This window comes from Mesoplodon densirostris, chromosome 5 (genome assembly GCF_025265405.1).
Source record: "Mesoplodon densirostris isolate mMesDen1 chromosome 5, mMesDen1 primary haplotype, whole genome shotgun sequence".
In the NCBI taxonomy this organism is placed as follows: Eukaryota; Metazoa; Chordata; class Mammalia; order Artiodactyla; family Ziphiidae; genus Mesoplodon; species Mesoplodon densirostris.
This window is the reverse complement of record NC_082665.1, coordinates 135,612,122-135,837,858: the sequence shown is the minus strand read 5'-3', so window position 1 is coordinate 135,837,858 and position 225,737 is coordinate 135,612,122. Positions and strand designations below refer to the sequence as shown.

Sequence of the window (225,737 nt, the reverse complement as noted above, 5' to 3'; positions counted from 1 at the left end):
TAGATGATATGATTTAAAAATCTAAATAAGTAAATCTAATTTTAGAAATTCATGTTTGTCTTAATAAGATTAATTACAGTTTAATGCATAGCAATGGAACAAGAACTAAAACAAGGTAAGACCATTTGCATTCATAACTGGAGGTCAAACTAAGCTGAAACTGATCTCATTAAGAAATTCTAAAGTAATCTAAATCCAGCAGAATTTTTTTTCTTGTTGTCCCAATCTAGAGTAACGTTTACACATATTAACATTAATTAATTGTATTAACACAATTGTATTCACTATATAGCAATTGTATTTAATACAATTGTATTCATTATATAGCAATTTTTAAATCCTTTTAAAAACAATTGGTTTCTATGTACTTTGGCAAAACATTACAATTTATTTTAATACATCTTTAAAAAGAAAAATGCAGTTATATACACATACATATAAATAATATATATAGTCAAATAATAATTTGAATGCTTACTTAACTTGGTTTGCTTTTTTAATTAGAATACTCACATGGCTTCCAATAAAGAAAGTCTACATTGTTCCATCAATTAATGGATTTAATTTTTACTGTTTTGGTGAACAGTACTGTCATACTGGTTCTACTACATTACCTGGAAAAAAGCTTTTTTTTTTTTTTTAAACTATTTTCATGCAATGTGATGTAACAAGAGTTGCTGTCTTTTGCTTATAGGGAGAGGAAAAACAGACTGTTAAAAACAGACTGTTAGTATTATAAATTCAGGAAGTATAAAGTTTGACATCCTTAACTAGATCAACATTTTAGAATTGAGAAATCCATTAAAATTGTGCATCTTCATCTTTATGTATCATACACTAGTTAAACACTACTTCCATCAGAACTTCGTTATGTTATTTGCAACAATACCATTTTTAATGCCCCTCTCTTTTAAAAAATGATGGAAGTATATTTAAATGTCCAGAATTTTAAGTATGAGATATTTTGACATCATGAACTATTAAGTGCTGTGGGTGTGCTATACATAGTGTGGCATTACGCTGAATAACTGATAACAACCAAGAGAAAACATAACCCAAGGAAATTACGATCTAAATTGATCACCACTGCAAATTCAGAACCACAAATGAAGGCTAAAGAAGTAGAGAAAATGCTATCTTGCTAGCAAGACAGATGTGTTGATGTTGTTGAGAATTACTGAAGTCTCTGAATGAACAGTCTAGTCCTAGACTATGAAAAATAAGCTTAGAATTTTTTCTGCCTTTGAGAACATTCTATCTACAGAAAAAAATTAGTGCCTATATGGCTGTGTTTGCATAAATCATATAGATTGTTGAAAGGGATATTCTTGGCATTATTAGGAAAACAGCTGGATGCATTGCATAGGCTTTTTATTTCACATACTGTCATTACAACAAACATTTAGACCCTGCTCACACATCCAAAATTTTTAAGTGATGTTAGATATAATATTGTAAATAATTCATTTCTGGAAAACACAAATTTTGACTTTTGAACTATAGACACATATTTTACTATGTTTCGTTAGGATTACATTCATGTGACCCACTATCTAAGACATAAATTTTCATTGAATCTAATAAAAGTTAAAACTGGATGACCGCTGTATGGCATTGTGAAATTTTATACCTGTCTTTTTTTTTTTTTCTGTATGTGGGCCTCTCACTGTTGTGGCCTCTCCCATTGCGGAGCACAGGCTCCGGACGCGCAGGCCCAACGGCCATGGCTCACAGGCCCAGCCGCTTCGCGGCACGTGGGATCCTCCCGGGCCGGGGCACGAACCCGTGTCCCCTGCCTCAGCAGGCGGACTCTCAACCACTGCGCCACCAGGGAAGCCCTATACCTGTCTTAATAAGACACGGTTGACTATGTGACCTGTGGTTGATCTTGCTGGAGATCTGTCAGACTATCGAGATTCAGGGTTGACCCAGCTAATCTCACAGTTCCCTGGCTGTCTCCTCTTTCGCAGTATGAACTTCCCAAAACTGCCCACCTGTGGAAGAGAATGCTGCTAACAGAGGGCTCTATCCCACCCGAATACATCATCTTTCAAATAATAATTTTACTTTGAAACAACGTTATTTGTTTTTGACATAAATAACTGGATTTGCAAAAGAACTTTTGAAACACTGAAACATTTCTTTGTTTGTTTTGTTTTCCCTCCTTTTGGCTATTTCCCCATTTGCAAAAACAAAAGCAAAGACAAGAAAGTTTGTTGCCTGAAAGAAAGATTATGGCTTAAGCGCAGACTAAGAGGGACGCAATGTTTTAAATTCAGAAACAAAAATACCCTAAATCTAGGTAACGTGGGTCTTTCAGCATTTTAAAAGCAAATTTGTGTCCACCTACATCTGTTGATCTTCTATTTATTTATAATGTATATGACTTCCAAATAAGTGCCACATGTAGCCTATTCATATTTATTTTATTAATAAAAATATGTGCTAAATAAGTCGGAAAGTTCTTGTTTTCCCAAAAATATGCACTGTGGAACTATGTGTTGTCTGTGAGATAGAATATGAATCTCATTTCCATATAAGAAATAATTTCCGTAAATATAAAGAACAAGGGCAAGTCCTTTTATATTTCTGAGTATTCCCATTTAAAACAGTATGTTAAGTGCAGTCTAATTTACACATCTGCACTGAAGAAAATAAATACACTGCTAATTTATTGTAAATCAACTATACTCCAATAAAATTTTTTAAAAACTGCTAATTTTTAAAATATTTAAAATGCAAATTATTTGGTTTTTGAGCATTATTGTTATATTTCCAACACTTACTTGACATCATTGATATTTTTAATTATTTTACATGAACTAAAATCAGGCAGTTAGATATGATGTTTTCCAAATTGCTTTAAGCTTTATGTTTTCATTATTCCATGTGTGTACAAGAAATAAGTTTTAATTTTTCAGTATTTTTGAGGAAAATGCTAAATTTGGATTTTAAAATCCAAATTTAAAGAAAATTTGTTATTCTATTTTACAGATATTTCATCATAAGCCTTTAGTTTTTTATGTATGTAATCATTCTCAAAATTCTTCTTATTGATATAAATAGTAACATGATCTGCAAAAACATCACCAGTTCTGATTCTGAAAATAAACTTAGTAGAATTTTTCTTTAAGTATAACTTAGTTCAATTTATTTTTCCTTTTCATAAGAAAAAAATATAAGGAGATGCATTTATTCTTTTCCTGTGTTGGTGAACAGATCTGAATTAGAGGAAAGGCAAAAACATTCTCTGTGCAATTAGGCGGCTTTCTGAGTAAAATAAAATCAGATAGCTGATGGCAATGGACTTTTTAAAATGCTCACTAGAAATGCTTGTTATACTTCATTTACTTAAAAGATTTTTTTATTTAGAAATAATTTCAAGCTCAAAAAAGCTGTAAAAATAAAACAGTATAATGAACTCCCATATACTCTTACCCAGGTTTGCTTAATCTTAATATTTTACCCCATTTGCTTTATAATTTGCTCTCATTCTTTCTTTCTATCTTTCTACCTCCATTTTTTTTTTCTGAACCACTTGAGGGCACATTACAAACAACCTGACCCTTTACTTCAGTGTGTAATTACTAAAAATAGAAGTCTCTTATTTAACAGTTACATATAATTATCTACTTCATAAATTTACATGGATACAATACTTTAATCTCATATTTGTTCATATTATGATTTTGCTATTTATCTAACAATACCCTTTATAATATTTCCCCTTCCAGTAAAGGACTCAGTCTAGAGTCATGAATCACATTTAGTTGTAATGTCTCTTTAGCCTTCCTTAATCTGGAATATTTCCACACTATTTCTTTGTCTTTTATGGAATTGAAAATTTTAAAGAATAAAGTTTATCCACCTACTCTTTTTTCTATTCTTTTTAACATCGAGTTCCTCATTTTGTATTTGACATTTTTTCATGGTTAGATTGTGGTTATGCATTTTCTGCTAGAATACTGCACATATAGGTGATGTTGTTCCTCTCATGCTATCACATCTAGAGGCACATGATGCTCATCTGTCCCACACTGGGAGTGTTAATTTTGGCCACCTAGTCAAGGTATTGCTTAATTTCTCCATTTTATCAGGAAGGCTCCTAGTGAAAAAATTTCCAGTTGGGCTTCGCATTAACTGGTGTTCTCATCTGATGCAATCTGTACTATAATGGTTACCAAATGATGATTTTCCAACTCCAGCACTCCCTGCACATTTTCATCAGTCTTGCACATTCTACCGTAAGCAAAAGAACTCTCTTCTCTCCCATTTATTTAATTATTAATTTATGTATCTATCTGTTACTGGTGTGAACTCATGAATTTCTGCCTTTTCAATGGTTATAATTCATTACTGCTTTAATTATTTTGGTGCTCAAATGGTCCCTATTTAGCCAATGGAGCCCTCTCTTTCTGACTTCTGATGCCTTTGTGGCACATCCCCATCATGTTAGTGAGTACTTTCTTACTTTCTGGCAAAAGAAGATGTTGTAGGCTGGTCTGATACCCATCCTGTCTCACCCCTGGAATCATTCATTTCTCATCTCCTTTAGTGGGGAATGGTGTTAGAGGCCCAGATCTGCATGTTTAGCATATTCACTGCCATTGAATATTTTTGCTTCTTGACTCTTTCAGGAGAAATATGTTAATGCACATACATATGTAGAGACATAAACACAAAAACATGCATTCACAAATGCTTATGCATAAAACCTTTTGTATACACACACCTCTCTTTTGGACATCATGAGTTCATCTGATAGCTCCAATTCCAATCTATCCCTGTAGGGTTCTTTCTTGCCCTTCCCTGTTCCATATTTGTGTGCTCCTCCTTCCACAGTGTGAGCCCTGGATCCTAACATCAACATGCTTACTCGTGCACTCAACCCTATGATACATCTCTAAAGTAATTTCTAAATTGCTTTACCAAAACCACTACTACAGTAAACAAACCTACTGAAAAAGAGGGCAGGGCTTCTCTGGTGGCGCAGTGGTTGAGAGTCCGCCTGCTGATGCAGGGGACACGGGTTCGTGCCCCCGTCCGGGAAGATCCCACATGCTGCGGAGCGGCTAGGCCCGTGAGCCATGGCTGCTGAGCCTGTGCGTCCGGAGCCTGTGCTCCGCAATGGGAGAGGCCACAACAGTGAGAGGCCCGCATACCGCAAAAAAAAAAAAAAAAAAAAAGGGGCAGAGTTTGTGTGCACTTCTCTCCCCCACACCCATACCCTGCCAAATATTGTATTTGTAAATTACTGGATGAGTAAATTTTCCTTCCTTCCTTCCTCTTTCCCTCCATCCCTCACTCTCCTTTTCCTTTTCAGTCAGGGTTATCATAATATTCATTTAAAATACAATTAGATTCATTTGTTTCAGTTTGTTTCCAGTTTTAAATTTTCTTCCTTTGCATTCTTTTTGCTTTTATTTTATTTTTTGAATTGATTTAATCTTTTTTTTTTTTTTTTTAAGCCATGGAGATGAATTGCTACTTGCCTGGGGACATTTCTATTAAACAAGCTTGATACAACCTAATTCAAATGTTATGATACAATTCAGAAATACCTATTTGAGTTGCTGGTTGAAGTTTTTTTTTTTTTTTTTTTTTTGCGGTACGCGGGCGTCTCACTGTTGTGGCCTCTCCCGTTGTGGAGCACAGGCTCTGGACGCGCAGGCTCAGCGGCCATGGCTCACGGGCCCAGCCGCTCTGCGGCATGTGGGATCTTCCTGGACCGGGGCACGAACCCGTGTTCCCTGCATCGGCAGGCGGACGCTCAACCACTGAGCCACCAGGGAAGCCCCGCTGGTTGAACTTTTATCTTTATATTTCAATTCTGTGCAGTCTACGTTTAGGCTAAAGTCAGTTATTCTCTTGCGTATTGCAAAAAGTGACCATTTCAGATGAGAAAGTAGCTATCTGTAGTACTTGACCAACCTTATGAGTTTATCATTCCAGAGATTTTTTAAAGTTAATTGTGTGTATATCACCACATTTACAAAAAATAATTAGAAAAGAAAGTAAGATAAGAAGTAACCATGAATTTGTGTAGTCCATAAACATTGGAAAAAATTCTCACCCTTCTATATAAGTGATTCTAGAATGTCCCTGCCCCCAGCACTCCACCATATTCTATTCCAGTGCTTATAACTATGAATACATTCTAATATTTGTGGCAGCAAGAGCAAGTGGGTCTATGTCAAAAGATTCATTTTCAATTTCAATTCTGTCACTTACTGACTATGGATCTTAGATAAGTTACTTGTTTTCCCTCTCCAGATATCTAGTCCCATACCTTTAAATTAAAAAAAAACCGTACCTCCTTAACCTTCTGCCAACTTCTGGATTCATACCTCAAAGTGATTATTAAACTTCTTCACTCAGGTATTAAGAGATATGTCAAAGTCAACAGGTCCAAAAAAAAAATCTCCTTATTGCCTACCCTTCTCTGCTCCATCCCCAATCTTCTTTGGTCAGTAAATGGCACCGTCTTATACTCAGTTATCTAGGTCAAAAGCATCATTAATTTCTTTCTTTGCCTCACCTACATCCTACTTATCAGCAAGTCTGTTAATATATTTTTCCAAAATATATCCCAGCACTGATCAGGCTTACCCCTTCTGCCATCTTGAGCACCATGTGAGACACTGTCATCTCTGTTGAAGGCATCTCTGTTCTTGTTCTAGCCTCCTAAGAAACTTCTCTTTTTCTACTCATGCATCCTTGCCAGCATGACTCTTTAAAACATAAATCATATCATATAACTCGCTGCTCAAAATTCTTCAATGGCTTACTATTTTAATTGGGATAAAATTCAAGTTTTTCCTGTTAGTTTATATGTCTTGTCCTCCACCTACATCTCCTCCTTCATATCCTACTCCTCATCCCTTCACTCACTATGCTCTGACTCCACTCTTCATTTTGCTCCTAGGGTATCTTAACCTCATTTCTGACTCAGGGACTTTGCACATGCTCTTCCTTCTCTTTTCATGGCATGCTCTTCCCACACATATTGTGACACAATCATTCTTTATTCAGACCTCTGCTCAAATGTTCCTTCAAAGGGTTGTCTTCCATAACCAACCGAAGATTTTACTGTAGTGTCCCTATCCCAGTCGCCCTCTATCCTTTTCCCCATTTAAATTTTCTATTATTAGATAGCACTTAATACTAAAAAAAATTTTCATCTTTATTTCTTTATTCAATTATTTATTGTCTGTTCCTCCCACTAGAATGTAAGTTCCATGAGGGTAGGGATTTGGTCTGTTTTGTTCATGATATATTCTCAGTATCTAGAACACTGCATGGAGTATAGTAGGTACACAAATAAATCATTAAGCCAAAGGCTTTGATGTTTCTAAGCCTCATGTACAGGCATAATAAAAATAACAGCTATCTCCCAAGGTTGTCTGGAAGAAGCCAAGGTTATGACAGTGCTCTAAACTGCCATGCAGTTGTCAGGTGGGGATACTTCTGTTACCATTGACTGAAAGGAACTGAAACAAAATGTGGTCCCTGGAGACAACAAATGGACCAGGAAGTTCTCTTTTTTGTGTCTGTTGGCTTTTTTCCACTGAGCTAAAAAGAGATGAGCTCACAGCGGCTGCCGCTACCCTCTTAAAATCCAGAGGGACAATTGCTGTGCATTGCTGCCCCGTGGCTTCTACACTCTTTCTGCCCTTGCCCTCACCACCAAGAAAAACATGCACCCGTTCTTCTTGGCCAGTTAGGGTTCATTGCTTTCTCCAAGCCAAATGAAAGAGCAATCTCCTTCCAGAATACTTTCTTGATGAACCATCTGTCTGTGCTGTCCTCATGGCCATGCATGCAGTTCACACATTGTTTTGTAATTATTTCCTGGTTCTATTTTTGGTCTTGAAGTGGATTATAAAGCTACTCTAGGAAAACTGTTTTGGGTTTTTTTGGGGTTTTTTTTTTGCCTGTGCAAAATGTCAAGTTTCAGGTTATAAACATAAAACTTGGTTCTTGAGATTATTAGGCCCCAAATAACAGTGGTGGTGATGATGCTGATAATAGCTTTATTATACGTTTAGCACCAGTTTTTAGTAACATTGTATGTCCCTTTTCAGTACTATTATTTATTTATTTATTTATTTTATTATTATTATTTTTTTTTGTGGTACGCGGGCCTCTCACTGTTGTGGCCTCTCCCGTTGCGGAGCATAGGCTCCGGACACGCAGGCTCAGCAGCCATGGCCCATGGGCCCAGCCGCTCCGCGGCATGTGGGATCTTCCCGGACCAGGGCACGAACCTGTGTCCCCTCCATCGGCAGGCGGACTCTCAACCACTGCGCCACCAGGGAAGCCCCCAGTACTATTTTTTAGTACCATTTAAAAATATTATTGTATTTCAGGTGCTTCCCATGAGTAATTTAATACCCTCACCAACACTGTGAAATTAGTACTATTATTCTCATTTTACAGATTTAAGAGAAAAAAGAGAGAGAGCTTCAGAGAGAGGTAGCTTGATAATGCACAAAACTGATCTTGGTGTGTCTTTCTCTAAGCTGAGTCTTTTTTTTTTTTTTTTTTTTTTTTTTTTGCGGTACGCGGGCCTCTCACTGCTGTGGCCTCTCCCATTGCGGAGCACAGGCTCTGGATGCGCAGGCTCAGCCTCCATGGTTCACGGGCCCAGCTGCTCTGCAGCATGTGGGATCCTCCCGGACCGGGGCACAAACCAGTGTCCCCTGCATTGGCAGGCAGACTCTCAACCACTGCGCCACCAGGGAAGCCCATGCTGAGTCTTTATCATGGTATTATACTGCCTCTACTACTTATTTACTGAGAAGCAAGGTAGGCAGAGCTGTGGCTTAGATACTATTAGAAATTTATAGACTATGTGGTATAATCCCTGCCTCAGAAATCTTACAATCTGGTAGATGAAATATTAAAAGAAGTGGATTTTGAGACCCAGTATGAAAAATATATAAGGTGTATTATATACCTTTTGAGACATCAAAATAATTGAAAGCTATACTTCTGGGTATAGTGATGGCACAGGCTTCCTGAAGGAATCGGCTTTAAAGTTGAACCATCAACATTTAATTGGTAGAAAAGAGATAATAAATTTTTTGGAAAATTTCAGAAAAGTTTCAAAGAACTAAAACAATGTTAATATTACATGAATTTAATATTGGGTAACTTTTTTTCTATTTTACGGTCCTCCCACACAAGGTGTTTGGTGACCCTGACTTTGTGGTTCTTCTCAGGAAGTGGCTTATGTGAAGAGAAGATTTTTAATTCTTGTGAGAAGACTCTGTTTTCATTTTGAAGTGTGTTTATTCATGTATTCCTACATCAAGCATCATGCATTGAGCAGTGTTCTAGATGCTGGGGGAACAGTGATGGACAGGACCAAGATTCTACACTCAGCATTCTACCCTTCAGTCTAGTGGGGAGAGACAGTGAGTAAACCAATAGACAAGTACATTTTTTAAAAGGGAATTTCAGATGAGGGTAGCAGCACGAAGAAAATTAAGCAAAGTAGAAGGACAGAGAGACAGCTGGCCTCCCGAGGTGGCCTCTCTGAACACGTAATATTTAAGCCAAGACCTGAATGACGAGAAGGCTGAGAGAACCATGGACTCTGGGAAGAGTGGCCCCGGAAGCGTAACGGGCAAGGGCAAGTGCAGAGGCAGGAATGAGTTTGGCCTATCTGCATATCTGAGAAGCAGAAAGAGTCCAGTCCTCGGAGGGAAGTGGAAGATGAAGCTAAGGAGAGCTGAGGTGGACAAAGGGCCAGGGAACCGACGTTGTAGGCCAAGGAAAGGAGTTGTACAGTGTGAGCAAATATTTGCAAGGACATGCACGTGTGTGGATAGGGTAGAGGAGTACATGAATGACCCATTCATTATCTGTGTTTAACACAGGCCAGGAAAAGCTGTTGTTTGAAGAGAAGCAGGAATTACTACATAGGTCAAAAGCTTTCTTAGGAGATAAATTATTATATTTAGATAAATTTCAGATAAGCTAAGTTTACCTTCAGAGGTTAACTACATTTTCTTGCCTTTTCATTTCCATAATAGGTGTGAGTTTGATAAAAGTGAAAAGGTCTCAAATATCATTTAAATTTGTCAACTTAAGCTTTTTCAGCAAGATTGCCGTGGACTAACTGACCCCAACTGTGGTCATTGAAGATAGGTTCACTGATGTTTGGTAATGGGGTCATTAGGCGCCTTTGTTTCTGCATGGATGTAAAGCAGAAAAGACTAGAGAAAAGGCTGTTTTCCAGTGCCTGGAGACAACAGATGTTCCTTTGTTTATTCTTCCTAAATCACAGTGCCAGTGATGATAGAGACCCTTGCAATATCAACCTGTTCCTCTTCTAAGTAGTAGTAACTTACTCTGCATTTTCCATGGTAATTATAAATTTCCTCTGATTTATTTTTATTATCCCAAGGGCTCTAAATGACCCAATTACTACCATTTAAATCCTAGAGTTAGTTGGACACAACTTTTTGAGGGAGGTGGGAGGTGGAATATGATTTGGGAAGGGAATATAACCTAGCTTACTGAAAAGGACATATTCTTTTTTTTTAATGGAGTAAACAAACTCAATATTTAAGAACGATTGGCCTCCCCCTATACTTAAGAAATGAATTACAACTAGTATGGCTGCTTCTCTGTCTGGTTTGGGTTAAGAGATGAGAAAGAAAAAAATCTACTTCTGACCTTGAACTGAGTATGTGCTAGAAGGATGGCAATGGGTGGGGTGGAGAGGAACACAATCATAATTTCCCCAAGGCAGGCAGACATGATACTGTAGGAGTCAGAAGCTAACTTTTGAGTACTCCTGACAATGCCTAAATAGAAAACCATTATGCTACTCGTATTGGGAAGTGTGGAGGGATGCAGATGGCTTCTGTGCTATTTAAGCAGTGCATTCCATCCTATAACGTAAATATGTGGGTGTGATGACTCACCATGTTATCGGATTAATGCAAAGTGTGAGATGGTGTGTGGTTCCCAAGTGCATGAGGGAATAAATGCATGAATATCTGCAGTGTGTGAATATTAGAGACCAGTCCTGAAACATGAAGCCACTCTCTGACCTGCCACTTACCATAGTTGGGCAGTTTAACCAAGAAGCAAACCTACTGAAACTATGGAGTTGCAGGTTTTCTGCAATAAGAGTAGTACATATTTGCTGACGTGAACAAGATTGAGGACGGAAGCACAGAAAGAACACGCAGACTTGGGGTGTGACTCTATTTAGTTAACTTGGGGCGGATAGTTGTCCAGAATTGGATGCTAAGAATGCTTTCTCCAGGCCAAGCAGACTCTCCTCCTGCCTTATTTGGCTTTGTTCTTCTGACGGTGACCCATCATGTTGGAAAAGAATCTCTTTCAAAAGTGTAAATGTTCCTCTTTCTGCGGGTGATGTCATCATTCCTGTGGCCCAAGCCTTTGTTACTAAATAGCACTTAGCAACACATAATCATTATTTTCTCCTCGTAGAGTTCTGAGCATGTTTGTTCTAATGAAGTTGAGAGATATATTTTTTTCAGGGAGGTAGGAGTAAAATCTGAAAAAGGGGAAGCTATGTCTGAAAGGATCTCTTGACTAGTGTTACTTAAAAGAAGCAAGTAGACAACGAAATTTTTATCCTGTGGCAACAGCTTTGACTGGGTTAAAAAAAATCATAATTTCACGTACGGTTCCAAAGGAAGTGGTTTCCATGCAACTGTGCATATAAACTGTTCTTTAAAGTGGTAGTTGTCTTTTTTTTTTAAATTTAAACTCTATTTATTTTTTTATTTATGGCTGCGTTGGGTCTTCGTTGCTGCGCGCGGGCTTTCTCTAGGTGCGGCGAGAGGGGGCTACTCTTCCTTGCAGTTCACAGGCTTCTCATTGCGGTGGCTTGTTGCGGAGCACGGGGTCTAGGCACATGAGCTTCAGGAGTTGCAGCACGCGAGCTCAGTAGTTGTGGCTCATGGGCTCTAGAGCGCAGGCTCAGTAGTTGTGGCACACGGGCTTAGTTGCTCTGTGGCAGGTGGGATCTTCCCGGACCAGTGTTCGAACCCTTGTCCCCTGCATTGGCAGGTGGATTCTTAACCACTGCGTCATGAGGGAAGTCCCTAAAGTGGTAGATGCCTTTTGCTTGGCTTGGCTTGTCCTTCTTATGATTTCCCTTGTAAAGTGGGTGGGGAAAGTTGGACAAAAGAAAGCTGTTCACTGGCCAATTAAGAGAGATGTTTCTCAAGCACCTGTTTATCATTCCAGGGAACATCTGGGATTTCCTTTTAAATTACATCCTACCTGTCTATTCAGAAAACTGTAAGAGAGGGCTTCCCTGGTGGCGCAGTGGTTGAGAGTCTGCCTGCCGATGCAGGGGACACAGGTTCGTGCCCTGGTCCGGGAAGATCCCACATGCCGCGGAGCGGCTGGGCCCGTGAGCCATGGCCGCTGGGCCTGCGCGTCTGGAGCCTGTGCTCTGCAATGGGAGAGGCCACAACAGTGAGAGGCCTGCGTAACGCAAAAAAAAAAAAAAAAAAAAAAAAAAAAAAAAAAAAAATTGTAATTACTATCCACTATTAATTTTATGTAATTAAAATAATAACAATGGCTATAACTTATCAAATGTCTCACCCATGTTAGGTTAATTCTCATGAAGTCTTTCATCAGCACAATTTTATGAGGTAGACATTTTAAGTTCACAGGAAACTGAGACTTGGAGAGACTGTCCAGAATCTCATGTCTAGTAGACTCCAAAGATTCTTTTATCTCACAGGAGCCAAGGTCATGGGCAGAGCAGCAGCTTTTGAAAAATTACCCCCCGTTTTTTAACCTGATTCTTCTAAAGAGTGTGGTGCAAACACAGGTCATTGCACGAGGCTGGGGGAGATGGATATGCCTTGTTTCAAGAGCACGCAACAACACAGGCAGAGGGGCGAGGTGGCAGCAGCCGTGACTCTTGCCAGTGGAAACTGGCCCATGTGTCATATTTGGCATGTGTATACCTGTTGCCAATAACCCCAAAGTAGACAGTGTGTTCCCTTTAGTCACCCAGTAAGTTAGTCATAAGCGAAATGGACTTACTTCAGTTGTCTTCTTCCATCATGGTAAGGAAGATATCCAAAAGTGTGCCAAGTATCATCCATGTACTCCATTTTCCTAATAATTAATTTGGCTGCCTCACATAAATTGGATATTTGGTGACAAATATGCCCTTTTCTACAAGCTTAAGTCTAATCTGAGTTAACTTCCCAGGGACCATGTAGAGTTTTCAGTATTTAGGGACCTGACGGAAGTGTTTACAGCTTCTTCCAAGAAAGACCTACCAGTATATTATAAGAATAAACAGACTTCAAAGTCATCACAAGGAGAAAAACTGTTCTGGCTAAGTCTGTAATTTAGAGTATCTTTACAGAAGAAAGACTTTATGAAAAGAGAGGCTCAGAGTGGCCAGCCTCTTTTATACGTTACTTTTTTCTTTATTTAATTGTAAAGACTAAATGACAGGTAGGAAAGTGCTTTTTTTTTGCAAGAATGTGGGCGTCTTGAAGCTGTGGAAGGAAGTTACATTGTACATGGGAGTAAGCATGTGGGTAGGAGTTGTACACCACCACTCTATTGCTAATCTAGAATAATCATGCATAAACATCTTTACAGTGGCACCTGAACAGAATTAATAAACTCCTATCAAAGGCACTTGATACATTATTTAAAATAAGCACATACTACCTTTTTTTTTTTTTTTGGTTTTTTTTTTTCCTTTTTTTTCTTTTGCGGTATGCGGGCCTCTCACTGCTGTGGCCTCTCCCGTTGCGGAGCACAGGCTTCGGACGCGCAGGCCCAGCGGCCATGGCTCACGGGCCCAGCCGCTCCGCGGCATGTGGGATCCTTCCGGACCGGGGCACGAACCCGTGTCCCCTGCATTGGCAGGCGGACTCTCAACCACTGCGCCACCAGGGAAGCCCAGGGAAGCCCCCACATACTACCTTTTATATCCAGGAATAGTAAAAAAAAATTTACATCAGGAACAAGGATAAAAACGTCCTGTAACTTTGACAAAAACAAAGATAATACAAGTGGATTTTCATATATTAATTCAAAAGCTGACATACTATACTCTCCAAAAGTGTGAGAGAGAAGCTGGCTTTGTCTGTAGATGTCATAGCCTTAAAAGATTAAACCCAGGAAATGAATGAAAGTAAACACCAAAGAACACAGCAAGGGCAGGGTAGTAATGATCAGTCACAGATTTCTTTAAACCTTGCCCTCGGGGCCTGTGTGGTGGACACCCTTCATCTTAACAGAAATAAAGTCACTGTTTCACACAGCCAGTAATAGAATTCTGTCTTACAGATGAGGAGGAATTCAAGCAGTGTAGATGTGTAGTTTAAGTACTGTGATGGCTCTCACAGAGCTATAACTTCAGATGTTTGAATTCAGTGAAATAAAGGGGAGATCATAAAAATAATAATTGTCTGTCTTTTGAGTTTAGATTCACCTGTTCACATTTTTTTCCTTCCCTTTCACTACACTTTGCAAATTTGTTGTTTACTTAATTGATTATAATTACTTATTATTTCATATCTATTGCCCCTGTGGAAATGTATGTTTCAAGAGGCTTGGGGTCTAGTGTTACCCTGTAGCCTCAGATTCCAGGAAAGGCCAGAACTACGCCAGGTGCTCAGTGACTATTTGTGGACCAGATAGGAAAGTTGACAGCAAAACGACTTAGAGTGAAAATGCAGCAGTTACCAGTGAGCTGGTGGCCTACGGCCAGAAAAGTTTGAAAGGGAGAAGAATGTTCAACATTGTCTAGAAATACATAAATTACTGAGAAGGCTAGATGGGATCAGGTCCTGTCAGCAGTTACTCATTGCTAAGCCGGTGACAGAAATAAAGGCATTTGAGTCCAGCCAGGTGTGGCCAGGAGAGCCACATTCTGGCTGACGGCACTTTCACAAAGATAGTAAATTAAGACTTCTAACATTACCCGCAAATGAGATTCAAATGAGAAATGTCCTATTAATTTATTTGTATTTATGATTTAACTATGTTAGTTTGTTGAGTGAATTTATAAAACATACTAAAATTTGCCAAAGACTTTATTTCTAAAAAAGTCATATATATACATATATACATATATATTCATATAACATTTTCATATATATGTATGCATATATACATATATGTATATATTGAATACATACATATTCAATATATGTATTCAATATATGTATATACATCATACATATATGTATAGATTGAATACATACATGTTCATACATATGTATGAATATATACATATATGTATATATTCTAGAATATATATATATTTTTCTTTAGTCTGATATAAATAAACCCAAAAGGAAGTGGCCCAGGATACTCAGAGGCCCTGATGTCATTCTTAACTGTGCTCATGATCACAATTTCTCAGAAAGAGGCAGGTTATAGACTTTTAAGCAAACAGCAACCTAAGCCTTATAGAACATGTAGGATTATCCTCTGTGTGGGCTTGATTGTTTCTCTAGCTTGTTTTTAAGCCCACAGGTCACTGATGCTTACAAGGTACAAAGTGAGACATATTTTGGTGGCCTAAGGAGCATCATGTCCAACCAGGTGCATGACAAAGGCGCCGCAGCATCTAACCTCCCCACAACTAGCCGCCTCCTGCATTTCTACATGCATGTGGGCAAACCTAAACTCAATTTGAGATAAAGTTTCCTGCAGAGAACACTGTTTCTATTGTGCCAGACAAACTTGCCAAGGGGAGGGAACAGAGTAGGTCCATACATTGCCACTGATTCTGAGGGATTTTATTTCATAAACTCTAGCTCAGCAGTAGGAAACCTTGGCTGCATAGCGGGATCATCTGAGAAACTTAAAAAAAATATTGATGGGGACTTCCCTGGTGGTGCAGTGGTTAAGAATCCGCCTGCCAATGCAGGGGGCACAGGTTCGAACTCTGGTCCGGGAAGATCCCACATGCCACAGAGCAGCTAAGCCCATGCGCCGCAACTACTGAGCCCGTGCTCTAGAGCCCGCGAGCCACAACTACTGAGCCCATGTTCCACAACTACTGAAGCCCACGCACCCAGAGCCCGTGCTCCACAACAAGAGAAGCCACTGCAATGAGAAGCCTGCGCACCACAACAAAGAGTTAGCCCCTGTTCACCGCAACTAGAGAAAGCCCACACACAGCAACGAAGACCCAACACAGCCAAAAATAAATAAATAAAAACCTTGAGGATATTAAAAAAAAAAAAGTTCTTTAAAAAAAAATTGGTGCTTGGGTGCCACTCCCAGAAATTCTGATTTAATTGCAACCCAGAGATAGACGGTTGCACTCTATAGATCCAAAATGTAGCCAAAGTCAAGAACCACTGCCCTAGTTTCAGTCTCCTCATTTCTAGGAGGGCCTCATACATGCCATCTCACACGTCTCTTGTGAGGGTTCAAAGAGATAATGTGTGTAATAGGACTCCATAATATTGCTGAATTCACCAGTTTCCCTTCTTCCTTTATTTCAGGAGGGGAAATAGAAAGCGAAGGGCGTGGGGTTGGGGGAGTCTGGGAAAGTGAGGAGGAGGGATCCATAGAGCCCTCTAACTTCTGCCTATTAGCAGTTCATTAGGGTTAACAAGCTATCCTTTTGTCAGAGCAAACACTTTTGAAGGATTAAGCCTCATTCTCGCCTTAGTGTGAATGACTTTAATCAGATAATCTCCTATCACCTAGTTGGGGATTTACTATTGAAGGTCTGGGGGAAACAAGGAGAGAGAGAGTTGCAAGGGCGGCCTGGAGGTTTTTGAGGGCAGGGTGAGGAAGCCTGCCTGTCTGGAGCCACAGCGTCTGGGAACTAGACTTGACACCCAGTAGGCTTTACATAATGGCAGCATGAAAAATAAGAAAAACAAACTTCTCCTCACGTTGCTAGGGCAATGATTTGTTAAAGTGTTCCTCCTGTCAGGTCGCTTGTCTGTCTGATGGCTCTTGCTGACTTTTCGGTGTCTTTCTTTCTGCCGTGAAGCACTTAACATGTGCCAGGTAATTATACCATTTGCCAGCTGGTTGGGAGTCTATGAGGAGCAAGGCCTTGCCCAGCCCTATCCTCTTTGCCATCTGCTTGGCACATGGGTTTAATTGAATTATTTCACTTGCTACACTCTTTTCCAAATGTGCAGGGTTTTTTTCCCTATGTCTGTCCCCCTCTACTAGATTAGACTGTGAGCACCTCGAAGAGATCTTAATTTCCGTGTCCCCAGTGCAGTTGTAACTCTTGATACATAGTGCTCAATAAATATTTGTTAAATGAATCAAGGAGCAGCCGGGAGCACCCTGATGCCTACATTAAGACATTAGAATTAATTTATGACTGTACTGCTTAGTTCCCACACTACTGGACAAGGCAAAGAGGGAAGAAGAGAAAAAAGATGTGTATATGAAGCTCCCACCGTTTATTCAGGTGACAAAAGTTGTTCTTATTCAGAAGTCCCTTTAGGACAGCAGTCCCCAACCTTTTTGGCACCAGGGACTGATTTTGTGGAAGATAATTTTTCCACAGGCTGGGGCGGGGTGGAGGGGCGATGGTTTTTCAGAATGATTCAAGAGCATTACATTTATTCTGCCCTTTATTTCTATTATTATTACATTTTAATAATATAGATATTATACAATTACAATTACATTGTAATATATAATGAAATAATTATACAACTCACCATAATGCAGAATCAGTGGGAGCCCTGAGCTGCTTCTTTTTTTTTTTTTTTTTTTTTTTTTTGCGGTACACGGACCTCTCACTGCTGTGGCCTCTCCTGTTGCGGAGCACAGGCTCCGGACGCGCAGGCTCAGCGGCCATGGCCCACGGGCCCAGCCGCTCCACGGCATGTGGGATCCTCCCGGACCGGGGCACGAACCCGTGTCCCCTGCATTGGCAGGCGGACTGTCAACCACTGCACCACCAGGGAAGCCCCCTGAGCTTCTTTTTACTTGCTACTCACTGACAGGGTTTTGATATGAGTCTGTAAGCAACTGATTTATTATGGTCTCTGTGCAGTCAAACCTCCCTGCTAATGATAATCTGTATTTGCAGCCGCTCCCCAGCGCTAGCATCACTGCCTCAGCTCCACCTCAGATCATCAGGCATTAGATTCTCATAAGGAGCGTGCAACCTAGACCCCTCGCAGGTGCAGTTCACAGTAGGGTTCACGCTCCTATGAGAATCTAATGCCGCCGCCGCCGATCTGACAGGAGGCGGAGCTCAGGCGGTAATACGAGCGATGGGGAGCGGCTGTAAATACAGATGAAGCTTCGCTCGCTCGCCTGCCACTCACCTCCTGCTGTGTGGCCCGGTTCCTAACAGGCCACGGACAGGTCCATGGCCCAGGAGTTGGGGACCCCTGCTTTAGGACATCGCTTGAGACATGGTCTGAAGGTAATTTCTGGAAACAGAAGGGGAAGCAGGAATAAGAGATGCCGACAAAACATCCAGAGAGAGAAAACCCACACAAAGGAATGAGAAGAAAGAAGGGTGTAGAATATCATAGAAGCCAAAAGAAAGGAACTTCAGAAATAAATGAGTAAATAGATACAGTGGACGTTTAGGTAAAGAAAAATCAACCTTGCTATTGGCAATTTCAATTTTTTTTTTTTTTTTTTTTTGCATTTAGGAAGAAATAAGGCAATGGCCACATTTTCCAGATGCTTTTATTCTACATAGAACAGAGTTAAACATGTAGAAATGTTTGGATTACAGTCCATAAGATAGTTACACTATAACATTTATACTGTTAGATCTAATAGATACTGTTTTTAAAAGATTACAAGGAGACTCTCTGCTAAACCACAGCACACCATTTTATGAGATGGTAGAAAGTATTTCACAATATTTCATGTAATTATATATTGTAAGGTAACATAATATAGGTAATATGTCCATTTTGACCTTCTGGTATCTGTTTCATACTTATTTTTGTAACATTTTTACTTATTAAAAGACCATGACTGTACATTTTCTTTTCCTTAATGACAGTCTGTATTAGAAGACAGTGTGTATATCCTAGATAGAGTGTCTAGAAATGTATTACACATTAGACACATGACTTCAGGATCTGGGACGTAGGCTCAGAAATGCTGCACTGTGGGGCAGGAAGCTTGACCCCTTATTAACTGTGAGGTTTTGGTCAGGGGTCAATTCTCCAGTCTCTGTTACTTTATGTGACAAATGAGGATTATAATGAATATGAATAACATGGAGATATTATTTGCTTTATAAAGTTATATTATGAGGTAAAGTGGGGAAAAAAAACAGCACAAAATTGCACATGTAGTACAATAACAATTGGGTAAAAAAATGTGTTGAGGAAAACCTGGAAAGAAGTAAACTGTAATATTATCAGTGTCTATTTCTGGGAACTGGAATCACTGCTGAATTTTATGAAAATGTTCTGTCTTCAGTAATTTTGAGTTTCTATCCTGTGTTGACTTGAGGGAAGAAATAAATCTCTCTTTCGCACGCACACACATACACACACACACACACATTTCACTTCTCTCAAGGCCTGGAGCTGGTCATCTTATGGATTCTCTTCAGCTCTGAGATGGAAGATTCTAATGTTTACTGTATCTCACTGCTATAGGCAACTAAATCACTCTCTTCTCTCAGGTCTCCAGCCATTTGCTGCCTTTGCTGTCCTGGCCAGAGCCCACTCTTCTGGTTTGCTCTCATTCTCAGCGGCGGTGTATTGCCTGTGTTCTGCTCTGCGATTAGACTATCAGGCTCCTGCACACAGCAGTCAAGTATAATCTAGTTATCTCCATGAAAAGCAAATCTGGATCCTGTGCCAATTATACTGGCCCCCCCAACTCCAATATAACCAAACATGTCAATGGTTCCCGCTGAGCAAAATTATCATGATTGGAGCTTTGCATTTTGAGTGTGATTAATTTTATTAAGATTCATCGATTCTCTCACTGGACTGTAAACTCCTTGAGGTTAGGTATCCCATTAGTTTTGATCAGTCCTGGGATTTCCAGCCCTAGCATGAGCTCAGGATTCAAGGTTCTAGACCTGCAGTTCCCACTGCTTTGAATGAGTTTTCCCCAGTTCTCACTTCTTTGAGGACTCTGCTTACTTCTGACCATCTCAATCCTTGACCAACCATCCTGTTTAACACACAACCTCCCCTCCTTTTCCCCTCCACCTGCTTTCTTTTACTACATAGTACTTACCCCCATCTGAAATTGCCTCAGATGTTTATCTTTTTCTACATATTTATTCTTTACTTGTTTAGTGCCTGTCTCCCTCTAAGAGACTGTAAACTCCTTGAAGGAAGTGATGGAGATGTGTTGTTCATTTCTTGTAACCGTACTGCCTAGAACAGGACTTAACACAGTGGATACTCCATGAACATTTGTGAAGCAGAGGCATTGTGTGAAAGTGTTTCCTATAAGGAAAGAAGGAAGGACGGATGGAAAAATGGAAAGGAGAAAAAAAGAAAAAACAAGGAAGAAATAGAGGAGGAAAGTATTGTATTCCTAGAAATCTAATGTGGCTCTTCTTCACATTAAACTTGGGGAGCACTTAGGCCTATATGCTTGTTGCCCCCGTGTCTTTAAGAAAAATGATGAAAATAAATGGCCTGAATCAGAAGACATTGATCCTAGCTCTTCTCTGTCATGGTTCCAATTTACTTATACAATATTTTCTGGTCTAACAAGGGAACAGGGCCAGATGGGCTCTAATGTTCCGTTCTCTCCTAAAATTCTGTGGTTCTAAATCTTTAATTCTGAAACGTATTTGCTTTCTATTTCCCTATTTCTAGATGCTAAAATGATTATAATGAAGATTTAGATCCAACGTTTAGGTAAAATAGGTTAATTGAAAAATGCATGATAAAATGAATATTTTAACTCAGTTTTAATCTTTATAAACATTTTAAGACAAATATATTGGTTGTATGTATTTTTACATTTATGTGTTTTGTACATTAAGTGGTATATATTATATATGCAATATGTTCTATTATATAACATACTATATATACACACAATAGAATATATATTATTTATATTTAAATACTAGGCATAATTTTAAAAACTTACTTGATATGTGAAATATATAAAGGTCCTAAACTAAATTTAGATAAACTAAATTCATACAATTCTATCAAGTATATTTGTTCAGATATCTGAACAAGTTTGAATCCAGGCTACAGAAGAATGCTTCCACCCCCTTCCCTGCTGTGAAACTGAATGGAGATACATTTAATGCATCTACTTAAAATAGATTCACCATACGAAAGTGTTTCCAATTCTTCACTGCCTTCCAGCAGCTTCTTCTCTTAACCATCTATATTTAAACATGGGTCAAAAATCATGGGGCCTGAATTTGGGTCCCAGTTTTGACACTATCTTGCAATGGATTCTTTTTACTCTGGTATAATAAAAAACAGTATTCCTAGATCTGCGATTCAAGACCTTTTCATATATCGAGTTTTAAGAAGCATACCTTGGGATATTTTCATTTAGATGATTTGTTGGGGGAGGGGCAGAAAAGGCAAATATTTGGACAGCAGTGAGAGCTTACTGAGCTATAAATGTGGTGTGTAGGACAAGAAAGATACAGTTCACACACACACACACACACACACACACACACACACGCTTACACAGTGCCGTAAAGACTCTCATTTGAATGAAAAAGATAAATGCTGCCATTTCCTTTATCTGTATCTGTATTATTGGTAAACCTGGTGGCTGATGTTATCTCTGAAAACTATATTCCTTAACTGTATTTCTATTGCGATTCATTGGTATAATTAAGACTTGAATGGTCTGAAATATTTCAGGAAACTGCAGTGAATATTCTTTCCTTTATCTGAAAATGTAGTTTTATTTCATCTGAAATTGTTTTCTATGATTTCCCTCTCCACCCACAAATGACATTCTTTTTATACTAATAGATATACTTACTCATAAGCCTATGGACTATAACTACACTTCATAGAAGTAAGAGAAACCATAATGCTATCCTAGCACTGAGGGAATATGATTGGTATTATAAATGGGAACTATTTACTTTTTATTACTATAATGATTTTTTAATAATTTCCACAATTTGAAATGTGGTTAGAATGCCACTGGTAGTTGAAAGCTGGCAACATGATTTAATATTTTTAACATATGATCTGGTGTTTGCTGCAGTGCTTCAAAACGTTCAATGTCATTATTCATGTTATAGTATTATCAATGATAATAACTTAAGCTAAACCAGTGGCAATGCAGTTTTATATCATAATTTATTTTGACTCACTTTGGAGTCCTAGGTTGACCATTGTTTTGTATGAGTTTTCTTATGTGAAATAACATTTTTTCCTCTCTTCTTTGTCATTTACTAGGATGTTTATTCTACTGTTTCTAACATTCAAGGGTCTTTCTTGTGTTTCTTTGTATTCTGTTCAGTGGAGCAGAAAATTTGTCTCGGCTTCAATTTTTTCTTTTGTTCCCAGAACGTCTCCCCTCCTCCAGTGCTGAAGTGGAAAAATAATTTCCACTCTTGCACCACACAGGTTCAAAGTCTTGTTTTTCACCATGTTGCTCCCAACAGCAAATTTTCTAACCCACATGAAAGAAGAACACCAAAGCTCTGACCTGGAAGTCTGCAAGGGTCTGAGAACAACTGAAAATAAGTTCCTACAACCAGGATTAGCCCTCAGCGGTTCACTGGACATTCTGAGGAGAGGCACATGGAAGCCAGTGAGGGCACCCACCTGCTGGCACAGGCATAGGTGGCCCAGCTCAGAAGTCAAGGTCTATTGTCAAGGAGAATGGAGGCAAACTGGAGAAATTAAAAAGCAAGTAGCCAACAATCCAGGAGGCTAAGCCAGGGACTTGGGAGTCTCCTCCCTTCCTCATTCCCTGCATGAGTCATTCATTCTTCCAGTCTGTCCACACCCATTCACCCTTCTTCCATCGGCCTCCACCCTACACTCCCATTCACCCTCCAAGCTGTTGCTACAGGATCTTTCTGAAATGCAAGTCCAAATTTCACCTATCTCCTTGCTGTGTAAACTCATCTAGATCATCACAGTTTTCAGAGTAAAGTTGAGACTCCTTGGATTAACACAGACCTACTTTTAGCTCATTTGCTGCCACTCTCCTAGAAGTATCCGGCTTGCACTTCTAACAGAAAGACTGGCAGGTCCACTGTATTTGCCAGGCTCTTTTCTCCAGTGGACCTGGACTCAATTCCCTTTATCTTGCTAATTTCTACACACCTTTCAAGGCACCTGTTAAAGTCACTCCTCCAGGAAGCTTTCCTGACTCTACTCGGGCCCATCTTGGGCTTGCCTTCATCATTTTAGCATTTATCCTTCAGGCGGAATTAATTGGTTTATTTTTCTCTTCAGTAGTCTCTTCCTTAGTAGAGGTATTATCCTTGAGGGTAGGAACTCTGTGTTATCCATTCTTGAATCTCTGGCATAGCAGGCACTTGATGTAGTTGTTGAAATGAATGCTGAATTAGAAGAAAAGAAGTCCTCATAGCTTGGGGTAGCTACCAACTGGCAGATAGAGAATGCCCATCCCTGTTCTCTGAGAAAGTGTCGGTTTCCTTTAAAATTTGCTTCCACTGTGTGTGCACTTGGGTACTTTTCAATGATTAACACTGAGAAGTGGCACCATCTAATTAATTTATTTGTTCTGGAAGGGAGCAGTGCACAATATTAACTCAGTGTTTTGTGGATCTAGCCAAGCGTCGAGAACGCAAGTCTGTTATTAATGCCTCTAGAAGTATTTTTGTGTTTTAGCACCTTTCATGATGTTTTTCCTTCTCCTCCTGAAGCTGTACCCACCCTCTCTAACACAACCTAACAAACTTGTAGGAAGTACATCGCACAGTAGCTAGCATTTGGTCCTAAACTGTGTCCAAAACATGGAAAAAGATGTTTTTAATTAGAATCGTCATTGAACACGTTATTCCCTAAATCCAAAGGAAGTTCTGCGCCCCCCAATCTCTAAAACTTGATCACATAACGATAGTCCAGGATTCTTTCTATTCAAAGTGAAGGCAAGTTACATCTTACGACACCCAGTGAATTATGATCTGGGGCTGTGGTTTCCTTTGTTCCAGCAATGATATGACTTATTTGCCTCGGACTATTACAGTATTTTAGAAAATGAATATTTTATGTTGAAAGGGGGGGCTCTTCTTTCTATAAATCATATAACGCAGAGCTGGGAAGGAAGGGGATTTTACATTCCACATATTATTTACAAAGTAGATGGGAAGCTGGTATGTGAGTGTTCGTGCTTGTGTGACAGTAAGTTTTACTAAGGAATTCCAAAACCGGGGACACCCTGTTACTTGAGAAAGATACACACTGGCAGTCGTGCGGATGTCTTTCCCGCCTGTGGGCCATCCAGGTTCAAAAATTGTGTGGTGCATTTTAACGCGGCAGCCCCACCAGCTCCTACTGTTTTAGCCTGATTTTGAGACTCACCTTCAGTCTAACCTTGCCGGCTGCCTTACCAAGTCCCATCCACGGGCCTCTTTCAACAACGAACCGATTTGTCGGCTCAGCCAGTCGGAAGGAGCAGAAAGTAGTAGCGGTGCGTCCTCTCTGCACTATAGCTCGGAGGTTATAATGCTGAACGTATAAGATGGAAGATACCACCGGGAGGCGGCGGGGATGCACCTCGCCAGCTCCAGCTCGGGTTTCCTTTTGCTCTCCGCGCCGGTCGGCGGGTGGCAACGACCACCCCCAGCGGACTTTGTTTGGTTGAGGGGCGACGAGGTGGCGGGGGAGCAGAGCCGAGGGGCGGCGGAAAGTTGAAGAGCGTTTTTTTCGCCGCCGCGTGGGTTCCGGGGCTCGACGAGTCCGCCCAGGGCTTCCTGGTGGGGCTGGGCCGGCGGGGGAGGGGCCGCGCAGCAGCAGCGGAAACCAGACCTCGGCGATAAGAGGCTGCACAGCGACATGCAACAGTCTTTTCACTGCAGCTGAATGAGTTGTGGCGCTCACAATGCTCCCGTGACCGGGAACTGACAAGTTCAATTTTAAATCGCGGGCCTCTTGGAATCATGACTCCCACAATGCCTTGGGCACTCGCTCGGCAGTCGGGCTGCCTCTGAAAAAAAAATGTGAGAGGTAAGTTTCCATTTTCACAGTTTGCTCGCGCTGGTCTGCTGCTCTGCATTGTTCGTGTTCTTTCGGGGCTGTACATGGCTGAAGGAGGAAGTGAGAGGAGGCTTGGGCCGGCTCAGCACGCTGGATGGTTTCCTATCACACACCATCTCGAGCTAGAGGGAAAGCGGGAGGCTGCAGCTGCAGCCCAGCTGCGAGGAGCCCTTCCTGGGCTCTGCGGACACGACACTGTCAGCACTGCTAGCTTCCCACTTGGCAGCCTAAGAGAAAGAAAGAGAAAGAAAGAAGGGGGGTGGTGGTGGTGGCGGATAAAAGAAACAGGTGCGTGGAAGTGTACTTACAACTTAACGACCGTTGTCGGGGGGAGATGGGAGTCCATCCGATGGGAGCCACGGTTTCTCCCAAGAGATCCCGCATCCCTGCCCCTGGGGCTGCCATCCAGCCCGGTTTTCATCTGGGCCAAATATGTGCACGGAAAGGTTAATTCTCTGCCTGCTACCCATAAATTACGCATGACATGTTTAGCTGGGCTTCCTTATATGGAGAGTGCTGTATTTCAGTCCAGTTTGCCTTTTGCCAAGTTTACAGGGCGGAAGAAGCCCTGCATGAGAGGGCTCTTTTTTTTCCCCCCTCGTTTTATAGTGCGTCACTCAAAAACTGTAAGAAAAGTAAGTATAGGCGCTCTCAGGGTGGAGCCGCAGTTAGTGGACTGAATTGCTTTCATGAAAGGTTGAAAAGAATGAAAAGTAGTTAGGACTTGGGTTCTGGTTTTTTAGACAAAAGCAGGACAAATATGTAGCGCGGCCTCCCCCCCCCCACCCCTTTTCTTTTTTTAAACGGAGCCGGAATCTGTTATTGGTAGTAATGTGTCATGTGAGAATACTTTGATTCCAGAGCCTGTAACACGAGCAGGTATATGGTGGAGCTTATGCTTGCCCCTCTCACAGCACTTTACAACTACAGTGGTGAAGCTGGAAGAGTAATTGTGTTCTTAAATCTCTCCTGGGCCGGGAGAATATGCGGCTATTAGGATTCTGTGCTGTATTTCCGTGGAGTGCGCTTCCCTAGGATTAAGATTGAGTAAGAAGCTGCCAGAAAGGTTATTGCCACTGCCTTTACTTTGCGTGCCCGCCAGCCCAGGCACAGGCCGATAGCAAATGGATGGTAAACTCTGCTCTACTCGGAGGAATTTCTCAAACAAATTAATACAGTGAGAGAGAAGTCATAATTAATGCCTTTGGATTTGCAGGCCGTCTGCAATGTGCTTTGAAATACTACACCAGTGGACACAATGTTCCCCCCTCCTGGGTTTGAACACAGTGCCTGTTTATACCTAGAGGGTATTTAGTACATAACTATTCTATACCAGCATAAGTGATCCACTCCATGTTATCTCTGTGGGTTCCTGAGAGCGTTGGTGTTTCTCCCTGTCTTGCTGTTGAGATAAAATGTTATCGCTGAGACAAGTTAAAATGAAAGTTCAAAGACTGTAAAATGTATCCCAGGAACACTTAGTTCAGTCCTTAGAATGTCTTAGATATGGTGCTATAGCTGGAGACTCTGAATAAAGTTATTTTGTAGCCTGTGAAAGCACATTGTTGTCACTTGTATCTTTGCTTTCTTAAAGTTGGCGACAACTACAGCTCAGAACTGTGTTCTAGGAAATCTCCAGCTTTTTGATTTTCATCAGTGTTGTGTATTTGCATGGGGGTGAATTTTTTTGGGGATTACTAGTGTGTTGTTAGGCCTTTCAAAAGGTAGACAAAGCTTTTAGTTTTATTTGTTTAATGGGGGGTTTCCTTGCAAAAGTTGCCTTTTGTGTTTTAAGGAACAAGTTGGGTCAGCACCAGAAAACCTGTTTATCCATTCGTCTATAATTACAGTGTCACTGAAGACGTAATAATCAGGTTGTATTATTACTAAGAGCCTCAGAAAACCTCACATGTGCCTGGTTTAATTTTTTTCCTCATGTAACTAAGAACAAATTTGTGTGCAGACACACATGTGTGATACTCTATGCAGCCATGCCAACAGAGAATCCAAAGTGTTTTATGGTTTGAGATATTATTGCTTGTGTTTACATTTCCACATTTGGGGCAAACTTAGACTCCAAGTTGAATTCATTAAATTTTGATTCCAACATTCTGTTCTTCCTCTGGGCACAGAATTCCTATGAAATGAAACACTGGGTTCTGTTCCAGAACAAGAACAGAATATCTCAAGGTTTCTCCTGGTGGGGGAGGGAGGGAGTAAAATCGTATTTCTGATTGAGGAAGGGTGTATTACTTTTTTATATAAAATTTCCTGTCTTTACTGTAAGCAAAAAAATTGCCCTTGCATTTATCATTGTCGCCATACATTAGGCCTGTATTTGATATATCTATTTATGGAAACAGAGAGAATAGCCTTGCTGCACCTCTGGCTTTCTGCTCGGTGATAGAAGATGCAGAGATTAGAGAATATCTCAGATCTTGCTTAGAAGAAGATGAAAAGAATAGGTGATTGGGGTTTCTTACACTCTGAGGCATCAGGGTGGGCAGTAGATATGAAGGTCAGGGGAGCAGACGAAGGAATTGAAATATAGTCACTTAAATATTTGGTTCAATATAAAATCCTAATGTCAATACCAATCACAGAGGATGTTACATAGGGAGACTTTAAAGTGTGTGGCCTTTTAGGCCAAAAAGCTTCATATTTTTGGAATCTAGAACGTGCTGTCCAGTACAGTAGCCGTTGGCCACATGTGACTATTGAACACTCGAAATGTGGTTTTCTGGATTGAGGTTTGCTCTAAGTGTAAAGTACATACTGGATTTTGAACACTTTGTACGAAAGAAAGAATATAAGACATCTGATAATATTTTTTATGTTGATTATATGTGGCAGTGATAATATTTTGGATATATTGGTTTCAGTAGAATATATTGTTAGATTAATTTCACGTGTTTTTTTTCACTTTTTAAAAAATACTGCTACTAGAAAACTTAAAATAACAAGTGTGGCTTGCATTGTATTTCTATTGGACAGGGCTGTTCTAGAATAATGCAAGAAAGCACTATTCTGGTAGAAAGCCTAAGGAGTTTGCTGGTCAAAACACAATAAAAAGGACTTCTATTTTTTACAAGCTAAAGAAGTTTATTATACATAGGAATACCTCATCTTTCTTATCCATTGTAACCAAAATTTGAGAAAACACACCACCTAACATCTATTTTTGTATCCTCAAAACTACTATTTAGTTTAGAGATTTAATGGTGAGGTAGTAATAACAGAGGAAAGGCTTATAATTAGGGGATGAGTCTTAACACCTCTCAAAGGCCAGAATAGAGTATGATTGCTACTTAGGAACATTTTAGAGACACTATAGTTATCATTGTCCTAAAGTTACCAAACACAAACGAGTCACTAAAATTTATTTTAAAATAGAGTTTTCAGTAAATAGCAGTTATCTTCAAATGCTTCATATATATTTTCTTTTGCTGTGACTTTCCACCTTTAGAGAATAAAACCCCAAATAAATCCAAACAAACTCCTCCTGACTGTATGTTAATCGAAGATTAATGAATTCACAAGAATGAAAGATTTTTCACCTGGAGGGAAGAGGGCATTGTTTTGAATGTTAGGAAGGGTAAGAATACGTTTCTGTAGTAATGTTCTGGGCTTTGAGGAATTGCTGTACACGGAGACATTGTCTTTATAATTTGAACACCTTTTGAGAAAGCATCTGACTGGTAAACAAAGCACAGTGGCCTAGGTCCTGGAAACATTCCTTTCAGACATTTTCAAAACTGAAGTACATTTTGCCATGCACAGTGAGTGTTAAACTGAAAACAAAAAAGTGGTTCTTTTCTATCCATATAACATATGCTTACTTTTATTCCCTTGAAGGATGCCAAAGATGTAAGACAGGTTGGATGCAGTGGGTTCTTCTTTGGTGGGGGGGAAGGGAGCAGGTTTTATGGCGAATCTCAGAGGAGTTGCCTCTCGTCTTGGGGCCACCTTGAATCTGTCCCCCACCTACAGGAGGCATAACTGCCATTAGTGTCAATGCGTGTGTGGAACCTGCTGGGGACAATGATCCCCATTAACTTGGTAGATCATTTCTGATGAGTCATGGAGCAGATTCACTAATGGTTGGAGAATTATTGATCGCAAAGCAGAGGATTCAAGAACAGCTATTGACACAGGGCACTAAAAGTCTCTAGACGTATTTTGTATTTTTAGAGTTGAGGTAGGGAACTCGGGGTTTATGTAGTCGTGTTTTCGTATTATAAAAATATACATTTATATAAGCATTACAGCTATATCCTTGGAAAAACACTTAGCAAATACGAGGTTATAGTCTTCTACATATTGTTGTTAGTCTTTTGATGATTTCATTAGATCTCTTTCAGATAATTATTCATGTTTTCTGAGAGGCATCTTATCACTTCTGCCTGGGATGTCCATAAAAATGAAAAACCTTTGAAGAATTTATGTTAGAGTTTTAAGCATTCTGTATTTGTTACTTTTCCCCACTATTTTTGAGATCTTACTCTAGGATTCTGTGGTGATCCTTTGTCAAAAAGAGTTCAGGATATATTAATCTCAAGATGAAATGTAGGCATATTGGATAGAGTGGAAAATTACTTTTCCACTGAGATCAATTATTTTAAAAAGGTGAAGGTATTTCTGAAATAAGTATCATTCTTCAAGTAGTGTATATGCTCCAAAGGAAAAAGCTGTCATCTCTTTGGACATTGTTTTAAGAAATCGAGAGGTGTATCTTTCATATACCCAAAGAGGTGAATAATAGCTAATAAGGCACATAGTCCCATCAAGTGTGGATACAATTTGTGTGTGAATGCATATATGAAGATAAAACTTTTCCCAAGGCAATGCCAATTTATTCAAATCACCTGGATATTAAATAACATAATATTATTAAAAAGAATTGTGATAACACCATTGTAAAGCAATTATACTCCAATAAATATGTTAAAAAAAAAGAATTGTGATAAATACTACGTAATCCAAAGGCTAATGTCCATGCACACATCAACTCCATTCCAGTCCCTCTTTAGCAGAATTCACAAAATGACAATATTTCTTCCTCCAAAGGATTCTGAAAAAAATTTTTCTTGAGACTGGACTTTCGCTATATTTCCACTTTTAAAATAGTCGGGGAGCTCTTAATTAAGAATAAATTTGTTTTAAAGAGCTAACAAGATTCTAGGATCATGGGAACACATTTAATCATGTGAAATAAGCATTGCATGCTGATTTGAGATATTATTTTATTTTGTAAAGTTGATTCATAGGAAAATACGTATTTTGGCAAAAATAGCAAGCTAGGTTCAGTGAGATCTACCAAACTTAAGATATACCTTTTCCTCAAAGAGATGGCAGTCTGGTAGGGGAAGTAAGAATTTTGAAAATAACTGTAAAGTGGAAAGTGATATTTCATAAGCAGAGGCTAGGTAACATGGTATGGAAGTTGAGATAAGGAAAGGTACGTTTTAATGTAGCTCTGACCAATACGTGTAATAACGGGAACAAACAGTTCTAATGCATTAATAGTGGAAAACAAAAGGTATTCTTTATTTTTTAACATTATAAAAATATTATTCTGTTAAAGCAGCATTAATTATATCTGTTTAGTGATATTTCCATATTTTTCATATGTATACATTCAACATCCAGACATAATTTTCATACATGTTCTAGTTCATTTATTTAGTTCGTTTTGCTGGTAGAAATATATAGATTTCCAAACGTCCTATACTAAAATATTGATAGCTTTGTCATTAGTATTACTGTTGAATACCATAAAATATCAGTTTATGAAGCCACCAAATAGTTACAAATGTATCAGAAACCAGCGTGGGTAACTGGGGTGAATAGTGGATGTAGAAAATTTGTTCAAGAGAAAGCTAGGTTAAAAGTAAGCTGATAATTACAAGGTTGTTTGCTAAAAAATCTATATACTAAAGTTAAGCTGTGGAAGTAATACTAAAATATACCAAAAACCCAGTGATTTCATTTTGGGAAAGGAAATGTATAATATATAATGAACAGCAATGAGAGAACTGTATATTAGCAGGGAGATTTTAATCAGAGACAGCCAGAGTATACAATTTAATGTGACGTTGAATAGAAGAAAAGTGAAGAAATAAAAACAAGATATAGCTGATGATTTCAGGCACTGGTAGAAGTGTCACAATTGTGAATACAATTTTGTGGGTTTTTAAAAATAATTCATGAATATTTTAAGTACATGGTTGTGAAAGATGTGGTAACATTGTATATACTTACTGTACTCCAAATCCCTGCATACTGACATTTGTCTACAATGATTATGACTGAATAGACTCTTTCAGAAAATTCGAAAAATGTATGGTAACAATAGTATATGCAGTGGGAGTGTGAGGAAATCTAAACAGTGAAAGACTTTACAGTTTAATAGTCAAAACACGTCAAAAGCAGGTTAAATAACAAGAATGCCAAATAAGGCATTAAGCAATTCATATTCATATTTAGAACATCACTAAAGATACTTTTTGAACTTGACTTAGTATTAAAACTTACAGACCATACACAGCTTATTGCATCCAAAAAATTTAATCTAATCGAGTATTCAACAATCTGTTTATCAGCATTGTCGATGATAGTAATAATGATAGGTTAACATTTTATTTGTCTCTGTCTTATCTGATTACAAGAAAAGAATTACCTTTACAATGACCTTTTAGCACTCTATGTGGATGGCTAGCTCTTATCCTAGTAGAAAGAGAGTCTGGGGTGGGATGGTGATATCAAGTTAGGCCACAGATGTAATAGGAGGGCAAATGGCCAGCCGGGCGGGGTGGGGAAAGTTGGAAAAAAAGCTCTGAGCCATTGAGTTTGCAACTCAGTATTCTCCACAAAGATTCCCTCACTGATATTTCTGTTTACTAAATTTTAGTTTCAAAAAGCCATGCTATGAAATGATACATCAGTTTCTATAAACAGTATATCTAAATTTGTTTTGAAAGTACAATCTTTGTTGCAGTGCAGGTAGAACAACAAAAACAGACCTCATTTGGGGGTAACATGTTTTGAAAAGTGGAACACTTTGTAAATATAAGAGGTGATACTGATGTTATTATCATTTAAAAATTATCGTATCTTTATATATTTATTGCATTTTGTCTATATCTTGAAAGGAGTAATAGACTTTGGGAGGTGGGGCACGAAAGTCTCACAATGTATAGGTTTTATTTCACCAAACCAGATGTGACTAGGTATGTGGACTGGGAAAAACCATTTACTCTGTCCATTGTTTAATTCTTACCTCTGTGAAATTATAAACATGTTAATAATAGAAGTGCCACTTGCTATACATTTCTTTACAAAATATCTCATTTAATCTTTCTGACAGCTGTAAAATATCCCTTAGGACTTTTATCTTAAAGATGACTAGCATGACTAGAAAACACTTTTTGTAGTTTGCAGAGTTGTGAGATCTTTTTTCTTCTTTATTCCAGTGTCCATATTTTTAACCAATTTTTTTGTCTTGCTTGCAGTCATATACAAAGAATTGTGATGAGGAGAATAGCTTTAACAATGACTGCTAGCATCTTGAACTACTTTCTTTGTGCCAGGGTAAAGTGTATGAATTAATTCACACATTCCTCAGAACAGCCTTATGAGATGGGTACTGTTAATATCTCGGTTTCAAAGATGGGGAAACTGAGGCACAAAGTTACTTGCCCATGGTTTCTTAACTAGGAAGTGGCACAACAAGGAGTGGAACCAAGGTAGTCCAGGTCTAGAACCCATGCTTGTACGTCAAAGAATAAAAACAAAATTTAAAAAACACTTGTGTTCGGTACTGATAAGAGATTGAAACTGTAAACATTTGGGATAATCCAGAAGAGTAAAACTTCCTACAGCATTTGAGGAGACGCTAGAAGAATGGGTAGAAAGTAAGAGGAGAGAGAGAAAAGGCCTGGGGAGGGGCAGTTAACAGGGTAGAAGAAACGAAGAATCAGGTGGGAAAGGGAGATAGGGGCTCCACTTTGGAGGGCCCTGAGGACCAGGTAGTAAGTTTGATTCACAGTGGGAACATTAGGAAACATTTGCTTTGGCAGGTAACTGTACAGGAGTTGTGTTTTAGTGACATTTTTTTAGAGGAAGAATAGGACGTACATAGGATGAAGTGGAGATTGTAGGATAGAGATGAGGGACTAAAAAAGAACAATGACAGGAGAATGAAGGGGACATGTGTGCTAGGGAAAAAGTGACAGGCTTTGGGTCCACAGGATGTAGCAGCTGTTAGATGTGGATGTTAAAGGTGATGGGAGGTATTAAAAATGATTTTAAAAATATGGTAAGAATTTTTAAAACTTTTCATCCAAAATTTTTAAAACTTTGTTAATGTTATCTCTGTTCATCACATTGCCCCTTGTGAGCTCTTTTAGTATAAAGAACTATATTTTAAAATATCAGAGAAAAACACTTAAAATTATATTTTATCAGGAACTGTAACTTGGGTAAGTGGAAGATACCTGTTAAATTCTTAAAACAGTTCATTTCTGTGTCAAGCTCTTTTCAAAGACAGGGTTGTTAAATTCTTTATTCCAAATTGGTCATTCTAAAGTAAGCATAATTTCATCTTTAGGGGTATGTTGTTGTTTACTAAGAAATGTCTCATTGACGGCTAGGCAGTTCTGGTCCCCTGTTAAAAGTTCATGCAGAACACTGGTGTAAATGATCCTCAGTGATAAACCAGGTGGCAGATAGATACATGATAAAACAAGTTTGCAATGTGCTCAATGTAGCTGACATTTATACTTCTCAGACCTTGCTATTTTAGGGAAGGTATCAGTGTAACTGTGATATTCTTTTTCCTGGAAATAAAGATCCTTAATAATCAGACGCTCTTATAAACAGAATGATTTACCTATGGGAGTAAATAACCAGTTACATTGAGTTAACAGTTACCTGGAGTTGTGAGGATAGTTATATTTCAAATAGAATAGAAAGCTTTGCAGGAGTACTCGTAGGCCTTTTTACATAAGGCACTTACATGCTTTTTACAAGTAAATGGCTTAAGAGAGTTTAAGCAGAGCATGTCAGAACAATGACTGTATTTAGTACACATGGAGAAGTTCATGAAATCAAGACAGTTTTCAAGAAAAAGATTCTATTTATAAATATTTACCACCTTATTTAGATGGTCTGTATTCACAGAAAATAATTTTAAAATTGCACTGTTATGTCTTTAAATGTAGCATGCTTATGTAGAGCTAGAGAAAATAATGTTAACTGTTTCATTTTGCCTTTTGTTTATATGCCTTTTAGTATTATGTGAAAACCACACTCAGAACATGCGTTTTTCTATTATTAGACTTTTTTTTTTTTTTTTACCTTATCTGGTTTTGGCCTTGTGCTACAAAGATATGGTAAGAATGTTTTCATTGAATTATAGATAATGCTTAGAAAATTTCATCCTAAAGTAACTAAGATTAAATAGTATTAAAATTAGAAATTCTTCTTTGCTTTCTCTATTCATTGGGCCAATCTTAACTAGACAAATTTACTCCAAATTATTTTGAGCCATTATTTGAATTTTCATTATTTGAAAATTTCAGGGAAAGCTTCATTGTCAACTTAATGGCCTTCATATAAGGCAATTGGTCTTAAATACCTTATCCAGAAGACTTTGAGAGGTTTGATGAGCGTCGCGGAAGTGAACAACAGGGAATACAAGCACATCTTTAACCCAGGTGTAGAGTCTCTCTGAGGTATTGCAGGACCTTTCCAAAAATTAATTTGAAGTATCCAGAACAATAATTGAGACTATTGAAAAAAATGTACTTCAAATGGAATTCTGCGTAATGCTTTCTGGGGGACCACATTCACTGAAAATTGTCCGTGGGAAATGACTCTCTCAGAGAAATATAGTTTGAGGACTGGATTTTAAAAGTAAATATTGTTTTGGGAGCAGTTAATATAGGAAGCGATTATTGTGTCTGTTTCTCAGTAATGGATTAAAGTTTATTATGTGCTGAGGTCTTTTCACTTAGAAAGTTATTTTCCTATGTTAACAATAGGCAATATAGGGAAATCAATTCATTCTTTGTGCTCTGCTAAATAGTCAATTAACAAACATATTTTGAACACCTGTCAGAAGTAAGGGATTGTAGTAGGTCAGGAGAAGAGGTTTCAAAGGAGAATTACACAGTTTCTATTCTTCTTTGACATGTAATTGAGTTGGGGAGAAAGACATGAAAAGTTAACAGTACAATCAGTATTGGCACCATACAGTTGAGTACCAAAGGAGGAAATTCAAAGAAGGAAGTCATGGGGCTTCCCTGGTGGTGCAGTGGTTGAGAGTCCGCCTGCTGATGCAGGGGACATGGGTTCGTGCCCCGGTCCGGGAGGATCTCACATGCTGCGGAGCGGCTGGGCCCATGAGCCGTGGCCGCTGGGCCTGCGCGTCCGGAGCCTGTGCTCCGCAACGGGAGGGGCCGTGGTGGTGAGAGGCCCGTGTACCGCAAAAAACAAACAAACAAAGAAGGAAGTCTTTGTGGAACTGAATGGTTAGGGCACTCTCTGTGGAGGAGGTGGGCCTGCCATAGGCTGAAGGTTAGGTAATCTTTTCAGAAAATAGAGGGAAACGGTACGAACAGTAGGAACAGAATGAGGCTAGCTGCCATATTTGAGCACCTTCTCTACGTGAGACATTCTTTCCAGAAAAGAACCATAGTGCTACACAATTAGGGAACAGGCTTGTGTGGCAGGAACCACCATCCTGTTGATAGAGATGAGGAAGCTGAAACTCAGAGAGGTTAACCTACTTGCCTAAATTCACGCAGCCTGGTGAGCAGCCAAAATGAATTGAGGCCAGGTCTTTTCTCACTTCAAAACCAGCATTCTCTTTCCCCTTTATGATTCTGCTGAGAATGAATGTGGTATAGTTATGATACAGTCATTTTAAAACTTCACTCATAGAATTGACAGGGCTCAAGAAGGTATAAATTTAAGTTAAAAGGCTGGCAAGTACATTTCATTCTTTGGCTTTGACATTGGATTACAAATGGCATAGAGTTTTACACCTGTTTGTATTCTTTGCTTCTTAGGTTTATAAGCCTCCTGTCTTTAGCAGATATGGTAAGGGCATGCAGTAGTGTGACCCATTATAACATTGCATTTGGGCCATCTGGGATCCAATCAGAGGAAGCTTTGTGTAGATAATGTACTTTCACACCAATAACATGATGCCATAAAATTTTCACCAAGAAACGATAGGCATAGCTCCAGAACACATGCTAAATTTATTTATCATCTTCATATGGTCATTTTATGCTTTCATGTTGCATCATTTTCACACACCAGTCTGTACTCTCTGTCATTATGTGGCATAGCCTAATGACTTAAAAAAGATAAAGTATTAGTAGAAGACTGGTTCTCTTGGAGCTTCTCACTTGCTAAAAAATTCCTCTCTTCATAGAGGTATTTTGAACATATACCAAATAAAATTATATATTGTTTAGAGAAGAAAGATGGAAGAAATTGTATGCCATTGCTTTTGACCTCAAAGGAAAGCTCTCTTATTAGGAAATATTTATTGAGTGTACTTGTCCATGTGCCACCTCTCATGCTTTTATCCACCTATCAGAGGATAAAGAAGTGAGTAAGATACGCCCTGTCCTCAGGGTAGTTTCCAGTGTAGTGATGGAAATATTCACAAGTAATGTACGGGCAAAACAAAGTGGGCACGGAAGAGCCAAGAATAGGCTGCTTGTGGGCAGAGTGTGGAATTTGCTTAAAACCAACCAGTAGACACCTTAACTCTTTGTATACTTTGTATATTGGAGAAAAGACAAAAATCAAATCATAATTTGTTCAAATTACATGATTCAGTACTTAAGCTATTTATCTTTCTGTTTAAGTATTTGATAAATAAGCATGACCCAGATGTAGGGTGATTGTAGACCAGACAGAAGAGATTAATTTGTTTCAGATGTTGGCACTTCTGTAGAAAGATGGGGACATAATTCACCTGAAGCTTCTTCATACTAACTCCCTGATTAGGAGATGAAAACACTCAGTATTGACAGTCAGGTTTCAGAGGCTGCAACTTTTGTGTTAACAGAAAAGAAAAATCCATAAAAGAGAGGTGTGCTGTATTTAACTTTAGTGACAAAAGGTTTTAGATGTGCTCACGAAGCTCTTTTTCCTCCAGCTTTTCTTTGTTTGCAGGAAATAAAGCTGTATTTTGTAGGCTAGCTTCCAAACTTTCAAATGGTGAAAGTGCAACTGTGCATACTCTATAAGACCCCATTCAGCTGTGAAGTGTTTGTTCCTCGTTTCCAGGATTTATTCTGCATTCTAGGTTGGAAAACTCAGAATTTTTATTTTATGGCTTGCCATTCTTCATTTGCAATCATAAACATTTATTTAAAGCCCACTGCATAAAAACCTTCGTGATAAGATTTTTGGCTGAAATTTTCAAGAGAAATTAGAGATATAGGTCCTCTTTTATGAAGTTTATGGCCCAAAGGAAAAGATCCATTCATCGTGAAATAATGAAAACAAAACAAGAACTACAAAAGACCAGACCATCAGCGATCATAATAATTATAAAAATAGCTTCTTACTTGGTAGGCACTTATTCTTTTACTTATGTGACCATACTTAGTTCTTACACAGCGCTGTGAGATTTATGCATTGCTGGCCCTGTCTCTGGTTCACAGGTGAGAAAATGGAGGCTCAGCAAGGTTAAGGTCAGATGATTTGCTCAAGGGTCATGTAGCAAGGTACTGTGAGTGCTGAGCTCTCAGCCCAGTTTTGCTGTTTGTTTGTCTGCCTGTTTGTTTCCATCAGGATGGCACGACTTAAGTCAACAAACCCAGCAAGGTAGACTTGAGGCTCAGTCCAGGTTAGTTCTGGAAAGACTTAATAAAGGAGGCAGGATGTGAAAGGCGGGTTTTGAAGCGTTGTGGTCATAAAACAGCAGAGATGAGGGAGTGGACTTCGAAGTTTCCCCGGCTTGGAAAAGAGGGCAGTATCAAATGGCCTAATCTGCCTGTGTGGTTTGCTCGGTATTAGTTCTACTCACACCTAATACCCTCTGCCCCAGCGCTCGCCAAGATCAGCAAAATCTACTTTTAGACTCAAAATCATTACCACCTGTGAAGTTTCTGGTGTCACTTCTGAATGACATAGCATTCTGCCAATTGCTTCATTGGATGGCTTTAAGTGGCACATTTTAAGAAGTGTCTTGAGCCGTAAAAGAGTGTTGCAAATGCTCTTATAATTTATTCAGCTGCATTATTGAAGGCATTAGGGTAATTCAGTTCATTTCTCTCATCATTAAAAGATAGAAATCTGGGCTTCCCTGGTGGCGCAGTGGTTGGGAGTCCGCCTGCCGATGCTAGGGGACATGGGTTCGTGCCCTGGTCCCGGAGGATCCCGCGTACCGAGGAGCGGCTGGGTCCGTGGGCCATGGCCGCTGGGCCTGTGCGGCCGGAGCCTGTGCTCCGCAGCGGGAGAGGCCGCGGCGGTGAGAGGCCCGCGTACCGCAAAGAAAAAAAAAAAAAAGATAGAAATCTGTTGCCAACATTAAAATAATCAAACATGTCATTGAGAATTGACATACACTTGGAGATTTCTGATGAACTTTTCTCACTTTCCCCCAAGTCCTAGCAGGGTAATTAGAGCATGTCTGTGTGTGTGTGATGTGCACATATATGTATGTTATATCCATATGTACATGTGTATTCCATAAAGGACTATGAAGTAGTCCATAAATTATAGCTGAAAAAGGAACAAAATAAATATATGAAACTAAGGGATGCATTCACCAATAAGGTTAGTGTATAAGTTTCCTCTGAAATATTAATATCATTTTGTGGTTCTTTGCACTGATTACAAGTAGGACTTGGGAAAATATAGTATGTCAGTGACAAAACAGAAGATATTCTGACATACATGTATAAATCTAAATGTATTATTACTCTCTAATAGTTATTAGGCTTGAGATCAAACAGTTGATAGATATCATTATTAAGAATCTTAACTGTGTCTTAATGAATTGATTTCTATTGCTTTTTTTCCCTACTGTTGTTAAACTTTATCCTATTCGCACAGTAACAGTTTTCTGTTTGTAAATGACCTGACATTAATGGATTTGAAAAATATTTTCCCTTTGTGTACCAAGAATTCTCAGGCGTATTTTTTAAAGATAAATATTCTATGCTAATGTACTAATTTTTGGTAAGAAAATTAGCACCTATGTTTCAGTGCAATAGTTCTATGATAAATGAAGTGTAATTAAACATGTAGATTCTGCAACATTCACTTAAATATTAATTTGGGTTCTTTTATATTCTAGGCACTGTGCTAGGCATTGCATACATAATGGTTAACATAAAGAGATGCAATTATAAAAGTGCAATTATAAAATTTAGACATCTCTCAAATTTCAGATTGGCCATTGCAGAAATAATGACCTATTATTATAGTTCCCATTGCCACAGAAGTTAAATACTCTTTTCAGTAATTAAAAAAGTATTATTTGTAGATGTCAGTAACTATTTATTTTAAAGCCTCTATCAATGTTAGGTTTACTGTGTATAAGTAAAGTATTCTATTTTCGTGTCAGAAAAGTGCCATTTTATACTTAGAATTACTGCCTTACAAATAAGCAAGAGAAGTAGCATTACAAGGCAATGCAGGAAGAGAAAACTCAATTTTGAGTGGCCGTACAATATTGTAAAGTTTAAAAGGTGAGGCTAGTACAGTGTGCTCCAGTTTTGCCACTCCATATCATGCAGAATGCTGTGACAGCCAGGGCTGATACAGCTGAAAATTTATGCAGCCTTGGAAGCCTTGTAAGTTTCAAAAGGTCATTTTGGCATCATAGTAGAAACACTAATTCACAGGGAAGGTCAAACTGGACAGCTAGGCAACAAGATAGGTTGCTGAACCCAACAGTTGTAGATTTTAGAATAATTGTCCACTATGCTAACTGGGTATCCGAATTCGATGTGGCCATCTTTCATTGAAATATTTATAGAGGAACAATCTTTACTTGATGGTTGGATTCTAATATGTCTCTTCTCTTCTGAAACTTTAAGTGTTGCATCTACAACCTTACCTGGTACCAGGACAAATGTTAATATCATTTTATTTATGTGTGATGTATGCTCCATCAAAAAAGGATGTTGGTTGGCTTGCAACAGTAAGTGCACATATAAAACAGGACTGTGAAAAAGAGACATAACAAATCAGTTAGAAGGAAAAGAGATGGAACAAGTACTTGAGATGAAATTGAGAACTAAATTTCTGTCTCAGCTTTCTGGAAACCAAAGCAAAAGCTTTAGGAAGTAGAAAAATCCCAAGTTTATTTATTAAGATTTCTTTGTATCCCATATACAGTCTTATTCTTAGCCCTTAGGGTATTTAGTTAAATATTCTGACTCTGTCCTTGAGTGAAATCTTAGAATGGATGAATTCCAATTAATTAAGAAGTGAAGGCTGGAATCTTCAGTCTGGCCTTCAAGGCCCTTACTGGTTTGGTTCCAGCCCCAGATTATCTCCTGCCAGCCCCATTGCACATGTGTGATCCGCACAGACCAATTCCCTCAGTGTTCATGTTTTGTGCTTTCCCCTATCCTTGCCTTTCTTCTCTGTATTCCTGTAGTCTGGAGTGCCATTCCTTTTTGTCTCCAACCGAATGAAACCCATCCTTCCAGGCCCATTTTAGATGTCTTATCCATCAAGAAACCACCCCTGACCTCTCTCTTTTAGTCACCAAGCTTTATTGTCATCTGTGCTGTGTACTTCCCACCTTCTCTCTTATGTGCAGTTATTTGTATATTTTATGTCCCCTGATTAAGCAGTAAATTCTTCAGAGCTGGATCCATGTATCCCCCCTATGTCTAGGCTACATACATACCATCAATAAACTGCTGATATAATCAATGCATGTGTACTATGTTATCTATGTATTGTTTATCTTTAATGAATATATTTATTCATTTAATAGGTTTATTGTTGTGTGTTGAATGTATTTGGATTTCTTTAAAGAAAACATTTTTCTTCCCCTAGGATAGTAGAGAAGAAAGAAAGAGAACTAAAAAAGTAAAGAGCACAATTAGAGGAGTAGCACTTGCAGTTTTTGTCAAAGGAGATAATTTTGAGGCAGTAGAACTGAGATTATAATTTTTTTTTATTGTTTTGACCTTGGGTTTTCTTATTAGAAAGCAACTTAACATTTACCATTTTTTTGGTTTTGGTGCCATAAGGTAACTAATATATTAGAGAACAGGTTTGTTACACGTAAAAGAAAAATATCAGTTGTACCATTTCAAACCCTCTGTGCTTTCTCTCTAGCATACTTTTCTACGGTTTTAACAGCCGTCAAAAGATCTATCTGCCTCTACGTGGCTTAGAAGTGTTTCAGACAGTTATTCCATCTCCTTCACTGCTTTTCAAACACTGTTTTAGTGGCTGATATAGATCATTCTTACTGTAAGCATACTTGCTTAACATATATTCAGTAGTATGCTTTTAGAGCAGACTTCCTTTTTCCTTATGTAGAAGGTTTCTGCTGATAGAAATCTAAGCTCCTCGAAAGCTCTGAAGAAAATGTAGGCTCTTCTTGCTCAGAAAGCAGACAAATAAAAATAAAATCATGCTCACACACCTCTTCCTCTACAATTAATCTTTAAATCAGTTACTGAGTATTTAGAACCCTGTAATGTATGAATTACTAGATTAAAACTAATTAACAATCCTAGAAGGAGCTAATAGACCTGTAGTGTATAATTCTCACATTTCTAAGTCTACGTTATTAGTGTCCAGTACATACCCCATGGACATACAAGGACAAGAACATCCATCTCTCAACTCTGTGAAGAGGCCATCTTATCTCCTTCAGGATCTATACACAGGGCTTTCTCTTTCACTTACCTCTCAGAGCAAACCACAAGGGGTGTAGTCGTGGCTGCTGCACCATGCTCCACTCTACCCCCAATCTCTCTGTTTTTTGACTTCTATTGTATTTAAGGTCATTTCTGCAAAGTTTGGTGTTAAATTACTAGCATGTGTTGCGAATGAAATTTTAAATTTGGAATCAAAAGACCTGATTTTGGGTCTTGATTCTCCCATTTAATTAGCTTAGGAGACTTTGGTGAGCCAGTCACTTACCTGTGCAAGCCTTAATTTATTTGTTCACAAATGGGCAAGATAACATAACCATCTCTTAGAGTCCTGAGGAGCAAATGGCAAAATTCAGATGAAAGTAAATTGTATACCAATATATCAAATATTATTTGCTATTGTTGCATAATCATAGAATGTATGAGTTCTGGGGGAAAAGTAAATTTTTCTAAGTGGCTCCTCCAGTAGAAACTTTTTATTAAAGAACAAGATGAACACCTTGCAGGTTTTATATATAAATCAAAAAGAAATGTAGCACAAGCCAACTTCCCCAAAAGTTAATCTCTTCACGGGTTTTTAATGAAGATACATAGTTTGTAGTTTTATCCAAACTAAAGTGGTTCTTCCTGGAAGAAGATTAAAGCATTATTTAAGTCTTTTTTCCCCCCCTACTAAATTTAATACAAAGGTTTTACTTGAATTTAAATAAAAAGCTAGGTTTTAGTTATGTATGAAGAACGTGATTTGACTAATTCCTATGCAAAGTTTTTCCTTATTCTTTGGATACACATGCAGACACAAACACACATACATGCATATCTACACTCCCATACATACATTAATCCTTCATATCTTATCTATACTATTGACAATTTATTTTATCTTACTGTAGTGATTGAATAGGTGCTTAATTGTTTTTTCATCTTTTTGCAAAATATTTTTACTACATAAATTATTCTCATTATAAATAAGAATGATGTGGAGGGCCATATATGGTGCCTGATTTAAAATAATATTTTAAAAAACGAATATAACAGAACTTCGCATACATTTTGCAGGTATGTCTATTTTCTAAAGTAGTTAATAGAATATAATCAAAAATCATGTCACCAAATCTCATCTTAACCATTTTTTTTGACTTTTTATTTTATTTTTTTCACACACACACACTGTATTTTATTTTTACAAGAGATAAATAAACTGACACCAAGCATTGTAAATGGATGACAACAACAAAAGCAACAATGCCAGATCTCAAATAAGCCATCTTTTGGGAAATTATTAGGTAGAAATGCAGTAAACAATCTCTCGTGGAAGTAGTATTTTAGCTTTAGTTGATTATGATTGCCAAAATTTATTGAGATTAAGGATAGCCTGAGGAGTTTGCTTAAAATGTAGATTACTGGTCTTTATCCTCCATAGGTCTAGGGTAGGTCCCAGGAATATGTATTTTTTTTTCTGTTCTTTGCTACATTTATTTGTTGAGACAAATGTCTGTTCTGGGGCTTCCCCGGTGGCGCAGTGGTTGGGAGTCCGCCTGCCGATGCAGGGGATGCGGGTTCGTGCCCTGGTCCGGGAGGATCCCACATGCCGCGGAGCGGCTGGGCCCGTGAGCCATGGCTGCTGGGCCTGCGGGTCCGACCGCAAAAAAAAAAAAAAAAAAAAAAAAAATGTCTGTTCTTAGCCTTTTTTTTAAAGGCTTTGTTAAAATGTAATTGACACACGGTAAACTGCACATACTTCCATCAACATCATATGCACTGTGATTTGCCATGGAAAGCAGGTCATTGCTTTTTAAGTGCATATGATGCTGGTGGAAAAACAGAGAGATTTAATCACTGTCTCATTAGGAGGGTATAGTCCACTTTTCAGATTTCCTCATGGGTTACAGCTTTTCCAGAATGCACAGAACCTTACGGGCAATTAAAATACTTAAGAAAGGGATGTTCTTTTTTCTGTTTAGCAAAGGAACCAAACCTCAAGTTGCCATGTTAGTTTGTTCATGGTGTGTTCAGTATGTATGCTCTTTTGGAAAGTACAAAATCCTAGGAATAGAATCTTGCTCTTATCTCCTGAGAAGTGTGACTTTATTTATACTCTGACAACATGGTAAAAGCACATTGTCAAAAAGAGAATAAAAGCATTAGAAATGCCCGTACTTTGCCAACCAGCCATCTTAAGTCTTTGGAAAATCCAGTTTGAGGTTCTTCTTTATTCTGTGAACTGTTATTTAATAAGCGAGAAAGAGTTTGAGGAGGGCAAAGTGAGAGGAGAGTGTTTTATTTTCTAACGGGAGATATGCCCATTGGCAAAATCATACAGAAGTGTATACCTATCTCGGTTCTTTAGACTGGAAGTGCATGCCACTTCAGGAGAATGCTCCATTCCAGGGCAAGAGGAGCCCTGGCCTCAGGAGAAATAACCACACAGGGAAATGTGTTTGGGCCTACATGAGTTCACCAGAGTTCTATTGTGCCTTAGCTAGTTTGATAACGCATTGCATTATTTATAGCACTTGTCAGAAACCATTTCCTTTAGTCAATTAGTGTCTAAAAAAGGAGGGGGGAAGCAGGATATTTTCTGACATTTGTAGAAATGATGTGTAAAAAAAGCATTCCCTTCATCATATGACATTGTGCTGTCAGAGATTTTCCTAATATAACATGCCCCGCAGACTCTGTTAACTACACATTTTGTTTTTATTAATAAGAAAAGAATAGTAACCTATATATTGTCCATTTTGATATTCTGTCAACTGAAACATTTATTCAGACTTCCAGCCCCCTGTTGTTTGGCAAATAATTACAAAATATAAATTTTGTAATTGTTTTAGCAACTAGATCGTTTATTTTGAAATAACAGGAGTTGAACAACTGATTTTACAAAGGTTTCCATTGATTAACTGTCATGTAAGTGCTAACAGTTGAAAATATTTTGCAAAACAGAAACGCAAGGCTTTAAGTTCTATTTATGGGAAGAAAGGCATATACCTTTAACCTGTTCCTACAATAGAAATTTACAATCTAGATTTAAGGATAGTATCTTTTTTAGGTCTAGCATAGATTTAATAAATATAGAAAAGCACGTTATTAATTGTTGGTAGAAGCAGGTATTGATAAATGTTTTCTTGGAAGAAGTTTGCTGTTCTAGTTCGAAGTTAATATATGCATATACTTTATGTTCTAAGTGTTTATGTTATTAATACCACTCAAATGCATAGTTTTGTATTTATAATTGCAGCGTTGCTTAAAGTAATGAAAAACTGGCATTAATTTAGGTGACCACTAGTAAAGAAATGGACATATAGTAAAGTAATACACAGTTGTTAAAAAGTATTTATGTTGATCTATTTCTATTGATAAAGAAAGGTCATTAACATATATTGTAGAAAGCAAGCCTCAGAATAATATGCTTAGTATGTTTCCATCACTTTGGTAAAAATGGTGAACTGTGTATGTGTGTTGTATCTGTAGATGTGTGTATGTGTATGAGAAATGCATGGAAAAAAGGACTAGACACACCATACTAATAATAGTGGTTACCTTTGGGTTTAGAGGGGGTCTGATTTGGCAATGGAAGGATGGAGAATTCTCAAGAAAACCCTTCTGTATGGTTTAAATTTATTACAGTGAAAATGCATTCATTTAGCAACGTCTAAAACCAAAAAAAAAAAAAGAAAGAAAGAAAAAATACATGGAGTTAATGTACATGATTCATATAAATTGCTTGCTAGAGGTTTCTATTCGTCATTTGAACTTATATTTTACTACCTCTTCCATTATTATTTAGTAGCATCTATCTCTATGTAGGTAATAGCCTTATCATTTATTCCCATACTTCTCAATCACAAAACAAGGCAGAACCATAGTTAAGAGTGCAAATTGTTAATTCTTTGATTTGAAATAATTCAGGTTATTGTAGTCTCTGGAGATGTGAAAGTCTAAGTGTAGAGGGAGAAAAACTCAAAATTTAAATAAACAGTATTTAGTTCAACTTTTAATTTGCTCCTGAGGCTTTACATTTCAAATCTGAGAATACTTTATTTTCACTGTCTAATCACACCACATGATAGGTTTTTTCTTTGTTTTATTTTACATCTCTTTCTGAATGTGAGCTCCACGAGACGTGCATTTCCATGTATGTCTGCAAAAGTTCCTGTGAATGAATGAGTCAGAGATTCTAGATCTGCATTGTCCTTTGATGCTCATATAATGATATTTCAGTTCTTAAGTATGTTTCGTGGCACAAAAGTGTGGTAAATGATTTATGTATAACTATAAATTTAGTTATTGGGGAGACAAATTACCTTTTTATCCAGTTAATCTTATGTTTTCAAGACGTGCAGAATCTCTCAGTGTGTTTTTCTTTTTTATAAGTTAAGCCTCATAATTAATAAATATTGAGGTAGGCACAAACAAAATATGCCTCCCTGTTGCCACTGTGGAGCTGCTTTTTGAAATTTTAGGCTTCTGCAAAATACATTCTGAAGCTCTGGCTTATTCTATAGCAGTTGCAATAATATTAGCATAATTTGTTGTTGTTCAGCATCTGAGACCTAGGTTAGTATATTTGTTACATGGAACGTTCCCCAAAAGATACTTCAGCTACATTGAAGTGAAAATGAGTTATTAATGCATGTCTTTGTTTTATAACCTATCTTCCTCTTTTTTTAAACTAGGGAAAAACAACTAAGTCTTGACTCACTATTAGGGAAAACATAATTCTCATTTGCATGTGAGTGTATGTGAATTTGTGATTTTTTTAGAAAAGCTCAAGTCAAACTGAGATTCTAATATTTTATTTTTATTAGGAATAAATTCAGTTGACATTGGTATATTATTAAAAGTATGTTTGAGTGTATTTGTTAAAAAGGTAATCTTTAAGGTCAAATATATAAATCAATAGAAATATCCCTAGGGTTGAAACGTTAAACTGTGTGGTACCTTTGTGGCTTGAGTATTTGTAAAGTTTGCAATAAGAGATACATTTGTGAAGTGATGGGGACTTTTACTGATTAAATGGAAAGGAGGAATTATGTATGTATTGTGTTTTGTCATGAGAAGTCCATTAATTCATTTAATTAGGATGCATTCAAGTAATACCATCCTATATTCATATTTGATATCATTCATTATATTCTGAAGAATAATTATTTTAGATCTCTTTAACTATAAACATAGATTTTTACATATTTTTCTCATAATGATTAATAATTAAGCAACAGATTTTGGGCAGTCTTCTATAGAAATAAGCCAGTAAGATTTCCCAGGTTGAGGTTACTAGGTTAGGTTTTAAATCAGACATCTGGAAATTCAAGATTTATCTGTTAAGATCAAGCTTTTGTGCTCACATGTAGTTGATGGTAATGAGGGCTATTGCTACAATAAAATTTTAGAAATTCGGGAAAGTGTGACAACTATGATCATTTGGTTCTAGTAGAGATGTGCTTTATATTTTGGTCAGAATTTTTTTGTTTTGTTTTTGTCACTTCTTTATGTATTGATTTTATAATTTTGCTCGATTGAACCTACTCAAATGGAAAACAGGCATAGGTTAATTATGGAGAAGCTCTTAATGACCATTGTTTGTTGTGAGAATGATTCTGCCTTGGAAGGAAACAGTGGGGCAAAGAGGTACACATGCAGCAGGTTTCACTGATGCACAGGGTGCCGTGGGAATATTTCCTCAAGTCTCTCGTTAATCAACTTTATAGTTATTTTTGAGTTGTGCAATAATGTTATTAGGGAAGCATGGATGAATTTGCTACCATTCCTCAAGCAATGAAGATAATATTTAAACATGTTTTAGGTGGAGGTACCACCAACCTCAGTAAGAAGCTAGGTGATATTGTTCAGAAGGTATAAAGATTGAAAATTAAAGCTAAGATTTTGGCCCCTAGTTACTGTGCCAAATAAAATATAACTCATTTAAGTAAACTTTAAAATCAAAGTCCCTAATCATGGCATTATTGCCCTGGGAATAACAGTATCACAATGTATTGCATTCCATTTAACATTCACAGTTTTATCATGCTTATTTCACATTGGTAGATTCCAGATGGGTTAATGTACCATTCTTCCTGAAAACTGCCAGAATGGTTAGATTTGGTTTTTCTGTCTTTTAGCTCTTTGAGCACATATCAACATTGTTAATTTTATTGTAGACTTGTGTTCTGACTTCCTGATTATTATTCTGAAATATTCAATGACATGGACAGATGAGAAATGACTACCTAAGCCTAACAAGATAACAACTTCTTTGGGTAATGTATAGAATAAATAAAACACTAAATAGGATTAGTATTTCATCTTGAAGAATGATAAAGTAACATTCGTAGTGTTATTATACTTTCTCGTGGAATAGAGGGAAATGTTAAAAGACTGCCTGTTTGAATATCATCAGAAAAAAATGCAAATTTTCCCTTCTTTTGCCAGAGTTGAAGACTGATTCTGTCAGAAATTCACAGATAATTATTTACATGTTTTAAATTTGCAAAGCCACGTGTAACTGTTTCAAATTATTCCGTGGATTAAAAAAAAAAACAAAAACTTCCATCAACTTCACAATGAAGGAGGTGTATACATATGGTTCTATGTTAACTTCACTGCCTTGTGCTTTTTCCAAAGTGGTGTTTGCTGGTGGTTTCATTCAGTTATAAAGGTGGCATCTCAGTGTTTTAAACTGTGTCTCATAAGCAGATAGTGAAATAGGTACATAGTATTATGCCAAATACTAACAACTGTTGTGAAGAAGAATAAAGCAGGATAAGGGGCTGGCAAGTCTGGGCTGGTGTTGAGAGGAACAGAAGGTTTGGATACTTTTGACAGTGGGCGGGAAAAGCTTCTAGGAAGATAACTTTGCTGTAGGGACTGGAAGAAGGCACAGTTAGGAACAAAACGAGTGGCTCAGTCTACAAAATGCAGTGAGTCGTTCTGATATTTATCTTCTTATGTCTTTTTCTTTTTTTTTTTTTTTTTTTGCGGTACGCGGGCCTCTCACTGTTGTGGCCTCTCCCGTCGCGGAGCACAGGCTCCGGACACGCAGGCTCAGCGGCCATGGCTCACGGGCCAGCCGCTCCACGGCACGTGGGATCTTCCCGGACCGGGGCACGAACCCGTGTCCCCTGCATCGGCAGGCAGATTCTCAACCACTGTGCCACCAGGGAAGCCCCTTCTTATGTCTTTTTAAGTTTTAAAATTTTGCCTGATATAGGAATCAATTCAAAATTCACTTTTTAATCATTGTCTGAGTAGAGGCTTCATGCTTCATTTTGTCTGAAATGTAAATACTTGAGGGACAAGAGTCATTTTCTAATTTGAGTACAGTTTAGTTAGTTGCTTTTGGAATTCAAATCTTTAGCAATAGTGCATCACCTAACCAACACTCCTTCAGTATCCTTCAATAAGAGACCACTTGATGATTAGGTAATCAAACCTATCAGAATTCTAAAGGAATGCTTTGATAGACCTTTGATTACTTATTTGAGTTGGTAAACATAATCTTACTTTCCTTGCTAGCAGCTTGTCACCCAAAACACAGTGCAGAGCGTCAGACCAGTAAGCCACGTTGCCCATCCCTGTGCCATTCCAGGGGATTTGTGGTTGAAAGTTATCTTTTTTTCTCAGCAGTGTTTCTAAAACTTCAGTCATTTGCATATCTCCTTCATGATTTTTAGCAATATATTTACTTAGTCTTATTCTTTAAATTCTTTTTATTATACTTTAGCCTCATCCTAAGTTATGATGTCCACAGGCTTGACAAACTTGTTTTAGCATTCCGATGCATCTACTAAAATTATGTTGTTTCTGCATCACTTAAAATCGCCATGGGCGCTACCGGTAGTGTGCTTACCCCTCACTGAGAAACACTGATCTCAGCTTTTTGTTATATGGAGTTGAATACTGCTGAAGATTGCATTAACCCATTCAGACCACAGTTTTTCCCACGTGATAAATAACTTTGTTACTCTATTTAGTACCTTAGTGAGTAGAGAAAAAACTATACAGCCTCCAGAAATGCTTAGTTAGTTGTTTGTTTACTGAAATCTCTGTTAATATTTGGGACAAGCCATGAGCAAAATTGTACTGTGAGCTAACTTAGTTTACTAAAGTAATGCATTGCTAATTATGGACTTGTCGACACCAGTGAGCCAGGGGAAAAAGTTAACTGTTTTGGACGAGGAGCTTCTTCTTGTCAGCTCCAAACATACACAGCGAAGTTGGCCATCTCTTCCAGTTAGATTGAAACTTGTCTTAGTAAGTAAAAAGAAACCTCAAATAATTACTAAGTTAACTTCCTCAATATGTAACTTATTTCAAAATCAAAAGTTATGAAAAAGTCCCCCAAGTTCCCAGCTAACTACTCTGGCATGTAATAGAACCAATCTGCCTATATTTGATTAGTAAACATAGATGACTAAGAAATTTAACCTTGCTTATAGAGGCCATCCAGTTCTCCGAAACAGAATTTTAGTCTTATACCTTGTAAGTGTCTGTTTATCCTTTACTGCAGAATCTATGCAACCCTTAAATAGATATTTATATGAAGCCATCCACTGTTACTTTAATGCTAATATATATCAATTGCTGTAAGAGTAATTATTTGTAATTCCCCGTGGTTTTTTTTTTTAAACTTTATCCTGTTTTTGGTTTCTTTTCCTCTATCTTTACATTTTCTTCTTTTCCTTTCTATTTACCTCCTCTTATCTTAAAGTAGAAAATACATGTGAACTCCGATATCACTCAAGGAGAAATTGGTCTTGTTTCTTGGGAAGAATATGCCTGTCTGTAGAACATGTCCCATGATAGGAGGAACTCTACAGTTTAGTGTTTGGAATTTGATCAACAGGTAAAAGAGGGCTTGTTGTTATGCAGGTTTTTAAAGTTTGATTCTCACTGAAAAACGGTTGTATTCCCAATCATTTCTTTTGTTTGTTTTTGTTCAGGGAGGTTTATTATAATACGTTGAAATATTCGTCAAAAATTTACCTCGGAGACAATTTACCTATTAGTAAATATCTTTACAGTAGAAGTATTTCTTTCAGTAATTATTTACAAACAACACATATTTTTAGGGTAAATATGTTTGCAAGAATTCCTGCAATCTGAACAATACCCATACACTTTTAAACATTGTCTCTATCTGTAGAACAAAAATCCATTGCCATTTGAAGTATTGACCCGAATCCTATAAAATCTTAATTTATCAAAGCACTCAGTTATGAAGATTTCTAGTCTCCTCTGAAATTCTTATGTTTCAATAAAGAAAAAGAAAAAGGTTACAAGACAGTATTCTGATATCAGCAATTTAGTCAAACCAATTTTTAGGATAAAGTTTGAGTTTGTTAGTCCCAGTGCCCTGTATCAAAGGCTGGAACACACATTATCAGGTGCAGCTGGACTGTTTCATAAAAGTCGGTGTCCTATCTGATTGCTCCCTTGTCCATGCCTGGCTAATTATAAATATTTTGATTATCATCCTTGTCTAGTACATTTTATAATAGTATTTTCAGCTTACAAATACATATCTATAATTCTTTCAGTGATACTTTTTGATGTAAATAGGATTTCTCTGCTACAGAAAATATAAATAATCAGGACACCCATTTACAAGCATTTTAGTAACTAAAGTATATTTTGTACTCGAGTGGAACTAAACCTGTAACACTGTAGAAAGGAAAAATAATCAACCCTAGAAATTAATTTGGTAGTTGTATTTAGACATAACCAGCAAGCAGTGAAGATATTTCTAATGGTACCATTGTCTTTCCTCATTGTTTAGATCCCATAGATCATGATGAAATTTTCCTCGGAACTGGACACACATTCTCCCAAACATGTTTATTCCTAGTAGGTTGAATAAAACCTATTCTTTGTTTTGTTTTGTTTTGTTTTTGCGGTACGCGGGCCTCTCACTGTTGCGGCCTCTCCCGTTGCGGAGCACAGGCTCCGGACGCGCAGGCTCAGCGGCCATGGCTCACGGGCCCAGCCGCGGAATGTGGGATCCTCCCAGACCGGGGCACGAACCCACGTCCCCTGCATCGGCAGGCGGACTCTCAACCACTGCGCCACCAGGGAAGCCCCCCCTATTCTTTTAGTAAACATTTTAAGAACATCTGTTATGTTCCAGGGACTGAGTTTAAAAAAAATGGTAATACACTCTATTGTCATGGAGTTTATAACCTTGGGGCAAAAGTACCAAGAGATACAAAATACTGAGAATATTCTGAAAGGGAATAATGTTTATCAGAGTTGGCCCAGCCTTCTACAGAAGGTGATATTTGAATAGCAGTTTCAACAAGGAGAAGGGATTTGCCAAGTTGAAGGGGTGAAGAAGTATGTGTCAGACCAAACAAAGGGTTAGCATGTAACAAGTCCCAGGAGCTCATGAGGGTGAGGGTGTGACATAACGCCAAGAACCTCGGCAGTTCCTCACAGCTCCTCTCTCCCAGGGAGGATAGAGGTGCAGTGCTGGGAGAAACCAAAAAGATAAAATGTGTCCATTCAAGATGAGGAAAAGGGGACAAGAAAGAGGGAGTTGTATGGGCTGTTGGAGGTCAAGTAATTGACAAGGGACTATGCGTAGGTAGTCTTCGGATTTGGCTCTGTTGGGAGCATTGAGGACCGTCGCTGAGCACTAACCTAATAGTTATGGAGGTTACACTGATACAGATTCAAACACGAACGGAGGAGAAGCAGGAAAACAGCACGTGGAGGTGACTCTTCAGACATTTGTTTGGGAAGGTTGGATTACAAGCATTAGGGAGAGGTGATGTGTAACTAGGCAAGGTCCTCTTCCTCCTGCTGTGCCCCCCTCTTCCAGTTTAGAGCTTCTTCGGCACTTCGAGGGCTAAGAGAAGGAATTGCAGGAAAGGCAGGTGTTCCTATAGAGAGGGAGTTGAGAGGGAAAGAAGTCTCAAGAAGGAGCCAGTCAAGGTGGCCGCTTAACCTTGGGCAGGAGAAGGGAAAGCTCCTGGGAGACTGAGAAGAAAGATTACAGAAAGATAGTTTAAAGATGGGTGGTGGGCAGGTGAGAGAGAGTCCATGCCTGAGGGCCACTATTTTTACTATGAAATATTTGTGACATATGAGATCATCTACTGTTGGTAGTGAGACCAACATGTTGGAGGAGGGACTTGAGAGTAATGAAGTTTTAGAAGAGCTGGAGTGTGAGAGGGAGCTGTCCAGGGCCAGGGGGAGGATTCCTAGACAGTGGGAGGCCTGAGTGACCCTAGCATATAGAAATTTATAGAGACAATGAGGAGTGAGTGTGTGTGTTTTCAGGTGTGTGTTCGTATTTGTTTATATGGGTGTGTTCCTGCATGTGTTTGTGTATTTATGTGCTGTAAAGTGAATTCCAGTTCGCATGTAGAAATCAATCATTTAATTTGCCACAGTTTATGGAGCTCCATCTGTTTTCCATCCCTAAGCCAGGCACTTAGGGTTACTGAGATGAGTAACATTGTTTCTGTCCTTGGGAACATTAGGCTAGTGGGTCAGTCATGTAAGCAAATAAAACACCATATAGGGGAGCAGAGGTAATTGGGAGGAGACAGTGTTAATATATGGGTGGGTGGAGACGGAGGAAGTGACATCTCGAAAGCTTCTTGGAAGAAGTGACATGTTAGCCAGCTTCTAAAGGAGGTAAGGGAGTTGCAGGTGAAGCTCTTGAAGATTCCAGAAAGACAAAAGAGATGTTGACCACAGATGTGGTACATACGCAAGGCATGAAGAAGTTGAGAAATTTTGAATGCAGAGTAAACATTGAGGAAGGTGGATGAATCTTAAGAGTTTGTGACCAACTTGGCTTTGTTTTTACAGAACCAGGAATTAGGACCGGAAAATTTTTTAAAAACAAAAATATTTCTGGAGCCTCAGTATGAGGTTTTTTTCTTTTTAAAACCTTTCCAAAAGTTGTAGTCTTACTACAATATTTTCTAAACCTAGTCTCTGGGAGTTTTAAAAAAATTAATGTTAAGAATGACAGTATTAGTTCTAAAATAAATTTTAAAAATTTCGGCTAGATATCCTTGGTTTATATATATGTATGTATATATATTCATATTCATATCCTGTATTCTAATTTCCAAATTATAACTATATTATATGCTAGTTGGCCATTTTTGGCCCTTGAAGAAGTGTAACCTAACACTTATTTATTATACTGTGTCATTGCTCTTTAGAGTGTGAAACTTTTAGAGTTATTAAAGCCTTGTTTTCTTTGGTATCTTTCAAAATGGGGGAAAAGAGTATGCTTTTGGTAACTACTGAGCATTTTCTGAAAGTGTTTCCATCTAGATTGAAAGAGAAAGTAAGTTGTTAAAAGCAAAAATGCCCAGCTGTAGATCGGTCTGAGTTAATAGAGTGTTAGGCAATAGGGGATTCCCCAGCTCCCACCCTCCAGCTTCATTCGTACCTCTGAAGTGCATCATGTTGCCCAAATCAAATTCTTCACTTAATATTTAATGTTTCTGCGATGGAATCACTTTCTCCCTTGAGGTTGACTTCAGATTTGCCAGCCACACTGACAACACTGCACTCCTTATTTTCCCCACATGACCTCAACTTCTGCTTAAAAAATGTTAGAATAAAGGATGCTTTTGTTCATATCTCGCCTGCCTGTGATATATTGACAAAGTGTCTGCCGGCTGAATGGAATAGTTTTACAGTATGAGTGCCGCTTTCAGTGGAGGGGCAGGACTTGGGCTGTAGAAGGAAGTGAATTGGATAGGTCAGGAGAATGTACCATTTGTAAACACCCCTTTCCTTTTTTATTCACGTGTCAGGACAGCAGGAGCAGGCTGTTCAGTGCCCGTGCCTGCGCGGAGCCGGAGGGGGAGCAGCTTGGAAGTCAGCTGCAGTTTTTAAACCTTGCTTTTTATTTCCTGATAATGATCTTCAAGTGCTTGGACTTGTTTGAGAAGCTGTTTTGAAACTAACATGGTTTAGTCCACTAACTGCATGTTGGGTAAATTCAAAACCCACATGCTCGTCCTCTTGCAGTGGAATAAGTCACATCTGATGGACATTTTCTGTGCTTATAGCATAGTAATGAACATCTGACAGGCGCGACCTTTCATAAGACAACCCACACTATTGGCTTTCTGCCCAGAATATTGCTGCAACACTATCTGTGATTGGTTATCTCTCTATCATGCATTGCTTCACAAGGGGAAACGGCCCCTTTTTTTAATAAATCTACGATGGCTGGCTGCATTATGCCTCACTGTAAGTATTGTGTGTGTGTGTGTGTGTGTGTGTGTGTGTGTGTGAGAGAGAGAGAGAGAGAGAGAGAGAGAGAGAGAGTGAGTGTGTGAGAAAGGGAGAGAGAGAGGCTGACTTGAATACTACTTAGTCTGGTAGCACATGGCAAGGTTGTGATACTGTAGGACATCAGTGAAGAGCTACTTAGTAAATCTTAACCTATCTCTTTTTTCTACAGGTTGGTACTAAGAAGTGCCTTTCCTGACGTCTCTGCTGCTTGGAACCGCTTCTAGAGCAGTCTCTGCTTTTGCCTTGCTTGCTGCCAGCTAGACTGTGACGACAGCACATCCACCCTCCACCTCTAGCCCAGACACCCCCATTTCTACTTATAATCAAGAGAAAAGCTCTAAGTATCTGGCATTGCCCTAGGCTGCTTTAGTTTTAAAAGAAAAGTTTGCTGAAAAAGTAAGATATCTTCTGCCAGGAAATCAAGGAGGAAAAAAAAAAATCATTTTCTCGATTTTGCTCTAAACTGCTGCATCTGTCTATGCCAAACTAATCAATACCGATTGCATCACCAAACTCCATTGCAAATTCAGCTGTGAGGAGATTCCCTTTCAGACAACTTTGCTGAAAGCAGCTTGGAAATTCGGTGTCAAAGGGTCTGCCACGTTTTCATGCTTGCATTTTGGGCTCCAAATTGGCACTGGGAAGGGGTAACTGAGAGCACAAGGCTGATCCGAGGCCCTACTTTTAAACGTTCATCTACTTACGATCCTAGTATTTCTCTAAAAACCAAAACCTCTTTGAATTAACAGTTTCATGCTGTGAATTTGTAGTGGGAGATCTTTTCCTTGATATTGACAACACAATTTTCCATGTACTTTTAAAGCAGGGAGTGGGGGAAAAGTATTTTGGAGGAGACATTTTCATCATCATTTTACAGTTTTATCAGTTCAGTTTTTTCTTTTTTTGGTTGTTACTGTTTTTTTTGGGGGGGGTTGGGTTTGTTGGTTTCACTGAAAATTTTAACTACCTGTAAAATCTAAACATGGCTGTTAGTGTCACACCAATTCGGGACACAAAATGGCTAACACTGGAAGTATGTAGAGAGTTCCAAAGGGGGACTTGCTCACGGCCAGACACGGAATGTAAATTTGCACATCCTTCGAAAAGCTGCCAAGTTGAAAATGGACGAGTAATCGCCTGCTTTGATTCATTGAAAGTGAGTAAATATTATATTATTTTAAGGATATGCAATAATTGAATAAAGGGGATATGGATATACAGTCCACTGAGTTTGGAATTATGGATTGCTGTGTTAATAGTTTTAGTTATACGGTGTGTTCTTGATGATGTTGAGGTGGGGGACTTTACTGAGAAGCAATAGAACCAAGTCTGGCCAAACTTTCTTTGTTATGAATAACTTTCTCCGTCCTTTAATGCTGTGATTTTTTTTTCTAGAGCAGAAGGTGTCAGGCTACTTTGTACTTAATAATAGCTAAGTCAGTGCCTATCTATAGGAATAGTCAATGTAGATACATGTGTGTGTTAGCATGTGCATAGATTATATACAAGGCCATGGCACTAGCTGAATGGGGATGATTTGTTTTTGCTTGTTTGAAAACGTGCTGTACCGTTGTAAAAGTATAGCAGATTTTGTCAGCTAAACTTGGATAGACTTTTTATATTAATGTTTTGACATTATGGAGTTCCTTTTTGTTGTATGAGCATATTATTTTAAGGCCAGAAGCAATGCATTTTGTGGAAAACATAACTAGAAGTAAGGTTCTGGGCTGCTACCACAGTACCCTATCAGAGGCATAAACTTTGTCGAATGTGACTTTTATAATTCAGTAGAAACGCTTGAGTAGTATTATTAATTGGATTTTTTAAGTTTCTAAAATTCTAACGTGAAGTAACTTAGCAGTTTATTTTTTGTTACCTCCTGATTATTATGTTTTTATTTGTAACAGTCTCAGCTAGGGGTGTTAAAAGTTAGCTTTTGTGGGCACCATAATGCCAGCAAGTTCACTTTAGTATATTTCGACATTCAAAAATGTCATTGGGTTCGTATTTCAGGTATCATGTTTGAAAGTGGGTCTTTTAAAAGATAGCATACATGTCTTAATTTTGATGTGCAAGGTCGACTAGAAGTGTGACGATTCCTTGGTACTCTCTACATACTTGGTTTAATGAACTGCCTTTGAATATTAATGTGCTGGTTTAATTCACTCTTGGAACCTTGGAGAGGGGAGTCGCTGTTATTTCAACATATATAGAAAAGTGAAGGTTTCATAGATCCATTTTGTCTTTTGCAAAAAGAAAAAAATAGTGCTACAGTAACCTTTCTTTAATACCATAGGGGTGAATTAACTGAAATAGTTAACATGTAAGTTAACTCATAACTCACCCCAATGTTAGGAGTTAACTTGTGAGTTAACTATTTCAGTAAATTGCTTCTTGGTCCAATGTGTGCAGCTCACTTTGCTAAAGTTTCACCAAAGACTCAAGGATATTATCTTCAAAGTAGAATATAAAAAAAGGTATTAACGACAACAAAGATACCTTATAGTGTTAGATTGTTCTTAGTGTCATAGTGCTAAAGATCAATAAACAAAAGTTATAAATTACCACTGGGCCTTTTTTTTCCCTTTCCTTTGAAAGGCATCGATGAAGGGCACAGTGGTTGTACCTTGTGAATGTGTCTTCCTAAATTCCTGCCAACTGAATTTAGGTGTGATTAGAGACTGGGACCCATAAAATGAGGGGCAAAGGGCTAATTACACTTGTCGGTAACCAGCTGTGTCCATCAGTAACCCTGTTTTGACCCAATTACTAGTAAATCCAATTTTTAATCCCACAGACAGTTGATGGTGCACTGGTAGCTGCAAAATGAAGGACCTTAAACTTGGCTGTGACACTGAGTGGTTTCACAGAAGACCTGCTTTCACAGCATTTGGAAACATTGTGAAACATTAAAATTCAGTTGCTATTTTTCCATCTCAAAATATTTTTTTAGTTGCTGCTCACTTGTGGCCATGGAACAGTCCCCCTTTGAGTAAAGCAGCAGCATTGCTTAATGACATGCTGTGTGGTTAACAGGATTCAACTGCCACATCAACATCAAGGACTTTGTTTTTAATAACAAATAATTTCAAGATTTTAAATTTACTTTTGAAAGCAGCTTGTTGTAGCAGCTAATCAGTGCAAACGTTGTCCATATTCTTTGTCTTTCTAAGAGAAACTGAAATTTAATTTATAGTGTCTAAAATGTGGTAAGATATTTTGATTTAAATAACAGGGAAAAAATAAACACAAATTTATTTCTGGTGGAGCTTCATCCCCAGAACAACAGCTCCTTAACTGTTAGTGAATTATGTTAAGAATTAATTTTAAAAAATTTGAATGTGTAATTAAGTATTCATGTTTCAAAAAGCCATGTTTCATATATATATGTGTGTATGTTTGTAACTAACACATGTGATTCTTTATAGAGTATTTAGAATCCCACCTTTTAGATAGTAGTCTTCCTGTGTTCAATTTTGTGGCTAAAATAGATCAAAAACATATTTTGAAACAGTTAAAGTAATTCTATGACTCATGCCTGAAGTTCTGAAATTTGGGAGCATTATGAGGTTTCCATGCCAGTAACCGCTAGATCATTTGTATTGTTTCAGAGAGTAAACGGAAGGAATTTAGAAAACTTGTAATATCCTGACTTCTTTAATAAAATGTGTTCTATATATTGCTACAATCCATAGTCCAGCCTTTTGTGAGTTCTTGAGCCCTGAGATGGAGGTAGACTGTGTAATCTACTATTTTTAGCAAGTTAGGAAAGCAAACCAAATACTCTCTGAGAGGACCCTGGGAAATGGCTGTACCCTTCAGCTGTGCTGTTTCAGACTTTGGCCAGGCTCCCAGGTGACTTAGGTTTATAGCAGACTTCTACATAGAGGCGGAGAATTCATTTCATTAAAAACAGAAGTCAAACAGTTCAAGAAAGTATTTATGTAAAATAAATCAATTGGCATACTAAAGGGAATAGGAAGAAAATCAGCTGATAGTCTTTTAGTTGCATATTGGTGATTTTAAAGTTTAAATAATTAACTTAGATGCATTTACTACGTGAAAACCTAGAATTCTGCATCACAGTAAATGTGTTGCTAAGTAAAATGAGAATATATAATAATGAGGAGTATACGTACATATGCATATACTGAAATAGAATGATAGCAGTAAGAACAAAAGATGTAATAATGAGTCATCATTTATAAATTAAACAATATTTTAAGCACTTAATTTTTCTCCCTTAATTTTGCTTTTGCACTTGCGGTCTTAATTTCCAGCAGTCTAAGAGTATATTCATACTGAGAATTAAATTGCTCACAGATTATAGATTTGAGTGTTTTATTACTTCAGAAATACTGAACATTAGAAAAGGTGTTTTATTTAATGCTGGAGAGGATTTTTTTTCTTATGGCTTATGAAAGGGATACCAAAAGAGAAAAATGTCAACACTATAAGATGCTATTAGAATATTATGTTTCAGGAGTGATGATTCAAAGAGTCGTTAATGGCAAGTTGCCTATTTTCTTCAGTAATAATCTCTTAACTAAAATTAAGTAGTTGATATAAAGAAAGCCTACAGGCCGTATTTTAATGTGATACCAAGTTATTTATATTATCAAAAAATAAGCTTTCATCTTGTGACCAGCAGAAAGAGACTTGCTTATTGAATTCTTCTTTTTCAAATATCCATTTATTTTTCAGGTGCTGTGGGAGGAGAAATATAACCTTTATGTTTACTATCTATTTTCCAAAAATCTAGCAAACTTTTACCTTTGAAAAGTTTAGTACCTTGCTCTCTTATCAAATTGGGCAATTTTGTCTAAGATAAATAATTGTTCATTTCACTGTTATACATGTTTGTGTATATAGATAGCCCAGCTGATCAAATTTATCATAGACACATCAGAGACCAGATTCCACTGCAAAGTGGTGTGGAATCAAGGGCATGAGCGAACACATTTAAAGTGCCTCTGAAGACTTAGCAGAATATATGAAGTAATAAAATCAGCTGTTAGAAGACACACAAATAGGTAAACATCCAGGTAAATGAGCAACTAGAAAACTCATAGTTAGTAACACAGATAAACCAAATCTCCAGATGGTTACGTGGGGATAGGGTGACATAACTGGACTGAGACCATAAAGTGGTCTCAAAGTATTTACAGTTACATTTTAGAAGATCTTCCACTGTTAGCACAGTTTATCTTCAATTTAGCAGTTGCCTGTGTTGCTGCTACTCTAAGTCCCAGCATAGTCTTTCCATAATATCTTTAAAACCAGTTCAGCTGATAATCCTGACAAAATGGTGTCTGCAAATTTCAGGCTAAACATCTACTTTTGAATTAAAACTTTGATCTAGTAGGCTCCTAATTGAAATAACTTTTACCTAGAATTTCATTGTTGTTTGTTGTTTTTCTAAGGGCATCTCCCATGTGATATTAAAACTCTGACAGAGTGTTGTATGTACATATAGCTCTGTAGGTACATATTCAGTGTGTCTTTCAGTGACAGGTTGGCACAGGACTTCCTCATTTCCCCCTAATGATTTAGGAGATGAGCTATTAGCATAATTGGGTAGCATTGTGTATCATATGAAAGTTCAAATTGTATTTTCTAAGCAGAAATGCCACCACTTTGTAAAGAACATCCTGTGAATGAGCCAGGTGTAATGTCATCAACTCTGACACAAACCTTTCTTTAATGAAATTCTCAGTAGCCGCAGCTGCTTTGGTAATACTTACAACTTTATTCATTTACCTATTTGTATTCTATGGTTAGCCTTTTTTAAGAATAATATTTTTTAAAGGAGTAAAGATTTTTAAACTTTTGGACAAATTTCAAGCCGTGTTTTGAATCATGATACCTAAGGCACTAATTCTAGAACTAGTTTTTTTTTTTCTTCATAAGATTATGGTACACTGCTTCTATTTTTTCTTTTTCGCATTAAACCTTGCTTCAATTTTTGTGGCAAACTAAAAACAACTTAAACCTAAAGCAATATGGCACTTATAATCGAGTTCAAACTTTAATTGTAACTCGGACTTCTAAACGTACACAGAATTCTGATTCCACACGAATGGCCTCAAAGCAATTCCATGTACAAGGCTGTTGCTGACGGCTATTACTGACTTAAAAGAGCCTATGCAGCGTGGTGTAAATCTTGTATTCAGGAAGTGTGTGACATGTGCCTGGTTCACGCGAGAGGTGAGAAATTGAATGTTTCTCAGACTCAGCACAGACACCTAGGGACCTAGTTTGGGAAGCTTATCCTGTCATTTTCCTTGCCAAGGATAAGTAGAGGATTTCAGCTATCAACATCGCTAATCTGTTACCTTTCATGCTGAGCAATGTCTCTGCCTTCCCACAGACTTAGACAAAGCTTCTTATTTTCTTACAAAGAGATCCTATTGAGCAAATTTTAAGTGTTTTTTTTTTTTTTTTTTTTTTTAAACTTCAGCAGAAACACATTTTGTGCTTGTAGATAAGGGAGCAATTTCTATGTTAACAAGGCCAAAAATTATGTCAGTGGAAATGGATAACTAAGTAGATGGTCTGTGATTTAGCCCTGATGATAGTTATTAATACGCAGAAATTTCAGTAAAAGCAACTGGAAAGGCTTGTTAGAAATACTTAGTTGCTTGAAGTATAACAGATTGTTAGACTAGTGATTTCTTGGTGAATTGTACCTTAAACAAGAATAATTCTGGTGAGGACATCTTATTCTAATATTTATTTATGATAAACAACTACAGAGTTTTTATCTTATACTGTATTTCTTTTTTTTTTTTTTTTTTTTTCTGTACGCGGTCCTCCCACTGTTGTGGCCTCTCCCGTTGCGGAGCACAGGCTCCGGACACACAGGCTCAGCGGCCATGGCTCACGGGCCCAGCCGCTCCGCGGCATGTGGGATCTTCCTGGACCGGGGCACGAATCCGTGTCCCCTGCACCGGCAGACGGACTGTCAACCACTGCGCCACCAGGGAAGCCCTATACTGTATTTCTTATACAGAAAACATCAAATGAACATCACCTACAGCATTATTTATACTCTTCTGGCACATTTTTGAAAGATTTTCACTTTGAGATAGTTTGATTTGTTGTTAGAGATAAAACTTTCTCTATTATAAGGACTTGTGTTTTAAAAATACTGATAGTTATAATCCCTTATACATTATAATTTGATTGAAAGGCTGTCTCCTGGATACCTTTGGGCCTTGGCCGTGTCTGACCAGTATTACTCTTCTTGTGTTATCCCTGAGTTCTTTCCAGCTTTCTAACTGCCCAGCTTCAGAACTGTTGGTTCTGATTCCTTTTTATATTTCTCTCTGGAGTCATACAGAAATGATTTAGACATTTTGTCTTTAAGGAATTACATTCAGTATTGAGTAACAGAGACAGACACCTTTGCTCCACAGCATGAGGCATAAACAAATTAAGGGTTTATATCTCAGTAGGTTGTCCAGGCCTATGTGATGACTCCACAGTCACTAGAACTTAGGTTTCTTCACCCTTAGGTCCTCGGGAACACATGACTTCCAACTATAGGTTTATTTAAAAATTGCAAGACGGCCACTGCAGTGCCAGCCACCATATCCGCATTCCAGGAAGCAGGAAGATGCATGGGCAAAAGAGGCCACAGCCCAGCCCACTTAGGCTCCTTTTAGCAAAAGTCCTCTAAGCTTCACCCAGTGATTCATCCTGGTTTCTCATTGGCAGCAAGGATAGCTGGAAACTGTGTACTTAACTGTCGCCCTGATTGAAACCGTGCCTCTGGGTAGTTTAGGTAGAAGGGGGAAATGGATGTTCAGGAGGGCAGTTACTGGGATGGGAGTAAGCGAGATTGTTTTCCCCCAAAAAAACCTCCAGAATCAAGTATCTCTCCCTGAAAAACATCTGGGTATGAGGGGAGATCACTTCTGAAGAGAAACTTGTATCTTTTTATCTTGGCAAACCTGTCCTCACTTTTCCTGTCCTCGTTAACTAGAGTTGCCTTTTTTTTTTTTCCTTTCAAATCATGATATATTTAGTCAATAAAATATGGCATATCACGAATGGATTGATTTTTACTAATACAGAAATAAAAAATTGCTTTCTTTATTTTTTAAATTTTCCTATTGCCAGTGCATACTTATATAAACAGTTATATATTTATAACTGGAATATAACAGGAACGTATGTCATAAAAAACAGATCTCAATGATTTCGACAAAAGAATCTGTAGTTACTCTGATGCCTATTTCTGCTGCTTCTGCAAATATACTTTATTTCCTCTGTATGAAGCAAAATAAAATGAGTTAATATTTATTGAAAATTATTTAATGCTGGTCAGTATTTTCAGTGCTTTTAATTTTTTCATAGTACTTAGTCCTCACAAAAACTCTTTGAAGAGTTACTGGTATCACTGCCATTTCTCAGATGGTCACACTGGAGTACAGAGAAGTTAAGTGATGCCCCCAAGGTCATTCACCCAGTAAAATGTGGACTCCAAGCCTGGTAACCTAATTTCGCAGCCTGCACTTTTAACCACTTTCCTGTAAAACATTGCTTCTTAATTTACATATCCACATCCCAAGAATTCAGCAAAGAAAATACCTGACCAGTAGTGCTTAAGAATAAAAATTAATATTTCAGGCAGATTTATAGCATAGGGCCTAAAGCAGTAAATACTCAAAACATTATATTTTAAGTCAACAAATGAATCAATGAGGGAACACGAAATAGCATCAAGAATGCTTCCACCAGGCTTCCCTGGTGGCGTAGTGGTTGAGAGTCCGCCTGCCGATGCAGGGAACGCAGGTTCGTGCCCCGGTCCAGGAAGATCCCACATGCCGCGGAGCGGCTGGGCCCGTGAGCCATGGCCGCTGAGCCTGTGCGTCCGGAGCCTGTGCTCCGTGACGGGAGAGGCCACAACAGTGAGAGGCCCACGTACCAAAAAAAAAAAAAAAAAAAAAAAAAAAAAAAAAAAGAATGCTTCCACCAACTTTCAAAGATTATATATTTATTTTAAATGTATGGCCATGTAGGAAAAACATTTTAAATTAATCATCTTAAGGAGTCACTGTATAAACTACATGGCTGTCCCCCAATGTATTAAAAAAAACATATTCCAAAGTTCTAATTGTTTAGAAAGCATTTTTCCACAGAAGCAGTGTGGTTAAGTCATTAGTCCAACCCTGGGAAGCCTAAGTAACCCATAGGATGCTTGAGTTATAGTCCAGTGCAAAGAGTACCCTGGAAACTCTGATTATTAATTAAACCCAGGAGGCTCCCCAGAAACATAATTGAGTACTGCCCCATCATACATCTTAAGTAATATTAGTGTCATAGGTCCCCAGCTGCTTTTGTTAAACTGTTTCGATGGGAAAAATACATTTCAAGTTTCGGTTTGGGGCTCTGGAAATTCATCTGGGCCTAATGCAGGGAAGGTAGCCTTTCCCAAACTCCCAGACGCTATCTGCAAGCTGGTGCGGGAGGTTTCCTCAGCTCCATGTTTGGGCTGCTCCTGTGCCCCAGAGCTGGCTTTCAATAGGGTAGTGGCTCAGAATCATAGGGACTAAAGACAGGGTATGGAATGAGGGGCTATGTCAAAAGCTTCCCCTGGGTGGGATGACTTTTTTGTTAATATATCTTCCAAGTAACCTTTCTTTTTTGCTAAGGTCTCAACCTGCTTCCTTCTCAAATATATAGCTTTTTTGGTTCTGAGTCTGGTCCACTGTGGAACTTCATATTGATGAACGGCTTCTTCCCATTCTCTTTCCTTTCTAAAATTATCAAAAGTGTAGCTTTGTTTTGATACCGTTTCTTTCTGATTACTAGTAGAAATGGGGAAAAATAGGTGCATAGTGAAAATATCAAACTAAGATTTTTTTGTTTTTGTTTTCTGGCCATTTTATCACAGGATATAGTCAAGGGATCAGCAATAAAGAACCAGATATGAGAAGAAAGACATTTAGGAGGTGATAGGGGGTGGGGATTTCACAATTCAAGGAGTATAACTTAAACACTTCCTGTGTCAAACTTTGGGAAGGCAGATATTAAAAACACAGCCCTCCGGGGGCAAATTGCTAACAGGGACACCAGTATATTAGGTGGTGGTGGTAGAGTTCAGAGGTGGAACTTTTCCATAGCAATTGGAGGGTCGGTGGAAGAGAAACTTAAGGAAGAGAAAGAGAAATGTGTCTGGTGGTTTATCTTTCCGTTTTTTCCCCTCCCTTCCCTCTCACAACTACTAATTCTGAGACCACAAGTAGAAAGAGAAGAACTAGAGGGAATTCCCAATAAGAGAGTTCCCATAGCCACAGGCCACCAGGCTGGGGCAGCTCTCCCTGCATCACCATCGGTCTCTTGGGAACCACCTATATTTTAACCCTAGATAACAAGTTTAGGCTCAGAAGGATTCTTCTGATGCTATCTCAGGTTTTTTTTTTTTTAAGACTTTTTTGATGTGGACCATTTTTAAAGGCTTTATTGAATTTGCTTCTGTTTTCTGTTTTGGTTTTTTGGCCGTGCGGCATGTGGGATCTTAGCTCCCTGACCAGGGATCGAACCCGCACCCCCTGCATTGGGAGGCGAAGTCTTAACCACTGGACCGCCAGGGAGGTCCCTGATGCTATCTGAATTTATTCAACAATATTTATATTTTAATTGCAGTTCATGTTAGATTGAGACTCACTATTTATTGAGATCCAAAAACTGTTTTCTCAAGACCCCATACGACCCCGGGCATCTTAACTTAGAATTTATCTCTCTGCATAAAATTCAGACTTGGTGTGGAGGCTTCTGGTTTTCAGAATCACTTATACTTAATTCCAGGCTATTCTCAAATAAGGCAGGAAGCATCTGCTGTTAATACTTGACAGTAAATTACATAAAGTAAAACATGGAAAATTAAAGTTAGAAAAGCTGGGAAGCTTTTCTATCATTTTCAATTTTCTGCACAAGCACGGACATAATCAGTGTTTAGGATCTGCTCGTGACGGATAAATTACATCTGTAATTCATTCTTTTCCATGTTACTGCATTCAGACGATAATTTGCTTTCAGATATCTTTGCTCATCTAATATTCTAAAATCGTTCATAGACTGAAAATAAGTCTAGTAACATCTTCCAGTCCCATAAAGCTTTTCTAACTAAACAGTGTTAGCTTACCAAATGGGCCAAGTTAAAAAAAAAAAAAAAAAAGGTTTTAGAGAAATACAGAGCCAAATTTATCATGCCCAAAATAAGATTCCTCTTTGGTAGACGACATTGCTTTTCATAAAACAATTCTTTAAGGGAGGCAACTGAGAAATGAACCATGAAAAACGAAATAACTAAAGAATTCATTTATTTATAAAGAATCCTGTTAAGAGAGATCTGTGTTCTGAATGGACTTTCTTCACATTATCTCATATCTCTTCGTGGCTAAGTGGAAACTAATGAAATCTAAATCTAGCCATGAGAAAAGATTATCATCATGATTTTATTTATTAAAATTTTTTCACTATTATGAAATTTTACTGCCAGATATTGCCTTCCATGAATTATAGCACAGTAATAAATTGAAGACAAATGTACACATAAGAATACCCAATATGTAAAAGAACACTCCCAAAACCAAAACAAACTCATCTTAAACTCAGATAAACTAAAAGTCATATCCACATTGAAGAAGAGTCATCTACATTGCAAGTTTTTGCATGATGGAGTCTATTTAAGTAGCTTCCCCCCAACCTTTATATGTAACATACATATAGTGGGTTAAGTATGCATGGTGAGAACTGCAAAATTATTATTATTTTTTAGAATCTTTATTGGTTACTTTTGGCTTCTGTGTTGGCTTCTGTGTTTCCCGTAAGGATGAATAATGCTGGAGGAGAGATTTTCACCCCAAACACATATTTTTATACTGAATGGTTAGGAATTTAAAAAATGGCAAACCAAAGTATTTGCCACCTCTGCATCTCAATTAATGGAAAGTAATCCATTCTTCCTCCCCTTTTCATCATTTATTACCTGCTGTGTACCAGACATTGCAATAGGCAGTGGGTGAATAACACACAGAGCCTGTTAGGTTGTTGATAGACTACAGCTTCTGAGAAGTATAATGAAGATTAAAATGATCATAGAATAATAAAACATTGTTTTAACTCTTCTATTCTTTAATATTAAAATGTCCCAGTGGAACACAAATTTGCCCACGTAAAATGTAAGTAGGCATTAAATGTCCTTGTGTATGTCTGAGAGGTTTGTCATGAAAAACTTGGAAACCATTAAGTAGTCAGTGTGGGAAGAGCAGATGAATTTCAACTCTGGTTATGTGTACTGCTGGAGAAACTGTGTGCTTGTATTAGTAGAGTGTGTTTACATGGTAAAAGATTTATACTAGACCCATCATATTCCAAAATTTAGCAAGATAAACCTGAATCAGATTGATTTTTAGGTAACACATAGAAATGGTTAATTTTACTCCCCTGCTTTGATCATCATCTGTTGATTATATAAAATGATGAGGCTCAGAATGATTAAGTAACCTATACAAGTTTGCATTGCCAGGAAGTGATCAAACTGGGATTCAATACAGGCAGCCTGTCTTTACAGCCTGTGTTTCAACCTTTAGAGCCTATGCTCTGAGTTTAACTTGTTTAAGCTGACAAAGTGTTATGAAGCACTACACAGTGATCTTACGCATACAAAAATATAGTGTTAATTATTAGTGAGTCTGCATATTAGAGTGACAGACATACTTAGGCATATTTGTTGAGTCACTGTAATTGCCTGAATTTAAGACAACTATACTTTTTTTTTTTTTTCTCGGTACGCGGGCCTCTCACTGCTGTGGCCTCTCCCGTCGTGGAGCACAGGCTCCGGACACGCAGGCCCAGCGGCTCACGGGCCCAGCCACTCCGCGGCTTGTGGGATCCTCCCGGACCGGGGCACGAACCCGTGTCCCCTGCATGAGCAGGCGGACTCTCAACCACTGCACCACCAGGGAAGCCCAACAACTATACTTTTTAAAACATGATCACTCACACTTTTTCTTAATTCAGAAAAACATCCCTGAATAATCACTAATAAGGTTTTTTTAAAAATTTAAAATGGAAAATTTATACTAAATTTTAACTAGAAGTTTGATAATATAGAGAATCTAAAACTTAGGTCAGGAAGAATTTTGAAAGTCATGCCAGACTGGGAACAGCATAGAAAATCAGAATAATAGGCTGTTCTGAGAAAAAAACAAATAAGAGTTTCAGTATTCTAAGACAAAGCTTGGAAGTGAAGTATGGGGCACCAGATAAGGAGGTTTTCATTACATAATTATCCTTATGATTTTTTTTTGTATAAAATAGAATATCCTTTCTTATTCAAGGAAGTAGTATAATTGATATTCTTCTAATGCATAGAACCATGAGGCTTTTTTTTTTTTAATGGGTGAGAGTTCCTTCATATTTCATGAGTTTCACTGGGCATTTATAATAATATTGGAAACAAAAAACTGTGCTTAAGCCTTTCTAAGTCTTTGTGAGTTATACTATATGAAATTAAAATCTAGATTAAAGCATTTACCCACCTCTTTGACAATGATTTATATAATACGTCTTCCTATTGTATGTCACACTTAATATTTATGCTAACTTTTAAGATTGTATTTTAAAAATTAGCTAGGAATAATATTTTAGTAGGTAATTTAATTCTTTGTATATTTGTATAGTACTTATCTTTAGTAAGAGGGAAGTTTTTTTCACATGAATATTTAATTTTAAAATAGCTTATGACATTGTTTTTAAGACTTTTGTGTTATTTGTAATTGGAATAAAAATGACTAAATATAAGAATCACTGTTTGCATTTTGTTCATGATATGACAAAAGAGCATGTTTGCTCTCAGAAAAACATGGATTTAAGGACATCAAATTCCTGGGCTTACCAGGTATTTAGTAAATATTAGTTTAAATTGGACTTTTAAAAGAGGTATCCAAATATTAGTGTTCATTATATGACTTAAAGTGCTCTATGAGAAACATATAATTATCCTCACAGAGCTTTTCATTTGGACAAATGCTGGCTTGGACAAAAGGGAAAAGAAAACCTTTAACATCAATAGCTAGTGTTACAAGGATACTTTCCTTAAACGATTAGAAACTCAGTGCCTTTTGGCCATTTTCTTGAATGCATCAGTTTAGTCAAACAGCCAGTTAGAAATGTTGTTAAAAAAATTGTTTTTGATATATAAACTCAAACTTGGTATGGAAGTAAAACTTATTTTGTGTTCAGAACCAAATTGATCACAGGGAAAGGTGAGTATACCAGAATGCTGGTATTCCTCGTCCTTTGATTTCATTTCTCTGGGCATTTTCTTCATTAGTTTGCTTTAGCTATAGTTTTGCTTTTTTTTCCCTCTTGGTGTTTTCTGAGTGTCTAGATTAGCCTCTTTGCTCTTTTCCTTGGGATGAAATTTACAATAAAATATTATTTTATAGCAAATATATGGGTTCCAGGAGTAACGAGAATGTAGCCACTGATGGTTTTCACTTAGTCCCAATGCTACCTTGGAGTTTTTACTCAAAGTAGCATCTGCAGAGTAATTGCAAAAAGCCATATTCAAAAATGTGTGAATAAAAAACTTTTCATGGCAAAGAGTAAGACCTGGTTAAGAGCCAAAACCATGAATGCAGCTTGATATGGGTTTGATTCTATCAGTCACTTCCTAGTGACTTTGTGCCAGTCACTTTGCCCCCCGAAGTCTCAGTTTCCTTCTCCATAAAATGAGACTAATGATACCTGCTTTGAATGTTTGTGAGGATTCAGTGAGATCATTTCCATAATATAGGTCATTCCATGCAACATCTCTCTCAGTGTAAACACTTCATACCTAGTAGCTAGCTGTTTGTGGTGTTCTTGTCTGAATGCTGGAATTCAGTCTAAGGTATCTTCCCCTTAAGAGAAGAACTTTCCTTATGTCAGAAGAAATGTCACATTATTTTGCATACTGTACTACAGGTATTTATCCATTATTTAATTTAAAGATTTAAAAATGACGTTTTTCTGCATTATCACATACTAGCTTATTCATTTACCTGTTATCAAGAGAAAACATCTCTTAACCTCTAGCATGTGTACCACTTGACTTTAAGCTCACTGGGGTAGTATTAATAAAATAAGTCAGTATTTATATCATGGTCTGTGCCTAAAAACCCATTTCATAAATGCAGTTATCCATGATTGGAAAAGTGGTTGTAACCATCTGTTCCAAATTTAATTACATTTAGACCTAATGCCTCTTTAGCTCTGTGTTGGCCTAAAATAAGTAATTCACATTTGATATTTCAAATAGTATATTTTATGTAAATTTCTTCCTAAAAGACTCACCTAGGGCTTTGTTTCAAAAATAAAATTAATGTTTATTCAGTAAAGTACCTTCACAGACTAGAAGGTTAGATATTAAAGTCTATTTTTTCATGATTTGCACTATCCCTACTTTGTTCTTTTTATACCTGTATAAACTTATTTAGTTGGTAAAATATCTACCACTTAACTTCCTCAAAGGTGTAAAGGGGCATCCAAGTCCAAGATATTCCATTTATCACATCCTCATTTTTCCCCCTTTCATATTACCCAGAATTGATAGGAATCCAATTCTAGCCCAGTAAAATGGTCTCTTTTGCTTCAAGATATTTAAAGATGCTGGCCTAATTCACAAGCTTGAGACTTCTTTATTTTAGTTAGAAATGAGAGTATATACTTTTTGCAGCAAATGGGGAAAAATGCCCCAGCTCCCTGATTTTATTGTCTTTTCAGGGCTAGTATAGCCTAGTAGTTTCCTGTGTCTAGCTCTGGGTTTTCCTTTGCAGTTGTGTATAAATTTTGTTATATTCTAATTCTGAATATGAGTTGTGCGCTTACTATTTTATTTATTGAGCCATGCCACTGCCTTCTTGTTAAGGCCATTGATTATTGCTCATTCTATTCTGCTGTGTATTGATTTAGTATGTGGCAATGAGTTAATTATATTACTTGATGTTGAAAGAGGATCACGTGTTTGAAGGAGATGCTTGTAGCCTGTTTAATTGAGTTGGCTATTTAGGCTTTTAACATGTTGCGAAACAGTTAGGAGAAAGTACAGGAGGACCTCTGAAGGCAGGAAACATAAAATTTGTTTTTAGCATTTTAAAAAATTATTTACTTATTTATTTATTGGTTGCGTTGGGTCTTCATTGCTGCATACGGGCTTTCTCTACTTGCCACGAGTGAGGGCTACTCTTCGTCGTGGTGCGTGGGCTTCTCATTGCGGTGGCTTCTCTTGTTGCGGAGCACGGGCTCTAGGTGCGTAGGCTCAGTAGTTGTGGCACGCGGGCTCAGTAGTTGTGGCGCACGGGCTCTAGAGCGCAGGCTCAGTAGTTGTGGCGCACGGGCCTAGTTGCTCCGTGGCATGTGGGATCTTCCCGGACCAGGGATTGAACCCGTGTCCCCTGCATTGGCAGGTGGATTCTTAACCACTGCGCCACCAGGGAAGTCCCTTCAACATTTTAGAAGATGCCAAAAATTGTGCAGTAAGTCCTTCCTGGCATTAAATGGTCAATCGATATTTAGTTAGCAGATGTGTAAAAGCTGGGATTTCCCCCCTCTATTTCGTTTAAAAATCAAGGGAGCTAACACCCTTAGATGCTCACATTTTATTGAGAAAAAGTCACTTCTTTTTAAGAATGGTTTTCTATTGAAATCACATATTATTGGATATATGTGGAAATAGCAAGTGGGATGTGTATGTGTGTGTAGGTGCTCACATTTTGGGGATATTGCAGAGACAGGAAATTAAGTTAAATGATTAAGCTGGGAATCAAATGAGTTCTTTTTATCTACTCTTTTGTTTCTTAGCTAAAAATATTTTTTCACATAAACAATAACATTTAAGGTAGGGCTGATATTTACTTATTTTATTTGACATTGTTTGAATTTTCCAAACTTCAGACAATCTATACTTAATGTGAAAAAAAATTAACCTTCAGAATGAGATCATGGTACCATGGTCCTCTAATGAATGTTACCTTTTGTTTTAGCGGCTCAGTTGGCTCTAATCCATGGAAAAGTTTTTATTTCCCATCAGATCCAAGATAGGAGCCAAACCAAAGTTAAAGAAACATTTTCCAGCAGACAAGTTTCTACAGATAACATCAGCAGTCAAAGAGCATGCACTTGTGTGTTCTCTCTCTCTCTCCCTCCCCCCCCTTATGGAAATATTAGATTGGAAAAAAAATACTAAAATACTGATAATGATAATAACTTTCAGGTTAATAAAGGTGCTCCTTATTAATCCTTCCCAGTCAAAGTATGGCCTCAAATTTTAAATCTGTTTACTTTTTCAAAACGTGTTTGCTTCAGGATGACCGAAGGAGGACTGCTTTCTCCCTGTGTTAATACCTTGCAGGGCTCTTTGATCTATAACCTTTTGCCACCTCTGGTTTATTTGCCTAGCATATGATTTTTGAAAAATGAGGGAACATAAACAATTATGACTGGCTTTTTGGAAATGCCTATTAAAAACCCTGTCCTCAAAGGACCTGCCAGTTTGGAACTTTAACTGTAGAAATGTGAAAGCTCAGCATTGAAAGTAGAGAGTGTGTAAGAGATGGTGCCAGTTGGATCATTTTGCTACAAATACCTGCTAGACTCAAACCTTTCCCTTGCTTAGTGATCCGCCATCCTAACAGTAGGACCCACTTAATTCCATGTGAGTCAACAGCTTACGTGACATGCCTGCTGTGTGCCAGAGAGCATCTCAGGTGCTCTTCCAGGCTTTCTGCGCAAAGCAAAAAAAGACCTGGCAGGTATATTCTTTCCCTACCCCTACCACTTGCCCCACCACCTGGACCTACTCGGTTGGAATCTCTAAACCAAGAGACATGGCCAGGTATATATTTTCAAAAGCTGTAGTCTCCTGGTTAACAACCATTCTTTGAATACTGCTGAGAGGTGCAGGGAAGGTAGTATTTTTGCCATGACTTCTCAATCCATATAGAAGATGGATTTTTCTCCCGAGGATAAAACCATCTGGAAATCTTCACATGCTCCAGACTCCCCATATAGAGCTGACTTTGCTTTTTGATTAGCACCGTCGATAAATTTGAAAACACGACTTAAAAAAAAAATGAAATAACCTTCTCACCTACTTAATTTCTTATTCATAGTTAGAAGGTAGAGTGGAGTCACTCTGTTTCGTTAATGTCCCTGCTAGCTTTCAGATTCAAAAATATTTTTTTCTCTCTAAATAACACTCGCTATGACTTCTGTTCCCTAAAAAAAATGGATTGTAATTAGCAGGGTTCCTTTTTGCTACGTATCTTCCATTTTGCTATATCTCCTCTATTAATTATAATAAAATAGATAGTTGGTAAAAGAATAAGTGTTACTTTTAAGATTCTTATAATGCATATCAACAAATGTGGAGTTCCATTGATGACCTCATAATTATTTTTGTAAAGAATTTCATACTTTGCATATTTTATTTCATCTCATTATCTCCAAGTAACTGCAAATAGAGTAATCTCCAAATAATTCTAATATCTTCTCTTTGAATTTCTGATCGATCATGGATTTAAATGAATGAAACTTTTCTTGCATTAGGGGCAGCCTCAGGCACAGCAAATGATTAGACTAGCCTGGGTGGATATAGTTTTATAAACTATCAATACCTGAAAGTGATGCTAAAACTCCAGATGCCGTTACTTTAGAACTTCATGCATAAATTGTATGTGTTGTTCTAGGAAACAGGGAAAACTGATGGTCAGCCTTAGCCTGTAGTATATTTTGACAGCATGAATGAGTCAAGCAAGCAATTTTCCAGACTGTTTAATAGTACAAAGGAAAGGGCTTCTAAGGAAGTCATTCTTATGACTAGCTGAAAAATATTTTTCTTAGTAACTGTTATAGAGAAAAACAGGTCACTGTTGGAAGAAAAATGAAATCTCAAGTTACCAGCATTCTGGAAGTGATTTGATCACTAAGATGTGTTTATCTTATGACAAACCTCCTTAAAAGGATACTGTTTCATACATTTCCAATTATTTAATGAATGTTGGTCTTGAAATTCGACAGGAAATTATTTAACACCATTACACACTTTAACTCCATCACCTTGGCAGCATGTTGGCCGTTCTTTTTTTGAACTGTTGTCTTTTTTTTAAAATTCCATTAGCACATATAAAACTGTGTCATCATAAACTTAAAGATTCAATGTTTTAGGTTTATCAGGTTGCTTCAAATGTATTCCACTGTGTGGTTCTAAACTGCATTTGAATGAAAATAGGACTTGATCGATGGAAAATCATTTGTTTGTGGATTTACAGATTCTATTCCAGGTGGTTGGAAAAGATGCATTGTCCAGCAGCAACTTCTCTGCCAGTGACAGTGGCTCAGTGTGAGCTTGATGGATTCCAACTACTGGGTTTATCATTACTGCATAGAGCTTTGGAAGGACAGGCTGCAAATCTCATTTCTAAGCCATGAGTAGCTATTATGTCAATTTGAAGAATAGAAATAAAATCAATACAGCTTTAAAAAAAAAAAAGACACTCTATGGTCGTTCACAGATGGTTGCCAGCTTTCAAATTGTAATATCCTGGCTAGTTAAGTACCCTTGATTATTATGATTTTTCAGTATCAGGTTAATATTTAAAATTTGGAATATAACCTACTAGCCTTATTTTTTTTTATTTTTTTTTTTTGCTGTACGCGGGCCTCTCACTGTTGTGGCCTCTCCTGTTGTGAAGCACAGGCTCCGAACGTGCAGGCTCAGCGGCCATGGCTCACGGGCCCAGCCGCTCCACGGCATGTGGGATCTTCCCGGACCGGGGCACGAACCCGTGTCCCCTGCATCGGCAGGCGGACTCTCAACCACTCCACCACCAGGGAAGCCCTAGCCAATTGATTTTTATAGAATCCTTTTTTTTTTTTTTTTTTTGGCTAAACTTGCATCTAAAGTCAACCTGTGGTTGCAGTTGACAGATGAGTTATTAGTTCTCACTCTGTGCTCTTACTCATAAGAGGCCCTCATTATACAGTGATTATCAGATGAGACATACTTCATGAATAACTTTTCTTCTCTACATTTTCCTACCATTTTATGTATTACAGAATAAATCACATTATACCTGATTTTATAGTTCATTTTTCATGTTTCTTTTTCCCACTATTTTATAAGCTCCTTAAGAACGGGAGGCTTACATTCATCACCTCTCTATGTATGGTGTTTTGAATGTCCTTGGCATTCAGTGTTCATTGAATTGAAAGCAATGTTTCTTCCTGACCATGATCGATAATTGTGAGCAGATTTTATGTGCTTTCAAATTTGTTAGAGAATTTTTTTTCATGTAATAGGACATTTGTTGGATAGTGACATATAAATATTCTTAAACTATTTCTCTAAGGAATCCAGCACCCTTCATTTATAGTAGGACTCATCCAGTTAAATTGCTCTGACACTGTGATGGACTATTTATGTTCTATTGATGGAAATCTCTGGAATAGGCCTTTATTTGCTCTCCTGCCATGTTTTGTATGTTATCTTGTGCAGGCAGCACATAGGGACCTGGTCAGGCTTCCTGATAACAGTGGCTGTATAGATAGCCCATGTCTCAGAGGGGAGTGATAATTGGTCGGGGCAGTGGCACAATACACAGTTATTTTTGTAACAATAGTAACTCACTGTTAGTAAGAGTGCTTTGTTGGGAAAGTATCACGCTTAGGTAGAAGAGTATTTATTCTTCAAAGGTTGAATGGGAAGAAGCAATACTACCAGGATAGCAACATCATTGGTGTTTTGTTTTTCCTTTTTCTTTCACTCTGCTGAGAATATTGAGAAAAACATTGATTAGCATTGCTGTTTATTGTGAGGGGAACATTCTGGGATCCAGACTGCAACTATAACTACTGTTGTTTTTATTGTAGAACTAATAACAGTAACAAAGACACAGGTCATTTGTCGGGAGATCATGTATCTCTGTTGCACTTAAATTTCTCCACACTCCAGGGCCTCCCTGGTGGCGCAAGTGGTTGAGAGTCCGCCTGCCGATGCAGGGGATACGGGTTCGTGCCCCGGTCTGGGAGGATCCCATATGCCGCGGAGTGGCTGGGCCCGTGAGCCATGGCCGCTGAGCCTGCGCGTCCGGAGCCTGTGCTCCGCAACGGGAGAGGCCACAACAGTGAGAGGCCCGCATACCGCAAAAAAAAAAAAAAAAATTTCTCCACACTCCAATGTTAGGGAAAAAAATTTTTTTGACTTCCCAGTGTGAAACCTGTACAGTGTTGCATATCTTAAACCTGAAGAAGAAAAGAGAGTCCAAGCTTCCAAAAAGTATAAATGCCTAGGCCCTACCACTTATTAACTTGCTCATTATTTCTTCCCTCTAACAGTTCTTTTAGGAGCTGTGTGACGAGCTATTTAAAAAAAGTTCTAGAGAGTCAAAAACCATCCAGATTATGTTGATGCCAGTAGTCCTAGCAATTAAGTGTTTGACTGAGGAGAAACCTACATTTATCCACTTTGAAGAGGATCATCAGGAGGGATTAAAAATTTAGTACTTCAGGCTCATTTAGGGTTAGAGTGGAGTAATTATGTAGCTGGTCAGTCTCCACTTAAACAGTTACTTCTTGAGACTTAGTGGCCCTCTTCAAGGAGCTTCACAATTTGTAAATGTTGTCTACTTGGAGACTAAGTTCTCACCCATTATTTTAGATTTCGCATGCTTTTCTGCAAAGTGTGCTTTCACGGAAGGTAAGGCCTTGATAATAATCTTAAAGAGATACGGGCTCTGTAGAGTATCTTCCCGTGGCATAAGCAATACTTACTGGCTTCATCAGTGCGCCTCTTCATGTGGTGCTCAAAAGAGAACACCTTTGTACTACATTTACTGTATTTGTTGATGATTATGAGACTAGTTTGATTTCCTAGTCTTGCAAGTTGGGAAGTAATTAAAATGCTCAAGAGACAGCCGATTGAGCCTGGTGTGCCATGCTTCATCACCAAAACATTAAGTAGCTTTTTTTTTTTTTAAATCAGTAAATCTGTATTTCTGTATTTCAAGTCTTGCTTCTTATTTGTGTAACACACAGTAACATGTTAATTTCACAAGAACACATAGTTGGATCTACTTTTAAACTAATTGGAAGAGATGGTGATATTTGTTTTATCTTGAGTTTTTTTTTTTTTTTTTTTTGTAAATCTGGACAGATCAGATTTCACCAGGAACCAGTATCTCCAGAAACAATCGCTTAATCCCTAACTTAAAGCCTATTCATTCTGGTTTTAGGTATGATTCTAATAAGCCAGGTAGTATTACCATAGCACAGAAATATGAAAACGCACACATTACTTCCTAGGTGATTTTACTGCATAAAAATGCAGTGACAGGAGAGATACATTAGAACTCTGTCATACTCCTAAAATAGACCATTGTAGTTAGGTTTTGATCTCCACATCCTCTGTCTGGAAGCTTTTTGAAAGCGGAGACTATTCCTTGGTTATTAGAATCTTCAGTGCCTACCCATAGGCCTGACACATGGTCAGCTTCCAATAAATTTTACTTTACTTGCATTGACTTTAAAATAGGACGAAGTGCAGAATAGCAGCTGAACTAGTAGCTTCTGACTCATGCCATAACCTTCCTTGTCCCACCCTTTAGATTCAAAAAACAATTACACTAATTATAGTCATTACAGTTGTAAATTAGACCACACATTTCATTAAAAATTGACACAGTCACCTCTTTGAATGGAAATGAAAACTAGCATTCATTCAAGGAAATGAAAACTAGCATTGTATGTAGAACACTAAAATCACTTGACTTGAATTTTCACTTCTCAACTAATTGTGATATCACAAAGATAAAAATATACACCCGTAGTCTCATCCCAGTCTCCTAACTGGGCTGAAAAATGTCAATTTAGTTAAGTAACAAAATTGGTTATTGGAGTTGTTTTATGTACTAGGTAACAGTGTTGCTGATTGATTTTTTTCATTTTTAATCATTTATTCTGTGAATTTTTCTCCCCTAAGGCAGTGGACTGAAAAAGTGACATTTTTCTGCTGTTGATAAGCATTATGAGTAGAAATCAATAGTTAAATTGACCCAATAAAAGATGCCTGGGACCTACTATTGAGACAAGAAGAACATCAGAAAGCAACCTATATAGACTCTAAGAAGGCTCAGAAGCATCTTTTGCCTTTGTTTTGCATATGTATTAAATAGCAAAAGACAGTACTAATGAACTGCAGTTTTTTCTAGGGAGTCTATTTAAGTCAGGATTCCATGAACTAATAGATAGGCTGTGGATTCATAAGAGCCAGGTTCAGTAACATGCCAGATGCCAAAAAAAGGGGACATACTGGTTTAAGGTTGGTAGACCTCTAAACAAATTTGTGTAGAATTTATCTTTTTTGCTTTGCTAATCACCAGCTGCTTTTCTTTAGCATTATATTTGCATTCTGTGTGAAAAAGAGATTTTATATTTCATTTATAATTTATCTAGATATATTTATTTATTGGACACTGTTGTTAAATGATAAAGGAACTTTATAAGGAGATAGGATCAATATATAAACATTAATAATTCTAACTCCCTTTTATATAAATATAAAATTCATCTAACTATGCTTATTTAGTCAATGCTTTGTTCAATAGATAACCTAAAGGAATGTTTTCAAGCAGTGGTGTACATACACTAATATTAATCATTTGGACTCCCTTTTATACACATATCTGTGTATAGAAATATCTATCTGGATCTAGATCTAGATCTGTGAGTGACTGGCTTTTTTCCTCCTTCCTTATCAGTATCATTCAACCCCTTTTATATGATAGGTAGGTTGCAAGGCACAGGGTATGCAAAAATAATCCCCCGCCCCTCCTTTTGGTTGCAATGACTGTTGCTGACCCAAATCAAATAGCTTCCTTAAACTGTGCTTTCATTTTTCCACTTCTCTAGTTAGAAATAAATCCTCTTGTGTGCTCCCTGAGGGAGGAATAGTTTAGCAGGGAATCACTTACTAATTACTGTTCATTAATCACATAGAAAGAATACTTTTTTAAATGTCAACTCTGTCATTCATATAAAATGTATGTTTCCTTGAGGAACCTCTATGAATTACTTGTTCATCCTCTTTGCCTTTCATATATTTCATTATACTCCTTAGGAGCTCAATAATTTCAAATATAAATTGTCTATTCCTTATATACAAGAGTCCTGTAAATAACAGAGATAGCAGTGGCACCTTTTCTTTGATTTACTTGTTATCTCCTGGTCATATGATTAGCCTGTTAATTTAACTCTCTACCTGTACAGCTTGTTGAAAGCTGCAGCCAATGGAGTGCTGGGACTGGCTTACATAAGACCTGTTCCCAACTCCAGGTTAAGTGATGTCGTATTGGCAGCTTAAAATTGGCCATGGTAGGAGGATTTACACTGTGGAAATTGGCAAATGCTACAATGCCCTCCCCAGAGAGCTACTTCTTAAACACTTAGCAGCACCCACTGTTTATAGAATTGTCTCTTCTTTTTTAAAAAATTGTTTGACCATATGGAATATCCATGTAGAATTTTATTTCCAGATATTTTCTTACTCTGCTGTTTTATTTATTTCCAGATTTTTTCTTTCTATACCACTTGCCAGTTGAGTGACTGGGCAGGTTACTTAGCCTTTCTGTGCCCCAGTGTCCTTATCTGTATGAGGGGGGGGATAGTAATAGTACCCACCCTGGGATTGATGTGAGGTTGAGTAAGAAGTACGCTTATCTCAGTATATTAGCAAAATGCCTGATGTACAATGAGCACTCAAGTAGTGTTACCATTTATCTCTCTGTACTTTAATTAATAGATATTTATTGATCCCTTACTAAGTACTTCGCATTTTTCTGAGTCCAGTGGGTCATTGATTGAGACTCAGTGCCTCTAACAATGAGTGTTAGCCATAGTGCCCTGTGGTAAAAGCCTCCCTCTTTTGCTCTTCCAACCGAATGTCCTCTATCTTTGTTTGTGTTGTTGTTGTTGTTTCTTTCTGCTGAGAACTCTTTTCTTCCTATATGAGTTTTGCAGACTTTTTTCATATTTAGATTTAGTTTAGACATGACCTCCTCTAGGAAGCTTCTCCTCACCCCAGCCCTGGCCATGCTATTGTCCTGCCTTCTCGTTTCTGTAATGCACCCAATTCATATCTCTATAACTGTCTTTGGCACATTAATCATAATTATGCATCTCCCTCCCTCTCTGGATTTGAGTCCATGGCCTGTGACTTACCACCTTTGTGTTCTCGTCATTTAGTGAAATACTTGTTACATAGTAGACCCCATAGAAGAAGATCAAATGGTTGTTGGTTGAAGGAATAAGCTAGAGACTTTGCTCATAAAGACCTTATTACTTGGTTGAAAAGAGATGATAATATACACATGTGACATGAAGGTGAACAAGGAAGCATTTTAATAATATATCTATATTTGTATAGATATAAATTAAGTTTACAAGTTATTTTCATATATGTATTATCTTGAAGTAGGAAAGATCATTTTTTTCCCTGTTACAGATACAGATATTTATGTTCACAGATATAAATGAATTGAGTTAGGTCAGCCAGATCAGATTTTAAGAAGCAAAGCCTAGCTTGTCAACCAGGTTTTGTGACTCTGAGTTAAAAATATAAGAGAAAGTTTGGTTATTCTTCTAGACAGTAACAACTCGTTCTCTTTTGCTTTCCTTTTTTTTTTTTTTTGTAGCTTTTAAAAATTATTGTGGTAATTTTTAAACATACACAAAATTAGAGAAACACTGTAACAACTTCTGTGTATGTATCAATCTGCATTTTCTATGGATGTATCCATGTGAACATTCTGTGAACATTTTGTCCATCTTGTTTCATGTATTACTTTCCACATACCTTTTGTTCCTGATGTATTTTAAAGCAAATCTCAGACATCCTGTCCTATCAGTTTACTTGTATGTATGTAGGAACTTTATGTGTTAAGAACTTGTTTTAAATATAACTTGTTTTGAATATAACTATTTCCAAATCTATCAGTATCGACAATAATTTCATTATATCACTTTTTTTGTTTTTTTATATCTGAATTTTATTTTATTTTTTTATACAGCAGGCTCTTATTAGTCATCCATTTTATACACATCAGTGTATACATGTCAATCCCAATCTCCCAATTCATCCCATCCCCCCCACCCTCCCTGCCACTTTCCCCCTTGGTGTCCATACGTCGTTTGTTCTCTACATCTGTGTCTCTGTTTCTGCCCTGCAAACTGGTTCATCTGTACCATTTTTCTAGGTTCCACATATATGCATTAATATACGATATTTGTTTTTCTCTTTCTGACTTACTTCACTCTGTATGACAGTCTCTAGGTCCATCCACGTCTGTACAAATGACCCAATTTCGTTCCTTTTTATGGCTGAGTAATATTCCATTGTATATATGTACCGCATCTTCTTTATCCATTTGTCTGTCGATGGGCATTTCGGTTGCTTCCATGACCTGGCTATTGTAAACAGTGCTGCAATGAACATTGGGGTGCATGTGTCTTTTTGAATTATGGTTTTCTCTGGGTATATGCCCAGTAGTGGGATTGCTGGGTCATATGGTCATTATATCACTTAATTCCCACTTTACATTCAACTTTTCCCAGTTGTCACAGCACATCTTTTTTACAGGTAGATTGCTCAAATGAGCATCTAAATAAAATTGTCAGATGTGCATCTAAACAACATCTATTTGGATTTTATGTCTTTTAAGATTCTTTTAATCTATGATAATTCCTGCTTCTTCCCCACTCCCCCACCCCATGTCTTTATTAGTTGAAAAAATCAGGTCATTGTCCTGGAGAACATCTGAGATTCTGAATTTAGCTAATTGCTTCCCTATGGTATTATTTAGTTTGTTCCTCTATCACCCTTATTTTCTGTAGACAAGAAATTAAAGCTAGAATTGAGTTTAATTTTAGTGCTACTTACTGTTATTTGGTGAGAATACTTCCCAGATGGTGCTGTGTACTTTCAATTGCATCCCATCAGGAGGGAATAATTTCATTTCTCTCCACTTCTAATGATGCTGAAATCTATCAGTAAGTTCAGGTGAGCCTGAGCCAATTCCTATAAAATTCTCCATCAAAATTGGATCCAGTGGTTTCACTGCATTGTCGATCATTTCATAGCTCCATGATTTTGTTAGGGATTGCAAAACGGTGACTTTTAACTATATTATTCCTGCTGCATTTATTATCTGGAATTTTTCTGTAAAGAGCTTTTCCTTAGTATCTAATTGGCAACTCCACAATACAGTTTATAGCAAAAAGATGGAGAAACTGCATGACTTTTTATTTACCAATTTTCAGAATCAGACATTAACTTCTAATATAAGATCTAAATATAGTTATAGTATAGTTATTCAAAGGATTCTAACAGATTTTTACAAAATTTCCCTTGAGGAAATTCTTTGGATTATTTCTCCTAATCTTTTTTTTTGATGAATGCATTTTGGTAACATTACTTCCCATGGGAAGTTCCCTTTCCCTCCTTTTTTGTTTACCATAAATATACCTCTATATGATTGAATCTATCCACTCAGAAGATATGTATTGATCATCTTTTTCTCTGGTAACACCGTGCTAGGCTAGCTACTACGGGTGTAGACACTAGCCCTGCTTTTTCACAGAATATATACTTTGCATTTTTCTTCTACTCATAATATGATATGATTTAAAAAAATAAACATGTATATGAATCTGTTTCTGCTTACTATCATATTTGGTGTCCTATTTATACATTTTAATGAACAATATTTTTAGCTGATTTTAGAGACCCTGGCCCTGGTGTCTAATATAGGAACAAAGAGATTTCAAAGTTAAGTTGTGACTGCTGACCCAAAGAAAAATGAAGTATCTCCATACAGGGCACTGTATGTGACAAATGAGGAAGTTTTAATTTTTATTATTTGGAAAGGTAAGAAGAGGGAGTAATGGGGACCTCCCCCAGACAAAAGTGAGTGGTAAGATCCTGTGCTATTTTAATATAAGCAAATATTTGAACTTAATTTGACTTCTATTTTCAGGAACCGAGGGTAACATTTTATGGCTGTCTTTATCTCCTATAATTAAAATGTGTTTTGTCAGGATTTTTTAAGGCATTTTTGGATTTTAGAAAACACACAACTTCTAAAGCTTTGTGAACATCTTCTTGTATGAATAGCCAGTGTAAATGGGACTAGTAAGACACTCCTTTCTCTAAGGGATTCTGTGACTGTGAGATAGTGAATATGATTTAATGTTGAATTCACCAGAAAAATGTATTATGTAAACCTGAGGCTATAATTTATATTGTTTTGTTAGACATGTGGTACTAATGTTGTAAAATTTTAGATTATATTATTTAAATGAGCATTGTAATTCTAAAACTCTTCTCAGATCTACTCTTTTACTCATGTTCAGACAGTATGAGATAGCTGTTATGATTATTTGAAATTAGGGTAAAAGGCAGACTCCTGGCATATCATTAAAAGTATTTTTTGCAGTTGAAAATCAGAAAGATAGAGAAATTTTACATTCTGCTTATGAGTCTATGCTAATGTGTTTTATGATGTTATGGAGACGTGTGGGGAGGCAAGAGATTTCTAAAAGCAGTGATATTAGGTTTGCTTTCTAGCACCTACCTTATCAGGAAATTTGAAAGGAAACAAAAAACTAAGCCCTTTCATTGTGATATCTGGTAACTGAAGATTAAGCTGACTTGACTTTGAAGATCAAAATTGCTGTTTATATTATGTCAATTGAAAGAATAGTTGCATTTTTGACTTGAGGAAATAGCTTAATCTGAATAGCACGAAAGTTGACCAAAAAGTCTGCTCATCCATAAATATTGACTGTTTTAATCTGTAGAAAATGGAAGGCTAGCAACAAGGATATAGTAGTAAACTTCTAAAAGGAGTTGGTGAAAAGTAAATGTTACGCAACATGAAAAGAATACCAGGGGAAAAATTGACAGAGTAGAATAACAGGAAGATTAGTCATTTCTGGAAGGAAAAAAAAAGTGGGGAGCGGGGGAAGAAATATTTTAAACAGGAAGGTGGAACTGGAAGTACCAGTGGTAACAAACAGGAGCTCATTAGAGGGCGAAACTGGGCTTTAAAAAAAAAGGCATAATACTGGTCGCATGTAATTACAACATATAGTCTTTATGTTAACAACAAACAAAAACACAAGTGGGGAAATTTTTCTGTTAGGGATTAAGAGAACCCTGTAGAAATAAAAGAATGATGTTTACTCCTTGGCTGAGCTCACTTGGCTTAGGTCAGATAGAACTGTCCAAGTGCATAAAGAAAATGGCTTTCTTTTAAAACAAACAAATGTTCTACTGTTTTCAAGTGTTGGGCAAAATAAAAGCATTCTGGACATATTAAAATATATAAGCTACTTGGTTTGAAATAATTTTCACTTATATATTTACTTATCTGAAGTAAACAGTAAACTGAAGGAGTAGCAATCTCCAAATACTTTAAGAATTATTTCTATAAATTCTCGAAAGTATAAATTTTAACACTATATATCAAATGAAATATATATATAAAACAGTCCCTATGACAGAAAACAGGAAAACCACAAGTGTGCGCGCGCATGCGCGTGTGTGTGTGTTGGTGAAATCCTATTAATCCCTAATTTCTATTAGGGGCATTCATGGAACAGCTTTTGTTGGACACATTTTTCAACCTCTCTGAGTGTTCTCACCTGTCAAAGGGGAATAATAATACACCTGCCTCAGAGTTGTGTAATGAGGATTAAATGCACTGGTAGACACAGACCCGGAAGTGGCATTTTGTTTTTCTAATTTTAATCCTGTGTCCATATATTGAACACAGGCTTGTGTGACGCATTTCCAACTAACCAACTAACACATGGGAAGATGTACAATTGCAGTAGAAGCTCTTACTGATGCCTTGATACTTAAAATGTCATATGATAGGTTACAAATGTATCTATACTTGACAAATATGACACTGTTACTTCCCTTGGCCATTCCTTAGTAACTACAGTAAACAATAAATTACATAAAAATTACTGAGAAAGTAGATATCTCTAAGGTTATATAAGCAGGGCATCAGGACAAAATTTGCTTATTCTCCTATATGGAAAAAATATGCTATTATTATTAAAATGCAGAAAATGGCTTATGTATATTGAAATAAAGGTATCAAATTAATATAATTTAGAGACCCAAGAGTACTGTTATTTTATGCAACTGTATGGGACATATTCTGTATCATTGCATTCATAGAAATGCATTATACAGTCAGGTAAGCATTTCCTGTTGATTTTATGATAAATTGCAATATTTTCATGGCACATGTGCACATACTTCCTGAGGTAAATTCTAATTCCAGCACAAAATAACCAGTTTGCATTAACACCAAATACTGCTAAAAAGTTCTCTCTCTTTCTCCCTCTCTCCTCTCTACCTTTCTCTTCTCTCCTCCCTCTCTCCCCCTCTCCACCCTTACCCACACAAATGTAGACACTCCACACACACACACACACTCTCTCTCTCTCTCTCTCTCTCTCTCTCTCTCTCTCTCTCTCTCCCCCCCAAGGCATAACTGCATAGGAAATGTTTATTTTCCAAACTCCAGAAAACAAACCTTATCTCAAACACTGAAACTCCTTCCTTTTCCTGGTTTGGAAACACTAAGTCATACTTGTAGATTTTCTTTAGCCAGCATTTAGGTTTATTTAAAGCATAAAGTTGTGAGGACAGAATGACTCAGAAATTTGTAATGCACAATTAAAGCTTTTCACTTTTAGATCACCAGTTCATATCTAGCCGACTTAGTGTTAGTTAAGGATTGGTTACAGTTGGTGCATTGTTTACTTTCCAGAAGAAGCTGGGAAGCTCACTGCAACTCCTCCTGTTCTGATCTGTGAACGGGCTAGAATTGATGCTTATTAACATATTTCTTTGCAGATAAAGCCAAGTTCAAGGAATTAAATAAAAGAGAGTAGACCCAGTAGGAGTTGATGAATAAGAAGCAGTTAATTTATTCATCTACAAATATAATGTCTATTGACTGATATCTTTCTAAAAGTAGTGTATTAAAATGATCAGAATCATATTTCTGTGTTTTTAATTACAGCATCATTAACAGCAAGAAGTAAGAACTGTAACTTCAATAGATAAGTCAAACAATGAATATATACATATATATGCTCGTATAAAATTTGGACAACTTCATAAATGAGTCATGATCTTCCTAGTCTATCACTTAGTAGTGCCAAGGTCATAAAATTATTTGTTATGCTCTGCCTTATGTAAAAGCCTATGGAATTATTATTTTTTTTTCTCACCCCCAAAATTCCAGAATGTGTTTTTGAAACATTTTTGAATAGCTTTTGTGTTAATTCAGTGTTAACATTGGACACTGAGATAAATTTAGATCTTGGTGTCAGCCAGAGTAAATCAAGCTTATGTGGGTACAGTATGTAATACCACTTCCCAAGGAATTCTACAGAGAAGGCAGTTGTCTAGAAATGGGGTAAGGAATTGTCATCTTCCTCCTATGGAAACTTTTGATTGTAAAAATAATTGAGAGTAAATAGACTCCAGTGCATCACCTCAGGCTATGCCACATGGGTATGTAAATTTCTCTCTGCTAAATGTCACCAAATGGCTGCATTTCTTACAGCTGGTGGCTAAATTCTGACAGAGGATAGACACCTTTACCATAACTGTATTTTCTCTCTGAACTTTTCATGGATTCTCATGGTAATTTATGTCAGGTTAAAGCCAAAAAAGCTAAAGCTAGCCAAAATTCATCCTGAGAGTTAGGCTTTGCTGCTACATTAAAGAAATAGCTTGGTCTCAGTATTCTTCATTGGTTTTTTCAGACTTACACTTGGGACCCTAGGTGCTTGATTTGAGTTGTCTGACATTCCCCAGATGGCTTTGTGTCCTTAAGAACTAATTCAAAGAAGGTCATTTCAGCTACTGAATATTCAAGGAAGTGTTTTGGTGCAAGGTTCATTGCAGCCAGCATCTCAAGGGATGAACCTTGGATTTCTGAAGCTTCCTCTAAGCTCGCAATTATAGTCTTGGCCCTGCACATAATTACATTTATTTGCCAATGATGGGAATAAAATATAAATATGACCGTCAGCAATGGTAATTCCCCAAAACAGAATGACTGACACTGTGATGATAATAATGTTACTGTCCTGTTAGTGCCTCTGAAGATACGATATATTGGAATAAAATGTGAAAGCTGAATTTGCCCTTGACTTTTTAAAATCTGAGAATCACATAAAATATTTGCTAATTCCTTAAGTTAGTAAGCATCATGAAGGAAAATGATAGAATTGTGTATTGTATAAGCTCATGTACTTTATACATATGTTTTTGAAAAGAGACGGGATAGCAGATCCTCCTTCCACCAGGGTTCTGGCCAGACCTGACTTTTTTTTTTTTTTTTTTTTTTTTTTTTTTGCGATACGCGGACCTCTCACTGCTGTGGCCTCTCCCGTTGCGGAGCACAGGCTCCGGACGCGCAGGCTCAGCGGCCATGGCTCATGGGCCCAGCCGCTCCGCGGCACGAACCCGTGTCCCCTGCATCGGCAGGTGGACTCTCAACCACTGCACCACCAGGGAAGCCCGACCTGACATTTCTTATCCCCTTTAAGAGTCTAACATGCAGTCAGCTTTCAGGAGGCAGTAGAGGGTAGATGTAGGCACAAAACCACAATTTCAGGCGCTGCATTCCCTGGATCCAAAGTTTCCATTTGCTGCTTAGTAGTCCTATGACCTTTGGCGACTTCCTTAACATTCTTACCCCACTAAATAGGAGTGTATTTACCTCACTGGATTGTTTTGAATCTTGAAGAAATTAATACATGCAAAGGACTTATGGAATTTTAGGGCACACAATAAGTACTGTATACATATTAGCTATTTAGGTAAACTTGCAGTACAGAAATAAATGAAAACCAGCACTGAGGCTGCAGTTTTAACAAGATGTTTAAGAGCTCCAGGTCTGGAACTGTACAACCTGGGTTCAAATCACTTTCGAGCCCTGTGACCTTAAACTTGTGACATAACTTGACTGAGCCTCAGTTTTCTCATTTGCAAAATGGGGCCGTAATAATACCTGATCTGCAGTTGCTGTGAAGATTAAACGGGATAACACATGTAAAGTACTGAGTGCCTGGCACTACTTGAGTATGAGATATGTGTTAACTACTGTTCTGATTTTTATTGTGATGTTGAAGTGAACACATGAAGTATTAATACACGAGCAACGTGTTATACTCAGAATCTGTGTATGTAGGGTTTCAGTTTTGCTAATGAGAATTGTTACTTTCTACCGTGCAGAGAACACATGCCTTGGAGTTTATAATTATTTTCTAATTATTAGGAAAATAATAATCTGGTTTTCACTTATCCTTTGTTGGACTGTTTAGGTTTTTTTAAAAAAAATCTGTAGATGCTTTTTTTAACCTGTAGGATTTGAGTTCTGGATGAATCAGTTAAGTAAAGTAAATGCTTTGTTAGTGATGTTACCTGCTCTTTGTCCAGCCATATTCTAGCCACTCATTAAGTTGAACACCCCTGGGAAGAAAAGCAACTCATCAATAACATCAAAAAGGGAGTGAAAGATAGAGGCAGAGAAGACGTTGCTTCTGTAAAATAAAGTTCATGAGACCTGATATTTCGCCATCTGTTGGGAGTGTTGTAAAGATTATGAAAACATTAGCATTTGTAAAACGTGATTCTGTGCCAGGAAGGCAGATCGAATATTATGAAAGAAATGACCAAAATTGCATGATGGCATTTGTTTCATATGGTAACATCCGTTTTTTCATTAACAGGAAATTTTAGGGCAGTCTGCCTCCTTCTTAGGAGTGGGAAAGGTGAATGAAAATTTAAAAAGGTTTCATCAAGGCTTCCTTATGATAAAGTAAATCTTTAAGAATGTTTTCCATAGAATTAGAAACTTAGAATTTCATAGTAACAGTGTATTTATCACCTTGTTTGGGGAGCAGACTTAAAGCACGATCACAGGAAAACACCTGTTTTGACACACTGTGGGGAAGGTGCAAACATACGGGCAAACTCTGTCTAGGTGTAGAGTATACAAGAGTGCTTTGGCTAGCATCCTGCAAGGAGTTGGGTCTCAACGGTCTGCTTCTGCTGCTGCTGCTGCTGCTAATATTGCTGGGAAGGAAAAGTGGCTGACCTGGCATATCCTTTACTCTTGGTGCTGCAGCAGTCACTCAGGAAATGTGGTTTAAGGGAACCTTCTGGATCCTTTTCATGGCACCATGGCAAGAAGAAGCCGTATCTTATCTATTGAAGATAAAGCATGGAGTTGGCTAATGGATGCTGGTGAGTGACTAAGGCAACTGGGGAGCCAGTTTACTAAGATACCTTTGGGCAGGTTCGCTCTCTCAAGGACTGAGGTGGCGTCCATGGGAAAATGGCATCTGATAATCTGAATATCAGAACATTGTTTTAGAAAGGAATCATAGTTTTAACACTGGTGACCTGATCTGTGATCCTGTGTATGTTCCATAAATAAACATATTTATTTCCAGCTTTACTACCTGAAGATACTAATCCTGAAGTTTGTTAGCTAGCTCAGTATATGGAGTATAGTTTCCCATGTAATTTCTCAGGCAGTATTTAATCTTCATTCTTGTTTTTCACTTGACCCACAGTGATTAAAAAAAAAAAAGACTTTCTAGTATATGAAAGCAATTATTTTCCCTTTCAATTCTAAATGAGCCCCTCCTTTTTTTTCAGCACAATAGAGTATAGAATTTTAAAATAAGAGATTGTTTAATACACAAATTCTTGCCAGGAATATTCTTTTCAATTCAAGATAATTATGTAAGCAAATTAGTAAGATATTGTTTATATTAGTCAGATGGTTGCACAGGATGAATCTTTGACATTAGCAATAAAGAAACTTCATTGCTAATGTATTTATCTACCAACACAAGGTATAATAGTTTCCTCAAGCAAGTTTCTTCATTGGTAAAACGAATAATTTGAATGAGCTCTCTCAATTTTTCTCACTCCAAAATATTCTCCTCTAAAATTTCCTTATCCCAAAGCAGCAGCCATTTGTGATAAGCCTACTATGAGATTTGAAATACATACATATCTCTTCCACCTTATAATTTATAACAGAGATGAATATGTGTCAATTTATAGTTCACCTGTGTCTTTCATTGAAAGATTGGAAGATGCAGAAATATCAAGTTTTCCATAGAGGTATAGACCAAGTTTTTCTAGAATAATTAATCTATGATTAATAGGTATTCCATGAAAAATGTTGACAATCAAGTTTAGGAATTTTCAGGAGCATAATAAAGGTTCTGACAAGCCATGTAAGAAGACCCCTGTTTAACTTTAATTTTTAAGAACTCTATTTGACCATAACCCGCCTCCACCCCCACCCCTACCCCCATGCTTCTGAGAAGTGCCTTTTCACATGTGGCACCACTATTCAGCCAGTAAATATGTACTGAGCCCCTACTATGTTGCCAGGTTAACTAGGTGCAGGGATACAGCTGTAAGCACCTTTGTCAAAAATTTCTCCCTTTGTGATGCTTAACAACAGAGAAACACTGATTTAGATTATCTCATTACTTTAGGAAGATACTTTAGTAGCATTGTAATGTTTATTTTTAAAAAGCTAGCACCGATTTTTCTATTTTCACTGACAATCCTGACATACCATTCTGTCTGAAGAGCTTTATAATTGAATGGACTCCACCATTTCAACTGGCAACATTAATTCAGTCTCTTATCTTCTCTTCCACATTTTTTTGTTTGTATGTTTTAGTTTTTGTTGTTTAGATTGTTGAAACTGATTTTCATGAGTGAGCTTGAGAACAGAGGTCAGAAAACAAACTGTAATTGATTTTTTAACGTATTATTTAAAGTCAGACTTATTACACTAAAAAAAAAGCTCAGCTTCCATTTAGTTTCTACCATAGGGACTCCATCTTTCGTTATGCAGACCTATCATTGCATGATTGTGTTTTAAAAAATTAAGTTTTAGTTCAAACCAACATCTACACTTAGGCACCGTTTATACAGTAAAAGTATTTTTAAAGGGAAATTCAGATTCCTCATCCTCTTATAAAATCTCAATTCTCTCAAATTTAAAATACTAGCTGCCTGGGCAGTACTTACTATTTTGTAGTTTAAGGATTATTTCATTTTATAAAAATATCTGACCCATAGCGACTTCCTGGACATAAGTGAGTTCGCCCAAGCAAGAGATGCTTTTATTGTACAGGTTATTAACATAACATATACAACATAACATAACCACATGTATATGAGGTGAGGGATGGAAGTCAACCTTTCCCAACACTCGTTATTTGAGTTATTTGACACCAAGTAAAATAGATTATTATTACTGTTCTAGTTAACCTGAACTTAATATATATGTTAAGTAAATACCTGAAATCAAGAATTACACACACAGAATGGCCATTAGGCAGTAAAGTTTCTTTTCATTTAACTCGAAAACAATATAAAATACCATGCATGGTTAATTTGCTTCTAGTCTTAAAAAAGTGACAGTTCCTAAATGAGCCTGATCATTTTAATTTTGATTCATATTAGGGATGATTAAAGTTCTGTCAGAGTTTATATTTGGTCCCTGCCTTGATTTTACCCAGCTCATTAAAGCAAAATTGTCTTAGGGTCTGTCTCTTGTAGCTGTTTAATACTTAATATCCAGCTGGCTCCTCAAGATAAGTTCCTGAGGGTTTGTGAGAAGTTGAAGAGCTGTGAATAGCGGTTAACAAGCTATAAGCATCTCCATGGAAAATAGAACCTCGTGAAGCCCAGATTTAGGAGAATCTTAGTGAGTAGTTATCTGACAATGCATTAAAACCTAATAAGTTAATCTCATTTTTCTTTCTTCCTCCTTTTTTTTCTCTTTTTTTTTCCATCTCTCCATCTACTCATCTCTGAACACTCTTTGTCTATTTCCTTTTCTTCTTCATATTCTTCTCTCATCTCATGAACTCCTTCCGTCTCCCTCATCTGATAGTAATAGAAAGTGATGTATTTGATAAAACGTGTGTTGTATTTTAAAAACAGTTTTAATGATTTCTCCATTTAAAAATCAACTGAGTTTAACCTTCTCTCTGTCTTTTCATTTTCTCCTCCCATAATGGACAACTTTGCCTTTTAACTTCTGTTGCCTTGTGGATCAGCACTCTGTGACTTTTTATATTTGTCAATTCCCTTATCTTAATGTAAATATTATAGTGATGGGATTTAGGAATTTTATGCCACTTATTAGATTTTTAACCTCAAATCTAGTAGGCATACTATAATATGTCTTCCTTACTTTTCTTTCTAGAACTAGAGCTCCATATCCCCCCTCAACTGTGTTTTTGGCTGTCTGTGGGATGCTAGAATGGCCTACCTCCATGTATTTTGTTGCATTTTGCCATTGCTTCTTGTGTTCTGTTGGGGAATTTTGATGATTCTTTTCAAGTGCCACTTGAGCTCTCTGCTAGTTGTTCCCGTTCCCTTGTTCTCTTAGGGTCTCGTGCTGTGTGGTCATGTCTCCACTTCCTTGGCTCTGTCCAGTGACAGACCCTTGGGTTCCCTGATGGCTGCCTCTAAACCCTCGTGAGAGCGGGAATATTCCTCCCCCTGCTGCTACGATTGAGCGCCCTGTGCGTGCTGGGTACCATATTGCCCTCTACACTTGCTTTCAGTTGTTAAGGCTTCCCAAGCTTTGGCTGTGGCTCAGTGATCCTGCTGTCAAAACCCTGAAGCTTTCCTAGCCTCGACACTCAGTGGTAGCAGCAGGTGTTGGGATTTCTCCAAGCCCCTAAGACCCTGGGAGCAACAGAATGGCCGTTTGACATAGACCTCAGGAGTTTTCAAAGCACCAAGAAACCTCTCCAGAAGATATGTAAAGGTAAGATACTGATTTCTCTAGGAAGCTGTTTTAGAAGCTAAAAAACCTACAGCCATTAATTTAACGTAGACTCCATAGCTAGAGTATCCTTGGGCAACTCTGTATCTGATGATAGAGCCAAAACAAAACACTTCTTTTAGGAATTTGGTGTGATAATCGCATTTCTCTTTGATTTTATTTAGATTAAATTTGGCATTGAATAGATTTTTTAAAATATTTTTTCAATTCTTTGAAGTGGAATTCATGAAGCACCTTTTGGCTTTGTGTATCTTGTCAGAAGAATCTTGCTGAGAATTGAAACAGTTAAAAATAAATTAGAAATTATTTATTTTTCCAAATGCCTGTATTTTATTTACCTCTCCATTCATGTTTAAAACCAGAAACAAACATGAAATGATTATATCCTCAAATTCTTCAAACTCAAATTCCTATGTCCATAGTTAATTCAGAAGGAATGGGAAAGGCAGCTCAGATCTTGGTAGTGCTAGAATACGTTATTGTCCGTTGTCAAAAATACTGCTTGGCATTCTAAATATAGCAGTCTCTTTTCTTTTAGGATTTAAGTTCAGGTTTTGTTGTTTTTTTCTTTTAAAGGGGATTATTTCCCTGCGCCTGTTTCTTGGGGGAAAAATTTTATTCCATTTACATGTAAAAACCAGGATGAAAGGTGCACATGGGGTGTTGGTGTGTGTCCGTGAGGGCTGGGTGGGAGCACAGCAGCATCTCAGAGTGAAGGACCCAAATCATCTCTTCAGCATGAATAGCTTTTGTGGCAACTGTTACTTATTTATAACCTTTATTCTTTACTCTGCCTCCATTCATAGACATTATTCTGGGAAGTGTCATTAACACACCTCTTCTAATATGAGATCTTTGGCGGCCTTACTATCAATTCATGTCTTCTTTTTTCTCCCTTTGTTTTCTTTTCAATAAGGACTTAATCTCTTAATGATTCCCTATGGTTGGAATCAAGGCTATTATTAGCTTACTGTCACCTTGAAACACTTTCATCTCAATAACCAAAAATATAACAGGTTTTAAAAATGCAAAAGAAGAATGTTGACTAATAGCTGTACAAAACGAAAATGAAGATTTATCTTTGATAGTGCTTATTTTAGCATGCTTATTTTTAAAACTAAAAGATGTTCAACAAAGTATTTTATTTACACTTGCAAATATCCAAGTTTTATTCCCTCTAGACCTCGAAGCATAAGTAAATGGAATGTTTTGCTGTCTTTCTAGTGCATCAAATTGAATAATTGATTTCATATGTAAAAATAGAAAAGGGAAATTTTAATACTTTGATTCTTAACATTTATAATGCGTTTACTGTTTTAAAAAATGTATGGTACAGTCTCAAGGTAGGAGTTTGCATTATTCTCAAGTTGGCTTGTAGAGTGCTTTTTCCCTGTTTTATTTATCTAGAATTCTTATATTCTTCTGGGACAAGAAATGAAACAGAATATGTATATGTGTATATATATATATATATATATATATATATATATATATATATAGTTACATATATATAACATTTTATATATATATAATTTTAAAATGATTTAATTAAGTGTTAAGACAGAATGATAGATTGAACTTATGGCCATTTATAAAATTACCTTACAATTTTAAAATTACTTTAAAAATATTTTTAGTGGAGCACAATTAATGATATTCATTGTATTTAATGTTCAATGGAGAAAGTAACTTCATATAAGCAGGACACAATATAGTAATATTGATAGTTTAGTGATGACTTTTTTAAGGCATATAGAAAATGTACATATGATAAAATAGCGGTACCATGAAGATCTTAGCAGCTAGCTGAATAGAATAAGTAATAGTAATAAGTAAATACATAGAATAAATAATAGAGTGACTTTTTTAGCAATAAGGAAACAGAGGACCAGTAATTCACAGTTTCTTAAGCCCAGAGCCAAGACCAGAATCCAAGTCACTGAATTCTAACCCAGTGCATTTGCCTCTATGTGATTCTGTTTCTTAAACTTTCAATACATTTGAGGGGCCAGTTTGCCAGTGTCAGCAGAGCAGTGAATGGATTCTAGGAATTGAAGAGATGTTCTTCAGTATTAAGAGTTTCTGAGCATGGCTGATAAACATGGGCTCACTTCCACAATGTAGCATGATTGAGGCCTTTAGAATGTCTTTATTTCTTGTCTTGTTTAGTGTGGCTTTCATTATATTAGGATTTTGAAAAGTACATTGGAAGGATCATTAAAATATTTTAGTTTGATGAGAGTATAGAACTTCTGGCATGTCATTTATTTCAGTTTATGATCATGTAAATTTGGCAATTTTCTGAAAATTTAAATTCTTAGAGTTGAAAAGATTGTTCAAGTATAGGCAGTATATTTTCTGCTTCTAAGCAAAAATTTTAATTGGCTTTCATTGTTTCCAAAATTAAAAAATTCCTCAACTTGTATTTTTAAAGATACCTGTTTGTGGTATCATAAAAGTGGAAAGAATGCACATTCTCTGTAATACAATAATTATATTTGTGTGAAATTATTTGATATATTTATTAATTAAATGCATTCTGGTTGTCTGACTTGGAATATATTACTTCAAAATCCAAATTCTCCTTGACTTTACCATATAGCTATCATCACTTAATAAGACCATGCTTAGGCTCCTTTAATGTGGTTCTTGGGGAGGTATAATTGTAATCCAGTCCCTTTGCTTGATGCCCAAGATGCTCACTATCCAAGATGGACCTAGGAGAAAAATGTGTACAAAACTAAGAATATAAACTCTGAATTCTCTTTTTAGAAAGTTCAATTTGAAAAATACTTAAGCATTGGAGTCGTTTTGGAATGGGAGTTTGTAAAACTTAACTTTAGAAAAAAATACGAAGTCCTTGTTCACTGAAAGTCTTAGAAGTCTTGGGCTAGTTCGCAAAATAAGGTCTGTTTAATCCCAGTCATAACGATCCCTAAGTATTCCTACCATCACTCAGCTCATAGGACTCATACCTCTCGATTCCCACTGGTTCCTATTTCCCATCTATTCCTTGTCCCTTCTTGGAGAGTATGAGAGTTGTTCAGACTGGTGGGCTACGAGCAGAACATTTATAAACGACATTGAGAAATGTCAAATGTGAGCCTTTTATGATATATTTCCTTTGTTGTAACAAATAAATCAAGTTCACAGCCTCATTAGACGTACCCATATAGAAAAGAAAGAAAAAAGCAGAGCTGCCCTTGGTTTGAGCAACTAAAAGAAGGGACAGATCTAGGGAATGATCCCTGATACTAACATTTTTGATACTTTAGGGGAGTTTTACACTGTTCATTATTCATTTTGTTGTGTGGAAATTAAAGTTTATCGCATTAGAATTATTCAAGATTAAGCTGTCTCTTTCGTTAATTGTAATTTATTGATTACCTGCTACCTCCAGTGCCATTACAATAATTATCTCATTTGTTCTTCACAAAAATACCTGGAGGTATGTAGTGTTATTATTTTACCTTTACAGATTAGGAAACTGAGGCTGAGAGAAGTTGAATAACCTGCCCAAGATATCATAACTGAATCCAAGGATTCAAACACAGGTTGTATGGCTCCAGTGTCCATACTCAGAGGTCCTATTCTTTGTCAATTCTGGCAGTGAGTGCTACTTCCTAAATTCAGTACTGCCTCTTTTCATGACCTAGTGCCATCCAGGTGCTCTCTTCTAAACCTCCTCCCAACTCAGTCGGGTCTACGTTCCTCACTGGCTAGTTGACCTTGAACATGTTGCTTACTGTCTTCTTTCAGTCATAGTCACACTCGCTCTGAAATGTGAGGAAGATCTCCTTGTCTTTTTATGAAGATTTAATTTAATTATTTAATTTAATGAGACAAAGTATGCCAAGCACTTAGCCGAGTGGCTAGCATATAGAAAATAGCCAACAACTTGTCGATGCTGTGATGTAACTTTCTCAAGTTCATACAACTAGAATTCAGACCTAAGTCTGTCTGACTGGAAAACTAAACAAAACAAGAACATATATACACACATATACACTTTCCACAAAGCAACAGCAGTAACAACAGTAACCACAAAGCAAAAACTCATGCTTTCTCTGAACTCCGGCACTGTCTCATCCCTAACCATACCTTTTATGATGAATAAATCAAGATGTCATGTATGCTGCTGGGAAAAGTAGCATAGTTTAGTGGTTCAGGGGGAACTCTAGAAGTAAGGCTTCCAAAAATTGGAATTCTAGCTCCATTGCTTGCAAACTGTTTGATATTAGGCAAGTTGCATAACCCCTCTACAGTTCTTTACCTATATGTAAAGCTAATAATTATACCATTATCCCATTATGTTGGGTTATTATAGACAGTAAATGGTTAAAGAGCTCCTCCAATAAATGACTTTTATTAATAATTGATTGAGGTGTACATATTTCTTTTAAAATATAGTATGTTCACAGAATGAGATGCATGGCTTATGAAAATCAGAGATGGGCAGGATCTTGGTGATTAAATGATCTTCCATTCTCCAAGCATTGATATGACTTCCCTGTCAAAGCTAATTTTCCTCAGTAGCAGGCCAGTAGAGAAAGGTGAGGAAAAGTTATCAAAGATCAGAATTGACCCAAATATGGGGTGGTTTTGCCATCAGGAAGGTGGATGAACTAATCTCAATTGAGCAGTGTCAGTGACAGGCATCATGGTCACCAGATGGTGGGAATGGTCCTGGTTAAGCAGATGGTAGGTAATATTATCACTCTTGTATTCTTTCCGTTTTGAAACAGAACCCAAACCAGCAGGTGGGGTTAAATTCTGGAGAGAGAGAGAGTTAACTTGGACTGAGCTGAGTATCAGAGGTTAGCCTTGAACACTAGTCAGAACAGGGACTTGTTGAATTCTTACTGCTTACGTGTCTAGCCTCCTTTACTAGATTCTCAACTCCTTGAGGTTGGGGATGTTCATTGTATTTACTTGCATTGCCTTGCACAGGGTCTCGGAAATAGTGGATGCTCAATGCATGTTTGACAAATAAAAGACTAGAAGTTTTGGAAATGGGACAGAACTCATTTAAGGATATCATGGTCACCAAAGGGATTGGAAAGCAAGTCTGCCGTGCAGGAAGCCTAGGCTGTCCTGGGGCTCCCTCAGGGACAGAGGGAAGGGTTAAAGCAGATCCTAGAGGTGGGCCAGGGAGCTGAATGTATATAATCTTTGGAATGACAGGTTTGGTGACCTAGCAGAGTTGAAATTGTTCATGTAGCCTGATTAATGAATGTGGGAATAAAATATTTCCAAACTGTTTATAAAACTTTTCAAGCAAGGACTTATTTAAAGAATTAAAAGCTATTGGAATCTATTTACATTCATTTTTCATACAGTTAAAAATGATATTTCTGGCATTAAAAACTCAATTTTGGTGCCAGAGACTTGAAGAAAAATATATCTGATGTAAATATATCATTAATGGATATACCCTTACATAAAGAAGTTATCAAAATACGGTTTTAAATATGTAATATTGTAAAATTGTAATTCGTAATGTATGAGTAAAATGAAGAGCCCATGCAGATGATGTGAGAAGTCAGAGTGTAATTATAAAAGCTGAAATATTTGTGGGGGATGGTTGGCAAAACTTTGGGGTTTTATTATAAGTTTAACTCCTCTTTTGATGTGTGTTCTCCAAAATAATAAGATGAAAGCATTTTTCAATCAAAGTTTGCATTAAAAACATAAAACATATTAAAAAGAAAATTAACTCTGCTTAGCATTAAACCTAACAATTTATGTTGATACTTAAGTTTTAAGTTGCCATAAAGGTGTTTTTAGGTAAACCAAACAGGTATGCCCATTATTCGGCATGGTATATGTAGGCTAGACACATTTGCTTCTTGCATTCACACCCAGGATGTTGTGTGCTGGCACCTGAAGGATGGCTGTTTAGAAAACGTCAGCTGAGAGTTAAAATCAGATCAAATGTTTCCATGAACATTTGTGTCTCTTTAATTTGAAAAAGACCATATGCCACAGTAGTGCTTCTATAATATTAAGATAGTGTGGAACTTTCCAGGGTATCTCAAGAACAAACTTTTAAATCAAGAGCGAAGTTATTTCACATTTTAAAAATTTTGCTTTGGAAAACACACACTGATGAGAAGGTAAACAAAAAATTGAGTCCGAAAATGGAAAAATCATCACTAACACAAGTACGTTATTTTGTGGAAAGTAGGGTCCTTCCCTGCTTTTATTTTCAAATGTGTCTGTAAACTCACCCTCTCTTCCCAGTTTCTCTCTGAATACATAGAGACATATACAGAGATGTATACATAGAGATGGCAATACACACACACACACACACACACACACACACACACACACACACACTTTAGCTTATACCATAAAAGATTTACACCAGAACACAAATTGCAAGATGTTATCTCTGTAATTCTCTTCAATCATTTGCTTTGCTTTTATGGCTGTGCATCACTGAATTATATCTGGGTGTAGCATACTATTTATATGAGGAAACACGCTGACGGTGCTTTTTTTTTTTTTTTTCTGTTTTTCATTTCCTGATGCCTGCTTTAAGTTTATTTTGTCAATTCATCATGTGAGTTTTAATTAGGTAGTAAGTTTGAGATATTATTGAAACCGTATGTAGTAAATAACAAAAGTTAAGCTCATCATAAAATCCTTTACATATGAAATAACTTAGATACCTGAGTATCAGTTTTCTCCTCCCAACCTTTGCCCCGGATGTGTTCTTGGCAGTTTAAACTGTTCTGTTTTACCCTTTTCATAACATAAGAGGCAGTGAGTGGTACAAATAAAATTAGTGGTATCTCTTCCTGAGGAGAGTTTTGCTGTTGGATATAGAAGTGTCAACGCTAAGAGAGAAAATGTAAATAAAGTGAACGGTGCTTGGTAATCGTCACCAATTTTCACTCTTGATTTCCTATCTGGCAGTTGGCCTTTGATGTATGAATTTTTTTAAAGACTTTTGTAATTAAAAAAATTTGCTGTATGGAACAAGCCAAACAAATACTTAAAAAACACTGTTTTTATTAAGTTGGACAGCTGTATAGTTAAACCACTATGTATGTATATATATGTATATGTATAATTTATTAGACATAATTTGCAGACACTCTCACACTGTTTCTAAGTAGAATTGCAATTATGCTGGTATAGCTTGGAGGTTAGGAGCATTGGCTCTGGAGCCAGATAACAGATAACTTGGGCTCAAACCCCAGCTCCACTACTTACTGTGTGTTTCCTTGGATAAGTTATTGGACCTCTCTGAGCATCAGATACCCCATCTTTATAATAGAGATAATAATGGGACTATAGGATTGTTTTGAGGATTAAATAAATTAATAAATTTAAACCATTTAGAGCAGTGCCTGGCATACACTAGATATTCAATAAGCTGTTGTTATTATTTTGCTATACTGTCTTGTGACTAGTTTCTAACAGAAGTGGTTATCTAGCCTCCTGTTTTATGATGCAGGGCTGATGGGAACTGACAATGTGAGAAAAAGGTAAAACTTAGTGTCAGCGAGAGTGTTTTCTAGCCAAGAGGTCAACTGCCAGAGGACAAATTCATGCGGTAGTATGGGGTCCAAAACTTAGAAAACTTATGGATGATTGATGGGAGGGAGGTACACTTAAAAATAATCTGAAGTTATGTCATTGGGAGGTGGGGCTTGGCAATAGTGCCCTTTTGGAAGACTTAGAGAATAATCCTCAAATGTGTCCACATCAGTTCTGCATTTCAGTGTCTTATAGTGAGAAATTTTTACCAATATCCATTTAAACCAGTTTCCTTATTTTAAAAAATTCATACCTTTCACATAAATAGGTTAGGTTTATTATTATTTTTTAATTTTCATTCTTTCCCTTCCTTTCTTCTTGATTTTCTCCATATTGTCCCATCATTTTCCTGAGAAGTGTTTATTTTACAGGGATCAATGCAAGATATTATTTTATGGACTAAACCTGATGACCCTCAGAAGGATGCTGTATTGCAGCATAACCACGTTTTCCTGGGATAGTTCCCATTTCAGTTTTTCTATTAGACTTTGCATTACTGTTCTGAAGTAAGGAAAATACAGGCCTGCAGTTTTGTTTTCCGAGTTTGCCTAGGCTAATTAAAGCCACCATTATCATCTACAACAGAAAGTGAAGGTTGCCCAAGAGGAGAGTACAGGGCACCTCCAATTAAAAACATTAAAATAGCAAAGGCTTTCGAAGCTGTTTTCATGATTTCTGACCCTGTGTTCGAAACTTCTCACGACCCACCTATCACAAAGGTTGTGGTGACACTGTCCGAGGCCCTACACCAAATCTCTAAACAAAATCACTTTAATGTTAGAAAATAAGTAATCTATATTGTATTTTCAAAGTCTGGGGTTGAGGGATTGAGCTTGTCCTTTCTTTTATGTATTTATGGTTTTGGAACCGTGTTGACAAATTTCAAACATGTAATGAACTTTTCGTACAACAAAGGATACCTAAATGTGCTATATTAAGGTTGCTACACGGAAATAGACCTCTTTAAAAAGGATGACCCAACTCAGAGGAAAGTTTAATTTTAGGTTCATTTGCGACCAAAATTATTTTAAAATATCTTTATGAGGGTTGAAAAGTAACATATTGAAAAATAAAGTTAATTATTTAAAAAATACTAATTCAGTTGACACTTTATTTTTAATAACAGAACCTCAAATTGAGTTAAAATTATCCTTTAGTTATTTTTGTTATGAATTTCCATTCCAGAGCTATTTTAAAATTAGATTTCATGTTTAAGTCTTCCAATAGACCCTTTTCTACCTGTAACTCAAATATACCAGTCCTTATGGAAATCAGGTCAGTTTCTACTTCATGTTTGTAAGTTTTTGGTTTTTTTTTTTTCTTTCTTCCTTTTTATTAAAGTATAGTTGATTTACAATATTGTGTTAGTTTCAGGTTATAGCAAAGTGATTCAGTTATATGTGTATATATCTAAGTTCTTTTAAAACTTCTTTTCCATTATCGGTTACTAGAAGATATTGCGTATAGTTCCCTGTGCTATACATTAAATCCTTATTGATTATCTATTTTATATATGGTAGTGTGCATCTGTTAATCCTCTCCCCCGTCCCCTTTGGTAACCATAAGTTTGTTTTGTTTTTGGCATTTTTAATGGAAGTCAGGAGCTTTACAACAAAGCAGACTACAAATCATGTAAGACTGGGACGAAGCACCAGTTATTTAGTTTCTTGTGACAGGTCCCCATTTAATCACCATTTTACCTTGTGTGTATCATGTGTCCTTGGAAGCATACCCACCATGTTTCCTCCGTGGACCACATGAAATCTGATAGGGATGATGCATAGCACAGCACCTTTTGTAAACTCGACTTCATCTTGTTTGGGAAATAATTCATTTATCTGAAAAGTAATATAAATGCAAGTTCAAAAGCGTACTGTGAGTAGTAAATATTTTCCTGAATTCTGACCACTGATGAGGCACTTGTATATTGCTCTCGTGAACACTAAAACTGAAAATATAATTATTGTTTTTATAATATAATTGGTAGTACAAATTTTAATCTATTTTGAAGAATTGTGAGGTGGGAGGAAAAAGAGTCCAAACTCTTCTTTTCCTTAAAGCTAAGTCATACATTGAAAAAGTCAAGGTCATATTTAAAACTTCTTCTACAGTTTTTGTTTTTTTTTGTTTTTTTTCCGGTACGCGGGCCTCTCACGGTTGTGGCCTCTCCCGTTGCGGAGCACAGGCTCCGGATGCGCAGGCTCAGCGGCCATGGCCCACGGGCCCAGCCGCTCCGCGGCATGTGGGATCTTCCCGGACCGGGGCACGAACCCGTGTCCCCTGCATCGGCAGGCGGACTCTCAACCACTGCGCCACCAGGGAAGCCCTCTTCTACAGTTTTGAGACTTGTTTCTGTTGCCCAAAATAATTTTACAAAAGAGAAGGTGAATATAATGGAGAGAAAGTTAAGGTATAGAAAACAAGCATCTGCCCTCAAGGAGAAAACGAATTTTTAACAAACACTAGAGAATATAAAATTTGCTATATCATCAAAATATATTATATCCTCAAAGAGCTGGATAAGCCAATGTGTATTTATTGAATAAATCAGTGTGTTAGTGAAAATCAAAGAGTGAGTTAGTGGATGAATGAATGGATAAACTTAGTGGTAACATTCTTCTTCCTGTTTATTATTTTTAGAAAACAATACTTATTTTAAAGTACTATAAAGAATTCATTGAAAGAAATTGGGTGAAATTCCTCATTTTCTCTTGTGGTGACAGCCAGTCGTTACAGTACTGTGAGAACTTTTAGGTTATAAGATATTGTTTATGCAGGTTGAATTACCCTACCTGCATTTATAGGGCTTTTGGGAATCAGTAGAGGAGAAAACACAAATAAGCAAAAGGGCAGTTCGTACTGTTCTAAAAATAGACATTCATCCATGTAATTACTTCCTAAATAAGATAAATAGAAATGGATTAAGCAAATTACAGTGGTTTAGAAGAATTTAGTATTTTTTCTATCCCTATTTTTATTTAGCTTTGACAGTAATTGTGTTAAAGGAACACCATGTACTATGTATTTTTAAACATTTAGTCAGCAGCAGTAACACCCAAAAGTATAAAGGATTAAAAAAAAAAAAAAGCAGTGAGCTTGATACTATCATGGCAGGTTTTTAACAGTATGAAGTTAAGGCTTTTCGCAAGTCTTGGGACATTATGGACAGCATAATAAGCCTTCCTACAGCATGGGAACAGAAAGAGTGGTTGCAGAAATAAACTGAGGTGGGAATTTGAAGAGAAAGAAAGAGTCTTGGCTGATAGAGAAGCGAGCTCACATCAGCATAAGTACTGGCTACCATGCCTGTCCTGGGGCTCATTCCCCAGGAATGTATCCCTTGTGCTATGGAGAGTACTTATGTAAACACACTCTGTAGACGTTTAGAAATACTGGAATAACAGTTCTTCAGGGGTTACTATGTAATTATTTCTAGCTGTTGCATTTATTTATCTTAGTACCAATTTATAGAGCTAGTATTTGACTTCTGTTACTTACAGCGTCTTGTTTCATCATTTGAAAAAGTACATAAACAACATTTAAGAAAAATGCAAACATCAGTGGCTTTAGTCAGTGAATAAAACAGCTGGAAACTTATTTCTTATTATTTTGTAAATGAATAGTTGAATGTAACATTATATTCATGGCATGTTGAAAAATGAAAAAAGAAAAAGAGAAAGAATAGAAACTTGGACTTCTGAATGAACAGCTTATCAAAACACTAGCTTTTGATTTTATCTGAGCCTTAGTGGAGAACGTTTTTACTATTTCTACAAAGCCTAGAGGAAATCACTGAACTAGAAAAGCTGAATATCATTTCTGACTAATCTCTTAGTCATCCTAATAATGGGAAATTATTTATTCATATTTTTCATAGTAGTCCATCTTGAACAATAAAAATCACAGAGCCCACTCAAAGACATTTCAGGAAAATGGATGTGATGCTTTGAAAAAATATTGTACTTACAAGGAGACACAGTAAATGTTTTGCATTATGCTACTGTTTATCACTTATTTCTCAATGTGTATCTAGGAAAGTTAGCTGAAAATGAACCTTGACATTTATAGTTTGGATGGTTAGGGATGAGGGATTGCCATTAGCCAAGTTAAGAAATACAGGTGTTAGAATTGATGTGTTCTCTTTCTTTTTAGGGAGAATAAGCAGGGAGCAGATAACCGATTTGGTTGGGGATGGTTGAGTTTACAGAAAAAGCATCTGAAAATCATTCATATAGAACTGATAGTGCTGTGTTACAAGAGAGTGCTGTGCTGAATTCAGAGAGGGAATGTACTGTAGGAAGAAGGGATATAAAGACAGTCTTAGTGCATCTCTCTCTAATCAGCAGTCAGAAGAGAGAAAAATCAAAGAAAGGGACAGAGAACAAGCAGAGTAATAAACTGTGGGAAAAGGAGGGAGAATGGTGCATTATCAAGAAAGGCAAAAGAGAAAAGAAGGAAGTAGTTAATGGCGCCAGATGCTAGAGAGAGGACAAGAAATGAGAAAAGGACACTGATTCTGGCAGTTAAATGGGCACCAGTAACCTTTGAGAAGGCAGTTTGAGTAGAGCTGGGAGGGAGGAGGTGGAATCCTCATTGCAAACCAGATTCCAAGAAGATGAGTCACTAGTAAGCTGGAAGATATGTATGAGAACTCAACAAGTTTAGACAACTCTGTAAAGAAATTCGGTAATAAAATGAAGAGAAGTGAGTGTCAGCTGGAGAGTTCAGGGAAGAGAAGATTGTTGTAGAAGAGTGGCGGGTCCAATGGAAGCATGTTTTCCCCACTAAAGGAAGATACAAGAGTCATTGGAGAGGAAAAGATGAATACTCATTAAAATAAAGATAATGGGGAATGCTATATATCAGAGAAGCTGAGAAAGGGTCAAAAAAGTGGGTAGGGAGGTTGACCTTAGAAAGGAAGATGTACCAAGCACTTCGGAGTTCAGAGAGTCAGATTCAAAGAGGAGGTGCTCAGCCAGGGAGACTGCTCTCCTAGCATCACCTCTGTATCTTCAGTTGCATCTTGTTCGTTGTCTGGATGTTTCACTGCCTTGTTCACACTCACGGTTATGTCATGTGTTTTAAATCCTTTAGTTTAACTCTTCTTGCCTTATAGTCCCACCTTGACTGTAAATTTTGTGAGGGCAGAAAAGTGTATATTGTTTAATAACCGCATATAAATTTCTTAATAAGCTCCCTTTTCATGTGGTCCCTAATGTATTTCAGTAATCCCCAAAGCCAGTGCTATCAGGGGAATGGTTTTGCAGCCTGGACTGTGCATCATAATACAAGGCTAATTAGCTACCTATGTGAACCTCAGAAGCTGTTTCTAAAACAAACCCTCAGTTTCAAATGAATGGGACAGGTTATTAATATGATACTTTTTTCCCCCTCCTGGTTAGAAAGTTACAATATAATAAGACATAACTTAGAGCTCAGAAATAGATACCTTCAAAGCCAGATAAAAATTTTAACCATATTCATTATAGAAAGTGGAAACATTTGACTGAAAAAGAAAATAATTTTGAAAAGATTAAAATGTGCAAACTAAAAAGTTGCTAAATGCTGTGGTTTATACCACTGTTTTATCAACCAAAGAAAATTAGGTTATGTCTTTAACTTTGGTCTGATCCACACTCTAGGCACAAATCCCTTGATTGGAGTAGTTGAAATATGTTTTCTGATTCTTTCTTAGCAAAAATAATTGTAAGCAAAAGTTAAAAATGAAAAGTTGTCTTTGCCTCCCGTTGAGATAACATACAGAAAACATGTTTCTATTTGTTTATACTAAGTATGTTACTCTTTGTTTTGTGGTTGCTACCAATCCACATTCTTTACTTTTTACATAAATATCAATGATCCATTTTTTAAAGTAGAGCTTTATAGACACAGAAAGATTATGAACTGACTACTATTTTCATGATTTTAGACTCAATATTAGACTGAAAGTGAAATATTATATCCATTTAAATTTCTAAATTGTGTAAAGCTATAAAGTTTACAATGTAAGCCACTTGATTTTATTCCTCTTGAAAATATTGGTTTTATTACTCTTCAAAATAAGTAGAGAAGGAAAAATTGAAGAGACAATATATCTAAACGAGTAAAATGTGGCCAATGACAACTTCTGTATGCCCATTTTTTTGTGTTTTTATTATCATTACCCCAAATCATTTAAAACACTGATTGATCATGACTATTGTGCAGTTGCAGAAACATCTTAGTTTCTCCTGAAAGGGCCCAGGAAAGCATGAGAAGGTCCTTTAACTACATTGGAATTTTAAATTGAAGCACAGTTTTGCCTTGGCCCACCTCTCTAGGGCCACGTCAAACGTGGCCCTTCAGTCTAGACTCTCCTCTCCAGCCTCCCTGGAGTTTTTTTTTTTTTTAACACACATCCAACTGTCTCACATTTGTGCCTTCTCATCCTTCTGTTTTCTCATAAAAAGCTTCCCACCCTTGTTTTAACTAATGACTACTTGTCCTTCTAGACTCAATCCCAGTGACAGTTCCTCAGGGGAGCCTCCCTTGGTCTTTCCATTCCCCAGGCTGTGGGTAATGTCCCCCTAGCACCCTATACTGGTTCCTCTTGTAATGTTTACTGATTTGTGTCCTCTGGGATGCAGCAGGCACCGTGGCCCTTAGCTTTGTATCTACAGTGGCCAGTACCACTGTGTAAGTGCTCATTTTGTGTTCCCTGAATGCATGCACAAATAGCTGTTTTATTCTGGACCTTAAGCTATGTTTTATCCTTATTTGTTGCAGCGGGAGGGGTGCATGGATATGAGCTTTTTGATTATGCAGTATGTTATAAAATAAACTAGTTTAAGTCTAGTTTGTAATGAATAGTTTACAAAAATATAGAAATAACACTTGCAGTAAACCCTGCCCCTTTTAAAATTAATGCATAGAGAGATTTAAGCTGTGTCTGATAGACTTTTTATCTTAAATTTGAGGATGTGAAGATAGGCTGTGATTATCAACAACAGCAACAAACAACAACAACAAACCACCCCAATTTCAGTGGCTTATCTCAACAAAGAGTTAATTCTTGCTCTTGTAAAGTCAGTGGTGCGGCCCTTCACCCAGTGACTCAGGAATCTAAGTTTGCTCCATTTTCCTCCGTGTGACTTCTGAAGTAGCTGAAGCTATGACAGAGAGAGATGGCGGAAGAACATTGGCTTATGATCATCTCTTCTCAGCAGTTAAGCCACTGATTATGCTCAGGGCCCCTAGGCTAGAGTTAGTTATATGGCACAACTTAATTGCAACAGAGGCTGGGAAAGCTAGCCTTTTGGGGTACTTAGAGACAACAGTGCATAGAAGTTGACCCAGCTGCTCTGTGTTTTGCTTTGTCTTTTATGTTCCTATTTTTGGGGTTGGGCATGATGGAACAGATAGATGGGTAAGAGGTAGACACCCTTGGGTGAATTCAAGTGTCAAACACAAATTCCACAGCTCTTTATTGAGTACTTGTTACATCTCATGTGTATTCATTTCTGAAGAAGAGTCTATCTCAATAGATCCTCATGTTTTTGGCTCGTGGTCCATTTTGAGAATCTGATAAAAGTTATGATACAGTGCACATCAGCACTTAACCCTAAAATTAGGCAGGCACGTTCAGGGGTTCATGAAATCTCTGCAGCCCACCCATCATCGTCCTCTCAGTGTTGAGAGTGCCCAGACAGCACTCATGGATGAGTGAAGTATTGGAGAAGGTGAGAAATCAGCACAAACAAATTTTTCCTGCCTTAGGTGAATACTAGGAACCTTTAAAAATTAAAGCTTTAGTACCTCAGGTTGAATGGAGGAGCTGATTTGGTTGCTACCTAGATATAGATTCCTTCAAGGAGAGAGATGTTGACAGTAGACAAAATTGTTGAGAAGAGCATGCTTGAGAGTCAGGCAGCTGATGGGGAATGCAAATTCCTTTTATTCATGGTGTCTCTTGCCAGTTTGTCCTATATGAGGCTTTATTGAAAAATGGGGGACTTCCCTGGTGGCGCAGTGGTTAAAAATCTGCCTGCCAATGCAGGGGACATAGGTTTGAGCCTTGGTGCGGGAAGATCCCACATGCCGCAGAGCAACTGAGCCTGTGGACCACAACTACTGAAGCCCGTGCGCTCTAGGGCCCGTGCTCCGTAACATAGAGAAGCCACCGCAGTGAGAAGCCCATGCACCACAGCAGAGTAGCCCCCGCTCACCACAACTAGAGAAAGCCCATGCGCAGCAATGAAGACCCAACACAGCCCTAAATAAATAAATAAATAAATAACAATTTAAAAAGAAAAAAGAAAAATGGATTAAAATTGTCAGGTTTGGTTGCATTACAGAGAAGTCAGTGTTTTTCTATTAAAGTATATACTTGAGTTTGAGGACCATACAGATTAATGAAAAGACTAAAAGAGATTTCCATAGCTTAATTCTCTACTCATGGTCCCTTCATTCTTTAAAGTTATAAAGCAAATCTCTTAATTTGGAGTTTTATATTCTCAATTGCTTCACCGTAATTTCACGTTTTTTTACCATATGGAAAGTAAATGCCTCAAAGTCCTTCATTTATAGAGTGAAGCAGGACATGTGTATACTGTGTAAGTTAGTTTCAAGTTGATCCATAATTTACTCATGGTTTTAGAATTATTTCTTTTCAGAAAGAAATACTTGTTATTCATGCCCATTTTTCAGACGCAGACATAGAGAATCAGAGTGTTTAAATGGTTCTCTCCAAGTCTTTGCTTCTGTAGAAATGTTTTACCTGTCATTTTAGCATTTTTCTGAGAAGATTTTAATTATTTCGTCAAAAGTCTTCTCTCCCTCACCAGACTTGGAACATACTGAAAAGCATAAATTCTATATTATTTATTATGATTTCTCCAGAGCCTGGCACTTATTTGGGTGCTCAGTACATGTTTACTCAGTGAAGGAATGAACAAATAACAAAATGAAAGTATTAAAAAAAATAAAAGAATGACACTCCATCCCTGCCCAAGTGTCTGAGAGGCAAAATAGCATCAGAGAGACTTTCCTTGGTTCAAGAACTAGCTTGACCTCACACTACATCAGGGAACTTGGCAATAACATTCCTTATCTTATAGTGTTCATGTGAGGATTAAATGAGTTTGTATATGCAAATGCCTGGAGCGGAGCCTATGTCCAGTTTAATTTTACTTTATAAATTTAAACCACAAGGATTATGTGATTAGGACCTAAATATTTAAATTTTTTACTAAAATAACAATGAGAGTGAATATAATTTGACACTGAATAAAATGAAGCAAAATATTTTAAACTTGGGCTTATTACTATGCATTTGATAATCCTAGAAATTGAGACTAAATTCACATTTTAGTTTTAGCATAAAATATTTAAGTGCAACTTATTTAAGATAACTTGAAGTTTAAAACAAGTTTAGAAGACTATAGAATTAGACTTTTCTTCCAGATTTAATTTTCTTTCCTTGTCAAATGAGCATTCAGTTAGAAAAATGCAGTCATTAATTAATGAGCAGAGGATGGGACACTGCCAGGCTAATAACTATGTTATTAGATATAGTCCAAAATTTAGACTAATATACTGAATGTGAGTATTCACCTATTGTTCTGTTAAAGAATGTGTATTTCAAAACCAATTTAATATGAAAATTATTCACTAACATGACTTTATTTCTAAGAATTTAGTCGGCTTCCAGGCGATTTCAGTATTCTGATAGATTTAATCAAAAGCACAGAGTGGAGAAGCAGCACCAGATATCATGTATTTTTGCCATGTGTTGGCTAGTCATCCCCAGATATGGGGGAGTCACCGTGGAGCTTGTTCCTTTAACATAGTACCTGTACCCACGTGAATTGATAAACAGCAATACTAAGAGTGACCATTATGGCCACACAGCTACCAAAGCACAAAAAGAGTCTGCCTTTTTTTTTTTTTTTTTAATATATACAAAACTGCTTCTAGCTTCAGTTTCATGACACTTGTGTCTCATGAGAAGCAGCAAGAATTCCAGAATTGTGTGAAGTGGAAAGACTTTTTGCTTTCAGTTGAATGATATACCTTGTAATCTGGTACAGCAGAACAGCGTGGGTTGGTGATAATCATGAGGCAAGCGTCAGTTTTCGTGGTTTTGTGAAACCATTTTCTGATTCATTAAAATGGGTGCTAAGAAAGATAACAGTCTCCCTGACTTATGTTTTATTATACTCAGATGCAGTTTTTTTTTTTTTTTTTTTTTTTTGCGGTACGCGGGCCTCTCACTGCTGTGGCCTCTCCCGTTGCGGAGCACAGGCTCCGGACGCGCAGGCTCAGCGGCCATGGCTCACGGGCCCAGCCTCTCCGCGGCATGTGGGATCTTCCCGGACCGGGGCACGAACCCGTGTCCCCTGCGTCGGCAGGTGGGCTCTCAACCACTGTGCCACCAGGGAAGCCCAGATGCAGTTTTTATAGTCTCAAACTAAAATAATCAGATATCCCAACATACTTTTTATATATAAAGACTGTCCAAAGAATTTATGACTCTGTTCTTTTCTGAGATTGATTAGACTTAATGTCCTTCTCAGTTTTTATGTGTCATCAACAGCATTCAACTGTTGTGAGGTAAGCCTCTTACCCTGTATAAGATAACTTTTCCAGTATCTGCTCCTTAAAAGAAACAGTGGAATCCTAGAATATCCACAGAAGCTATGCCAGCTAAGGAAGCTACTAGTAATCCAGGTTTGCCTGATAAAGGACACCCTTAAAAGGTGGCCTGTTTTTAGATATTATACAGATACCTCTCCTCTTTTCTCTGTGATTCTTAAGGGTCAGAAGTTCAGCTGTTCATGATACCCCCTCTGGTAGAACTGGAGCCACATCCAACAGGGCATGTGTCTGGAAGTGTATGCTACCTGGAAAATCGAAATGAATCATGTGGAATACATTAATGTTACTCTAACCTTCTGAGCATTAACTTGGTTGCAGAAACGATTTTCTTCTTAGTTTTTAAAAATTATAAAAATACAATTATTTTTGTTCTCCATCCCACAGGAAGTGTGTGTATGTACGTATGTGTGTGTTGTATGTGTGTGTATGTGCGCGCACACGTGTATGCTCTTACATTTCCCCCAATATATTTTAACGCAGAGTCATACATTTTCCCTGTAACATTACCATGCTTGCAATCCCAGAGTAGTGAGTGCTATGGTAGGGAGACAGACAAGGAATGAGAAGGCCTGGTTCTATCCCCAAATTCACCATCTACTATTGATGTGGCTTTTGGGCTTCATTTTCTAAGTGGGGATCATGCAGTCCTGAGTTACAGCGTATGCCTTGTCTATCTTTGCAAGCTGCTGGAAGAATGTGCTCATAGAGAGGCCAGTACAACACTTGGCACACAGAGGCCCTCAGGAATGGTAGATGTGATTAGCGATATTATCTTATATCCCAAAAAGTGATACAAGGAAGGAGGCCGGTCAGTTTTCAGAAGCCCTGATTGTCATCAAAACCACCTGCTACCCATTCATTCTGTGATCCTTGGCCAGGCATTTCACATCTCAAAGCTGGTTTCCTTACCTTGAAAATAAGGTAGTGGCATCTGCCTTGACGTCAAGTGACTACTGTGAGGACTATGGAAAATAATAATTGTTCTATAAACATAAACAGTGGTAGTCTTTACATACTGTCTTTGGTACTAAGTTCCCATCTGTGAGAGGGAGCCTTGGAGGAGCAGGGAAGTCACCCAGAGTGAATGTGGGAGGAATGCTTAAAGACTACTTTTGTTTCTGTAATGTGATCATGAGGGTTTCTCAGGGTATGTGTGGTGTTTTCTTGGCGGGGGTGGGCGTGTGGAACAGGAGAAGGGGATGTAGAGAACGGTGTCAGAGAAATTGAATCTCAAATGGTGCCTCTCATTTTCCCACCTTCTTCTTGCCTCTGTATGTTACTACTCCCATAGGTCCTGGTTATAGACTGACACATGAATGAGTGACGTTACTGACCAGGGTAATCTGAGCTGCAATGAGATCACATAAGATGAAGAAAGCAATGAGATGCAGAGTTTAAAATAAGGTTAGGGGGCTTCCCTGGTGGCGCAGAGGTTGAGAGTCCACCTGTCGAAGTGGGGGACATGGGTTCGTGCCCCGGTGCGGGAAGATCCCACGTGCCGCGGAGCGGCTGGGCCCGTGAGCCATGGCTGCTGGGTCTGCACGTCCGGAGCCTGTGCTCCACAACGGGAGAGGCCACAACAGTGAGAGGCCCGCGTACCACAAAAAAAATTTTTTAAAATAAGGTTGGCCCATGGTCAGCATGTCAAGATATGGGTGATGGCAGAGGAACAAAGAGAATTCATAGTGAAATTAGAAATATGGGGATCCCCAGGGTCCACAGAGCAGAAAACACTTGAGAAGTTAAAAGTGAAGATAGAGGTGTGTATGTGTGTGCACGTGCATGTGTTAATTAAGGAATGAGTATTTATGTAGGCTGTATTTAAGAAAGAAAAGGATTTGTTAACTTTAGAGTATTAAATTTCTTATGCCACATCAATGAGTGGCATGGGATGCCAGAAAATCAGTGAGTTTCTGGCATCCCATGAAGTCAACGTGTGTATAAAGAAAGAATTATTAAAAAACAAATTATGATTCAAGGAGCTTTAAAGTCATATGTAAGGTTATTCATGATGTATAAATATGTCATTATCATTGATCTATTACTGATCTATTTTATTAAAGATATTTTAAATTTTATTCATATTTAAACATAGATGTGTTGAAGATAGTAAGTGTAGTGTTCAATCACTGGCTTCTTAAGAACTGTATAAGCCTTGGGACTTCCCTGGCAGTCCAGTAGTTAAGACTCCACACTCAACACAGCAGGTACGGGTAAGATCCCTGGTCGGGGAATTAAGGTCCCACATGCTGCTCAGCCAAAACAAAACAAAAAAAAGAATTGTGTAAGCCTGTTTTACGGGGAAAAAAAAAAAAAAAAGACAAATGATTAAAGAGAAAAGTAGAGTTGAAAATTACCTTTTGGGATTTAAGTGACTTGTCAGAATAAAGGATAGAAAAGACAGCAAAAGCTATTTGAAAAAAATATACATATAATTCACTTTTAAATATCCAAGTTCAATTAGTTTTCTTCTTAAATAGATATCTTTCCTTTGCTCTCAGGAATGAAGAGAATTAATTGAGATATCTAAGTGATGGCATTCTTCTTTTTTCATTTTTCCTCCTGTTCATAGTGATAAAACATATTTTGCTTCTTTTCTGTTTATGGATTGCATAAGAAAGCACTAGTTGAGCTGTCTTTTCTATCAAAGGAACTGAGTGATCCATATTGGTTAATCTCTGAATTATAAAAGGTATCCTCTGGTTTTTAAACTACTGCTTACATATTTTATGGAAAGATATCGGTTGCTTAAGCGTACATTAACAAATACCTTGTATTTGTTAATTTTCCTTGAAGGGAAAACATGTTGACTCTTTCAAAAACTACATTTAGTACTTATAAACAAAGACTAATTATTCCCCTGGAGATTCAAACTTTATCTCTCCAGAATAACACAATTTAAACTCGTCCACATGTTCTATCATTTGACTTCAGCTACATGTATAAGCAAGACATGATTGTTGCTTCCTTCTTAGTTGGCATTAGCAGGAACCGTATATGTCTTGACCTCATCACTTGGGGAGGACAGATGACACTGAAAGTTTCAAATCATTTGTTTTCCTAGAGCAATCCCAACTGATTTGCTTGCTAACAGATTGCTGAACTGAATTTCAAAAATGTTCTCCATGTCTCTTGTATTTTTTATTTAAAATAATATTCAGTTTTTTCAGTTATTATTTATCATGAGATGCTTAGTTGGTTTCTGACTGTCTAGATTGGATGTATGGATCCAGTGGTATCCTGGTAAATGTTTAATAATCTGCCCCCTGAGAGGGGAAAAAGCAACAAGCCACCTTGATTTGTCCTGTTTGCTGATTTCTGTGGTAGAAATACTGACGCCGTGACTGATTTCAGGCACCAATGTGAGGTCACTGAATGTAGATTATGGAAGAGAAGTACACAATCAGCTAGGGCTGGCCAGTGCAAGCAGGGGCCAGCTCACCCCTGGAGGGATCAGCATTCCACAAAACCAAACTTTCCATTCTAGAATTTGAGGGAGGCATGAAATGAAAGATAAAGGATGGCTCTAGACATCTCTACTGGTATTAGTGAATGCGATGCCTAGATATCTCTACTGGTATTAGTGAATGCGATGCTCCACGTGAGCATAGCTGTTTGCTCCAGACTCCTTCTTTTATTCAAATAGCAAATTCCTCAGTGATTCACAGTGAATTTAAAAAGCTAGAAGAGGGTTCGGATGTTAAATATATCATCCCTGTTTTACAGTACCTACCTTTGCTTCATTTGCAGTCAGATCAGACTCACGCTCTAAGACTCAAAGCAGAATAATACTCAGAGCTTATTCCCGAGAGAGATAGAAAATTATAATCTTATTGCCTCTCGAAAACATTGGCCTTTTTCCTCTTTGTTCAGCTTCTCCCAGGATACCTTCTTGTCAAATTTTCAGTTGATTCTTTTGGCTTTGTCATGGCAACCAAGTACCTGGGCTGGGGCCCTAATGATTTCCAGATGTTTAATTATCTCTAGGTTCTGATATGCTTATTCTGTCATTCTTTTTTAGTATCTTTGCCCTAACACTTCTTGAATAGGTCCTTGGCCTATGCCTATAGTCAGATTAGTATTCCGTTACTTGTCTCCCCTCCTCCAGTATATCTCCCACATTTATGTGAAGCGAAGGCAGCTCCAGTGTTATACCATAACGTGACAAACCACAACAAAACCCACATCCGTATCCCAGCCCTGATGGTTACAGTTAGTGATAGCTGAAAATCGTACACCCATCCAGTAATTATCTGTGGTAATATTGATACACATTTTAACTTTTTAAAATTGATAGGATCCAATATAAACAAATCCTTCCTTGCTTATGACATCTAGGTCATTCACTCATCCTGGAATCTCCTTTCCTTCTCCCTTTCCTTATCCCTCTCTGTCCTTCAAGATTCATCTCAGGAATCACCCTTTCTGTGTAGTTTTCTCTAAGTAGGCTTCTCTACTCCCAGACCTAACTAGGTTTCCTCTCTTGTTCTCCTTGGGGCTTCCATAGCACTCTGTTGACCCTTCTGTAAGTACTTCTACATTTATTATAATTGCTGGTATTTTCCTCCCCAAATTTTATTTTGAAAAACTTCAAACCCAACAGAAATTGCAATACCAGTGCCATAGATACCCATATGCCATTCAAGTAGATTTCCCAAGTAGGTTTATGTATTCATACGCATTTTCCCCTTGAATCCAGAAGGAAATAAGTTGCACATATCCACTCCTTTTGTTAGTCAGCCCTTACTGAAATCCTCCTATCCTTGGATTAATTTTACTTAATCGTTTTAAAAGATTTATTTCTTGATTTGTTCATTCATCAGATATTTATGAAACAGCTACTAGGTAGCAGATGAACTTTGAAGGTGAACTTTGAAGGTTTCAGTGAGGAGATGGCTTGACTATAGAAGATGTATACAATTGAGGATGGTTAGATTATAAGGAGAGGATAAAATGTTCCTATTGTTAAGTGGAGAAAGGAACCCATATACCCACATCTATGAACTTACCATCATTCATCCATTCATTGACCCAGTCACTGAGTCACCGACATTCATTGTCTGTTCTATACCAGGCACTGCCAGGGGCTCTGAGTGTTTACAGAGGACACTTCTTACCTTTAAAGAATCCAGTCTCACGTAGGAGACAGAGAAGATCATCAGATGCAGTGGAATAGGCCCACTGATGGAGGTCCTCAGGATACTATGGACCTGTATCCATAGTATGGGTCCATAGTATCCTGGAGGAGAGGGGGGCAGGGCAGGTTTCCTAAGGACTTCCAGGGATGCTTCAGTAGTAATTTGAAGGATAAGGACAAGGAGTAAATGAGGCAGACAAAAAGAGAGAAAGCACATTTGAGACCAAAGCATCAGTATATTTCGAGTCAAAGAAACATGAAAAAAGATGGGATGTTCCAGGAACTGCTAGCAGTTTGGTGTAACTGCTGTGGCAGTTGCCAACGGGCAGTTCTGAGAAAAGGGAAGGCAAGGGGCTGAAGGCTAAAACCCAGGTTATGAAGGACTTTGTGCGTTCAGCGGAAGAGTTGAATCTTTACTTAAGAGCTAGGGCCACCTATTGAATAATTTAGGTGGGATAGTGATACCAGATTTGTGTTTTAGTAATCTTGTCCTGAAAAAGATGATGATAAGGATAGATCTTAATATTTTTAATTTGGGGATACTAGCTCTTGCTGTTAGAGGAGCTAACCCAAAGAGTAAAAGTGAATAATGGCAGGGTATGTAATTATTGTGCATTTAAGAAGTTAACCAAATGAGTTATACTTCAACCAATGTCCCTCACCCAAGAGCCAATTTTATTTTCTTTCAGACATTCTCTCCTAAGATAACGGACATCTAAAAATTTTTTTAAAATGTATTGCTTACAGCAATAAAGAGTTAGTAGTCTCTCCAGCTAATACTGCTGCGTAACAGAGAGAAAGAGACAGAGGGAGAGAGAGAGAGAGAGAGAGAGAGAGAGCGAGAGAGAGCGAGCAGAAAGGATGAGTCACTATAATTAGACACCTGGCTTTTCAGGGGACTGGATGTCATTTAAAGCGTTTTATTCCTTGCTGCAAAACTCTTTCAGTTGAGTAAATGAGTGGGAATTAATCAATGAAAACATGACAGTGATTCGGGAGGTTTTATAATTGATGTAATGTTTTTGTTTATTGGGCCAGTTCCACATGATTGACTTGCAGATTTCAGCAGCCCTGACCAAGCACCCGTCATTCACATTTCACTTCCCTGTGCGCCCTGCACCACAGATCCACGGCAGGATCAATGGGCCTCAAGACTGCATTGCTAGGGAATGCTTGTGCAGATGTTTCAAGTCTATGACATAGATTCAAGAAACTTACTTAGCTGTATTCGTTTAAAATCGCACATTGCGGGCTTCCCTGGTGGCGCAGTGGTTGAGAGTCCGCCTGTGGATGCAGGGGACACGGGTTCGTGCCCCGGTCCAGGAAGATCCCACATGCCGCGGAGCGGCTGGGCCCGTGAGCCATGGCCGCTGAGCCTGCGCGTCCGGAGCCTGTGCTCCGCAACGGGAGAGGCCACAACAGGGAGAGGCCCGTGTACCGCAAAAAAAAAAAAACAAAAACAAAAAAATAAAATCGCACATTGCATTTGTTTTAAACTCCTACAGACAGATAGCATAGTTCTCCCTTCAAGGGTAATGCCACAAAAGAGTACATCCACTTGATTTCTGAAGGGCATGTTATTTAATTGACTTTTATGCAGACCAGAGTTTCTCAGCCTCTGCACTACCACCAATTTGGATCTGATAAGTATTTGTGGCTGAGGCTGTCCTGTGTATTGTGGGATGCTGCGCAGCATCCCTGGACTCTGCCCACTAGATGCCAGTAGCACTTTCCCCCTAACAAGCAAACAGTTCTGACAACCAAACTTGTCAAATGTCCCCAGGTGGGCAAAATTGCCCTTGCTTCAGAACCATAGATGTAGACACTTAAGGGTTAAATTTTTTTAAAAAAGTAGTTCAGTGAATCTTCTCATGGGCTAATTGCATTTATTCATTTCTCAAATGTAGATTGCTACCTTTATATAGATATAGGTAAATATGTAAATATTATGTTTTGGCGCTTTGCTGAGTGCTGATTTAGAGAATATTTCATAGGATGAATAAATCTGTAGAACTGTCTAAACTAATGTATGTGTGCAGTTCCCATATTTTAAAAATTAATGTGGTGAGAAAGGAAACAACCATAGAAATTTGTATCAAATTATATAGACAAAGTTCCATAACAAGTTCTATATTTTTACGCAATAATAGCAGAATTAGGATTAAATCTGTAAGAACATAACCACAAAAGATAGTCCTTTTCAGTCATGGTTTACAATATTGAAGTTATACGTTTGTTTTAGGATTTCATTTTTGTGTACAAATTTAGTATTTCTTCACTTTGAAATATGTTATTACTAATATTACTACTCAATTCTAGTAGTAGAATTGAGAGATATAAATTTAATTTATTATGGAAATTTACACATACCTTATACATGAAGAGCCTAATCTTTTTTTTTTTAACATCTTTATTGGAGTATAATTGCTTTACAATGGTGTGTTAGTTTCTGCTTTATAACAAAGTGAATCAGTTATACATATACATATATCCCCATATCTCCTCCCTCTTGCGTCTCCCTCCCACCCTCCCTATCCCACCCCTCTAGGTGGTCACAAAGCACGGAGCTGATCTGCCTGTGCTATGTGGCTGCTTCCCACTAGCTATCTATTTTACATTTGGTAGTGTATATATGTCCATGCCACTCTCTCACTTCGTCCAGGTTACCCTTCCCCCTCCGCATGTCCTCAAGTCCATTTTAAGAGCCTAATCTTTATTAAGATGTTAAGAACTCAATGTTAAGTTTATAAGTTAAGCCACAAGATACAGGGTAAAGGGTGTTGAGGTAAGGATTTAGTAGGGATGTGCCACTATCAGTAAGTTGAACAGAGGTGTTAGAATTCTTCTAGCTATATTCACAGGAGACCAATAAGTTTCAGAGAAAAGGAGGTTGAAGGAAGTAGATACAGGAATAAGCCCAGTGAAATTAATTTCCGTCTTAGCCCAGTATTAAACTGTTTATAGCATTTTTTAGAAACAATTTTTTACCGAGTGCTGACTATATGTCAGTCATCATGGTGCCAAGCTAGGTGACTACACTTGCATGATTTCATTCATTCTGTAACACTGCTCACTGAGGCAAGTATTAATAGTCCCATTTTAGAGATGAGAAAACTAAGAATTAAATGCTTGAGTACACATCATATAGTTGGTTAATATCAGAACCAGAGATTGGGCCTAAATGCTACAACCTGTTTTTAACCGAACATGTATTCAACAAGCATATATTCATATATTCAACAAGCACCTAAAATACCTAAAGTGCCAGATACTTTGCACTGAAGAAAACATGTCAGACCCTGCCCTTTTACAGATAATAGTCTTCATCAGATCGCCCTCACGTTTCATTCTTTTTCATGCTTTTTCTGAATCATAGTCAGTAATGAGATTCGTCCATCACACAGTTGATGGCCCCAGGGAACATAACCTGTGTTGATCCAGTAACTACATTGCATCAAAACCTTTTCAGTAAAGAGAATATATGTGAAGTGAATTTTTTGTTCCCACAATATATTATAAATTAAAGATGCCCTTATTCTTCATGTACAACTCCTGGAATAGAGTACCTTCTTTCTCTAATTTGATCACTTAAGTTATATAATTGGTAGAGACTATAACGTCATCGTTGTGTAGCTGTGCCTGCATCTTTTATATTTAAAATTCCTTATAACAAGAGACATCTGTGTACAATCTAGCTATAGTGTGGCTTACAATAACTTTGTGTTTTTGTTATCTCAGTAAGAGATCACTTGCAAGGGGACAATGTACCCTTTGTCATTTCTAGTAAAACACTGCACACTTTGACATGTCTAGCATATGTACAGCATGGCAGAGGTCACGAAGGATAAATTCATTACATGCCTGCTACCACTCCAGAAACTCACCCACTCAGAATTGATGTGGAAGTTGAAACCTCTCTGACATCCCAGATGATATATTAACCAGGTATGTCCTCTAAATTGTGAAACAAAACTTTAACTGCATTATATATTTATGACCCAGAATGACCCATTAGTGAACTGACTTCAATTTAAAAACCTAAGTATCTTTAAAACATTTTATTCAGAACATATTTATAACTTTAGACTATTTTCCAAACCCAGTCCTGCCAACATGATTTAGTTTCCCATAAAATATTTTAAATCAGTTACTTCTAGTTTTGACAAAAGCTTCCAACTTGGGGCGGGGGGAAGTTCAGTCAGACAAGGTGAGAGATTGCAAAAGAACAGAAAGTAGATCTGTTACTACAGTGATGGAAAGGAATCCAATTTGTTATTTTGTGTCTTGTCCTACCTTTTTCTTGGCATAATGACTTTTGAGGCTGTAAGTAAAGATCCAGGGCAGACCATGTTAGGACCTCGGCTACAAATGTGCTATAGCAGCTCCATGGAAATGGACTTCTCTGTCTGAACACTGAGCTATCTTTCATCACTCGGAGTTCAGCCTTTTATAACTAAGCCTCTCTTTTGGGAAGCTCTTTAGATGATACCAGTCACGAAATCTATACCACCCAATTTAGGATGGTTGTGGCTTATTTAGAAAGTATTTAACTATGCTAGAGATTTGAAATACACGCATGCCATATCTTTAGTGAACTTAACACCTGTGAAATGTGTATTGAGATAAATTTTCTGAAGAGTGATCCGAAAACTGTACTATTTGACAGTTTGTAAATTTTGAAAGTAAAATGGGTATGTAGCTCTAACAATTTCTTGATAAGTTTTATAGATTTGTAGTTCCTTTCATTACTTGGTTAACTGGTGAAAAATTCCTGGATGACTTAACTTTTCTCAAGTCCCAGCAAACAAAGAGATAAAATGGTTGAATGTTTGCTCTTCTCACGTTGCTTCATGATAAGGCAAAACAACTCATGTATTAAACTGTCATCCTTCATTCTCTGGTGTCTTAAAGCCTTTCATTTTCAAATTTTGATACCGCAAATTGGATGAATGTGATTGAGCCTTTAAGCTCAGTTTATCTTCCCTAAAATAGAGATTGCTAAAAAGATATATTATTAGAGATTAAGTTGGTGATGTTAAGCAGTTAATTTTTTTAAAAGGAAATAGAAATAGAATTTGAAGATAGAATTGAGAAACCTTTGCTTAATTTTACTTTGTCTTAAGAACAGTTTGTGAACAACTGATATAGCCTTGAGGTTGGCATAACAGAGCTACATCATTTCAATTATACAATTCTGTTAAACATCTTTTAAAAGGCTGAAAATTTATGCAGTTTTTTTCCCTGGAAATTCCAAGATAGTTTCAAGGGACTTTTTTCCTTCTGAGATATTCTATTAGCTTAAAAGAGGAAGATATCTTCATCACATATATATGATATACATGTATGTGTATATATAGAGAGAGAGACAGTGGGATGGGGGTGGGGAGGAGGGAGGAAGGCAAATTTTTGGACAAAAGCATAACAAAGCAGCCTGTGTCAGGACAAACATGTAAAAGAATGCTAAATTTGCTACAACCTAGGAGGAAGGCAAGACTGACATTCCATGAGCAAACCTTCATTTCTTTATCTACAAAATTAGGCAGTTGACTTAATGCTATTTCTAAATTCTATTACAACTCTAAGATTCCACAGGTATTTATTAACCACAAAATTAAAAAAAAAAAAAAAGAAGAGTAGTCTCAGTGATCACAGTGGAGTATAAAAGCTGTTAACTAGGTTTATAATCCTAGCCAGAGGATTTGTTGCTATTTGAATACTGAGTAACAACTTTCCAACCCTGAATTTAGTTACCATCAGAAGCATCTTATTCTGGTCTTAAAAGACCAATATATCTCTGATTTCAAAACATAATTTTTAGAGAAAGCACACATCTCTTATCACGTGTACTTTTTACCAGTTGATTTTTATAGCACTTAATTTTATTCCGTTTCAATCCATTTTTCTTCTTATTTTGCTGTGTGAGTCATCTTGCCAAGCTCTGCAGAGTATAATGTAACATCCTCAGCACCTAATAAGCTGGCAGATACATTTCCATTTGAATGTAGATGCTATGGAAAATTTAACTGAATTAGGCTATAATGCTTCACTTACTTTTAAGTGGTCCATGTTGGAAGATTAATGAAAGAATCTTTCAGTTTATTATTATATTTTGGAAATGTAGCAATCCAATGCTTTGGGAGGATAGATTATGACAGGTGCAAGACTGAAATTTAAATATGTAGGCATTATAAAGAAACAAATATCACAGCCAAGTAGGAAGGTGAGCAAGCTTTTGAATGTCAGTCATCCTTTGTTGTTTTACCATTCCTTATGAAAATGAGGAACATCAAAATAATTGCTTAGTAATGTCAGTTATTTTGGATAGTGAATTAAGACAGATTTTCTTTACAGGTCATAGCATTTGTCCTTAATTAATGGTCAAGTAATAGTTTGCAGATGATTAGACATTAATATTTTGAGGTAGCAAAGATGGACTAAAGTGATACTAAAATGATCTGGTTGATTTAGGAAAAGTGGTGATTTAATGCAAAACTCCATGTTTATTTCTAAGTAAGTTTTTTTTTTTTTTTTTTTTTTTTTTTTTTTTTTTTTTTTTTTTTTTTTGCGGTATGAGGGCCTCTCACTGTTGTGGCCTCCCCCGTTGCGGAGCACAGGCTCCGGACACGCAGGCTCCGGACGCGCAGGCTCAGCGGCCATGGCTCACGGGCCCAGCCGCTCCGCGGCATATGGGATCCTCCCAGACCGGGGCACGAACCCGTATCCCCTGCATCGGCAGGCGGACTCTCAACCACTTGCGCCACCAGGGAGGCCCTCTAAGTAAGTTTTTTAAGTGAAGATTTTCAAACACATACAGAAGTGGAGAGAATAATATACTTTAATCTTTGTGTCAACAATTTTCAATATTTTTTAATCTTGTTGCTTCTATCCTTCCGCTTTTGGAGGGGGGATAGGCAGTGGGCTCTAATGTTTTAAAGCAAATTCTAAATGGCATATCATTTTTTGTGTAAATGCTTTAATCTTTTACATATAAAGACTTTAAAAGATGAGGATCTCTTATATCTCTTCTTCTGTAGAAACATTTAAGTTTAAAGATAACTGTAAATTAGAGAAGAATAGCTCAGCTATAGAAAGAGCACTTATAAAATCAGCTTTTATTTTAAATTTACTACGTACAGTGATTTATTATTTGAAAATTATCCAATATTTGTCCAATGAAAGACATGTTTAGTTTTAGAGTTTTTGTGTGTGTGTGTGTGTGTGTGTGTGTGTGAGAGTGAGAGGAAAGGGTTGGATAGAGAAGGGTCACTTTCAATTTTTGGATAATGGGTATATGCAGTGATCTGATGAAAACAAAATGCTCTGAGGCATCTTCAGCTGGAAAACATCTGTACCAGTTTCTGTGATTGGTGTCAGCCACCAGCATCTCCCAGCAGCACTGCAAGTGACTACTTCCCAGCTCTATTATAAATCATTAAGTAGCCACACTACAGTGGCTTTAACCCATAGAGCTGACAGATTTGCCTTGGCATTTCCCTTACGTGGCATGACCATTCAATCCAGGGTGTCAAATTGGAGTCAGAGGAAGCCAGCTGAAAATGGGTGGGGTGTGATTGCCAGGAAAGTGAAATTGATGTATTCCTTGTGGAATAATCTACATAAAATTTACCAAACAAGAATGAAGTGTTCGGTGTGTATTTGAACATGGAAAAACAATTGGAAAAATAGAGGAGGGCTTCAGCGATGTTGGAACTGTTAGCAAGGCAGATTGCCACCCCATCATCTCCTGCCCACTGCCCACAGATCCTTTGTGTTCTATTAGGTCAAAAGAGGACTTGTGAAGTGGGAGTCATCCTCTTTCCCTTGGACAAAGTAGAATTGACTTCATCCTGTTATTTCTTGGAACATGTCTATTATTCTTATATCTTGGACAAAGAAAATATCTTTTAAATATGTATATTATAAGGAGTTGAGGTTATTAGCTCCTTTTTAGAGTAGCTGTACTCTGCAGTGAAGAAAGATGGGTTTGCTCCCAAAGGAATTGCTTTTCTTCCTCAAGTAAAGCTTCGATGCTAAAAGCCTCCTCTTGGCAATCTGTTTATAGCTCTTCTCACAATGAAGTGTAGAGAATTGAAGATTAATTCCATTGAAATCATAAATGCACTGCAGTCTGTAGATTATCAGTTAGTCAAGATAAACACCACTGATTACCGCTGAATTATGCATATAAATATTTACAACATCCTGGGTAATGAATTCGTAAAAATAAATAATAATTATAATAATAGAGACCTAGTACTCAAATTTCCATGTAGTTCTCAAATGCTGAAAGGAGTATTTTCCTACGAGTTAATACTATGGTATAATTTTAACAAGGGTAAGAAGTATTTGCAATGCAATATTAGCCACATTTATTTCCCTTTAGACTTTAGAAAATCTAAATTTAGATATCAACCCTTTGTTTCCTAGAGGAATTTCTACACATTTTTATATTCTTGCTACAGGACACATCAATATATTTATAGATGAATAGTTTGAAGTGTAATATGAATTACATTTTACAAAAGTTTTTTAAATTTCAGAAATAATTTTTAAATTAATGACTGAAATATTTAAAACTAAGAGTATAGGGGTTTTTTTCCGTAGGACTCTTCTGTTAAACTGTTCAGATACATACAAATATTTGACTCAGATGTCTTAGAAAATATTCTCACATATTGTCTTGAAGGCATATAAATTGAACTGCACTTTAGTTATCTCTACTGTTGCAATCTTTCATTTAATACAGTGATACAGTTCTAGCTTTTCAGCTGGAATCCCTTAAATTGGAGAGTCTTTGAAAGTGCTGTTGTTATTTGTGGTTCACACCTGAAATATGAAGCTGTTTTAGAAGCAGAATGAAATGTTTATGGTAGATAAGACTTGCTGACTAATAGTTGTTGGATACTTACCATTTGTCAAATTGTTATGTAGATGATCATATATTAGATCTAGCTGAGAGAGGAGCCAAAACCCAAGGAATCTAAAATAACACTTTGTTGGCAAATGGTGTGTTTTTAGGAATAAGAGCGTGTTGTGAGGAATACTTCACAACAGAAACTTCATGTGGTTTGTTCCAATTACATCTCTTAGCAGATGATCTGAGCGGTGCAGCCCTAGAGATTTGAAATACACGCACGCCAGAAAGACACGCATGTCTTCTTGGAGAACTCCGATCCTGCTGTTTCACCTCGGGGTCTGCATGCCAGCTCGGTTCCCCATTTTCTCCTGGTTGTGTTTCCCTTTTCCTCACTTCCTCTTTTCTCTTGCCTTCCCTTTTCCTCTCTTTCCTCATACTCAGAATGTGATTCGGGGTAGGGGTTGTGGTGGGTGATTCACATGCCAACCTCCTGCTACTTTAATACGAAACCCCAAAGCCATGGCAGTGAGAAAAATACAGCAATAACAGTGAGTCTCTGCCAGGTAGTTGAAAGGTTTGTGTTGTGAGTAAGAAGCTATTAATAATGGTTATCCTGATTCCTTTCTTCAAAGGTGTCTTCCTTTTTTTGCTAAGATGACATTTTACTATTTTTAATAGAATTATGCTCAGATATGATGCTTTTAAACATTAGATTGGCCAGGTCTTTGTTTTTATGTGGGCCTTTGAATCCGGGTTGATTTAAAAGTACATACTCCTCTCCTGCTCGATGATGGCAAGAGACCATCTGCAGAGACTGGAACTTGTAGCTAGTGTAGAAGACACACTGTAGCTGGCAGAGTGGTTAGAGAGCCCAAGCTAAGAAGTGCAAACCCTGACACCTCCACTTATCAGCCACATGACTATTAGCTCATTACTTAACCTGTTTGTGTTTCAGTGTCCTCATCTTTTATTTGGGGATATTAATAGTGCCTACTGAATAAGACTGTAAGGGCTTAAAAGAGTGAATACATACAAAGCACTTAGAACGGTGCTTAGCACACATTATATGATGATAAATGTTAGTTGTCATTATGTGTCCAAAGACAAATTGTTGATGGAAATAAAATGTATGCTCTGATATACATCAATATATTTTGAGGTCACATTCATGATTCAGAATTTTGGGCAGTTACTTGTTTAGAATTATTTAACATTGAGTGAATTAAGTATCTTCTATAGTGCCTTAAATTTCTTTTAAAATCAGAGCTATCACATTAGTGAATTGTTTGATAAAACATACAGCTGTCAAATTCTGGGAACCAGGACAGAGTGTTTTAAGAATATTTCATCTGGGCTTCCCTGGTGGCGCAGTGGTTGAAAGTCTGCCTGCCGATGCAGGGGATACGGGTTCGTGCCCCGGTCCGGGAGGATCCCACATGCCGCGGAGTGGCTGGGCCCTTGAGCCATGGCTGCTGAGCCTGCGCGTCTGGAGCCTGTGCTCCGCAACGGGAGAGGCCACAACAGTGAGAGGCCCGTGTACCGCCAAAAAAAAAAAAAAAAAAAAAAAGAATATTTCATCTGTTCTTGCTATCCAAATGAGATGTAGGAGTGCACGTGTGCCTGTAATATTTATCAGTTTTAATTGTTCTGTTTTATGATAGCTAAACTCACATTTTACTACTAGGAAATAGGTATAATATAATGCTTGTTTTTAATGCTGTTACCTCTCCAAATTTATATAAATATTTAATAACATATGCCTTCCTGATATTTATATAATAACTAGACAGTTTTTTTCAAAACTGTTGTTGTAAAATGTGCCTATATCATTGCTTTTCCCTATGAAAGATTTGTTCTTTGAAAAATTTGGAATCTTCTTATAATTCCAATTATATCAAGAACTCATACCCAGTATATTATGTTACATCATTGTTTGAGTAGTTTTAAAACTGTGTTTGTAGTAGACTGAATATCAACTCTTCTTTTGATTTATAATATGATTATCCTGCATGTTGAACACATGCTGAATAACTTAAAACTAGGTTGGAAACAGTAGCAACTAAATATAAAAACTTGGATGGGAGGTTGCCACTGACATTTCTGACAATTAACCTGGAGTTTTTCATCGATGACCATAGCAAATTGACAGAACACTTAAGCAGGAATTCCTATACATGTAACTCTCTCCTAACTGCGAATATGGTTATTTCTGAAAACTTTTATCAGAATATCTCATTTTTTGCCAACTAATAATCATTAATATTGGATAATTACAGCATGTTGCCTTGCATAGAAACCAACTGAGGATGCTTAGTAGCTTTTCTTGGAGGCTTAAATATTAAAATCATTTCAGCTTTTCTTTCAAACTATTGTTTTGATTGTACTTTATATTTTTGGCAAGATGTAGTTTCCTTTCCTGGGATCATTCCAGATTGCTCAGAACTGTCTTCATTAAATTTACTGGAACACAGATTTTCTAAATAACATTTTAATAATTGCTACAAATAAGCAGAGAAGAAGCAGGAGGTTGTAGTAGGGTTGTTGGGGTTTTTTTTGTTTATTTTGTTTTCTGATTGTTCTGTGGTTTTTTTTTGTTGTTGTTGTTTTTTTTTTTTTTTTTTTTTTTGCGGTATGCGGGCCTCTCACCGTTGTGGCCTCCCCCGTTGCGGAGCACAGGCTCCGGACGCGCAGGCTCCGGATGCGCAGGCCCAGCGGCCATGGCTCACGGGCCCAGCCGCCCCGCGGAATATGGGATCCTCCCAGACCGGGGCACGAACCCGTATCCCCTGCATCGGCAGGCGGACTCTCAACCACTTGCGCCACCAGGGAGGCCCTGTTCTGTGGTTTTTAAATTTTATTTTATTTTGGCTTTTTCTTTCTTTCTTCCTTTCTTTTTTTTTTTTTGGTCAAAATTCAGATGAAGATGGTTTAAAGTACCCTGCCTCTGCTCCACCTGAATTGGTGAAGGACTCCAATTTCCTTGAGATACATGAGGCTAATGACATAGGATGCTTAGACTAGAAGGCAATTAAAGACCTTCACAAGAGGTATAATGTCTAAAAGTAAAACAGCTTAAAACCACAGACAGCTATTCCCAGCCTGGATGAGTTTATATTCTAAACCACAAAGGTCTCTTCTTAAAGATTTCTAGGTATGAAGATTTTTATACTATTGTTCAGTCGTACATTTCAGGCTCTATAACCTTGAGATCAAGAAATTTTCCTTCACTATTCATCTCTTACTATGTTTTCTGTGGTTGAGAGGTCTCCTTTTGTTACAGATTTGAAGTTTAAAAGATGCGTCAGAAAGTATAAAAATAGGAAGTGCCCACATAATTCACCAATTAACAGTTGTAGAACATATTGGGTCCTTGAATGCCTAAAATACAGTGCCTGAAATTATTAGAGGAAGAAAGAAAGTGGGATAATTTAAGAATCTGACACTCTCCTTACCTTCCAAATTGCTCAAGTCAGACACTTTTCTTTTGTATGAACTCTTCAGGTCTTCAAGTCTAACTAACTGGCACTGAGCCAGATAGAAAGGAGAGAAAGAGAAGATAAGGGCAATGGACAGGAAAACAAGAACATGGATGAAAGAACATTCAGATTATTAATCGATTACTAGGTATAAGCCTCTAAAGAGGTTTTGCAAGAGGTTTTATAGCTTTTGCCTTATCATCCTTGTCCCCAAAGGCTTGGCTAAATATATCCTGAGTATTGTGAGCTTGAATAAGTAATATTTCTGATACCTTAGTACATTATGTTAAGCCCTTCATATGGAACTTTTCATTACATTTACATTTTCAAATGCTATATTTTAATATGGCTTTTACACATTTTCCTGCATTGGGTTTAGTTTTTAATAATCTATGAGTGTTGATGTGCTTTAAATGTGTCTATATTCCACTGCATATTTCTCTAAGCATTGGGTTACTGTTTTTTCCCATGTTTTTGGCATTATACAGGAAAACTCTGAATGCTCAAGAAAGTCATAAGCCAATTACAAGTTAAGATTTTTTTTAAAATGGCAAGTTCTTATACCATAGAATTTGAGAAGTACACAGTAAATAAAACAAGCCCGGGGGGTGAGATAGAATAATCTGGCTTTGTGTCAGAAAATAATTCCTTGTTTTTGGACAAATCCGAATGGCAAAAATCATACACATCTTTCCCCAAACAAAGATTTTATAATAGATGTTTTTATTATAATGAGTTTTATTCTTATATTACAATTAAGTAAAAGACATAAATTCTGCCCATATTCAGAATTATTTGTAACAAAGCTGGGATTGAAAGATGAACATATCTGGATTTGGGGAAGTGTGTACAAATATGGTTATATGTGAAGGTAGCAGAAGTTTATAATTTTCCTTACCATAACTATGTACTTTATATATACCCTAAACTTCAGGCTGGACATAGAAAAAGCCCAGGGCATATTGTGTTAGTATGTATCCTAACTTGTTAGAAAATAAAAATAAAAACAAATTCTACCCATAAATGCACACTATTTTCTTAAGAAAAATTCCTGTTTATAGTTTGATATTTAGAATTTTAATACAACATGAAAAGGTGAAGACATTTGGTTACTTATTGAAATATTATAGCAGAATAGGGAAATATGTTCAGTGTTGTTTACTACAAAATCACTTATCAGAAAATTCACTTCAGAGACAATGTAGTATAGTGTAGCAAAATTTAATTTTATTTTACTTTCCCACACCCATATTTTTATGAAAGTTGGTCTTAATTTAATATACAAATAATTATTCTTTCTATTCACATATGTTCATTTTCACAAGTTGTTCTATAAAAGGTGTGTTTTTTACTTCTCTGGTTAAATGTTATCTAGTTTAGCATTGTAACTCAGTAGGGTGAGAAAAGACTAAAATTTGCGTTCCTCTAAAATGCTTAACTTTGTTTCAACATAATCAACCCAGTCAAAAAGTTTGAATGGGTTAGTTATTTGATATCAAATAATTGTTTGATTGACTTATTACTTTGTTTTTTAACTGTTTTTTTGTACACCCTAACCTGCTTCAGTACAGGGATCATATTTTTTGAGGCCAGGGACATATTAGGTGTTTGGGGTATTTGTCAATTGATTTAGAAACAACCTTAGTGTAACTAAGTTACAGTTACACTAAGTCATAACACACTCCTTAGTTACCCCAAGGAGGGTATATTTAGACTTGTTTAGTAAGCAGAGGTGGTAATGTTGAATCAAGTAAGCAGATATAAGTATGAAATAGTTTGCCTTTAAACCCACTTGGCAGTAGTAAGAGTCAAATGGCAAACTAGCTGATTACTCTTACCCTGTTTGTCTTATGCAGTAGTTAAGTGGAATGCCTCTCAGACAATGACTGATTAAGGGAAAAGAAACATTTTTCTTTCCTAAAATCATAATGGAGACTCATAAGTATGAGGACATTATGAATCTATGATAGAATCTTTGTCCCTTGCTGTATGTTAGGCCACATAACATTTTTAAGAAGGCACAAAAGCTGGAGAAGTCATACATTGTGTTAGTAAGAGGAACTAGAGAGATAATGAAAATAAGACTTATCCTGCCCTTTCCCTAAAGCTTCAAGTAATTTGAAATGTGAAACAGAAAATAAAACTTTGGAAATCCAAAATAAATGGGAAAATGTGTTTTTCTAGAGGCTCTTTTTCATTTTTCTAGTACTTCTCCTGTCCATGAATGTTACCGGGTATGTATCCCAGGCAAGAAGGCAGAGTGCGTTATAGCTTTCATATTTTTCAGTTTAGAGATACTTGGGAATTTCCTGGTGGTCCAGTGGTTAGGACTCGGTGTTTTCACTGCCCTGGCCCCAGGTTCAGTCCCTGGTCTGGGAACTAAGATCCTGCAAGCTGTATGCTGAGACCAAAAAAATAAAAATAAATAAAGATACTTGTCCTTAATGACAGAATGTAAGTAGGAGTTGGATAGGTGTCCTTCTGTTCTCTCTTCTTATTACATCGGGCAGGGGTGATCTCTTATTTTTCTTACCTTTTAAGTTCAGTTTTTGTTATCCTAACACTTTCTGCAACTTCATTTTGTTTGTTTTTTTGTTGCTATTTTGGTGGTGGTGGTGGTGGTGATTTGTTTTTTTGGGTTTCAGGGGTTTTTTGTCATAGCATTCTTTGTTCCATAATGCTGCTTTACTTTGTTTATCATTCCCATTCCATACTTAATCAGGGTGTTTCCACGTATTATTGGTCTCCCGTTAACATCTCTTTCAAGGAGCGGTTCTCACCTGAGAGAGAGTGGGGCCATCCTTCCAGTCTCACAGCTAGGAAGAGGGAAGACCTACCTGATCCCACCTCTGGACTCAAGGGGCCCAGGAGACAAGGGCTGTCCTCTAAGGTGTTATTAGCATTTTGCTTTGATCGAAGTTTCTACCAAAATTTCTCTAGAATCTCCTTCTATTACCCACTAAAAGCCTCTCCATCAGACAGCTTGCAGAGAACGATTTTGTGCACAGGGACTTGCTTTTGTGTGCTTAGATGAGTCCTATTTTCTGTAGTCTGTAACAGCTGTTACAACGGGTGGAGCCTGGAATTCTACCTTAAACTGGGAAGTCTTACAGAGTTCACAGAACTCCTGAAGGAGTTCACAGTTTCAATGGGGGCATTCAGAGGCCCTAATATTTTATGTTAATTCTTCATGTGCGGTTTCCTGAAGAGTGAGCCCGTAGCATACAGGGATGTCTCTGAGCCTCCACAGCTTAAGAGCTGTTTATATGCCCTGTACAGAGCCAGAAAGTATTCTGAAAATAGCAAAGATCTGAAAACTTTGGTTATAGAGAAATACTGTTTCATGAATAGAGAATACATTAAATTAGACTAGATGAGCTGGTGTAAAGGAGCCATTGTAACAAGATCAACAAAGGTTTGTTATCCCTGTGGAATAGCTGCCATGGAGCTAATTCCCAAGTGATCCTATTCCGGTTGTTTTTGGAGGAATCCTCTGGGCAGTTCTGCATTGTATTGATACTGAGGCTGCGACATGAACACTTTTCAGAATGTAGATGTGTTGTGGTGTATTTCAGGGTCCTTTGGCCTTGAAAACTGTGTTGCTGTCGTGTTGGAAAAATAACACCTAACAAAAATGATGAATTTGGAGAGTGTACGTTTAATCTGTGACTAAGAGAATTAGTGATTTCACCTTCACTCGCCTCAGGTTCCCTTTGTATGTAATGGGCATTCAGCAGATCTCTAGCCTCTAAGGCAAATCTGTACAGTTAAAGGGAGTTTGAGATTTACTGTTTATTAGATTTATTATATATTTAGATTAAATGAGAGTTTGACTTTGTAACCTGTTATTTCGGTAACAAAGTTACTAACATTTCCATGTTACTTTTCAAAAGGTAAAATTTAAATAATTTGTATTTGAATGATTACAGACCCCATATGCTTAGTGTACAACAGAAGTTTATAATGTTTTATTTTAAGATAAGATACATTTGGGAGAGGGTGGTAGATGGAGTTAGGCTATAGCAAACTCTGCCTAGAGGAAATACTTCTTGGAGAAGCTACTAATCATTATACTTTTTATCCATTTTTAGGGCATATTAAAAACTTTTAAAAAGTCTTTTTCATATATAAAATAACCCTTTATCCCCAGAGAATATTGCTGCTGGGTTTTTGCCTGGCTAGAGAATCATAGAAAAATTACTGCAAATGAAATGTACAGCTTGAAAAGAATCCAAACTGAATTCAAATTGATTTTTTAAAGTTACATTTTTTGAAAACATCTCATTGTCAATTTAAAAACCATAAAACATCATAACATTACTCTCTGAACAACATATTTTAGAAAAAGAAACTAAACAACAAATAGATTACAGTCATAGTAATTTAGCATCCTTTCAGGCAGCCTGATACTGTGCTAGTTGTTGAACCAAATCAGAAGGGCACCGAAGCAAGTCATTTGCCACGTTCGCTGGCAGGTGTGGAGTTCGTTATGATGTTTGCTTTCCAACTTTTGATTTTGAAACTTGAAATCTAAATCTGCAATGGACATTCTTGCTTGATCAAACAGACATTCTTTTGTGTTGCTTTGGAAATGTCTAATTGTATAAACCAATGCTGTCAGGAGTTTATTTTAATTCCAAACTTTGTACCATTAAGGTAAGCTGTTGTCCACAGTTGGCCAGTTGTTTATCTGGCAGATTTAATTCTTTAGTGGGCATGTCCTCGTAGAACTTGTTTGGATAATTATTATTTACTCTTCAGGCCTGAAAGGAAGATCAAATAACGATGGTGTAATTTTCAGAATTATTTATACTTTTTAGGTAATGCAAGAGAGGTTGCACATATGTAGTAGAAATCACAGAAAGAGAACTCTATTTGGTAACAATACTTAGTTTGAGATGTGATTTGCATCTTTGTTGCAGTTTGAAAGACAAATAGCTTAAGGTTTTTAAAAAATGAATTGTAAGATATTTTTATATATATGCTTTTTTTTCGAGAATATATCTCCTTCTTGTATTTAGACCTTTTTAAAGTTAAGTTCTTTAGGAGACATTGTGGCCTTAAATAAGCAAGGTGCTCTAGTCCTCTTTGAGGGCAGAGAGAATGCCCACAGGGGAGGAATAAGGGAATGTAGAGGATTGGTACTCTCATATACTTTTTAATGTTTCAGGTCAGTTCTTCTATAATTAAAATATTGTCCTCTTTCTTAACAACTCCTTTCTTTCATCTTAAGTATACTAGATTAAAATCTTCATCGACTTCAATGGTATCTAATCATACTAATTCTGGATAATCAATGGTACACAATATTAATGTATTAATTAAGTATTCTATTCAGTGTCTTTTCCACATAGCAGATCATTCTACCCTCAACTGATGAAGGTATATATACTTTAAAATTTTCATCAATCATAGGATGATTTCCTTTTATATATAATGAATCAAGTCACATCATAATAGATTGATCCTTTCAAAAAACAAATTTTAAATGTGTCATTCGCTTTTTAGAGTGATATTGAAATCGGTACAGTCTGGGAACTGCATGATAGAATTTCTACAAAACATTAATATTTATCTTGTGGGTCACCACCTGAAGACTAATAATGCTATGTCCTGAATTCTTGTCATGGGCTATGTTAGTAAAACAGTAATAAAAGTGATAGAGTAGTTCGCTATTTTATATCCTGTGGCTGGTTATGGTCATCTGGCTAGAGTCTAACCCATATTAATCCCTTGAGTAAACAGTCAGGAACATTCAATGATGTACTTAAAATACTTTTTAGCATGTGGTATTTAGAGTCTTTAGAATGTCAAAGGATCCTTTGTCATGATCTTCCCCTTGAGTAGTTCAAAAGATATTTTTAAAGTTATTTTTCAAAGAGCACAGTGTTTGAAGACTTTCAGAAAATATAAATCTAGTAGAGTACTTTGGAAAAAAAAAAAAAGGCACAGTTCTAGAAAAAAAATCACCCCGCACACTGAAGTGATATATTAGTCAAATACCCTATGAAAAATTCAAGAAAACAGAGTGTGTGTTCATTTTTGGTTAAGAAAAGGAACTTTTATTTTTTCAGGAACAAGAGAATACGTTTGGTGCTCCCTTAGGGAGCTACACCCTTCTCTGTAATTGTGTTTTTCACATTTTATGTTCAAATGTAAATGACTCAAGAGAAAGCATAACATGTTCATTTTTTTCATAGAACATATTAAAGCCTGTTTCTATGGCAACAACTTTTAATTGGCAAATCCCATTCTGTCAGTACTCTCAAGCTTATTTTTCTTGGGTACATTGAATGGTTAGAAATGCTTCACAGAGTAAAAGTTAGATTTGGCATTGTTCTTTGGCATGAAAGATGTTCAAGCTTGAGGATTTATTTTATTAAATAATTTAGCTCTAATATACTTGTGTAGTAGGTTGCCGTAGAGATGATACATCTGTCCCAACACCCAGCCTGGTGTTAAAAAACCTGCCGAGGATTGGTACAGACACTCAGATTTGCAAACTAACAATAGCAACTTGTGTTATTTCACACAGGTGAAGTAGGCAACTATCTCACCTGGCCGAACAAACAGTTTGAAAAAAAATTTAAATCCTTTTGGGCCATGTTTCAGACTTCTAAAGCAGTGTATCTGTGGTTCCTTACGGCCTTGAATTGAATAGTATAGAGTAGATTGATTTATTAGAAATAAACATAGTTTGCAGCTAGCTTCTCATAAATTTTACCTCTTGAATCAATGTGGTGCACACTTTTGAAGCAGGTATTTGGTAAGTTGGATTTGGCTACTGCAGTGTTATAAAAATAGATTAAGTAAACAGACACAGCAGGCCAATGCAGCTTGGATTTTGAACTCTTCTGAGACCCAGTATAACTTTAATAGTTTATAGGTCTAGAGAGAAAGAAATATGAATCCCTAAGTAATTTTAATATTATATAATGAAGGAAGATCTATTTTATAGCAAAGGATCAGGTGCTGTATCTATTATAATTATTTCAGAGAGCTTTATCCAAAAGCTTCAATTTTTAAGCTATTCCAGTCTGCTGTGTATTTTTTTTTTGCCTTTGCTATTTTTATATCACTGCAGTAGCATAACCCTGCACCAAGCACAAGACAGTAATGCAGTTGGTGTTTAATGTGGAAACTGTTATTAAACGAAAGCTAACAAAGCAGATCCTTGGAAAGAAAGAAATTGTCTACATTGAAGACTTGTAATATTAAATGTGTCTTCTAAAGATTAAAATGTGAAAGAGTAAATGATACTGTATATTTCCTCCTTCAAAGCTGTGATTTCATATAGTCAGGAACTAAAATATGTTTAGTCACTCTTTTTAATTATTCTCCACTATTGCAGATTTTCTGTGAAAGTGTTCCTTTCTCATACACCATCTTTGTCTCTTAAAATTGTTGTCATTGCATTTTTGGTTAACAGATGACTTTGCTCTTTTCATCAGAAGTCACAGAAAACATTTATTTCTGAATAGTTCAAACTTATCTTGCTAAAGTACCAGTCTACCCTTGTATTCCATGTATGTTTCCTGAGCAGATATGATTCTCATAATTTTATAATTACATTTATATAGAAAACAAATTATATATATTTGCTATCTATATGTATGGGGTGTATGTGTGTGTATACACACACATATATATATATATATATATATATATATATATATATATATGTGTATACACACACATACACACACATACATGCTTTGTAGATAGATTTGACTGTATCTCATTTGTCTCCAGTAGCCTAAGAAAAGTGATAAAAAGGGTATTATTAACTTATATAAAGAGTGATAAATCAGCTTACCAAGGCCATTCCATAAATGAACAAGAAAAGTAAAAAGTAAAAACAGAAATTAGGTGGTCTACAGCTCCCTGTACGATGCTCTGTTCTTTGAGCCACAGATCTTGGAACACTGTTTTATGGGCCAACTGGATTTCACTAGACCCTATATATTCTTGCAGTGTTTGAATATTTGGGAACAATCCCAAAGATTCATGACATGTAATTGATTCTGTTGGTTCTTGGGAGGAAATATAAGTCACGTGCTTTAAGTGGGCTTGATACCTCAGCAGGAGAGGGCACCTCGTCGGCCACCTGCCTCAGTATGTCCTTGCTGACTTCACATAAACAGGGGCTCTGATGAAATGCGGCATATCTATGTTTGGGAATTTACAAAGGTCTAGAGGACACAGTCGAGCTTTAAAATATTAAGGGTCTTTTCATATCAGGGTTGTACAAATAGAATTTTAAAAGTGGAAAAAAATGTAACAAAGATTCATGATCATTTTCAGATCTTCAGCTTTTATAATTCTCGAAGTCCCAATCTCATAACCGAGTGGAGGAATATTCTTCTTCTATCTCCGTGCTACCCTCAATTCCTATACCAAGAGCATCTGTCTGGGTCATGGGTGCTCCCCATTTGCAGTTCAGTTCTTTTGTCTGCCTACCTGCATCCAGTCCAGGGTTTATGACTTTGAAGGTGTATGACTAGATACACTATGGGGAAATGGTAGGACAGAAGGGGGCCCAGAATTTTCTGGAAAAAGGCCAATGATTCTGGTTCAGGGACCTAACAGTTGAAAGTTAGAGCTGGAAATGCAGAAACTTCATTGGTGGTATTTCGTAGGTATCCACTAAGCATATCTGATATTGTACATGTAAATTATTACACAGGTATATAGGTAAATTAACTCACTAACTGAAAGAAATCTTTATTACATGAATCATGCTCTAAAATAAGGGCAAGGAAGGAAGGTGAGGTTGTGGTGGAGTAATATCTGGATTACTGGAGAAGGTGAATGTGGATATTGTTAATAAAGATTAATAATGAACTTTTTCTGGTTTAGAGCCTAATTTACTTTTATTTAATCCTGCAAAGTTCACATGAAGTATTCCATAGATCTTGAATGGGGATTTATCTCCATATATGCCCTTTATGTATGTATGTGTATGGATCTCTCTGTATATACACATACCCCATATATATATGTATGTATATTCATATCCATATATATGTATGTATATTCATCTCTCTCGTATGTGTAACTCTCTTTCTACACACACACAAACACACAGAGGGTGATTTAGTCTGAGATCAAGTTTTTGGAAATAAAATGCCATGCCTGCTTTCTTGTAGTGGAGAAGCACACCCAGGTAGCAGGAATATTAATACTAGGATACTTGATTCCGAGAAGGGGTCACAGGGCACAGGCAAGAATGCCCTTGTCCTGCAGTCTGCAGTGGCAGAGACCTTTGTAGAAAGGCCCTACTTACCAGAACAATGAACCTAGGCCTTCAAAATGAACTCAGAGTAGAGAGAGACTAGAAAACTTTCATCTAACAAATCAAGATAAACTTATAATAAGAAAAACAACTACACTCTACTGGTGTTTTCTAGGTGCTATGTATTGGCTTTACATAAATTTTCATTTGAATTCTCTTAAATCACATTATCAGGTAGATAGTATAGTTTTTCCCATTTTATTGATGAGAGACTGTATGCACAAGGTCATAGGGCTGGTAAGTAGCAGGGCTGGGATTTCAATCTGAATGTATCTTTTTGCTTTTTGAGCTCCCACTTTTTTATTTTTTAAATGAATTTTTATTGGAGTATGGTTGCTTTACAATGTTGTGTTAGCCTCCACTGCACACAAAATGAATCAGCCATACACATACAGATATCCTTTCCCTTTTGGAGCTCCCACCTTTAAACACTGTCTCCTTTATCAGTTTTAAAGGAACTTCACAGCATAATATTACACAGAGAGGTGAACTTACTTGGAGAAATGTAAACCTTTCCGAGAATGGATAATGACGATCCCAAGTTTGAAGTGTGAAGTCTTCACAGCTACGAGCAGATGTGTTATGTAACTGCTTAAGCTTCCCTTCACAGATTTCTGACATTACCCTTCAAATTCCTGACCTTCTTCCCACATTTCCATTTCTTCTTCCAGATCCTCATACCTGTAAACCTTCCTTCTTTTGACCTTGTCATTTGCATTTGAAAACTTGGTTCACACAACTTGCCTGAAAATCACATGGGGAACCAAAATGCTTCTTCAAGCTCCAGAAGACTTTGGGGAGGAAAGCTGACCGTATTTGGGGGCTTAATTTTGCATGCTTCCTTACCCTCGGTGCATCTAGCTCCTGCCTGCCATGGTTTTGTGTGTGCAGCGTTCTGCTAAACATATGCCAGGCATTATCGCAGTGCTACTTCCTATACCGAAGACCTTAGCATAATTCAAGATGAAAAACAGAGTATACATCAGAGATGAAAAATCAGATTTGATCAGCGAAGTGCTGACAATCCTAATTGGTAGCAGAAGTAACATACAATCGCCTCAGTCATGCCGTATCGGTGTGTCTATCCTCTTCCCTCCCCAGCTCATAGGGAAGCCCATTTTAAACATTCTTTTTTTTTTTTTTTTTTTTTTTTTTGGCGGTACGCGGGCCTCTCACTGCTGTGGCCTCTCCCGTTGCGGAGCACAGGCTCCGGACACACAGGCTCCGCGGCCATGGCTCGCGGGCCCAGCCGCTCCGCGGCATGTGGGATCTTCCGGGATCGGGGCACGAACCCGTGTCCCCTGCATCGGCAGGCGGACTCTCAACCACTGCGCCACCAGGGAAGCCCCTTAAACGTTCTTATGAATGCTTTCCAATTCTACTCTGGGGGGAAAGGCTGAGTTTTCAAGGAATTGCTAATAAAGTATTGGCACTCCCTTAGCTTCTATCATCTGAATGTATTGCAGAGTTTTTAAGAGTTTCTTCTACTGAGCATGGGTTACAAGTACAGGGAACATCATTGAGTCTTGTCATTTTTGGAAAAAGAAATTTACATTATGGAGAGGCAGTTGAGATTTTTTTTTTTTTTTTTTTTTTCTTTTTGCGGTATGCGGGCCTCTCACTGTTGTGGCCTCTCCCATTGCGGAGCACAGGCTCCGGATGCGCAGGCCCAGCGGCCATGGCTCACGGGCCCAGCCGCTCCGCGGAATATGGGATCCTCCCGGACCGGGGCACGAACCCGTATCCCCTGCATCGGCAGGCGGACTCTTAACCACTGCGCCACCAGGGAGGCCCAACAGTTGAGATTTATAACTAGCAAGTACTGGCATAAAGACTTCTTTTTTTTTTTTTTTTTTTTTTTGCGGTATGCGGGCCTCTCACTGTTGTGGCCTCCCCCGTTGCGGAGCACAGGCTCCGGACGTGCAGGCTCCGGACGCGCAGGCTCAGTGGCCATGGCTCACGGGCCCAGCCGCTCCGCGGCATATGGGATCCTCCCAGACCGGGGCACGAACCCGTATCCCCTGCATCGGCAGGCGGACTCTCAACCACTTGCGCCACCAGGGAGGCCCAAGACTTCTTTTTCTTCATATAATGCAATATAAACAGAAATATCAACAAGAGGGCCCTAAAGATAGGCCTTTTTTTTTTTTTTTTTTTAGTACTTGGGTAATATTGTATCCATGTTAATACGTAGTCCACTTCTTATTGCTATATAAGGCTTCTATTAAAAACTTCAGAGCATCTTTCTGGGAACTAAAATTGATATGAGACCCATTGCAGTGGCGGTAATGGGAACAGAGTTCAACAAATTGAGCCTTTTGTACATATTTACATTTCATGTGCCATTTCAAAACTCAAACAATGAATGGAATGCTTTTGAAAATCGACATACTTCTCCTACTTCTGCCTCTCTGAATAAACAACTGCCCCAGAATTTCTGCATTGGTTAAGTAGCGACAAGAAGTACAAAACATTCAAAGTGCTAATCTTTAATTTTTGAATAATATATGTCTTCTTTAGCATTTCTTCTTCACTAATCCCTTTCTGTTTTGGTCACAATTATGTAATAGCCTTAACTGGGTGAGCCATAATCTCAGGGTGGGAAAGATACACATGCAGAAAAAGCATACGTTATAAAAGTAGCCATTCAGAATATTTCAGTACTCTGCCAGGACCGTCACATTCTTTTGAAAGGTAGCTACGCTCATTTTTTGCAGTAATGTAAGGGAAACTTCATAAAAGATGTAAAAATATTCCTGAGAATTCATCTGAGTAGAAAATCCCAAAGCCCCTTTTTTTCTGTTTTTAACAGGAAACATGCCTGTGCAGATGGTCTGTTGAATTTTCCGGCATGTTAATGCAGTATATAATTTATTGCCTTAGATCCTAAGTTTCTAGAGTGGTTCTGTCCTATCTCTTTGAGGTACCTCCTAAAAGGGGTCCACATCTCTTGCCTAGATGCCATAGGAGGGTAACAGAACTCCTACACATCAACATCCCCATCCTTCCCACCTAACACTTACTGGTCTGTCTCCCTGTCTTATGTCATCCCTCCCTCAAATCCCTTCTCCATGTGTGCCTGTAGAGCTCTGAGATCCTAGAAAGTGGCAACATTGCCTTCCCACTAGAATTCACATAGAAGGGGCTCATGGCCATTGCATGGCATGGCTTTTAAATCTGTTATGTAGGTTAGAATCACAAATTATCTTGCGGCTAGAATCTATCCTAGAGGATTTTTTGATATCCAAAACTGATCCCAGGTTCCAGAGTGCTTTTTTTTGTCTGTTACCCCTTCCCTTACTTTTTTTTATTAAAGTATAGTTGATTTACAATGTTTCAGGTGTATAGCAAAGTGATTCAGTTATGTATATTCTTTTTCAGATTATTTTCCATTATAGGTTATTACAAGATACTGAGTATAGTTCCCTGTGCTACACAGTAGTTCCTTGTGTTTATCTATTTTATATATAGTAGATAGGTGTATCTGTTAATCCCAAGTTCCTAAATTATCCCTCCCCCCTTCCCCCCTTTGGTAACCGTAAGTTTGTTTTCTATCTCTGTGAGTCTATTGCTGCTTTGTAAATAAGTTCATTTTATCATTTTTTTTTTTAGATTCCACATATAAGTGATGTCATATGATATTTGTCTTTTTCTGAGTTACTTCACTTAGCATGATAATCTCTAGGTCCATCCGTGTTGCTCACATGGCATTGTTTCATTCATTTTTATGGCTGAGTAGTAGTCCATTGTGTATGTATGCTTGTGTATATATATATCCTATATATATACACCACATCTTCTTTACCATTCATCTGTCGATGGACATTTATGTTGTACCCCAGTGTTCAGAGCAGCGCTACTTAGAATAACCAAGACATGGAAGCAATCCAGAGTACTTTTAATGGGCATGATAATTCCAGCCCTTTCACTTTCTGAGATTTAACCACCACAAAATGGCAGCAATGAGCCCGAAGTCTCTGGAACCCTAGTGAACTAGTAGGTAAGAAAGCCACTGACTTACCTTATCTAGAGAATGAATGGGAGGGTGGAGCATGAATCCTGTCAGGGCTGAGAGAATGTCCTTCGACCATTTTAGTCCAACTTTATTCATACTTCACCTTGAGGATGTTTCTCATGAAGTCAGCTTCCACTCATGTCTCCTACATCTGACTCTCTTTACTAATTGGAGTTACATTTTATCTTTCTTTTTCTATCCTGTATCATCCAGCATAATGATAAGCTAATAGACACCCAATATGTATTTATTAATAGATAGATGTAAAAAATAAGTTATTAGCAAAATTGTGGGTACAGTTTCCTCTTTCCTATGTATGTGCAGTAGTTGGCTAAGTGAATTTGAATATTATATATAGTTCACCAGTTCTTTGTAGAAATTGTTTTCTCAAAAGAGTCATTTCTCAGTCCTCATGGATATTATCACTTTTAGTAGGAGGTATGAAAGTATTTAAAATAATTTTTTTCTAAGAATTTCACTGAAAATGGTGTCTAATTTATAGAGCTTTTCTAACAGTTATTGAGAGTAACCAATTTAGTATGAATCTATTTTTATCACTGACATTCAGTTCATCCTACATGGTTTTCCAGGATGAACCTACAGCTTTTAAAAATAAGATTATCAGCTAGATTTTCTTCACAATTTTCTCCCAAGTGAGAACCACTGAGACCTTTGTAGTGGCAACACAAATACTTTGGAGCAAAATTGAGTTTTTTCTCAAAGGGTGACATAGACAACTTTGTTTATGATTTGCAAAATGTCATATCAATTTGTGTGAAATCCATAGTATAACTAAATGTGTACTGTGGTGACAGCTATGAGAAGTATGTCTGACTGCACTTATATACCATGAAAAGAGTCCTCTGGAGATCGTTCTTTTTTCATTGCTACATTTTAAACACTGACTATTTGAATTTCAACTTGATATTGTCTTAGTTCTAAACATAGTCTGCCAAATTTGTTTATACGGTACATATGAATCAGGCAGATGAGTCTCTGTCGCTTTAATTGTTCTGTGACTTTGTGCAAATTATTTAATTTCCCAGGATCGCTGATCCGCACCAGGTCATGGGGGTGGAGATTGCAGTACTCCCATCATAGAACTGTGGGGAGGATTACGTGAGATCTATTCTTTCCTTTATTCCACACTCTGTGACTCACTCCAAGCTCTGGGAAACAAGCCCTGCCTTCATGGATCTTACGTCCCTAATGCAGCTTGTCAGTCAGTAAGGAAACACATAAATAAGCAACATAAATAAGTAATTGCAGGTATGACCAGTGCTGTGAAGAGAATAAACAGAAGTGGTGTCAGGTGGAGCCTGGCTCTAGGAGGACTTCAGTTGAGTTGATTACGTCCACTGCTCTATCTGGAAGAGCACGAACAATACATGGTAACGTTTTTTCCCCTCATCATCCATGGTTAATTTCCTTACCTTGTATTAAACTGTTCATAATTCTTTTTAAAAGATATGGATAAGTAGTTTTTATTTTGTGAGAAATGTTTTTATTTTTATAAATCTAAGATTGCAAAGCAAGCATCTTATTTCTTCAGGGTTAATAGAGTGACTAGGTACATTTCCATTTCTTCATAGGGTAATATAAGTTATTTTAAACTCAAATATCAAATAATTGTCCTGATTATCATTTAAGTCTAGTTTCTCTTCTCTGCCATTTTGGTATGTAATACATTTCACAGAGGACATTTGTGTGCTAGCTTGACATGCTAACCAACTTAAACATTTTAGTGCAACTGTTTTGTCTTATATTGTTAGGAACAATATAAGCAGAAAGCCATTCCACTTGAATTGAATGAGCGCAGTCTTTCTACATCCTTATGACTTGGGCCATTCTCACTCTGCAGTGTCTTCCTGAAATTCAAGTTGGTCTCAGCAAAGGCATTCAATGGATGGGTTTTCTTTGCTTATATTTAGATTTCTTAACCAGGTATTTAGTTACTTCCACTTACTTCGCCTTAACTCTCTGAATTTACCTCTCCTGAACGAAGCCCTCATTCCAGCCAGGTTAGTTTATCTCTTGTCTTTTGAACAGCCTGAAGTTCCCACCTGTGTGGTGTTACTTGCTGCCGTTTTACCTAGTAGAACCTCCTGGCTTTTTGGATTCCTGAGAAGCCAGATGCGCTATAGAGGACATAATCCTCAGACTTAGTATCAGACCTCGATTTTAGATTTAAACTTTATTTGCTACTTCTGTGATCTTGGGCAAGTCATTAAACCTCTGTGGGCCTTAATTTCCCCATCAGCCTAATGGAGTTAATGCCAGTTACTCATATGGTCATTGTGAGGTTGATTGAAAATGCTCCAGGGCTTCCCTGGTGGCGCAGTGGTTGAGAGTCCGCCTGCCGATGTAGGGGACGCGGGTTCGTGCCCCGGTCCGGGAGGATCCCACATGCCGCGGAGCGGCTGGGCCCGTGAGCCATGGCCGCTGGGCCTGCGCGTCCGGAGCCTGTGCTCCGCAACAGGAGAGGCCACAACAGTGAGAGACCCGCGTACCGCAAAAAAAAAAAAAAAAAAAGAAAAGAAAGAAAGAAAATGCTTCAGAAAGTGCTTCATCCCCTGTCTTTTTTTCCTCTGCACTTGGTCCCCCTTGGTGTCACAGGATACTTCATAGTATTGATTATCTATTTTCTAAAATTTGCCCTATGTTACGATTTATGGTCTGCCTCACTCTGTTTTTTCTTTTCTTTTTCGATAGGTAATCAGATAAAAGAAAGATGTAGGTTAAAATTCTCAAAAGAAAGTTTGGGGATTACCCATTTATTTTAATGAACTGTCTGTTCATTTGTGTGAGCAAAGTGTTTTATTTATGAAAAGTGAGGTATAAGAAATGGCCTGTGGTGAATTCACAGATGTTTTTACATAGTGGACCCATAGACATATAGTAAAGAAAAACGCAGGGGGTATAGCATATTTTTGAGTATATTACTGGAAAAAACAAAAGGAGAAATGACAGAAAGCAAATCCACAACAAGTGAGTTGGCAGGACTCTATGTGTACTGCTAAAAATGGACGATGTCATCTGAAAGTTCCCCCACTTCAGAAAATCTGGGAGAGAAGAACATTGGTATTCTGAGGACTGCTCAGACTCAAATGATAACATGTTTTAAGTGTAAATAATAAGGCGATTGATAATTTGTAAACTTTTACTTGAATCTATTTAAAGTATTTCTTGGTCCTTACATGGTTCTCCATTTAATCTTTCCCTAAAATAAACTCCTTGACTAATACATTGTAAATCTTTTCTTGCTGTGTGTTACATGTGCTCTGGTAATCTCACAGATGCACTCCTGTGGAGCCTGGGGCATCTGCCCCCTGCCCCACATAAGCCAGTATGCTTTAGCAAAACCCTGGCAGTTTATAACATGGAATACTGGTTTTAGAAGGAGTTGCTTTTTGTTTGCATAATCAGTCCATTTGATTATCAACCACTTTTCTTGCTATTCTAACAAGAACTATTACAACAGGAAAAAAAACCAAAACATTTTTGGTTTCATTTTATTGGTATATCCCTTGAGCAATGCCTCAGAATTTTTGCCAAGCTACCTACCATATTGACACTTCTAAGTAACATTTTCTAATCTGAGTAATCCAGATTACAGCTATTATTTACTATTTTCTGATTTGACTGCAGTGTGGAGGCCAGTTTTTATCTTGGTATTAAGGAAACAGTGAAACATAGAATAACAGACTAATGATTGAACCAGAAATTTGTTAAGTAGCAAGAAATTGGAAAATGATCAAGCTTAATGTGGCAGATAATCAATTAAGTACATTTTCAAAACATTAGTAGGTTTTGAAAAAGCCCTGTTCTAGTTGTGTTTTAGAAGTTAGATATACAGTTAATATATGAGTGTATATTACATGTCTAGTATACATGTATTATATGTATATTATTCAATATACATTCTGCTTTATAAGACTATTTATTTGCTCATTCAATGAGTTAATACCTATTATGAGCCTGACACTATTCTAGATGTTCTTATTTTGGGAATACAGCTGGAAAATAAACAGTCGTGGTTTTCAAGCCTCATTCCTGGTCTAGTGAAAGAAATAGGCAACTGCCAAGCAATTATGATAAAGTGTAATGAATGCTCTGGAACCAACTAACAGAGCATTAAACAAAGGCTTGAAGTTTAAAGAAAACTTCCTGGAGGTGGCAACATTTAACTGGAGACTGACTGGAAATTAGCCAGGCCAAACAAAAAAGATGGGGGGGAAGGCGAAGTATTTGAAGAACTGGATCTACATGGACAAAGTAATGTCTTGTACACGGGATTGAATGTAGTTTAGTTTAGTATGGCTGGGGAGAGAGAGAGAAAGGAAAAGGGAGAGAGAATGAGCATGTGAGTGTGCATTAGAATAGGGGTGGAGTGGGAGATTGTGAAAAAGATGGGATAATGATGTGGAGAATGGTCAGGTCTGTGTCAGTTCTTGCCTGGACTATTAAACTAATTACTTAATTGGTCTCTCCTCCCCAGGCTGTCAGCCATGTCAGGCCCCGTTGTGCTCCTGTCTGATGAATTCACGAAACAACAGCTTTGCTGTTGTCATCCCTGGTTCCCTTCAGTGGCTCTCCCTGGCCTAACAGGAGAAAGTAGACAGTCTTTAACTCAGTTTTTAAAACTGTCCCCAAGCTAGACTCAGCATACTTTGCAAACTTTATTTCCCACTACTCTTATTACAGACTTATTACTTGTCACTGATGCTTCAAAGTATATTATTTCCTCTACCTGGATATCTTTTCTAACTGCTCACGTATAAAGTCTACCTCTTCTTCAAAGCTATGATCTGATTTTTCTAAGTGGAATGTCTTTTCGACCTTATGACCCTTTTTGTCTTTTGTCCCTATATTCTAGCTGTTTATGTGCATGCCTTATTCCCCTTTGCAGACTACGTGTCCGATTCATCTTGTGTCTCCGCGGCCCTGCAGCGCTCAGCGCATGAGTAGTCTCACCAAGTAGATAAATGGTGGATAAATGTATAAATAAGTTATTCTAGAAGATATTAAGACTTGGCGTAAAGCATATTTAAGGCAAGACCACCTATTTTATTTTACTTGTTGGCCTCATCCTTTCATTTCCTATCTGCTAGCTTGTTTTTTGGGTAGATGAGGAGACAATGAATTGTTGTTCCATTCTGCTTTCTCTTTTGCCTGCGTGTGTGCCCAAGATGACATGCCCAAGGGAACAAAAGGCAGTGGCTCTTTTTGTGCCCGCCCTTGCCCTGAGTGCCCTTTCTCCCACTGTCTAGGAAAGGAGCTGTGAGGAGACTGTCTAGAAACAAAAGTATCAATTAACTGACAGATAACATTAGTGGTTATCTTGAAGTCACTGGCAAACACTGGGTTTAAAAGAACTATGGAAAGGGCTGTGATTGATGTGTAAATGAGAATGTGCATTAGTATATAGAGACTAACTAATGGTCCTCAGAGTAGCAGTCATTAGAATTGTCTGAGTGCTTTCCTGGGACCCAGCCAAAATCAATTAAAGCAGAATTTCTGGGGATGGAGGCTGGGTATAGGAATTTTTAATTTATAATGTACAGCCGTGATTAAGGACCATCGGCTTAAACCTCACAGTGGCGTCTCAGTGGTGTGATAGCTGGGACCCCAGAAATGCCCTCCTGTCCCCTAAATTGCTTATTCATTCTACAAACATTAACTAAAAATACTTAGGTTGCTAAGTTAGAGTTTGTCCTGTTTTTAACAAGTTCTTAATCTCGAGGGATAGACAGACTTGTAAAAATTACCTGTAATACAGTTTGACTGGTGCTGAATTCACCACTGTGAGTTTATCCTACCTGCCAAGAAAGTAAAGAGGAGGAAGGGAGGGAAAGGGAAAGAGGAAATATCCAAGGAAAGTGACACTTGAAAAGGGTCACCTCTCATCATCAGATTTAACCTAGGAAAATGATTCCTCTTTATTATCAACCCCTTTTAAAATACAGATGCCCAGTTTCCTTACGGTCAGAGAAATGAGCATTAGTCGACGCGGCCTTTGGGCACTGGGAAAGCTTTCTCACAGCCACTCAGGAGTTGCGTTACTTGGCTACAGTTTCACAAATGAAGGCACGGTTTGGGCTAGGAGGTGAGCACCTGTATGATGCCACAAAGCTAGTGGCTGAAAGAGCTGTAGTGAAGCCAGGGCTCCCCGGCTCCTGGAGAAGTGTTTTTTCCCCTGGACTGGAAATTTGCCATCCTTGGCCACTAGAGGCTTAGTGGGAGTTGGTTCATTAAAAGAGATTCTAACTTGACCGTGAACTGAAGGACTCTGTCAAAACAGGGGCTGAAGGAAAAGGAGAAGGAACGCTTTCAAGCGTGACCAGAGACGTGGGACTGTGTGACAGGAAGCAGGGGTTGCAGGGTTCCAGGGATGTGAAGAATGTGCTAGGAGAGTGAGAGGGACCCAGGGCTCTCCGTCCCCTGAGTACCAGAGCGTAATCAAGGGCAGTTATTCATGCTCCCACCTAAAAGTCACTCCATCCCTAGGATGGTATCCTTACCTCCAGTTTTATAGAAGAGGAAGTTGAAGTTGAGCGAGGTTGAGTAATTAACCCAGTCTCACTGCTAATAAATATCAAAGTTAGCACTGGAACAAACAACTCTTGTGATTCCAGTGCATGGGTCGTCACCATTGAGCTGGGGCTCTATTGCTTTTTTTTTTTTTTTGCGGTACGTGGGCCTCTCACCGTTGTGGCCTCTCCCGTTGCGGAGCACAGGCTCCGGATGCACAGGCTCAGCGGCCATGGCCCACGGGCCCAGCCGCTCCGCGGCATGTGGGATCTTCCCAGACCGGGACACGAACCTGTGTCCCCTGCATCGGCAGGCGGACTCTCAACCACTGCACCACCAGGGAAGCCCTCTATTGCTTTTTTAATGTCAAGTCCTGGGACAGTTCCTGGGTGAAGATCACCAAGACCTGTAGAGGAGAAGGTTACACGCTCAAGGCACAGAGAAATCCAGCAAGTGGCCATGTTGCTTATTTGGGTCAGAATACAAAGTTGTGGTTGGATGATGGTAGTAAGAAGTTACCAGAAAATGGAGCAAATGGGAGGAGACTAGGGGAGAAGGAAAATACAATTGAATTGAGAGAAAATGAGGCCATAGTGTGTGAGTTGACAGAGGTCTGGGTGAAGATGCACAAGGAATGTTTTTGAGAACTACTTTATTGGACAGAATTTTTTTTAATATAATTTATTTTTTAATGGAAGTAGAGTTGATTTATAATGTGTTAATTCTGTTTTTCTTTTTTGTGTGTGAAGGTTTTTTTATTGTAAGTTTATTTATTTTTTAACTTTTTATATTGGAGTATAGGTGATTAACAATGTGTTAGTTTCAGGTGTACAGCATAGTGATTCAGTTATACATGTATCTATTCTTTTTCAAATTCTTTTCCCACTTAGGTTGTTACATAATAGCGAACAGAGTTCCCTGTGCTATATAGTAGGTCCTTGTTGGTTATCTATTTTATTTATTTTAAATTTTAAAAATAAATTTATTTATTAATTTATTTGGCTGTGTTGGATCTTCGTTGCTGCACGCGGGCTTTCTCCAGTTGCGGCGAGCGGGGGCTAATCTTCATTGCGGTGTGCGGGCTTCTCATTGCGGTGGCTTCTCTTGTCAAGGAGCACAGGCTCTAGGCGCACAGGCTTCAGTAGTTGTGGCTCACAGGCTCAGTAGTTGTGGCGCACAGGCTTAGTTGCTCCGTGGCATGTGGGATCTTCCCGGACCAGGGCTCGAACCCATGTCCCCTGCATTGGCAGGCGGATTCTTAACCACTGCGCCACCAGGGGAGCCTAATCTATTTTAAATATAGCAGTGTGTACATGTCAATCCCAAACTCCCAATCTTTCCCTCCCCCCCCTCTTCCCCCGGTAACCATAAGTTTGTTCTTTAAGTCTGTGAGTCTGTTTCTGTTTTGTAAATAAGTTCATTTGTATCATTTTTTTTTTTTAGCTTCCACATATAAGTGATGTCATACTATATTTCTCTTTCTCTGGACAGAATATTTTGTATTCTGAAATAAAGTCAGGACTCACTCACTTGGCAAATGTTTATTAGGCTTATTGGCCTGGGCTGCGCTGTGGGCACAAGGTTGAGGCACAGCCTCCTTCTGGAGGCCATCAGCATGGGAGGAAGACAAGGCATTAGTGCGCAGTAAAGCCCTGTGGCCCTGCTGGGAGGAAGGCATGTGCAGAATGCCAAGGAACATGAAACAACTATGTCTACTAACAGCCACCTGCTTTAGCCAGAGGTAAAGAGTGTAAAATTCACAGATACGTTGCTTTACTCACTTAATACACCCAAGCCCTGTGTTGAGCAGATCTGGGCTTTCAGCCTAAATGTTTCTGATGTGATAGCAGGAGAAAAACACCATGTGACAGCCGCCTGTGCTTTTCCCTCTTACGTTCGCATTCTGACTTATTATAAAAGTGTTGCCATGGCTGAGGTTCCTGTGAGGCCCAACATCTCCATACTTTTCATCTTAAATAAGCACTTGAGAATATCTCCGCAGCTTCTGATTGCTGTTTAGAACAGAACACCTTGTAATGATTAAGCTTTTCAAATGCCTCTGCTTAAGTCACGACTTCAGTACCCTTCTGCCTTAAGAGACTCATCATATAGATGTTTTGAAAGAGTTCCATAGTTCATAGGCATCTCTTTTTATTTATTTGTTTATTGTTAAAGTGGATCATTTTCCAGAAAGCTATTCAAGGATAGCAGAAATATATGAACTCTTTCTCAAAATTTCCTGTTTTATTCCCAGAGATAATTTTCAAGTAACTTCTGTTGACGGTTACTCCTTTAGATGTTTGGGAACCTGCCTGAGAAAGCCAGTGGAAGTCTCTGGGGGTGGGGGTGGGGGCAGAGGAGGAGACAGGCTCAGATAACCTGTGTTGTGATGCTTTTTTTTTTTACTTCAAGAGATTGTTTTTCACCCTACCTCCTATGCTGCTGCAGTCAGCATCCAATAGAGACGTGTTCTGGGCCCGGGAGCCAATTGTCTTTCTCCTCGCTGCAGCCTGAAGTCTGAGAGAGAGAGAGCTGATGACTGTGCACAATTTTAGCAAATTGTCATGGGGATGGGGGGAGGGGAGCGCTTTCCCTACGGGGGCAGTGCCAGCGGCATTGAGCACATTTTGTTCAAGTACAAAGTTGATCTGCCTGAAGGAGACAGTGGTCAGCAGTAGTGCGGACCTCTGTCGCCTCACCTTTGCCTTGTGCTCTGTCATTGTTTACGTGAAGCAGTAGTGTTTAATGGCTGGACTTGAGGCAGAATCTGTGAGGTCAGGAAGCTAGTGACAAGGTGTGTCTTCAGTTAGGGAATCTCAGAGGTTTACGGAGGACTTGGAATGAAAAATTGGGGAAAAGGAAGGGTCTTTGTTATTTGGCAAAGTCAGTGATGTCTCTAAAAGATTGGAGAGCAGTGTAATTTAATAATTTCTATGTAAAACTGATAGCCAAAATTTTGGACATCTGTTATAGTTTAGAAAACTATTTAAGCACCAATCATATGCATAATATACACTATCCCATCTAGTGGGTTTTGATGGGAGGTTTACAAGGGAAATATTGAAATGGGACTTTGAAAACATTGCATAATATTATACTTAAAGGTTTATCATAACCAATAATAAATGTTATTTTAGAGATGTAAAAATAGGGTTTACTTTCGTATATTTGTAGGCATGTGTAGGATCTAGAAGGTATAAATATAACAAATGCTTCATATAAATAAAAAGCAATGGTGTTATTATTCTTGAGCTGACATCATCAAAATGTTTTACCTCTTTGATTTCCATTACTTTCTTTTTGTTGCTGAATGAAAGTCTTGCCCCTTAAAGCCTCTCTATATTGTCTAATTTTGTTTTTTATTTTTATTTTTTATTTTTTTGCGGTATGCGGGCCTCTCACTGCTGTGGCCTCTCCCGTTGTGGAGCACAGGCTCCGGACGCTCAGGCTCAGCGGCCATGGCTCACGGGCCCAGCCGCTCTGCGGCATGTGGGGTCTTCCCGGACCAGGGCACGAACCCGTGTCCCCTGCATCGGCAGGTGGACTCTCAACCACTGCACCACCAGGGAAGCCCTATTTTTAATATATGTAATGTATTCTCTTTTTCTGTATAAAATCACCTTTTCTTTACTTGTGATCTATCTAAATCACAGAGGCCAGGTCAGTGGAATCCATAGATAATCCAAGAACCTCTTGACTCACTAGGGCTCTTGTTGAAATGGATAATGTGAAGCAGAAATTTAACTTTATGGTGTTCAATTATTTTCTTTTCTGCTGTCGATCCTATAGTACAGGTCCTGCTGAGGGGGAAAAAAAAAGAATGACAGAAACTGGAAGTTATGAGAGAATCTAATTTTTTTCATTACACTTTGGAAATACTATGTGGATTAATCTCCTCCAAAATTAGTTGCTTATATTGTGAAACATCTTTTCCTTTGCAGAACTCAAGGGGGTTGAAGCATCTGTTTGGTTCTGACCTATTCTGGATAAAGTCTTCTGTGTTTAGTGTGAGCCATGATTAGAAAAGCACGCACATGTAACGATGATCAAGTGATAGTGTAATGGTTACCATTACCTCTAGTGTAATGGTGAAGAGAACCAACTTCGTAGTTGGGCTGTCTGGGTTCAGTTATGTGTCCTTGGGTGAGGACCCCTTTCCTTCTCCTTTGGAGAGGTATTTAAAGATGGAGAGCTTTTGCTTTATCAATGCACTAAGAGCTAGAATAGTTCTATAAAGAACTGCTTAAACAAGTCTTCCAAGAGATTGTTAAGGAAAAAATTATGTACTTTTGACTTAAGAAGTTTACCTCCTTTTTACCTTCAGGAAAGCCCTAGAAATATAATACAGACAGTCATGCTGTAATCCACCTAATAATGGTATGATGATGAATTGGGTACTATCTGTAAAACATTTTGTATTTCTCAATTGAAAGGCATGCGCTACAAATAGAGCTCTAAATTTTATTATGTAAATGTTAGGGCTTTTAATTATTAGCCAAGATTGAAGACTGTCTGATTTGGATACCATAAAACTTCAGAAGTGTTTCTGCTCCAAACAGTTTAGAAGTCTGACAGTTGCTGTACCGAAAAAATAATGAAGCAATTTAAAAAAATAATAGAAACATAGTGATCTGGCATTTCCAATTTTATGATGCTATAAAAAAGCAGCCAACAAATGTTGGACTGTTTAATGATACTGGCACCTACCAAATGTCACTGGGCTTTCACAAGGTCATGGAGACTCTGGTTTGGCTTAGGGATGCTGGCCAGACCCATCTTTGGAGCCCAGGAAGACTGGAATAGTGGGAGACCATAGGTGCCAGCTAAACCCTTTATAGCACTTCATAGATGGCTACACACTTTTGTGGGATTCTGTGGCATAGAGGAGGCCAGGAGTAGAAGGAAAAAGTGAGACCATTTCTTCTTACAGCATCCCATCAAAAGCAACTCTAAATATAAGACCCCTGTGGGCCCTCTCTGAGGAGGCTAAGATTTCTTCAGATGACTATCAGCTAAAATTGTGTGCTGATATAACTGTTGCTGTCACAGTTGTATGTATATCTGATCTCTCACAGACAAAAGCTGCTGGAGAAAGGAGTGGTATTTTTGTAACAAGAATGTGTGTGTGATTTGTTGCCTTTTTCCCTTTCTCCACCTCCTCAGCAGCAGCTAACCCGACTCTCATGCATTACGTAATACTTATCTAGACGTGTAGAGTTTCAGTTATGCCATTTTCAAGATGAGTAATGGGAGTTGTGCAATTAAAGCTCCTAAGTTCTCTGGGAAAAAAGTCATAGTATCCCGATGTTTGAGTTAGAGTGCGTTGATATTGCGTCAGCATTGAGGATATTTTGGAGTCTTGTAAATGTCACTGTTGGTTTTCATGTCCAAGAATCATCGTCATCAAACTTAGGAATGTTCTATAAAATAGTGCCTAGAACATTTGAATACTGGAGAGGCCTCTTTAAATAGCTAGAAAAGTCTAACCAAGAATCGCTTCCCTAAAATCAGATTAGACTTGGATGCGATAAAGTTTAATGCCTATGAAACAGTGTCTGTTACATTCTTTTATATCCTTTCAGGCCACGGTAAAATTACAAATTTAAACTCAATAGATTGTGTGTATGGATGTGTATGTGTGTTAGTACTTTTCTTTCTTTTGCTGGCAGTCTCAATAGTTGTTAAGCCACAGTTTATATGTAAAGATGAACTTTTTATGGGATCAGGAAAAGGAAAAAAATCAAAATTTGCATTATATTGCATTTCATTTGAAAACACTTCCGATCTGTAGTAAAATAAAATAAAGAAATAGGGAATATTTCAGTGAAAATACATTTATAAATTTCTGCTTCTTTTTTCTCTTACTGATAGGAGAAAATTCTCCCAGGTCTTATGTTGACCTGAGTTCCAAGCATTTGTCCTTATGTTGATTGGATGAAGAAATAGAAATTTACACCTAGAAAGTTAAGCTTTAAATATTGATTAATGTTGCTATATTTACTTCATGTTAAGTTTAGGAGACTAGAGATTAAGTGCCCAGCAAAATAAGAGGAGAAATGACTCCTTTCTCCATGTTCTATGGGGATGCTAAGCATTTGTTCCTGGTGTTACCTGAAAGTCCAATGAGGAAATTAAAACAGAAATTGTGTTTGTTTTAAAGAGTATTTTCTAGCCTTTTTAGATGGTAAAACTCTGAAATAAGTACAAGGGTGCACTTATAATCTGGCTTAAAGAGTCATAATATTTGAGAATAAAAAATGAATAGGGACTTCCCTGGTGGTCCGGTTGTCAAGAACCCACCTTCCAATGCAGGGAACGTGGGTTCAACCTCAGGTTGGGGAACTAAGACCCCACATGCCACAGGGCAACTAAGCCCGCATGCTGCAGCTAGAGAGCCTGCCTGCCACAATAAAGACCCAACGTAGCCAAATTAAAACAAATAAACAAATGTAGCTCAAATTTAAAAAAAAAAAGAAAAATTCCTGTTAATATGTCAATACTATCTATTTACTATGTAGTATACCATACTATTTAAAAATAGTATATAGATAGTTTTGACTTACTAACAATGTATGTACTACAGTTGACCCTTGAGCAACATGGGTTTGAACTGTGCGGGCCCACTTATATGCAGATTTTTTTCAATAAATATGCAACAATGCCACACTCTCTGAGGTTGCTTGAACTACAGATGTTGAACCTCCCATAACGAGGGCCGACCATATGATTATATTTGGATTTTCAACTGTGTGAGGGTTGGTGTCCCTAACAACCAACCCCCCATCCCGGCCACTGCATTGTTCAAGCATCATCTCATTTGCGATATACTATAGAATACTATTTGTAAGACAAAAAAACCCAAACAAACAATAACATCAAACCAGTGAAATCCCTCTGGAGACTTTCTAAGAAAAAAAATGAAGATATCTGTTTTGACTACTTTAGGAATTTCTACTAAATGATAGTACAGCATCCCTTTAGGTTTTTTTCTATAGGTTACTAAAAGTCCTCATGTATTTTCTCAAATAAAGGATGAAATAAAAATTTTAGTCATATATCTTAAGTTTCTTAAATTTGCAACAAAAGCAAAGTCTGAGTTTGTAGTGCATACACTGATCTTAGAAATAGGTATACAATTGGGGTGAACATATATGTGTGTGTATATGCATAATTACATACGTACACATGTATCCATTTACATATGACTAAAAACTACACTATGCAATGCGTCCACCAGAATTCCAGTTGGCAGTCAGAAATCTTTATTTTTCTGGGTTCTCTGGCTACTTAATTTATCTTTCTCAATAGCTTCTTTTTCAAAGGAGGGGGTACTTGTCTAACTTTTAGTTTTCCTGAAAAGACTTTCTGTAGGGAAATCAAGAAAATGTTGCTTGCCCTTAAAAAAAGTCAGTTTCTTCAGTATTCTAGTTAACAAGTGAATGAAGCTACTGATATGATTTTGGAATTTAATTATTTAGTCTTTGATATACCACAGTCTTTATTTTTATTTTAAATAAAATAATTTTATTTAAAACCAAAACAAACAAATACTGAACCTCACATATTCATACTTTGAAAGTTTTTGGAAGCTGCAGCTATTAGAATTCTGCAAAATTGGAAGGAATAACTGGTCAACCACCCACTCCTTTACAGCCAGGTTTTATAGTACAAATCCGTTATCTTATGTTTGAGGAAATTCCCAGAATAAAGGATCCTACCATTTAAATGTAAGAATGAAAATATTTAAAGCTACTTACAAAAAACTTTAGGTTAGCAGTTTTTAAATTATGTGTGCCCCTTTTACTGACTGTTTGTGTCCCCGTAAAATTTGTGTGTTGAAGTCCTGTCTTCCGTGTGTCTACATTTGGAGATGGGGCCTCTAAGGAAATAACTAAGGTTAAAGTAGTTAAGGTTAGGGTCCTGAATGTGGGGTCCTGATCTGACAGAATTGGTGTCTTTATAAGAGGCACCAGCGAGCGAGCGAGCTCTCTGTGTGCATACACCAAGGAAAGGCTATGTGAGGAAATAATGTGATTGTCTGCAAGCCAGGAAGAGAGCTCTTACTGGAAACCAAATTGTCCAGAACCTTAGTCTTGGACTTATAACTTCTAGAAACGTGAGAAAATACGTTTATGTTGTTTAAACCACCCAGTCTATGGTATTTTGTTATGGCAGCCTGAGCAGACTAATACGGACTTCATTAAAGTCCATTAAGTATAAAGGAGTGGATAACTCTCAGCTGGAGATGGTTTTGCCTGCCCTGGACCCCCAGGGATGTTTTGGCAATATCAAGAAATAATAACTGAGTGCAGGAGTGCTATCTGCATCTAGCAGGCCAGGCATGCTGCTAAACATCCTCCAATGGCAAGAACGGCCCCACGACAAAGACTTGGCCACCGAAATGGCAATGGCAAGATAGCCACCCAAATGTCGATAGTGCTGAGGTTGAGAAACCTTGAACTTCTTTTTAGGATGTGTGTGTTCTTTAAGCTGACAAGGGGCTTCCCTGGTGGCACTGTGGTTAAGAATCACCCCGCCGGTACAGAGGACGCGGGTTCGATCCCTGGTCCGGGAAGATCCCACGTGCCGCGGAGCAACTAAGCCCGTGCACCACAACTACTGAGCCCACGTGCCTAGAGCCCGTGCTCCACAACAAGAGAAGCCACTGCAATGGGAAGCCCGCGCACCGCAACAAAGAGTAGCCCCTGCTTGCCGCAACTAGAGAAAGCCTGTGCGCAGCAACGAAGACCCAAAGCATCCAAAAAATAAATAAAATTTTTAAAATAAATAAATAAAATTTAAAAATTTAAAGCTGACACAGTCCTTTATGGAAACAAGTAAATCATAAGGAGATATATACATTTAAGAGCTACAATATCCTGTGTGTTAGATGCAATTAATTTGTTTTCAATATTTGCAAAAGCCAATAAACTAATTCCTAGAGCTAATTAAATTTATATTCATTCCCTAAATGAAAACAAAACATTTGAGCGTATATGCATGTGTGTGCATATTTGTGTGTGTATAAAATATAATTTTTTCTTAATCACCTTTTAAACTGCCATACATTTCCTACCACTAGATACTTATACTTTTCAAATAAATATTATATATGTAAATTTACTCACCCTTGCCTTAGAATTGATCATTTGAAAGCATGGCAGAACCATAAAAAAACATCATTTTGGAAAAGCGTGAAACAATATTTCTTGATTGCAAAGGGTTTCTTTCCCCCTTTGGCAAAATTTTTCTGAGATAGTTGTATTATCTTAGCGGGAAAAAAAAAACCCAAACCAACCCAAACCAGAAGCAATTTTCAATAGGAAGCTCCCAGCTTCCTTTGCCAGAGCTTCTGGCCAATATCTGAGCAGTGAATATCTTCAGAAAGTGCTTCAAAACATTTGCATATATCAGCTGTTCCAAAGGAAATATTAGTTTTAACAATTGAAAGAAATGGTTGCAGTTTGAACAGTCTACCAGAAAACCAGTGCTTCCAATGAAAGTTGGAAAAGACATATGAGTATTAGCTGGTGCCCCTATAATTTTTTGATTGCCCCTTTCTTTTCAGAGTCTATGCAAATGTGACTCAGTAATTTTCATCCTACCACATAGTTACCATTGGCAACTTAATAAGGTGACTTTTTACATTCTGACCTCATAGGTCACTATATTCCTTTTATTGTAGATGGAAGAAGTGTAATTAAAAATGGGAAATTAGTGTTTCCAGTTTTCAAATATAATGTTGATTTTTTGTCTTATTAAGTTTGGCCAACTTCTAAGTAAGATGTTTTATTTTTGATTGTTAGCTAGTTCTTAAATATTAGAAATAGCAGAGAAATAGTTTCTTATGTCTCTAAATTGCCATCTCTAGTTTCATTCAGTTTTTATCTTTATTCTTCACTATATACATCACATACATATCAGTTTTAGATATGTATTATATATGCTTGTACTATGTGTGTAATCACTTTAAAGTATACTTAATTACACTATAATGTTTAAAAAATAATCAGGCATTTATTTTGAGGCTCAACTAATCTAAATGTACATCTTCCCTTGTTAGAATCACACACTTTGTACCAATTTCAAAGGCTAATGAGAAAATCCTTCAATTCACAATTTAACAGTTTGTAACCTTAGAAATTGAGGATTTGATGACTTAATCTCTCATTAGCCTCAAATGGTCTACAAGGGGACATTTTTTACTTTTTCTGGACGGGTTACTTATATTTAAAGATGTAGAAAAATTATTAGAGAAAAATGGACTTATTCTGGATCAATATTTTATTGAACTTCCTCCGTTTCCTTAAAATATACAGTATATGCATTACAATGATGTCTTCGGAATCTGTGTTGTGTTAACTTACAAAAGGCCTCCTTGAATGGAGTCTAAGATATTTATGGTATAGGCGGTATAGTGTGGCCTGCTAGTCAGCTGGCCAGCTCACTGAAAATAAGATTTCGGTGCCATCAACAGAAGTAAACCGCAGAAGCATAACATTGTGAGAAATGTATTAGAATGGCATTTTCCCTTAGTGGATGTCGCAAATAGAAAATGATGATTAAGGGGAAAGCTTATGTTATTGATGGTTGACATGTACTGTCACTGAGTTTTGCTACTTGTATTATTTTTAGTACCTTTAACAGATAGGGTGCTAGGTTAAGCAACTGCTGCTTGTTATTAGCTTGAGAACTTAAGGAAAGAGAGAGAAATTATTAATATTTATTGCCAGCCTGTTATACCAGGAGCCATGTATGAGGCTGGCCCACTATCTTGCTCAATTCTCATACATCACCAGTGAGGTCAATGGCATTGTTACTGTTTACAGGAAAGCTATGGCCACTCTGAGAAGTTAACTAACTTCCATAAGGTCAAAGGGCAAGTAATTAACAAAGCTGTTGTTTGAACCAAGCTATGTTTGGTCAGATGTACAATTATATGGCAATAGGGGAGCTTCATGTAGCAATCAAAACTGAATAAAAACTTCTTCATGTTTTTGCATTAATCCTAGCAACCCAGTTTATTGTATCTTGGGGTGAAATCTCTGATGATGTAGAGTAGTCGCTCCTATACAAAAATCTGCATATGTGAGTACAAGATACTGATTGAATTTCTGTTTTTAGATTTTTAGAATGTATTGTCACTGTATAGATTTTAAAATACCAAGTACATTGAATCCCTTCACAAACCTTCCTCCCTAGTGAAACTTGCAGGCCTCATGTTACTTTTTCTCCTTTTATTGTGGCAGGCTTTATTTATTGTGTGTTCAAATTTCTGGCCTCTGAATAAAAGCATCATTAGGTTAGTACAACTCAGAGTCAAAATTTGGTATAAGATCTAGTTTTTATTGTTATCTTCATTGTCTCCAGATGGATTTACAGTCGAATTCATCTTTAAGCATTTAGTAAGAAGTGTTCATTCATTCATTCTGCAAATGCTTATTGAGGTACAGTGCTGGGAACTCAGAGATGGATGAATGTGGAGAGGTACCAATGTCATATTTACCTGAACTCTCTAGAAGGGTTGCTACTGGTGGTTTTCCTCAGAGCTTAGGCAATTCTCTGGAAGAGGATGTTTATTCTAACTTGCTTTTGACCTTTTTATTTGTCAAACCACAATTATTCAGCAGCATAGTAAGCATTAAACACGTTTTGACCTTCCTAAGAAGCTAATTTTATCTAATATCAATTGCGGAGGCTACTCAGTTATTTTTTCCATACATGTCAATGAAAAATTCACGTGTCTTTGCAGAATTGTGTTTTGTAGTGTTTTCTGCTATATCAGAATAACCTGGAATACCATTAAAATGTAGATCCCTGGGCCCCAGACCTATTGCCGCAAACTCTGTGGAAGAGGCTTGGTAGTCTGTATACTTTGCCACAAAATGTCCTCAGTTGATTCTTAGGAACATAGCTTTTTGAAAGTGGGGCTGCAATCCAGTCAAATCAAGCTAAACATGGAAAGGTGGCCTATGTAGGAAGTGTAGTAGAATGGCATTTTTCCTGAGTAGATGTAGTAAAGGCAAAACGAAAACCAAAGGTCCGAGTTTCTGTTAAAAGTGTTGAGATGCGGGGATACAGAATATATGTTGGTTTGCACGTGGCTTCTCTCCTTCATTATTTCAATCCAGGCTGTGTTCCTAGGTAGGAAGCCCTGGTGGTTTGTGTTCAAGGGAGGCACTAGAATGAAGTGCCAGGAAGACCACTGTTAGTGTTGACAAAGCAGGGTTCAGGGCCCAGGGCTGTCTCTGTGCTATTTATGGAACTCTAGAAACTGATCTGAGTCAATTGACAGTAACTGAATCCTCCGAGTGGATATAACCCTGCTTATCTGCACTTAAATAAATCCAATCTTAGTAAGAAATGTGATGTGCAGATACTGAGAAGCAGAATTTCTCTTAGAACCAAGTTGTTCTTTGTACTGAAAAAGCAGGTTTTCTTTAAAAGACCCCAACTGGATATCCCTGACATCAGACCATGTGTCATCCATGAGTTATTTATGTTGGCCAGTCATTCCCTGTGGTTTATCTTGTGACTCGAAGTGTTGTTTTTATGAAAGTTGTTTTGCATCCAGATGCTTTTACGCTAATACACTCACGATCTCAACAGATATTCAAGCATGATGATTTCAGATGGAATAGGTCATAGATATGTAAATGTTACTTTACTTGTGAATGTATCAATAGCCATAACTAATAAATATTATAAAAATTACCTTCATGCCAATATTTTGTTTTTCTCTTATTGTGTATATAATTTAAAATGCTCTGGGAGTGGTTGGTAATAGCAGCTTCTGACCTTCCCCTGCTCCTTGGAGGGGGCCATGCAGTACCAAGGGTGTGACATAGACATTATCTTCTTTAATCTTAAAAATAAATTTCTTTTTTTGTAGGTTATATAGCAATTTTGAAATGAATGAAAAGCCCGAGGCTTAAAGAAGTTCGTTTTTTATGCAATTCATGCAGCTGATGAGTGAGAGAGCTAGGCCTCTACCCCAGGTCCTGAGACCTGTAAGGTCCTTGCTATTGGCCACTGTTCTCTCCTGCCTCCTGACCTAAAATATTATTAGTGAAGCTTTATTACATAAAGCTTGTTCAAGTAACAGGCAGTATCCTATGATATAAACTTACGAACTTATTCCTAAAAAGCTTCATCAAAACGAGCCAGAAATAAATCATTCAAATTAGAATTGTGACAGATTTTATCACAAATATAAACATCAGTTTTCTGAGTCAATTTACAGTACTAGGTCAAATTATGGTAAATAGATTTTTCTTAGAAAAATCAAAGAAAGCTCAAGAAGGTGGTTGATGGCTTCAATTAAATCTTTCTTTTACCCTCACAAACAGTTCTAATTAGATTTATTAGTGAAAGAAGTTGTCAAGGTGGTAATTCATGAGATAAGTTACTATCAATATGACTTGACAATACTATATTGAAATAATATGGGTCAATCCCTGACAATATTGCATAATACAGACTTTAATATATATATTTTGATGAGAAGAATCATCCCAAAAGAAAGGTATATTCACATTTCTTGTTTTATAGTAACTTATTTTTTTCCTCCATTTTATACTCTAAGTTTTTTGGAGGGTAAATATGTCTGTTTCTATTGTTTTATAATTCTTGGGTGATGTAGACTAGATTTACCACTGAAAGGTTAAAGGCTACATTTTTCAGCAATATTTCACTATACTTACTAGTCTCTATACACAGTGAGGAATGTGTGGGAATTTTCTTCTTTTCATCTGTACATTTCTTAATATATTGGCTTATAACACTTAGTAGTAATTTTAATGTTACTTCTTGTGAGATACGTGTAAAGATGTTTTACTGAAGATAACAGTGTGCCTTGAGTCCTCTAATTTCATTTCCTTATGACTCGGTACAAGTAAAAATAGATGGTAAAACTTCATCATTCTTTTGAGTTCATTAAAGTTAACCAGACGATGTTATGGAAGGAGTCTAATATTTTATTTGATAATTCTGTGTTTTAATATTCCCCTGGCAGTTTGTAGATTTTTAAACTTGGATCTAGAAATATTACTGCTAATATTAAAATACAGGAGCTTCTTTAAGCTTGAAACTTTTTTCACATGTCTTAATATCTCATTTTGATAATACACTTGAGTGAATTCATTATTTACTCAAAATGTATAATAAAGTGATTTGGACTTTTTTTCATTGTGTGAAAGACCCACGGTAGATTCAAGTGACGGGTTTGCATCATTATGATTTTCTTAAGATTTGTGGATTTTATTATTTTTTTAAGGTGATCTTTTCTGCTTTTGTTTCTTAGGGTCGTTGCTCCAGGGAGAACTGCAAATATCTTCACCCACCCCCCCACTTAAAAACGCAATTGGAGATAAATGGGCGCAATAACTTGATTCAGCAGAAGAACATGGCCATGTTGGCCCAGCAAATGCAACTAGCCAACGCCATGATGCCCGGTGCCCCATTACAACCCGTGGTAAGTGTGTTCTCAGTTCTCGTTCCTGAAGTTTGTCATTCTGAGTGCTCACTTTCAGTGTTAAAGTGGTGATTGCACTAGATCAAGTGAACATAGGTAACAGTATATTACCTAGCATTTTCTAGCCAAACTAGCAGTCAAACCCTGGAAACAATTTTCACACCGTAAAGTTACTCATCTTCTGGCTAAATCATGTGGAAATTTACATTACAGCATGTTTGTCCCTGAAAACTCCCTTCAAATTAAATCCTGTGACTTGCAGATGTTAAATGGTCTTTTTTAAAATGGTCGTTAAACTCATCAGTATAGTCAAGGTGCATTTTCAGGCTACCTTTAACAGTAATAGTCATTTGAAAAATTGGTGTATATTATCTTTAATTTTGAGAAAATGTTTCCCTTTCCTCCCTCCTTAAAGAGAATCTGTACAGTTCTCTTTCTTGAAAAGGAGCCTTTGTTATTGTTTTAAACTTAAATTGAAACTAGTTTGTAGTTACAAATGCTAGGAAAATTCTGACAGTGGTGAATCTATATCATGGACCTCGAAGTCTCATCAAAGGAGAACTAATCAGGAGAGGCAGAAACTCCATGAGCTTTTAAGAAAAGAGCAAACTTTTATAAACTGTAGGTGGTCATATGGATTTAATGTTTACTGAGCAGTGTATGTACGTAACCTTTGATTCTGAGCATATTTATTTATTTGTTTGTTTGTTTATTTATTTGGATTTGGGAGGAGGGTGTATGTGACAAATGACTTTAATAACCTTTACTCACATTTATCCACAAAAATGTGAGAGATAAATATCATAACTAATTTTAGGTTACAAAAGATGTTCTGATGTTAATTGTGATATAGTAATTCTGTGTTTAAATGCATGTTGAAATTTGCAATGATCGGAATATTCCTGTCACTGACTTATATGCAATATTATGGGGTCATGGAAACATGAAGACCCACATTTTTCTGATATGCTAACTGTAGCATGTATGCTAACTAATTTTTTTCCTGATACATTTTAACTCCTGAACTCAATGTAATTATTATTCTCTCTTAGAACTTAATGAACCAATCATTCCAAAAAAGAGGGGGGGATTGCATTTCGAGGTGGGAGGGATCTCCAAATCCAATCGGCAGTGATACCAATTATCAATACTATACAGTTGAGGTGAGAGAATATTATAATTCTGTCTGTTTTAACTTGATATATTTTTTCCATTATTGGGGACTCATTTAAAAATATGATATCTTAAATTTATTTCTGTGACACCTGTTAATTTCACATGTCTGTGTTGGGATTTCCATTTGGTTTAAAAACAAGTTTAATCATTGTCTCTAGCATAAAATATAGGACAAGAGTTCTCTTTTACACTCGACTCTCACATATGGTTTCAAAGATCTGATAAATCCTTGGGGTGGCTACTACTATAGTCGATATATAATATCTCTCCTTGATGTGAGATACTTTGTTCCACTTCAACATTTAAAGCGTGCTGACCGGCAGGCTCTACCCTCTCGGTGACTGGGAGCACCTCTGAGATCAGCAAGTGTGGTTCCCAGGTGGCAGAGAACAGGTCATGACAGTGAGTTCCTCACTGTGAAGTCTTGGCCCATCTCCTGAGTTAGTCCTTGAGTTTTACTCTCAAGGCCATTTCGGGGTCATCGTATGTGTAATCCTGGGACAAACTCTAAACACCATTTATGCTCATGTGTTTGAAATGCTAGTAACAAATATGTGTTGTTTAAAAAAAAATCAACAAATCACAGATTTCTGAAACCATCAGAAAAATTACCTCATTTTCTGGTGTTTTTGTTGGAAAATTCTCTGCTTAGACAGAGCATTTATTTTTATTAGTTGTGAGCCCATTCAGGCTTTATGTTAATTTTCCCTGATATGACTAGATTTGAATGTGGAATTACCCTTCTGCTAAAGGCATCCTGAGATCATAGTCTAAAAATAGACTCCATTCAGAGTGACGTTTTTGTAATGAGTATAGAAGTCATTTTAATTATTCAATTTTAAAGCATTTAGGGTTTTAATGACTGTAGAGAAGGCTTTAATCCAGGAAATTTGCCTTCAAAACCCCACCTGAGACTTCTCGATCCTTTTTGTAGTCAGCCCTGTTTTGATGAGGGTAATGATATGCAGTTTCAGAAATAAACGAGACGGTCATAACCAGCTGCTTACTGGAACTTTAGAGCTGGGCCTACAGAATTATAACAGCTGGAAGCAGCCAGGTGACTAATATGGAAAAGGGTTGCCACTCAAAAGAGGATGGCCACTAGAATAGATGGTGGTGTTTGAAGACGTGGTATAAACTTGGATCCAACCCAGGCAGTAAGTGATAGCAAAGGAGATAATACTGTGAGCAGATTCATAACATCAGCAATATCAGGAATATCTGAGCAGTGACTGGGCTTTTAGTCAAGTAAGTAAACCATCTTAGTTCTCTAGGGCCAGCCAGTTTGGCCCCCAGACTATAACCGGAGGAAACATGAAGAGGGGAAGAGGCTAGCAAGGTCTAATCAAATTCAGAAGCATCTAGCATTATGCCTGGCATGTAGCAGAGATTTAAAAAATTGCTTGATAAGTGAAAGAAAGAATGAGGGAAAGAGTTTCCCAAACATGAGAAGAACAGGCAGAGGTTCATGGGAGTTTACCTGTGCCAGAGTCCAAGGGAATTATAACTGGAACCAGAGCACAAGCCCAATTATATAGAGACTGCAGCATAGAATGGGGAGTACAGGTGGATACCTATTAGTAGACTGTTAGCAGAGGCAGCCAGGGACTTGATGAGGGTACTGCTGGGACCAGGAAATAGCTATCATGCCGCCCAGTTTGGGTTCTCATTTTCTCATAAATTTTGAGAAACCAGGTCTATAAATTTAAGATCTCCAGAACATGACACTGGGCTGGTCTGGGAAATGCAGGGATTTATAGGTGAGTTTCTTGTTTTCATGGACTTGATTATGTTGTAATGAAATGTACCAAGCCAAGAATCTGAAAAAGAACATAACATTTGGGGGGTAATTACAGTACTCTGAGGGCATTGAAGGCACTCAGCACATTTTATATCATAAATCCTCACAACCATACTATAAAAGTAGGGAATATTATCCAGCTTTAGAGATGAAGACTCAGAGGTTCAGAGATTAACTAGTTTGCCCAAGTTACATAGCTAGTGAGTTAGCAGGGCCAGGATTTTCACCCAGGCCGTTCAGGTTCTGGCGTCCGTGCTGTAGAAACACTAAATGGAGATTGCCACCAACCAACTCTGGGTCTTTGGTGGATTCATTTAAAAACCCTGACCGTCTTCAACATATAGTGAAAACTTTAAGATATATTATTTGAAAGGTCCTACCAATGTTATAATTATTCCAATTTCATAAGATAAGAAAATAAGTAGTTGAAAATAAATAATTGAATTTATATGTCTACTTCCTAAAATTTAGCATAGTAAATTATCAAGTAATTGGTGTTAGTTCTATTATCATTTCTAAACCACTAATAAAAATGCAAAAGAGCAGTTTTTCCTTTATTGTATGATCTTTGAAGATAAATAGAGGACGTTTAGTATTTAATTATCCAAATTAAAAAAATAAAATTTCTGGATTTTTTTTCTAGGTCGTATTTTAAAAAATACAATTATTTTGCCATGCACTATCTGATGCAAAGGTAATCTAACAAGAAATTACTAAATAACCAATGATAGACTGCACCTAGGGGCTCACAACTTGGAGGCATCTGGTGTATTTCTTTGGTCCATCCCAGAAAGATGTTTTTCAGAAATCCTGTTGATTCCAGGTTCTTGGCGTTGCCCTTGAAGAGGTCTGCATAAGCAGTGTTTTGAAGAGTGTATCTGAGCTCTGGAGGTCCCCTAGCAGTGCCCTCCCATGCCTTTCCCTGTGTGCCCAAAGGTTGGCCTTGGCCATCTATAATTTCCCATGGCAGCTGCCCTGAAGGTACACACACTAGCCACTTTGAGGTACAAAACTCATGTCGAAGTCCCTATGCATTTCATGAACTTGAAGTAGGCTAGGGATAGAGAAATTCAAAGTTACTGGATTTAGCTGAAGTCTTAGGAGCTCCTTTGCTGCTCCTGTCGCCTTGCCTTTGCTGTCACTTCATATCCAAGCAGTTTTTTTGGCATTTGGTTCCTGAAAGCTTTGAAGTCATCATTTGTCACACTTCCAGGAACACCTAGAATTCTTAAATTGTTTTTTAGTGCTTTACATTCCAGTTTATCCAACTAGTGGTTGAGATAAGGCTGCTTTGTCCCCAAGTGTTTCTGGTAAAAATGTTTCCAGGTCAGTCACCCTGAATCTTATTTCATCCGTCCTCCCCATCTTACTACTGCCCATTTCTGTCAAGGAGCCTCTACTTCCTCAAGCAGCATGAGAATGGGCCCTGAATCTTAGGCACCAGGCCATATTTGTTGATACCTTTCTTCTTGGAGGGCTAGAAGTAAGTCTTCTTTATTTAAATGTTTATTACTTCATTAAAAGTTGCTTGAAGTATAATGTGAAATTAAGAATAAAGTAAGTGGCCATTTGATTTGCCCAGTCAGCAAGTCAGTCTAGAAGCAGAGTTTAAAACAGTATTTCTCATTTTATTCCAGTCACATGCTACCTTCTTAGAAGAAAAGACACTGTAATGTAAATTTGTTGATAATTCCCCTTAGCTTTTGGCTCTATGTTTATATTCAAAATAATTGTTTACAGAGACTGTTTATAGCACTTGTACAGGGCTGTGCTTACCCAGAAGCATGGTTTTATATACCTTGATTTTGTGCTGTAAATTTTTTTAAAAAGCTTAATTTTTCCCTCTTTACACGTTTGACCTTCACAAACACACACATACACCACCCCCCGCCACACACACACACAGAGGTAAAATCTAGAAAAGTCTGACTTAAAATTTGTGTTCTGTAAATCCCAGCACATACTGAGTATATATTATTTGTTTTATATACTCCCTCTATTTTATTAAAAATGGCAAACATTATATGCAAAACAAACCCTGTTTCACACAGTGTTTTAAAATAAATTAGAATCCCTATGATATTTGCAAGATTACAGCATGGTAACAGTATGTTAATGAAACTTAGTTCAATATAAAAAAAGTGACAATCAAAAATAAAATAAATTAAATTTTAAATAAGCATACTAAAGAAATTAATGATTAAAATTTGAGATTCAGAGGAAATAACACTAAATCTTTTTTAATGTTCAAATATGTATACTAGAAAATATTTAATATATTTGCTAGTTGGTTTCTGTGACAGAGAAAAACAGCAAATCCATAAATATATTTGTTAAGCAAATGTTTGTAGAGGACCTGTATAGATGGCAAGTGCAGGATGTGCAAAATGGACAAAGCACAGTGCATGAGACTGTACTCTGAGAGCCCAAGTAGAAGGGATGGTTAAGTAAACACACCTGGCGATCAATACTGAATTCCAGTGACGAAGAATTACGTAGGAACAGAGGGTAGGAAAAGCCCCTTCCTAGTTGGAGGTGTGTGTGGATCAGGGCAAACTTCGAGAAAGAGTCCTGATTCTTGAAGCCTAATTAGGAATTAAACAGTTGGGCTGGACAGGAGCAACCTTCACCATGGAGGGAAAACCTAGTTCAAAAGCAGGGAGCCACAGGAAGCACATATACTTAGAGACCTCACATAGAACCTGAAAACTGGACCTATTTCTGTATTTAAATAGTAGAAGACCACATAGTATATGGAATCGGATTTCCCCAGGAGCTTTAAAAAATACTGCTGCCTAGAGATTCTGATGAGTAGAGAGTGCCAGGGAGTTCTGGGCTTCAAGTCGTCCAGGTGATTCTGTTGGACAGCCAGCATTGAGAACCACTGGTTTTAGAACCACCTGGAATTAAACACACCGATGTCTAAATCCTAGGTCTTCCATGCACTCGTTTGTGACCATGGGCACATAATCTCTGTGAGCCCTTTCCCTTATCTGCAAGATGAAATTAATAATATCCACCCGACAAGGCTGTAATTTATTCACACTTCCATTCATACATTCACTCACTCAAACACTTACTCAGTGTATATTTATTGAGGGCCTACTGTGTGCCAGGCATCGTTCTTGGTTCTGGGAATTTAGTAGTGAACTAAACATGTATCCCCTCCTCCTTGTAACAAAAGCAATGGAGTTTTTGCTTTCGTTTGCTCCAAGGAGTTTATACTCTACTATTATGAGGATTAAATATAATAACATAGGTAAAGCACTTAGCACAATGCCTGGCACACAATAAATAGAATTATTGTAATAATCATGTTGGCACACATTTAACGAGGGTTATAATGTGAAATTGAATAACATTTTCATTCATAATAAGGCCTGATTACCTTAATGGAATCAAGTGTCTCATTTAAAACAAACAAGTGGCTAGCCCATAAATGCACCAGCATTAGTAAGATTGCCATTTGTTTTTCTCTGCTTAGGATGTTCACTGGCAAAAAGGCAATCATAAGCCAACCTTCCTTACGCCTTCTGGGAACAAAGATATCTGTAAATCATTATTAGAAGGATATAGTCAGTATCAAATACACCAATTACATAGTTATATGTTATCCTGTGGTTACTTCAGAGAAAATAGGATGCTGCTTGATAATACCATTGTATTAATATCCGTCTTTGCGATTCTGCTGAATCCTCTTTAGGATGGCTTTTGGAATAGAGAATTGGCAGTGCTACAGTTCAAGTGCTTCACTAATCTGATTAGAGCACTCTGATGGGGCCAGCAAGACCTACCTCCAGCAAGGTGCTCTTTGAAAAAGGGATATAACAAATTTACAGAAATTCAAAAGAAATGAAGGAATGCTGCACTTCAGTGGGTTTTTTTGGCAGCTACTGGAATCCAGTTTCAAAGTATAGAGCTATTATTATCGATTGTCTGCCTGTTTAGCAAATAACTCTTTACCTGGAGAGGGAGCAGTTTGAGATAATGTTTGTTGAATAGTTGATGCTTTAGAATTTTAGAAGCTGCTACAGATTTTACTTGGGGACAGTGCCCTAAAGTTCTTCAGATTTGAATTTGTTCTGCTGAATTGTCAGAAAATTAATTCATGTGACGACTCTGTAGAAACAATCTAGTGGAAAAATTATTTCCAGTTAATAAGATGACTATTTTTATCTCATAAAAGTATTCTTTTATCTGTAATATGCATCTGCTACACTATGTGCATTGCAGATTATAAATTTATTTTATTCATTGATATTTAACAAAGCTGAATTTTACTGGCCACTGATCTTATTTTCTTAAAATAAGAATGCTTTTCTTCCCTCCATCAGTTTGTCAGTTTGACCTCTGCTTCTAAATAATTATAGTAGATTGTGCAAAGTGACATAAACATCTCAATAACTTTCTGAAGTATACGTTTAAAATGCCCTCTCTGGAAATACATATTAATTCATAGCAAGAATTAACATTGACCAGCTCTGTTCTCCATATTCTAAACTAGTCTTTTAGTCTTCTGTGCTAAATTTCTTATAATTCTTAAATATCTAAGAGAAAAATTAGAGTGTTTTTCTGGCTGAAATTTCACATATTGTGTCCGACAGTATGTAACAGTGTAAGTTTAACCTGAATATTTCTGAATAGAGATCCAAGTTCAACATGTATTTACTATACAGGTCAACTCTTGTGTTGCTGCTGCCTTGGCAGCCAGTAGTCAGTGAAGCAGTATCAGATCAGCTGCTGTTTGAATAAGTAACTGTTGATAGATGGAGATTGCTCTGGGCCCCAGTTTCTGACAGGTTATTGACTGTTAATATCTGGAACCCCCAATAGTTTCCTATTGTCCGTGGGTAGCTGCCTTGGGCAGGGATGGAACTGGGGACTGGAGGTATTACTTTAGGCGACTTCATCAAGAGCCATCAACCTGGCAGGGCAACTAAACATGGCATTCAAACCAACACATTAGGAACAATAATTATTTTAATTTGAAAATATCGATGGAATCCATGGTATATTGTTTATTCACCCAAGTGAATCAAATTATGTATTAAATACTCTATATTACATGGTCTTCTTAGTAAGACTGGACATGCTAGCTGCAAATCTTTTTTCCTAAAACAATTTGTGAAGTCACGAGAAGGCTGTATCCTTTAGGATAGGAATTTTCAACCCCAGCACTATTGACATTTGGGGCTGGATAAGTCTTTGTTATGAGGGACTGTTCTGTGTTATAGGACACTTAGCAGCCTCTACCCATTAGGTGCAGCTGGCACCCTCCCAGCTGTGACAACCAAAAATGTCCCCTGATATTGCAAAATGTCCCCTGCGAGACAAAATCACCCATAATTGAGAACCACTGCCCTAAGAAAAAAAGAATACTTGAAATCTGTTTTACTCTTCTAAATACAGGATGAGTCAGGGCCAAATTAGATAAAGGATATATTTTATTTTTTTAAAGATATTTCTTATGAGCTGTAAGAATTACTTTTGTAACATATACATCTTGATTGCATAAAACTTTACACCAAAACTCTCTTGAATACTAAATAAACTCTGGGGTCATCTAACTTCTTATTCCTGTCAGAGGGAAGAATTATCTACATTCTCATGTCCCTTTCTTTCTAAAAGAAATTTCTGTGATTCTATTCCTTACTACAGGGTAAAGATAACAAACTGTTTAAAATTACCTTAAAGAACAGGATCCATTTTGTCCATTTGTTTTTGTGTTTTGGAAACAAACATTATTATTACACACAGCATTAAACATCAAGAATGAAAACGCCATTGAATTAGAAAGTTGAAAATTTACCACCAGTAAGGTGGAAAATTGTGCTAGGTTATCTTTTGAAAACTGGAAAAGCACATTGTTAAAATAGATTTCAGGTAAATTATTTAATTTTACTCAAAAACAGATATATTTCCTGATATGCAGATTTTCATATCAACAAATAGAAACCATTTTCATATATTCATGAAAGCATTTCTGGCAAAAAAAATCTATCTTGTAGCATTTTATTCAATGCTACTATATGTATTTCCTTGAACAATCATAATGCATTTCTTTAGAAGTGTTCTTTTTCAGACTTCACATTTCAGAATAGTTTCTCCCTAGTAAGCTGAATTCGTTAAGTATCTCCCAAAGGTGTAATAGGCTGGTGGAAGATTTATAATTTCCCCAGGAAAACCTGCAACAAATATATATGCCAAATACTTTATCTTATGTGCTCAAAAGAAATGGTGTCATCATCACCTTTCACGTATCCCATAAGATTTATTCACAGTTTACATTGACTGTGAAATTCTGCTATCCACTGTGAGTTCTGCTTTATTTATTCTAGATAATAGGACACTTGCAACCTATTAACAGTTGTAAACAGATCTTTTAAGTACATCTGACGTAGCAATTATGAAATGTATTTCTTAGACAAGTTTCCAGGATTAAATCAGGACAAAGGTGGAGATGAGGTAACCACAAGAAGTTTCTGTATTGAATGGTTGAGCTATTTTTCAAAAAGAAATTGCAAGTATTATAGACCCCAAGCTTCAAAATCCCAGTGGAAAATTTAATGGATAATTACCCATTATATTTTAGAAAAACATTGATTTGATGAATGCTTATTTTAAGAAACATTCTTATCCTAAATGAGAGTAAATAAGCATACAATTAAATGGAGAGAGGGAGGGAGGGAAAGAGGAAGCAAAGGAAGAATGGATTATGGATGGATGCATGGATACATGGATGAAGGATAGATATATAATGCAGGATATCAACTTTGAACCAAGACCTGCCGATTAAATTTTGCTTTGTATTTTATTTTTCAGCCAATGTTTTCAGTTGCACCAAGCTTAGCCACCAATGCATCAGCAGCCTTTAATCCCTACCTGGGACCTGTTTCCCCAAGCCTGGTTCCAGCAGAGATCTTGCCGACTGCACCAATGTTGGTTACAGGGAATCCTGGGGTCCCTGTACCTGCAGCTGCTGCAGCTGCTGCACAGAAATTAATGCGGACAGACAGACTTGAGGTAGGAGTGATTTGCTGGTGTCTTTATGTATTCCATTCTAAATTTCAAAGTGTGCTCTTTGTTTATTCCTTCCATGGCCATAAAGGTTAAAAACAATTCAAAGCAGAGATTTTGGTTTAGTGTTTGGAGCATTTGGCTAGAATATAGATACGCTATACTTGATGAATGTAACATTTATAGAAGCCACAACATCCGTATGTAGAATAATGGGTAAGAACTTGGACTCTGGGATCAGACTGCTTATTACTTCATTGTACCTCAGTTTCCTCATCTTCAAAATGGAGAAACTTACGGCACTTACCTCAAAGAGTTAGTGTCTGGCACACAGCAGAAGCTTCCTAAATGTTTCTTGTTATTGTGGCTATTAACAAATTCTATCAATCCCCTGATACTTGTTCTCATAAAGGTGTTATTTAGTTACTATCTACAAACTTTTAAAATTTATCGTTGCAAGTTTCCTCATAAGCCTCATAATATTTTGGTTGGAATAGCAAGGCAGCCTTGTTTGTGAAATGTGATTATAAGTTTTTAAATTATAAATTGGGTGATGCACTCAGTCTTAGAATCAAGGATGATCAGATGTATGTACTTTGCTATTGCTACATGAAAAAGAAATGAAAGATATAAATCTTATGTTGAAATGGTTGTTGAGAATTTTAGCATGGCTGTAAATTAGTGAACTTGGTAAACTCTAGATGAAGGGGGAAAATGGCAACATTACTGTACATTGAAGCTCTCAAATCTAGCATTGGTGTCCATATAAAGAGCAAATGAGCTCTTCCTCTTTTCCCTGGTTAGCATGAGGCAATACTTAGTGCTGAGAACTTTTACGTGTCTTAATTACTGAGAAAGCGGTAAAACAAGGCCATTGTGTGAACATAATTGACTCTAATCAGTAGCAGGAATTTATTTAATAAGCACCAATGTTTTGTTTATTAAGTTTCATTGCATGAATTACAAAGGATCTCAGATTTCAGAGTATTTATAACTGCCACCATCTTTTTGATGGTAATAATAATAGTTGATATTTATTGGATATTTACTATCTACCAATCACAGCGTTACCCCTTCATATGCAACACACATTTAATCTCCAAAACAATCTTATGAGGAAGATACTATCATTAACTCCATTTAACAGGGCGATAAATTTATGGAGAGAGATGTAGCATAACTTATTCAAGGTCACGTGGGTAGGATGTTCCGGTTGGGTATGAACTCAGGACTACATTTTTAAACACTAGTAGATTACTCTCCCTTCCCATACAGGTGAAAGTACAAAGAGGAGGCAGCAAATTTTGGCTTGTATGTTCCCTTTAGAGTTTTCATTTGTTTGTTTATTTTAGGCTTATTTTTTACCTTTCATTGAACGTTTTGGGAAAAGCTACTAATTACAAGAGTTCCACAAGGAGAACTCAGGAAGGATGTTGAGACTTAATTGCATGCCCTCTGTGCACCAAGGACTCTGCTGTGTGCTAGAGATAACACCTTGACTTGTGGGTGGTTTGTCATTGCACAATTGTTCTTGCTCATTGATTAACTAATGCTGTTTGCAGATAAACTGGGAGGAAATTTAAGAAATTTTAAATACTTAAAAATTATTAGATGCTCAACGTGTGAATCATCCCTCCCCTTCCCCGCCGCTGACCTTTCTGAAGCAAACCCTGGGTTCATAATGTGTAATTGTTGATTGTTTAATGGGAACCAAATAGGCAGTCTGAGATGAACTTGATAGAATTAATTATTCATAGGAGATGATATTCATAAAGCTGAGAACGTCTCTATTTAAATCTCTGTCAAAGAATCTCTTTAAAAGGCTGATTGTGTGGTCAGAACTCTTTTAAACTAATCCTCCCACAATTTTAGGTAGTCTGTAATTGGTTATATTTTGTATGGTGTTTAGTTAAAATGAAGACTTCTGTCTCTTTGTTTTGTTTTGTTTTTCTTTTGCAAGAAGCTACTTTGAGTATTTTGTCTGTCTTCCTTTCCCATAGTCACAACAAATGGCTACTGTTACAATGACTGTCATTTCCTTTTAACCTGAATTCCACTTATCTAAATGCCTGATGGTAGGGCAGCTTCCTTATTCTGGTTCACAGGATCTGACTCAATGTCACAGTTACAACCTGTTAGGATGTTGCAATGTGAAGCTAAGGGGCACCTTTCTCCTAGCACTTGTGATTTTAGACACTCCTATCTTCAGGGTATTTCCTCTCATGCTAATTGCGCCGCATCTTGGAGTCTAAAAGACATGGCAGTAAGTGCACACACTTAATTTACACATTTAGTTATTTGGGGTTTAAATTTATACTCTATTTTTAACTCATGGAACTCCCAAGTACATTTTAGAATTTTGAGTTCCTTTTGAGGTGAACAGATTTTGAATCAGTGAAAATATTGGCCAATTCTTCTTGCCACTTCTCTCTTTGGCTACAAAATAGACAATGAAGAAGTTAAAAACACAGTAGATTATCAGCCTTCTGGTTCTGTTTAGAGGCACTAACACATATTTATATTTATAGCACCCAGTGTGATACTACAAAAAATGTTAAATTGAAAAAACAGGAATTGAATCCAAGGATTAGTGCTGGTGATTTTGCTAGTTAGGTGAGTAAGCATAGGTCAAGTTTTTTATATTTTCTGAGCTTCATATTCCACACATATTAAATTAGGGGAATATACCAGATAATCACTAAGATCGCCTCCAGTTAGAACATTCTAGGTGAAATTTAGGTCATTTTCCTGTGTTTAATGCCAGCCACAAACTACTGAAAAGGTATTTAATATATAAATAACACACACACACCTAAGCTTTCTATCACTATTCATATTATCCATTCTTTGTTGGATATCTTTTAAAAGACCTGGTACCTGCATACTTTCTATGCTGTAAAATTCAGTCTTCATGGTTTTCTCTAAAGAGAAGCAAATCTCCTGAATATCAGCCTCTGAAATTAGGTTTTTAAAATTCTATTTTGTGACCTTGGGATGCCTTTGTGTAATTTTCAAGTAGCGGTCATTTTCAATGATTATTTTAAGAAATTGTTAAAATCTGTAGGTACTGGAAAGGACTGAGGTTTTTTGTTTTGTTTTGTTTTGTTTTTTTGCGGTACGCGGGCCTCTCACTGTTGTGGCCTCTCCGTTTCGGAGCGCGGGCTCCGGACGCGCAGGCTCAGCGGCCATGGCTCACGGGCCCAGCCGCTCCACGGCATGTGGGATCCTCCCGGACCGGGGCACGAATCCGTGTCCCTTGCATCGGCAGGCGGACTCCCAACCACTGCACCGCCAGGGAAGCCCTGGACTGATGTTTTTAGTCATATCTTTGCTTCATTACAAAGAGTTGGTAACTAAGGAAATCATTGTTTGACTTATTTTCACGACAGACAATTTTTTATGGTGCAAAAAGGATCCATGAATGCATTTATTCTCTTGTTTATTCAACAATATCCAATGAAGAACTGTTGAACATCTTTCACGTAAAAACTGTTGTAAGGAATATCTTGAAGCCTTATAAGGTTATCAGCTGTGTTATTAACAACAAGAAAAGGTCCACCAGCATAGTGCCAAGCTCATAAATGATGCCCAGTAACTTGGTCAGTGAAGGAATAAATGAGTCAGTCAACCAGTTAATCAATTAATTAATCACAGGACGATACATTCCCTTATTCAGAGCTTAGGGTAATATAACAGAAGAGATAAAATATGACACATTTTAAACATGTGTTAGCATTCTCCTTGAGAACATGTTTACATTTTGAACATTCCAGCTACAAAATATGGCATCTAGTTCATGCCCCTAGTCCTAGAGCAATGGTTTTCAAGATTTAATGTGATTAGAATCACTTGGGATGATTGTGAAAAACGCAGGGCCTGGGAATTCCCTGGCTGTCCAATGGTTAGGACTGGGGCTTTCACTACCGAGGGCCTGGATTCTGTCCCTGGTCAGGGAACTAAGATCCGACAAGCCACACAGCACAGCCAAAACAAAACAAAAAAAACTAAAAAAAAAATTTTAATGCAGGGCCTCATCCCCACAGACTGATTCGGTGGGTCTTTAGCGGGTCTCTGGAATCCTTTGCACAGATCTGCCAGGTGATTCTAAATGCAAATGGTCTATAAAATACCTATTCCAGGGGATGCCAGCACCTGCTATTTGTCTTAACTTTTCATCATTTACCTCATGTACAGTTACTTGTATACAAAAATCTTCCTCCTCCAGTGCATTTAGCATTCTACATTTTGTGAAATTGCTGAGAACACAATGTATAGCATTATGAAATATTTTAAGCAATTGGTGATAATTTTTAGGGTAATTTATACTGCGTAACAGCATTAACCAAACAAAAGACAAACCAGTGGCCACATATTTCATATGCTGATGGAAACATTAGATTGCCATTTCATGAACTACATCATTTTTATATCAACAGTCTATATGACAAAAACATATGACATATTCCAGGAAAGGTGAGCAAACCACTCGGCTTCGGATACTTTTCAGTTAAAGTTTGTTTTAAAATAAAGTATTCATGTGCCAAAAGTTTTATTCTACTGAGGTAATCATGACATGAATTTCTAATTCAGACCACTGGATACTGAATGCTTCCACTACTTACTGACACAGAAGAGTCTAGTGACTTTTTTCATATAGGCATAAAAACATATGATACCTACTGCCTACACAAAAAAGAGCATTTAAAGATAAATGTGGATACAAGTGATAGTGAAAGGCATTTCTACATGACATTATTATAGGCATTTAATGGATTTGTCATGATCTATTGCATATAAAAGATGCAATTCAAAATAAGATTAGAAAAACAAATGCTTTTAATAATATAAGAAAGGCTTATTGATAGAATTATTTTACTTCCGTATTTTTGTAGAGTGTTTGGCTACTGCTTGTATGATATTTTAATTTCTTTAGAAAATTAACAAGAAATATTGAGTTTTATGCACGCAGGTCTATGTAGTCTACATTTTTTAAAAATTGTAATAAGGTTTTAGAATGACTCTCTAAAATGTGGTCAGAGCCCCCATTTAAAACATCTAGTCTCTGTCGATTATTACTGTCTGTGATTAGTTTGAGTTTTGTTTTAGAGATGATAGAGTTGTACATTGTTTAAAATAAGGGAATTGCTAATCCTGGCTTAGCCAACTCATATTTGCTGTTTTTCCACCAATTTCTTCATACAAATTAAAGCTAAAATGTCCCTATCTTTGCAGTTATTTAGAAGGAGTAATAAAGGTAACTATAGATTTGAACATTTGACATATTGATGAGCTTGTTTCAGATGTCCTGTCATGCATAGAAATGAATAAATGAAAACCTGGCAGTGGATTTAATGGGAAGTTTTATTTAGTTGGTCATTCCTATACAGATTTGATTTTTTTAATTACATAAGGTCAAATGACATTCTTAGCTATATCATCTATAGAAATATGCTTGTCTTCACTGGCTTGGTGGTAATGATAGGTTCTACCTTTTAGATTTCAAAGAAAATTCCCAGTTGATCTTAACAGAAATTCTCTGAGGTAGCTAAAGTAGATGTCTTTTTCTTCAGTTTTTAAAAAATGAGGTTCAGGTAGACCAAATTTGTACAGTTACCAAATAACAGACTGAAACTAGATATCGCATCATCAGACATTTATCTTGGGAATGTAATTTTACAAACAATTAACTAAGATCATTTCCCCTAATCACCAGAATTTTAAGATGTGGATATTTGAATTCTTTTTGAATTGAAAACACAGGTAATTTCTTGGTATTAGATTGTATATTCATGACCTGTAATGCTTTGGGTTCTTTGATAAGATTGTTGATTATCCAGTATTTCTTTTTTAAAGTGTTGTGTTAGCTCAAACTTAATAAAGTCCATGATGCTTACTGTTGAACAACGGGTATGTATGTGTCTTTGAATAAGCTCCTTAATATTGGTCATTAGGTTTAAATTGACTTCCCAAAGTATTAAAGTGCCCTGAGATGGGCTTCCCTGGTGGCGCACTGGTTGGGAGTCCGCCTGCGGATGCAGGGGACACGGGTTCGTGCCCCGGTCCGGGAAGATCCCACATGCCGCGGAGCGGCTGGGCCCGTGAGCCATGGCCGCTGAGTCTGCGCATCCGGAGCCTGTGCTCCGCAATGGGAGAGGCCACAACAGTGAGAGGCCCGCGTACCGCAAAAAAAAAAAAAAAAAAAAAAGTACCCTGAGAGTCCCTCTTCCCTGTTACAATTAGCCCTCTCTTCCTGCTTTGAATGTTAGTCTCTAAAGATGACTAACTATGTTAAGCACAAAACATAGAATGTCTCTTAAAGAACGTGCAAATGGCTGTTTAGTTTTGAATAAGTTCATACATTGACCTTAATTTCCTTAGACTCTCAAGCCTTAACTTGCAGAGTAATGATGAATTTAATACTACTTATACAACCTATTATTATTTTGACCATTTTGAAATATGCTCATCATGTTTATAGAAATTGAGATCGAATAACAGAACTGTTTAACCAGATTTGTGTGGTGTGTTTTAAACTCTCTGTACATTATCTTATTCAGTATTCATGATTCCAGAGCTAGTAAATATAAACACTAGATAGAACCGAAAATTTCTGATTTCAAACTCTATTCTCTTTCCACCCTACTACTGCTATTTAATTAACAAAAGAAGGTTTATGTAGAATTAATTTAGATTTCCTTGGGTCGTTTTTCTGATTGCTTTTTCTTTTGATTATTTAAAGTTTATATGCCAAAGGTGTTTTTCTGGAAATGTAATTTAGTACTTTAATATTTTCAGTGAATATTTTTATTGAAATGACGGTGTTTACTATAAAAGCAACCTCTTACCCATTTTGTATGAAAGTTTACAAAACTTACCTGACTTCCAAAGCAAATCCTGCCTTAATACTTTTTTTTTTTAAATTGGAGTATCGTTGATTTACAATGTTGTGTTAGTTTCAGGTGTACAGCAACGTGAATCAGTTATATGTATACATATATCCACTCATTTTTAGATTCTTCTCCCATATAGGCCATTACAGAGTATTGAGTAGAGTTCCGTGTGCTATACAGTAGGTCCTTATCAATTATCTGTTTTATATATAGTAGTGTGTATAGGTCAACTGCCTTAATACTTATATAGTACATATAAGTACTTATACTTACAAACATTCTTTTTGATTGAAGCACATTTTGTGTTTAGCTAATATCAATAGATGGAATTATTTTCATCTAGGTTTGAAAACCACTTACCAAACTGTAAAAAGTACTTACATATGTTGACCCGCTAATGCCATTTCTGCACATTTATCCTTAGAGAATGATTTTTTAAAGAGTGTGGTCATGAATATACTCTTTGCAACATTATTTGTAATATGGGAATATTGGAAATAATCTATAGATGCTCTCTGAAAGAGTTACTTATATTACACACATCTGTTTTATGGAATTTGATGCAGCCAGCAAAAATGATGACTCTGGACACTATTAAGTAAAACCAACAAAAAGCTTATGCTACATTGTTGAGCAAAAACAGATCACCAAGTAATAGCCATACTATAGTTACAACTCTTTGAAAAATATGTTCGTGCAGAAGATTGGATGAGAATAGAAAAAAGAGCCATAACGTTGTTAGGATTTTCAAATTTAATTTTATCTTCTTTGTTCCAAATTCTCTGTATGGTAAGTTGTGCAATTTCTTATCCTGATTTGAATTATAAGGTTAGATTTGTTGAAATTTTGTCTGTCAACTATAATTTGGTAACACAATACTACAACTAAGAGATTTCTTTTGGGGAAGCAACACAGTCTAAAGTTGTCTTGAGTTTATCAGGCCAAACCCATATTCAGCAGTCAAGGGATAGATCCCATTTTATTGATGGTCTAATAGAAAAATCTGTTTGAAAAGTTTTGGGAAGTTTGTTCTGTTCAGATAGTTACCCAGCAATGCATGTATACAACCAAAGCTTGGCAAACTTCTCTAGCCCCTCTAGCCTTGTAGCTCTCACCAGTACAAGTTTTCACAAGAGATTTTCAGTTTCTTCTCTATTTTTTTCAAAGGCAAGAATAATAGGAGAACAGCTATTTCAGTATATTTCTTCCGTTCCATTTCTCTTGTCAGGAGGAACCTTAAGTTGGAAAAAAAAATAAAACAGTCAAAAATGTATATCATACAAAAACAGTTAACTAAGTTCTTGGAACATCAGAAAAGGCTGGATTTAGGAACAAAATTCTGAGCTAACTGCTAGTTATCAACTCTGCTTAAATGTTTTTTAGAATTCTCCCTCCATGCATCCTGCAAGACAGTAAAGAGTACAAAACTGTAACAAACCAATTGTTAACCTATACAAACCACACTGGCACATGCATAAAGCACATGGAGAGGGACGAGAAGGGGTCTTAGAATGATCATCTTTATGCAACCTGATTTTAAGTTCACATCCCTGAAAATAAAAAGAACAGAGAAAAGGACAGAGAAATAAAAAGTCAATATCAGCCTGGCACTCAGGCTATATTTTGGGAGAATAATGCTCAAATTTCTGGCACCAGCACTGGCATAATTGTTTTTGAAAAATTGCAGATCTTTGATGTTAATAGTTATTCAAGATCCTACAGAGAGACTACCTTCAGATCTTCTTTCTTGTCAGTGTGGCAAAGAGTGAGAGAAATTGGAAAACAGAGTGTTGGTTCAGTTGCTGCCAGTTTCTTTGCGAGCAGATTCGAGAAAGCAGGAATTACTGAAGCGCTAACCGCAGTAGTGTCCGAACACAGATGGTTTCCTACTGGATGAGGCTGCCTTGACAGAGATTTGTTGAAACAGAAAAGTAACGTTTTTCTTTCTGCTGTGGGTGTAAATTTAGCGTAATTTTACATATATACGTGAAGAGTTTTTATCCTCACTTAAGCGTCCCTCTCTTCCTATTTTGATGAGTCTAATTTAAGTAAGTGGGGATCTGTGGTGTAGAAAGCTGCACGGCTGATTCCAGTCCTCAGTGAGAGTGGAGGACAATAGTTCTGGATAACAGCTTTACCACTTTTGCTTTTCAAATTATAAACTCCTGGATATCCTTGTTTTCTTGTGTTCAAGAAGATAAATGCAACGATTAAAAAAAAGGATCTTCTGTAACTTCCTAAGTCATCTTTGTATTCCTAATATCTCTGAGTGTCTGGCACAGAGTAGTTATTTAATAATGTTTTAAAATGACATAAATTGAGGTGATGAGTAGAGTTGGGTCATTGCTATGTGGAATGCAATGCTTTAGCTAGCTTGAGGTTTCCAAATGGTGCAAGATGCCGTTTATAATGCTATTTTTAAGATATACCACGGTACAAATTATAGAGACCTTTTTAAAAGGAAGCACTTTCCTCAATAATGGGATATGGATGTAAAAGGGGGAAATGCCTAGAATTAAATGTGATCATTTCATGTATTTAAATCCAAGAAAATCTTTGTTTTTTTTAAATCACAACGGGGTTCCCCCCCCTTTTTTCCCCTTGATGAATTCCAAAGTTGAGTGTTCAGGGTCTGCATCGCTCAGTTTGTAAAAAGATTTGTGAAAAACAAAACGGAAACATCCTTGAAGCATGAAGTAAGAACATAAAAATATAAGGACATTCTGTGTTTAGATGGCCCTCTTGTGGTAAAAAGGTCAAACTATTCTGACTGAAGACAGCGCCGGCAACCTCTTGATTAGAGCAAGCACCATGACAAACTTTAATAGTTAAGAGTCAAAATCGAGCAAATGAATGAAAAATAACCCATTTTCACCTTTCCCCAGGGACCCCATCCAAAATTAATAGATATAAAACAAACAGTAGGGCTTCCCTGGTGGCGCAGTGGTTCAGAGTCCGCCTGCCGATGCAGGGGACACGGGTTCGTGCCCCGGTCCGGGAAGATCCCACATGCTGCGGAGCGGCCGGACCCCTGAGCCATGGCCGCTGAGCCTGCGCGTCCGGAGCCTGTGCTCCGCAACGGGAGGGGCCACAACAGTGAGAGGCCCGCGTACCAAAAAAGAAAAAAAAAAACAGTAACAAAAACTAATCTTTTTCCATCTGCTTTTTATAGCTACCAGGTAAATCTTTAATAATCAAAAACTTAGCTCTTGGAAATATTTTATGAAAAAGCTATCATTTTACTTTTTACACTTCCACTCTTAAATAATTTCTGATTAGCATAAAAGCTGCAAAAATAGAACCAAGAGTTCCTGCCTATCCTTCACCCAGCTTACCTAAATATTGACAGCTTACATAGCCATGTTACCACTCACAAAACCAGAAAATTAGCATTGATATGCTGCTATTAGCCAATCTACAGACCTCAATCAGATTTCACCAGCTGTCCTACCAACATCCTTTCTCTGACTCCAGGGTCATTCAGTCTGTGACAGTGTCTCAATCTTTCTTTGTCTTTCATGACCGTGACACTTTGGAAGAGTACTGATCATTTTGTAAAACATCGTACCATTTTAGTTTGTCTGATGTTTCCTCATGATTAAATAAATTCAGGTTATGCGTTCTCAGCAGTAATACAACAAATGTAATGTTGTATCCTTTTTTCAGTGCATCATATCAGTAGGTACATGATGTCATTATGTCTTTATTACTGGTGAAATTAACTTCGATTGTTTGATTAAAGCGGTGTCTCCAGGGTTCTTCACGATATAAAGTTTAGTGTTTTCCCCCTTGGTAATGAATAAGTATATCAACATAATTTAAATTAGATATTTTACCATAATTAGTATCATAAATGTGTTTTCCTTCTCAGGGACATTTTACTGAAATGGGATTATAATTTGCATACCGAACTAAGAATGTTTTCAAGTTCTTTTGTGGTTCCTTTGCAAATTATCTTTTCCCCTTCCATTTGTTGGCTTCTGTCGCCAGTCTTGCACTTTAAGTTAAAATCTTCGGCAAGTTTCTCCTTGTCCATGTTGACTGACCCCTGTGCACTCAACGACCCCGTAGGTATGTCGAGAGTACCAGCGTGGCAATTGCAACAGAGGAGAAAACGACTGTCGGTTTGCCCATCCTGCTGACAGCACAATGATCGATACCAATGACAACACAGTCACCGTGTGTATGGATTACATCAAAGGGAGGTGCTCTAGGGAAAAGTGCAAATACTTTCATCCTCCCGCACACCTGCAAGCCAAGATCAAGGCTGCCCAATACCAGGTCAACCAGGCTGCTGCAGCACAGGCGGCGGCCACCGCAGCCGCCATGGTGAGTAGAGACCTCAGCTCAATCCTCGTTAACAGTCAAAAAAGCAAAGTGAACAGCTATATCTGACGACAAGCTATTCATTTATTAACCTTTTTTAAAAAAAGTTTTGCTTAAGATATGTTTGTTCAGGTATCCCAGACAATACATAATGAAGTTAACCATTCAGAGAAGTGAGAGTAACTCCTCAAATGGTTCAGATTGCTCCTACCCTCGGCCTACCTCTTAATCCTGTGTCTTATTCTGGATATAGGGTTTCTGAAATTTCTGCTTTGTACAGAACACCTGTCTCCTTTTCGGTTTAATGATACTGCCATTTTCGGTCCTCTTATTTCTGTGTGCCATCTAATCAGCCATTGTTTCCCTTCGGTGTGTTCTTCTGCACATCAAGGCTCTTCTCTACATTATCTTGCTTTTAACCATAACAAAATCTGGAACTATTTAGGAGAATTGCTTCCACAAAATTGTTTTTAGAATTAGCTACAAGATTTTGAACAGTTTGCTCTCGAGATAACCTTAAACAATATTGTGGCATAAACAGAACTGTAAAACTAGAGAAGCTTGCCTATGCCATTATGTAGGAAGGAGAAAGCAGTACTCGAGGAGGAGTTAGAAATTGGATCATTTAGGACAGATACTCAACTCTATACTTAAGGTAAATTTTAATGTGATCTAATAGCTGATTTTAATGAGTCCATTTTTGTTCCTTGCTTAGCTGTTGTAATGTTGTCCTTTTTTTTTACATAAATATATGACTTAATCTTTAAAATATTCATAAAAAAGAACACTGTGTGGTATTTCATAGCACAGTAAAATAATCACGAGAGAGGTCTTTTCTGTGTTTGTTTACGGATACTTGAGCAAAAATACAGAAGGCAGACTCTCTCCTCCTATCTTCCTTTCACTCTTTTTTTTTTTTTCTGTTAGAGTATCTTGTTTGTAATTAACTACAAAGAGGAGTTATCCTCCCAATAACAACTCAGTAGTGCCTTTATTGTGCATGCTTAGTCTTGTTATTCGTTGTATATGGCATTCCGATGATTTGTTTTTTTATTTGTTTTTTCTCACCTACCCAAAAATGCACTGCTGCCCCCATGATGCACCTCTGCTTGCTGTTTATGTTAATGCGCTTGAACCCCACTGGCCCATTGCCATCATGTGCTCGCTGCCTGCTAATTAAGACTCAGTCGGCTGTCAAATCACTGAAGCGACCCCTCGAGGCAACCTTTGACCTGGTACTATGACCTTTCACCTTTTAGCTTGGCATGTAGCTTTATTGTAGATACAAGTTTTTTTTTTTTTAATCTATTTAAAAATATATATTCCTTTTTCTGTTATAAAGTTGTAAAGTACAATGAAAAACTGAGTGTGGTTTCCTGACAAAATTAGTGGAAAGACTGTAATGCAAGTCCCTGGACGGATATCATACAATGAAAGATTCCGAAAGCCCAGCAGTCCACATTCAGTTTAACTACATTGTAGAATATTCTAATGGAATACTTGAAGGACTTTAAAAATGTATTTTTGGACTGTATATTTATGTACCTGTTTGGTTAGCATGGCTTTAGTGATAGAATTATTGACTTTTTAATATTTCTAGTTCAGTGTTGTAAGAAAAAAAAAAAACTTGCATGCTCTGGGACATGTGCATGTTTTGGTAGACATGGGGGAGGGGCAGAGTGGGACTGATTTTTATTTTACCTGTTTCGGTCACTCCGTACAATTAACTATTAACATTGCTTATACTTGTCAATCCTCATGGAGCTCGCAGTGCAGCTTTTCTTCTTTTCCCAAATCAATGGCTTCTCCCAGAAAGCCTGAAGCATTATGGGACTTAAAACACTTTAACACATTATAACATGTGCTCTCATACTAGTGGGTTTTCCCCCCCCAAGACAAAAATAATGCTTCCTTTAAAGCTTTTATCTTGCTTTTTTTTTCCCCTTTAAATTTTTGTTTATTGGATGTTTGTTCCCCTTGGGTAGTTAAGGGCTCTGCTGCTTGCTTGCTCATGCTTCCTAACAAGTTTAGCCTTCAACTGATTTTTCTTTTTTCTTTTTCTCTTTTTACTGGTATTTGTTTTTTATACTCATTCACTAAACAGGGAATTCCTCAAGCTGTACTTCCCCCATTACCAAAGAGGCCTGCTCTTGAAAAAACCAACGGTGCCACCGCAGTCTTTAACACTGGTATTTTCCAATACCAACAGGCTCTAGCCAACATGCAGTTACAACAGCATACAGCATTTCTCCCACCAGGTAAGGGGTTTGAGTTTATTAATAAATGAATCTGGTGATCCATGTAGAGTTCTACTGGTAGAGCAGATAAACCACACCCCCAGTTGTTTTTAGCCATAGAGCAGGTGGAAGGTAAGATGGAAACTTGTCTGAGGTACCTCCTATGGTTTTCCTTAAAAACTAAGAATTTTAGCTTAATGAAAGATGGATTAGACATGTTTTATATATTTATTTTTAATTGTGTAATTTGGAATTGAAATAGAGTTCTTTTCTTTTTTTCTCTCTCTCCTCAACACCGTTATATGTCTGTCAAGCTATTTTATGACCCTTTTCTGCTGTAAGACCCTTTTGCCTTCATGATTCCATAGAGTTCATTTGAATTATATGAAATGACACTTTTCAGTTTTGATTTTTGTTTTTCAGCCTTTTTGTTTTCAAGGTGGAGAATAAAAACACTGACTCTGTGTTCCAGAGCTCTTAAAAAGTGCTCTTATCAGTACTAATCAGTATACATCACTTAAAATTGTTGCTCCTGAGCTAATATTGAAGTAGCCCTAAATGCCCAGTGAAGTTTACATTTATTGTTGAGTTATACATTTGTGGTTTCAGTTGATTACAACTTAGTCAAATAAACATACTCTAGAACTATACACAAAGATATACAATTTAAAAACATAAATAATCAGTTATCTGGAAATTTATTATTTTTGCTCACTCATCCTTTACTTCAGAAAATACATATTACACTTCTTGTAATCTGGAATTCAACTAACCAGAGACCCTAATCTTATTTTCTTCTTTACCTCTTAATCTTTCTAAAAACTTACCATGTGTTAAGAGATTTATTTAATATAATAATTTTATTAATTAAATTGATAAATGTATGACTAGATGTGTCTGTCAGAGATCCAGCCCCATTAGTATATTATACTATGTTAACAGTATTTACAGTGCATTACGTTCAAAATGCCATGAGGGAATGTGATAATTTGTTTTTGAATAATGAGAATAAATTATATTCACATTAGTTTTTACTGCTAAGCACAACTTTAAATACAGCGCATCTTTGAAAACTAGCCATCCCTATGTAGAATATGTAGTAACATTCAATGAACAAGAATATTCCACTAATTGAAATAGCCTGTCCTAGAAACACAGATAAAATGATATTTACTCATGAAATAGTGTCTATCAAGTTGAAGTTTGTCCATTTTAGAACAGAAATTAAATCATTTTGATCTGTAGGGTATTTGTTACATTCTGGGGGAAAAGTCACATTTAAGTTTTATAAGATTGAAAAATTTCTTCTCAACGAATACAGTTTTTCAGAGATTTCCCAAAATGGATCTTTTTGCTTTAGTATAAATTGCCATGTCCCTGGATTTATGCTGTCTCCAACAAATAATCTATCAATTTTTCTATAGTCAGATCAGTAGACAAAGTTTCAAGGGATTGTAGGTAACTGCCATAATCTCTTTGAAGAAATTAAAAATTATTTTTGTCAGTTTATTTCATTGAATAAAACATTACTACTAGAAATGACAGTTTCCCTATTTAAAAATCTAAAAATAAAAACAAATCTAACTTCTTCCATAAATTATTTAAAGAAACCTAAAATAATCTGTTTTATCAAATGGGTTTTGCATCAATTTCTCCAGAAACATTCAAATGACTGAAGATTTTTCTAAATAAGTATAATCATTAATTGCATGATATGCATGACTCTGACTTGTGACAATAGTCTCTCCCTGGAATGGTTTTTAGTCGGTGGATAGGACAGAGCAAAAGATGATAGGTAAGGTCAAGTCAGAGAAAAACAATAAATACCTTCATAAGTCAGAATCTACTTATCTCTCTGTTCTAGAAACTAAGCATTGTTAATTTAAATAAAATGTGCCACAATATATTGAAATATGCTGAAATTTTTAACATGCATTTGCATTTTTATGATGATTTGCATCAGAAATATTCTGTTCTTGATATTTGTAGTCAACATGCTATGAAATTATTGCAATAGTAATATCAAATAAGATTTATTTGTAACCCAGTTTTAAAGAGCTTAAGCTTCAGGTTAACCTTTATTAGTCACATAATCAGAAGTAAGTACTGCCTCCATCATTCCTTAAAAATATTTTCATTGTCGGGAGTTTCCCTGGCGGTCCAGTGGTCTGTACTCCACGCTTCCACTGCAGGGGGCACGGGTTCGATCCCTAGTCAGGGAACTAAGATCCTGCATGCCGCGCATTGCGCAGCCAAAAATAAAATTTTCATTGTCATACGTACCTGTGTGCCAGTATGGCATTAAACAGTTAAAGTGGAGAGCCCACTTATACTTCTGCCAAACCACTTTATCAGACAACCAGAAAGGAAAGAAATCTAATGCAGAGAATATAAAACCCAAATGCCTTAAGGGCCAGGCAGGAAATGTGAATAAGTGAGCAAGAAATAAACTAGGAGCTGTGGGGTCTGGGAGGCACTGGAGAGCACAGGCCCGGTCTAAAGGGGACGGTCAGTGTTCAGACTTAGCCCTTTGCTGCCTTAGAGGATTGTCTGCCTAGTAGGCATGGTGCACTGCACAATACCCTTTGTGGTTCCATATACCTCAGTCTTCGTGAACAAGGGGTGGTTGTGTCTGTTCCTCCCAGGGTTGGTTGTATACAAACTTGTACGACCGAATGCAGTGGCCCTGGTGTCCAGTATTGCCAGATCTTATGATTTTTTTTCCCAGATATTCTGGACATTTGGATGTTCATATGTGAAATCTCTCAATTTTGAAATATTGTCAACTAATTTAAGTTTTTAAATATACTTTGAGAACTACAGAAAATCCATCCTACCACAAATTCATATGTCATCTTATGTATAACACCTGGGAGAAAAAGTCATTTTCCGAAGTCTAGGTTATTCTGCAGACGTAGAGAAGAATTATATGATCAGAGCATCCTATCTAACCACAGTATTATAATTTGGATGTTATATTCTGAAGACTTTATTGGAACTGATTAGAAAAAGGAAGTCATTTATTTTTTGCAGTTTAGAGTTTTAGAGCTCTGTAGTCTGTTGCTTCAATCATAACTTCAGGGACATGCAGGTCTATTTCATTGAAGTTACAATGAAGCATGGTTGGCTAAATCTTTAGAGCAGGTAACTCTGTATACAGAGTAAGTTGCTAGCAAAAGATCAGGGTTCAGTGGCAAGCCAGCTAGCTAGCTAAGAAAAATTAGTATATACCGTAACTTTAGTTACAGTAAAAAATTTAGTTACGGTAAAAAATTAGTATATACCAGAACAAACTGAGACTTATGTGGCCTATACCCAACTATCCATCATCCATCCATGTATCCATCCACGTATGCATTCATCTATCCATTTATCCATCCGTCCTTCTAACCATCTATTCTTCTCTCTCACCCTACCTCCTTCCCTTCCTCTCTTTCTTCTGTTCCTTCCCTGTTTTCCATCCACCTCTCCGTCTACTCATCCATTCGTCCATTCACCCATCTTTCCATTCATTCCATCAACCCCATCCCACTGTATCTCCCTCCCACCCACCCCAAGAAAGTTTTCTGGCCTTTTGTTTTTACACCCTCCATCTCACTTAAAGATAAATACAAGTAATTTGGATTAAGTTCACATTGAAGCTTTGGTTTGTTTTTTTTTTTTTTTTTAAGATATGTAGTCCTTTTTTTTCTTAACCTTCACTCTTTAAAACTAAATTCACTATTTATACAGATTATGCATAACCTAGGGTCTACTTATGTTGTAGTTGTAAATTTCACCCCTGAAATTAGAGTGTGTAAGAAATAACACTTTTATGTACATCAGATTCATTTTCCTGAACTGAAATTAAGTCCAATTCTAAACTCCAATTTCACTGTGTTGGACAGAAATATCAGGCGGCATCACTGGGATTCCAGAACCCCGTCCTCACATCTCCTCTTCTTTCTGTCTCTGCTCAGATAGAGGTCCTGTGCACTGCAGTAGTCTCAGACAGGCTACCCATTCTCCATTCTTCAGTCGGCACTGGTCACTGCTGATGTGCTCAATGTCCATGTTTACAAGATCTCTTGAAGGCAGGTACGCCAGGGCTTCTATGCCTGCCTTGGGTACAAGCATCCTTGCCTGAGCCCCTTAGCCTCCCTCCCTTAGCAGCCCATTCCCTGGAAAGCCTGCTGCCTGCAGGGCTGCTGTGAAAGAACACGCCACGTGCCTAACGACCCAGGGACCCTGCACACTGCCCGCCTCCTCTCCGGGGTCTGGAGGAACTTTTCTCTCTGCTCTCCACAGTTTTTGCCTACACGCGATCCTCAGAAGCACACCTCTCTTCTCTCCTCCTAGCATATTGCCCTCAGTCAGTTTAGGTTTATGATTTCAAAAGACCTAAAAATAAGTGTGCTGCAAATGGCTTCAGCTTCACCATGCATGGCAACACTACCAGAGATAAGGAAACAAAAGGCCAAAAAACTTTCCTGAGGGGCTGGAGTGAGAGGGGAGTTGCAGAGGGATGGGGTTGTTTTTACAGAAAGAATAGAAAACAAAGATTTCCAGCTTATCACTTTCATTATAGTTAATGAAATGAATGCAGATGGTTTACTTGAAACTTAGCATAGTGATTACAGATCTGGCTTGGATGTTTAAATACAGCTCTACCACAAGATATAATTTCTCTATACTTTCATTTTTTTCATCTATAAAATGGGGATAATAGTAGTCATTATTTCATAAAGTTGTGTTTAAGTGAGTTCTAAACATATTTGATGAAAACATTTTCTTAAAGCATTTTTATAGACAAGTCTAAGAGTCTAGAATAAAGCCTGGAATGTAGTAAGCACTGAGTTTTATTATTTCCCAACTCAGTAGTGCAATAAAATAGAATTCAATAGATTGAACAGAAACAAATAAATTATATGAAGCTGTTGCTTCTTTAGATATCAATTTTGAGAATAATTCAACTGATTTTGAACTTTTAGTTTGAAATGATATAAATTATTTTTAGAAGACTTTAAATCAGCTTTATACTTCTATCATAATCTACCTAAATAGGCTTGAATTACCATATCTAAATTCAAACCTCCAACCAAATCTCCATTATAATTCTTTTTCTCTCTACTTCCTTCCTTTCTCCTTGAACTGATTTTACCTACACATACATCTCATTTGTAACTCACCTTCCTGCTAATTTTTTCTGCACCTTCATACAGATCAATTTAACATTTTGATATAAATATCATGTAATTAAAGTATTACATTCCTCAGAAACACACCATTCTGCTCTGCAAATACCTTTGTAGGGGAAATTCAAAATTGACAAATACATTCCCTTAAATGTTGCCTTGTGCTGAAAATTGAAGAAAAAATTTTAATTGGCTACTTGTACAATCGTTATTAATAAATCAACCCATCTGATGTAAAGATGGATATTATGGTCATTTCAAAAGTGATTTTTGTTTTTGGTAAGTGGGTCCTACAGCATTATGTCTTCATATTTGTGAGTTATTGCACCCTGGCTAGTATTTTCATTGCTGCCTTATGTTTATTTGCTGCAAATCCCTCTCAAAACTGTGTGCATTGGTTATAATGTTAACGAGGAAGATAACTCAAACTGAAATGCAAATCATAAATGCTTTAGAGTTTTAGAGAGACGGGGTAAGTTTAACTCATTTTCAGCATGTGCAGCCTCAATTATGCACGGGATGAAATACCATAGGCAAATTGCAGCATCATAATAAATAATAAAATTTAAAACCTACAACCTGTACAGTATTTAAAACGACTGTTTATCCGATTGCACATTATTCTTTTTCGTCTTTTCATCCTCTCTGTCTTCCCACCCCACTATGATAGGATAATGATTTCATAAGATCTAGAGTATTAAAGTTTGCTTGCTCTACTGTCGCAAATTGTCGTTTTTGTTATTACTGGTTTGTTTTTGTTGTCTTTCACAAGCCTTTGACTCAGTAGTGGTAGCAAATGACAGAGATCTTCAAGGGTCTTAAATAATGCCTATCAATGTAATAGTACTCCACCTGAGAGGATGCCTCCCTAGCTCCATTACCTACTTTAATCACTGATCATCGTGCCCACCGTCTAATTGTGATAACAGTCTAATTGCAGCTGTTACAAGGATGCCAGTTAAGTAATCTGTGCTTCTCAATGGCAGCTTTGTTTCAGAGGGCCATCTCTGACAAGACGCAATTGGCAGATATTTTTCTAACAAATGTTCATCCCAGATGCTGCTAGTATTTAAATAGGATGCACCAAGATTCAGATAGAAACATAAAATCATTTGATATTTTAAAACCTAGAAGTCTAAAATAATCTCATAGAAAGAACAGTAATTCAGTATGTGGGAAAGTGCCCTGTACTTGGTAAAATAAGTTAGATTTTTCAATGTTTATATGTCAAAGAGAACAGGGACTATATACGTAATATTTATTTTAACGTCATGGTGGAGCCATTGTGAACATCAGTGCTAACACCCCATATGCAATGTATATATCTTCATTATCTCCCATTCAGGGTTTTTTTTTTTTTTTTTTTTTTTTCTTTTTGCGGTATGCGGGCCTCTCACTGTTGTGGCCTCTCCCGTTGCGGAGCACAGGCTCCGGATGCGCAGGCCCAGCGGCCATGGCTCACGGGCCCAGCCGCTCCGCGGCATATGGGATCCTCCCAGACCGGGGCACGAACCCGTATCCCCTGCATCGGCAGGCGGACTCTTAACCACTGCGCCACCAGGGAGGCCCCATTCAGGGTTTTTATTGAAATCTAATCAACCATTTTTTGGATGTGAAATTTTGTAGAACACTTGATATTCCAAGAAGTCCTGAGGGTCCAAACCAGCGTGAAAACCAGTCTGTTTTCCCAGATACCTACTAAGTAAACCAGTTCGAGACTTATACAAAAGTATATCCCATCTAAATGTTTTCCTTACATCTAAATTCCCAACTAAGGCAATGCAGAAGTTCACTTTCACTTTATGCATAATTTATTGCTTGGTACCCCTCCGAATAAAATTCCTGTATGGATGATCATAACCCCTTCCATGTCTGTGTTGTTGTCGCTACAGTGAACAGGGAAATAAATAAAACCAAAGGAATGAAAATGAATGTTTTGATTTCATTACATTGTTAAGTCAGTTTTGTGCGTTGAATTATTTAGCATCTTAATAATAAATATCTCTAATGATTTAACATGTGCTAAGTTCATAGGTTAAAATCAGAAATAGCAAAGCTACCAGATGGCTAGTAACCAGATTAAAACAAAACAAATTGCAGTATTGTTTTTAAAAGAATTAAGGAGGTTTCAATTTTTTTCAAAATACTTTTATTTGTAGGCAGCAATTAGGAGAAACAACGTGTACCAGCACACAGTTAAACTGGCTTTTATTCTTCACTTGAGACTAGTTCTAATTGATCACTATGCTATTGTATGATTTGATTGTGCTGACAGTTACATGCCACTGTTCCCATAATAACAATTTTTCTTCTTTGTTCAAATGAATTTCCTAATTACACGTGTGATGGGATGTTTTAATTCTTTTCCCTTTTCAAATCCACCTTCCTGTTGCAATGCATGATGGGCAGGCTCAATATTGTGCATGACACCCGCTACAAGTGTTGGTAGGTGCCAGCTTTGTTTCTTGATTATCTTAAACCTATGGTGCACCTCACAGCCCCTCAAAATCCACTGCTAAGTTTAACTTATATCTATTGGGCAAGTCCATTTCCTTTTTACTAACACCTGTCAATTAAATGCCATTTTCTATTTAATTGACATGGACTCACATAAATGTTTTCTTTACACACAAGTTTCCTTTAGTCACCTTTGGTGGATTTTGATTGGACTATGAGTTCTGGTGTGTAAGAAAAAAAAAACTATCTCATAAAAGTAATATATTGTATATTTTTACAATAGTAAATAAGAAAACAGACTTTTATTCAAACAGATAATTGTATATATGAAGTAAATACCTGTATTTTGACTTAGATTTTGAATGTCTGACTATGAACACTATATAAAATTCGTTTTTGACTTAGCAAAGTAAGCCTGTTTGTGTCAATTTTCTTGATTTGATGGTAACAAGCTTTTTTTCCCCTTTTTTTTCTCTTTCATCCCCCCTTCCCCTTCTCTCCTTGGAATGTTGTCCTGCTTTGCGCTGTGATTGCATGTCACTCACTGGTGATGATGCCCCGTCACACGGCTTGTTGCTGTGATAAATACCATGCCCAATTATCTCCTCCATGTTGCCATGGTTTCCATATTGCTACACTCTTCTGTATGTTTGCTTATATGATTTTCCCTCCGAAAGTTCCCATGGTGCACGGTGCTACGCCAGCCACTGTGTCCGCAGCAACAACATCTGCCACAAGTGTTCCCTTCGCTGCAACCGCCACAGCCAACCAGGTTTGCTAATTTACAGCTTTGTTTCTTAAAAACCAACTCTCGTAGGGCTCAGTCCAACAGCCCTGACGCACGTGGATTTCCCACTGAGGTCCGTGGGAGTCGCGTGTCCGTGAGGGCTGTAGAGGGTGCTTCAAGAGCATGGGGTTTCAAAGATACCTCTTGTTGGCCTACACATTCTCTCTGATGAGCGGCAGAATGCTTTTATGCCATTTATAAGTGCTCCAAAGTTGTCGCAGCTCCATTTCTAAAGCTACTAAAATGATATTTACACAAGCAATTCTCAGTTGGTCTCAATCCATCACGCAGGTGTTTTGACCCATCGAAATTATATAGGGTAGTGTATATAGACATTGAACTACAATGCGGCACACCTGAAACTTATCATTTTTAAAATACAGGTGATTTTAAGGTTTTTGTTATAAGCATTTGATATATACAATTTCTTAGTTCTTGCCCAAATTCTTCATAAAAAGCAAAATATTTAAATGTTATCTATGCCACAAATGACCACTCTTGTAAATAGAGTTTGTTATAAATTCATTATAGTTTTATTCAGTAAGCAGATTGCATATTCAAAATAAGTTAAATTTGTGTCCAAGTTTTGATTCTCAGTGATGATTTAAGGGAAAAAATAAAATTCCTAAGTGCTCTTATTTCTGTAACTACTCAGCATAAACGTTGGAGGGTTATGAAGGAAAAAAAAAAGGCATCCAGTATGGCAAATTGAGTCATTCTACGTTCCATACAAGTTTATGGAGTAACAAATACACAGGATATTTTTAAGTAAAAGGAATCTGTTTCAGAAATTTAAACTTTATATGATTATTCAAAAGAAATTGATTATTAAAATATTTACATTTTAAAATTTGCATGGATTCAACCAGGTTTTCTGCTCCTATTTAAAATTATGTTCTAGAAAATACTGGTTGAATCAATGTCAAATTTATGTAAAGTAGGTTTTGGCTTGAATATATAGATATATATGTTTGTTATGAAAGTAAAGTTCAGTAGGGTTAATAGCATATGAAAAAATCTAGAGGCAAATCAAATTTCAGATAACCCCCAGACCAAGGTTAAATGTAGCCAAATGATTCTCAGAAGAACCAGTATCAGATGGGAATCAACATGTTGCCCCTTTGGGAAAAGAAGACCAATTAAGTACCATCCAAATTCGCAGTTATTGCTATAAGGAGTAGCCACCCTTGTTTCTGTAGTGCACCATGTACTGTTGAAGAACTATAAGCTATTAGTATAGCCATTAAAAACTTTCAAAAGCAGCACGCCAAAATGGATGTATTTTAAAGTTTCAGACAAGCTTTAAACATTTCTTGGCAAAGAATCATTAGTTTTTCCGAAGCTTGTCAAAATAGCCCTGGATTTATGCTAACACATCAGACTCATTTACAAGAATGCTAGATTGTGCATATGTGGCATGTTAGTAAGTAATCTATGGTAGAAATTTCTTAATGGATTCAATGCAGTCCGTTTATGGTGCAGATTAATGATGTTGAACTCTCTTGTGTGTACCATGTATGACTATAGAATTGCTGGTGTAAGCAGAAGTACAGCAAAGCAAATTTCAACATGCCCTGGCCACCTTGGTTGTAGGGGACACTTTACTTTTGCATTGTGCTGTGACCATTTCATGCATAATCTTGGGTCTTCATACTGTTTCACAACCAAAAGAAAGAAAAGGGAATGGATATATATATACACACATATATTATATCTACATATACATACATATGTATATGCCTACAGTACAGTAGCAATGCTGGAAATAGCTGATGCCACAAAATGCAGCCTGCATGCATGCAGAAGTTTATAGCTGGCCCTTCATCTGCATCGATTGGTGTTGAAGGTCCTTGGTATGTTTCGACAGCCCCATCCTTGATGCTTCTACACTGTTGGGTGCAACATCCTGTCCTGCAGCAGCAGGAAAAATGGTATGAGAAGCTTCATTATGCTTGGAGCACATTTTCGTGCCATTTGCCAATGCTGTAAAATTGTGTAAAGATATCAGCTGAGAAATGGAAATAAAATAGAGACATATTAATTTACACTCCAGACTGTGGATTGTAATATGTTGAATTGGTCTAGGACATCTAAATTGAAACAACAACAAAATGCCTTCATATATGTGATTTTACTATTCTCCCATCAACCTTGCCGAAATGGGATTATTGCCATTTTAGAGATGAGGAAACGTAAGCATAGAGTGAGTGCTTTGCTCAAGGTTACACACCGGGAAATGGATCACTAAGTGTTAGAACCCGTGCTTTCATTCCTCTGATTGTCTTCATCTATTGTGCTGCCTCTCCCAGGATAGCAGTCATACTTCTGGGTTGGAGGAGAATCAGGCTACAAATTGGAAGATCTTGGCTTTTGGGATGATGGAAACAAGTCACCTCTATATTCCTTATTGTATTTCCTTATTGTATTTTCTCTCAAGTTTTGTAATACTCTTGCCCATTTAAAATACAATAAAATGTGCAATCAGGATTCAGAAATATGTTCTGAAGTAGATTTAACACTGTTATCCAGTTCTTTTGAAACACTCCTTTATAATTCTTACCTGGTACTTTTAACTTGGAAAAAAAGTTAGACACCATCAGTTGAATGAAAAGGTAGAAACTGGTTGCACAAAAATAGGCCAGACATTTCTTACTTTACTTTTTGGATTACTGAATAACTGAAACCACAGGTGTGTGTGTGTGTAGGCCAACAAAAAGGGCTTCTTTCAATTACTGCTCTGCATGAATTTTTGATAGTTTTACTTCTCTTACTTCCTAAAAACTGGTAACATTTATAGAATAGTATTTAACACAAAGATTTTTAAAAATGAGTTGCTACTTTGGCATTAAGTTTACATTAACTTACTGTTATGTTGACCAGATAAGGACTGTCACCTCACAGCTGAATTTCACTTTTCTTAAAAAATTTAATATTAAAATGTTTTCATCTCTTGGTTGTTGGCTTGCTTGCATGGATCATTCATTAAATAATTTTTTATTTGCTAGATACCCATAATATCTGCCGAACATCTGACTAGCCACAAGTATGTTACCCAGATGTAGAATTTTCATCACTACACAGTAAGTTCATTGTGTAATATAGAGTGTATATTCGTGGTAGTGTTTTTTTTAAGATAACAATTGTGTAATGCACTTAAGAAAATTTTATAAGATTTCAAAGAAAGTATTTACATAGAACTCACAATTTTATCTTAGATGGGTTATGAGGAATTTTATCACGTGAATTCATAATAAATGTTTATGTCACTTAAATATGTGTAATACTTAGGATATATTAATTTTGTTTTTATTTCATTTAGAAATAAACACAATAGTGAAGAAAAAAGGCAACTTAAAACTAAATAGAAGGCAGAGATCAGAGGCTGGCCAACTTTTTCTTGAAAGATGAGATAGTAAATATTTTTGGCTGTGTGGGCCATAGGGTTTGTGTTACAGCTGCTCCACTCTGCCACTGTAGCACAAAAGCAGCCAGAGACAATGTGTAAACTAAAAGGTGTGCTGTGTCCCAATAAAACTTTATTTACAAAAACAGGCAGCAGGCCAGATTTGACTCACAGGCAGTAGTTTGCTGATCCCTGGTGTAGGTCAGCATTTATTTTATTCAAAAATTGCTTTGCTAAATCCTAAATGAGAACATGTACCCACCTTACCCCATGCTTCGCCACACACAGGGTCATTAGAATACGAAGAGTCTGATTTAAATAAATATATTCACACACAGACGTATGTGCACATGTACACACACACACACATCTATAAATCCAGGTAAACTTTAGGTACTTCAGAATAGTCACCCTGGAGGACCATATGATTCTAAAGATGTTGTCGTTGCTCAAATGCTTTGAAAGTCTTGTGGTTTACTTTCAGACACATTGACTTAGACACTTGCAAAGATGACCATTTTTCATCCATAGAGCATATGTTTTATTCAGTATGCATGTGTTCAAGTTATCTACATGCTCAGAAGTATATTAAGTATCTATTTTTATATTTAGAAAGAGCCATAACGCTTAAAACTGAGTCTGGTAAATAAGATGGGTGATCATTTTTTGTTGCTTCCTTTCATTCATTTATCTGTTCATTAACATATTTACAAATGATTTTTTGGTGCTACTGTGTGTTAATTACCAGGTCAAGGAAATAAAGATGAGTAGATAATGAGATAATGATGTAACTTTCAGCACTCTACATTAAAATAATAGAGGTTTGAACACATTTCTCTTGGAGCAAAGATGAGGGAGCGGCTCTTCCTAACAGAGTCAGAAATTAAGTGAATTTGGACAATGAAGGTTGTTACAGAGAGAAGGGAGATGTCAGGGCCTTACAGAAGAAGGGATGGAGGTGTTGAGTCAGGAGAGGGGCCAGTTCAGAGGCCCTTGAGCATAGTAACAGCTGGTCAAAGGGTGAACCCGTGCAGGAGAAGCGTACAGATGAAATCTGAGAGCCGTTTAAGAAAGAATTGATAGACTCAATCTGAGGAGTACTACCAGAGACATGCTGCAATCCTGAATTAAATTACTGAAACTGATTTTTGTGTTTCATAAGTTCTCTTGATGCAGTTCTGATAATAAGGTTTATTATTCTGAACAATAGCCACATTTTGAATAAGCACATCACTTTGTAGTATGTAGGTTTGGAAGTAGAGTTCTCTTTTTGACATGTTAAAAAAAAACTTTCAGGCTTTTATAGTCAGTTGGGTGTGTTTGGTATGTATATCTGTAACTACGTTCTATTTCTTAGCAATAATCCAGGTTGAAAAAAAATCATGGCAAATGGCCGTAAGTTCATCAATTAGCAAAACAGTGGATTTGTGTGTATTGAAACTTAGGCTGTTTAATGTTCTGTTTAACAAATGATTACTCATTTTCATTAGGAGTTACAATATTTAAACTGGTTTTTGAGTGCAGCAGAATCGTGATCTCTTTCATTCTCAAGGTTGTGTGCTAAAAGCATATTTTAATATGTAAAGATTCTCTGGGAACACATTTCATGTAAAAACTGGAACTCAGTTCACAGGTGCATTGTAATATCAGTTCAACCTTAATTTGTCAGGAGCATAAGGAACAATTTTTCTTTTCTTGCCTTTAGTGGGAAAAATCCAAACTTGAAATTATCCAAAACAGTCATGTAGAGTATCGTTCTTTTATTTTTTTTCCAAACGCATACTGTGCTAATCAAGCACCCAAAGAGAGCAAATTGAGTTTAATAGGATTGTTGCATGGATTTTAATTTCGTGGGCCAAATCATTACTCTTGAAACCTATTAAGCTTTAGAAGTAAACTGAGTTGTAAGTTCGGCCCCACAATGACAGTGGTAAAAAGAGCTCTACTACATTATGCCCCTTGATTCCACAAATGTATTTTATACTTTGAGCTTGGTGTTGGGTGATATTTGTTCAGAGTCTACAGTTTCATTAAGCTGTGCATGTCATTTTATTCTCAAAGAAACGATAAACAAATTTAGGTCCTTTGTACTTGTGAAGTATTTTTTGTTTTTACATGAAGATACAATATACATGTGTTCACTCTTTAAACCAAGAAATACAGTTTTCATGTTGAATGCATATTGGAAACTGCTGTTAGATATTGTCTGTTTTAACGAAGATTATCTCTTTTTCCCTTGCAGATCATGCTAAGGAGGAAAGGACAGTGTGCTTTGTTAGAGTAAAGGACGAGGTCATTAGCCATAGTGTATATACCGTCAAGCAACACACACAAAACCCCTCAGCCACAAGACATCCGCATATTGCATGTTAACCAGAAGACAAGACAACATGGAAATCCACTGCACACTGTTGCCTATACACTTTGTACATTTAATTGATATTTGTGCTGAGGTGATACTCCTGTCTAAAAGAACAACATTGTCTTTCTTTTCTAGCACAGAGTGATGCATTCAAATATGCAGACCTAATTAGTTTCCTATATATTCATGCCATCTTGAAAAGACAGACTATGGTGTAACCATGATTCTATTATGTATTGGTACGTCTGTAGACCAAGATATAATTTTTTAAAAATAAGTTTATTTCTTTCAAGGTTTACAAATAACAAAGGTGCACCTTGTATTTAAAATTGCCATTATAGATGAGAGCGTGCATGCACAGTCATTTTTGTTTAAGAGTAATATTTTTAATGTAGTAGATTTTAAGGTGTGGTGAGGGAGGGATCTGACAGAGATGAATGTGCCAAGCAAAACCACAACTGTGTATCTTTTAAAGCACATCATGGCTTTAAGTACCATGTTGTTAAGGATTCTCATGAAGTGCCATAGACTGTACATCAAATTAGAGTATTATTTCTTCAGTGTTACTGTTTTCAGAGCCACATTTTGTTGCTTATTTGCTAGTACTAATCAGTCAAAGGGCACCATTCTTTTTTTTTTTCCTTTTTTTTTGGAAACCAAAGCTGTCTCAGAAATGGCCGATTTAACTTTACAGTAACAAAATAGACAGCACAATACAAACTCTCTCAATACAGATAAACTCACACATACTGGAGATATATGTAATAGATATATATATATAAAATTATTTTAATGCATTGTAGTGTAATATTTATGCATACTATACTGTATAACATGTTATTCAAAAGGGATATGCCATTTCTGAGACACGATAACAAAAAAAAAGTTGGAGGAAATTATTTTGCTTCTATTTATAGCTCTGTCAAAAGTCAGAAGACTCTAAATGCTTTGCAAAAATGGTTTCACATTTGCTTAAATGCTTCATCACAGTCACATTTAAAATAGTGACTCTAAACAAAGAAGAAAGCAGCACTCATCAGATGCATGATAAACCAAAATATGAAAATGGGAAATGTTTAATTAACCTAGTCACTGGGTGGGTTAAGTACATGGGTGAATTTTATATGTGATTTGTTTTGTTTTGTTTTGTTCAGATTTACTGCTTATAGCCTTAGAAAGCCTTTTACAAAATTTAAAAAAAAATAGATGTGCATTCAGTTTTTAAGAATGGATTCATCCAAAGGAATTCCTTTTTTGTGGTTTGGATGTTGCAGCTAGTAAAGGATATTTTTGCTCTGTTCAGCAGTTCTAAAAATTGCTGAAGTAGGGGCCAGGTCACTGGTAGTTCTAGTATGGAATGGGAGAAGTGAAAGTTCAGTTCTAGAACTTTCCATACTTCCAAGTTTACTGCAAGTTTTTATGCTTGAGAAAGATGCTTTCTAATATAAGACTGATGTGTTGATTTTACTGATTGTACTGTACATCTATTAAAGCCTTAGATTATTACATTACGGGTTGGAACCCATACCAATGTAATTTCAATCGTGTTAAGAGAGTAATGGTGACTCCATATGTTATTGTAGTTAGTTACATTATAGAATATTACTTATTTTTCTTGTTAAAATGTAGTTTTTCATTTCCTACATTTATTAGATTTCATTTTCTATTAACAATTGAATACCATTTCAGTTTATAGACTCTTGTTTTATTAGATTTTACCGATGAACTTTTCAAAATACAAAAAAAAATTAAAGTAGTTTTTCCTTCATAACATACTCAGTTTTGAATTACATGTAGTGTCATATGAATATTCGTATTATTGTTAACTAAATGATTTATATTTTACTGATTTAATATTAAAGTGTAAGAATGTCAGTCATTGTTAGTTCTTGTCTAGTTTTCATTAAAAGAACAAAGATCTTTTATATGGATATCTTATAAATATATAATCATTGCTAAGTAAGAAGTTAAGTTGTTGCTATCGCAACAATCCTGGCAGACAATTGAGTAATATTTTGATGATTTATTTTGTTTGTAATTAGTTATTATAAGAAGATCTAGATCCTAGATATTAGAATAAAATTTATTTTCTACTGTATCCATTTCAAATGTTAAAGTATTGTTTAATATTTTTGAAATCCCTGAATATCAGGCCTTGTTATAAATAAGCTGCATAATCAATAAATAGAACAAGGGACTTTTTGTTGATAATCCAAATACTCAAAGTTTACGTAATGAGAATTATAGCGTGTGTGCAAACTCTTGAGGGTTGATTATGCTGCAATTTAGCATGTTGGAACGTCTAGAGAGAAGGTTGACTTTTTGCACTTCTGTATATAGTCAAAAGAGAGAAACCTGTATAATAGTAAGATCTTATTTTGAATAAAAACGTCTATAATTACAAGGAGTTTTGTTAAGGCTAATACAATGACAGACTGAGCAAAATTGCTTGCAAAAGTGGCACAGAGTTAGCACTCCATACCCCTTCAAACATGTTGCTTTGCTTTTTGTGGACAGCTTGTAGTTTGCCAGGATTTTTTCAGCTGGAAAGATATGCCATCCTTCCGAGATCTCATGACTGACAAAAACTCCATTGGGCCAAATCTGCCTGAAGATCATTACCAAAACTAGCAGGTACTTCAACCATTAAGGTGAAATCATGGATCAAATATTCCTTACATTTTTCAAAACTACTGCATGTTTAAAACTTCAACAAAACAAAAAAGAGAAAGAACTATACTAAGGACATATACTATTCAAATCAGTTTCTGCCAATTTCAGTGGTTTATTGTTCACAAAAAAAAAAGAAAAAAATCTTCAAAACAAGTATTGACTTTCACAAAATTTCAACCATAAACAGGCAAACCAAACAGCACACAGTAGCTATAGTTGTTATGTGATTGTTTTTTAATTGCTCTAGGATCCTGTTCTTTCAGCAGGTGAAAAAGATAAAACACAGTTCAAATTTCATGGTTTTAATTTTCAACTCAGAAGCACTCAAAAAAGCAAATGTGATAATGGGCACTTGTTTAATGAATTAGTGTATCCAGCCTTCACTCCAGCTGGTTATAATGTTGCACTTATCAGCAACCCTACGCTTTCATCTGCTGAAAGGACAGATGTGCTTGGTTTTACTATTATGTAATCACAACTTACTTTCTGCTTGTAGTTGCTTAAAATTATGTATTTTGTCTTGGGCTGCAATTTGTTTTATGCTTATTTTATTATTACTGCAGTAGTTGACTTTGCTGTATGGAAAAATAAAGTGAAATTGCCCTAATAAAACTTCTCTTTCTTAAGTATATTTGTGTATCTGAGATTGAAGAGTAAATTATTTTTGTGCGTTTCAAGCATCCATGCATGTCTGTCTTGACGAACGTAATGATGTGGAAATTCAGTATAAGGTGTTAAGTGATGGCAAGTAAGGCACTGACTGTCTTCCCCACTAGCCTCTCAGACCACGAGGGAGAATCTGAATCACGATGTACTGCCACCCACTGCCCCGTGTTCTCTGAAAAATCTTGTCCTCCTTTTCCTCTGACACTTTAAGTGCTGTTTGATATATTTTAGATGCTGGAGGGGAAAATTCTAAGGGAAAAAAGTAAATTCTCTTATCAGTTCTTTCTGTAAACGAAATTTTATTTGCCTGACTGCTCCAGGAGACTGGCACTGGCAACCAGGCAAGCTGAGAGAATATTTCAATAAATGCAATAATGATGACACTTGATTCAGAGGGATAAAAGTTTATGCACACACACAGCTGAACCAAGCCATGACATGACTCTTGAGTATGTGTGTGTGCGTGGGGTATGTGTGTGTGTGTGTGTGTGTGTGTGTGTGTTTTTTAAATGGTGAATTAAAAATTCTGTTGAAGTGAAGCCTGGTATCCCACATGGCTTTGCATTTTGCAATCTTCTCAGATAGTCAGTGAAAGCCAGAGTTCCAATGTGAAGAAATTTGCTCATTTGATCATTTAGTGCTACTCTGTGTGACTGTGGCACTTGATATTTGGTCAGAGCCTACAAATTCTTTGTAGGTCAATGCTTGTTTTCTAAAACTTACTGCAATAAAAATAACTGCGTTATTTATAATTAATACAATTCTGTTACTGGCTGAGTTCTGTGGAACACTTCTGTTGTTTTCAGTGGACTCAACTATTCAAGGTGCTGCTCCTCAGAGAGCAGCTGCCCTGGGGGAGATTATCTAAAGCAGGGGTTCACAACCTTTCTGAGTAACATCAGAACATCTGGCTCCTCTCCAATTAGTGATAGTACTTTTGGGTAACTTTTAATTGAAAAAAATACAGTAACAAATAGCAACTGTAACGTTTTTGTTCATCACAACAACATATACATGCATCTGAAAAACAGTAATTTGAGATACTCGTTCTCCAGACAACGCTTATTGTTCAGAAGGAGTTATTACTGCAGGGACCACTAGGGGTCCTCAGCTCACAGGATGGGACCCTGTCTTAGAAGTCTGGTTTCTTATTTCATTACAGACCCTTGACATTCACGGAGTTTACACCTTGGAACGACCCTAAAGATCAGTGACAATCTAAATTTGACGGAGGCGCACCTTCATACAGGAAATAGTCACTCAACATGGGAGTGAACCTGCGGGACAGTCAGCAACGGGATTTTGCTTTTTTTGTTTGTGTGTGTGTGTGTGTGTGTGTGCGGTACGCGGGCCTCTCACTGTTGTGGCCTCTCTCATTGCGGAGCACAGGCTCCGGACACGCAGGCTCAGCGGCCACGGCTCACGGGCCCAGCCGCTCCGCGGCATGTGGGATCTTCCCGGACTGGGGAACGAACCCGTGTCCCCTGCATCGGCAGGCGGACTCAACCACTGCGCCACCAGGGAAGCCCTTTCTACTTGTTTTTACTCCACTCACTGATGAGTCTGAGGCAGTCACTTTACTACTTGAGACAGTCTACTATATGTTCTGGAGAAAAATTATAATGTTCAAGATTTGGAAACTTTACAGCCTAGAACATATCCACTTTAAGGTTCAAAGTCCATGTATTAATATGAAGAGATACAACATGCGAAAGTTGGAGAATTAAATGTTAAAGGATTTGTTTTGACTTTTCTTGACCTTTCAAAAACACTGAACCTCACTGAAGCGACTAGAAAGTGGCCTTGTGCCATGGCTGGCCTCAGCCCAGCCTCCAGCATACGGTGCTCGCCATGGTTGGCCCCAGCTATGCAGCACTTGGGGTGGGCGGTAAATCTGAAGCTACCCTCAGATTGTAGCTGTGTGGGGCCACGCCGGGCCACAGCTTCCTCCTCCAGACTTCTTACGAGTTGGACTCTAGGTTCTCAAAGGGCCCTGTGTGTTCTGAACTCCCGAAGAGCAAAATCTAAATGTGTGCTGGGGCCGACTGGGGCCCGGGGCTGGAGAACTCTCCTTCCTCCAAGCCCTGTAGCCAAACTCCCTCAGAGCTGGCACTTGCCCCGGACAGCTGGCATCCTCAGCTGCCCTGTCCTACCCTTTACCTCTCCTCCACCAGGGGGCTGAGGCAACCAAGCGGGTCAGAGCTACTCCTTTTTGTCTTCTCAGGAAGCAGCCCCCTCGGTTCTCTTCCTTTTTTGTTGTATGAGCTTCTTCTTTATTCATGTGATATTTTTCTTTTGCTAATTAAATGTTGGGGAAAAAAATATATTCTGCCCTTGAGTGTACCATTTTAGGAAAAAAGAGCAGTGGCAGATTAGAACACAGATAAAATCTGTTACTATTAGTGACCTATTTAGGTCTTTCAGAAACAATTTACTGAAGCAAGTGCGATCAGTTTCTTTCTCCCTGATTGGGTTTCATAATGACAAGACAGAATTTCTAACAGGTAAAGAATAAACCTGAAGGTTCGTTCGTGGTGGTGGGGAGCCACCAGGTTGTTATGTGAATTCTAACTGCTGCTGTCAGTCACATGTGCCTCTTGGTGGAGCCTGGGCTGTTGAATCCCTGCCCTTGGAATTTAGCAGAGCCTGGTGGCTGGGTTCAACTGCAGCTTCAGGTGGGCTTCTATGATTCCACTGCAAAGGGCACCATTTCACTGGAGGGAAATTTTAACTATTGCAACCACTGCGTGTGCTTAGGTCATTAATTCATCTCCTAGGAAATAAAAAAGCATAGAAGTTCTCCATAGAAGAGTTCCACATCTGGATGAGTCCTCAGACCCCCAAGTGCCTCGCTTTTTAAATCTGTTCTGACACTAGATATACAGTTGCTATAGGGGAATTAAGTAATGAAATATACCCCCAAGCTATAGCTGAAAGGCAATTGCTTGGACCAGGGTAGCTGTGACCGAAATTACCCATGCAGACAGGATCCATTCACAGGAGAACACCGTGTTCACAAGGGGTGTAGAAATCAGTGGTCGTGGTGCCTTTCAAGCTCTGGACATCAGTGAGCAGTCTGCAGAAGAAGTCCATGCTTGAACTTAAACGTAAAGCAATGCTGTGCCAAAGAACCAAAAAGTTAGCCAAGCAGATCTCCAAAATCTATTTAGAACGGCACACAGTACACTAGTCTAGAAGAGAGTATAAGCCTCTTGACTAAAGTCTTATGGTGAGAGTGGCAAAGCTAAGCAGAAAACTAGACCCCTGAAGTCCCATAATATAACAGGACTTTAGGTTTCCGATGAAAGTAGAAGGACATCTGAGGAACTTGACTTTAGGTTTCAGATGAAAGCAGAAAGACATCTGAGGAACTAGAAGCCTGCAGCAGAGCCTGAACAAAAGAAGCCTTTGTAATGGACAACTAACAAATTAACAGTCGAAATCTGGACACGGTGAATGGGGCTTCAGTAACAGGAAGAACGTCAGCACTTGCCCTGCTGTGCCTTGGCACTGGGCCTCTTCCTTTCACAAATGCAACCAATTCCCAGATGTGGGCTTAGGTGGACTCTGAAGATAAAGATAAGTAGTAACATCTGGAAGGTTAAGGGATGAGACAGAGAGAAGGGCACTTTTGACAACCTTGTGCGTGTTAGTGGTGGGTACTACCCAGGGCCACCAAACATCACAGATGCTGGTCAAACCACAGGAAAAGACGATAACCTCTTGAAATGATTAGTTTTAAGACATACATTGGAAACTCCCTTAAACTCATAAAAATCAAAGCTACTCATGAGAAATGGCATTAAGGCACTGGGGGAGGCACTGCAAGTGGTTAAGTTCAAGGGCTCTGGGGCTTCCCTGGTGGTGCAGTGGTTGAGAGTCCGCCTGCCGATGCAGGGGACACGGGTTCGTGCCCCGGTCCGGGAAGATCCCACATGCCGTGAAGCGGCTGGGCCCGTGAGCCATGGCCGCTGAGCCTGCGCGTCCGGAGCCTGTGCTCCTCAACGGGAGAGGCCACAACAGTGAGAGGCCCGCGTACCGCAAAAAAAAAAAAAAAAAAAAAAAAATCAAGGGCCCTGCAATCAGTCCACCTGGACCCATGTCTCAATTTTTCAGTTCTTTGACCTTGGCAGAGCTACATCACCTCTCTGGGACTCAAGTTTCCACCTTCGTAAGATAGAAATAGCAACGAGAATATTTACCTTGCAGGGTTGCTGAATGGTTTCCAGACTGAATTACCTGGGGCATCATTAAAAAGTATTGATGCTTGGTCCCTTCCACCAGACATTCTGATTTAATTGCTATGGAGGCAACTACTGGGTTAATGTATATAAAATGCTTAGAACAGTGCCTGGCATACAGCAAGAAATTGATACATGGTAACTATGATTGCTATTTTATCATTATCCATTTTTCAAATGACTCCACGTAATCTTTAATTTTCATCCTAGTTCTTAGGTTACACATCCCTTTCAAAGCAGCCATGGACATACTCGATTTGTGTCATCTCTAATTCTATCTTTCCTGTTCAGAAGTGAAACTCTATCTTCCCGTTATTTACCGCCACAACAGGTCCTGCTCATTGTTGCAAATACAGAGAACATTTCAAAACTAGAATCAAGTGCTTTCTGACTCACTGAACATTTTAAATTCATGAGCCAGCATGATATGATCACAGACCATACTTAACCATATCAATTTGAAAGCAACCCTTTAGACATACCTAAACTTAACTATTTGAATTCCCCCTTTACTTAAATCATGCTCAAGATCAAATCATAGAATGGATGCCTTAACGATCATGAAAACTGTGTCATTAAACAATATATTTAAAGTGTTTTTATTATATTTATCAAAATATTTCTAATTACATTTGAGTGGCACTACTATATTTCTTTATCATATTTCATCATAGGTTTAGTTTAGATGCTTAAATTAGCACTGACTCAGCTCCATAAACACACATAAGAATCTAGCTAGAATTGGGAGATTGGGATTGACATATACACACTAATATATATAAAATGGATAACTAATAAGAACTTGCTGTGTAAAAAAATAAAATAAAATTCAAAAACAAACAAACAAAAGAATCTAGCCAGGCACCATGCTGGGCTTGAGATGCAAGGTTGAAAGGCAAGAACCTCACAGGGTAATGGCTAAAACAAGACGTATAGACTACTGCATACACACGGATCTAGTATTTCCAACCTCCCACTCCTGCTCCAAGCCCTTAACTGAACCACAAAATAGATTAGAATAGGTTAAATGAAAACCACCCTCTCTTCTCGAATACAATACTATGACTAATCTATTCATTATCCAACTCATTTTATTCTTAAAAAGTAATCTGAGTATTGAAAAAATATTTACGAGTAAATATGTTCACTGTAGCATTTTTTCATAATATTAAAAACCAAGAGCAGTCTTTGTTTCAGTACTTAGGAAATGACTAAGTAACGTATTAGGGAGTGTTATATATTTAAAAAGGATTTTTTCAAAAATGATTTGGTCACATAGGAAAGTAACTTTAGTGGTAGAATTATAGGATTATTATTTTTAAATTTTCTGGGTTTTCAAATTTTCTAAGCATTTTAGTAAACATTTATTGCTTTTCATTTAAACTGCTTCATATTTTTTCCTTTACTGTTTACAATAAATTCATTTAAATTGTTTCTTAGAGCAGGCACCCATTTGAGTTGGTTTGCCAAATTCAGAATATTAAAATGTGTTATCTAAAACATGCACTTATCTATTACTGTTAGTTGAAAATTGTATAAAATACCTTGCTGAATCAGTGAAATATGTATGTTATTTTAGGGAAGACTCTTAGTATAATCTTGCATAATCTTTGGTCTTAATTCTCTAAAATTATAACTAGTTTCTGGGTGATTATATCATTCGCTATTTACATTTTACTTATGGCACAAATTTCTATTTTAAACCAATCAATTTATTTAGGTGGTTTCCTCACCTTCCCTGCCCTCAGAATACTCTAAATCATCAAAATTGTTTCATATATATTTATTATAATTTAGTGGAAAAGACAACTAAGTGTGCGGAACATACCTTAGGAAGATTTGCTAGCAAGGTAAGTATATTAAGCTGGGAGATGAGGGAAAGTTACCTCCAAGGAGGTGACATTGGAGCAGAGACCTGAATGGAGTAAGGCAGCATCCTCTTACCTTGGAGGCATATCCTTTCCAGCCATCTCTCCTGTTGAATGCTGACTCATCCTTTCCGCTTAATTAAATGCCACTTCCTTTAGAAGCATTCTTCTCTTCCTTCCTGACACCATGAAAGACACATTAATTATTTCTTGCCTTACTTTCTCAGGGCTGATTGCTTTTACCTCCACTTCAGTACTTACTCTTCCTGGTATTACAGGAAGACTATCACAACTTGGAATCTGCCCAAAGAAAGGCATTTTCTCACCAGGAGTAGCCAGTCTTACTCATCTGTGTGTGGCACTCAGTGCCTAGCACTAGTTTTGTATTTAGGAGGTGCTGGTTGAAGGTTGTTTACTTGAATTTTAATTAAATGTATCTCCTATCCTCGCTGAAAATGCAGATCAGGAACATTCTACCTAACTCTGCTTTTCAGGCCATGAAAACAATGCAACCACTGAGTATCTAGAAAGATTGATGGCATTTCAATGTCTTCCATTGTTTGAAAAATTGTCTGAAGAAATGAGCTGGTATTTCCCAGCCCACAACCCACTCTAAACTCCTTGAACTGTTCCACTAAAGAGAGTAATTTAGAATGTGTTTAATTAAAGCTTTCCTCCCTCCTTGAATACAAAAATGTGATTACCTAACTCATTACCTATGGAGAGGAGACTGTAGTAAGTAATATTCTGGTAGGGTGGGATAGCTTATGAGCATATTCTGATAAGGGATCTTGGTGAAAGAGAGAACATACATTTATAGTCTTTGTACATCCGTTAAAATATTTCTGAGAGTCTGTTGCCTTGCATGCAGATGCCTTTCCCTATCATCTGCAGAACGGTTTTTATTTATGTGTTTGTTTCTTTTCCCAGGCATCTCAAGCCTGTGTTAATTAGCAACAACAGTGGCACATAGGAGGAACATAAGCCATTTGCTTGTGAACAAGTTATAAGAATTGCAGTGGAAATTGATTTGTACAGAATATACACCTACAGCCTGAATAATTTTTAATGTATTTGTCTTGTTTTAATTAGTTGGCTCTTTCTCTTCCTCCCTCTTCTCTCTACATTATTTCACAGGGCACTGAACTCCGGTCACTACTGTTGTTGCTCTCAGCTCCCAGCAGAACCCTCCTTATGAAAAGGTGTAGTGAACAATTATTTCATCTGATGTGACTTAAAAGGGTCTGGGAAGCCGCTTCATTCCCCTACAATTTTCCCACCTTTTCACTTTTAATTACCAACCCCTGAATAAGAGATAAAATTTTTCATTCCATAGTTAGTGATGATGTAAATACTTGAAGAGACTTTGTGGGAAAAATGACTTAAATTCATGTTACTTTATTTCTTTCCTCTTTCTCTCTCACGTCCTTTCTTCATCTTTTTTTCCCCTGTTCTTTCTTTTGTAAGAATTTAGAGAATGCTGATCTGTGTCATGTTCTGTGATAGTCACTGCGGACAATACAATTAATCTGAATCGGTCTCCATGCTCCAAGACCCCAAAGAAGAGTTGGCGGGATATCTGTGCCAACAAAACGCTGCAGTTCAAACTGATAATTGATATACTGGAGGACTATGCAGACTGCTATGGGAAAGGAGAGGGCAAGGTCGCTGATGTCTAAGGAGCAATGGTAGAGAAAGAGCCCAGAAGATGAGTCTATGGAACACAAACTTCCCCAATTTTATAGTTTTCCCACTTTCTAAAAAGTGCCCCTCTCTACAAGTTCTATCGTGCACGTGAGATACAGAAGAATACTACTATTTGCCTTCTGTAATTGCACAATACCCAAACCTTCAGTTTGTTGAGTCCAAAATGTGATCCCCTACGTTTTGGCCCCAGCAAATGATATTTGTTCCTTTAACTTGATTGATGTGTTGGCATAAATGTGGATGGATATCTCTTTAAATTCTCTGATTTGCCAATATCAAGTGCATACCCACCACATGCGTGGGTAAACGTTATAATATTTTTAAATAGATGTAAGAGAAATTATTTAAATGCTTAACTCTTCGCATTTTTCCAAAACTCTGAAAGGCAGGCTTGATTATGTCTTATTTCAAATATGAATGGGTGAAAGAGTAAACTAGCTCTCCACAAAATTCAAACAACAATTTGGTCATTAGTCTCAGCAATTTCTTTGTTCTTCTTTATTTCTCTAATGTTCTTATCAGCAGAAAATGGATTGGTTTTGATTTAATCTTATTTTCCTTCTCTGGCTCACCCTCTGTTGGAAGTTCCCATAATCCTAAAATGATGAAAACTCTGGGCAGCCACAGCTTTGCCTCTGTCAATCGCCGAATTACAAATAACGTGTCCTCTAATAATTGCAAAACACTTGCAAAAACGAATCAATTATTTCTTACTTTAAGAGTTTCTAAAGATGGTGAAGTAACAAAATACAAGGGTTTAACATTTTCAATTAAAAAACCAAATACTGAGACGAGGGGAAGATGGAGGAAGAGTAAGACGCGGAGATCACCTTCCTCTCCACAGATACACCAGAAATACATCTACACGTGGAACAACTCCTACAAAACACCTACTAACGCTGGCAGAAGACCCTCCCAAAAGGCAAGAAACTCCACACGTACCTGGGTAGGGCAAAAGAAAAAACAGAGACAAAAGAATAGGGAGGGGACCTGCACCAGCGGGAGGGAGCCGTGAAGGAGGAAAGGTTTCCACACACTAGGAAGCCCCTTCACTGGTGGAGATGGCGGGTGGCGGGGGGAAGTTTCGGAGCCACGGAGGAGAGCGCAGCAACAGGGGTGCGGAGGGCAAAGCGGAGAGATTCCCGCACAGAGGATCAGGGCCGACCGGCACTCACCAGCCCGAGAGGCTTGTCTGCTCACCCGCTGGGGCGGGCGGGGCTGGGAGCTGAGGCTCGGGCTTCGGTCGGAGCGCAGGGAGAGGACTGGGGCTGGCGGCGTGAACACAGCCTGAAGGGGCTAGTGCACCACGGCTGGCCGGGAAAAAGTCGGGACCCGCCGAAGAGGCAAGAGACTTTTTCTTCCCTCTTTGTTTCCTGGTGCGCGAGGAGAGGGGATTCAGAGCACTGCTTAAAGGAGCTCCAGAGACGGGCGCAAGCCGCGGCTAAAAGCGCGGACCCCAGAGACGGGCATGAGATGCTAAGGCTGCTGCTGCAGCCACCAAGAGGCCTGTGTGTGAGCACAGGTCACTCTCCACACCTCCCTTCCGGGAGCCTGGTGCAGCCCGCCACTGCCAGGGTCCCGGGATCCAGGGACAACCTCCCCGGGAGAACGCACGGTGCGCCTCAGGCTGCTGCAACTTCACGCCGGCCTCTGACGCCACAGGCTCGCCCCGCCTCCGTACCCCTCCCTCCCCACGGCGTGAGTGAGCCAGAGCCCCCGAAGCAGCTGCTCCTTTAACCCCGTCCTTTCTGAGCGAAGAACAGACGCCCTCAGGTGACCTACATGCAGAGGAGGGGCCAAATCCAAAGCTGAGCCCCGGGAGCTGCGCGAACAAAGAAGAGAAAGGGAAATCTCTCCCAGCAGCCTCAGGAGCAGCGGATTAAATCTCCACAATCAACTTGATGTACCCTGCATCTGTGGAATGCCTGAATAGACAACGAATCATCCCAAATTGAGGAGGTGGACTTCGAGAGCAAGATTCATGAATTTTTTCTTTTCCTCCTTTTGTGAGTGTGTATGTGTATGCTTCTGTGTGAGATTTTGTCTGTATAGTTTTGGTTCCACCATTTGTTCTAGGGTTCTATCCGTCTGTTTTTTTTTTCTTAATAAATATTTTTTATTTTAATAACTTTATTTTATTTTACTTTATCTTCTTTCTTTCTTCTTTCCTTCCTTCCTTTCTTTCCTTTCTTTCTTTCTTTCTTCTACTAATTCTTTCTTTCAACTTTTTCTCCCTTTTATTCTGAGCCGTGTGGATGAAAGGCTCTTGGTGCTGCACCCAGGAGTCAGTGCTGTGCCTCTGAGGTGAGAGAGCCAACTTCAGGACACTGGTCCACAAGAGACCTCCCAGTTCCACATAATATCAAACGGCAAAAATCTTCGAGAGATCTCCATCTCAACACCAGCACCCAGCTTCACTCAACGACCAGCTAACTACAGTGCTGGACACCCTATGCCAAACAACTAGCAAGACAGGAACACAACCCCACCATTAGCAGAGAGGCTGCCTAAAATCATAATAAGGCCACAGACACCCCAAAACACACCACCAGACGTGGACCTGCCCACCACAAAGACAAGATCCAGCCTCATCCACCAGAACACAGGCACTAGTCCCCTCCACCAGGAAGCCTACACAACCCACTGAACCAAACTTTGCCACTGGGGACAGACACCAAAAACAACAGGAACTTGAACCTGCAGCCTGCAAGAAGGAGACCCCAAACACAGTAAGAAAAGCAAAATGAGAAGACAGAAAAACACACAGCAGGTGAAGGAGCAAGATAAAAACCCACCAGACCTAACAAATGAAGAGGAAATAGGCAGTCTACCTGAAAAAGAATTCAGAATAATGATAGTAAAGATGATCCAAAATCTTGGAAAAAGAATAGACAAAATGCAAGAAACATTTAACAAGGACCTAGGAGAACTAAAGATGAAACAAGCAACGACGAACAACACAATAAATAAAATTAAAAATACTCTAGGGCTTCCCTGGTGGTGCAGTGGTTGAGAGTCCGCCTGCCAATTCAGAGGATACGGGTTTGTGCCCCGGTGAGGGAGGATCCCACATGCCGTGGAGTGGCTGGGCCCATGAGCCATGGCTGCTGAGCCTACGCATCCGGAGCCTGTGCTCTGCAATGGGAGAGGCCACAGCAGTGAGAGGCCCGTGTACCGCAAAACAAACAAACAAACAAACAATACTCTAGATGGGATCAACAGCAGAATAACTGAGGCAAAAGAATGGATAAGTGACCTGGAAGATAAAATAGTGGAAATAACTATGGCAGAGCAGAATATAAAGAATGAAAAGAACTGAGGACAGTCTCAGAGACCTCTGGGACAACATTAAATGCACCAACATTCGAATTATAGGGGTTCCAGAAGAAGAAGAGAAAGAGAAAGGGACTGAGAAAATATTTGAAGAGATTATAGTTGAAAACTTCCCTAATATGGGAAAGGAAATAGTTAATCAAGTCCAGGAAGCACAAAGAGTCCCATACAGGATAAATCCAAGGAGAAATATGTAAAGACACATATTAATCAAACTATCAAAAATTAAATACAAAGAAAACATATTAAAAGCAGCAAGGGAAAAACAACAAATAACACACAAGGGAATCCCCATCAGGTTAACAGCTGATCTTTCAGCAGAAACTCTGTAAGCCAGAAGGGACTGGCAGGACATATTTAAAGTGATGAAGGAGAAACACCTGCAACCAATATTACTCTACCCAGCAAGGATTTCATTCAGATTGGATGGAGAAATTAAAACCTTTACAGACAAGCAAAAGCTAAGAGAATTCAGCACCACCAAACCAGCTTTACAACAAATGCTAAAGGAACTTCTCTAGGCAAGAAACACAACAGAAGGAAAAGACCTACAATAACGAACCCAAAACAATTAAGAAAATGGGAATAGGAACATACATACGATAATTACCTTAAATGTAAATGGACTAAATGCTCCCACCAAAAGACACAGATTGGCTGAATGGATACAAAAACAAGACCCATATATATGCTGTCTACAAGAGACCCACTTCAGACCTAGAGACACATACAGACTGAAAGTAAGGGGATGGAAAAAGATATTCCATGCAAATGGAAACCAAAAGAAAGCTGGAGTAGCAATTCTTATATCAGACAAAATAGACTTTAAAATAAAGACTACTAGAAGAGACAAAGAAGGACACTACATAATGATCAAGGGATCGATCCAAGAAGAAGACATAACAATTGTAAATATTTATGCACCCAAACATAGGAGCACCTCAATACATAAGGCAAATACTAACAGCCATAAAAGGGGATATCGACAGTAACACATTCATAGTAGGGAATTTTAACACCCCACTTTCACCAATGGACAGGTCATCCAAAATGAAAATAAATAAGGAAACACAAGCTTTAAATGATACATTAAACAAGATGGACTTAATTGATATTTATAGGACATTCCATCCAAAAACAACAGAATACACATTTTTCTCAAGTGCTCATGGAACATTCTCCAGGATAGATCATATCTTGGGTCACAAATCAAGCCTTGGTAAATTTAAGAAAATTGAAATTGCATCAAGTATCTTTTCTGACCAAAATGCTATAAGACTAGATATCAACTGCAGGAAAAAATCTGTAAAAACTACAAACACATGGAGGCTAAACAATACACTTTTAAATAACCAAGAGATCCCAGAAGAAATCAAGGAGGAAATCAAAAAATACCTAGAAACAAATAACAATGAAAAGACAATGACCCAAAACCTATGGGATACAGCAAAAGCAGTTCTAAGAGGGAATTTTATAGTAATACAATCCTACCTCAAGAAACAAGAAAAATCTCAAATAAACAACCTAACCTTGCACCTAAAGCAATTAGAGAAAGAAGAACAAAAACATCCCAAAGTTAGCAGAAGGAAAGAAATCATAAAAATCAGATCAGAAATAAATGAAAAAGAAATGAAGGAAACAATAGCAAAGATCAATAAAACTAAAAGCTGGTTCTTTGAGAAGATAAACAAAATTGAAAAACCATTAGCCAGACTCATCAAGAAAAAAAGGGAGAAGACTCAAATCAATAGAATTAGAAATGAAAATGGAGAAGTAACAACTGACACTGCAGAAATACAAAAGATCATGAGAGATTACTACAAGAAACTCTATGCCAATAAAATGGACAACCTGCAAGAAATGGACAAATACGTAGAAATGCACAACCTACCAAGACTGAATCAGGAAGAAATAGAAAATATGAACAGACCAATCACAAGCACTGAAATTGAAACTGTGATTAAAAATCTTCCAACAAACAAAAGCCCAGGACCAGATGGCTTCACAGGTGAATTCTATCAAACATTTAGAGAAGAGCTAACACCTATCCTTCTCAAACTCTTCCAAAATATAGCAGAGGGAGGGACACTCCCAAACTCATTCTACAAGGCCACCATCACCCTGATACCAAAACCAGACAAGAATGTCACAAAGAAAGAAAACTACAGGCCAATATCACTGATGAACGTAGATGCAAAAATCCTCAACCAAATACTAGCAAACAGAATCCAACAGCACATTAAAAGGATCATACACCATGATCAAGTGGGGTTTATTCCAGGAAGGCAAGGATTCTTCAATATACACAAATCAATCAATGTGATACACCATATTAACAAACTGAAGGAGAAAAACCATATGATCATCTCAATAGATGCAGAGAAAGCTTTTGACAAAATTCAACACCCATTTATGATAAAAACCCTGCAGAAAGTAGGCATAGAGGGAACTTTCCTCACATAATAAAGGCCATATATGACAAACCCACAGCCAGCATCGTAATGGTGAAAAACTGAAAGCTTTTCTACTAAGATCAGGAACAAGACAAGGTTGCCCACTCTCACCACTCTTATTCAACATAGTTTTGGAAGTTTTACCCACAGCAATCAGAGGAGAAAAGGAAATAAAAGGAATCCAAATCGGAAAAGAAGAAGTAAAGCTGTCACTGTTTGCAGATGACATGATACTATACATAGAGAATCCTAAAGATGCTACCACCAAACTACTAGAGCTAATCAATGAATTTGGTAAAGTAGCAGGATACAAAATTAATGCACAGAAATCTCTGGCATTCTTATATACTAATGATGAAAACTCTAAAAGTGAAATCAAGAAAGCACTCCCATTTACCACTGCAACAAAAAGAATAAAATATCTAGGAATAAACCTACCTAAGGAGACAAAAGACCTGTATGCAGAAAATTATAAGACACTGATGAAAGAAATTAAAGATGATACAAATAGATGGAGAGATATACCATGTTCTTGGATTGGAAGAATCAACATTGTGAAAATGACTCTACTACCCAAAGCAATCTACAGATTCAGTGCAATCCCTATCAAACTACCACTGGCATTTTTCACAGAACTAGAACAAAAAATTTCACAATTTGTATGGAAACACAAAAGACCCTGAATAGCCAAAGCCATTTTAACAACGAAAAATGGAGCTGGAGGAATCAGGCTCCCTGACTTCAGACTATACTACACAGCTACAGTAATCAAGAGAGTATGGTACTGGCACAAAAACAGAAAGATAGATCAATGGAACAGGATAGAAAGCCCAGAGATAAATCCACGCACATATAGTCACCTTATCTTTGATAAAGGAGGCAGGAATGTACAGTGGAGAAAGGACAGCCTCTTCAATAAGTGGTGCTGGGAAAACTGGAGAGCTACATGTAAAAGTATGAGATTAGATCACTCCCTAACACCATACACAAAAATAAGCTCAAAATGGATTAAAGACCTAAATGTAAGGCCAGATACTATCAAACTCTTAGAGGAAAACATAGGCAGAACACTCTATGACATAAATCACAGCAAGATCCTTTTGGACCCACCTCCTAGAGAAATGGAAATAAAAACAAAGATAAACAAATGGGACCTAATGAAACTTCAAAGCTTTTGCACAGCAAAGGAAACCATAAACAAGACCAAAAGACAACCCTCAGAATGGGAGAAAATATTTGCCAATGAAGCAACTGACAAAGGTTTAATCTCCAAAATTTATAAGCAGCTCAGGCAGCTCAATAACAAAAAAACAAACAACCTAATCCAAAAATGGGCAGAAGACCTAAATAGACATTTCTCCAAAGAATATATACAGACTGCCAACAAACACATGAAAGAATGCTCAACATCATTAATCATTAGAGAAATGCAAATCAAAACTACAATGAGATATCATCTCACACCAGTCAGAATGGCCATCATCAAAAAATCTAGAAACAGTAAATGCTGGAGAGGGTGTGGAGGAAAGGGAACACTCTTGCACTGTTGGTGGGAATGTGAATTGGTACATCCACTATGGAGAACAGTATGGAGGTTCCTTAAAAAACTACGAATAGAACTACCATATGACCCAGCAATCCCACTACTGGGCATATACCCTGAGAAAACCATAATTCAAAAAGAGCCATGCACCAAATTGTTCATTGCAGCTCTATTTACAATAGCCCGGAGATGGAAACAACCTAAGTGTCCATCATCGGATGAATGGATAAAGAAGATGTGGCACATATATACAATGGAATATTACTCAGCCATAAAAAGAAATGAAATTGAGCTATTTGTAATGAGGTGGATAGACCTAGAATCTGTCATACAGAGTGAAGTAAGTCAGAAAGAGAAAGACAAATACTGTATGCTAACACATATATATGGAATTTAAGGGAAAAAAATGTCATGAAGAACCTAGGGGTAAAACAGGAATAAAGACACAGACCTACTAGAGAATGGACTTGAGGATATGGGGAGTGGGAAGGGTAAGCTGTGACAAAGCGAGAGAGAGGCACGGACATATATACATTACCAAACATAAGGTAGATAGCTAGTGGGAAGCAGCCGCATAGCACAGGGAGATCGGATTGGTGTTTTGTGACCGCATGGAGGGGTGGGATAGGGAGGGTGGGAGGGAGGGAGATGCAAGAGGGAAGAGATATGGGAACATATGTATATGTATAACTGATTCACTTTGTCATAAAGCAGAAACTAACACACCAGTGTAAAGCAATTATACTCCAACAAAGATGTAAAAAAACAAACAAACAAACTCAAATATTTACCCGATGATTCCTCTAGGCTAAGCATGTGCTAGCACTTAGCACATGGAGACAAACAAGTGAGGCACTATTCCCGCCCTGATGGAGGACCGTTCAGATGGGGAGAAAGGTACAAAAGCAGTAACATAAGACCTAGGAACATTTAGGGGATAGGGCGATTGGTGGCATCAGGCACAAAATCTATCTTGGGGTGTTCTGGGAAGTTCTCTAGGGGAGGTGCCAAGAGATGAGCCATTGCATGTAGTCAAAGAGGCCGGAAAAACATCCCAGACAGAAAAGGCCACTTTAGCTAAGGCACAGAGGAGATGAGGACAAGGCACGAGTCGAAAGGCTTCAACAAACCTTAAGTCATTATCACATGAAATGTGAGCAGAGACAATGGGAACGCTGGAGAGAGAGACCGGAATGGGGTCATAGAAACCTCAGTAAAGTGTTTCTACTTTCAGAGTGCAGTTATGGACAGATGGGGCATTCTGGTTGCCACGGGCAGAAGATTTGGGAAGGCAAAACTAGAAACAGGAAAACCAGCTCTTGGGGATGAGACATCATGATGGTTAGAATGAAGATAATGAATTCTTAGGGCCTTCTAGAAAACAGATGCCAGGTGGCTGGGGTCAGGGTGGGAATTGTGTCTGAGGGTGGAGGGTCCCTGCCCTCCAAGCTGGACGTGAGGTCCTGCTCTGCTTCACTGTCCTCCTGTAGGGTCTCAGTCCCTTCTGTGCTCTGGGCCAGGGGATTCCCAAACGTTACTGCCTCCAAGCTGGAGGAGGGGGCCAGGTCAGAGAGAGCAGTGGATAGGGAGCCTGGGAGAGTTAGGGTGCATGGGGTGGGGTCCACAGGGCAAGGAGGCGGGGGCAGGGGGCAGCCACCTGGGCAGTCAGTTCCTGGCAGCGATGACCACAGAGAGAGCCATGCCCCCAAGGGCAACAGCATTCTCCCCAAAAAGCCTCTTCCATGGGATGGACCAGGCCCCCTTGGCAGGATACTTGGTACTCAGCTGTGTGGGGTTGCCCAGCATTTCTGGGTATAGGGTGGTCTCTGTGCTCTGCTGGTTGGCATGCTTCCTCACTAGCTTTGAGAGCTTGGTGTGGATGGTCTTGTTGGAAGATTCCAACTTCAGGGCTGCCCTCAGGAAGAGGATGGCCTCACTGTACTCACCTCGCTGGGCTTGCAGAAGAGTGCCTTGATGTTGCCTGGCAGGTGCTGGAGCAGGAACCTGCAGATGCACAGGACTGCATAGTGGTCCAACTTCGGCTGCAAGGCTGCCAGGTTGTTCAGACACTTCTAGAAATTTCTAAGAAAAAAGATTGACAACCCATTAGGAAAATGAGCAATGGACTTATGTAGGTAATTTATAAAAAAAAAAAAGGATATTGAATGCAAGTTAAAAACAAAATGAGATACCACTACAAACCCTCCCCAATGGCTAAAATGAGAAAGTCTAACCATATCAGGTGTTGGCAAGGACGTGAAGTAAATGAAACACTCATATACTGCTGGGTAGACGACAAATCGGTACAACCATTTTAATAAAAGATTTGGTGTTACGTGTGGAAGTTGAAGACCCATATACCCTATGACCCAGCAAATCGACTCTTAGGTTTATATCTAACAGAAATGCCTGTAAATGCATCACAAGACATAGGAATGCTTTTAGAAGCATTAGAATCAGAAACAGCCTCAAATCAGAAATGACCCAAATATCCACCAACAATAGATTGGATGAGCAATTGGTGATATATTAGTAAAATGGAATAACATTGAGTGGTAAAGATAAACAGATCACAGCTACATGCAACAACATGGATAAAACTCACAGAATGTTGACTGAATGAAGCCAACATAAAAACCAACGTGCACTCTGATCCCATTTACACAAAATTAAAATCCCAGCAACACTGTAGTGTTAAGAGATGTATATTTAGGAGTTAAAATGTAAAGAAAAGCAAGGGTGTGGATTGTAACTGAGAAGGGGCAGCTAGGTTTTTTTTGGTTTTTTTTTTGGTGGTACGCAGGCCTCTCACTGTTGAGGCCTCTCCCGTTGCGGAGCACAGGCTCCGGACGCGCAGGCTCAGCGGCCATGGCTCACGGGCCTAGCCGCTCCGCAGAATGTGGGATCTTCCCGGACTGGGGCACGAACCCATGTCCCCTGCATCGGCAGGCGGACTCTCAACCATTGCGCCACCAGGGAAGCCCCGGTAGCTAGGGTTTTTATAAACGTGTTGGTCATGTTTTATTTCCTGAGCTGAGTGATAGTTACATGAGTGCTCATTTTATTATAAGGCATTAAGCTATACCCTTGTGTTTTATACGCTTTTTCTGTATATTCATCACATTTTACAATAGAGAAAAAGGCTGAAAAGCAAAAGAGGGACAGAATAAGTAGCTTACTTCCCCAGAAACGAACTTATGAGGTAAATTTAGAAGAAAACACGAACATCTTTTAACATGGAAGATTCATGCTAGGAAGCTAGGATTTAATTTTTATAGGTAACCGATTTTAAACATACAAGTTTTTGGATTTTTTTCCTGAAAAATAAAACAAAATAATTTTTTTGAGTTGCAGAATTTTTTCTCTTACCAAAATGTTTTCATAAATAGGAAAAATAAGTGTAGAAAGAAATACTTCACATCGGATTAACTTTAAATTTATAAATAAATAAATGGAGGAAAGTATATTCTTCTTCAGTTTGACTATTTCCCAAGTACCTAATTAGTATCACAAGTGAGATGGCAGAAAGAAAGCTGAAGAGAACAGGTAGAATGATACAAACCATAGCAACAAACTATTCGCCAAAACTATGCTCTCCATATCCATGAAAACTGAGGCCTCAAAATGATTTAGTAGTTTCTCTGATCCAGAGAGCATGAACCATGCTATGTATGAAAAGTAAGGTAGAAATTAATTGCAAAGATATACATCTTATTTTTCTTTTAAAAAAATATTAAATACATTTTGGAGGCCAAGCTAAGGATATGTATATAAGAATTAGTAATCCAGAGTCATAAATCTATGGCCATGTTACTCCAAAAATTTGTTTGTCAAGATTATAGTCTCAGTAAAAGAAATACCCCAGGTTGTTGAAGCTCACATTTTCTTGATAAATTAGCTTCTTGTTTGGGTTCTGAGGTATTTTTTAGGTAGTTTCTTATAAGTTTGTTTCTGTGCACTTTTTTTTTTTTTTCTTTTTAACCAACTGCAGGAAATGTGGGCAGAGTGCATTTCCAGCAGATGTCAGTGTTGGTGTTTGATGGGATCTAGGAAGTCCTCCAAACCTGGGGCCTGACCTTGAAGATGAAGAGAGTACTGTGCAGCTCCTCAGTTCTTGTGAAGAGCCGGAAGGTATTCTGGAGAATTCTGCTCTTTTGTGGGATATTTTGTGGGAAGTATGTTGCTGTAGGTTAGGAAATAGATATTGAATTCAACAGTATTCTTCCATCTCTTTGAGATTTAACCTGTTTTAGTTATACATAAATTATATGTATTTATTCTTTTCTTTGCTCCAAAAAGTATATTCACTATCTATTCTTCTCTCTGAATTCCTTACCAGAAGGATGATTTTTTTTTTTTTGGCTTGAAGAATTTCAATGTGTTTATATTAGAAAAATCTATCTAGCACTTACCAGGTACCAAAGAAATAGAACAGCCTAGCTGCCTTAAAAAAGTCTTGTAATTATGGGGTTAGGTTCTATCACAAGGTTTGAACAAGCTACTAAGCACAGAGGACAGGGCAACAGATACTATCTGGAGGAAGTCAGGGAGGCTTCACTGAGGAAGGAATTTGGAGCCTTGAAGGATGAACATGAGCCTTCAAGGGAAAGGTTTTCGGAGACTAAATAACATGCAAAATGTTAATGAATGTTGGTCATGCATATGATTTCAATACTAGTGATTTTAGAGCACAGTCTTGATTCTTTGAGGACTATGTGAAGTATATTCAAGTAGTTAAGAATAGTTTGGGGCTAGAGGCCATTTAATAAGTGAATAAGAACACAAACTTAAAAGTTTAGAGTCTACCTAGATTCAAATCCTTGCTTTTCAATTATTAGATTATAATTTAGGGGAAAATGTCAATATTCTTTTGAATCAGTTTTGTTATCTGAAAATGAGTTAATGACACCAACACTTCACTGAATTGTCAAGAAGATTTAGTGAAATAAATATAAAGTACATAGTACAGTATGTGGCACATAGTAAGTGCTCAAAATGTTAGCTATGATTAGTAGCTCTTTTATCTCATTAGGAATTTGAGGAAATATACAAGAAAGTTGACACTGAGTAGAGGCACTCAGACTTTCACTGGGAAAATAAGTGAACCAATCTTTTTTGTTTGTTTGTTTACCAATAGGTCACCAGTGTTTGATATTTGTGCAGATTAACTTTGTCCTTTAGTATAGAGACCATATCAAAACATGCATTTCAAGCCATTGTCTGTTCTGCACGTCTTACTGTGTGGTTTTGGATCTTATTTACATGTTATCAATGAGGGAGCAACTCAGGTTCAAGAGCACACCAAGAGAAAGGCAGACAAAGAGCAGAATGTGAGGAATCTCTCCAATGCAACAGTAGTGCTCATGCAGGGAAAATCAGGGTTATTGAGGAGTTCGTCAATATGAACCTGTAAGGCAACACCCCCCTTGAAAAGGGTGATCACCCAGCAGTCTGTTTTCCCTCTTACCTTGTGAAGAAGACCGACTCCTTTCCTAAGTCAGAACAACTAAGAATGAAGTGTGGTTGAAGGAGAGAATAGGAATCAGACCCTTAGCTCCCAAGTTGATTGACTCGGGGGCCTTCCTCACTGTGAGGAAGGTAAATGATGGGCTTATTAAAGTTGGGTTGACTCTGTGATTCATGTTTATATTTATTTCATTATGACTCAGAAAATAAAAGTAAGTGAAAGGGGAAAAACAAGACTTAGAGAAGAAAATCAAATTCCAACCATAAGGATGAACAGAATTCCAGTGAATAAGCAAATATACCTTACACTGATTTTTTTCCAGGCAACCAAGGTGAAAAGATTGACTGAGTTGAATTACTCACATGAAAAGAGAAATGCGTATAGACAACCCAATTCTGAAGTTTATTTGGAGAGGCAAAAGACCGAGAATAGCCAACACAATATTGAAGAAGAACATAATGGAAGGACTAATACTACTCGACTTCAAGACTTACTATAAAGATACAGTAAAAGAATAGACCCGTGGAACAGAATAGAACCCAGAAACAGACCCACATAAATATAGTCGCCTGATCTTTGACAAAGAAGCAAAGGCAATACAATGGAGCAAAGACAGCCTCTTCAACAAGTGCTGCTGAAACAACTGGACATCAATATGCAAGAAGAAAAAGAAAGAAAAAAGAATCTAGTCACAGACCTCACAACTTGCACAAAAATTAACTTAAAATGAATCATAGACTTAACTATAAAATGCAAAACTATAAACCTCCTAGAAGACAACACAGAAGAAAACCTAGATGACCCAGGGTATGGTGATGCCTTTTTAGATATAACATCAAAGACACAATACATGAAAGAAATAATTGATAAGCTGGACTTCTCTAAAATTAAAAACTTCTGCTTA

At 37.5% G+C, this 225,737-nt stretch overlaps 1 protein-coding gene and 1 pseudogene across 14 annotated transcripts; one reads left to right on the top strand and one right to left on the bottom strand.

Annotated features, from left to right (window-relative positions):
- The first annotated feature begins 24,860 nt into the window (after positions 1 to 24,860).
- MBNL1 (muscleblind like splicing regulator 1) lies at positions 24,861 to 204,186 on the top strand. Of its 14 annotated transcripts, XM_060099514.1 has the most exons (12): positions 24,884 to 25,115; positions 55,467 to 56,453; positions 163,082 to 163,252; positions 164,305 to 164,415; positions 173,052 to 173,252; positions 184,208 to 184,465; positions 185,644 to 185,697; positions 186,567 to 186,720; positions 194,283 to 194,318; positions 195,008 to 195,102; positions 198,123 to 198,197; positions 200,763 to 204,186. In XM_060099514.1, the coding sequence occupies exons 2-11, from the start codon at positions 56,280 to 56,282 to the stop codon at positions 198,177 to 198,179; spliced, it is 1,311 nt and encodes a 436-aa protein (XP_059955497.1). In that variant the 5' UTR covers positions 24,884 to 25,115; positions 55,467 to 56,279; the 3' UTR covers positions 198,180 to 198,197; positions 200,763 to 204,186. The 14 variants fall into 14 exon arrangements, with proteins under 14 accessions (XP_059955498.1, XP_059955509.1, XP_059955503.1 ...); XM_060099520.1 differs by lacking the exon at positions 195,008 to 195,102 and having other exon boundaries at positions 24,882 to 25,115; XM_060099528.1 differs by lacking the exon at positions 55,467 to 56,453 and having other exon boundaries at positions 24,883 to 25,115.
- A 16,845-nt stretch (positions 204,187 to 221,031) lies between these two features.
- LOC132490560 (peptidyl-prolyl cis-trans isomerase FKBP8-like) lies at positions 221,032 to 221,723 on the bottom strand (annotated as a pseudogene).
- Positions 221,724 to 225,737: the final 4,014 nt, after the last annotated feature.

Coding starts and splice junctions, on each gene's coding strand:
- MBNL1 (XM_060099514.1), top strand. CDS start 56,280: ATGGCTGTTAGTGTCACACCAATTCGGGACACAAAATGGCTAACACTG. Junction 173,253..184,207: donor TGCGGACAGACAGACTTGAG/GTAGGAGTGATT, acceptor ACGACCCCGTAG/GTATGTCGAGAGTACCAGCG. Junction 186,721..194,282: donor TACAGCATTTCTCCCACCAG/GTAAGGGGTTTG, acceptor CATGATGGGCAG/GCTCAATATTGTGCATGACA.